The sequence below is a fragment of the Callospermophilus lateralis genome, chromosome 14 (genome assembly GCF_048772815.1).
Source record: "Callospermophilus lateralis isolate mCalLat2 chromosome 14, mCalLat2.hap1, whole genome shotgun sequence".
In the NCBI taxonomy this organism is placed as follows: Eukaryota; Metazoa; Chordata; class Mammalia; order Rodentia; family Sciuridae; genus Callospermophilus; species Callospermophilus lateralis.
Window position 1 is genome coordinate 43,091,438 of NC_135318.1, and position 288,358 is coordinate 43,379,795.

Genomic DNA, 288,358 nt, shown 5'->3' on the forward strand with positions numbered 1-288,358 from the left:
CCTTTCTGTGTTTACAGTGATGTATATTTTCAATGATGACACAGTCTGAATTTTCTAGGATAGATGTGATTTTTAAGTTAATTCTTATTTTCCCCATAAAAATGTTTCTGTTTATCTTTGTACAGAAAATTGTAAACATTTTTGAAAATATTTTTTAGTTATAGATAGATGCAATATTTTTATTTTGTTTATTATTTTTATGTGGTGAGAATCAAACTCAGTGCCTCACATGTATGAGGCAAGCGCTCTGCCACTGAGCCACAACCCCAGCCCAATTGTAAACATCTTGTATTGTGCCTGAAGGCATATGAGTCGCCAGCTGTCATTTGTCCTTTAATAACTTTCTAATATGTTAGCTATTGATTCCTGTCTGAAGAATGCAAAGGAGTAGTATATAATAATTGCCTTCCTTGAACTGAAAAATTAATTTCACTTGTAAAATTAAAAGAAAATTATAGCTATCATTTAAATTATTAGAGGTAGTCTGTTTCCCCTTACCCCAAGTATTTGGGTTGGCAGGAAAGTGACATGAATTTTGACTTGAACCATAAATTAAAATGGCTAGATAGATTGATTTCATGAGCCAATTTTGAAACCTGATCCTTCAGAGTGCCTGGTGATGAATTTTTATTCATATAATAAGTGATATTGAGCCTATACTCATTAATTTATTTCTAAGTTAATGTTTACTGTCACAAAGTAACTAACAGACTGTTCTGTTCACCAAAAAATACTTTTTCTTTTTTTTGGTACCTTAGATTGAACCCAGGGTACTTTACCACTGAGTCACATCCCCAGTCCTCTTTATTTTTAATTTTGAGACAGTCTTGTTGAGTTGCTTAGAGCCTTGCTGAGTTGCTGAGGCTGGCTTTGAACTTGAGATCCTTTTGCCTCAAACTCCTGAGTGACTTGGATTATAGGCATGCAAAAAAATACATTTTATTAGATACATTATAAATGTGTGTACTCCAGATTAATAAGATTTGAATTTATAAGATTTATTGTAATACACACATATTTGTTAATGATATATACAATATTGTTTTGTTGCTTATAAAATATTGTGTATGTGGTAATTTATTGAGTGAAATGTGGATATTACTCAAATGGGGAATCAAAGCAAGGAAGTCTCTAGATGACGTAATGAGGTCATGATGTTATTGGGGATTGAGTGAACCAGGCCAAGAAGAGCAGAGTGAGGGGGGCTTTTGATTTAGTTGTCAAATGCCAAACAGATATAGTATAGTAAATGTGGGGAATAAATGAACATTTAAAAAACAAATATTTTTAAATCCTATTTCATCTTTGTGATATACACTTATACACACAGGAAATAGGAGAGAATATTTATATTTATGTCTAGATTTATTCTCACAGTTGTTTTTTTTTTGACGTTGTTATTTTTTTGGGGGGGGTACTGGGGATTGAACTCAGGAGCACCTCTCCCTCTGAGCTACATTCCATTCTCATTCTCTCTCTCTCTCTCTCTCTCTCTCTCTCTCTCTCTCTGTTTTTGAGGCTGGTCTTATTAAGTTGTTAAATCTGGCCTCAAACTTGTGATCCTCCTGTCTCAGCCTCCTGAGTCACTGGTATTAACAGGCATGTGCCATCATGCTTTGCTACTTTTTTTAAAAATCCAAATTGTACAAAGTTATATACAATATTAAATAGCACTACAAAGCTAATTGTGTATGTGTGTGTGTATATTTTATATATATATATATAATTTTTTAAAGCAGTAGATCCTCTCACTTCTGGACTCTTCTTTCCTCAGTCTTTTAAATCCTTGGCAGTTTTTCCTATAGAAAATGCCTATCAATGAACTGCTATTCCTTCATTTACAAAGTTTAGACATTATTTGTTAATTTCTTATACATGCATACTCTGTCCCCCATTATCTTAATATAACTTTAATCTAATTTCTAGTTAATTCAATATTTAATATTTACATTATTATGTAAGTCTTGGTCATTGATAAGTCAACTAGTAGACTTTGACTACTGATCCATTGTAAAGCCTTTTGTTTTCTTTAGAAATTAGAATTGCCTAGTTTTCTATCTTAATAAGTTTTATATCAATTAATTGAATGTTTCATTAGATTTAATGAATTACCAATACTACATTTAACATTTCAGATAATCTATTTGTGGCCTCTGTCCTCTTGCTCCTTTCTGGACTCATTGCTCCCTAGATTGTCATTCCAGGACTAATGTCTAATGCCACTTTTATGTGTGACATTTCCAGTTTCCATGTTTTCTTCTTTTTGGTTAGACCACTCATTGTGCCGAGATTCATTTTTCAAAAGTGTATCAGTCAGCTTTTCATCACTATAGCAAAATACCTGAGGCAACTAACTTATAAAGAGAAAGGTTTATTTACCTCATAGTTTTGGAGGTTCAAGGACATGGCTTCTGCATTGACTTGGTTGGTTCTCAGGTACATTTCATCATGATAGATAATGCTTCTAAATCCTCAGCCTTTCTGGATGCCTGCAGGGTAAACTGGCCACTTTTTCTTGATATCCAGCTCTACAGTTGCTTAGATTTTAGTTCCTTTTGCTTAGCAATGTCATTTGCCTTTCCTTGATTTGTTTCCTGGCTTTTGAAATTTGTTTTTTCTATTTATTTTTATTTATTTATTTTTTGTTTCCCATGTGCCCTTATGGATTATGTCATTTTCTTTTTTTTTTTCCCTTTTCAATGCTTTATTCACTCAAATCACTCAATACAGTTTCACTCTATAGGTTCTTAACATACAGTTTCATACATACAGTTTCACTCTATAGGTTCTTTTTTTTTTTTAATTTTATTTTTTTATCTTTCATACATTTGATTCAAGTGAGTTATGCACTTCCATTTTTACCCCAAATACAAATTGCAGAATCACATCAGTTACACATTCACAATGTTTACATAATGCCATATTAGTGACTGTTGTATTCTGCTGCCTTTCCTATCCCCTACTATCCCCCCTCCCCTCCCCTCCCATCTTCCCTCTCTACCTCATCTGTTGTTGTTCAGTTCTCTCCCTCCCCCCGCCCTTTCCCCTCACAACCTCATATATGTGATTTCTATGTCATTTTCTTTTGGTGGAATTTCAGAAAAAAAAAAAAAAAGAGAAGACAAATTCGTTTAATTAATCGGCCATATTAAAATGAAAGTTCCTTATTGGTCTCTCTTTCTGTGTGTGTGTGTGTGTGTGTGTGTGTGTGTGTGTGTGTGTTAGTTACTGGGAATTTAATCCCAGAGGCACTTTACTGCCAAACTTTATCCCCAGCTCATTTTCAAAAAAATTTATTTTGAGACAGAGTCTCGTTAAGTTGCCAGACTGGTTTCTAACTTGGGATCCTACTGTCTCTTGGTGTCCAGAGTTACTGGGATTACAGATGTGACACCACTGCACTGGGTCCGTCCCCTTTTTGTTTTAGGTTTTGGCAACCCGACTCACAGATATGGAGATGTCTTTTGTGTCTCAGAAATATAAATTCATAAAAACATGTTGTTTTTTGACTGACCAGTATTGTTTTTCTCCTTCCCCTGATAAAAACACTTACCTCATTACTTTGGGCAAACTGCCCTCTCCCCAGTCTGTGTGGTTTTGGTAGGGCTGCCAATCACAGGGCCTGAGCCCTCTTAAGCGGAAACCAGCTGGCGGTCTAAGCTGAAGATAGTTTTGCTGTCATGGGGGTGCGACTCCTAAGAGAGGCAAATGGAGACCAAGGTGCTGATGGTGCTGAGTGTTCTTATCAGTGAACCCCAGAGGGACAACCTATGATCATGCCAGCCTGGGTTCTTTGTTGGATAATAGAAATCAACTCTGATTAGTTTCACTGGGAAAGGAACTTATTGGAAGTCTATTGGGTAGTTCATAAAAATAGTGAGAAGATTTTAGAATTAGGCTCAGAAAATAGCCTGTTACCAAGTATTAACATCCTGCCTTTGTAGTAACAAATGACCACAAATGGGGCTTAAAACAATACAATATTTTCTCATAGCTCCTGGCTCTGCCAGAAGTGTAAAATTAAAATCTCTTAAAGTTTCTTCCTTCTGAAGACTTTAAAGGAGAATCAATTTCCTTTTTTTTTTTTTTTTTTTTTTTTAAGCTTCTAGAAGTTCCTGTTATGTTTGGATCTGGAATGTCCCCAGATATGTTGAAGATTTGGTCCCCAGCATATCCAGAGGTGTGGAAGCTTCAGGAGGTAGGGCCCAGTGCAAGGAAGCTAGGTATTGGGGGCATGTCCTTGAAGAGGATATTGGGATTCCAGCCTCCACACACTCCTCAAGAGGATGTCCTGCCTCACCACAGGCTCAAAGGCAACAGACCCAAGCAATCATGGGTTGAAACTCTGAAACCAGGAGCCAAAATAAATATTTCCTCCTTTAAGTTGATTCTCTAGGGTATTTTGTCCCAGTGATAGAAAACTAACACACTGCCCTTGTATCCCTCCGACCTCTTGCTTCCATGGTCATGTCTTTCTCTGATCTCTGTCTCCCTCTCAAAAAGACTCTTATAATTACTTTAGGCCCATCCAGATAATCACAGACAATCTCCCCATCTCAAGAGCATTAATTTAATTACATTTTCAAAGTCCATTTTACCAGTTAAGGTAGTACATTCACAGGTTCCAGGGATTATGACGAAACAGTTTGGGAGCCATTATTCAGCCTACCACACTGAGAAAGGCTGAGCAGCCACGAATGTTGCTGGACTGCAGCATGACAGTCATAACCCCCTTGCGCTGCCCAAATTGAATTTGCACAGACGACGCTGTCATTTAAGACCTGCAGCTATTCGGATTCCTTCCTCTTTAAAGGGGCATTGATTATTAGTTTGTCATCCAATACCTATTTTCTTTTCTTTTTTTGTAATAGAATTTTCATCTGGTCCCGCAGTCAAACAGCATAAACACTGCACTCTTCAGCCTTCCTGCAGGTAGGCTTGGCCATGTGAGTAAGTTTGGGCCAATGAGATATAAATGGAATGTCTTGTGACAGTTTCTGAGAAATTTCCTTATAATAGATAGCACCGTTAGCTCTTCCTATCTGTGGGCTCCATATTTGAATTCAACCAACTATGGATAAAAAAATGTTAGGGGGCACTGGGGATATAGCTCAGTAGGTAGAGTACTTGCCTCACATGTACAAGGCCTTAGGTTCAATCCCCAGCACCACAAAAAAAAAAAAAAAAAGTTAGGGGGCTGGGCGCTTGCCTAACACATGTGAGGCACTGGGTTTGATCCTCAGCATCACATTAAAAGATAATGATAAGGTCTGGGGATGTGGCTCGAGCGGTAGTGCGCTCGTCTGGCATGCGTGCCGCCCGGGTTCGATCCTCAGCACCACATACCAACAAAGACGTTGTGTCTGCCGATAACTAAATAAATAAATAAATACTTTTTTAAAAAAAAAGATAATGATAATAAAAAAATAAAGATATTTAATTTTTTTAAATGTTAGGGAAAAATTGTTTCTATACTGAACATGTAGACTTTTCACTTGTCTTTCTCCCTAACTAATACAATATTTGTGTGTGTGTGGTTATATAAAACACCTATTTAAACAGCATTTACATTGAATTAGGTACTATAAGTAATCTGGTTTTTTTTTTTTTTTTTTTTTTTTTTTTCAGTTTCAACCAGGGGCCTTATTGAAAGGGTAAAGTTTCTTTAAATTCCTCTGGTACACCCTGAGGCAGTTAAGACAATGCCCTACTGGCTATTTTGCTGATTCATAGCCTAGGGCATACAGGGTCCGAACCAATCAGTTTGAATGTGTACCCCGCTTAGGAATAACCAATCACCCCTGCCCAATCTGTTCCCGCCAATGAATGTGCTGTTCAATTTTCCCGAGCCTCATGATGATTTGTTCTGATGTATGCAAAGCCCCCACCCCCTCCAAAAAGTGTACTTAAGCACTGCTTGACCTCTGCTCTGGGCTCTGGGCTGCTCTATCTTCCTGAGTGAGCCTGGAGCCTCAGCAAACTGAATCAATAAAACCCCTTCTGCCAATTGCATGAAGCTGGTCTCTTGTGGTCTCTCCCTCCGACGTTTCACCGGACCCTTACATTACATGTGTTAGGCAAGTGCTCTACAATTGAGCTACACCTTCGGCCATACTATAAGTGATTTAAAATATACAGGAGAATGCAAGTAGGTTACACATAAATATTACAGTATTTTATGTAAGGGACTTCAGCATCTACAGATTTTGGTAGATCTGAGGTCCTGGAACCCATGTTCCACAAGTAGCAAATGTGCATCCTTTTTCTTGTCCTTCATCCATTCTTGTATCCTGCTGCCATCCTGGACCCTGACGACTAGAGTCACACTGTAAGGATGGTGGTTCTGTGAGCGAAATGAGCCTCAGTTTCTGAGGACTTCCTGGAGGAGCACTGCTATGCCAACAATGAACTTCTTATCTCCAGGCTCAGTGTGTGTGAGAGAGAATTAAAATTCTATCTTGTTTAAGCCACTGTTATTTTAGGTTTCCTATTATGTTTACTAGAACTTAATCCTAAGTCATACACTGAGGCTTGCTTGTTCAGCTGTTCCTTCAGCGGGGTGAGCTGCTCCAGTATCCTTCCATAAACTTTTTTTTAAGTTAGAAAGATTTTGTTTCTGGGGCTGCTGCAAAGAATTGTACCAAACAAAAGAAGGTTTAGAATGTCAATATCACAGTGATACTATCATAGTCAGAAAACTGATTACTGAATCCTCCAGCCCAGCCACTCTCAGCAGAGGAGACATTATATTCCCTTGTGACATTTTGGAAACTTGAAGATCCATTTTGGTTTGTTAAAATGATCGAGGGATACTTCTGGCATTTAGTGAAAAGAGGTCAGAGCTGCTTGCTATTCCACAATGTGTAAGACAAACCTACATAGCAAAAAATTGTTTTGTTAATTGAATACAACTTTTTTTTTTTCTTTCTTTTCTATCATTTTTTCCCCCTGACCACCTCTGTTACTGGAGATTGAATCCAAGACCTTGTACATGTTAGGCAAGCGCTTTACCACTGAGATTTATCCCCAACCCTGCTTTTAAAAATGTTTTTGGAGACAGGATGTTGCTAAGTTTTCATTGCTGGCCTCAAACTTGAGAACCTACTGTCCCCCAGCTTCCCAAGTAGCTGGAATTATAAGGATGCACCATTATGACCAGCCAAATTAGACTTTTTAATGTCTTATAGGACTTTCGTGTAGGTATAATACTTATTTATTTTTACCAGTGCCTAAAAACAACTCCTTTTTTTTTTTTTTTTTTTTTTAATAAGGCTTTGAGTATTTTTACATATGTTTAAGATCACTATTGTGGGGCTGGTGTTGTGGCTCAGCAGTAGAACGCTCACCTGGTGCATGTAAGGCCCTGGGTTTGATTCTAAGCACCATATAAAAATAAATAAATAAAAATAAAGGCACTGTGTACAACTAAAAAATATATACATACATATATATATATATATATATATATTTATGTGTGTGTGTGTGTATATATATATGTATATATGTGTATATATACATATATATATATTTTTTTTTTTTTTCAAAAGCTCACTATTGTGTAGGTCAAAGGAGACATTACAAAATATATTAAAAAATGGTGGCATTTACTGGCCTGACAGAGTCCTCGCCCTCTGGCCAGTAAATTTAAATCTAATCTACAAGGCTAGCAAGAGTAACATTTGAGGATGCTGAGTCTTTCCCATAGGTTTCATAAGTTTTTTGAACCTGGGTTAGAGATTATCCTTGAAGGACTCCCTTGATAGAGCTTAGAGCCTTCTCTAAATGTCTCTTATTAGCCTTGTCACTACCTTGTCTCTGATATCCCAAAGAATGGATTAGACCTGTCTTCAGTCTGTGAATTATTTTGTAACTGACTTCACACATCAGTCATCTATGTTCAGCTTCCATTTTTTTCCCACGGTGACATTGGAAATCAGTATTTTTAAATGCTGATACCAGATAAACCTATCTAGAAAAAAAATAAGTCTGGTTCCACTTTTACTTCCTGTACAGGATATCATTAGCATATTTTCCATATGAACAGGGACTGTCATGTACCATATGTTATTCACCATATGGCATTGTGCCTGTTTCAAGGCATATCTTAATATAGCACAAAAGCAAAAAACTTTAAATTAAAATGTTTATTGTGCTCTGTGGCTTCTACTTTCTGGTCATCATGAAGCCCAAGTTAACTTTCTACATTTTCTACGGAATGAGCTCTAAATAGATCAACTAAAAAAGTTAACTGAGAGACGTGCGTGGGCACATGCCTGCAATCCCAGAGACTCAGGACTCTAAGGCAGGGGGATCGCGAGTTCAAAGCTAATCTAAGCAAATCAGTGAGACCCTGTCTCTAAATAAAATATTAAAAAGGGCTGGGGATGTGGCTCAGTGATAAAGCACCCCTGTGTTCAATCCCTGGTACAAAACAAAACAAAACCTAAGTATGTTACTCAGTGATGGAGCAAGAAAAAAATGGGGCAAAATAAAAGTAAAATTGTTGGAATTTTAGCTCAATAAAGTCAGGGTCTAAGAAATTTCTAATTGAAAGTCCCTTCATAGGATGGATAAAGAAGAAAGATCTGGCTCACAAGAAAGCAGGAGAATATTTTCCCCTATTCTAGTTACTAAAAGTCCAAGAATTAAATTCTATTTTTTAACTTACCAAATATGGCAGCCATTATTATAACTTATTTCTTTATTTTAACAGACAGATCTTACTGTATTGCCCAGTCTGTCCTCAAACTCAACAATTCTTCCTACCTCAGTCTCCCTTAGGTAGTCCTACAGGTATGTAAATAAGAATTAGCCTGTTTAAAGCCCCATACTGCTGATAGCTTCGTTAGCTCAATAAATATTGATGGAGACCCTTCTATGTATCAGTAATTATGCTGGTTCCTGAAGAAACAGTGATAATGTCACCATAAGGGGTTTAAATAGGGCACTGTGGGCCTTCCAGGCTCTTGACACATTGCAGAAAAGAACTTGACACATTGCAGAAAAGGACACATCAGGTATTAGCAAAGAGAAAAGAGCTTTATTAAAAAGTGAAAAGTAAAGGTACACATTGTCAGCTGAATTCATGCTACCTCAAGAGTGGCAAAGTTCTTTTGGAGACTCTGGTTCTTCTTTTTAAAGTAAAATTTGTGAAAGATTGGCACAGAAAAGTATGTGGGAATGATGTCAGCCTGGTGAATTCGGTTCTTCAATCATGATCACAAGACATTCATGGTGGTCTGACTATCTTCCAGGACCTTCAGGTTGATATTGCCTCTTCTATTTAGATAACATTTGGGATGTGCCCAAATGATAGGTTTCTTAAAATACATCTCCCTTTGCTTTATCTAGTAACTTTAAGATTTGTAGATTTCAGCTGGGTGTGATGGCTGAGGCCTGTAATCCCAGCTACTTAGGAGCTGAGGCAGGAAGATTTCAAGTTCAAGGCCAGCCTGGGCAATTTAGCCATACCTTATCTCAAAAAGGGATGATGGTTCAATGGAACATTAAAAGAGAATAAAATCATGGCATTTGCAGGTAAATGGATGAAATTGGAGAATATAATGCTAAGTGAAGCAAGCCAATCCCCTCAAACCAAAGGCCAAAATGTTTTCTTTGATATGAGAATGCTGACTCATAATGGTGATGGGAGGGCATGGGAGGAATGGAGGAACTTTAGATAGGGCAAAGGGGAGAGAGCGGAAAGGATGGGACAAGGGGGTAGGAATGATGGTGGAATGAGACATCATTATCCTAAGTACATGTATGAAGACACAAATGGTGTGGAAATACTTTGTATACAATCAGTGACTTGAAAAATTGTGCTCTATATGTGTAATATGAAATGAACTGCACTCTGACATCAGGTAAACAAATTAGAATAAATAATTTACTGAAAAAAAATGGGGATGAGGGTTATGGTTATGGTTATGGTTAGGCATTTGCAGGTGAATATATGGAGCTGGAGAATATCATGCTAAGCAAAATAAGCCAAACCCAAAAAACCAGTGGCCAAATGTTTTCTCTGACAAGTGGATGTTGATTCATAACGGGAATGGGGGTAGGAAAGAATGAAGGAATTTTGGATTGTGCAGAGGGAAGTGAGAGGAGGGGAGAGGCTTTGGGGATGGGAAGGATGGTGGAATGAGATGGACATTATTACCCTATATACATGTTGATTACACTACTAGTGTGACTATGCACCATGTATAGCCAGAGCAATGAGAAGTCTATTTCTGTACAATGTGTCAAAATGCATTCTACTGTCATGTATAACTAATTAAAATAAATTTTAAAAAATTAAAAAGGGATGAGGATCTAGTTCAGTGGTACTAGATTCAATCTCTGATACTACTAATAAAAGAAAATTGGAACTGGATGTGGTGGTGCACACCTATAATCCCTGCAGCTCAGGCGGCTGAGGCAGGAGAATTGCAAATTGAAAGCCAGCCTTAGCAACTTAGTGAGGCCCTAAGCAACTTAGCAAGACCCTGTGTCAAAATAAAACACAAAAAAGGGCTGTGGATGTGGGTCAGTGGTTAAGAGCTCCTGGTTTCAATCCCTGGTAGAAAGAAAGAGAAAGAGAGAGAGAGAGAGAGAGAGAGAGAGAGAGAGAGAGAGAGAAAGAGGGGAGAGGAGAGAGAGTTTTTTAATGTTTATTTTTTAGTTTTCGGCAGACACAACATCTTTGTTTGTATGTGGTGCTGAGGATCCAACCCGGGCCATATGCATGAAAGGCGAGTGCTCTACCGCTTGAGCCACATCCCCAGCCCGACAATAATAATTTTTATAACACTTATGATCATAAAGTTACAAGTAGAATAAAATATTTTTAAGGAAATGAGCCTAAAACAAAGGACACCAACCACATTGGATTTTTTCCATTAGCCCTTCCAGATCCACCGCCATCTTTCTCAATCCTGATCTATCCCTCTGGCCTCAGGCTGGGTTTGACCAATAAGAGGCACCAACAGGAGATGGGAGGCTACTCTCCCCCTCCCTGTCAGGCTTAGCTTGACTTCTTTGCTAAAGACAACAGTTGTTCTTTCTGGGTTCCAGGAACCACCATCTCCTTACTCCTTTAGGTGAGAGGTTGATAAAGACTTCCTGCTGCAGTTCGTTCATGATGCTTTAACACAGTTGGCTGGCTTTCTTTAACGATGTCCAGGCCTTAGTAAATGGCTACTTAATTGAGCCCATCCATGGATATGACATCTTTTCCAGACAGTACCTGACAATGACCTAGACCATAGAAAGGTATGGCTGCTGGTGATGAAAGGAGCATTCTAAGCAGAGAAGAGTGTTGCTGGGGTGTAGAGAGGAAGGAGCTGATGCTGGAAGGGAAAACAGGGTCAAATCATAATTCATTGCATGTAATGGATGATTATTTTTTTCTTCCTTTCTGTGTGTGTGTGTGTGTGTGTGTGTGTGTGTGTGTGTGTCTGCTCAGTACTTAAAACACCTTCTTGTGTTTGGGGAACTCCCCATTCTGTGAGTTTTGGTGGGAGGCCAGCTAGCCTCTTATTATAGCAGCTCAGCACCCAGGTGGTGAGCCATGGCCACATGACCTAGCCGCAGCCAATCAGGTGCACACACATGCAGCCTTTGGATCAGGAGCCAGAAGCACAACAATAAGAAATTCTCTTTTGGTCTTGGCAGGTGTGGCAGTGGCTCTATCAGTGTTTTCCAGGGTGTTGGCAGCACAGGCTGTGGTATCCATTTCCCCAGCTTGGCAATAGTCTCCCTGATGGCGATATCCTTTTATAACTTCCTTTCTTATCTGAATGGGTCAGAGACCATTTCTTTCTTGTGACAGTATCTTTTAAATACATTTCTTTGTTTTTTAAAATAGCTAAAGTCAATTTCTGTTGTTGGTAACTAAGAACCCTGAAAACTAGGTACACTGTGGTAACTATGAACACTATGATTCATAGTCCATGCTATGTGTTTTGACTTTAGTCATAAGAATGAAAGGAAACCATTGAAGGCTTTTAAGCAGCAGGAATGGAGTGGTGACAAGTCCATGTCTACATTCTGAAAGATCTCTGACTGTATGGAGGAGGGTCTAGATTAAATGTAGAGTAGATGATATTAGCTTTTACAAGGAGTTGTAGTGGAGTCAGAGAGAGAAGTGCCTGGATTTAAGGGTTATTTAGTAAGCAAAATAGCTATTATTGGACGTGGAGGAAGTTAAATAGAGGCACCAAAGTTAGTCCATGATTTTCTGCTTACTGAACGGGTGTTGACTACTTAAAGCTCAACTACTCTGTTTAAATTCTCAATTGCTGCCAAGGACTTCATGACTGATCAAAATGATTTATCCACTTGTCTATGCTTTTTTATACATGCATAAACCTGTTACAGTTGTGTAACAAGTTACATATAAATTTTTTTTGGATCCGGACTCTGAATTCAAACCATTTTTCAGTGCTTGGCTATCACTGATGAATAGAGAAGAAACTGAGTCACACTGTGAAATAGTATTCAGTGCTCAGGATTCATCAGCAGTGCTGGATTCAACACATCTTGGGCTGGTGTGAGTAGGAGGAAAACCAGTTTAGAGAAGCCAGAATTGGTCTGCCATCTGTCATGCATGGGATTTGCTCCTTACACATAAGTGGTGAATAAAACATTTAATAGGCTATAGCTGGAAATGCAGCATCTCCATTCATGAGAAAACTCTAAATTTTGTTTTCTGTTTAAGGAAATTATTTAAATGTCCTCTGACCTGTGTTTATGCATCCTCAGTTGAATGAATAATTGTCTAAAGTCCATGATCATCAACACTTACACCAGAACCTAAGATCAGAAAATGTAAAACTAGTATTAGCTGCTTACTGGATTCACAGCCTCTTCAATGTAAGGTAAGCCATATTTAATATCTCTTCTAAACCTGACTTATTTACAACTCTTCCCAACCAAAGTCGTAAAATTGCCCTTTATTCTGCACTTATTTTGTACCAATTACTCTGATAACCTCTAATATATATCTATGTACCTAATAACATACATCACTCACACATCATATATTTAGTTAACTATCACTGTAATTATATGAAAATTATATTGCTGAGCCCATTGTTCACATAAGGGAATTGATGTCCACATTTAGAAATCTGAATTTGAACCCAGATATGTTTTACAAGGCCTATGTCAAACTAATGTTTCACAAAGTCATCTGATCTATCATTTGTTCTTCTCCTTTATTCTGTGTTCTCTCAACTGGTATTAACCCAGGATGTGTTATATATTATAATATGTTTAAATTGAAGACATATCTGTTTAATAGAGATAAATACAGAGACAGGACTGGGATTGTGGCTCAGTGGTAGAGCGCTCACCTAGCACGGGCGGGACCCGGGTTTGATCCTCAGCACCACATAAAAATAAAGGCATTGTGTTGTGTCCATCTACACTTAAAATAAATAAATAAATATTTTTAAAAAACTTTAAAAAAAGAGAGACAAATAAATGAATAAATGGAATATCAGTTAAAGAAAGAAGTTAAATAATTTAAAGTTTAAGTGACTAAAATAAGTCATCAGGGTCTCTAATCAATCCAGAAAAATTAACCAAACACTCTTCAATGGATTCCTCCATTTGACTCTTATATTAAGAATTTGTGCCAGGTCTGGTGACACACGCCTATAATCCCAGCAGCTCAGGAGGCTGAGGCAGGAATATTACAAGTTCAATGCCAGCCTCAGCAATTTAGCAAGGTCCTAAGTAACTTAGTGAGACCCTGTTTCAAAATGAAAAATAAAAAGGGATGGGGATGTGGCTCAGTAGTTAAGCACCCCTGGATTCAATCCCTGGTACCAAAAAAAAAAAAAAGAAAAAAAGAAAAAAAAAAAAGAAAAAAAAAAGAAAAGAAAAGAAAAAGAGAGAAAAAAAGGAATTAGGGTAGAAACTTCTTGAAACATCAGATTAGCTCCATTATAATATCACAATACAGGGAAATGCTGGACCTGGAATAAAAGATAGGATTTCAATCTGAACTTTAAATTCTAGTTTTTCTACCAGTTGTGTGAACTTGAGCAAATCATTTAACATCTCAGAAGTTCTGTCTCCACAAATGGTAACATCACATAACATTTATATGGATTAAATGAATAACATTTACAGAAATTATTTAAAAGCCATGAAGCATTATGCAAATGCAGATATTGCTAAACTTACTGGAAACCCTAAAGTTTAGATTTCTGGAAGTCAAGAGTAGGGCAAATAATATCTATGCTCCTGTTTTGGTTTGGATCTGGAATGTTACTCAAAAGCTCATGTGTTGAAGTCTTGATCCCTAATGTGCTGTGGTGCACACCTGTAATCCCAGCAAATCGAGAGGCTGAGACAGGAGGATCACAAGTTCGATGCCAGCCTTAGCAATTTAGCAAGGCCCTAAAACAACTTAGCAAGACCCTGTCTCAAAATAAAAAGTAAAAAGGGCTGGGGAAACAGCTCAGTGGGAAAACACCCGTGTGTACAATCCCCAGTTTAAAAAAAAAAAAAAAGTTCTCTGATGTTAGAGAATCAGAAATAAAATCAGGATTTATTTCTACTGTGCACTGTGTACTTCCCACTTTAGAATACCTTTGCTGAACACCATTTATGGAAAAAAAATGTAACCTAAGCATCTGTGGCTAAATTTAGCAGATAATGTTGAATGATGAGACTAGAAGAATATATTTAGAGAAAAAATCTACTTAACATGAGTTGTTATCTGCTAGGGGAAAAAATTGGGTTTCAGGTATTCCTAGAACTCCATCTAACATATTACTCATCACAAAGGGAAAAGTCTGCAGTAACTGTACCTAAAATTCTTTTTTAAACATCTCAACTTTGGATTTATATCTGAAAGCGATTCATTTTTTTTTAATGCAAGATGTCCAGTACTACTGATATGTCCCTACAACAGAGTTACAAATGCTCAACAGATAGTTATCAGTTCAGATACTCCTTCAAGTTAACATTTAAATTGTTTGCCTTTTCTATCTAAAGGCTCTAAGCAAAAATTGATTTATTATGTTTTTGATTATCTTAAACATAAAATAGTTTCAACTCAATTTGTATAACCCATAGAATTTAAGCAAAACATTGAAGGAAGGAGAGTGGGCACACATTATTTAGTGTGACATTTTATCTATATGTGGTAGAGAAGTCCAGTTAAATATGTCACTGATAGGCCATCTTAGTTTATTCTTACACTAAAACTGATATTTCTGTTTTTATTCCTTTTTCTTTTCTTTTTTGGAGAAGGGGAGGACTGGGGGCTGAACCCAGGTTTTCTCTGTCACTAAACTACATTCTAGCCTTTTTTTCTATGTTTTATTTTGAGATAGGGTTGCTAAGGCTGGCCTCAAACTTGCAACCCTCCTTTCTCAGTCTCCTGAGTTGCTATGATTACAGATGTGTGCCACTGCACCTAGCTCTTTATTTATATCTTTACTAAGCATTTTCACTTTCATGCTACTCTACTACTGAGCTACACCCTTCAGTCCCAAGAAGGGTGGGCTGAGCCTGATTTTTTTTTTTTTTTAAATTTAGAGATGGGATCTTGCTTTAATACCTAGTTTGTCCTTGAACTCCTGGGCCCAAGAAATCCTCCTACCTAGCTTTCCAAGTAGCTGGTATTATAGGCACCCACCACTGCATCTGGCTTCATAATATCAATTCTTATTGAGTCCGTAATATTATTTATTTTATGTTATATATAAATAGGTGAACTTTTGTCTGTTTGTTCATTAATATGATTGTATCCATCTGGGAAGTGTAGGGGTTACTAAGATACAGTCCTTACTCCAGAGTTACATGAAGTTTCAGAAATCAGAAATTAGCTAAATTCTGATTTGGGATTCTACTTAGCTACATTTGCCATTGTCTGTCTTTAGAATCCCTGATACTAAATGGTTAGCATCAAAACATGCCCAATGACAGAAATCACAGAGGTGAAGTTTTCATATAACCAAACCAGGAGATAATGTGATTCAGTTTTGTCCTATGTGGGAATAGTTTACCTGTTTTTCCTCCTCCCACCTAATCTTCCCAGGTACTTAAATAAACATCTCTCATTGCCCAACCAAAATGAAATATGAGATGAATGGAAATAGTCACATATTGCTGCCATATTTACAATACGATGGGAGTGACCAGCTGATAAAAATACTACTGGGTGAGTTTTTTTATCTAGCTAGTCAACTAGCATAATTGTAATTAGCAAGTTATGTGTTTGAACACATTAGTTCCTAACATACTGTGCTGGGAACAATTAGTCTAGAATACTTCTATGAGATAAGTTAAGACTTAAAATGTTATATTTCTGAAGAAAAAAATACATTTGGAATCTGCAACAGTCTAGGCATAATTGACAATATTTTTTATACCTTTATTTTACTTATTTTTTTATGTGGTGCTGAGGATGAAACCCAGGGCCTCTCATGTGCTAGGTAAGCACTCTACTGCTGAACCACAACCCTAGTCCTTAACAAAATGTTTTAAAATGATGATTCTGAAATCCTAATTGGGGTTAAACCATTGTAGTGATTTAAATTGAAGCTGAACATTGGTTAAGTGGTTTCATAAGAATGGATTTTACTCTGAACCAGAGTGCAATATCTGCTGTTCCTCCATATTTTATACGATTTCCAGTATAAAATACGGAGGAACAGCATAAAATACGGAGGAACAGCAGTTATTGAGACTCTTTACCCACTTACTTAATTCTTTGAGTATCCTTACTCCAACATGATTTAACATATACTGTTTTAAAATTAATGAATTCTCCAAGTTCCAGAGAAACACTTTTTAGTAAGCCTAGAGATATATGGAAAGAGAAATAAATAAATAAATATAGCTATTTTATAAAGTATACTTTAAGTGATATCTAAATGAAAATAAATATAATTCAGATTAATTTAAAAAGTTATTCTTGGGCTGGGGTTGTGGCTCAGGGATAGAGCGCTTGCCTAGAACAGTTGAGGCCCTAGGTTTGATCCTCAGAACCACATAAAAACAAATAAATAAAGGTAAAAAAAAAGAATGATTAAAAAAATTATTCTTGTTGGGTGCAGTGTGGCACACCTGTAATCCCAGAGACTTGGGAGGCTGAGGTGGGAAGATTGCAAGTCAAAGCCAGCCTCACCAACCTAGCAAGGCCCTAAGCAACTTAGCTAAACCCTGTTTCAAGATAAAAAATAGAAGGGATGGGGATGTGACTCAATGGTTATGTGTCCCTAAGTTCAATCCCCAGCAATCCCCCACCTCCAAGTTATTCTTTATTTGACAAATTCAACACCCTTTCATGATAATAATATGCCCAACCTAATGAAAGGCATCTATAAAAAGCCCACAGATAACATCATATTTAATGGTGAAAGACTGGAAGTTCTCCCCCTAAGATTAGGAACAAGACAGGGATGTCTGCTTTCATCCCTTTGGCTCAACATTGTACTAGTGGTTCAAGTTCTAGGCAGAAAAAGAAATGAGGCATCTAGTTGGAAAGAAAGAAGTAAAATGATCTCTTTTAAAAGTGGCATAATCTTGTATGTAGAAAATTCAAAAGAATCTACAAAAACTCTTAGAGCTAATAAACAAGTTCATCTAGTGACTATGGGGGAAGATGGAAATGAAAGTTGTCATAGAGGGGCTGGGGATGTGGCTCAAGCGGTAGCACGCTCGCCTGGCATGCGTGCGGCCCGGGTTCGATCCTCAGCACCACATACAAACAAAGATGTTGTGTTCGCTGAAAACTAAAAAATAAAATATTAAAAAAAAAAGAAAGTTGTCATAGAAATACATGACAGGATAAAAAAATAAAATACACCAAGAATTGAGAACAAAAATCAAAATAAACAAAAACCCCAAAACTAACCCCCCCCAAAGAATAAATAAAAAATAAACAAGTTTAGCAAGGTTGCAGCATACTAAATCAATATTCAAAAATACATTGTATTTCTGAACACTAGCAGCCCAAAAATGATGTTAAAAAAACAATTCCATACTCAATAGAATTAAAAGGAATCAAATACTTAGGAATGAACTTGACAAAGAAAGTGCAACCTTATGCTCCAAAAACATTGTTGAAAGCGATAAAAAAAAAAAAAAAAAGCATAAACAAATGGAAGAACATCTATGTTCATGGATCGGAAGAAATATTGCTAAAACGGCAAATTTATTTGCAGACTCTGTGTAATCCCTATAAAAATCCCAGCTGTCCTTATAAAAAATTGGAAATTAAAGCTGATCCTAAAATTCATATGAATATAAAAGGGACCCAAACAATCTCTTCTTTTTGTTTTTATTCTGTTTTTATTTTATGTGGTGCTGTGGATTGAACTCAAGACCTCACACATGCCCAATCTTGAGAAAGAACCAAACTTAAAGACTTTAAAGACTCATACTTCCTGACTTTAAGATTCATTATAGAGCCACACTGATCAACACAGCAAGGTACTGGCAAAAGTCCATACATATAAATCAATACAATAGAATGAAAACACAGAAGTAATTTCTTAATTTATGGTTAGTTGATTTTTTGGGGTGGTTAGGGACCAGAGATTGAACTCAGGGACACTGGACCACTGAGCCACATCCCCTGCCTGCTTAATTCCAAGATGTGGAAACAGTTGTTCAAACAAATAGTGTTGGGACAAGTAGATATCTATTCACAAGAGAATGAAATTGAACTTCTACCTCATACCATATTAAAAATTAATTTATAATGAATCAGAGACCTAGCAGAGTGAAAAGGTCAAAACTTTTAGGAAAAAACAGATGTATGTTGATTGTGACCTTGGAATAGGCAATAGTTTCTTAGGCATGACACCAACAGCACAAGCAACCAAAGAAAAAGAAAATAAATTAGATGTCATCAAAATTAAGAACTTTTGGCTTCTTTTCAGTTCACCTGCATCAAGATGAAGTGAAGGCCAGTCACAGAGACCCCACAGGTATGATGGTTGCCATGCTCCCCTCTACGGTCTCTTGAATGAAAAACTCCTCTTTGTGGAACAGAAAGAAATATGATTCCTTTAAACAGTGGATTGAAAATTAATTTTATTTATAAATGAGAAGACTGAGAATGAGGATACTGACTCAGAAATCCCACAGCTTGTAATAAAAGAGGGAATGGCTCAACACCACTATCTCCTGTGATGTGAAATCCACTGTGAAGGGAAACAGTGCAGTGAAAGGAAGTTCTTCATGTCAGGACAGATCTCATTGCATCATGTTTATTTATTTTTCTGAATATTTTTATAGCCCTTAATAGAAATATTAAAATAGAAAAAAATGATGAAGGTAAATATCTCCTTCCCAGCTAGAAACTCCAAGTGGATGATGAAAGCAAACTTGCTACTTTTTATGAGAAGTATATGATTACAGAAGTCGCTGCTGATGCTCTGGGTGAGAATGGAAGGGCTATGTGGTCCTAATCAGTGCGGGGAATGACAAACAAGGTTTCCCCAGGAAAGGTGTCTTCACCCATGGTTATGTTGGCCTGCTACTGAAGAAAGGGCATTCCTGTTATAGACCAAGGAGAGCTGGAGAGAGAAGGCTCAAATCTGTTTGGGTTTGCATGTGGATGCCAATTTCAGTGTTCTCAACTTGTTGATTTGTTTAAAAAAGGAGAATATTCCTGGGCTTAAGGATACTACTGTGCCTTATTGTCTGGGATCCATTACAGCTAGCAGAATCTACAAATTTTCACTCTCCAAAGATGATGTCTGTCAATATGTTGTTAAAAAACCTTTAAACAGTCAGGCATGGTGGTACATGCACGCCTATAATCCCAGCAACTCAGGAGGCTATGGCAGGAGGATCACAAGTTTGAGGCCAGCCTCAACAACTTAGCAAGGCTACAAGCAACTTAGTGAGACCCTGTTTCAAAATAAAAAAGGGCTGGGGATGTTGCTCAGTGGTTAAGCACTCCTGAGTTCAAACCCAGTACCAACCCCCTCCAAAACCAACCAACCAACCAACCAAACAAAAAAGCCCAATACAGAAACAAAAATAAAAAACCTTAAATAAGAAAGAAACCCCAAAACAAAGCCCTGAAGATCCCATGTCTTGTTATTCCATGTCCTGCAACACAAACGCTGGCATGTTGCTCTGAAGAAACAGCTACTAAGAAAAATAAGGAAGAGGTTGCACAATATGCTAAACTTTTGGCCAAGAAAGTGAAAAAAGCCAAAGAAAAATGCCAGGGATGGATTGTCGAGAGATGCAGGCTATCCTCTCTTAGAATTGCTACTTCTGAGGCCAGTCAAAAATAGGAATTTTTAAGGAGCAAATAAATAAGAGCAGACCTCCTTCCCAAAAATAAATATACAAAAATTTCTATCTTTCAAAGGCCATCATCAAGAAAATGAAGAGAACCCATAGAATGGAAGGACATTTTGGCAAAACTTATATCTGATAAGGACAATGTATCTAGAATATGACAAGTCAGTAATAAAGACAATCCAATTAAAAAATAGCAAAAGGCCTTAATAGATGTGTTTTCCAAAGAAGATTTACAAATGACCAGTAAGCACATGAAAAGATGTTTGCTGGGCAGGTGGCACACACCTGTAATTCCAGTGGCTAGGTACACTGAGGCAGGAGGATTGCGAGTTCAAAGCCAACCTCAGCAAAAGGAATGCGCTAAGCAAGTCAGTGACCCTGTTCCTAAATAAAATACAAAATAGGTCTGGGAATGTGCCCCAGTGGTGAAGTGCCTTTGGGTTCACTCCCTAGTATCCAAAAAAAAAAAAAAAAAAAGATGTTTGATGTCATTAGTCATCAGAACAATGATAATTAAAACTACAAAGAGTTAACATTTCACACTCACTGAAATGATTATGATAACAATGATGTACAATAAGTTTTGGTGGGGATGTGGAGAAAATGGAACACTCATATACTTTTGGTGGAAATACAAAATGATGTTGCTCCCCTGGAGATGGCATTTCCTCAAGAGGTTAAACGTGTATCTGTTTAGTGTTAATGGGAGACCCTCATTGTTATACAAAATTACATATAAGAGGTTGTGAGGGGAATGGAAAATTAACAAGGAGAGAAATGAATTACAGTAGTTGGGGTAGAGAGAGAAGATGGGAGGGGAGGGGAGGGGGGATAGTAGAGGATAGGAAAGGTAGCAGAATACAACAATCACTAATAGGGTATTATGTAAAAATGTGGATATGTAACCTATGTGATTCTGCAATCTGTATTTGGGGTAAAATTGGGAGTTCATAACCATCTTGAATCTAATATATGAAATATGATATGTCAAGAGCTTTATAATGTTTTGAATAACCAATAAAAATAAATAAATAAATAAATAAATAATAATTAAAATAAAAAAAGAGGTTAAACATGGAGGTGCTGTATGACTCAGCAATTTCATTCTTGGGCATATACCCTGAAGAAATGAAAACATATGTCCCCACAAAATTCATATATGAATGTTCACAGCAGCAAAATAAAAAGTTATTGTATAGTAAGACATCAGTAACATGGTTGTTTATCATCAAGTATTTGTGTATGTAATGTAAATACCATACTTTTGTATGAACTGCAACATGAGAAGTTTGTTTATACAGCATCATCACAAACACAGGAGTAATGCATTATGCTGCAAAGTTATGGTGGCTACAATGTCATTAGGAAATAGGAATTTTTCAGTTCCATTCAGGGCCAGCAGGCTGAATACCCAGGGATGGGTCAATACCACAGATGAAGTCTGAAGGTAGTCTGCTGTTGAATTCACTCTTGCTCAGGAGAGTTTAGACTTATGCTTGTATCCAGTCCTTAGCTAGTTGAATGACACCCACCCACATTATGAAGGGCAATCTACTTTACTTAAAACTCACTGATTTAAATCTTAATATTATCCAAAATACAGAAATATCCAGAATAATGTTTGTCCATATATATGAACTCTGTGGCCTAGACAAACTGACACAGAGTTAGTCATGACAGTAGCCTATTCTTTTTAATCTCTCATTTTTCCAAGTGATTGGATGACTTTAAGAAGTAGCATTGTTAATTTGCCTAAAAAGCAGTCCTAAGTACAGCTTGCTATTCACAGTGAAACTTCAATGGACAGTGTGTGCCTGACAAGCTAATCTGGCTATTAATAGAGTTAGTAATGGGCGTGATAAAAATAATTCCCAATAATTAAGTGACATAATACCTACCTCTAAAAGTTTTCCTTTTCATAAACTTTTTATATAACTAAAGATTTAAAAATGTTACTCATGTTGACATTTCTCCTTTTATTAACATTTATATGTTGTGAGTTCTTTGGAGCAGACATGTTGAATTTTGCATTTTAAAAAGTGTTATGTTCCCATCTGGAAAAACAGACATTTGAACACAAGTTAAATTCTTTCTCTTTGCACAAAGACTGCTTAGTTATTTATGTGTAAAATAGTAAATCTGGTGGGGATTTACATAGATGTAAGGCAAGCACTCTGGACAAAGGCATACCAGGATGGCAACAGTGGGGACATGGTCCTAGAATGGGGAAAATGGTGGAGGAAGTCCTAAAGGGACTCTGTTTCCTCATTATTTTAAAAATTTTTTACAGAGAATATATGCAGTATTACTTGTGTAATTAGCAATTATACATAATATATCTGGTCTGATTTCCTTATTTTGCAGATTGCAGAGTGGTGGCTTGGAGAATTTAAGAGGCTCATATTTTATATTTTAGTTAGTGGTAGAGAGGACAAGAAGCCAGATGTCCTGTTGCTCAGTCTCATACCATTAGTACCCAGGCAGTAATGTATCAAAAAGATCAAAAAATGCTTAAAAAAAAATATATATATATATATATATATATATATATATATGTTGGTTGGGCATGGTGGTGCATACCTGTAATCCCAGTGGCCTGTGAGGGAGGCTGAGGCAGGAGGATGGAGGGTTCAAAGCAAGCTTCAGAAAAAACAAGGCCCTAAGCAACTCAGTAACACCCTGTCTCTAAATAAAATATAAAATAAGGCTAGGTGCTATAGGGATACTGCCACATCCATGTTCATAGCAGCACAATTCACAATAGCCAGACTGTGGAACCAACCTAGATGCCCTTCAATAGATGAATGGATAAAAAAAATGTGGCATCTATACACAATGGAGTATTATGCAGCACTAAAAAATGACAAAATCATTGAATTTTCAGGGAAATGGATGGCATTAGAGCAGATTATGCTAAGTGAAGCTAGCCAATCCTTAAAAAACAAATGCCAAATGTCTTCTTTGATTTAAGGAGAGCAACTAAGAACTGAACAGAGGGAAAGAGCATGAGGAAAATATTAACATTAAACTGAGACGAGTGATAGGAGGGAAAGGGAGAGAGAAGGGAAATTGCATGGAAACGGAAGGACACCCTCATTTTTATACGAAATCACATATACAAGGTTGTGAGGGGAAAGGGGGGGAAGGGAGAGAATGGAACAACAACAGATGAGGTAGAGAGGGAAGATGAGAGGGGAGGGGAGGGGGGATAGTAGGGGATAGGAAAGTCAGCAGAATACAACAGTCACTAATATGGTATTATGTAAACATTGTGAATGTGTAACTGATGTGATTCTGCAATCTGTATTTGGGGTAAAAATGGAAATGCATAACTCATTTGAATCAAATGTATGGAAGATGAAAAAATAAATAAAAAAAGAACTAAATTTTAATAAATGAAATTTTATAGATTAAAAAAAATAAGGCTAGGGATGTGGCTCAGTGATTGAGTGCATATATATATATATATATATATATAGTGAGAGAGGGGGGGTGTCGGGTGGGGAGGGAGGATAGAAAATATTAACCAGCATGAAAGTTTTGTTTATTTTTATATATAGGAGCTCATTTGGAAGATTTAAGTTGAATTTTCCAGACTAATTGGGTCAGGGGATGGGGAAGACTGTGATGCCTTAGAGAAGGGACTTTGAACTGTGGGCCTGGAGATGGATCATGAAGGGAGAAAGAGGGCACAGCAGCCCGTTGCCTAGGCCTGGAATAGAGGTAGTGGACAGATCAGGATCCCTCTGGAGTCGTCCAATACAGCTCCTTGCAATGTGAGGGTGATAACACCTACAAGTTGTGTATACTGAGTCCCAAAAGTTGTCTTAGTGATTCACTTCTGTGAGCATGAAGATTAAACTATTTCTATAAACTATTTCTACTTAACTCTAAACCAGAACCTGAGTTTTTAGGGTCTTCTGCATGGTATTATTTGAAAAAAAAATCTAGAAGTACTCAGTTTTATCAAACCTACACATACACATGTATAAACTAGATTTTCAACAATGTATTTTTCTTTGTGCACAAAGTAAATACAACCTATGTTCAATTTGAATTACTTCCTGTTGTTTTTGTTTTTTTTTTAGGATATCATAATTGTCCCCAAATTTAAAACAACAATATTTTTATTGTTTTACTATCTGCCTGACACATCTCCATGGTACTTTTTTTCCTACTTGCTGGGATACAGTTTCTTTGATGTCTTCTTCATAAAACAATAATTTTATATTAGCCCTACAGAGATTTTGTAATCTTAGTACCCAATGTTTTCTCTTCCATGTGGTCCAAATTTGTTTTTTGTTTTTGGTACTAGGGATTGAACCCAGGGGCGATTTACCACTGAGCTACATCCTTAGTCCTTTTTTTTTTTTTTTTTTAATTCTGAGGCAAGATCTTGCTGAACTGCTGAGCCTGGCCTTGAACTTGTGGTCCTCCTGCCTTGAGTCTTTTGCGCTGGTAGGATTATAGGTCTGTGCCACCATGCCTGAACAAATTTGTTTTGATTTGATAAAAGCTTAAAAGTGTCTTTCAGTTTTACAGCATTTTACTATATTGCCATGCAAATTGTATAGGTTTGTCAAATTTGAGAAAACCTCTAATGAATTTCATATGTGACTCATAAGATTTTAGAACATTTCAGATTTTCTTGAAATGATAATCTTAAATACACTTTGAGTTAATCACATATAGTTACAAGTTGTCCTCAATGCCCTCTGTGAATTTCATGTTATCCTTATTGATATTATATTGGGGGACTACATACATGTGACTTCTCAGTTGTTTTGTAGGACTGCTATAATTTATGCTCTGTAAATACTGGAATTTTAATAAATTCTATTTCAAATTATCCCTATCAAAAAAGAAAAAGAGTATGATGTATTTATAATTGTCAATATTGCATTTTCAAGCATATCACTGGCAGGAGAAATTTTCCATTTTTGACTAAGTATTTGCTTATGCTGTTATAGATCTGTTGATGTTAACAGATGGGTGGGTCCCTGTTCTAAGTCAGCTCACTTGATTCCACTCACCCATTTGTGGTTAAATGGTGGGTTGGCCGGTCACTGGATGATCTGGGATGGCCTGCCCCACTGTCATGACTCTTGGTTGTTTGGCTATCAGCTGAGGCAACAGGGATGCTTAGGCCAAATGTCCTTCATCTTCTAGGAAGCTCTCTTGGGCTTCCTCATAGGGCAGTCACCAGTCCCGAGGCCTAATTCCCAAGCACTTTTCAAGTTTCTGCTTATTCATCTATGGCTTCATTTAAGGCTTCACAAGAGCCCTAAAAATAAACTCTGCTCTGCCCCTGCCTGAAGCTGCTTTCCCTGAATCCTTCCCTGATCCAACAGGTGCATTATAGTAATTAGGTGCAAGGTTATGACATTAAAGGATCTCTAATGATGGAGCTGGATTTTAAAACATAAATCAATTTTCATTATTCCTTTTAAAGGTAAGAATACATAATTTCTACACATTTTTTAATAATAAAAGTCCTTTTTAATTAAAATAGAATGACTTTCTCCCAGTGATCAAGTTTTAAGCTTAATGTTCTGTATTCTTGTGGCTTTCATGTCTTTAAACTTGTTTTCCATAGTTTGCAACCTAAATCTCCACCAGATTTTCTGGTACTGACAAACTGAGTTATGGGTTGATGTTCATGGTCTTGTAGGCAAAACTCAAGTTCATAGGTAGGACTGAGAAGTAATCATTATCTTCTCAGAGAAAACAGAGAGAACCTAGAGACTTGCATGTTGTGTTGTTATGGTAACAGCTACCTGTGTCTTCCCAGTAAGAGGATCTATTCCTGAGGTCAACACAAATGCTAGCCTGCAACCACAAGCCAGGGGTCAGCTTGTGAATGATATCTTTCTTGCGGGCTAATTAATAAATCTGAGACAGAGACGATGGCAATGGCATCGTCTCTGTGAAGTTGACACATTATCTCCATTTCCCATTCTAGTTGGAGTTCCAGGAGCAGCACACCTGTCTTTCTTTGTTCAATTACATTTTATCTGTGAGCAGCAAAGATTTAATTCCCACAGCTGGCTCAGAATGTTTGACTGGAACAAGTCCCAGTGGGTTGTTATTTTCAAAAGAAATCCGTCTTGAGTTTACAGAGAACAGCCATTATTGGAGTGGTCAGCAAGTAAACAGTGACAGGAAAGAACAGTGAATCCAGGAGGATTAAAAAAGTCAAACAGATCATGGAGAACAACTCTCTACACAAACATGTTAGGAGGCTGGCCAGCCATCCAAAAACTCACATAATGTTCTAAGAGTCCTGTTGATAAATGTAGTTTCCACACCCCTCCACCTCTATCCACACAGGCACAATCTAGACAGAATGTTCTCTCATACTCTCCCAGATCCTAGAGCATAAACACCTTTAAAACCAAAACCAATTTCTATATTCTAGGTGAAAGGTGAACTGATGAGTAAGGTTCCCCTATTTCCCAAAATACAAGAATAATTTATATGCCAGCATCTTTCAGTGCCTGGAAAATATATATATCTTATAAGGTCCATATTTCCAAGGAATAAATGCAAATCTTGGTATTTGGTTTATCTCTTACTATTAATAATGCAGATTTGATTTTTCTCTTGTGGGATTGTTGAAAGTACAAGTAACAATCATACCATTTAGGCAAGAAGTCTGATTACTCTCAACCATTTAACTGTATTACTTATTAGGAAAGGAATATTATAAGGGCAAAAACTGGTCCCCGTTCATGGTGGGCTTTGTCATATACTCAGTAACTTGTCTTGCACTGCCCTCTTCCTGCCATCCAGATCCAGCCAGAGCAAGAAAGGACTATGGAGGCTGGTGCTTAGGGATTCCATCATTGAGAAAATTAAACATAGACTATATAGTAGATAATCCTATTTATGTCAGTTTTCTTAGCTGTAATAATAAAGTTTCTCGAGAAAACTAGAAATGACCTGGAATAATGCAAAATATAGTTAAGAAAGTTCATGATATCATTGGACTAACCCCTTGCAGAATAGAACTAGTTCATATTAATCTTTACTTCCCAGTATTTAGCTCAATTACTAGAATGCAGAGCTCATAAACTACTCTATAAATAAACCTTGAGTAATAATTAACTAGTTAATTCAGTAGACTGATTTATCAAACAATTTACATTTAATGTTGATGTTTTTGTTATTGGGTTTATTACTATTTTCCCAGAAACTCTACTAATGTTCTCAAAAAGCAACTCCTTTTCTGAGTGTTGGTGTTACATGCCTGTAATTCCACCTACTGGGGAGGCTGAGGCAGGAGGATCTAAGTTCAATGCCAGCTTGGGCAGTTTAATGAAATCCTGCCTCAAAATAAAATAAAAAGGGTTGAGAATCTAGTTCAGTCATAGAGCACCCTGGGTTTAATCCCCAGTACCACAGAATGGTGGGGTAATGGCAATACCCACAAAGGTCTAAGGAGTGTTATTATGTGTACTCTGGAAAATTTCAAAGCAACTCAAATAAATAAGGTTAGGGCCGTAGCCCAGTGGTACAGTGCTTGTCCAGAGTGCAGGAAACCCTGGGTTCAATCACCAGCCCCTGTCCCCCACACGCACACACACAAAGCACATTTCTTTTTTTTTTTTTTTTAATATTTTTTAGTTGTAGTTTAACACAATATCTTCATTTTATTTTATTTTATGTGGTGCTAAGGATTGAACCCAGGGCCTCACATGTGCTAGGCGAGCATTCTACTGCTGAGCCACAATCCCAGCCCCAAAGCACGTTTCTTAAAATTGCAGAATAACCATAATATATTTAGACCCATGGAGGTAAATAACAGAAGAGTTAAGAAAAGAGAAAAAGGGATTTTGTTTTGTTTTTTAAAGGCCTATGAAGGTCCTTATCTCTTTTCTCTTTCAGTTTCTTTGGTAGCACACGTCACACATTTCATCCTATTATTTATTAATTTATTTTGGTGGTACTGGGGATTGAAACAAGAGTCTTGCACATATTAGGCAACAGCTCTGCCACTGAGCGTCATCCCTAACTTTCTCTCTTGATTTTATTTTTATTTTTTTTCTTTAAAGAGAGAGAGAATTTTTAATATTTATTTATTTTTTAGTTTTTGGCGGACACAACATCTTTTTTTTGAATGGGGTGCTGAGGATCGAACCTGGGCCGCTCGCATGCCAGGCGAGCGCGCTACCGCTTGAGCCACATCCCCAGCTCTCTCTTGATTTTAAGTGGCCCTAAGTAGATACACTTCCATGGCTAGATCTCGTACCCTCTACTCTTAAGTCTCAAAGCCATTAGTGGGGGGAGTGTTGGTAAGACTAGGAAAGGGAAGAATTTTTACTAGTCCATGTTAGAAAGAATGAGTCTTGGACAAGGATAGCACCTGTGGGACAGGAGAATGAGAGTGACTTTAAATGCTATCTAGATGTCAGAACTGACAGAACTTTCAGCTCTCGCTAGTGAGGGAGTTGAGGGACTCAAAGATAAAGCAGGGTTCCTAGAAGAGTTGCTGGATGGTTGAAGGACAAAGAGCAGGTTTATGGATGAAGACATAGTCAGTTTAGTTTTGAAGATGTTGAACTTGCAGTGTCAAGTGACAATGGAATAGAGCTGTCCTACAGGTACTTGCAAGTGTGTGGAAGGCCAAAGAGGGAAGAAGAGAGAAAGGAGCCACATCCTGCCATGAATAATAGACCCCATACCAGGAGAAGAAAAGGTTACTGCTTCACATGGGGCCTAGAAGAACCTGTTTGGCACCTAGCTGATGCATAAAGGCATCTCTTTTTTCCTTGCCCCATTTTAATAGAAAGTGAACAAACAATATAACAAATCTAGTATGAGAAGGCCTTGATGATCAGGGGATGCAATTCCTCAGAGATGAAGATCAGCACCCTCCCCCACTGCCACCCCCTACATTAATTAAAGTACTTCTACTAGCAGAGGAACTAGATAAGGTGAGGGGAATCTAAAATTGGTGGTAGTAGAGGTGAGAAATGGTGAGTCTCAGGGGCGAATTTGAGAACAGCTGCAGAGGCAAGGTCTGTAATTTGGTCACCCAGCATTCTTTCAAGGTTCTTCAAAGTGCCAAAAAGAAATCCACATCCCAGAGATGTGGGATTGGACTATGGTAGATGCCATAATGCTTTGCTCGCATTCCTATGTCAGGGTTATATTAAGTCAGTTTTTTTTTTTTTTTTTTTTTTTTTTTTTTTGCTGCTGTAACCAAAAGACCGAACAAGAATAATTAGAGGAGGAAAAGTTTATTTGGGGGCTCACAGTTTCAGAGGTCTCAGTCCATATGTGGCTGACTCCAGTCCTTGGGGTTTGAGGTGAGGCAGAACATTATGGCAGAACATGGAAGCAGAGAGAGATAAACTCAACTCACAAAATATAAACCCCAAACGTGTGCCCCAGGGACCCACCTCCTCCAGCCACATCCTACCTGTCTACAGTTACTGCCAAATTAATCTCTATTAGGGGATTAATGTACTAATTAGGCTCAGGTCTCATAACCCAATCATCTCACCTCTAAACTTCCTTCATTGTCTCACACACAAGCTTTTTGGAGGACACCTCATAGTGAAACCATAACAAGGGCCAAGACACTGATTTTTCAGTTGCCAGAAATACTGGCTACTGACAATTTACCTCTGAGACCTTCTAGAATTGTCCTCAGTCAAAGAGAGGTGGCTTGCTGAAGTTTATGTCCCCCAACAGCAACTAATGACTGGTCAAATGTGGGGTACAAGAGCCTAGGCATCTGGATTCAGGACTGCTCTGAAGGGCCTTCTCTACTCTGAAGCTTCCAGGCTATGGGCTGAAGCTTCTATTGGAACTGCACAGCAGGTCAGCTTCTCTTGCAGCCCAGTCCTGCCACCATCAGTTCTCCAGAGTTGTCCCCAGAAACTTCCAGCACACAAATATCTGCCTCAGACTTAGTGAAGAGCCTACCCTAGGGCTTTTGGGGCAATGCAAATGAATTCAGTCCTCCCCCTTCACAGATGAAGTCTGTAGATGGAATCTGCAGGTGATAAGATCATAATATAAAGGTGTAAGTATATTATCTAGAGCTACACAGACAACCATTGGAACTAAAAATGATGATGGATACATATTGTCCCTGTGAAATGTGTTTGGGCATTTATTGGTGGGAGACTTTCTTTTCCTCCTAAGATTTTCTGAACTTCCTGATTAACTATGTATAGCTTTTTTAGTGCTTTGACTAAATCTAATTTTTAAAAAAAATTTTTTAGTTGTTGATTGATCTTTATTTACTTACTTATATGTGGTTCTGGGAATCGAACCCAGTGCCTCACACATGTTAGGCAAGTATTCTACCACTGAGCCACAACCCCAGCCCCGACTAAATCTAATTTTAACATTAAAAAAGACTCTTGGAAACAATAAACTATGGAAAGGTAGTAGAGTTAGAGAAGTGTAATGTTTTTTTGTTTTTTAATTAAAATTTTAAAAAATTTAATAGATTTTTCCACAAGAATTTGAATGATGGTAACTATTGGCAGGTGATCAGTGGCTACAAGAAGTAGGTCCTTGGGGTAGTGCTCTTGGGAACTGTATATTGTCTCTTGCTTCTCCTCTCTCTGCTTTTTGGCTGGCATGAGCTGAGACACTTTCCTCTACCACACGCTTCCACCTTGATGTTCTGCCTTACCCCAGGCCCAGAGCAATGGAGGTGGCCAACCACGGACAGAAATCTGAAGCCATGAGCCAAAATAAACCTTTCTTCCTCTAAGTTGTTGTTGTCAGGTAGTCTGGTCACAGTGATAGAAAGCTGACTAATACAGGAGTCATCAGATAAAAGTAATAATGTGGAGTAATAATAGTAATAGTAATATTACTCTCTGCTTCCATGCTGGACATGGTGGCACATGCCTGTAATAAAAGTAATAATCAGAGGATTTAACCTCAAATTCAGATGCTGTCTCTGGGTCTGGGTGTAGGTCATTTACTTTTTCAGAGTTTTAGTTTTCTGTCAAGTGGGAATAATAATGATATTAAATAAAAATGACTTGGATTATGTAGGGTATAAATTAAAAACAAAAAGAAAGTGAAAATGCTTGATAAAGGTATAAAGAGCTATATTAAACTGGGTGCCATGGCTGTGGCTAATGCCTGTAATTTCAGTTACTTGAAAAATTTGAGGACAGTCGGGGCAACTAAGCAGGACTCTGTCTGAAAATAAAAAGTTAAAAAGAACTGGGATGTAACATATTATATTATACTTACTATGTCTGTGGATGGTTGTCTCTTTCCCCTAACTGGAATGTGAACCCCGCGAGAATAGTGGTTTTGATCTGTCTGTTCTTATTCCAAGAGTCTTAACAGTGCCTCACACATTGCAGGGAATCAAGAAATATTTACTAAAGGAAATAAAATAATCTTGCTGGTACCACTGTTCCCAAATCCCATTCCACTCCTCAGAGGTCCCTGCTTTGAAAAACAAAAACAATAAAACACAAGTGTTTTATTTTGGAAAAATTTAAACTCTGTATAAAAGCAGAGAGAATGGCATTGTGTACCCCACGAAATCCACCATCCAGCTTCCACAATTAACATGTTACCACAATTAACATGTTTTCTCTGTTTCCTTCTGTTTCAGGGCCAGGATGAGTTAGTGCTATACTATTTTACAACAAGCCCCAGCATATTATTTTATCTAGAAATATTTTAGGACATGTCTAACTACAAAAGATATTATAAAATCTAACCACTGTGTCATTATTAGATCTCAGAAAATTGACAATTTAGCATCATCTTATATCCAGTTCATAATAAAATTTTTCTGATTGTCAAAAATTTGTTCAAATGAAGGATCCCAAGTGATGTATCCATGTTGAATTTGATTGTTTTGTCTCCTAAATGTCATTTGTTCTCTCATTTTCTCCCATGCCATTGATTTGTTAGAGAAATGAGGTCAATTGTCCTACGAAATGTCCTATATTATGGATTTGACGGATTACTTTCTCATTGTGTTTTTTAATTTGTTCTCCAGAGGCAACTTCTTTTAACAGTGTCTACTTTTAGTTCTTTTTGTGATTACCTTGACATCTCCAAATGTGTTTCATCTTGATTTAGATATCAGATAGATGCAAATTTAGCTTGCATGTCCCGCCTCCCTCCTCCCAGTGAGATTTTGCCATAATTTTTGCTCCTCCACTGGTCAGAGTATCTCTTTTTTTCTTTTCTTTCCCTTTCCTTCCTTCCTTCTTTCTTTTCTTTCCCTTTCATTCTTTCCTTCTTTCTTTTATTTTTGGCAGTGCTAAGGATGGAACCCATGGCATTATACATGCTAGGCAAGAGCTGTACTGCTGAAGTATATCTACAGCACAAGAGCATCTCTTGTTGAGGATATTTATTCTTGGGTGGTCTCCTCCATCACCACCTCCTCTTCTTCCTCCTTATTTATTTATTTTTGGTACTAGGGATTGAACCCAGTGATGCTTAACCACTGAGCCACATTCCCAGCCCTTTTAATATTTTATTTAGAGACAGAGTCTTGCTAGATTGCTTAGGACCTTGCTAAGTTGTTGAGGCTGACTTTAAACTTGCGATCCTCCTGCTTTACCCTTCCAAGCTTCTGGAATAGGTATATGACACTGTGCCTGGCTATCTTCTTATTTTTAAAAATTGACAAAAATTATTTATGCTTATGGTGTACAAAATGATGTTTTGAAATATGTATGCATTCTAGAAAGTCTAAAACAAGTTAATGAACGTATATATTACTACACAATTATCTTTCTTTCTTTTTTCTTTTCTCTCTCTTCCCTCCCTCCCTTACTCCCTTCCTTCTTTTCTTCCTGTAGAGTACATACTTAGAATCTACTCTCTTAGTAATTTCCCCAGTATATGGTACATTTTTATTAACTATAATCACCATATTGTACAATTTTTTTTTTTGGTGTGTGGAGGGGTACTGGGAATTGAACCCAGGGCTTCTTGCATGCTCAAATACTCTACCACTGAGCTGCATCCCTCATTTTTAAATGTTTATTTTGAAACAGGGTCTTACTAAATTGCCAGGCTGGTCTTCCTTCCTCAGCCTCCCAAGAAACTGATATTACAGGCATGTGCCACCATGCTCAGCATGTACAATATATTTCTTGAATTTATTCCTGTGTCTAACTGAAATGTTATATTCTTTAATCAACATTCTTCCAATACCCACCCCTAGCCCCTGGTAATCATTATTGTAGCCTCTGCTCTTACAGGTTCAATTTTTTTAGATTCTACATATGGGAGAACATGCATTCTTGTCTCAATAAGAGATGTTCTTGGGCTATGTCTGGCTTATTTCACTTAACATAATGTACCCATGTTGTCAAAATGATAGAATTTCATCCTTTTTAAAGGCTGAATAATATTTCATTGAGTATATGTACCATCTTTTTTTTTTTAACCCATTTCTCCACAGATGGACACTTAAGTTAATTCCATATTCTGGCTATAATGAATAAAGCAGCAGTAAAAATGAGAATATAGATAGTTCTTTGAACTACTGATTTCATTTCCTTAGGACATTTGCCTGGTAGTGGGATTGCTAGATCATATAGTATTTTGCAATGACAATTGTTTTATTTTATGTTTTTTGTGGGGGAGGGGGTGCTAGAGATTGAACCCAGAGGCACACTTACCACTGAGCCATATCCCCAGTCCTTTTTATTTTTTATTTTGAGATAGGGTCTTGCTAAGTTGCTTAGGCCCTCCCTAAGTTGCTGACCTCCAACTTGTGCCTCTCAAGTCACACCTGGTGGCAATTATTTTATTTATATCTTTGCATTCTTGCTCATTTATTTTTCTTTTGGGAGAAACTTATAACTTAAGAATTATAGGTAAAACGTGAAGTCTCTCTTTCAACTTTATTTCTTAGAACAGTTTTAGCTTAATAGAAAAATTGAGTAGAAAGTACAGATTTCTCATATACACCCTTTTTCCAGCTAATAGTTTTCCCTATTATTAACATCTTGCATTAGCATGATACATTTGTGGTTACAACAGATGATTGATACACTACTAACTAGTGTTTATGTTAAGGGTTATTCTTTGTATTATACAGTTCTTTGAGTTTTGACTAATGTTTAGTGTCATATATTCACCATAAGTATCATACAGAATACTTCCACTGTCCTAAAAATTTCCTGTGCTCCATCTATTCAACTCCCACAACATGTGTAATTTTTAAGGCTTTTGAGGCCTATAGCCAAATTAATTTACAAAATGTTCCAAATACCAGCAGGGTGTGGGAATCTATATTTTAACATATCATCAACATAGGGATTATCATTTTTATTTTTAATTTGAGGGAAATTGACATCTCATATGTATTAGAATAATATCAATAGGATATCAATGTGTCCAGACTTTACACAACAAGTAAATGACATTGATTACAATGACAGAGACTTTTTTAGCAACCGGCATAAGCAAAAAAAAAAAAAAAAAAAAAAACAAACAATAAAAAAAAAAGCTGGGGGCGGGTGGTGGGATTTATTGCCTCATGCATCTGGATGTAGACCTCAGGGTTGATTTGATTTGATTCAAGAACTCAACTGACATAAGAGAATGTGCTGTATGTCCCTTATTTTTCTTCTATTGCAGACAGGCTGTTTTATTTTTACCCCCTAAGGAGGGAGATATGGTTGTAGATAACTCTAGGCCTATATCATTTCAGCCAAGGAGGTCTAGAAAAAAGAGAAATCTTTGCTGTTGATTTAATCCTACATTCATCAGAGCTCATTTTAATACCACTCTGGAAACCCAAATTAAGTTTGTTTAAGAAAAAAAAAAGTGAGTATACTGGCTTTTGCAATCACACAACTGACAAGTTTATGGGGGGCAGTCCTTCTTTCAGGAATAGCTAGGTCTAGGGGCACAAACAGTGCCATAAGTACTTGCTTTTATCTTTTGTGCTGCCCTCCTCTTGATTGGCTTTGCTCTCAGGCAAGCTTTCTCTGCCTGTTGGCAGATGGTTCCTGGCAGCTCCAGGCTTAAATGACTCAGCAGCAGTCAGTCTCATGAGTCTCAAAGGGAGTGCCTCAGTTCTGACAGCTTCAGCAAAAGTTCTGAGGAAAACTTTGGTTGGCCTGTCTTCCTGTTTATCCCTGAAATACCCCTTGCACCAGAGGGATGAAATAATCTGATTAGTTTAGACTGGATTATGTGTTACCCAGGCACAGAGGTGGGAATTAGCCCTACCAAAATCACAAGGACTAACAGGGAGAAAAACAAAAAAGGAGAGTAGATATTGTGGCAACAGAAAGAATAGATAACTATTACAAATATCTATTCTTGTAATGCCAGGATCAGCCCTCCCACAACCACATGTTTGGAGTGTGGGAGAAAGATCTTTTCTAGCAAAATAAGAGAAGGAATAATGCATAGATTTTAAAAAAAAGTCTACTAAATCATTGTTTTAATTTGCATTCACTAATAAAAATTAATTCATATTTTTCTTGTCTATTGATAAAGTTACCTATCTATTTGGCATTAGGGGCCGTTCTTTTAATTTAGGTATTCACAAATTTCCTATGATCTTAATCATTTTCAATGATACATACCAGGAATATTTTTTCCAGTTTGTAAAGTCTCTTTTGTCTTTTGTTTTTGGTACTGGGGATTTAACCCAGGGGAGCTTTACAGTTGAGCTACATCGCCAGGCTTTTTAATTTTTTAAAATTTTGAGACAGCATTGCTCAGGGCCTGGTTAAATTGCTGAGATTGGCCTCAAACTTGCAAACTCAAACTCAAACTCAGCCTGTGAGTTTCTGGGCATACAGGTGAGCACCATCAAGCCCAGTCATCAATTGTTTCTTAACTTTTTAATGTATCTTTTAATACAATAGTACAGTTTAAAATTGCACACAGATCCGTGCAATCTTTATGCTTTTATCATCCAATTATAACATGAAATAGTTTTATGTCTTATTTACTCTGATTTAAATTCTGAGATACAAATTCCTCATCTGTAAAATGGGCCATAACTTTTTCCCTATCTTTATTACATGTTTATGACTATCAAACAAGATCAATTTATTTCTAAGTATAGGAGTCAAGTTAGTGATTAATGAGTAATGCTCTGAGCACATGCTGTCAGAAAATATTTAATGGTGTTTCATAGAGAATACCATGAATGATCCACTTGCAGCTTGAAGTTACTCTTAATGCCAAATAGAGCAGAATAAACCCCTTCTCTCTTGCCCTAGCCAAGCAGGCTATGCAGCTGGAAAGGATATTCCTGAGGCTAACAGAACACAGAGGCCAGTCAGAGTCTGCCAGAGAGGACAAACCAAAGCCTGCCCCAGGTTGAACAAGAAAGCAGAAAGTCAGTATTTTTTTTTTAATTTTTTGAGTGTAATATTGGTGGTAAAAACTTAACACTTTAAACTAACTTTGAAAAAAAAATGAAAATAAACAAATGAACCTGGAGCAGTTCCAGAGTTACAGATTAAGAACTTCCTGTGTGTGGAATTAGAATTCTGACACAAGATGTATCCTCACATAATTTGGGTATGATACATGGATGAAGATCATTATCCTTGGAGAACAGAATCAAGATAGAATGAGAGGAGCTGGGGTTGTGGCTTAGTGGTAGAACGTTTGCCTAGCACAGGTGAGGCACTGGGTTCAAACCTCAGCACCATATAAAAATGCAATAAAGATATTGTGTCCACCTACAACTAAAAAATATTAAAAAAAAAAGATAGAATGAGAAAAGAAACAATTTCTTTGTTTAAATGGCCAAGGGATTCATAAATTCCTTCATGAAGAAAAACTGGAAATTGGCATAAGACCTCTCCACCCCCACTATGTACCATTGATATTTTGTCACATATCTTTTGTGTGTGTGTGTGTGTGTGTGTGTGTGTGTGTGTGGTGCTGGGGATTGTGCATACTAGACAAGCACTCTACCACTGAACTACACCCTCAGCCCTACATACATCTATTTTTAAACACACACACACCCCACAAAAGAATGAGCTTGGCCATGTCCACAAGACTTTTTGTCACCTTCACAAAGAACTTTTATAGGTTTTGTACAATTCAACTATCACCTTGCATCATTTTTTTGACAAATTATGTATTTTTTTATGGAAAAAAAATTCGGATGGGTATTCAGATATTTTTTGAATATTGTTTTGTTGAAAACTATTCAGAGTTTTTTTTTTTTTTTAACTACTTAGTTATTTTGCAGGTATGGAAGTGATTTAACTTAGCCATGAAAGTGGAGAGAGGGACATTTTATAAATGGGATATAGTTGTGTGGGAGCTGGAATCTCCATTTTATACATTTTATCCTTTTTTCTTCTTTCCCAATATTTGGCATAGTTAAATTTATAATAATGCTTCTCCCACTCCTGGTTATATTTAATTGGCAAACTTGACACATTTCTCCTTGCCCAAACCTGTATAACTTTGTATCTAAGTGTTGATTTCCCTCAAAAAACAGACTTTGCAGGCAACCCTATGGGGTTCTCTCTGGCCCTGTGGGAGCTCTGTCTCTTTTTTCCTCATTTGACTAAATCCTGTTCTTCTGGGGATTGAACTCAGGGGCACTCAACACTGATCCACATCCCCAGACCTATTTTGTATTTTATTTAGAGACGGGGTCTCACTGAGTTGCTTGGTGCCTCACCCAGGCTGAGGCTTGCTTTGGACTTGAGATCCTCCCATCTCAGCCTCCCAGGCTGCTGGGATTACAGGCGTGCACCACCACACCCAGTTTATGCTCACCCTTTGGGAAGAAAAAAAAAAAAGCAGACTTTGCATAAAAATAGTTCATTTATGAGATACAGCTTACACTGCTAGGGAAATAGGGAAGTAATAAAGGGAAAAGAATTCATCCCCTAGAGAATGTACTTCTAAGCCAGCTACCACACGCAGTTTCCATGGGACAACTCTGGGAAACAGTGCCAAATATACACCTCAAAATTGTCTTACCTTTGGGGCTAGGATGGGGCTAGGATGTAGCTTGGTGGCAGAGCACTTGCATACATGTACAGGCCCTAGGTTCAAACCCTAGCATCACAAAATAATAATAATAATAATAATAATAATAATAATAATAATAATAATTGTCCTATCTTGGTCTTTATATTTCATCTTTTGGGAATCATTATTTGAAACACTGTTGGTCTTTGTGAGCTGAGGGAGTCTGGTTTTTCACAGTTCTGGGATAAAGAGCTTTAAAGCATAGAGCTTGAGGTTCAGATTTTGAGAAGTAGTCTAAGCTTGGAAGAAATAGAAGAGCATTACTAGAAAAAAAATCACACAACTGAACACATTGATTTTGATACCAATGCATAATTTTCAGTCCCAAATGAATACAGTTGGTAATCTCACAATGCTTTTCTCATAAACTCGTACCTATCCTTTAAAAACTCCATGTCTGATGACTACAATGTCTATATTACACGTATGTCTATTGCTATTGTCTGTTTTTCTCTTGATATTTTTTTGTGTTTTGATCCCACACACACAAAAAATGATCACATCTAGCATGACTCATCTTACTTTTAATTCCAGAATAAAACATTTAAAAGATATAGATCCTCTATAAGGATTTAATTTTCTTGTCAACACAGTAGCATCATTCATCTTAATGCTATCAGGAATTGAGATCATTCTAGGCTTTTTTAGGCTTTGTGAGAGTTGATTTATGTCTAGTTTGCCCTCATTTCTAGATTGTTTTCAGGAATATCAATAGGAAGTGTAGGAACATATCAATGTCTCTCTTCCTTGGTATGTCATGAACTATAATTTTTTCCTACCCAATACCATGAAACTACCCAAAGTTTATCTTTTTAGTTTCTTAGAAGATGATTACTGCTTGGTTTCTTGCTTTTTAACCATTTTACTGTTTAAGATTTTTAAAATAAAAGCCTAACTTTATTAAACATACAAATTCAAGAAAGATTACTGAATAAAATAGCAGATCAAAAGCAATGGCATATATATAATGGTACACACATACAGACACACACATACTACATTTACTAAATAGATCAATAGATATACCAACTCATCAAAGTTTAAAATAACAAAGCAAATATTTGTCCCTAAGCTGTTTCTATAATTTGTGACTATGAAATGGAAACTTCTCATCATATCTATCCACCAAAACTTATTTATGATAGGAAATTTGACACACTGTCATTGATATATATATATAATTTTGAAATGTAAAACATATATAAACCTATATTTAGGTCCTTTTCTGCTTTGCCTACTTTATTATCTCTTTTCCCAACCAACCTAAGACTCTAGTAGTCAGTCTTCTCTAAGATCAACTTAGTCAAAATAGGATGTAGAAATCTGGACGACTCTAGGTAGAGAAAAAATCTCCAGTTAATAGTCTCAATTCTGTATTTACTTTTCCTTTTGACAACTACCTAATAATATCTAAGATGTTGTAAAACAAAACAAAACAAAACAAAACAAAACATATACACTCAAAAGAGACTAGGAAAAGCATTTTGGCTGTCAATATTCATGTTAGTCCTAAAAGTTTCCCTTTCTCAACCAGTGTGTGCATTATAACTTTTAAGTTTCTGACTATAAATACATAAGCATTTACTAAAGCACCCAGAAACCTTATGGTAATCACCATATAATTTCCAAAGTGAATATGTTAGGTGGAGGCAGAGAAGGAAGAAAAATCAAGAAAATATGACAACTTACACAAAAATGTGTCCATGAAATACTTTTTAAAAATGCATAATTAAATCTTAAATGATATTTTGCTCCATGACTAACATTTCCTCATTGTTTTAGTGTTCATAAAAGGCATAATGTATACCTCTAGGAAAGGAAATTATCTTCTTTATGTATAATTTTTTAACAGCACCAGTGCCAGGTTGAAATGTCCAAAAGGACACATAGTTCATGATTTCAGGCATCAGGAAACTAAGTCTTTTGATTCATTTAATTCCTATCACATCCATTAATTTTAAGATTTTGACCTTGAACTCATGTGCTTTGCTAAAACTGCTTCTTCTTCTTCTTCTTCTTCTTCTTCTTCTTCTTCTTCTTCTTCTTCTTCTTCTTCTTTTTTGTTATGTGGCAGTGAGAAGTAATTAAAGAAACTAAAGCTCTGATTCAGCTTGGGTGGGTTTAAATGCAAAGATCATATTGTTAGTCCAAACAACTCTTCCAGGCATTTTAGGTAATCTTAATCTATATTTTAAGATAATATTTTAAAAAAATTTTCATCCTGCTCTGGTCTTTAAACAAGAACTCATGACTATTAGAAAAACTATTTTTCCCACTTCGCAGTACACAATAGTAACATTAATGAAGAACTACCACTGCAAGCTCATATCTTTAAAAAATGGATGCTACAAGCTTCTTGTTATTCTTTTTTCCCACGTTTTTATTAGTGTCTTATAGTTGTACATAATGATGGGATTTATTGTTACATATTTGTACTTCCACACAATATAAGAATGTAATGTGGCTAACATCTTCTCTCTTATTCTGTTTTTTTTTTTTTGTACCTGGGATTGAACTCAAGGGCACTTAAACACTGAGCCACATCCCTAACCCTTTTTTATATTTTATTTAGAGACAGAGTATCACTGAGTTGCTCAGGGCCTCGCTAAGTTGTTGAGGCTGATTTGAACTCATGATTCTCCTGCCTTAGCCTCCTGAGTCTCTGGGATTACAGATGTGTGCCACTGTGCCCTGCTTCTCTTATTTTTGAAGATGGATTTAAATCTAGAAATTTATTAAGCAGGTTGTAAACTCATTAGCTATCTAATCTCAGTCTTCTAAATCAGTATACTCATCAAAATGACTTCATTACTGTCCCCTTTATATAATGAATTCCCTGAGTGATGTGCCTGAGCATTTGTATGATAGAAGAAGCTTTCTGGTCAGTCTTCTCTAAAAAGTCTGGGTCATAAGTACATCCTTATATATGACTTGGTATTTTGGGAGTGTTAGAATCTAGACCCCTGAGTCTCTCATAGTTTCCTCAAGTCTTGTGCTGAGACTTCTTTGCTACATAATATTGATTTGTCAAAAGTTTTGGTAGCCTGGGTGGTTTCACTGGATCCCCAAATTGTCATAATTTGAGCCAAAGCAGTTAAATCATCACTTACTTTAAAAAATGGATATCATCCACTAAACAAAGAAAGTAATGTGACATCTGTAGACCACAATCAATTATAGTATTCTGGATGCTTTATTGTACCTCTGGTGCTCTGAATCCTGGTATACCTGTCCTAGGCCAACCTGCTGACCCCTTGAAAGGCAAATACTGCAAACTTTATCCATTGCATAGCAATCACAGGTTAGGTTATCTGGGCAAGAACTGGTAGTTTTCTTTATCACACCACTATTCATAACTTTTTTGGGTAGTAATAGCCTTCTTTTTGTTGTTAACTTTCTCAATATTACATTCACAGTCTTTGCTTTATAAATTTTACTGCAGGGCTCTCATGTGAAGTAGAGTTAAATATATTGAAATTTCTTTTTCTGAAAACAGAGTTCTGGACAGAAAGACTTTACAGATCCTTCCTTCCCATCTTTTCCTTGTTTAATCTGAATTTGTACATCTGTGTAGGTTTTTTTGACAGATTTTTTTTTTTTTGGGGGGGAGGGAACTACTGATTCAATTTTCTTAGGTGCTGGGCCATTCTTTGAAATCCTATTTGCTGTGATTACGTAAGATCTGTTTTGTGAACCACTCTCCCGCTGAGTTTCAGACTGGACAAATTTGAGAAGCTGTTTTTGTATCACAAATTCTTAGGGCTAAATCAAAGTCTATCAAAGCGTATTATTTCAAGTACCTATATATAAAAAAGTGCTGGACTTAACATGGTGAACAATATTAAACTGATGGATATGTTTCAAAACTTTGAACAGATTAAACATATATTCCCATCCTTCTTAAAATAAAGAAAATTCAAAATGTTCAAAACAACTCATGCAACAAGAACTCATGTGGCACAGCAACAACCACATGATCATTTTTTCTAAAGCACTATTTAACTCCCATGACATTGTCTTTCCTCAGCCACAGTTAGACACTGCAATTCAGCTTCAATTCTTTTTAAAAATTCTAATTTGTTTTATGTGTAGTGGAATGCATAACAGTTCATATTACACATATAGAGCACAATTTTTCATATTTCTGGTTGTATACAAAGTATGTTCACACCATTTGTGTCTTCATACATGTATTTAGGGTAATGATGTCCATCTCTTAGCTTCAAATCTTATAGGATGACTTGTTGAAATTAAGTGACTTGTTGGAATTAAGCAATTTTCCCTTCAGATCCTAACCGTACTTTAGCCAAATAAATAGAGCTGAAAGTGTCTTCTCCAATTTTGTTCTTAATTTTAAACACATTCCCAGGCAGCTTCATACAGCTTCTCAACATCTTTTTGAACAGTTTCAAATGAATCTGTTGGCCAGCTCCCATGCTCTGGGCCCGAGGTGAGGCAGAACATCCTGGTAGAAGCGCATGGCAGGGGTAATCTACTTAGCTCATGGTAGTTCAAAGTGGAGAGAGCACAGTTGAAGATTTTGTAAATGTTCTAAAGGCAAAAGCCACATCAACTGTAGGGCTCATTTCTCAAGTCCTGGCTGTGTGTGTTTTCCAGTATTCCAAGTTTTTTTTTCCCCCCTAACTGTAGGGGATACTTGGGGGCTCTCTATCATCATGTATGCTAGAAATTAGCAAGTTTTTTGGATTTTATTTTTTCCTTGAAGGATCAGGCAAGATCCTTAGCTGAGACTAAAGGACAATTCAGGAAGCAAAAGAGTTGAGGTGATATAAGTAGTGAAACACAGAGGAAGCAAGAGAAGACTTCGGCTTCAGGTTAGCTAGTATCAAACCAACCACCAGCTGAGGACAACTAGCAAAATTGGGTAAGAAAACAAAATAAAATTCCAGATGTTTGAAGTCATTGGAAATGGACCAAAGTAGCCATAACTTTGTGTGCTGAGACCTGAGAGAAGGGAAATATACTGAGCTGAGCTGGACAGTTTATGTTGACTTTTCCCCCCTGGCTCAGGAAATTTTCTGAAGCATAGAACAGTAGAGCCTGATCAGTCTTCACTGAGTGCCCACTGTATTCAGGACAGAAACCAGACTCTTTATAGTGGCCTTCAAAGCTTGGCATGTAAAGGTTTCTCCTTGCCTGGATTGATAGCCACATTTATGCCATCTACCCTCATTTTTTGTGTGTGAGTGTGTGTGGGGGTACTCAGGATTGAATTCAAGGGATTGAAGTCAGGGACATTTGACCACTGAGCCACATTCCCAGTGCTATTTAGAGACAGGGTCTTGCTGAGTTGCTTAGCACCTTGCCATTTCTGAGGCTGGCTTTGAACTTGTGATCCTCCTATGTCAGCCTCCAGAGCCACCAGGATTACAGGTGTGCGCCACCACGCCTGGCACCTTCCCTCATTTTTATAATGCTTCAGTCACAGTGGCCTTCTTTCAACTCCTTCTACTTGGAAAATGCAGGCGTTCTCTATGTTATTCCCTCTGCCTGGGTCGAGTTTCCCACCCTTTCTTTTATTTCTATCCATCTTTCAGAGACCACCTTCCCAGAGACTTTCTTGACAATATCTTCACTCTCTAATGCAGCCCTAGTTTTAAAACTGGACACCACCTTCTCCCTAGCAGCTACATACACATGTAGGTCACTCTGCAAATATTTATTGAGTGAATGAAAGAATACTCCCAGTTGGTATGACAGACTGGAAAGAACTTTTGGCCAGGTGTGGTGGCACATGCTTGTAATTCCAGCCTCTTCATAGGCTGAGGCAGGAGGTTTGGGAGTTCAAAGCCAGCCTCAGCAATTTAGCGAGGCCCAAGCAACTCAGGGAGACCCTGTTTCTAAATAAAATACAAAAGGAGCTGGGGATGTGGCTGAGTGGTTAAGTGCCCCTCAGTTCAATCCTTGATACCATAAAAACAGAACAACAACAACAAAAACAGCCAAACAAACAAAAAACTTAGAATTTTATCACACACACACACAAAAAGAGGGGCTGGGGATGTGGCTCAAGTGGTAGTGCGCTTGCCTGGCATGCGTGCGGCCCAGGTTCGATCCTCAGCACCACATACAAACAAAGATGTTGTGTCCGCCGAAAACTAAAAATAAACATTAAAAAATTCTCTCTCTCTCTCTCTTAAAAAAAAAGAAAAAATAAATCAGGTTCTAGATAAGGTTCTGTGCCTGGGTGTCCAAGATCTTGGATAATCCCTCAAATGTCCTCAGACTATTTCTTTGTGTCTAAAATAGAGATAGTACCTGCTGTACAGTCTACAGTGTTTTGTAAAAATCAAATGGTAGATGGTCTATTATAAGTGTCTTAACAATTATAAAATGCTTCTACAAGCGTAAGTTTGTGCACTATTCACTGACTGAAAAGGAAATTGTGTATAATCCAACAGCAAAATATGTTTTTAAATGCTGCATTATCAACACTGTGCTACATTCATCATAATTACCAATGTTTTTTTTTTTTTTTTTCCAGAAAAGTAAGTGAAAGATAAGTAATTCTATATGACATCTTTCCATATTGCAAAAATTGTTGTTCTGGTCAGGTCTTTAAGTCACAGCAGGAAAAAAAAAACTGACCTAAACAGTAGATAAGTGTACTTGGAACATAATGCCTAGCATATGATCAGAGTTCAAACACCACTTAATGAATGAATTTCCCTATGTTTGCTTTTCCTATAACATCCATATCTAATAGTCAGTCATGGTCAAGGTTCTCTCATGTTTAAGTCTTCTATTGAGTAAGGAGCCCTCACAGCATTTAAACTTGGGGTTGGCGAGCATGAAGGTATTTTGAAGATGTGGCACTGAAATGAGAGACAATTTAGGAGGCACTAACATTCCTGAAAGAATAAACTATTCACAGGACCTGCTTTGCCTTGGATAGTTGGTAGGTGGCAGCAACAGACCAGAAATTATGGTTCATTTAAATCATCAGAGCACTGGAAGAGTGCTTTTCAAAGTAATTATTTCATTAATTTTTAACAAAATAAAACAGTGTAACTGCAAGTAGATAATAAAAATAAATAAGCAAGATATAACTAATGTGCAGAATATAGATCACTTAAGCTTTTATCTTATAGACTTTCAACAACAACTTATTTTTCAAAAGCTCCAGGCTTAATTTCATTACCATTTTTAGTATTTCTCCTGTTTATAAGTATTGAAAATTTTAATGCTCCTTTATTGACAGGGGGTGTGTGTGGGTGGAATATTTGAACTTTTGTTCTGCCTTATTTTGATCTACTCCATTTGTGAACATTTTACCCGCATGCATTGCATTGGTCAAGGTTTAGTTATTATATATTCATTTAGATAGTTTAAACGGAAAGGGATTTAACATTGGGTATAAATGGCTTATGGAATTGTTGGCAGGACTAAGGAGAGAGATTCTGAGATCATTTACTCTCAACCTTAGCTTCATATCACAAGAATCTGGGCTGCTTTTTTGGTGGGGGAGGGTTCCGGGGATTAAACTCAGGGGCACTTGACCACTGAGCCACATCCCCAGCCCTATTTTGTATTTTATTTAAAGACAAAGTCTCTCTAAGTTGCTTTGGACCTTGCTATTGCTGAGGCTAACTTTGAACTAGCAATCCTCCTGTCTCAGCTTCCTGAGTCGCTGGGATTACAGGTGTGCGCCACCATGCCCGGCTGGGCTTCTTTTTAAGACACCAATTCTAGAATCCAGTGAAGGCATACTGAATCAAAACCTTTGGACACATGTATGAATATTATTGATAAGCTCCCCTCATGATTAGAATGTGCAGCCAAGGCTGAGAACCCTTTGAGCCTGAGGTTTCAGGATTGACTCTCAATGTAAATTGGGCCATCAAGGAAGATTCTGATATCTCTATAATCAGAAAACATGTGCTTGATTTGGAAGCTGCTGCACCAGCTGCTGCTGCATTCAAAACTGCCTTCTGGCTGAGGATGTAGTTTAGTGGTAGAGTTCTTGCTTAGCATGTGCAAGGCCTAGAGTTTGATCCCAAGCAAAACACACACACACACACACACACACACACACACACAGAGAGAGAGAGAGAGAGAGAGAGAGAGAGAGAGAGAGAGAGAAGAGAGAGAGAGAGAGAGAATAAATAAATAATAAAAGACTGCATTCCCTGAAATCATTGAAAACTGCAACCTTCTGGAAACTGTCATATCCAGAAAGTTGCCACTCCATAACTTGCTACTTGCTGTAATATCAGCTAATAAAATAGAAATCCTGCATCATGCCTCTTGGTGCTCTGGAAGCCACAGAAAAACTAGATTCTTCCACTACTACGCTTATCAGAACCACCATGCCCTCCCTCACTCATGCCCTCCCTCAACATCTATCATGTTAATTTTGCTGGTGGAAACTATCACATGTGGGATCTTAATTGTAAGAATAGAGGTTGTAGCTTTAAACTTTTCAGCCCTAGGGAAGTGAATGGCAAACTAGAAAGAGATTAGAATGGATGTGTGCACCACTTGTTATACCAAGGACTTCAAGAAGTAGGTGAGTTATCCTAGAGGATTTTTTCTTCTCTTTTCACATTTTTTAAAATTGGTGCACTATAGTTGTACATAATGATGGGATTTTGTTACATATTTATATATGCCATAACAAAATCATATAATTTGGCCATTATCACTCTCAATACTTCTTCACTCCTCCCACCCCCTGGCCCTTTTCTCTAATAATCTTCCTTTGATTTTCATGAGATCCTTGTCCCCTGACCTTTCCTTTCCTTTTTTCCTCTTTAGCTTCCACATGGATAAAACATTCAACCCTTGGCCTTCTGAATTTGGCTTATTTCATTTAACATAATGATCTCAAGTTCCAACCATTTCCTGAAAATGACACAATTTCATTTTCCTTTATGGCTGAATAAAATTCCATCGTGTATGTATACATTTCCTTTATCCTTCATCTGTTGATGGACACCTGGGCTGGTTCCTTAGTTTGGCTATTCTGAATTGCACTGCTATTAGCATGAGTATACATGTATCACTATAGTACGATAACTTTAATTCTTTAGGATAAATACCAATGAGTGGTATAGCTGGATCATATGGTGTTTTCATGCCTACTCTTTTGCGGAACCTATACTCTAATTTCCATATTAGTTGTATAATTATAATTCCAACAGTGTAAAAAGCATTTGTTATTTTTTGTATTCTTGACTGCTATTCTGACTGGTATGAGATGAAATCTCACCGTAGTTTTGACTTCCATTTCCTTAATTGCTAATGGTTTTGAACATTTTACCATATATTTGTTGGCCATTTGTATTTCTTCTTTTGAGAAGTGCCTGCTTAATTCATTTGCCCATTTACTAATTGGGTTATTTGAGTTTTGGTGTAAAGTTTTTTGAGTTCTTTATATATTCTGAATATTAATCCTCTGTCAGATGAGTAGCTAGAAAAGATTTTCTCCCATTCTGTGGGTTCTCTCTTCACATTCTTAATTGTTTCCTTTGCTGTGCAAATACTTTTTAAATTTGATGTCATCCTATTTATTAACTCTTCTATTTCCTAAGCTTTAGGGGTCCTGAGAAAGTTGTTGCATGTGCCTATATGTTACAAGTATTGGCCTTATGTTTTCTTCTAGGAGCTGCATAGTTTCTGATCTAATTCCTAGATCTTTGATCCAATTTGATGTTTATGCAAGGGTAAGGGATAAAGGTCTAGTTTCATTTTTCTACTTATGCATAATCAGTTTTTCCAGTACCATTTGTTAAAGGGGCTGTCTTTTCTCCTGTGTATGTTTTTGGCATCTTTGTCAAGGATCAGATGACTGTAAATGAGTGGGTTTGTCTCTGTTTATTCAAATCTGTACCATTGGTTTATGTCTGTTTTTATGCCAGTACCATGTAGTTTTTGTTATGATGGTCTTGTAGTGATTTTTTTTTTCTCTGCAGTAATTTGAAGTCAGGTATTGTGATGCCTTCAACATTGTTCTTTTGGCTTAGGATTGCTTTGGCTATTCTGGGTCTCTATTCTTCCAAATGAATTTTAGGATTTTTTTTTTTCAAGTTATGTGAAGAATGTCATTGGTATTTTGATGGAGATTACATTTGAATCTGTATATTGCTTTTGGTAGTATGGCCACTTTAACAATATTAATTCTGCCTATCCATGAACATGGAAGGTCTTCTTCAATGTTCTATAGTTTTCACTAGATTGGAGGACCCTCAATGTTACACTAGCCCAGACCTGAAGGTAAAGCTGATTTACATCTTGTTGGGAGTGTGTGTGTGTTTCATGTGAGAAAGTATGCCCTTCTCCAGACAAACGCTCCTTTCATAGGAACAGCAAACCTGAGACTGGCTGAAGTCCACGAATGGGGGTTATTAGAAAAAGAAGTGTTACCTACTTGTTTTGAGTTGTCATTTAAAGGTGTGGCCCTTCCCTGTCTTTGTGCTATAGCTCAGAGTCTGGCTTTCCTGTTTGTTGCTACCTTAATATGTCCAAGCATTGTTATCTATAGTTAGTCTTAACTTTACCCTTCCCATAATACCTACAGATGCATATTTCATGTTTTCTAAACTACCCAGTGCTAATCATAATCATATTTTTCCAGGTTCCTCACTTCCAGATATGTGCTTAAGTGTTTTATATTATTTCTTCTTCTGGAAATAAAATGTTTCTGTAACACATTCTCTTCATTAATGGAAATATTAGCAAATTTGATTATCTGCTTGTGTTTCTTTATGTCAGTTAAGATTTGCTTCTCTGCTTTGAAAGTCAACTATTTGATCTGTCTTTGCCTGAGCATGCTTAGCAGTTGATTAAAAATTTAAATTATGTGTCCATAATTCTGAAACAGTGATTCTGATAATGAACTACAGTGAGAAATTATTTTGGAATGCTATTATAAAAATAAGTAACTGGATATTAAAAAGTACTTTTTAAAAGCAAACTTTTAATTTTAGAAATTTTAGATTTATAAAATTGTGAAGATAGCACAGAGCTTCCATGTACCCCTCAGTCTCCCCAATTATTCACATATTATTATAATAAATGGTACATCTGTGCCACCATTAATAATACATAGTACATTTTTCACTATTAATGAACTAATATTGATATCTTTTAAAAACTAATTAATTTTATTAGTGCATAGTAAGTATAGTGGGATTCATTATGCTATATTTGGATATGCACATAACTTGATGTCTAATTATTAACTAAAGTACATACTTCATGTTCAGATTTCCTCAGTTTTTACCTTAAGTTCCTTTTCTATTCCCAAACATCATCTTCCTAGGCACCTTTTAGACGTTTCTCAGGATTTGTTTTGATGACTTTTACAGTTTTGAGGATTACCAGTCAGGTCTATTTTGTAGAATGAAATGAATTTTTTATAATTTTAATATTTATTTTCAAACTTTACAAAAAATTCAAATATATGCAAAATTACAGAATACTAAAATGAACCTGTATATATGACCCAGCCTCAATAATCACCAATTTGCTAAGTTTATTCTAATAAACTGTCCTAATTCCTATTCTTGAGTATTTAAAAGCAAGTCCCAAATATTATATCATAGCACCTTCATGTATTTCAGTACACCTTTAAGAGATAAGGGCTTAAAAAATATGCCCACAATGCCATTGTCACATGTAAAAAGTTAATGAGGATTCTATTAATATTTAATAGCACGGGTTTAAAAAAAAGTCCTTTCTGTTAATATACTCAAATCAGGATCCAAACAAGGTTTATTTATTAAAGTCTGTTGATTTGAATAGGGGCCTTTTGTCTCACTTTTAGCCTAGAACAGACACTGAAAAAATACCCTGTGTTATGCAAAAGGGGCATTTTCAATGGGTTTTAACCTCTTAGACTAACACTCACCTTAGGTTGTAGAGGATTGCTTTGGGAAAAGTCACTGATAAGCTGTGGCATTTTCCTTTTACAGTGAGAGAGAAGTAAGGTGTTTTCTTTTCACCCCCAGCTCGGTGAGAGGGGACTTTAAGTGAACCTCTGAAAGCTTGGCATTTACTCCTTGGAGCTAGAAGGGACTGGTAGTTGAGCCTTACCTAAGTAAAGTCAAGAAGAAAGGCTGGCACCTACCAAGCAGAGCAAAGAGAGGCAGTGGAACTCAGAGCACTCTATGACTTCTATTAATGGTACAACAGAGATAGGAGTTCCAGCAATTAGATGTGTTTGGAGGGAGAGATCTGTTCTTATGGTCAGTTTAAAGTGGATCCCGCCCAGATGGCCTTCTTGCTGTGGGTTAGTCTCAGCAGAAAGAATCTGGAGGTGTCATCTAATACAAAGCTGGGATGGAACAAGTGCAGAGTAAAGGGATTCCCTAACAAAGGAGCAGCAACCAGGAATTCCTAGTGGGGTAAAGACATAATTTCCTTCAAAAAAGGATTCTGCAAAAGAATTAATCAACCTTCAATATTTGCCAATCCCAGAGAGCCCATATGATATACCCATTTCTTCTAATTCTCAGCTACCTAGGGGAAAACTGAGGCAAGGGAGGGATCAACCATGCCTTCTCCCTCACTTAGCCTAAGCAGTACTGGGCTGGAAGAGGGAAGAAGCTTTAATATTTCATGTCCTCTTGAGTTGTAAAAATTAAAGTGGATTGTGATAAAGAAAAATTGGTCCAAACTTGAGATACTTGGGAAGGAAACATGCCTTCCTGATAAAATGCTTAAGCAATTTTCTGATAAATTGTAATAAGATGTAAGCCTCTTCTGAGAAATAGCTACTAAGTCAGCTAAATACACTAAGAGTTTGGTGGCTAATGATTTTGAATCCAGTTTAGTAATAATTATTTAACCACATCTTTAGCTTATGAAATATTCCTTCTATAAGGGAACCATTGAATTAGCTTATTTAGGTCTTTTCCCTTGTGGAAGTTAACAATTTGTATCCTTCTGAGAACTGCTCTTTCCACATGATTACAAAAATATGTCAGGAATAGAAATGTTGATGTATGAAGTAATTTTGGTTGTCTTTGAAATCAATTATATCCCAATTTCAACTTTCTGAGAAATCACTGCAGGAATCACTCTCAACTGACCCTTTGTGGTGATAAATTAAAAGTTTACAGGTTGCACCTCCTCAATTTAAATGTCACTTGGACCCAGAGACTGTTGCCTGTCCTTCCTTACTTCACAGGTTCTAGTGCCTGGTCATTTTTTCTATCTACATTGTATAGGTAGGATTTTCCTTTTATATGCATTGCCTTAAATATTATCCTACAACATAAACAATTTGTCTTAAAATGTTCAAGGAAGAGACTTACATGATGTAAGGGTTTAATTTTGACCAATAGTAATAACATAGCCGAGTTATTCCAAAATTGTTGCTATAGATAACTAGGATGAAATTTGGTAAGCACTTGCAGAGGTAACTGAGCAGGAGAGGGAAAGATCTGGGAATAGCAGGAGTATTCCATATAAAGTGGATCCAAGAGCAAAGGCTTTTTAGAATAAATCTCTCTTTTTGGATTGTAGAATAATTCAGTGTTTTGACTATAGGTCAGGTTACAAAATCCAATGTTATATATAATCTAATCATGCATTATATCTGAAGAGCCTGTGTATATATGCATAGAAAGCCAACTAAGTGAGGGTTCCTGTACTTGGGAACTTGTGCTTGCTCCTGCGGATATATCACTTTCTGGTTAAGGCTTATGGTGGTGGCTGTGGCCTCTGGGCTAAGATGAACAGTGCTCCTGGTGAAAGCAGGGGAGCTGAGACTGAGACATGGCCAGTACAGTGATAGCAGTTGGACTGACCATTGGTGCTGCAGGATTTGCAGGGTGCTGTTTTACAAGCCATGAAACATATGGAGCCTCAAGTAAAATACAAATTTCAGAGTCTACCAAAATCTGCCGTCAGCGATAGCTATTATAGAGGTGGGTTTGAAATCAAAATGACAAAACAGGAAGCAACATTAATACTATTTAAGCCATATAGTCAATAAAGGAAAATAAGAGATGCTTGACAAATTATGCTTTTAAATTGCCCAAAGGAGGATCTCCTTCTATAGTAGCCCAAAACAGTGAAGCTAAAGATTACTAGAAAGAAGGTCAAGCTAAAAAGATGAAGTAAATGTATGATGATTTTTTTTTTTTTTGAGAGAGAGAATTTTTTAATATTTATTTTTTAGTTTTCAGTAGACACAACATCTTTGTCTGTATGTGGTGCTGAGGATCGAACCCGGGCTGCAGGCATGCCAGGCAAGCGCGCTACCGCTTGAGCCACATCCCCAGGCCTGTATGATGAATTTTATTAAGCTCCTATTAAAATTACCACAGACTTTTTTTTTTTTTTTTTAATAAAATGCCTCTGAGCTCAAAAAAAAAAAAAAAAGAAAAGAAAAAAAGGCAGAGCCTGGGGATATAGCTCAGTGCTTGAGACTTTGCCTATTGTTCATTCCCAGCACCATACAAATAAATAAATAAATGGCAAATAATCATACATGGTGTTGACAGTAGTATATCTAAATTGGTACAGCCCTTTGAAAAGTGATTTGGCAATACATGTCAAGAACAATACATGCCTATATTCTGATATATTTTAAGTTAAAAGTATTCTAACTTCTAATATAAAAATATGGGAAGGAAGCTACATGCATGAATAGTTCCTTCACAATATTTTTTATAGTAGTGAAAAATGAAAAGTAGCTTGAATGTGTAATCACAGGACTAGTAGGTAAATTTATGATCATACTCACTTAACATCCATTGGAAAGACTACAATATAGAAAAGAATAAAAATTGAATTCATGCTGTAACTACTAAAAAAACACACAAACACACACGTATATAGAGAGAATATACAAAAATGATAACAGTTGTGCTAGGATGATTATGGATGATTTTTTCCCTTTTATTTAAAAAAAATTTCTGTTGTTTAAAAATTAGTTTAAATATTAGAAACATTTACTTAAAATTCCTAAAGTCTTACCATTTTATTGGCAATCTATGCTGAAATGGTACATAAAATTTCCATTTGCTAATGTTCTGCTGTTGGCAGACATAGTAAATTTTTTAGCTAAGCAAATGCCAATTGTTGCTATAGCACTTCTTAAGTTAAAAATAAAGCTACATAATAATTGGCAAGGGCAATCTTAGGTAAATGTGGAAAAAAAAAGTCAAGGACTGATTAAGAAAAGGAAACCATCAACTTTCCCAGTCAGTAACTTGGAACACTCAGCACTAGTGGGGGGAAGAAACCCTTAATAATTAGGATGAAATCTGATAAGAACTTGCAAAGGCAACTGAACAAGATAGGGTAAGAGTCTAGAGTAGCAGGTGTATTCCAGATAAAGTAGATCCAAGAGAAAAGGTCATTTTTTGTTTTGTTTAACCTCTCTGTTCAGATTGAAGAATAACTGTCTTGATTACATCACTTGTAGGATTATGGTAAGCACTTAATAAGGGCTTAGTTGAGGTGGAAGACCTTAGTTTTGATTCTGACAGTAGTGAAGGGTGAGAAGAATGACTTAATACTTATATTGATTCCATACTCTGTATGAAATGAACAAGGAGATGAGAGGAAGAGATAATTGTGAGGTATCCTGCAAGGAAGACCTTCATTATATAAAATCAATCAGAAAGCACCCCAGAATAAATTTCCAAACATGATCTAACCACATTCTAACCAAGTTTTACATAATTTTTGGTATTCTCTGACAGAATTGGCACATGACATTGAATCAGGTTGCAGTGAATTTTTTAACTATGAGGCCAGATGCCAAAAAAAAAATGTATATGTATATATGTGTATATATATATATATATATATATATATATATATATGCCCAAGGGTGTTGAAGATATATATATATATATATATATATATATGCCCAAGGGTGTTGAAGCCAACAAATAAATTGAATATGCAAATTCTTACATGTAATAGCATTTGGAATCTAGAAAGCATATTATCAAAAACCGTATCTAGTTTCTTTGGAGTTGATGGGTTGTTACAAATTAGAGTTTATGGGCTGGGAGTGGTGGCCCATACCTGTAGTTCCAGCACTCAGGAGGATCACTTGAGCCCAGGAGTCCAGAAGTTCAAGGCCAGTCTGGGCAAGGGATATACCATATCCAAAGGGGGAAAAAAGAGAGAGACAGACAGACTAATTTAGATTACCAGGAAATATATAAATTGCCTTAACTTTCTAGGTAATTGAGATATTGCCGAACAATAATCAAGACCTTAAAAACAAAAAACAAGAGGACATTTTCAAAAGTTCAGACTTTAAAATAAACAGGTTCTTGTTTCAGAAAATATCAGTCTATTTAGGATAAAGGATACAGGTCCAAAGCCTTTCTAACTCAGTGGAAGAGGTGAAAAGGTTACAGACCTCATCTTATGAGTTGGCTTGAAATTGCCAGATAGATTTGGCATCACCAGAACATTTCGTAATCAATTCACTTACCAAATACCCTTAACCACTGCCCTAGCAGGCCCTTAGTTTCAAAAGCAAATCTTGGTGGAAGAGAGTGAAGGGAGGTTGGAAAGGGAAAGACAATGGTCAAAGGGTGCAATGCTTGTTACTGTGAATACCGTAGATCTATTGTCTAATATGGTGACTATGGTTAAGAATAACGTATACTTGACAATTGAGATCTTAAAAGTTCTCTACGTAAAAAAGAGGTGATGACTGTTAATTAGCTTGATCTAACCTCTTCACAAAGCATACCCATATCAAATCCTCACCTTATATATACACTTTTTGGTTAATAAAATTGGGAGGAGGGAAGCAACCCCATTTTGAGCCCAGCACCAGGCTTTAATTCACAAACACTGAGCATCAAGCGCCATGGCAAATTAAATCCCAGGGCGCACACAGGGGCGCTCATTCTTGAGAGCGCGGGCTCCGCTGGGCGGGGTGGGGGGGGCGCAAGAAGAGGCCTCGGACGCCCGGCGTCCCCGTCTGCCCTCACTCCCGGGCCCGGCGGTCTCATTTACAGCGTTTGACGCGTGACCCCAGCGCGCTTGCGACTCGGGCCGGGGACAGGCGCGGAGGGCACCCAGCGGTCCCATGTGCTTCCTCCCTCTCGCGGCTGCCGCAGTCGCCGCGCCCCGAATCCCGCTCCGGCTCCTTGGCAGAGGGCTCGCCGCCGCCATGTCTACCAGCGAGCCACTCAAATCCGTGGACTACGAGGTGTTCGGGAGAGTACAGGGTAGGGACCCCCCTACAATGACAGAATGAAAGATGTTACGGGAGGAGGGGGAGAAAGCTGCGGAAAGCCCTTTCGATCTTAAGGACGCCCTTTCCCGCGGGGGCTGGAACTTCCGCTCGGCCATGACACAGCAGCAGCGGGTGGAAAGGAAGTGAAGCACGCATGCGCTGGAGGGGGCGGGCACAGGGTGGGTTAAAGGAGCCCACAAAGGAGTGAGGGTGGAGCGAGGGACGACTGGGGACTTAGAAGGGGGCGACTGAGGGGGAGAAAAGGGGAGGAAAGGAAGAGAATGACTTTGGATTAATGGTCCCTTCATTTGTCACTGAAACTAATTGGGCTTGACTTGAGTTTTAGGAAGGACACCTAAATGATATTTGAGGGCTCGCTTTATCAGGTTATTAGTACCCCTCCAAGCTGATAGTAGCTCTTCAGTTTATTATCTGATTTTTGTTTCATCATGAGTTTAATAGTTGCAAAGGATGTGATATCTGGCTTATTGTAAATGTTGATATTTGTAAATTAAAACGTTAAATCACTCTGAAATTTACCCAATGGACGATAAATACTGTGGTGATTTACTATCCACCATCATTCATTTAAAATAAAGTTATTTAACACTGGGACATGATACATTATTCCTTTTCTTTTTTTGAACTTGATTTCTATTTCACTTCCCCCACAGAATTTTATCCCATTGTTATGCTTGAGAGTTTCTTATTGCTTATTACACTTTCTGCTTTGTGTATGTGTGCATATATACCCATAGTAGGTACAAATGGAATATTTTTCCTAATTTCCTTTGACAATAAGTCTCTAAAATATTAATTTTTCTTTTCTGGAGTGTGTTATTATTGCAATTGTTATTACAACATAATTAGTGAAAATCATATAAATATATTAAAAACATGGTAACCTTTAGTTATTAAAAGTTAAATTGTATTAGAAATTTCTATTTTTCCTTCTTTCTCTCTTTCTTTCTTTTGGTTCTGGGGATGGAATCCAGGGGAGCTTTACTATTTGAGTTACATGCTACATTCTGAACCTTTTTTTTTCCCTCTGATAATATGTTTGTTTTTTTTTAAATTTTATTTGTTCTTACTAGTTATACTTGACAGTAGAATGTATTTTGACTACATATATGGAGTATAACTTCTCATTCTCCTGGCTTCTGAATCCTTTATTTTTTATTTTGAGACAAAGACAAATTTGCTAAATAACTTAGGGCCCTGCTAAATTGCTGAGACTGGCCTGGAACTTGTGATCCTCCTGCCTTAGCCTCCTGAATGCTGGGATTACAGATGTATGTCAGAAATGTATTTCTTAAAGAGAGAACTGGGATGTTTATGGGACCTTGATTAAAGGAAAGACTGAATTATCCTTTTATTTGGTATTTCATAGATTTTTACACTTTAGGACAAAGTACCAGAGTAAGGTTAAAAATGGGTGAAAGTATATCTTTTGTAAAGAGCCTTTCTTTGTAAGGTTGATCGTGGAAAGGGAGGTAGGAAGGGAGAACCAGGGCCAACAGATCTCAGGTCCATTTTAGGAAAGAATACATATGAAAGTTGAAAATCTGAAAAATGGTTCCTTTAAAATATCCATGGGTTTGTACCCTTAGGAAATCTTAGAGTACCCCAGGAGTATGGGTACCCTGGTTTGAAAACTGCCACAATAAATCACTGAAGCTCTATTATATAAAATATGAAAATGGTGACAAAGATCATCTGAGAAATTTAGTTCACTTGACAGAGATAACAGTGATAGGGTGTGTGAGTGTAAAAGAGTGTGTACGTGAATTGCATGTGGGAAATTTGCTTTGATTGTCCTATATGCTGAGCATCTCACTGTTCCTAATTCTCGTCACATTTTTGTGAGATTCAGGTCTTCTTTATATTTTAACAAGGAGAAAACAGGTAGATCAATGGAATTTGATACCAAGATTATCTCTCACTTTGAAATTTGCAGTTTTATTTTACAGTGACATTTTCTGTTAATACAACATATATTTCAAATGATTTTAACTACCTTGTTGCAATTTTGTGTAGATAATGGTTACATGGAATGTGAAGGTCAATTTGAGGCAAGTAAACATATAAAGACAGGAAAATGTACTACATAAAAAATAGTAGGGTTTAAAAAGTCAGAGTTGGGCTGGGGTTGTGGCTCAGTGGTAGAGCGCTCGCCTAACATGCATGAGACACTGGGTTTGATCCTCAGCACCATATACAAATAAAATAAAGATATATGTCCACCTAAAACTAAAAAATAAATATTTAAATTAAAAAACTCAGGTTTAGGGAAGCTGGAGGAGCAGGGCTAGGCAGAGGGAGCATTGTGTCCATGAAGTCCCTGGCCTTCAGAAGGAAATGGAAGATAAAGTGACTAATTTAGAGAAAGCTGAAGAAGCAAAATTAAAAAAAGTATCCTCACCGGGACAAAAGCCTTGAGGTTCAGATGTTTAAGGAAATGATTGCAGAAAGGGCAAATATATTTTGATTCTGGGGATTACAACATGCAAAAACAAAGATGAACAACAAGCAACTTCCTAACACAGCCCTGAATAACAGAGAGGTCACTGGTGGCTATGTTCCCACGCCACAGGACCTTCCTGAATGGAAACCATCCCTTGTTGCTGGCAAGCTGGCGGACTGATTTAAAAAAGCTGCCTTGCATGAATTTTTCTAATTCCCTTAATTTCTCCTTATTATGCCACTTATTCACTTTTTGTTTCCTTTTATTCACTAAATCATTTGAGATTGACAACTTTGCAAGTAGTGATAGCATGTGCTGCTATTGTAAGGGAATATATATGTGCAGAGGTTTTTTTTTTTTTGGTGGGGGCGTCTGGGGATTGAATTCTGGGGCACTCAACCACTGAGCCACATCCCTATCCCTATTTTTGTATTTTATTTAGAGACAGGGTCTCATTGAGTTGCTTACTGCCTTGTTTTTGCTGAGGCAGGCTTTGAACTGATCTCCTGCCTTAGCCCTGGGATTACAAGCATGTGCCACCACACCCAGCTATGTGTTTTTATTAGTTTAACAGTGCACTCATGAAAAGGACGAGTTAGAGAAACATAAGTTATCTACTTGAAAATATTTGTATATATTAATTAATTCTAGTAGGACTGGTTCCAACACGTAACAATCAAATTTTACTATTTCAATGTTTTGGTCTTCCTTGCTTCTTCTTAATTATCGCTTTGTATAATACTCTTATTTAATATAACCTCTGATGTATTTTTTTTTCTCTGTATTTTACTTTTGAATTTTGTAGAACAGAAGTTTAAGACCACAAGTTGCAAGAAAGATCACATGATTCAAACACAAATAGATGGGGCTCCGAAATATTTGTCTAACTGTGCTTGCACTTGAATGGCTTTAAACCTGTTTCTGCTTTAACATAGAATTTTACTTGGGCAGTATTTGCCCATTCTGGTATAACTTACATGACTTCAGTGTTTAACAGCTGCAGTTGAAGTTTGCATTCTTATTTGTTCTGCAGTGTTGAAGACCTTTCATTGTTGAAGATGTGAATGAAGTATGCATGTGCATTGACTGTTGAGTTCACATTTGTGCCATTTTTGTAAATATAGTAGTTTTGCACAACCTTTCCAAAGGGGGGGGGGAGAAAGTCAGGTTTAGGATGATAACTCCTACAATTTGTAGTATGTTAAATGGAAGAGAGTACATGGACACTATTGTTTTCTCAAGGTAGAATATACGGTACAAATTCACAGCAACATATTTGCACCCATATATACTGACATTCTTCGACAGCTTAGGATGGGCCAAATTCTATACTCAGTATTTTACATGCATTTTCCATTTAATTTTCCTTCTTTTGACCTCAATCATTTCCTTGTCTAACAGAGAAATTGAGGCATAGAGAGGTAACTTTCCCAGGTTTAAGTTGTGGAGCTGGGATTTGAACCTTAACAGACTATACTAGCACCCATGCTCTTCACGACTATTTCCTGTTGATTTTCCCCTCAATACGATTTCCATTCTTACTTTGCCTTCTTCCTGACCTATGCACTGAACACATGGATTGAAGCAGGACATGTGGATCTGATCATTTGTATCATTCCAGATGCCCCTCAGGATGTTTGGACTGTCATTTTGACTGTAGGGAAGTTTGACCTGGTCAGTAAGCACAGCACACCCAGAAACACTGCAGCCTCCCATTTTCTCTTTCTCCCTTGCTGGCATTCTCTGTCATTGTTTCCATATATAGTTCTTTGTTTCTTAAAATTGCTTACAATTTTTCTTGTGATTGCATAAGAAATAAACAAATATAAACCATTGGCCTTTTATTGAAGTCATGATTATGAAGAAGTGATTGTGTCTATAAATCATCAAAAATGAAATTTTTGTTTTAATAATATAAAACATAATGAAGGGCTAGGGCTGTAGCTCAGTGGCAGATTTCTTGCCTAGCATGTGTGAGGCACTGGGTTCAATCCTTAGCACCACATAAAAGTAAACTAAGGTATTCTGTCCATTTACAACTATAAATAAATAAATAGATAAACAAACATAATAAATATAAACAATGAAAAGAACATTATAAAATTAACTTTTAGTTTAAAACCATAGGATAATAAAATCTTGGTGAAAATTGGTTTGATGGAAATAATGACTATGAAAGTGAATTCACAGCTGGGGATATAGCTCAGTTGGTAGAGTGCTTGCCTCCCATGCACAAGGCCCCAGGTTCAATCTCCAGCACCACAAAAAACAAAAAACAAAAAAAAAAAAAAAAAAGAAAGTGAATTCACAGTGGAAGAAGATATACTTGGGAACATTTAATATGGACAAAATGTGGTTGACAAATTGTCATTAAAATATTTACATGGAGGGCTGGAGTTGAAGCTCAGTGGTAGAGTGCTTGCTTAGCATGTGTGAGGCACTGGGTTCAATCCTCAACACCACATTAAAAATAATAATAATAATAACAGAAGCATGTCCATCTACAACTAAAAATATATTTAAAAAATATTTACATGGAAAGCATTCCCAGTGAAAATAAATTCAATGACATGAAAATTCAATGAAATGGAAAACGATTTAACTTTTTTATATGGAAAAGTGACCACTGAGTTAAATTGGCTTACTGGAGTTCAACACAGTATTTCACAACTAAAACAATGTGTGTTGATATATTTCTATTTGGAATGTTTGAATTTAAAATACCCTTGGTGACAGAATATTCTAAAGGGCAAACACAGTGCACTCTCCCTTTCAAATACACAGCCCCTTATTTTCAAATGTATTGAATTTCTATATGTAGTTTATAAGATGGCTGTTTAAAATTCAGGAAAACACATTTACACATTACAAATTACAAATAGTTAGCTTCTTAGGCTTATCCTCAAAGTCTGCATATAAATCCTTTTGACTACTGCTGCTTTCCATTGCTTCTTCCTTTACTTTTTTAAAAATAAACTTTTTGTTTAGAAAAATTGAGAAGATAGTATGGAGACAACTAACTGGTATGAGGCAATATTGATACATCATTATTTTTTTGGTTTGGGGGGGGACCAGGGGCGCTTAATCTCTGAGCCATATCCCCAGCCCTTTTTTGTATTTTATTTAGAGACAGGGTCTCCCTGAGTTGCTTAGGGCCTCACTAAGTTGCTGAGGTTGGCTTTGAACTCATCTACCTGCCTCAGCCTCCAGAGTAACTGGGATTATAGCCATGTGCCACCACACCTAGCTTGATACATTATTCTTAAGGCAAGTCCATATTTGATTTGGATTTTCTTAATTTATGTAATGTCCTTTTTCTGTTCCAGGATCCCATCTAGGATACCCTGTTACATTTAATTGTCTCGCCTCCGTAGACTCAGACTTGTCTTTTTTTTTTTTTCCCTAGGGATTGAACCCAGGGGAACTTTACCTCTGAGCTACGGCCCCAGTCTTTTTTTTTTTTTTAATAAAAGTTCTCACTAAGTTGGTGAGGCTGGCCCTGAATTTGCAATCCTCCTGCTTCTGCCTCCTGAGTTGCTGGGATTACAGTATATGCCACAGAGCCTAGCACTTAACCTTGTTTTTGATGACCTTAGCAGTTTAAAGAGTACTTTGAAGTCAAGTGCCTTGTAGATTGCTCTCCAATTAGAATTGGTCTGATATTTTGACATGCTAAGACTTGGGTTTATGGGTTATTGGGAAGAAGACCATTATCATCACACCATGTCAAGGGTACATAACAACTTACAGCTGTTATGTTGACTTTGATCACCTGGCTGAGATAGTATTTGTCAGGTTTCTCCACTGTACAGCTATTTTCTCCCCTTCCTTTTTCATTCTCTACTTTCTTTTCCTTCCTTCCTTTTTTTCTTAGTACTAAAGATTCAGCCCAACCTTACTACTGAGTTATGTTCCCAGCTTTTTTATTTTTTGAGACAGGGTCTTGCTAAATTACTGAGACTGGTCCTGAACTTGCAATTCTCCTGCCTCAGCCTCCTGAGTACCTGGGATTATGACATATACCATGATGCCTGGCTCTATCCTACGCTTTAAAAAAAAAACTCATTTTTTTTTTTTTAAAGTGAACATAAAGGGAATTTATTGTAAGACTTCAGAAAGTTATGTCTTATTTAACATTTATTGAAAGTATTAAGTACACACCTCTGGTTAATGGATAAAGGAGAACAAAGGAGGTTTTTTTTTTTTTTTTTTTTGTAAAATCTCCATATTCTTGAGAAGCTCTTCCCCAAGACTCCCACCAACTTCTGTTGCATTGGGAGCTTTGGGAACAGGGTTAGTGGAATAGGGGACTGAACCTATGTTCTTAGAGTATTTGTAGCTATGGCCTGGCTTATCATATTTCTCTGGATGTGTAGTTATATTCACATTTAGAATAATACAGTCTGAAAATTTGAAAGGGAAATTGATTTAACTGTCTACAGATACTTTGATGCTTTACCAGCTCTCAGGTCAATATTAATAACACTCCTAGAATAGCATTGTGGCAATCTGTTGGTTGACATGTGCCTTAGAAATTCAAGTTTGTTTTTGATACTATTAATTCAGTTTTAGAATGCAAGTAGCTTATTGAAGTCCTGATATAAATAATAATTTTATTAAAGATTGCTTAAAATACAAACTGCAATGAGTAATTAAATGGATTCAGCACATAATTTGGATGTACTTTTTTTTCTTTATGTGCACAGGAAAATAGAAAAGCTGTTTTTTAGAGGTTGAAAATTTAAGTACATTAAAGTCAAAAAACATAAGCCTGCTTGACTCCAATTCCCTCTTGGCTTCTTTGTTCCTACAGCATTTCATTAATAGTTCCATTATACTTCTTGGTTTTACTTCTCTTCCACCCATTCTGTTTTCTGCTGCAGTTATTTGTGTACATGGCTATGTCTCTCACTAGACAATAAGGATACGATTTTGAAGGTCAAGCTGGTGGCTTGTTTTTATATCTCCTAGAGGGCTGTGCCTCTAGTGGAGACTTCAAAAGTGTCTTGAATTAAATTGAAGTGCTTGGGGACAGTTAGCTCTTAGAGAAAACAGTAGCATGATGGCTCTTTCAATTATTGCAAAGATGTCATCGTGTGTGGCTCTAGGGAACAGACCCTAGACCATGAGGAAAGGTCAAATGAGGCAGAATTTTATTACATATGAGGAAAGATTTTAAACAATTATGGATGTTTAAAAATCATTAAGGGCTGCTTTGTAGCAGCTAGATCACTTCCTGAATTCAAAATTGAGTCAGAGCCCAGGATGGAGGGGTACATTGCAATATGAAAATCTGATTTTACATAAAAGAGCCCAGGATGGAGGGGTACATTGCAATATGAAAATCTGATTTTACATAAAAGAGCCCAGGATGGAGGGGTACATTGCAATATAAAAATCTGATTTTACATGAAAGGCTGCTGACATTTAAAATTCATCATATGGTTTCTTTAAATATCAACGCTTCTTTGTAGATTTAAAGTGTATTTGCTTTGCAAATATTCATGTCAGGTTTCCCACTGATCCGTCCTTCCACAAAGTGAGGAACAGTTGCTGCTGACTGAGTCTTGACTGAGCAACATACTGTGCTTGAGTCTTTTATGACTGAAAGGGCTAATATCTGTCCCAGTTTCCAGAGCTGTGTGTCATATCAGCTTCCCTTCTCTTTAGCAAGCGAGGTGGAAGCGGCACAGGAGGCCCTGAAAACTCACAGAAGCATCTTTTTCAGCAGAGGCCTTGACCTAAGAGTGCCTGTTTCAGCTTGCTCTGATAAACTGCAGAAAATATGTCTCCATGTCCACCTTTTCTTTCTATGTAGATGTCTCTGGGTTGCACAGTATGCATCAAACGAGGGGTCAGGACTTTCAGAAAGATTCTGGAAAATTCCAAGCATGCTATGATGCTTTGAATGGTTGATTCCCACATGATTTGCTGCTTTGCAAAGTTAATGGTCTGGAGTCTTAAGACCCCTTAACGCACATTCCTTGTAAGAATTTAAAATAAGGGGTGTTGTTTAAGGGGCCCAGTAAATAGCATCCATCTTCATTATGTGAGTTATTGACAGGGAAGACAAAAAGTAAAGCAGAGTTTGGAGGGTGTGGCCTATATCTGCAGGTAAGTGAACTTTTTAATAACCTGTACTGCAGAATTAAATACATCCAACTGGGCACAGGCAGGGCTACTCTAGGACAGAAAAGAGTATGATCCCTGTGGATACTTTGCTCCCAGCAGGAGGAAGAAGAAGAAGCATGCTTCTCCTGCTAAACTTACCCAAAGGATGAGTCATTACATGTCCCTGGGAATGAATCAGGGGCAGGGAAGAAGGTGGGCCAGAAATGTCACACTAATGGATAATCCTCCTCCTGGAAGGAACTATTGCTAGGGAGCAAAAGGCTTTTTCTACAGAAATAAATCTTAAAGTGTGGGAAAATTTGGTTCTGTTTAAAGTACTTCAAGATGATCTGCACTGTGGAGTTTTTTGTTTTATTTTGATTTGTTTTTTCGTGTGGAACAATAGTAAAAATAAGGGAGATTTTGTGGTGAGCAAAATTGAATAATGATCCTGTTCTACAGATAGAGGAATGACTACATCACAAACCTGTTTTCTGCTGCGTGTATGTGATTTAAAAAAAAATTGAAATATGGTTCATATAACACTAAATACGAAGCACGTTTTGATATATTCACAGTACTTCACAACTATTACCACTATCTATTTCCAGAGCAGATCTATCACCCCAAAAGAATATCTCCTCCTCTTTTTAATTTTATTTATTTATTTATTTTTGAGGTACTGGAGATTGAACAGAGGGAAATTCTGCCACTGAGCTACATCCCTAACTCTTTTTATTTTTTATTTCGAGACAGGGTGTTTCAAAGTTGCCCAGGCTCTGCCTTGAACTTGGATCCTCCTCCCTCATTCACTCATTCCCACAGTACTTGGGATTAGTTGTGTACCCCTAGGCTTGTTCTCTCTAGTCTCTTGTATTCTCCATTCCCCACCCCTACTCACTTCTTCCTCCATCTTCTGGCACTTACAATCTTTTAAGAAGTTAGGGCCAGAGCCTTTCCCTCATGGTTTCAAGGTGCAATAACTCTAATCATTATATTCACATCACAGTCAGCAAACAGAGGCAAATGGAATACCCCTGGCTGGGTCAGTCTCTGTGGAAGAGCTTTTCTGAAAACCTCAACCAGTGACTTGGCTTACCTCTCTCTAGGCCACCCCTGCCATAAGGATGCCTAGGAAACATAGAAAGTCACTTTTCTGCCTCTAGGTAAACAGAAATCTTTTAGGAAGAAGGGAAAATAATCTGTATGTGCCATAGGCATTTATATATTAAGTAATGTTAAAACATAGTTATTACATTTGGTATTCTTTCTCAAGTAGTGACCCAAAGGAACATATTACAGAAAGACTGTGATCTCCAGGGTTTCAACCTGAAAACATTAAATCTATAATCAAGGCAACCGAAATCTCTATTAAATACATGTTGAATCTTTCATATATGATTTATCTCAGTCTTGTTTTTTTTTCCATCTGTCACTGCCTAAAATAATAACATTTTGTATTCCAGTCAGTATAGTTATGTGCATATTTGCAATGTTAATAATGAATTATTATGGGTTAGTTAAATATGTCACTTAAATCCTGCAGTTCTACCATTTTAAGATTTTTTTTTTTTTTTGTACAGGCGATTGTACTCGGGCACTTAACCACTGAGCCATATCCTTAGCCCTTTTTTGTATTTTATTTAGAGACTGGCTTTGAACTTAAGATCCTTCTGCCTCAGCCTCCTGAGCCACTGGGATTACAGGCGTGTGCCACCATACCCTGCCATTTTAAGATTTTTAAAGTAACTACATATGTGTGTATCCTTACCATTCATAGTTACAAACACTTTAAAATTTAAAACTTCAAAAACTTAAATCAAATTAGCATACACACATGAATTTATAACATATAAAACAGTATAAGAGGATTGTTGATGAAAAGTAACAGCCACCACATCCTGCTCTAGTTTCCCACCCCAAATCCTGAAGGTTCTTTAAGACAACCAACTTAAGCATTTCTCTTTTGTTAGTTATCATGGTTATATCTGTTATATATATATGCACTGTGTATATGCCTAATGTTATGTACATGCCTAATGTCAACTGAGGCACTATCGAGTAACTTCTTGCTATCTTTTATAATTGTGTGTGCATATATGCATAAGTATATATATATATATATATATATATATATATATATATATATATTATATTCAATCACTATGTATTATGACTTACGTAGAGTTCTACTTGTAAAATTGTTGAGATTCTTTCCAGAACTTTAATGCAGTATATTTAGTGTCACCATTTTAAAAACAGATTTAAATTCTAGTCAGTGTGGTTATATGTATATTTGTGATGTTAATAATGAATTATTATGGGGTACCTAAATATGTCACTTAAATATTCATCAGCTAGTTTTATTTATTTGTTCAACAACTGTGAGCTTAGCTCAGGTCTAGGTGCTAGGTAAACAAGACAGGAAAAATCCTGCCCTCATGGAACTTAATAGTTTATTGTGAAGACGGGAATTTGAAAATAAATAAATAAATACATAATAATATCATATGGTAATCGATAGTGTGTGTGTGTGTGTGTGTGCAGGAAATGGGAGCATTGCTGTTTTAGACAAATTAGTCAGGAAATATTTCTCTAAGGAGGTGACATTTGTGTGGAGAGGAGTAATGAGAAGGAATCAGTCATTAAGACCCAGACAAGGAGCATCTCAGGCAGAAGGAATAATTAGTGCAGAGGTCATGAGGGAGGAATGTGCTTGGCATGGGTAAGAAGTCCCCAGGAGCAGTCTGACTGGAATAAAGAGAGGGAGTGCTAGAGATAAAGGTAGAGACATTAGGAAGAGGCCTAGTGACTCTGGTAATCGAATACATTTCATTTTGAATATTATGGGGAACCACTGGAGAATTTTAAGCAGGGGATGGAAGTTATTTGATTTTACATAAGAAAAGTGAACCACCTTGGCTGCTTTATGAAGAATACATTCTAGGAGGCAGAACTAGAAGCAGGGGGACTATTAAGGAGGTTCTTGCAGTAGATTAGTTGGATTATGGAAACTTTAGGTATAAAAACATTTATACCAATTCCTCTATAAAAGTGAGAGCAGAACTGAACTACTTTTCAATAAGTCTCCAGTAAAGTTTGGGGCCTAGAAATAATTTTGAAAACAAGGGAATGTATGGTTGTGAGTATTTAACTATGTGTGGTATCCAAATGTGCCAAAATTCCAACTTGGGGCCTTTACACAGCTCTTCCATTTGTAATGTTATTCTACTTTCATCATACCAATATTTGCTCAAGATTGAAGTCTCAACTCTTAAGATCCAATCTTTAACTTTTAAAACTTACCAAGATTGGATCATGTATCTGGTAAACTCTCACTTGCATCCAGGTTTATGCATTCTACAGCAATTTTAATTGCCTGTTTACTTTTCTTTTTTATTATTAATTAATTTTAAAAAATTTATATATGACAGCAGAATGCATTACAATTCTTATTACACATATAAAGCACAATTTTTCATATCTCTGGTTGTATACAAAGTATATTCACACCAATTCGGGTCTTCATACATGTACTTTGGATAATAATGTCCATCACATTCCACCATCATTTCTAACCCCATGCTCCCTGTCTTTCCCTCCAACCCTTCTGCCCTATCTAGAGTTCATCTATTCCTCCCATGCTCGCCACCCTACCCACTATGAATCAGTCTCCTTATATCAGAGAAAACATTTGGCATTTGTTTTTTTTGGGGGGATTGGCTAACTTCACTTACTATTATCTTCTCTAACTCCATCCATTTACCTGCAAAAACTACTGTAAGATTTAATCTCACGCCAGTCAAAATGGCAGCTATTTTGAATATAAACAACAGTAAGTGTTGGTGAGGATGTAGGGAAAAAGGTACACTCATACACTGCTGGTGGGACTGCAAATTGGTACAGCTGATAATGGAAAGCAGTATGGAGATTTCTTGGAAAATTGGGACTGGAACCACCATTTGACTCAACTATCCCTCTCCTCCGTCTATACCCAAAGGACTTAAAAATAGCATACTACAGGGACACAGCCACATCAATGTTTATAGCAGCACAATTCACAATAGCTAAACTGTGGAACCAACCAAATGCCCTTCAATAGATGAATGGATAAAAAAAAATGGGTAAATATACACAATGGAATCATACTCAGCCTGTTTACTTTTCTACCTCTCCTACTTGACTAGATTAAGTTCCTAGATGCAGGAACTATGTCTTATATACCCATCTCATTACTTGTATTTAGAATTAGACAATTAATATGATTTTTGTCAAGTGAATAATCAATGTCTAACTGTATGTTTATTAAATATATTTGACTTGCCTGAATCCTAGCTTATGTCTGTGTAAAAAAAAATTCTGTCAATAGTTGCCTGAATCCTAGCTTATGTCTGTGTAAAAAAAAAAAAAAAATTGTGTCAATAGACTGATTTAGGTAATTTCTTTAATCTCACAATACATAATTTGTAGAATATCTATGTTTGATACCTCTTATAAAAATTCTTACAACCCCTTCACAAAAGGTGAATGTCCTTTGTTTTTCTTTCACCAGTGAATAGATGGTGGAAGGGCTGTTTGGGATTCATATGCTGAAAGGACGTTGCTCTTCACTGTGTTGAGTGTTGTCATCTTCCCTCTCTGGGCAGCTCCAGTATTTCTAGCAATAGATTGTAAGGATGGAAGGAGCAATCTAAGAGATAGGCTGCCTAGGCAGCTACAACTCCAGGTCCAAGAAGGGTGCTGGAGAGGGGGTTTTGCCTTTTCATCATCTATTGTTTTTTTCATGTAGTGTTGCTGACTTGTAAAACAGGTGAGGCAAAACAGGTATGCATGTACATGACTTATCATCAACACAACTTGGACCAGAGGCAGTAGGAGATTTATTCCATGTGCAGTACCCTATAGGATTTTGGTTTTCCTTTTTGTGATGCTGTCCTTGTCCTGGAACACAAACCCTTTCCAGATCTCTCTTAGATCTTCCTGTAGGTTGGGGCCACTTACTGATTCTAAATTTCAGTGCATAAGAATAATCTGGAAATTATGTTAAAACCATATTTTTGGATACCACCTACAACATTCTGTTTCTGTAGGTCTGAGAAGGAGTCCTAGATTTGATTTTCTATAAGAACTTTCAGGTGTTGCTATTTTAATACATAGAACTTTTACTGTTGAGGAATGGGAAAGGAATATGACCCAAACTGTCAATCTACTTATTGGTCAACATCTTACTGTGTTTCAGAGCCCCTCACTGATATAGTGAAAATATTTCAGACTATTGCCTGTAGCGTTTCCCTCCTGTTGTGTCTTTCTTTTTTTTATATGGTCTGGGTTGACATGAAGTTTCTTGAATTTTCTGCTGATTCCTTTTATATCATCTACTAGCTAATGTCTTTCCTTCCATCTATACAGCAGATTGCCTTTCTGATTCTCCTTCAGATCAATACTTCCTACTCATCCTTCCTCCAAGTTTTACATGTATCTTTAAAAATATTTTTATAGCCCTATAAAAATTCCATTTGTGATACTCTCCTGTCTTTATTGCTTGGCTGCTCTATTTTCTTCATATTTATTTGGCACTACAATATACTACCATCAGGAAAAGTTATTATAAATCTGTTTACAAAACTATAAAAATATCTAAACGACTAGTCTTCTATGTGCTCTTAGCCAGGCTCAATTGCTATGTGTAGAAGCAATATCTTTTGGCCTCTTTGGAGACCAGCTTTTCTATCCCCTGTGACTTCATAATGTATTTTTTTTTCAACCAAGGTATAATTTACATTCAGTGACACTCACTCTTTTTGCTGTACATTCAATGAGTTTTAACCAATGCATACAGTAATGTAACAACCACCATAGTTGAGATAAAGAACAGTTCCATCCCCTCAAAAGTTCCTTCATGCTTCCTTGTAGCACTGTCCCCCCATGCCTAGGTGTTGGCAACCACCATTTTGTTTTCTGTCTATAGTTTTGCCTGTTTCAGAAAGTGGGATTACACACTATGTGTGAGTCTGGCTTCCTTTGCTTAGCATAATGCATTTGATTCAACATGTAATTCATAAAATTGTTGCTTGTATCCATAGGTCTTTCTTTTTGATTCCTGAGTAGTCCATTGTGTGGATCTACCATAGTTGTTTATATATTCTAAAAATATTTTTAATTGCTATGCTCTCTTCTATCCTCTAAATTTAAACTCCTTTTTTTTTCAATTTGGAAAAAGATTTCCAAATTTCTCATGTGCTCTAGGTGGGAATAAGAACTAAATAGTACTCAACAAGCTCTGTATTTCTGCACCTGCCATATTCCTGATGCATCTTAAACCCATTTTAACCAATTCTCAGGTAGGATCTCAACTGTGGGGCAAATCTATTCCTGAGAAGCCAGTTCTATGCATCCTTTTGGATTGAATGTCTTCCAAGTTGCAATTTTTTTTTTAAAGAGAGAGAGAGAGAGAGAGAGAGAGAGAGAGAGAGAGAGAGAATTTTTTAATATTTATTTTTTAGTTATCGGCGGACACAATATCTTTGTTTGTACGTGGTGCTGAGAATCGAACCCGGGCTGCACGCATGCCAGGCTACCACTTGAGCCACATCCCCAGCCCCCAAGTTGCAATTTGCAAGAATGACCTGAGCTCTGTTGTTTAGGATCACTGCTACAATTCCCAGGAGAGATGTAAGAAGGACTTCCCTTTCTCCTACCAGGTCTCAAATTATATACATACATCCTTGGTAATTTGGAACCAGCTTGCCTCTTGTTTTACCCCTGTATTAGGGCCCTGTTCTCCTAGTATGAATGTTTGGTTCCAAACAACCTAGTATAGGAAATCCCATAGCTTACTTGACTTATGTCTAAGATGGCACTCACATAGTTTTGTAGGATGGATAACTGAAGTATAATATACTATGGTAATTATCAATATGGAACAGTCCCATCTACCACAGTTTATGTGGAGAAAACATAACCAGCACCAGCAACTTTACCTAACCTATATGATTTAAAATATGAACACAATGTAATCTACACTGTAAAGATTCTAAGGCTTATTTCCATTTTAGTTAATTTAATTAGTACTGAAGCTTCAGAAGCTCAGTCATGGTCAAGAATATAATTTCTTGATATTTGCTTCATTGGTTCTAGTTACTAACAGAAATAAAATGAAAATATAAATGTTTATTTAAACTTGAATTTAGTTATTGCACTTAAAGAAGAAATTCTAAAACCTAAGGATGGGTAAATTTTAAGCTAAGTATCCTCAACTGTCCTTATAATAAACATTTTGTTCTATTTAGCATTTTACAACAGATTCAAAATGTAGTTCAGAATTTCATTATACTTTGATCTTAGAGTGTTACTATATTATATTTCTCCAAAAACTTCCCTTCTCTTTTTATTTAAAAATATATATACATGTATACCTATATATCTATATACCTACACTATATATATCTGTGTGTATACGTGTGTATGTGTATGTGTGTGTGTGTGTGTGTGTGTGTGTGTGTGTGTGTGTACATACACACACACACACTTTGGTATTGGGAATTGAACCTAGGGTGCTTTACTACTGAGCTACATCCCCAGCCCCTTTTATTTTCTATTTTAAGTCATGGTCTCACTAAGTTACTCAGGCTGTCCTGGAACTAGTGATCCTCCTGCCTCCCTAGTTGTTGAAATTACAAGCATTGGCCACTGTGTTTGGCTAAAGAGAATACTTTTGAACAATGCCCTTTGAATACATTCAGATATTGAATGTTTTATTTATCTTTTACTTACGCTCTAATAAATAGATGAACATTAAGTTAGAAAATATAGTTTTTTCTTAAAAGGTAGACATGCTGACATTTCTTTTTATCTTTCTTTTATACAGGTGTTTGCTTCAGAATGGTAAGTCAATACACTTTATTATTTTTTTCACTTGCTTCCTGTTATTTTTAATCAGAGACAGTGCAATTTTCTGCATAGTGCTAGCCTACTCCTTATTTACTGCCCTTGACAGCAAATGAAGATGTGTATGAATTTCATTGAAATTACTGTTTTATTAAAGCTGTCCTTTAAAAATAGTCAGAAACATTACAGCCTTCTTATTTATTAGTTAATATTTTCTATGAATTTCAAAAGCACTTCTCTTGGTTGATTTGAATTAAACATTTTGATCAAATATATTGAGTACAAAGTAGGGGCTCTTTCACGTGTTCTGGATAGAAAAATGCTCCAGGCAAGAGAGCATATCTAGCACTGCAAAATGAAAAATGCTAATGTTAAATATGAAAGCAGTTCCCAGGTTTTCAGCTGTTATATTTCCTTTTCCCTTTTTAAATTTTTATTTGTTAAAATACTCTTTTCCTAAAAGTTAACTGTGGCTTGTATTTTCACCTATTGTTGCTGCTGGGAGTCACTTGATTAGGTCTCTGGTCCCCAACGCCTGAGAGTTAGTTTCAACACATTCCTAACAGTAAAGCCTCTATATATTGAGATAGCTCCATCCTCCACAACTCAGATTGTCTCCATTTTCATAATTATCTTGAATTATATTCTGAGCCAATTCCTATACCCATCTGAGCAAAAATTGGTAGAAAATAGTAAAAAGTAAAATAAAAATAATTAAAAATTAATAAAATGATTCTGGTTTGTGTTGCTTCATCTTGTTGGGTCTGTGGAGTATAGATCTTAACCTATAGCAGGTGAAGAGCATAGTTTTGAAAACTTCAGGTTGGCTGGATCCACAAGAATTTTTAGAAAAATTTGGTTAAAATAATTCAAAATCAAAATGTTTCTTGTTTTTTTTAAATTTTTTTTTGTAGAATAACTGAATTTGAAACTGGGAAAAGAATTTAAAGAAACTATTAAGAATCACAAAGGGGCTGGGGTTATGGCTCAGAGGTAGAGCTCTTCTCTAGCATGTGTGAGGCCCTGGGTTCGATTCTCAGCACCGCATACAAATAAATAAAACTAAAGGTCCATTCACAACTATATATATATATGAATCATAGGAAAGAGAAATTTATCTATAAACAATTATAACATTTCTGTGGTAAATCCAGAGCCATCAAAACCCATCAGAATCTTTTAATCTACGATAATTCTGCAGTCCAGTTTATGTAGGCTAGTGTTCTTGATAGTTTAATTTTCTTGTTAAAAGTATTTTCCCTCATTTTTGTAGGAAATTTCAAAGTGTTTTAGTTTTTGTTCCTGTCCTTGAATGCTTAATGTTGATCATAACAGGATGTTTCTTGTCAGTGATTGAGAATCTTGGGTTGATGACAATGCATCAGATTGACGATGCAATTTTAGTGTCCACAGGCCTGCGGGCAATGTGGCTGAATTTTATAGATCCCCAAACACATCACAGAAACTGGTTCTGAAATAATTCCCACTATTAGTTTCTATTTTTGTAATGTGTTGTCCTGAAAGAGGAATTTAATAGAAGATACCATTCAAGTGAAGGTTCTTGCTATTAAATAGAGGTGTGACTGGTTCAGCTCTGCCAGTGTTGGCATAGACTATATTTTAGAATAAAAATATTATCAGGTTAACATTTTGAATATTGGAATAAAATATATTATGAATTCAGACTTTTCGTGATTGACTTCATCTCTTTTGTTTTCTCCTGAAACCAGTACACAGAAGGTGAAGCTAAGAAAATAGGAGTGGTTGGCTGGGTGAAGAATACCAGCAAAGGCACCGTGACAGGCCAAGTACAAGGTCCTGAAGAGAAGGTCAATTCCATGTGAGTAATAAGACTAATAACACGTGTGTGAATTTCACTGGACAATAACAATAGTACTAATGGGCCAGATTTAGTTTGTAGATTATAAACAAACTCAGATTTCTAGGTGGGTTAGCAAAGAAATTCAGGGGTAGGGTGAAATTTCTTGTTTAGGAATTTCCCTTGGGCAGGCCTCAGGAGAGGCACCTGCATGACTCCCCATTCTGTATGAATTTGTCCTGTGAGTCTCCCCTAATGTCCAGGGCCCACATATTTCTCATTTGAAGTTTTGGGATAGAAGCATATAGCCTTGGAATGGTGGTTAAAGTAATCTTCAAGGCAAAAAGATCACCATTTCCTTTTAATGTAAGTGCTTTATATATCTACTTGCAACTTTATTTTTACTGTCAATGAGAGTGTGTTCAGGTTACCATCATATGAATCCTTGCAATCAATGGAGACAAGATTCAGTAATATGGGGAATAGTGTCCTGTGGACACAGTGTCATTTTTAAAGGCTTTGTCTCTTCAGCTTTATCATTTCTAATGTTCTTTGTAGTCTTTTTTTTTTAAATAAAAAATAGCTATCATTTTTTTCAGCATTTACATATTGGGGAATATGCTAAGCACTTTATATAAATTATCTCATTTAATCTTTACAGCAGATCCTATGAGGTAGACAGTATTACCCACTTTATTTTATTTTATTGGTTTTGAATTATCTCTGTTTTCATTACTTAATATATTCAGATTTCAAAAGCATTACTTTTTGGCTTATTATACAATGAAGTAATATAAGGCAGAGAGTTATAAAGGCAGTGATAGTACTCTGCCCCTTTATGTAACACGTGCCAGTGGCTTTGTGAATAGTTTTAACAGTTTTCTGTTTCACTTCAAGTTATTTAAGTGTGCATTTATGGTTAAGGTTTTGCTCGTTATTATTGAAATGGTATACTTCATGCATATTTTCTGTAACTTGTATTTTATTTTATGGACATTCTAGTAATCAGTAAACATATAATTACTAACTCCTTACATTTTCTAATTTATTTATATGTGGGTACATACTTACATTTATGTGTAAAATCACATCCTGGCTTAAAAAGCCCAGAAATTCAATTACATAAAATGTGGGTCAAGAGTTAATGAACAGGGCAACGGCTGTAGTTCATTCATTGGTAGAGCACCTGTCTCGCATAGGTGAGGCACCGGATTTGATCCTCAGCACCACATAAAAATAAATAAAGATATTGTATCCAACTACAAATAAAAAATAAATGTTTTTTTAAAAAGAGTTAATGAACAATAATATTTTTCAAGAGGAGTACCAGAAAATGCACAAAAGATTGTGAGATTTACATTGTACAGAATGGATAAGTTCAATGGATGAGAAAATGTCAAATGGTTATGAAGTAGTTTAAGAATGGAGACCATGTGGAGGATGTTTTATTTTTGATTTTTTTTTGTGTGTGTGTGTGTGTGTGTGTGTGTGTGGCACTAGGGATTGAACCCATGTTTGCTTAACTACTGAGCCACATCCCCAGCCCTTTTTAATTTTTTATTTTGAGGTGGTCTCACAAGATGCTTAGGCCTTGCTAAGGTTCTGAGGCTGGCCTTGAATCCTTCTGCCTCAGCCTTCTGAGTTGCTGGGATTACACGCACGTGCCACCATGCCTGGCCGGATGGAAGCCCATTCCAATCGTGTGTATTCCTAATCCACATTACAGCAGACATTTGAGTAATTGGCATAACATGAATGAAATCATATCACATGTTCCCCTTTTCCCTTTTCAACTTCTGCATTCTTTACCCCCTGTGTTAGAAATGTGTGTTGGCAAGCTGGTATCCTTCTGTGTTTGTCTTCATGGTCACATTCTCTCTCGGTCTCTCTCTCTGTCCACCCCCCCAACACACACACATGTAGGCACACTTATGTTTATAATAGGATCATAGTGTATGCCCTTCTCTTGACCTCACTTTTTTTTCCCCCTTCTTACTCGGAATTGAACCCAGGGGTGCTCTACCACTGAGCTACATCCTCAACCCTTTGTATTTTTTGAGACAGGGTCTTACTAAGTTTCCTCTCTCTTTTATCACTCAAAGATATAACCAGAAAATCCTTCTGAGCCAAATTGTATAACTCGAATTCATTCTTTTTAATGGCTGCTTAACTTACACAATTAGGTAAATCATTATTTATTACCTATTGCTAGGAACCCTTTTTGTGTTTGTTTCTTGTTTTTTACAATAAGACCAATACTACAATCAACGTTTTATTATTGAATTAAAAAAAAACTTTTTTAGTTGTTGATGGACCTGTGTTTTATTCATTTATTTATATGCGGTGCTGAGAATCAAACCCAATACCCCACACATGCTCTACCACTGAGCCACAACCCCAGCCCTGTTGAATTTATTTTTATGGGATTGATTCCCAAGGGCATGATTTTATTGGTTGAAGAGTCTGTGTATTTTTAATGTAAAAAATTCATCAAAGTGCTTTTAGAGCAGCTGTAAACAATTTATGTTATTTCCTCCTCATCTTGTTGGCAATGGATATGATTGCTCTCTAATTTTTCTTTTTATCTGATTGGCTATCGGGTGAGTGTTATTTCACTGTAATTTGCAATTCTCTAATTATTAGTTAGCTTGAGCATCTTCATGTCTGTGGCTATGTGAAGAAATCCTTTTCTGCATCCTTTCTTAATTTTTCCCTTGACTTGTCTCTTGCTAGTATTTCAGGACTCTTTGTATATTGGTAATGATTACTGACTCATTATCTGTTATTTCTTTTACAAGTATTTCCCCAAATCTAGCATTTGCCTATTAATTTTGTTTATGATATCTTTTGCAGCCCAAATTGTTTTTAATTTTTTTAAAAAATATATTTATTATTTTTTTTAGTTGTAGTTAGATACAATACCTTTATTTTAATGTGGTGCTGAGGATCAAACCCAGGGCCTTGCACATGCTAGGCGAGCGGTCTACCGCTGAGCCACAACCATAGCCCCAAGTTGTTTTTAACTTTTATAAATTGAAATACAGTGATAATTTATTTCTGAGTAAGAAACAGATTGTAAGTGTTGTCTCCTAGGTTTTCTTCTACCTTTTAATGCTTTATTTACTACAGTTAAGCATTTACTCCACCTGGAATTGTTTTTTATTTATAATATGAGGTAGGGGACGATTTTCTCTCAGATGGATAGACAGTTGTGCCAGCAGTTTTTATTAAATAATCTCTTTTTTTCCATTGAAGGGAAATATATTTTTGTCATATATTAAAATCTCATATAAACTGGATTTTATTTCTGGATTCTGTTCTGCTTCACTAATTTTTTTATCTATTCTGACACAAAAACCCATACTGATTTAATTACAGTGGCTTTATAGTATATCTCTTCCTACTCTTCTTTTTTTTTATTTTTTAATCTGCTTTCTTAGACATTTTTCTCTCTAAAATTTAAGATATTTTCATCCACTTAACTCAAATTCTATTATATTTATTTAAAAAAAATAAGTTCCCTGATGGTCTCACACATATTCTTTTTATTTCTTTCCACATTTTCACACTTTTTCTTTTAAAATAAGCTTTACATCTTAGATAAGTTTTAGATTTATAGAAAAGCTATGACGATAATACAGTTTTCATATATGTGTCACCCGGTTTTCCTGCAATTAACATTTTGCAGTAATATTATTCATATTATCATTAATGGAACAATATTGATGCATTAATATTAACTAAAATTTATATTTTGTTCAGCTTTCCTCAATGTTTACCTAATGTCCCTTTTAAGTTTCCATTATTTTATTTGCTTTCTAGTTGGACATTTTTTAATTACCTAATAGATTGCCTAAGTAATATGTGTGTGTGTGTGTGTGTGTGTGTGTGTTTATTTGCAAAATAAAAAGTGCTAACAAATAATAGAATATATTTGTTGCTGTATACCATATAATAAATGAGAGAGAGAACAATTGCAACAAAAGCATTCCAACAACCTTCTCTCTGAGCCTGACAGCAGGACTGTGCAACCTGTTTTCCAAAATATTATATCATCAAACCTACCATTTACCCAATTTTCCACTGACCTTCATGTCAGATATTCTTTGTTTTCAATAATATCAATAATTAATTTAAATATAAATAATCTAGAGATTGTAATTAAAAGGTATAAATGTTCAACACATGTAAAAGGCAAACAATAACTATATGCTCAATACATATGTCACACTTTAAATATCAATACACCAATAGGTTAAAAGCTAAAGAAGGGGAAAATAAGCATAAGAAATCTGAAGTAGAGCTATTAATATAAAATAAATTTCAAGAAAAAGTATTTTCAGAAATAAAGAGAACATTTCATAAGCATAATAGGGTAACTTCTTCAAGAAAGTACAACGATCCTAAATGTAGATGTACTTTATTTCAAAATACATTAAGTAAAAATTAATAAAACTGGAAAGACAAATCCACAATCATATTTGTAAGTTTTGTGACCCCTCACTTTGCTGGAAGAAGTAATGATATAGAAGGCTTAACAACATTACCAGCCACCTTAATCTATTTGTTATTTATGGAGAACTATACACAAAAATGACAAGTAGAAAATTAATAAAGATAGACTATGTTTTGTCATAAAATAAGCTTTCAGAAATTTAAAAAATTTGAAATCATGCAGATTGTGTTTCCTGTATGATTTATTACATTAGAAATCAATCACCTTAAGATACATAGAACCCCACCCCCACATCTCAACTACTTCAAAATTAAATGGCACACTTATAAATATCTCACAGATCAAAGAAGAAAGCACAATAAAAGTAAATAAAAAGTACTTTGAACTAAGTGATAATAAAAGCTTAAAATATCAGAATCTCAGATGCACACTTATAACTTAAAAGTATTTGTATTAGAAAGAAGGTAGGTACACAATCAACTTATTTTCAAATTAGGTAGTAGGAAGGAAAAATAAGAGTAGCAGCAGAAATATGTGAAATAGAAAAGAAGTAATACAGCTAAAAGTTGGTAAATAACTAACAATTCTAATCAAGAAAAAATATCAATGGAAAGGGAGCTATCACAACAACTCTACAGATGCTAAAATATATTAAGGAAATATTACAATTGTATAATTATAATTATATAGCATATATAACATGGTCTATTTTAGAGGATAGAAACCCCTGCTTGTTTACTCAATCCATGTGAGTGATATGTTTTTTCCCATCCTTTCACCTTCAGTCTGTGGATGTCTTTGCCTATGAGATGAATCTCTTGGAAGCAGCATATTATTTGGTCTTGTTTTTATTTTATTTTGTTTTATTTTTTGTGGTTCTACGGATGAAACTCAGGATCTTGTGCATGCAAGGCAAGCATTCACCAACTGAGCTTATCCCCAGCCCATTGGGTCTTGTTTTTAAATCCAATCTGCCAGTCTATGTCTTTTGATTGATGAGTTTAGGCCATTAATGTTCAAGGTTATTACTAAGATATGATTTATCTTCCCAGTCATTTTGTTTTATTTCTATTTTTAATTTGAATTAGTTTCTTCTTTGATTGACTATTTTTTAGTGTAGTTCCTTCCTTTGCTGTTTTTTTACCTTTTTTTTTAAAAAAAATTTCATCTTCATGGAATATTTTGTTGAGAATATTTTAAAGTGCAGGATTTCTGGTTGCGAATTCCTTTAATTTTTGTTTATTGTGGAAAGTTTTTATTTCATATTCAAATTTGAGCTTAATTTTGCTGGATATAGGATTCTCGGTTGGCATCCATTTTCTTTCAGAGCTTGGTATATGTTATTCCAGGATCTCCTAGTTTTGAGGGTCTGGGTTGAGAAATTTGGGTCAAATTGATTTCCCCCTACATACCTGATTTTTTCTCTTGCAGCCTTTAAAATCTGTATGTTAGGCATTTTTATTATAACATGCCTTGATGTGGGTTTGTTGTAATTTTGCACATTTGAGGTCCTATAAGCCTCTTGTATTTGATTTTCCATTTCATTCTTTAGCTTTGGAAAATTTTCTGATATTATTTCATTGAAAAGACTGTGTGTTCCTTTAGTTTGTATCTCCATGTCTTCATCTATCCTGATAATTCTTAAATTTGGTCTTTTCAGTTATCCCATAATTCTTGGAAGTTCTTTTCATGGTTTCTTAACATCTGCTCTACATGATCAACTCTATTTTCAAGATTATATATTTTGTCTTTTTTTGCCACTTCTTCCAAGTGGTCTTATCTATTGGTAATGCTTTCTATTGAATTTTTAATTTGGTTTATTGTTTTCTTCATTTCAAGAATTTCTGTTTTTTTTTTCAAAATCTCCATCTCTTTATTGAGATCTCTTTATCTCCCTATCTATTTATTTTGTTACCTGTATTTGCTCTCTTACATCATCCTTTACTTCACAGATCAATTTAATGATATACATTCTAAACTCCTTCTCTGACATTTCTTCCACCGTGGTATTGATGGATTCTGTTATCAGAGTATCTTGGTTGGCTTGGGGTGATTTGTTCTCTTGCTTTTTCATGTTGTTTGTGTGTCTACCCATCTAACAGTAGAGTTTCTGAGGCAGCAGAGTTTCTTCTACTCTGTGGACTTATGGTGTCCCTGAAGGTTTCTAGTACTTCACTGCTTAGGGGGAGACAAGTAATAACAACAACCAATGCAAATAATTTACAGCATTAAACCAAATAGTTCCTACTATGATGTCTACAATGTTAATTATCATAATAAACAGAAATTATATGATCAGTTATAGCCTATAATAACAGCAAGTTTGCAAAAGGGTTTACATTTTCAAATGGTGGACAGGGAGAGAACAGAAGTGATATAGGGTGTGATGATTATGAAGGAGGAGGAGAGAAGACAGAAATAAAAGGTTAAAAGAAGGGTGATGGAGAGAATAATAGGGATTGGCTGTTAGCAGAAGAGAGAATCAAGGGAACCAGGTAGGAGAAAAAATATACATAAAGCAAAAATTTAAATAAAAAAATAAAAGAATATAAAACAAAAATAAAATATATTAATCAAACATTCTAGTTCACAAAAAAACTAATCCAAGTAAAATAATTGGCTTCAAAAATGCTAGACATGAGGGGCTGGGGTTGTGGCTCAGCGGCAGGCACTTGCTGAGCATGTGTGAGGCACTAGGTTTGATCCCCAGCACCACATAAACAAACTAAATAAACAAAATAAAGGTATTGTGTCCATCAACAACTAAAAAAATATTTTTTAAAAATGCTAGACATGAGAAGAAAAAAATAGGAAACTGTATAAATGTCTATGTACCTTAAAGGTCACAATTAAACAGTGAAAAAGAATAAAAAAAAGTTTTGATGAAAAGTTGAAGAATTCTTTCTGTTGGAGTTCACAATATTCTCAGCTTCTCAGAGGTCTTAGGAGTGTGATGCTCCATCCTCTGGATTGCTGGAGTGAGAGAGGTAATCCCATAGGTGGAATTTCTGGAGGCAGGGTTTAGTCTTTGGCAGGCTCCAGGCTCTTTGCTGAATGCCAATTGGTCTGGAGATTTTAAGTCAGTGCATCTCCAGCGCCCAGTACTTGCTGGTCCACGCTCAAAGACTGTACCCCAGGGATCTTCCCTGAGTTCAACTCATATGGTGGGGGAGCCAATTCTTAGTCTTCTACATCACCTGAAGACCCCATGTTTTCTGTTTTTCTGGTTCAGTCTCCAATTTCTCCCGCCTCTGCCCTTCCAAGTTCCTAACCAGAAGCATTTCTCCCAACTGGTCCCACAAGCAGTGGATTTGAAGGGGCAATTGAAGATCTTAATTGAATTAAGCTCTGGTTGGTGGATTTCCATGCCAATTGTCCCTTGTATAAACTTCTCCCCACATTTGATTTTCTTCTGGTAACTTAAACACACTCTATGTCATGCAGCATGTGTTTACTGGGCCTGTATTTTGGACCAAATTTCTAGTTGGACATTTTTATGATGTCAAGAGAATTGACATTTTTATGCTATTATATCTTCCCATATAAGAATATGAATGTCTTTCCATTTGGTTAGATTTTAAAATTTATCCTTTAATATGATTTTCTTCATATAAGTTTTGTACTTTTCTACATAAGTTTATTCCTTTGTATTTTACTGATAACTTCATTATTGTATATGGAATATTTTTTCCTAATTCTGTTTCTAGGTGTTTGTGCTTGAATATGGAAAGCCCAATGACTTTTTTGTGTATTTATTTTACATCATAGTGTTACTTTATCAACTATTATTATCAATTCTACTAGTTTTTAAAAATTATATTTCATTGTGTTTTCTAAATATATATAATTAGGAAATTTGTAAAAAATAATGTATTTTTTTCTCAGTGTTTATTTCATTTGTAGTACTGCCATAACAATGTTGATTAATAATAGTAATAGCAGGCATCTTTGTCTGTCTGTTATTTTATTTGAAATAGTTTTACTGTTTCACCAAGTGGAAAGATATTTGCTGTTGGTTTTTCATAAGCACACTCACATTGAATTTCACTTGTATTCCTGGAATTAAGCTCTGGTTGATTCCAGTGTGTTATTATTTTTTCTTAATTTTTAGTTGTAGATGGACACAATACCTTTGTTTTATTTATTTATGTGGTGCTGAGGATTGAACCCAGTGCCTCACACATGTGAGGCAAGTGCTGTACCACTGAACTACAGTCCCAGCCCCCAGTGTGTTATTTTTTTGAGTTATTACCTAATATTGCTTGGCCAATATTTTGTTTAGAACTTATACATCTGTATTTATAAATGAGACTATGGTTTTATTTTTTGGTATTCTATCAAGTTTTAATGTTAAAATTTTGGCTTCATAAAACATGTTAGGAAGTTTTCCATCTTTTCATTTATTCTGGGATAATTCAAATATTGTTGGAGTAATTGTTCTTAGTTAGATTAGCTGAAATAAATTATTAAATCATGTGGTCCTGATACCACCTCAATGTAGACCTTCAAACACATTTCTAATTTAGTCTGTGGTGATTAGTGTATTTGAGTTTTCCACTGGTTGTGCTTAGATTCTTTTTTATATTTTGCTAATAAATTACCCAAATTTTTCTAGGTTTTCAAATTTGTTGCCATAGATTTTTTACAATTTTTGCATTTATGTATTTATTGAAGTGCTAGATATTGAACCTAGGACCACACACATGGCATACCTGGTGCTGTTTTATTGTTCACTTTTTTTTTCACTACTAGGGATTGAACCCAGGGGTGCTCTACTAGTGTGCTATATCCCCCAGCCCTTTATATTTCTTATTTTGGACAGGTTCTTGCTGTTATCCAGGCTTGCCTGAACTTGAGATCCTCCTGCCTCAGCCTCTGAGTTTCTGGAATTTCAGGTGTGCATCATTGTGCTGGGAGTTAACATTTTTTAATCAGTAGAAGGAGTATGCTCTAAAGTAACAATAAAACTATTGTGTAGTAAATACATATGAGTACCAGTCATTTATCGTCAAGTATTATGTGCTGTACATAATTGTGTATACTATACTTTTACACAACTGGCAGTACAGAAGATTTATTTACATCAGCATCACCACAAATATGTTATGCATTGGGCTACGAAGTTATTATGGCCATAATGTCACTAGGTGATAGGACTCTCCAGGTCCATTGTAATCTTCTGGGACCACCATCATATGTATGTTCTGTTGTTGACTGAACATCATTATGCAGCACATGACTGTAGTGTTTGCTTTTATTTTGTTTAATCCTTTTCAGTTCAATTGTTCCCTGCCATTCCTTCTTTCTTTTATACATTTCCTACATGTTTTATGTTATTCTCTGTATTTTTGTCCTTTTGTGATTATTTTAAGGGCACCTTTTTTGTAAACAACATATACCTATGATTTATTAATACAATATGAATGTTTCTCTTTTTAATGGCAGAACTTGGTCTCTTCACCTTAATATTATTGATTTGTGTGCTACATTAGTTTTTTTATGTTCATTGTACCAGTGGTTTGTAACAACTGACTTCATTATTCAGAAGTACTTTACAATTTTTACTTTTAGTTTGAATCAATACATTTATGTGTTCTTTAAAGTTTTTGTAGTGAACTAGAACACAAAATAAATATGTGTGAGGTATGAACCCATAGGTTGACGAATTAGATTAAAGCAAAGTTCTTTCCCCTGCCGTAGCACCTTGGATCAACTAGGTCATAGGCATGAGTCTACTTTTGGATTCTCTATCCTGTTTTACTGGTCTGTTTTTCTATCTTGTATTAATACCATCCCATATTAATTATTGTATTTTTATTGTAAGTCTTGACAACTGGTATACAAGTTACTCCAATTTATTCTTTTTCAAGATTGCCTTGGCTATTGTAGTACTTTTGCATTGTAAGTTTTATATATCTAGTTGTCAAGGTCCACAATCTGTTGGAATTTTGCTGGAATTGCATTGAGTATACAGATAAATTTGGGAAGAATTTATGTACCAAATGTAAAAAACCTCTTCTTTATTTTATTCTTCTTCAGTTCTTTAAATAGTATGATATAATTTTCTGCGTAAAGGCCTCCCATATCTCCCTGCTTGTATATGATAGTTTGGATGTATTATAAATACTATCTATTTAAACATTTTATTTTATCTTTATTGCTAATGTGTAAAATACAATTGAATTTTTCATATTGCCTTATTTCCAGCAACTTTACTAAACTCATTTATTGCTGCTAATAATTTGTATATAGATTATTTTGAATTTTCTATGTAGCTGATCTTATATATCATCTGAGAATAATGAGAACTTTATTTCTCCTTTTTCCAATCCTTTTATCTCTTATTTCTTTTTCTCATCATGCTTCTGGTTAGGTCTTCAAGTGCAATACTGAGTAAGAGGAGCAGTGATAATAGGCATCTGTGCCTTATATTCCTGATCTCAAACTTTCAACAGTGATGTCAACAACTAAACTATTGTATAGCATATTTTACTGTCAAATAGAAAATATTTACTACAAAATTGGTATTTACTATTTACAAGTAAGTAATAGTCTTATTATAACCGTACTTTACTTTAAAAAACTGCCAGTTACAAAGAGCAGAAACTGAGAGAGCAAGGACTTAAGGGTATTTACAAAAGTGTGCGTATAATTACGAATCTTGGAATCTAGATTGGACAAGAAAAATATATAAACTGGAATAGAGTTGATGGGCAGATAAAAGTGGTTCTTTCATTGGGTTTTGGATCTCAGGAATTGCAACAACTTGGATAAGCTCTTTCTAATGTAGTCTAGAGTCAGTGGAGTCAATTTAGAAAGGATGGAGTAGAGTGGGGTTGTGAAATTGTCTCTGTCTCCTTCCCCACTTTTGTATACGTGAGTTCTTTAACTGATCCTTGTTTTTTCTGTGTTCATTAGTTCTATAACTGGATTTTTTAAAAAAATCTTTTTTTTAGTTGTTGATGGACTTTACTGTCTTTATTTTTATGTGGTGCTGAAGATTGAACCCAATGCCTCATGCATGCTAGGCACGCTACCACCGAGCCACAACCCAGCCCCTATAACTGGATTTTATATGACTATTGCTAAGTGGAAATTCCTCCTGCTGTCTGAAAAAATTGAAATGTTATACATTTTTGTGTTGTCATGCTTTTCTCCTATTACAATTTTTTAAAAGAGATGTTTAGCATCTACACAAGTTGAGTAAACAGGACTATGAATCCTCTGTGCTAGTTACCTAGTTTCAATAACAATCAACTTTCTGACATTCTTGTTTCATACATCCCTCCAACTTTTCTTCTGTTTTTGTTATCTTTAGAGCATTAATGACCTGTAAATCTAGGTAACTGATATGGAATTACCAATATTTGACAATGAAACCTACAAAACCTGTAAAACAGCAATCTCATGCTGTTCCATCTAATATTTTACTATGTTTCTTAAACTGAAATTCTATGTACCTGTCTATATATATTTTAAGCCCCACAACAAATTTACCTTCAAGCATCAAAGTGCATCACATAACCTGTCAATCATGTGATTCCCCCTGGGCCTGTCTCCTCCCAGTCTGGGTCTAGATATGCTGCACAGCTGTCACTCTGGAGCTTCCTTTTGCCCTTTTTCTGTGGAGCAGGCGCCTGTTTCCTTAATCTTGTGTTTACATCTTTCTTGGTTTATTCTCTTATTTTTCAGAAACATGATTTTCCATAAGAGAAAGGAATTCTTTCAAGGAAAGTGCATGAAAGAAAATTTGCATCATTTACCTTCATACTTGACTGATTGAGTCATAAAATATTCTATGGTAAAAATAATCTGCTCAGAATTTTGGAGGCATAGTACCAAAAATTCTAGTGTTGATGTTAAAAGAGGTTTGATGTCACTCGAATGCAAAGGATTGTGTGTTACAACTGTTTATTCCTCTCAGAAAACTCATAAAACTCATTTATCCCTCTTTTTCTGCATTTTTTATAATCACCTGCTTTTGTGCATATTTTAATTTAACTTTAAATGCTGGTGTCTTGGAAGAGGAGAGTGATGTATGTGTGTGTGTGTATGTGTACACGCATATAGTAGTTTATATATTATATTAGTATTTAATATATATTGACATATATTTAATATATTTTTAAACTTGACACTTAATACTTGTACATATTTATGGGATAGAGTATGATATTTCAATACATATACAATGTATAATGGTCAGATCAGGATTGGTATATTCATGATGTGAGCATTTCTTGTTCATCTGTAATGAGAACATCCAAAATCCTCTCTATTAGCCACTTTGAAATATACAGCTAATTGTTGTCAACCATAGTTATTGTATTATGTTATAGAACATTAGAAGTTTATTTCTCCTATCCATTAATTCCTAGGCTCTGGTAACCACTATTCTTTTCTCTACTTTTGTGGGATCAACCTTTTCACTTCCACATAAAAAGTGAAAACACCACAGGTATAAAACACCACAGGATCTCATAAAAGTGAGATCCTGTGGTGTTTTATACCTGACTTATTTCACTTAACATACCATCTTCCACTTCCATCCATGTTGCAGCAGATGACAGAACTTCATTCTTTTTATGGCTAAATAATATTCCATGCTGTATATGTACTACATTTTCTTGATCCATTCATTACCTGATGGACACTTGGTTGTTCCATTTCTTGTCTGTTGTGAGGAGTGCTGCAATGAATATGGGGGTGCAGATGTCTCTTTGATATAATTGATTTTGTTTCCTATACACCCACTAGTAGAATTGCTGGATAATGTGGTAGTTCCAATGCTAGTTTTTTTTTTAAAATATATTTTTAAAATTTTTTAGTTGCAGTTGGACACAAGGCCATTATTTATTTTATTTTTATGTGGTGCTGAGGATGGAACCCAGAGCCTCACGTGTGCTAGGTGAGCGCTCTATGCTGAGCCACAATCTCAGCCCGCTAGTTTTTTTAAATGAAACTCCATGCTGTTTTTCATAATGGTTGTCCTAATTGACATTCTTACCAAGAGGGTCTGAGACTTCCCCTTTCTCTGAGAGAATGTTTGTTCTTTGACCCTTTCCTCTACACCCCCCCCCGCCCCGCGGGGGGGCCCCTCCCCCCCCCCCCCCCCCCCCCCCCCCGTCTCTTTTTCAGAACTTCTATGTGGACCTGATCCTCTGATTTTCAACATTTTTGTACCTTGTTTCTTAACATTATTCTCTGGGAAGTTGCCTTAATTTTGTCTTTCAACCTTTCTATTATTTTTGTTTATTTCTGTTACTGTATATTAGCCAGCTCTATTTCATAGCATATCATTTTTTTTTCAAATATCTTTGAGGATATTACTTGTGTTTTTCTTTTTGAAAATTTCTTCTGCTTTTTGAATTATTTATGTGTCCTCTAGGCTCATTTTCTTTTCTCTCTCCTCTCCTTGCATTTTTAAAAATGTTTTGCTTTTTTAAAAAAGTGTTTTCTTTTTTATGTCATATTGCAGACTTTCCTTAAATCATATTGTCAGTAATTTAGTCACAAATAAAAACAGACAGTCAGGAATAAATAGGAGTTGAAGGAAACCTTCCAACATGTAATTGTGGACTTGTGAACTTGAGGAACAGTAGGGAGAGGGTCTTTTGGTTGGGGTCCTCCAGATGTCAAATCTGAAAGTCCTATCCTCTGCAGTTCCTGGTATCTCCAAATCCCCAGTCTTCTGGGCTTCCATGGGATGAGCTGATTTGCTTCTAATTATTTTTCCAGGCCTTTAGGCTGAAGCATTCTTTGTTTTACTGCTTTCCATCTGCTTTTCTTCATATAAATATTTGTCAAAATCTTGTTAAGTTTATAGGTTTTTTTTCTTTTTTCTAATATTTATTTTTTAGTTGTAGTTGAACACAATACTTTTATTTTATTTATTTATACGTGGTGCTGAGGATTGAACCCAGGGCCTCACATGTGCTAGGCGAGTGCTCTACCGCTGGGCCACAATCCCAGCCCAAGTTTATAGTTTTGTATCAGGAATGTTTTCAGCTGCAAATTAACAGAAAGTTGGACTTAAAATGGTTAAAACAAATAAGAATTCATTTTTTTTCAGTCAAGAAATCTGGAGGTACTTGGTTACTAGCCTTAGTTCAGTATCTCAGTTATCTCAGGACCAACATCTTGGTGATTATCTTGGCCTTTCCTTATTGGTCAAAAAGGGGAAAGTGCAGCTGCATATAATACTCACAAGTAAGACAAGAAGAAGGACAGAAGGAAAGGTAAGGGTTGTGCTGCATTCCCTGGCCCTCCCCAAAACAGACATCTACTTGTGCTTCATTGCTTTGTGCAGCATCATATGGTTACTCCTTGCTATGTGACAGGGAGACTGGGAAACTGGTTGGCATATTGATACACTGAACAAGATTGATGTTCTTCTGGCCAGGAAGAAGGGAAGGGAAAGGGTACCCAGTGCTCAATAAACAATGTCTGCTGTATCTTTCATATTTTGATGCTGTAATTTTCATGGGATTTCAGATAAAAGAAGATAAATGTGCCATTTTATAATTGCACTGTGAAAATTAAATGAGAAAATGCGTGTAAAGCAATTAGGATGGTACCTGGCACATAGTAAGCACTCAGTAAACATTCTCACCACTATAAGACACATGGTGCTCCACTTTGTGCTTGTTTAGTGGCTGTTGAACTATTTGGGTAGAAAAGACACAAGGCTCCTAGCTATGTCCTTGCAGAAAAATTGGGCTAGAGCAATAAATTTGGTTGCCATGATTATGTGGATGGATTTGAGGCCACACACGTGAATGGGATTATCCAGGGAGAGCTTGTGTAATGACAAGCAAGCAGGAAGAAGACACTGGAGAATGTAAATTAAGTTTAGCCAACATTGTGAGATGTGATGTCATTACAAATAAACATATTTAGGTTTTAAGAATGAATTTTTTTTCCTAGGAACAACATACTATTTAAGGAATTGAGTTATCAGAAAATTGAACTACATAAGAGATATTACAGAAATAGTTGTAAGATCAGGCAAAATGTGGCAAAAAATTTCTTCTAGTTATTAAAAAAAGAAAACCTTAAAAATGCCATGATGCTGAAATACAGAAAGTAGAGTTAAAATGTCTTTAAAAATATGAATTTGGTTTGTTCCCAGATTTTAGAAATGTGGAATACCACAGGGACTGTTACTTAGAGACAGCCTGGCTGTGATTATAGCAGCCCTGTTCTGTCTTACTAACAAGCCAGAAGCGTCCAAGGACTCTCTGCAGATGTGTGTGTGTTTGTTTTCATCTTTTGTGTTTCATTTCCTCAGAAAGAATAACTGATGATTTTCTTTTGCAAATTGCACTATATGATTCCAATTGTAGAGGTGAGTTCTGTCAACATTTTTTGATGCATAGGAACTATTTCAAATCTATTGTTCTTTTAAACCTCCTTTTTTTGGGGCAAAATTAAAAATGTTTTCTATTTCTTAGTAATCATTTTAAATTAATGTATAGAATTATGACACTGGGCATAAACCTTTAAATCCTCACATAATATATTTTTCTTAAAGACCACATGGTAATTTTGCACAGCAAAAACCAATTGTATTTGGAGACAGTGAGCCAAATTCTAAAATTAAAATTACATCTTGATTGCTACAGATTTTTAAAACCATATGTCATGTATCTGTCTCCTGTACTTCAAAGGATTGTTAAGGACTGGAGTATGTATACAAGGAGATGATCAAATGGTTCCATGTCTGGAAAACCATTTCATAATAGAAGGAATGCTTGAAAGCATGGGGGATATTTGGCTGGGGAAAAAAATACTTCAGGGAATCACGATAGTTTACATCAAGTATTTGAAGGGCTGATACATGAAATGGATAGATGTTCTACAACCCAGAAGGCAGGAATTGTGGTTGTAGTAATGGGTGCATTTGCTTGTTTCTGCTAGCCCTGATAAAATAATTTTTTTTTCTATAGACCATCTAATGTACTTAATGGTGGAATTTTATCATTAACTTGAAGCAGTCTAGATCAGGGATTGGCAACACACAGCATGTTGGCCAGAGCTGGCCTACTGCTTGTTCTGTAGATACAGTTTTACTGAAGCACAGCCACTCCCATTTATTTATGTTTTGCCTGTGGTTGCTTTTGTGGTTCAACAACCAAGTTGAGTTGTGGTAACAGAGACTAAATGGCCACAAAGCCTAAAGCATTTACTATCTGACCCTTCACAGAAGTGTTTGCTAGCTTTTGTGTAGGTATCTAACAAGTTAAGGGTGTTGTAAAAGTCTGACTCATTGAATGGCGTGTTAGACTGGGTGACCTCCTAGGTCCAGTCCCGCTAAGATTCTGAGGTTCTATAGAGCTGACCATGTGCAGTGTTCCCAGTTCAAGAGTTAGAATAGGCCTGTTAACCAGTGGAGTTGTTTTTACCTTTTCCAGAGATATGTGGCATTTGTATAAAACATGAAATTTGAACCAGATTCTGCTTTGTGAAATGACATTGTTTTGAATGTTGTAGCTGTTAATGTAGTCAATTGGAGTGAAGCAGTAGATTAACAATTGGGGGGAGTCAGATTCAAAATTATTTAATTTTTAAAATAGTACTGGGGATTGAACCCAAGGCCTCACAAATGCTAGGCAAGTGTTCTACCACTGAGCTACATCCCCAGCCCTTTTTAAATTTTATTTTGAGACAGAGTCTCACTAAGTTGCTGAGGCTGGTGTTGAACTTGCGATCCTCCTTTCTCAGTTTCCCAAGCAGCTGGGATCACAAGTGTGTGCCATTATGCCTGGTAGTTATTTAATATTTTTAAAATAGTTTTTCTCTGGAAGACCATTGATGGTATGAATTTCTATGTAACGAGAATTACTACTTTTTCCTAGATTTTTCTTTTTTTTTTCTCTATATATTTTTATTTAACATTGTGCTTTCTTCTAGCCAGTGAAATAAAACAAGAAAAGGAAATAAAAAGCATACATATCAGAAAGGAAAAAAATAAAACTCTTCCTATTTGCAGACAACATAATTGACTACATAGGGGGTTCCAAGAAATCTTAAAAACTCTCCTAAAACTATAAAAATTGATTGTTTTGATATACTAAAAATGTAATAAAAATGAATGCTGGAATTGACAATACAATGCTCAAAAAACAGAGAGAAGTGCTTAGGTGTAAATCTATTTTTTGGGGGGGCGGGAAAATAAGGAGAGAAATGAATTATAGTAGATGGGGTAGAGAGAGAAGATGGGAGGGGAGGGGAGGGGAGGGGGGATAGTAGAGGATAGGAAAGGTAGCAGAATACAACAGTTACTATTATGGCATTATGTAAAAATGTGGATGTGTAACCGATGTGATTCTGCAATCTTTGTAATGTTTTGAATAACCAATTAAAAAAAAATAAAAAAAATAGATTTCCTAGATTTTTCATCCAATAAACTCAAAACATTTTGCTAATATCTTTTATGCGTTATTCACCAAGGTCCTTTTAACACAAATAGATGGGGCTATTAAGAGGGTTCCATTGGATGTCATATGGTGATATAGAAGACTTGGATATTTTTCAGGGAAAAAAATTCATTGAGTAGCTGTAATTTTGGAAACTATGTTTGTGTAATCTATCTGATATACATTAACAGGAAACTAGAAACTATCTTGGTAGGGTTGGAGTTCTAATACCACAACCTCAAATACCATCATTTATTTTCCTTTGTAATATTACAGATTTATATTAACAAGACTTAAATGTGTGAATTGTGTTTTAAAATTCACATTTTATATAAGTGAATTTATTAAGGTAACCATATTTAATGAAAAAAATGCATAATAGGACTAATTACTTTTTACTTTTTGCAGTGCTGGGGATCAACCTAGGGCTTGACACATGCTAGGCAAGCACTGTACCACTGAGCTATATCCCCAGCCTTAGCATTAATTTCTTTTCTTTTTTTTTCTTTTAAATCAATAAGCTTTAGTTTTTAGAGCATTTTTGGGTTTACAGAAAATTGAGTGGCAAATACAGTGTTTTCCCATGTATCTACTTAAATCCCTCAACACCCCAGTTCCCCTATTATTAACAGCTTGCCTTAGTGCAGCACATTTGTGAAAATTGATGAGCCAATATTAATATATGATCATTGGTTAAAATCCATAGTTTACATTAGGGTTCACTCTTTTTTTTTTTTTGGTACTGGGGATTGAACTCAGAGACGTTTAATCACTGGGCCACATCTCCAGCCCTTTTTTGTATTTTATTTAGAGACAGGGTCTCACTGAATTGCTAAGCCTCACCAGGTTGCTGAGGCTGGCTTTGAACTCGAAATCCTCCTGCTTCAGCCTCCTGAGCTGCTGGGATTAAAAGTATGTGCCACTGCACCAGCTATCCTATTTTTTAAATATCTTAGTCATATACATTTTTCCTTGTGTATAAACATATGCACGTGCACACACACACACACACACATTAAGAATACACATAATCTAGGCTGGGACTGGGGCCCAGCGCTAGTGTACTTGCCTGGCATATGTGAAGCACTGGGTTCGATTCTCAGCACTGCAAAAAATAAATAAAATAAATATCTATCAACAACTAAAAAAATTTTTTTTAATCTTAAAAAAAGAATACATACAATACTATTGTAAAAAGAATCCAACTATATATACCCATATAATTACATTTACCTCTATCACTTGTAAACATGGGGTCATGCCATACATATTGTTCTGCAACTTAAAAAAAATTAATTCCACAATATGGTATACTGTGGTTGTTTTTCATGGCAGTAAATGTTCTTTTAAGTCACCACAGAATATTCTGCTTTATGGAGAAATCATGGATTATTTATTATTCATCTGTTACTAGAATTCAGGTTCTTGCAGTTTTTTTTGCTATTATGAATCTTGTTATAGAGAGTGTCCTTATACACAGATATATGCATATCTTTTTCATTTATTTAGCTATTATTATTTAGTACCTATTGTGTGTACCAGGCACTGTTCTAGAAAGTGAGATTCAGTAGTGACCAAGAGATAAGATTAAATTTCTTGTGGGGAGGCCTAGACTAGATGTTTTCAGATAAAGATAAGTGCCAGGAAGGAAATGAATAGTGATGGTTTTCCTTCTTTTGGGGGGATGGTCAAGAAAGGGCTTTTCCATGGAGGTGACCTCTGAGGTGAGAGCTGTGTGGTGAAAAGGAGGCTGCCCGAGCAGAGCCCTGGTGGAACATTCTGGGCAGAGGGATCAAACAGCTGTGTGCATGGGCAGGTGGTGGGGCCCCATGCCCTGTGCAGGGAGTAAGGATGCAGGGACCTGAAAACAACAGGAAAATCAACAACAAAATGTTCTGCTTTTATTACTATGTGCCGATAATTCTAGCCAATAAAATACTGCTTCCTAATGCCTTCTCTTACATGCCACCAACATTTAGTGTGTGTCTTTTTCCAAATTTTTGAAGTATTAATTCTTGGATATGGGTTAAAGGCTGTGTACAATTTAGATTTAAACTTGGGATTAGAAATCAGAAATTTAAAAAAAAATGAATACTGAGTAAACTAAGGCCACATGACTGAGGAAATTTTGTCATGTATTCTTATAAATAAAATATTGCATTGATTTAGGTGTTTAAATGAATCAAACCAGTTATTAAAATTAAAAATATAAATTAAATAAAATAACCTATAAACCTACTGTTTGAAAATAAATATGGATAATATTTTGATGCATTATGTAACTTTCTGCTTCTTTCTGGGAGGTAAGGATCAGATAACTAAAGGCTTGATTTGATATTCTCCCTGAGTCATGTTGCAATTTTTAAAAAACCACTCCTGATTAGACCTTCATTGGTAACAGGTGCTTTTTGCTAGGCTCCTGAAGTCACACTCCCTGTGATTTAAAAAGTTTCTCAAAATCAGGGACTTACAAAACTGAAAGTCATCAGACTTCTTTAATCCAGTAAGGGTCTGTGGGAAGAGGATCTCTTTCTTTCATGTGAAGATGGCACACCTGGGTGGTGGTGGGTCTCAACTTCAGAACTGGACCTCAGAAAGTCATGAATCAGCCCCTTTTATGGATCATGACTTACTAGGAAGCCATTCATTTTGTTGTAATATTTTTTATTTAGCAGATTTTTGTGGCTTTTCCATGATTCTCTTCCAGGTGTTGGGGTGGGATCTAGCTGTGGTCAAAAAAGGTCAACTTAGCATAGGCTGTGAACTACAAGGGTGGAATTTGGGGTGAAGCTAGGGGAGCACATTTGAAGAAATGCTCCTCTCACCTTGAGAGCAGGTCAGGCCAGGCCTCTTCTTCCAACCTTTTCTGCCTGTCTTCCTCTAACTGGGTTTTTGTGTTCCCTCTTCCTCCCTTAAGACTTTTGCAAAGCTTTTTCTCCTTTCCTGGAATGGATGCTTCATTCCTATCTCCCAGCCTTGTTGATTGTTCCCCATGCACCCTATGTAGCCTCTCCCTGCAAATTCTGCTTCTTCACTTAGCACAGCAATTATGGAAGAATTACTTGCCCACTATCCTCCAGCTCCAACCCAAGAGAATGGTTTCAGTAGCTCCATAAGTAACAGGAAACCTGAAAAACAGCTGGCTCCACAGATGGGGGTTTATTCACTCAAATACAACACTGGAAGTCAGTGGTCTTGGAATTTATTCAGCTCATCATCAGCATCAGGACCTGTGTCTGTAGGAATCTGCCCTTTTCATGATGGTGGTAAGATGGCTGCTCTGGCTGGAAGCATCACACCCTCACTCAAGGCTGGAGGAAGGTGGTTCTGGGTCAGTTCCTTCTTATCTGGAACACACACTCTTTCCCAGAAGCCTACAGTACACATCCAGCTGGGGCATGCTTCCATGTGGGTGCCATGGGCCTTTCCCAGTTATGATTATTAGCATTTCTAACCACTGGTAAGGAGGGGAGAAGAGGGGAGTGGTATAAGGATGACGTTGGGTTCCCCATTCAACAATATCTACCATGCCTCTCAAGACTCAAAGCTTCTTAAAGGTAGGGATTGCCATGTTCTTTCTTGAGTTCCCAATACCTAGCACAGTACCTGCCACACGGAATGAGTGGTGACAAGTATGTTAGAAAGAGAAGGTAGAGGTACAAGGACAGAATGTGAGATACAAGGGCACTGAGCTGTGACATTAGGGACAAGTACCAGGAACATAGGTGGATAACATGGTAACTGGAAATTGAGGCTGGAAAGGTAGATTGGTGTCACACTGTGAAAAGCCTCATGTGCCATGTTAATTTGTGCTTTCTTATGTCAGTAATGAGGAATCATTGAAAAATTTCAGGCCAGGGAGTGATGCAGCGAGACCTGTGAGTTCGGATATTGACAAGTTGGTAACTGGACTCAGAACAAGAGGAAGAGAGATTGGGATCAGGAGACTGGTCAACCATATTATACTTTAGTTCGATAAAGGAGAATAAGAATGACTTGGGGGAATTTGGCAAATGTAAATTTGTAATCATCTAGAGTAATGATTCTCTAAATGTGACCCCAGATCAGTAGCATCAACTTTACCTGGCATTAACTTGGGAATTCTTAGGCTCCACTTGAACCTATTGACTCTGCAGTTTTGGGGGGTAGGGTCTAGCAATTTGTCTTTTAACAAACCCTCCAGGTGACCTATTTACACTAAAGCTTGAAAACCACTGAATTAGACCATAGATGCTTAACTATGGAAGAGAACTTGGAGACAGATTTCCAATATAGCACACCCAGTTTGCTTATTATGGATCCCTTGAGAGCTTTTACAAGGCCATTAACTTGCCACCGTCCTCTACTCCCACCCCTCAACAGAACAACCAAATCAGAATCTCTGAGACTGAGGCATCAATTTGTAGCCAATGCTCCCAGGTGGTGCCAGTGTGCAGCCAGGTCTCAGAACCACTTGTCTTATCTAAGCCCTATTGATAAGAAAACTCAAGGTTAGAAGAGGAGTTGCTCAAGGTCATTACAGCAAGTTCAAGCAAGAACTGTGTCTCTTGAATCAATTTTAAGCTGTCTTTCTATGATGCTTTACACACTCTCCCAACAGTTTTATAATTTGCCTTAAGATAATCATTCACTGTGACAAATATAACTGCCAGATTTTTAGAACAAAAATAGATTATAGATAGCATCATAAAAAATTCAATTCTCCTTTATGTTAATAGGATTTGACACTCTAGAAAGTTATCTTATTTTTGTAAAAATTGTGAAAATACATATTTTGAACATTAATGGAAAGAATATAGATGAGCTATGAATAAATGGTGCTTTGTGTGTTAAGTAATAAGAACTCTTTTTTCAAACTCTAGGTGGAGCTCTTTGGTTTTTATACATGTTGTTTTATTTATAATTTTGAGAGTCTTTGTTTTTTAAAAAAGAGCTATTTGGAATTTTTTTAAAACTTAAAACATTTATAATAAATATCTCCAACATTCCTCAGCTCACTTTTTCTATTTGTTTCAGAGCCATATAGTTAAAAACTTATTTTCATTTCATTTCTGGGACAAATCCAAACCTAAGTCTCAAGAGAGTCGTTTTCCAATCCACGTTAAATTTCTGTTGTTATCTCATAGTATGTAATAAACTGAACATGTTTCTCATGTTTATTGTTTCTGATAAACCTCAATATTTAAATAGAATTCCTACAAGATGGGTCTCCCTTTATAAACGATGCCAGTAGAGAAAATCCCTGTGGATAATACAGCTGTTGCTATAGTAATTCCTTCAGCTATTTTTACCCTTCGTGTACAAAGGAGTTTTAACCGCTACCTTCTTGTCACATGAATGAAACATTTTCAGCCACTTCCTTTTCCCAACCCCTTTTACTAGTTTTCTCTCCTCTCTTTTATTGGGAGTACACTGGAGCAAAACTCCTAAAATATGAGGTATGTTATTTTTAGATGATTCAAGCTAGTGATGTGTTTCCTGGACCAGCAGTATCACCATTGGCATCACCTGGAAGTTGATTAGAAATTAGGGTTCCCGGGCCTCACCCCAGATCTACTGAACCAGAACCCCTGGGGTTAGGGCCCAGCAATGTGTTCAACCACTGGCATAGGCTGTTTTGAAAGCATAAAAATATTCCTTCTGTGCAGTCAGTTGTGCCCTGACCCCACCGGGCTCTGTGTTTTTCAGAAAACCCAGCAATTTTGTTAAAAGGGCAAGATTCTCATTCAATAAGTTGGAGATGGAGGCCTGGTATCCTGTATTTTCTAACAAGTGGCCAAGAAGTATGGAGTTGGCTTGTCCATGGACCATGTTTTGCATAGTGAGAATAGTGACTAGCCAAATAGCACATGGTAAAACTTATATACCCATGCCCACACAGAAGAGTTATCTACAATTTGTGAGCATATACTTTCATTTAGAATGCCTAAAGTCAGTGAGTTTTCCTTTTCAATCATAGTATAAAAACACAAGTTATGGAATATAATGCTTTCTAGTTTAAAGTGACAAATCTTATAAAATGCTGTAATAGATTATTGTTTGCCAGGATCTATGTCTGGGACTCTGTTATAATTAGCAGTGGGCAAACCTGAGGGATTGCATTTAAAAAAAAATGAGAATCCAAATTATTCATAGGGTTATGAAGCTCGAGAGAAAATCCTGAAGTCTGTGAGGAGAAACATTGTTCAAACAAAGAGAAGTGGTTTGTAAATGTTTGGAATCTTTCATTGTTTTTTCATTATTTATTGAGCACCTGCCACATGAAACATTGTTCTAGGCACTTTAGGAAACAATGATAACAAAAAGGGATAAAGTCCTTTATCTTGAGGAGAGTACAGTCTACTTAAGAAAATAAAACGTATGCCAGTGAAAGTTAATTATCAATATAGGGAATATTAAAGAAGTGCTGTAGAACCTCACACTCAGACTAGCTAATGATACAGGAGGCTGAAAATATGGAGTCTGGCTTGGGCTTCAGGAAGTGGGCAAAATTTGGATCTTCAGAAGAGAAGGAAGACAGGAACAGGAAGCATGTTCCATGAAAGAGAAGATAGTTTAGGCTAAGGTATGGCTTCCATCCTGAACCACAGGAACTGCACACAGGAACTGGGTGTTGTAGGATACTCATGCATACCCAGCAACTCAGAAAGCTAAGGCAGGAGGATCACAAGTTCAATGACTCCTAGGCATCTTAGTGAGACCCTGTCTAAAAATTAAAAAAATAAAAATAAAATGGGATGGTAATGTAGCTCAGAGGTAAAGTGCCATGGGTTCAATCCCCAGTGGGGTGTGAGGGGGAAAGAAAAACAATCAACAACAACAATAACAAAAACCAGCTCCATTTCTTGTTTGGGAGAGATTATAAAAATGAACCAGAGCCAGATTAGTGAGGATTTAACTGCTAGGCTTATGAGTTTTGACTTAGTTCTTTGTGTACTTCAAAGTACTTAAAAAGTGCTTTGCACTGGGGGAAGGCTGACCCAATCATTATGATGATTCAGGAAGAATTGTTAATGAAATGTGCAAGATGAGACCAAGTGACAGACTGGAGGCAGACACGGTTGTTAAGCCACTGTATTGGATGTGCAGGGAGGAATGAAGAAAATATGAGAGACAGGAAAAGGGACAATATAAATAGGTTAAAGAGACGTCAAGGAAAATTAGTCCAGGTTGGGATGTGGTTCAATAGTAGAGCATGTACTTAGCATGTGTGAAGCCGTAGGTTTGATTCCTAGGAAAAATTTTTAAAAAATGAAAAATTAATTTATATGAATGACAGCCATAGGTATTTGGGATCATATGTCGGTCTTTTGAGGTACCTCTTGTAATCAGCCTAACTTTCCAATTGTCTTGGAGACACTGTATAGACTAGGTGGCCTAAGTATAATTGCTTTCTAATGATTTGAAGCTTTATATGTTATTTCACTTATATTTACCTTTTTGATTTTGTGTCTTCCTTTAGGGTCTGCCTTATTTCCTACAATCATGACTTTAGAGACAGGGTCTCACTGAGTTGCTTAGTGCCTTGCTTTTGCTGAGGTTGGCTTTGAACTCACAATCCTCCTGCATCAGCCTCCCCAACTGCTGGGATTATAGGTGTGCGCCTCCATGCCTGGCATGAATAAGTTTTGAATACTGACAGTCACAAATTCCAAAGACACCCTCACCATAAATGCACTTTAGAAACAATAAAAATTCTTTAGGGCTTCGAGCAGAAGGAAACTACATAAAAAGGCGATGCCACGTGTCACCATGCCTCATCCATAGTAAGATGGTTGCCTCAGGCTGGACGGTAGCAGGAAAGCAGTCTGAACTAGTCTTCCTGTGAGTTTCCCTCCTTACCCCTACCCCTAGGGAAAGCAAGTGCACCTTGGGCTGCATATGTAGGAATATTCTGGAAAGAAATCCAGGTAAATCTTTATCAGCAATTACTGGTCATTTTGCAGATTCTCTCTATAAAAGTCCTTGGAGCCCACGAGGGTACTGAGTTAGAGCCATCCAGCGTGACTGTTGTAGAAAACATAACACCTTACTACACCAAAACATACTCATATGACAGTTTGAAGTTCCAGTTTAGATAATCATCCAGGGATATTAAAGCCTCACCCATTGTTCAAGTGGTGTCTCCCTGGTATTGTTCTTACCTGAGTGCAGCCTTAATTATTGACATCTTGCTGTCTATCTGGTCAGTCAGCTAAGGAGACCAAAGTGTGGGTGTTCCACTTGGCCATGGTGGTGCCATGAAAAGTCTCTTCTACAGCATGAGCTGATACATTTATTTATTAAGCTGACAGATGCAGCTCGTAGGCTGGGAAGGCAGCAGCCCTCCTCAGTAAGGGACTCTACTTTTATTTTTGGTTTTAATGCTTCAAAAGCTAGATGGGAATCCTTAGCATCCTTCCTCATTACTGTATCTGTTGGCCTGTGACCTTTGGCCTCCGGTTCTCCCTGAACATAGAAGTACCCACATTTATCACCACTGGCTTCCTCATCAATCCCTGCTGCATTTTGTTTATCAAAACATTTTTGGGTATTGATTTGGTTATCTGACACATTCCTTATTCCTTCCATCTCATCAACTAAGAAAATTGGCAAACATCATTTCTATATCATTGTCAAATATTTCCAATACTGAACAGGACAGGACCCACTAGCATACCCTGGAAACTACCTCCTCTTAGACACATATAGGTAGGTTTATAAAGACGCAATGACACAAATCTTTTGGACAATACATTATTACAAATACATAGAAAAATGTGGGAATAGCATGATGAACATCTACATCTAGATTTCACAGTTGTAGTATTTTTCTACATTTATCTCACAAATATAGACACTGATATTTTTCTCTGTTTTGAATAAAACAGTTGTAAAAAACATTTGGAAAAAGGGTCTGTTGGAGATATTTGAACATGGCTGAGTATTAAAGACCATAAGGACTTAGTGTTAAGTTTGCTAGATGCGATAGTAATTATTATATGGAAAAAATATCCCATTTTTTACAGCTATCTACTAAAGTTTTTGGGTGAAATGTGATACCCATAATTTTATTTAAAATATTTCAGAGTGTCATAAAGATCAATTCAAAGTAAAGGTAGTTGAGTAGCACATATCTGAAGGGAGTCAGATGTAGTGGCCAAATGATCTTTTCGTCAGTCTATACTGATGCAATTTTTGAGTCTGGAATATTTTGAGGAGTCCTAAATAGCAAACTACCTGCTAAAAACTACTACATAATGTATAAAAGGGAAATCTTCATCCTGTTCTTGAGCTCCATGCCACCCAGAGCTTCCCTCCATCTCAGTTCCCTACCTCAAGTGTTATTATAATTTATAATGAAAAAGTTGTTTCTATATTTGGAGGTAGACTTCTGGAATATGTTTTACTAAAATGTCTACTTTGCTTATTGGCTCCTTCAAAACATCTCCCAGATAAAATCACTGTGTCTGGCTGCTGGTGTAGCTCAGTGGTTGAATTCTTGCCTAGCATGTGTAAGGCCCTGGATTGGGTTCCCAGCACTGCCCCCCCCCCCAAATACCACTGTTTAAAATCTGCTACATCAGAATAGCCAATAAAGGAAAAGAGCACCATGAATGTTGAATTAGGAGCCATAAAAAGTAGCTAGATATCACCAAGGGAAGTGTTATTAATATAATTTTAGATCTATTACTAAGATACTATTTAGGCAGGTATAGTAGAGTGAATTATTGTTATATATCTGCTGAGTTACTTAAAAAAATACAAATGGTGGTAAACCTTGAATTAAACCAAGAAACTCAATGAATTTAATAAAAAGGAAGAGCTGTGAAAATGAATATAAAGTATCTCTTGGGAAAATGTAAAATGGATGATAAAACACTAGTATTGTAGGGGATGTATTATATGGAGAGCGGACTTATTGTAGTGTGGCTGTGTCTATAACTGTTAGAAATAAAATTTAAAATGCTGCCCTTTTCTAGATAGCTGAGGATGGGAAAAGCAAGATTGTCAGCATGCATTCACTTAAATGGCATATAAAAATGGGCAACCAAAATGAAGCACTATTGAGATGAATAAAAACTTTGGTTTTTACACCAGTTTCCATTCCTTTAAACTCAAAATTTGTGAAGTTTTTCTGTCCAAAGAATGAATTAGAAATATTTCAGACACATTTTTCTACCTAAACTTTTTTTTTTTTTTTGCTAGCAAAGGAAAAATACAGGGAACGCCTGTCCCAGAGGCTATGATTGTCCCCATGAACAGGAACAGGGGGTGGCTTTTAAAGAGGTGACGAATGTAGCAAAGGCTATATTCCACGTGTTTTCTCTTGGAGTTGTAATTCACTTGTTCCCATGTGTTATTCTTGGTTAGATCTGTGTGGTTTTTATCTGTTTCTGTTACATTTGAAGCATACCCATGAGAGCCATGCCCCACCCCTCCTTGAATTCAACTTCTAAGCTATGAGCATTGCTGAAATAAATGCACATATACTCACACTTACTTGGCTACCTCTTCAGAATACTTGATAAGTAATCCTCAACCTGTAGGAATTTAAGATTAGCTCTGACCTACCAGTTCTACCCATGTTACTCTAGTCAGCATTTAAACAGCACACAGGAAAGGTCACAAAAATTTTTCAAATTTTTTGCTAAAGAAAAATGTTGCCTTCTATTTATTTGCCTTCTGTTTCTATAAATTAATTTTATTTTTTATTAAAATAAAACATGGCTATGTTTAAAAAGTTAAATAGGGCTAAAAATATCAAGCAACAAAAAAATATCAACCACCTCTCTCCAATTGTCTCATAACTGGTAGCTCTTAAATCACTGCCTTTTTAGATATATTGTTTTATTTTGGTACCAGGGATTGAACTCAGGGGCACTAGATCACTGAGCCACATCCCCAGCCCTATTTTGTATTTTATTTAGACACTGAGTTGCTTAGCACCTCGCTTTTGCTGAGGTTGGCTTTGAACTCATGATCCTCCTGCCTCAGCTTCGAAAGCTGCTGGGATTATAGGCGTGCGCCACTGCACCCAGCAAACTTTTTAGATATTTTCTAGTGACTTTTTATCATATAGATGAAGGTGTAAGTCTCCTATGATACTTATACTACTCTTTCTTTTCCTCATTTCCCAGATATGATTATAGATGACATTTATATAAATTTTTTTCATACTGGGGATGGAACCCAGGGGCACTCTACCACTGAGCTGCATCCCTAGCCCTTTTTAGTTTTTGAGACAGGGCCTGGCTAAGTTGCCAATGTTGACCTGGAGCATGCGATCCTCCTGTTTAAGGCTCCAGAGTTGCTGAGATTACAGACAAGCACCACCATGCTTGGCTCTCCTATTCCTTTAAAGCCTGAAAAGAGGTATAGCTGCTCATTGTCCTAAAATGCTGGAGAGGAAGAATCTGCCTCCATTCATTTCTACTTTTAGAATTTGGTAATACTTAATGATATTTAGTTGCTAATTCTAGGCAATAGAAAACTTTATGCCTGTTACAAACGTGCTTATTAAAACAGTGTTTATCCTAGAATAAACACAATTCTTCGGTGGTTGGAAGCATGTTCATATCTTTAGCTGGACTGCGAAGTCTTGGGGCAGGGATTGTGACATGGTTTCATAAAGAATAGGGAGAAGGAAAGGTTAGGATTTGGACAGGAAGGAGGATTTTTTTTTCCCCATTAACCTTTATTCCATCTCTATGTGATAATAATGATCTTATTGTATATTTTCAGAAATACTGACATATAGCTATAGTTTTGAGTCATTACTTGTATTTTTCTTAAAAGAAAAGTAATTGGTTCTCTATGTGTTGTGTCTGGTGTGTTTATTGAAAGTGACTGACTGCAAGACAGAAACGCTGCATTTGTTCTGAAAGGTGGTAAGAGTAGAGTAGTTAGGAAATGACATTGGATTCAGAAAAACCTGGGTTCATGTATTCTCTGCTATTTAGAGCTACATGATCATAAAAATGTCGCTTAATAAGAGTAAACTTGTGCTGGTAGGTTTGATACAAACATTAAAGGAGGAAACAAACATGTGAAACAACTAGCTCAATTCTCAGTTCGTAGAAGCCAAGCTAAATGCTTTACAAGAACAGTTTGTTTATGACTCCGTATCCACCAGCATGTAACCATGCTTTGATGTAATACCTAGTATAGGCACAATTACGCATTTTTCAAGTCTTTATCTGTCAATATCAATTTACTTTTTAATCTTTTGTCATCCTTCTTAAAACTATAAAGAACTAGTGGAGCCTCTAATCTGTGGATATTGATCTTTATTTATCTTATTTTTAAATTTTTTTTGTAGTTGTAGATGGACAGAATGTCTTTATTTTATTTGTATATGGTGCTAAGGATCAAACCCAGTGCCTCCCACATGCTAGGCAAGCACTCTGCCACTGAGCTACAGCCCCAGCCATAGATATTGATTTTTAGTAAACTTTAAAACAGATAATCACATTTACAGAAAGAGTACTTTAAATAAGAGTTATTACTATGCTGACAATGAGCTTGGGATTTATTGAGGGTGGAGACATCAGGGTGCTCATAAATGCTTTCCATGTAAATCATATTTTTTAAAATCTTTTTTTGAGCAGCTATATATTTTTAACAAGTATAATTAACATACAAAAAGCTGCAAAGCATTTTTTTTTTTTTTGTACCAAGGATTGAACCTAGGGGCACTTAACCACTCCTTATATCCCCAGCCCTTTTTAATTTTTGTTTTGAGACAGGGCGTCCTAAATTGTTTAGAGCCTCACTTAATTGCTGAGTCTGGCCTTGAACTTGAGATCCTCCTGCCTCAGCCTACCAAATTGCTGGGATTACAGGCTCATGCCCGAGGATCTGTTTTATACTCTTGGCCTCTTGACTTTATCATTTTAAGTTCTGGAAGTTCTGGAATGGAGCATTTGCAGTCAAAGGTCGGGGAAGGGTCTCTTAGCATTCTCTTAGCCCTGCAGACCCTTCAGCAAAACTCAGTAATTCTTCCTTGCCTGACACAGCCGTCTTCTTGCACAGCTGTAAGATGCAGCCTCCTCTATCAGTCACAAAGGGAAACCACCAGGGTTTGCCTCAGTCATTTACTGGAGCAGCTGGTTCTGTGGGAGGCTAGCCAGATGATTTAGAGACCTGTGCACTTGAGACTCCTTGCACTACCTCCAGTGTGTATGCCTAGCAGGGGAAATGCCTTCTGAGTAGATGCCCTGAGTCCTGAGCCAGTGAGAGGCTCTAAGTGGGAGTCTCTACCACAGTTACCCTCTTATTACCTCTCTTTATATATAATCTGTTGGTGGGGAATGGTGGGAGTACTTGAGGCTGAGCATGAGGCTTGTGGGTTGATTGCATATTCCAAAGGTTCACGCAGGCCCTTCATGTTTGCTCTGACAAGTCCCCAAAACAAACCCTTTCAATCTTATGATCACCCAAAGGGCTTTAGGAATAATGAAGTACATGGGGTGGGTTTGCAGTCACACATTTCCTCTTAGTGCTGAATACATTGAATGGAATATGGGAATGTTATTAAAAAAAAAAGTTAACTGTTACTTACCTACTGAGAATTTTAATTCCTGATAACCAAATTTATATATACCCCCTTTATTAAGCAAATTTAGCCCACTAAAGAATAGGTATGTCCACAAATTTATTATTTATTTCTATTCTGCCACCTATCTGGGTGTCAAAAATCACAGGGTGGCATTGGTTGCTAAGTATCTTATTGACCTACTTAAGAGCAACCATGGCATTTTCTATGTTCATGAAGGTCAATTTTCACTAGCATTATAAACCAAATTAACTGAAGGGACTTAATTTCTTTTCAAATAAGTGCTTTTTCTTTATTTTTTTCACCCTGTAAATTAGTGACTCTAAAAATTTTGAACTGGAAATTTTAATAATAGAGTAAGGAGATCTAAGCTGCTTTGGAAGTTGTTCTTGTCAATTCTATTTTTGGTTTCTTAGGAAACGAGTTAAAAACAGCTTTTAAGTCCTTGATACATTTCTAATTACATTTCTCTTCCCTCTTTTGAAAGGCTTGTTTTTCTTTAAAAAGGGGTGGGGTTCTTTGTCTCTAGTAATTGGAATATTGGTTTTAAAAATTCATGTTCCCTCCAACCATGGTCATTAAAAATCTATATATAAATGTTTGCAGAGGGCTAACACAAAAGTCAGTGCGTTAGGCAGAACTTTTAAAATTGAGGTTGTTTAGTGTGATCATGAGCTTTTTTTGTGAACATATTAGCAACTAAAGTAATGGCCTGGGTTGAATTTCCTTCTCCCCAAATCATCAACCACTCTGACAATTCTTTCACAGTGTAACCCCTGACAGGGAATGGGTACAGAGACAAACTTGGCCTCACACCTGGCGGAGGAGCTGCGTTCAGTTGAGTGGAAGGAGAAGAGGAGGTAGGGAAATTAAACTTTAGCAATCTCTTGCTGCCTGGGCCCTTCAGTTTGTAGCTCATGGACCTTGCGTGTTACAAGGTATACATGTTACCTAACTGATTTCCATTCAGTTACGTCTTTTCTCAGATGCTTTAGAGAGAGGAAATAGGAATTTTTCAGATTAGTTGCTTCCTTTTTTGGGGAGTATGAACCAAGGGAAATATCTCAGTCCTCAGCCTGTTTTTCCTTTTGATGCTTTTATATTGACCAAGTGGTTATTTATTTATTTATTTATTTATTTAGGGTACCAGGGATTGAACTCAGGGGCACTCGACCACTGAGCCACATCCCCAGCCCCATTTTGTATTTTATTTTAGAGACAGGGTCTCACTGAGTTGCTTAGTGTTTCCCTTTTGCTGAGGCTGACTTTGAACTCACTATCCTCCTGTGTCAGCCTCGGGATTATTACAGGCGTGCACCATTGTGTCCGGCAGACCGAGTGGTAATGAATGACTCTTCAGTTGCTATTGTCAAGTTCCCGAAAGATTCTTATTGTGCCCAGCAAACTGTAGGGGCAGGGGGAAAGTGCTCCCCATGACTGTCTTTTTGTGCCACTAACACTCCAAGTGTAGGGTGTTCTTAGGGACTTTACCTGGAACATTCTTACCTATGTTCACATGATTGTCTCCTTCTTGTCCCATACCACTTCCCTAAGAGAGGACCTTGCTGGTGTTACTCCCTGTCACTTCACTTTTATTTTCACCGTAGTAATTGTTGTCATTAAATATTTTTGTATTTATTTGTTTATTGTTTATTTCCTGCAAGAATCTAAGCTCTGTAAGAATTGGGCCTATACCCTGACTTTGCTTAAGGTTGATCCCCATCGTCAAGAGAAAGAGTAAACCTTTTTCTGTAAGGGGCCAGATGGCAAATAGTTTAGGCTTCATGGGCCGAAGAGTTTCTGTTGCAACTACTCGACTCTGTCCTTGTCATCTCAGTGCCGCCACAGGCATAAGTGTGTAAACCCATGAATCAAGCTGTGTTCCTTTCTTTGTGGATTCTGACATCTGAATTTCCTATAATCTTCAGGTCATGAATATTGTTCATTTGATTTTTGTCTAACCATTTAAATATGTAAAAACTGTTCTTAGCTCACAGGGTATGCAAAAAGAGGTGGCAAGCTAGATTTGCTGACCCCTGAGGAAGAACATTGGCTAGTACTTATTGCAATTATTATTATAATGAATGAATTGATCAAAAGGGGAAAGGAAGGAATTTTCACATGAAGAAATTAATACATTTAATCCTGAAAGTAGAGTGAGAGAATATTCCTCTAAATTAATCCTAAATAAACAGAATGTTCTGGAAGGATAAGAATCATATCCTCTTTTGATATTCTCTATCAAAGAGTATGTGTGGCACATTGAGCCTAAGCTGAGTCAGATATGCATAACTTTTAGATTCTTTTGTGAATAATAATAGCTGTCAATGGAATTTGTGGTGGCATGGTTAGCTGCTCTCTCACAAAATAGCTACCAGATAATAATAAAAGCAGGATTCAGGCAAAATTCAGGCACAAAGACAGGGTATTCATTAATCAAACATTGATTATCAAGTGACCCAAAGCAATTAATTCAGAATTTCTGAAAATCCAGTGAGACCCCAGTACTGTGTGCTTGTGTGTGCTTTGAGTCATTGTTATAGTCTGCTTGTGCTGCTGTAACAAAATATCTGAGACTGAGAAATTTATGAAGGATAGAAATTTGTTTTCCTCACAGTTCTGGATGTTGGAAGGTCAAGATCTAGAGGCTGGCCTAGCAAATTCTGTTGTTTCCTGAGGCTTGCTCTCTGCTTCCAAGATGACTCCTTGTTGCTATGTCTTCTGGAGGAGGGGAACACTGTATCCTCACATATGAGAAAGTGGACAGGCAAGAGTAAGTTTCTTCTATGAGACCTTAATCCCACTAATGAGGGAGAAGTCCTTATGGTCTAATTGCCTTTTAAAGGCCCCACCTCTTAATGCCATCACATTAGCTATTAAGTTTCAACACCTGAATTTTGGAGGAGATACATGATGCATGCTATGAATTGAAGGCATACAAAATACATTGAAAGCAGACATGACATTCTAGAGGCAGGATCCTGTAGTCAGAACTCCTGTGAAACCAAGAGCTGGCTATGGGAATAATTAGAGACTAAAATCTCTGATGTTGTATCTAATGGTGATGCATAAGCATCATTGGATTCTCATGTAATGTTTGTGCAAGGACTGGGGAGTGTTTAAATCATTTGAGCCAATCTACATATCTCAAAGACCTTTAATTCCACCAACAATAATTTGTTTTGAACATTTGTCATGCCAATTAAAAAGTCACTAATTGACCAATGAAAACCCACTTTTGACAAGGAAGTATGTTAATTAGCAATGAATTATTGATCTGGGTGGCGGAAGGATTTGTTGATACTCTTTTTGAATGTGGCTAAAAAAATATAATGTTAGCTGACCCCTCTGGAGGATGTTTCTTGATAGAAAGTTATCTGACTATCCCTGATCATACTGATTAAACTGAAGTATTAATGGACATCATAATAATGGCCTATGCTCTGACTTCATTTCTTATACTCTTCTATGGACACCGACCTTTGGTCATTTACATCTACATTCCAGTGGGAATCACAAGGGAAGAGAATGATTTGGTCTAAGTCTACCAGGAATGTGAAGATTACCAAAAAAGAACAACAACTCTAATCCCTCCTTTTTAATATACGTATACTGATTATCAAACTAATGCATATGTGGAAGACACTGCCAGTAGTTCCCCAGTTTCCAGTTGTTTCCTTCTTTCTTTACTAATAGAAGCCCTGAATTTAAATTGCACACATTGCTCCTATATCCTGAATGTTTGTGTCCCTTCTAAATTCATGTGCTGAAGTCTAATCCCTAATGTGATGGTCTTCAGAGGTGGGGCCTGTGGGAAGTGATCAGGTCATGAGGACAAAACCATTATGGATTTAGTGCCCTTATGGTTCAGGAGGTACCTTTTACCATTCTGCCATGTGAGGACACAGAGAAGGCACCATTTATGAGAAACAGGCCCCTACTAGACTCTGAATCAACTGACACCTTGATCTTAGAATTCCTAACCTCCAGAACTATGAGCAATACATTTCTGTTGTTTATAAACCACCAGTCTCAAGTATTTTGTTATATTAGCCTCAATTGACTAAGACATCCCTCTAGCATAAAAACTATATTATTTTTAGTGTCTTTGGAATTTGCATGGCTACATAAATAATTCTGGCCAATGGAACATGAATGAGTGAATTAATGGATATACGGTTTGGACTGTGCCCTTGAAAGCAAAGGGCATGCTCTCTACCATTGTTTTCCCTACTTCCTGCTGAAATTTGGATATGAAGACAAGATTTACAACCACCATTTTGAACCAACAGATGGAAGTTGTACACTGAGGGTGGCAGAAGAACCAGATGTAAAGGGCCAAGTCCCTAATAGTAGGTGAGCTATCATGCTGGGGGAAGACTGCTAGTTTGAACTTTTGCAGGACAGAGAAATAAACTCCAATTTATTTAAGCCATCATTTAAGTCTCTCTGTTACAACATCTTAATTGCTCTGTATCCTAATGTAATATTTGTTCTACAACATTTGGAACAGAGAAGTATAAACAAAGAAACAAAAGCTGGAAAAGACTTTTCCACAATTCTGTCCCCCAGAGTCAACCATTGTTAACTGCCATCTTAGTGGATATTGTGGTGTGTCCCCCAGACGCTCCTTCAGAATGACATGCTCAGTCCCCCAGTGCCAGCAGTGTTGGCTGATAATGGCTCTATCTAGGCATTACTTTTGGTCTCATGGAGGAAGCCTACATCCAATAACCCATTGTTGAGGGGGTACAAAGCCCCACCTTCTTGCTTCCATTGGTATAACTCTGAAAGGCCATCCCAACTCTAGATCCCCAAGAATGAATGGTATTTAAGGCCTCTGTGCAACCACATTACACTTTACCCTCTCCCTCTGGCAATCCTGTTTCTTTCTCCACCCACCACACTGTTCCCAAGGGCATTCCATAACAAGTCTCCCACATTGAAATCTCTGGCTCTGAGATGAGCCATGAGACTTGACCTATGTCCTATGTATATTAACAAATTAGATTATAGTACATCACTGTGTTTTTCACTGAATGTTGTACTGGGTCTTCTCCAGGTGTCCCTCCAGATCCACACTCCACCCCTCTCTACCCAGCTCTGTTGGGGTGGCTCACCTCTGTGAACTACATCAGTGAGTTTCCTTGCCCTCTGTCTACTGGTTGGATGCCACCTATAGGAGGCACTGACAGGAGATCATAGAAAGACTGACATGTTTGTTTCCCAGATTCATGTTTGCCAGGCCATGGGTTGAAAGAGGTATCTTTCTTCTAAGTCCATAGCTCCTGCCAAGAGCCCGCTGTACAGTCAGGCGTGTTGTGTTTTGCTCAGGGAATTGTTTCCTTCCTCCCCTTTCAGGCCTAGGAGTGACTCCCCAGTGTGACTAACCCTGGGATGCTTCACCATCTCTCCTCGTTTTCCTTTATCCAATTGCCTGCACCTTTGCAAACAGTCACTCTTCTCAGTCACCTTGTGTGAATGTGCCATCTATGTCCTGGCAGAACCATGACAGATACAAAGATGAACTGAAAACATTTCCCTAACTTCCCAAGAATTCTTTGAAAACATGATTTTCATTGGCCACATACAATTCTGTCATGTAGACTTAACCAGTATTTCTAGAGCTAATTTCCCATTATTGAAGTGTATATAAAATTTTACACTGATTTTTATCATAACATATCAAAACATTTATTATGCCATTAAAAACTACCAATAAACACATTTTTAAAATGACTGTTGTATTATGAGTAGACCGTGTACCTTGAATTGTTTATTTAATAGCGACAAGAGATTTGCTCTATTTCATCGGATTTCTTTTGTGTAGTGTTTACAATAACTAAGGAAATATGTTTTCAAGATAGTTGGATGGCTGCACTCGGGAGCTTCTGCAGAATAAAGCAAGGTTGTTCCCAAAGCCCACCACTTTAAGGTCTGAAGTTCTAGGCTCTTAAAACAACTGAACTAACTGGTATAAACACACTTTCACTTGAATCCAAGGTCTTTTTTTATTTTCTGGGTGAGGTTGTGTTTGGATGCTATATAACGTACTTGGTGACCCTTTCATATTTCTGTGTGCTTGTAATTCTAGGAAAAATACAAAGCATTTATTAGAGAGGATTTAAGAGAGAATATAGTTTGATCACCATGCAGCTTGTGTAAGAATAGCACCATAATCAAAAACACATGAGAATTGTAGGTTTTTGAGGAAAGAGAATTGAGAATGGAAATAGCTCCCTTATTCAATGACCCTTGGTAAGGTCTTATATTTGTTTGGCTGCTGTAATAAAGTGCTATGGGCTGGGTGGCTGTAAACAACAGAAATGTAATTCTCACCATTCTGGAGGCTGGGAAGCCCAACATCAAGGTGCTAGTAAATGCATAGTCTGGTGAAACCTGCTTCTTCTGTTTTTATGGACAGCTGTCTTCTTGCTGTGTCTTGCTGTGTCTTAGAAGAGGAAATGAAGCTCTCCAGGGCTTATTTTCGAAGGGCACCAATCCCATTCACTAGTGCTCTACCATCTTTTCTTAATCACTTCCAAATATCCCACCTACAAATACTTCACATTGGGGATTGGGTTTCAACATATGAATTTTGGGGGGACACAAACAGATAAGAACAGATCTCCTTTCTTAGATTAACCTCCTTCTAGTATTAGAGGAAGGATTTGAGTCAATGTGCTCATCCATTCAATAACTATTCATTGAGAACTACCACATTCAAAGCACCAGGATATGGCTATTAAAAATAACCTGAAAAATCACCTTCTCATAGCACTCCTCTGTCAGAGGACTCACATAATTAACAAGTAAACAAATAAACAAGATAATTATGAATTGTGTCAAGTCCTAGAAGGAAATAAATGGTATCATGAAAGAGAGTATATGGGGCAGACTTCAGATGGCATGGTCAGGGATAAATATTCATTTTATTGGGTCTGGGGTTGGTTACATGTTTCAGGGGTGGGAGATAACTAGTAGTTCAGCTTCATGACTTTGTGGAAGTTTCTGTTTTTCTTTGGTATTGGGGATTGAACTGAGGGGCACTTGACCACTGAGGCACATCCCCAGCCCTTTTTTGTATTTTTATTTAGAGACAGGGTCTCACTGAGTTGCTTAGTGCCTCTCTGTTACTGAGGCTGGCTTTGAATTCATGATCCTCCTGACTTAGCTTCCCAAGACACTGGGATTACAGGTGTGTGCCACCATACCCAGCCTTGTGCAAGTTTCTTAACCTTTCTGAATATAGTGACAGGTTGAAAATAATATAATAAAAACATTAAGAACATAATAATCTCTATTACTTACAATATTTGTGGAATTCAGTCAGAGAAAACCCTAACATTTTAAGCATTACTTTATTGATAGGTTCTAAATAATATTAATTTCCTGTTAACCTCTTTTTAAAAATCATATATGATCTGAATTTGGTAAAACTCATTCTCCATTTACCTAATTTCAGGAAACTGTTCTGTCTGTACATCTTTGAATCAATTGAATTCATTAAGTATTTATTGAGCATTTACCATGTGCCTGTCTCTGGTGCTATAACAGTGAATAAAATAGACACTGTCTCTGCCTTGCCAGAGTTTCCTTATTGATCTTATTTAGCTGTGACACTCAAAGCCATTTTTTACCACTGTTCCTCCTAATGGCAGTATTGACTTTTCACCCCACTGAAATGCACATTTTGTGTTGAACGTTTTTAAAATTGTGAAATAAAATAAACACGCAAAAAGCATTTAAAACATAGGTCATGAATCTTAAAATCTGATGGACCCTCTCTTATAAAACCTTAAGTGCTAATTTATGTGCTTCCCATAAACTTCTATAATTCCTCCCTAAAAATAACAAGGGAAACAAAAAAATAGAAGTTAAAATTTCTGACCATTTGTTGCCAAGACAGTCTCATTTCTAGATTATCTCAGACTGAAAGGAGCAGAGCAGGGTTTTTTGTTTGTTTGTTTTTTGTACCAGGGATTGAACTCAGGGATGCTTAACCACTAAGCCACATCCCCAGTCCTTTTTATATTTTATTTTGAGACAGGGTCTCGCTGAGTTGCTTAGGGCCTTGCTGGGTTGCTGAGGCTGGCTTTGAACTTATAATCTTCCTGCCTCAGCCTCCGGAGCTGCTGGGATTGTGCCAACATGCCTGGCAAAGCAGGGATTTAATCATGCAAAGACACAACTTGAAGTGACTGAATTTAGAACAGTTGGTTTAACAAGGTGCAAGTCACCCCTCCCCCTGGCTTATTGTTTTCTTTAGTGGTAGTGTCCAGGTTGGTGTGGACTCAGCTTCTCCAAAACTTTCCTGGGAAGACCTAGGCTACCTAGCTCTGGAAAGACCTCATGTGGAAAATAATAAGGAATATCAGTATTAAGCCAATATGAAGCCACAATATTTAATAATGCACTGCTAAAGGCAAATCCAACTCAGGCTAGGAATAAAATGAGTATCTGCCATCACCACCATTGTTTGGAGAGTTCAAGACAGTACAATAAAAAAGCCAAGGAAGGAATAAACATTATAAAGTAGGAGAAAGGATTATCATTCTTGGCATTTTATATCATTGACTACTTAGGAGTCTCCCCTCCACCCACACACAAAAAATCAACAGAAAAACAAGTAGGACTAATAGGAGTTCAACAAATAAGATAAATTTGCACAATTCAGTAGCTGCTTTGTGTTCCAATGAGATGGATTTGACTTTACTGGCCACTGTACCAACTCCTAGATACAGGAGTAGATATGATATGGTGTTCATCTGGTCATGGCCCCAGAGTCCCTGGGTGCCATGATAATCTGATGAGCATGTACTCTAGGCAGAATGAATAAGAAACACTAGGAGAATGAAGTCTGCTTCTTACAAGAGTTGCTGGACTGGGATATGATTGGATGGTCAGCAGCCACCTTATTCTGACATCTCTTGTTCTGTAGATTAGCCATGAATAAAGCCACATATAACCCCAGACCTGGTACATCCCTAACAACTATAGAGTCTGGTTGAGTTCATAAATGGAGACCCACTAACCTTATATTTAAATATTGACTTTAAAAAAAATTAACTTTTAAATTAAGCTGATAGGCTATTAAGTGAAATATGTCCTATACCCCTGCCTTGATAAATAATCCTTCCATGGCAACAAAGCTGAAAATGCAGAAAGCTGTGGTTTCTATGACTATAAGTTATTAGTATATATTTTTTAAAAATATTTTTTAGTTTTTTTAGGCGGACACAATATCTTTATTTTTATATGGTAGTGAGGATCGAACCCAGTGCCTCACGCATGCCAGGCGAGCGCGCTACCACTTGAGCCACATCCCCAACCCAACATATATGTTTTAGTCAGCGTTTTTGCTGCTGTGACTAAAAGACCTGAGAAGAACAATTTTGAAGGAGGAAAAGTTTATTTGAGGTCTCATGGTTTCAGAGATCACAGTCCATAGACAGCTGTCTCCATTCTTTGGAGCTCAAGGTGAGGCAGGACATCATGGTGGAAGAGTGTGGTAGAGGGAAATGGCTCACATGGTGATCAGAAAACAGAGCTCCTTTCAACAAGAACAAAATATATATCCCAAAAGCATACTGCCAGGGACCCCCTCTTCCAGTGTAACATACTTGCTTATAGTTACCACCCAGTTAATCCCTATCAGGAGATTAATTCACTGATTGGGTTAAGGCTCTCATACTCTAATCATTGCACCTCTAAACCTTCTTGCATTGTCTCACACATGATCTTTTGGGGGATAACACATATCTAAACCATAACAATATAACATGATTAATTTTAATAACTATGCATGTTGGTGTGTTCTGATGACTTGTCAGCATTTTGGAATGAGTGGTATTATAATATAATGTGTGAATCATAATTTATAAAATTTATTTTCCTTTCATTTTGGCAAAATGACTAATTTTATTATTATAATCAATATATTTACTTAATTTTGTTGTGTTCACAGTAATGACATAAAATATTAAAAAATGTAATTCTATTCAAATTGAATGCAATTTGAATACATTTTTATAAAAATATAAATTGCAGAAATTTGATAGAGAGATGTTTATCCTTGAAAATATTTGAAATAATCTATTACTATTCAAAGACATTACAAATTATGGTTAATGAATAGCAAAAATCTAAATAAAATTAAACATTTAAATAAACTTGAACATTTAAAATTTCATCCTTTGAAAATTTAATTTTATAGTTTAGTCTTATTATAGTGAAATAATAAGTTTATATGAATAGTTTTATATGAAAATATATATAGTTTTATGTGAACTGTTATATGAAAATAAAACTGTTCTTAATTTTAACGCTAAATGATCCTCGTTAAACCATGTAAAGATTTGTTATTACATTTTGAGCATGCTATATTTACAAATTTAAAAGTAATGAGTTATTTCTCTACAACCACAAAATGGGAACCACAGAAAAACAAGATGGTAGATGCTCAACATTTCTAGAAAGATATCTCCTTATGCGAGGACTTACTGCATTCATTCTTAGTTGAAGGACTTGGTAAAGTGATTGATTTGTCATTTCTTTCTCCAAAGCATTTCTACCACTTAGAGGTCTGTCTCCAAGGTCACAGGAGTATAACATTTTCTTTTGGGAACACTGTGTAATTGGTTTTTGTCAATTCTACAAAAAGTAGGACATCAATAATTGGAAAAGAAAAGTTAACTGCAGACTTTTATCAAGTTAAAGCTTTTGCTTGATCCAGTTTTTTCAAATATGAGGCATGCTATTCCAATTGTGAATGTGCTTACCAATTTTTTCTTTTATCAGGAAGTCCAAATCATTATGATACTAAATGAGCAGACTGTGTATTATATCTATTGAGCAGCAAGTACCAGCATCTTCATAGACTGTTATTAGCATTTAATTTTGTTCTTTTTTCAATTTAGTTTATTTGGAAAATCTGCTAACTTTTCTTTTTCTGTTGCTTTGCAATTTGTAATTAATTTCCTTGTAAATGTAATGTTTGATAAGCCTAATTAGACATGAAAACTGTTTAGATTAGGAATGAATTATCTTCTTTTTTAAACCTTTGTAACTTATAAAAATACTACCCAATAAATGATCTGCTGTGATTGTGATATTACTAAAAGTGTGTATATTCAGAGTTGGCATCAGTAGTGAAAACTTGTGAGCTGTTTTAGGCTGTTTTGTTTTCTGATAATGAATATTCAAGTGGAAATAGAAATAGGGTGAGAACTATGTCAGGTGCTTTGGCTTGTTTTGGGGGCTACCTCAATCTAGGTCTGAATAGGGACTCCCCAAACGCAGAGGCTGAACTGTTTAACTCTTTTTTTTTTTAGTATAAATTTTAGTGACAGTGTTTTAACTTCACAGAACATGGTGTGCATCTGCCTACAAGTTGGTTTTTCTCTTCTATTAGCCTTATTAGCTCCTTTAACTAAAGATGCTGCTTTTGTAAGGGAGGCTGAGTGTTAGAGTCTTGTAGTGCACAGTACAGCACCAGCCACAGACCAATTTAGTCAGGTTCAGACCAATCCACAGATCTCAGGTTCTTAGTCTTCTTTGTTTGCCATAATTAACTGAGAGATTATATTTTATATATCTCCTTTGACATATAGTCATCTTTTATGACTGTGGTTTGTAAATGTAAGCAAGTGTTAGGAATAGATTTAACTTAATGTCACAGAAAACCAAAGTAATTACTAACTGAACCCACCGAGGTTTGTTTTGCTCTTGAGAAGTCTGGAGATAGGCAGTTCGTGGATTGTATGACAGTCTCTACTCACAGGGATCCCAGACTCCGTTCTCCAGCTCCCCTTACAGTTGCAATATGGCTGGTGTGGCTTGCTATTTATCCTACCTTTAAGATTTTTCCTTTTTTCAAAATGAACCATGGAGATATGATTTATATGGCTTCATTCTGGCATTCAGTATAAACAGACATTCAGCCAAAACTTAATTTTCTTCTTCTGGTGTGATTTTTTAAAAAAATTTTAAAGGTTTAATGAATTACATTAAATAAATATTTATGAAGCTCCTATCATAATCAGGATATTGTTCTACACAGGGTTTCTCAACCTTGGTACTGTTGACATTTAAGGTTGGATAATATGTGTCATCAGGCTTATTCTGAGCAATGTAGGATGTTTATAAAGCAACATCTCTCTTTTTTTTCCTTTTCTTTTCTTTTCTCCTCCTCCTCCTCCTCTTCCTCTTCTTCTTCTTACAGGGGATTGAACCCAGGGGTGCTTTGCCACTGAGCCACAACCCCAGCTGTTTTTTTTTTTTTTTTTTTTTTTTTTTTGAGATAGGGTCTTGCTAAATTGTTGAGGTTGGCCTCTAACTTGTAATCTTCCTGCTTTAGCCTGCTGAGTCGCTGGGATTACAGGTGTGTGTGTGCTACCACACCCAGTTTAGCAACATCTCTTACTTCCACCAGTGTGGTCACAAAAATTATCTCCACACATCGCCACATGTTTCCAGGGGAACAAAATTGTTCCTAGTGGAGAGCCACTGTGCTAGAGGACAGCCTGATATTCATTGGAATTGTCTGTTGGTAAAAGTATACCAACCTAGTTTAAGTGTCAACTGGACCTTGGGGTTATGAGCAAAGTAGCATTGGTTGAATTTTTACAGTGTGCTGGACACCATAGTGAGAACTTACATCTGACGGATGAGGAAAGTGAGGCTTAGAGGTTTAGGGCAGTTTGGGTGGTGATCCCAGGAAGCAGAATGAGGGAGGAGAATGAAACAGGAAGGAAGAAAAGCCAACACAGTTGATATTGAACTGGGAGCTGGTTACCACAGAGGCCCCAGGGGTACTGTCTCTGAGGAACCATGAAAAATGCATCCCAGTATGATATCCCTCCGGCACTTGCTAGGTCAGGAAGAAGCTGGGGAACTTATCCATGGACTCCCAACCCCCATTAGATACCCCCAAGGGCATTGGCTTCCCCCTGCCATTTATTGATAAAAGTGGTGAGCCATATACACAGATCCAATTTTTGAAGAGCTTGTAGTCTTGAGAACCAATTAATTAATCAAGAGATAATAAATTATTATCTGATAGCAGTGACAGTTCTGAGAAGGTAAGGCAAAGGCTGTATGACAGAGGGGCTTAGGAGACCCCCTGCTCTAGATGAGGTGGTCATGGAAGGCCTTCCTACAAGGTGATCTGTGAGCTGAGACCCAAATGGCAAGAAGGGGCCAGCAGAACAAAGATCTGGGGTAAAATAATTCTAGGCAGAGGGCTTAGCTGAGCAAATGTCCTGGGTCAGGAACACATTTCTTTAGGAACCATTAGAAGGCCGGTGGAGTGGAGGGTTGTGAGAAAGAGGAGGTCCAGGTAGGGGTTTGGATTGGAAGGCTCAGGCCTGGGGACAGAAGTTCACATTTTGTTCTGGGTTCTCTTGTCTGTTCATTGAAGGGTTTTAAGCAGGGTTCACAGGATCTACTGAGGATTTAAAAAGAGCACTGTGGCTGCCCAAGAGAAAGGAGGTGGGTTGGGAAAGAGGGAGCCAGGAGTCAGTTAGGAAGGACCCTGTCCTACTGGTTCTGGCAGGGCCAGCGACATCATGTGTGGGGCTCAGTGCAGATGGAAATGGAGGACGGGGGTGGGGGGAGAGTGCCATTAAAGATACTAAAATAGAAAGCTTTTCCTTTTCTTCCTTTCAACTTGTCACGGTCTTCCTATCAACTTGTCATTTTTGTTTGTTTTAATTTGCTGTCTAATGCCATTTTAAGAAAAGATAATTAAAGTTTAAAATTATTAGTATGACTTTTACAATTCATCTGTATAGTATATAATCCCAAATTTAAATGCAAATATGAGAACATTTAATATTTTTGAGTACACTTTTCCTCCTGTCTTCAAGCTACACTTCACCATGGTATGTCATGAAGATGTCTCTCCCCAACCCCCACTCCTGACCCCCCATTACACCTGCCTGACATTTTTTGTGGTCCTTTGATCTGGAAACTCAATGTTTTTCCTTCACTTCAGAGTTTGCTGTTTGATCATTGCCTCTTCTGTGTTCTCTTTCTGGAAATCCTGGCATTTGCATATTGAATCTGTCCTCCACACCTCTTGTACTTTCACCAGTGCCTTATATTTCTTTGTAATTCTTGTTTTGTGATATGATAGTTTATTTCCTTCATCTCTCAGTTTACTTGTTTGGTTTACAATGCTAACCACTTATTTCACTTCCTCTGTTGAAACTTAAGCTACAGATTTTGGTTTCTTTTAGGCACCCCTCTACCTTCCCCCATGAGTTTTTGTAGCTATTCTTTGTGTGTATTCCCTTAAACATTTTATTTTTTGTTTGTTCTTTTGTTCCATTTGTATATATGCCACATTTTTTTTTATCCATTCATCTATTGAAGGGCATCTAGGTTGGTTCTACAGTTTATCTATTGTGAATTGTGCTGCTATAAACATTGATGTGGCTGTGTCCCAATAATATGCTGTCTTTATGTCTTTTGGGTATAGACCAAGGAGAGGGAGAGCTGGGTTAAACGGTGTTTCCGTTCCCAGTTTTCAAAGGAATCTGCATACTGCTTTCCATATTGGCTGCACCAGTTTGCAGTCCCACCAGCAATGTATGAGTGTGCCTTCCCCGCCTCCCCACATCCTCCCCAACACTTATTGTTGTTTGTCTTCATAATAGCTGCCATTCTGACTGAAGTGAGATGAAATCTTACAGTACTTTTGATTCGCATTTCTCTAATTGCCAGTGATGATGAACTTTATATATATATATATTTGTTGATTGATTGTGTATCATCTTCTGAGAAGTATCTCTTCAGGTCCTTGGACCATTTATTGACTGGGTTATTTGGTTTTTTTGGTACTTAGCTTTTTGAGTTCTTTATATACTCTAGAAATTAATGCTCTATCTGATGTGTCAGGGGTAAAAATTTGCTCCCAGGATATAGGCTCTCTGTTCACCTCACAGATTGTTTCTTTTGCTGAGAAGAAACTTTTCAGCTTGAGTCCATCCCATTTATTGATTCTTGGTTTTAATTCTTACTCTATAGGAGTCTTATTAAGGAAGTTGGGGGTCTAATCCCACATGATGAAGATTAGAGCCTACTTTTTCTTCTATTAGATGCAGAGTCTCTGGTTTAATTCCTAGGTCCTTGATCCATTTTGAGTTAAGTTTTGTGCATGGTGAGAGATAAGGGTTTAATTTCATTTTGTTGCATATGGATTTCCAATTTTCCTAGCACCATTTGTTGAAGATGCTCTTTTCTCCAGTGCATGTTTTTGGCAACTTTGTCTAATATAAAATAATTGTAATTTTGTGGGTTAGTTTCTGTGTCCTCTCTTCTGTACCATTGGTCTACCAGTCTGCTTTGGTGCCAATACCATGCTGTTTTTGTTACTATTGCTCTGTAGTATAGTTTAAGGTCTGGTATAGTGATGCCACCTGCTTCACTCTTCCTGCTAAAGATTGCTTTAGCTATTCTGGGTCTCTTATTTTTCCAGATGAATTTTATGATTGCTTTTTCTATTTCTAGGAGGAATGTCATTGGGATTTTGATTGGAATTGCATTAAATCTGTATAGTGCTTTTGGTAGTATGGTCATTTTGATAATATTAATTCTGCCTATCCAAGAGCAAGGTAGATCTTTCCATCTTCTAAGGTTTTCTTTGATTTCTCTCTTTAGGGTTCTGTAGTTTTCATTGTATAGATCATTCACCTCTTTCATTAAGTTGATTCCCAGGTATCTTTTTTTTTTTTTTTGAGGTTATTGTGAATGGGGTAGTTTTCCTCATTTTCTTCTCAGAGGATTTGTCACTAATATACAGAAATGCCTTTGATTTATGGGTGTTGATTTTATATCCTGCTATTTTGCTGAATTTATTTACTAGTTCTAGAAGTTTTCTGGTGGAGTTTTTTGGGTCTTCTAGGTATAGAATCATATTGTCAGCAAACAGTGCTAAATTAAGTTCTTCTTTTCCTATACATATCCCTTTAATTTCTGTCTAATTGCTCTGGCCAGTGTTTTAAGAACTATGTTGAATAGAAATGGTGAAAGAGGGCATCCCTGTCTTGTTCCAGTTTTTAGAGGGAATGCCTTCAATTTTTCTCCATTTAGAATGATGTTGGCCTGAGGCTTATTGTTGGTAGCCTTTACAGTGTTGAGATATGTTCCTGTTATCCCTAGTTTTTCTAATGTTTTGAACATAACGGGGTGCTGTATTTTGTCAAATACTTTTTTCTGCATCTATTAGATGATCATATGATTCTTATCTTTAAATCTATTGATGTGATGAATTACATTTATTGATTTCCCTATGTTGAACCAACCTTGCATCCCTGGGATAAATCCCACTTGATCATGGTGCACGATCTTTTTGATATGTTTTTGTATTTGATTTGCCAGAATTTTATTGAGAATTTTTGCATCTATGTTCATTAGAGATATTGGTCTAAAGTTTTCTTTCTTTGATGTGTCTTTGCCTGGTTTTGGAATCAGGGTGATATTGGCCTTATAGAATGAGTTTGGAAGTGCTCCCGCCTTTTCTATTTCCTGAAATAAATTGGAGAGTATTGGTATTAGTTCTTCTTTAAAGGTCTTATAGAACTCAGCTGTGTACCCATCCAGTTCTGGGCTTTTCTTGGTTGGTAGACTTCTGATGGCGTCTTCTATTTCATCACTTGAAATTGATCTGTTTAAATTGTGTATATCATCCTGATTCAATTTGGGCAAATTCTATGACTCTAGAAATTTGTCGATGCCTTTGATATTTTTTTTCTATTTTATTGGAGTACAAGTTTTCAAAATAATTTCTAATTATATTCTGTATTTCTGTAGTGTCTGTCATATTTCCTTTTTCATCACATATGTTAGTAATTTGAGTTTTCTCTCTCCTTCTCTTTGTTAGCATGGCTAAAGGTCTATCAATTTTATTTATTTTTTCCAAGAATCAGCTTTTTGTTCTGTCAGTTTTTTCAATTGTTTCTTTTGTTTCAATTTCATTGATTTCAGCTCTGATTTTAATTATTTCCTGTCTTCTACTGTTTTTGGTGTAGATTTGTTCTTCTTTTTCTAGGGCTTTGAGAGGTAATGTTAAGTCATTTATTCGTTGACTTTTTCTTTTTTTAAGGAATGAACTCCATGCAATGAACTTTCCTCTTAGAACTGCCTTCATAGTGTCCAAGAGATTTCAATATGTTGTATCTGTGTTCTCATTCACCTCTAAAATTTTTTAAACCTCCTCTTTGATGTCTTCTGCAACCCATTGTTCATTCAGTAGTATATTATTTAGTTTCCAGGTGTTGGAGTAGCTTTTATTTCTTATTTTATCATTGATTTCTAATTTCATTCCTTTATGTTCTGATGGAATGCAGGGTAATATCTCTACTTTTTTATATTTGCTAAGAGTTGCTTTGTGATATAATATATGGTCTATTTTAGAGAAGAATCCATGTGCTGCTGAGAATAAAAGTGTATTCTCTAGTTGAAGGATGAAATATTCTACATATGTCAGTTAAGTCTAAGTTATTGATTTCATTATTGAGTTCTATAGATTCTTTGTTCAGCTTTTGTTTGGAAGATCTATCTAGTGATAAAAGAGGTATGTTAAAGTCACCCAAAATTATTGTGTTGTGATCTATTTGACTTTTGAACCTGAGTTGTTTGATGAACATAGATGCTCCATTGTTTGAGGCATATGTATTTATAATTGTTAGGTCTTGTTGGTGTTTGGTTCCCTTGAGTAGTATGTAGTGTCCTTCTTTATCCCTTTTGATTGACTTTAGCTTAAAGTCTACTTGATCTGATATAAGGGTGAAAACCCCTGTAGCAAATGATATTTCTATTACATTCGATTCAAATCTAATGAATTTTAAAAGGCACTTTGAAAACAAGCTGGTCACAGTAGTGCATGCTGTAATCCTAGCAGCTTGGGAGACTGAGGCAGGAGGATCACAAGCTCAAAGTCAGCCTCAGCAACTTAATGAGGCCCTAAGCAACTCAGTAAGACCCTGTCTCTAAATAAAATAAAATTAAAAAAGGGCTGGGTATGTGGCTCAGTGGTTGACCACTGAGTTCAATCCCAAGTACCTCTCCACCCACCCCAAAAAAGGAAACAAATAATTTGTCCCCCATGCTTTGACAGTCTTTAAGATTCAGTTTTCACAAATGATAGCCTTTATTTATACCCAGGGACTATTACCATTTTATAAACTCTACATGGCATGGGTGTCTCTTTTTGTTTCCCTGGAGCCCATGTGTCAACCAATTTCATTTTAGTTCCATCCAATCCTCTTTGTGGTGGTTTCAATTATTGTAGCACAAATAAAATTCACTTGCTCCAATAATTTAAAAATGCAGACTGAATGTTCCCCTGTAGGGGGTGCAATCTGTTTTAAACTCTTAATATATGCAATGAAACCTATAAACCATATAGGGAACATACATAGGTTCTATCCATATTGTTTCACATAGGTTCTTTAAGTGGTTTGAAAATTGGTAAAATTTGACAACAGCCAATTTTTTCTAAAGTTATAAAAATTTTTACAATGTTAGGATAAATGCAATAAGTTTAATTTTGTTGTGATCTTAGACATTGTATTAATCACAGTTCTCTTTTAAAATATTTTTAAAATTTTTATTCTTTTCCATTTTTATTGGCACATTATAATTATACATGATAGTGGGTTTTATTATTACATATTTGTACATGCACACAATTTAACAAATATAATTTGGTCAATATTATTCTTAATCAGGATTCTCCAGGGAAGCAGAACCAGTAGTAGCATGTGTATGAGTGTGTATACATACATATTTTATGCATATTCACTCACACATGTGTGTATATACGTACGAAGAGAGATTTTAATTGTTTGTGTGATTATGGGGATTGGCAAATTGAAAGTCAAAGAGCAGGTTGGCAACCTAGAATGTCAAATAAAATTTTATGTTGCTATCTTGAGTCTAAAGGCAGGAAAATCAGGTGAAATTTCTATGTTGCCATCCAGAGGAAGAATTCCTTCTTCTCTCAAAAGTTTCAGTCTTTGCCCATATGCTCTTTGATTGATTGGCTGATTTCTTACTATTATGAAGACAATTTACTTTTCTTCATATCAACTGATATGTTAATCACATCTAAAAATGCCTTTATAGAAATATCTAGACTACAGTAAAACCAAACAGTTGAGTACCAAGTCTAACCAAATAGACATATAAAATTTATCATTACTTGCATACATTTTGTCAGTGTAGTCATGAATCAAATGAAAGCTAATGGTAGCTAGTTTTTGGTTAACCTGAACTCAGTGATTTCTACAACTCCTCAGTAATAAAGATGTCAAGTTAGTACTCTAAAGTTGAGTGAATGGAACATAAACCATGAACCATAATTCTTATGGGTTGGATTTTTTCATAACATTTTTAATTGATTTTTGGTAATGGTATTGTTCTAGTTTGTTCTTTGAAACTTAGCTTTCAGGTTCAATATTGGGCAATTTCAAATGCATACTTAGAATAGTGGCTGAAATGCAGACAAGAGAGACTAATCAGCTGGCTCTTCTGTGTAGTTTCAGCAATCTTAAAATTGTTACAACACAGAATGTTCCAGGACCTCACACAGATCCATAAAGGGTATCTCTGGTTATGGTCCTCATGTGGTTTGTGCATGCCTCCAGCTCAAGGAAATGTTAAGCTTGCTTTTCCTCTGACCCACACAATCCAGTTGGGAATCTTCTAGTTACTCACTCGTTAATTTTTTTTTCTTTTGTCTCAAAAACTTGGTCTCCTACAGTTCAATTAATCTTTTTAGTTGTTTTTCTTTCTATAATCCTAATGGGTTTTTCTCTTTCTCTTTCTTTTTCTCTCTGGTTTGTTCAGTTCTGATCCTGATGTTAATAACATATTATCATGCGTTTCTTTTTTTCACTTTACGACTTCAGCTATATATTTCTTTTCTAGGGTTATTATAGTATGCTGAAGCAAACTTCCTTCAAATGGTAAATGGAAGTTTATTATGTGTGTTTCTTTTCATCGTCGGGAGTTTGATCTCTCCATGACTTTCCATTAACATGGCATCATGTGACCCTCATGGTTGGGCAGGAAATTAGTTTTTGTTCAGAATAGCAGGATCCAACAGAAATGATTTTCTTAATTCCAATGACTCTTTGCTGCAGGAGCACAAATTGAAATAGTGGCTTAGTGATTGACTTAACTCATTAGACAGCCTGCTGATAAGAAATTGTGTTTAGACTTTGGAAAAAGGGGAGTGTTTTTTTTTTTTTTCAGGGCTCATCATAGATCCCAGTTACAGAGAAAAGTAAGAAGGAAAATTCTTATTTACATGTAATATTGAGCAATATTCTATGTCTCAAATCAAATTTCATGGGATTAGTCATTTGTCAAATTATATCCTCACACCCTATTCTGGAATTGTGTGTGTGTTAATGTGCAGTTTTGTTCACTGGGGTAATTCCTCATATATATATATATTTTTAATTTTACTGTTTCTCTTTTATTAAAGAAAAGTAATGAGAAATGATAAAAATGCTTTTTTGCCCTTACCTTTTTTTTTTTTTTTTTTTGGCATGCTCAGCTTTTTCAAACTGTTTATTTTTGCAGATGTATTTCATCAGTTCTTAAGAATGAAGCTTGGAATGTTTGCTGGCTTTTAGGTTAGTACCACCCAGAAACTGAAAAAAAAAAATGTTTTCTTAAAATACGATATTAGGAGGGGGAGGAAGTACTGAATGTTTTCATTTTTTTGAACTATTATATTTAAAAAAAAACATTTGCCATGCATTTTTTAATATTTAAGTATTTTAAGCAAAGTAACACTGATTTTTTTTTCAATGTGGTGCTTATTTCAATTTAATATTGGCTTTTTGACTCTTGTTTTGGGTTGGTATATCCATTGTTTTATGATTTTTATGGAAAGGGTACAAAAGATTCCTCATTTTATTTTCCCTAGAAAATTTGAATATACTATTCATACCATCCTAGAACTGTTTGTTATCATTCAGAGTTTCCTCTAAAGGTTTAGCCTCCAAGGATATAGATTCTTAACAATAGATTGTGCACATTTCTTATAGAGTATTTTTATACAGTTAAAATAATATTAAGATATTGTTCCAAAGCCTTTTCTTTGAACTGAACTAGAATAACATGAGTTGAGAAAATGACCTGGCAAGGTTCATTCCTTCGTTTGACAAACATTTATATTAAGCCTCCCAGTGGTGACAGGCATTGACGCCATTCTGTCTCTTCAGAAACAGTTTAGTTTAAGACAAAAATGAAAGCAAGTACATTTGAGTATAATGCTTCAAAAAGGATCCTTTTTCCTGATGTTGTCCTTCCACTCTGGCCATCTCCACCCTGTACCTGCTACTTTGGTCTGTGAAGCTGGCGAGTAAAACAAGGACACAGAGAAACTTACTATGAAATCAAGAAATACAGTTTAAGCCAACAGAGACCCATGGTTCTGTGCTCCATTTTTCTTAAATCCTTGATAAAACTAATGCAGGCAACATAGCAGGGCTTCCTGAGTTAGGGAATGCATCATATGCTCTTGATGAAAAATAAAATTCCTATGGAATTCTAGTGTTGACTGAAGTTATTTTTATTATAATTTACTTACACTGCTTATTATGTTACTTCATATGCACAAACATCAAACTACATATAATTTTATGGTTAGATATGTTAATCTAAACAACATAAAAAACTAAAGCAAATTTTCAAATTAAATATAAATAAAACTACAAAACCATCACAATTCAAATGAACAGCACTATAATTCAGCTCAATTCACATTGATTTACTAGCATGGGTACTTGGCTAAAACAGTTGTTGATTTGCAGGGGTTATAGTAGAAAGATGTCCATTCTAAGTCTTGTTCTTTGGATCATCTGTTTCTGTTTTTGAGTTTTGATAATATTTATCCAACAAATGCCCACTCGCATGTTATCAAGACAATATTAATGCCTTTAAGTCTCTGATCCGAAGTTAGGTTAATTAGGCCTCATCTTTAACCAAATTCTACTGGAGTACTCCTGGAATAGCACATTAAAGATGTATTCCACCGTAACTCTCTAAAGCATCACCACTTGAAGGTAAAGCCAGCCTAATCAACAGCTTTGTTAAACAGGTGTCATTAAACAAATACAGTTGCTGCTAGGATCAGGAATAGAAAATTCTTTCTTGTGTACTTTTTTGCTTATTTCCAATACATTGATAGAACTCAGGTAGACAAAGATGACACTGGTTCTTCCACTTTCTGCTTATTTGGACTTTGGGGCTTTTTAATCATACACCTTTTCATGATGTCAATTGACATAAACTCAATGGTATATACAAACTTCTGCCCCAAAATATCACAGGGTCCATCCAAAGATGTAGACTGACTTTGAAGTTTTTAGATTATCACAAATTTTAAAACAAAAGTAATTTTAAAAAAATATCATCAAGAATTTGAAGAGCTTTTTTTTTTTTTTCTTTTGGTACTGGGGATTGAACTCAGGGGCACTCGACCAGTGAGCCACATCCCCAGCCCTATTTTGTATCTTATTTAGAGACAGGGTCTCACTGAGTTGCTAAGCGCCTTGGCATTGCTGAAGCTGGCTTTGAACTCATGACCCTCCTGTCTCAGCATGCTGAGTTGCTGGGATTACAGGCGTTGTGCTACTGCGCAGGGCTTGAAAAGCTTTATAACAGATTTATAAACCTTAGTTTGAGAAATGCTGCCATAGACTAAAAACCCAACGTAGAAACCCAACAGTTTCCTGATGGTGAAAAAAAGACTTAATCTCCAAATCCAAATTTCTGTCTCTCTAAATAATCTTGTAGATAGTTTTACAATTCTAAATTCTATTAAAGTATAAGAACTATAAAGATATTAGCTCTGCTATGAGCCTGACATATGAAATACATATAATTTTGATATGTCCTTGGCTTTAGGAGAGAAACTTTAATGCAATGCTGTAAGTTTTTGATTTATTGATCTGATCTGCTCATCACTCTGATTTAACCTACTTAGCTTGGCTGAAAGAATAATTGGGAAGCTCAGTTCAGATTTGGTGTCTTTTCTATCCTGGTTATGGTCAGTATTGTCAGTTTTATGATTGAGTATATAATTTCTATTTTATTTTACTTTGAGAATTATGCAGTTCAAATTTTCATGTATTACTGATTACATGTTATTAGAATACAAAGAATAGCAATGGAGTCACCAAAGTTTTCCTGATTGATCTGTGTTTTAAATATCCTGATATATTGCATTATTGTCCCTGCTTTATTATGCAACTTTAAGATTCATTATTTCTATCCTAATTGACAATCAGTATAGGACACAATCAATGCTTGAAAATTCAAATAGAGCAAACCTATACTTTTCGTGATATCAGGAACTCTGCTTTTTTTTCTGTCCCCCCAATTTATTTCTAGCAGAATAAATTATTAGGGGCAGAATTTCAATCCGATCAGGAGCATAATGTGTTTGCATTAGATCAGAGATGATTGCAAATTCCAGCTATTGCTTGCTGCAGTGTTTTGCACATAAAAAGTACTTATTGTAGCTAAATAAAAGAATAAACAGATGAAGAATGAATGAATATAGGTTACTTATAGTATAATGGTATTAGTTTTTGCTTTGTTTTTTACAGAGGCAAATTTGGATTGTTTCCCATTTGAAGCTGGAGACTTTGTTCTATAGATCTCATTGCCTTAGGTTTTATTTACTTTTGGAGATGCAAAAAAAAATCTTTTGGAAAATTTGTTTTTCTTTGCCTAATGTACTAATGATGAGCGTGATCTTTGGATAACCAGTGTGCCTGTTACATTGCAGGAAACAGTCATCATAGGTCACATATCAAATTATGTATGGATTTGCACTCTGTTTTGCTTTTCAATTTTAGTTGAGGTTCACCTGTCATCCTAGGACCTCAGACTTTCCTTTGTCCTGCACAACAGACTGAGATTTCCCTATACTTTACTGGGGCTGGAAGAACCATGAAATGATCATTTGTAGTGGTCTGTCTTGCAATCTTCCCTATCTGTTTCCCAGCTCTCAGCATCAAAATAGGGGTGATAGCACTAAAGAATAAAAGCAAATGACTTTATTTCTGAATTTTCACACATAGCTTATTCCATGTGACCCAGGCAGCAAGGATGTGAGACAGAGGAGCTACTGTGAACTCCCCATTAGTCAGTTCTGCGATGGGTCAGCAAATTTCTTTTTACAAAGTAATTGTGTAATCTGCAGCTGCACAGTAGCCAAACACATTTTCATAGGTTTATTTCATGTTGACAGAAAGAATATATTCCTGTACAAAATTACTCTAAAAGTTTATGCAGAGAAGAAAATTTCAATTGTCTATAATCATAAATAAAAAGAAAAATGCCCATTATAAAGCCATCTGTAGATCACTGCTAATCATGTTTTGGCATATATTCATTCACACTTTCAATTAAACAATGTTATGTAAATATTTAAGAGGGAATATAATGTCTTAGAAAACTGGAAGCACCCCATAATACTTAGGTATACATTTTATATGTGAAAATAATTATTTTAGTTATACACAACGCTGGGGTTCATTCTGACATAATTAGACAAGCATGGAATATAATTTGCTCTAACTCAGTCTCCAGTACTTCTCCTTTCTTTCCTTCTCCCTCTCTCTGTTCCCTGACATCTGCTGTGCTGATTTCTCACTTATAGGTTTTTTTTAAATTAATGCCTTGTGAATATACATGAGGGTGAAATCTACTGTGGTGGATTCATATATGTCGATAGGAAACTTAGGTCTTATGCATTACACAGATCTTCCCTTTTCCTGTCCCTCATCCTTCCCTGTCATCCCCTTCCCCTACTCTACTGATCTCCCTTCTATTTTCATGGAATTTCCCTTCATCCCTTTTCTTTTTCTTTTTTCTTTCTCTTCTTCTCCCCTTATTTTGGTCTAGCTTCTTCATATCAGAGAATATATTCAATCTTTGACTTCCTGGGTCTGGCTTATTTCACTTAGCATGATGGTCTTCAGTTCCTTCCATTTACCAGCAAAGGCCATAATTTCATTCTTCTTTATTGCTGAGTAATACTCCATTGTGTGTATCTACAGTATTTTCTTTATCTATTTATCTATTGACGGGCACCTACGATGGTTCCAGAGCTTGGTTATTGTGAAATGTGCTGTTATACATCTTGATGTGGCTATATCCCTACAGTATGCTAATTTTAGATCTTTTGGACATATAACAAGGACTGGAATAGCTGGATCAGATGGTGATTCCAATCCTCATTTTTTGAGGAATTTCCATACTGCTTTCCAGAGTGGTTGCATTGATTTGCAGTCTTACCAACTATATATATACACACACACACCTTTCCCCCACATCCTCACCAGCATTTATTATTATTTGTATTCTTGATAATTGCCATTCTGACTGGAGTGAGATGAAATCTCAATGTAGTTTTTATTTGCATTTTCCTGATTTCTAGGGATGTTGAACATTTTTTCACTTATTTATTGGCCATTTGTATTTCTTCTTTTGAGAAATGTCTGTTGAGTTCTTTTACCCATTTACTAATTGGGTTATTTGTTGTGTGTGTGTTAAGTTTTTTGAGTTCTTTGCATATTCTGGATATTGATCCCCTGAGGAGCAGGTGGCAGAGATCTTCTCCCATTCTATAGGGTCCTCTTTGATACCATCCCACTTTGTCTCATTTTTATTTCTTGCATGTTAAGAGTTTTGTTAAGAAAGTTAAGAAAGTTTTGTTAAGAAATTGCCTGTGCCAATATGTTGGAGTGTTGAGCCTACATTTTCTTCTAGCAGTCACAGAGTTTGTGGTGTAATTCCTAGGTCTTTGATCCACTTTGAGTAGACTTTGGTGCATCGTGAGAGATAGAGATAAAATTTTATTCTTCTATATGTGGATATCCAGTTTCCCCAGCACCATTTGTTAAAAAGGCTGTCCTTTTTTCAGTATATGTTTTGGCACCTTTGTCGAATATCAGATGCCTGTATCTATGTGGATTTGTCTCTGTGTCTTCTATTCTATTGGTCTTCATGTCTGTTTTGGTGCCAATACTGTGCTGTTTTTGTTACTATAGCTCTGTAGCATATTTGAGGTCTGGTATTGTGAAGTCTCCAGCATTGCTCTTTTTGCTCAGGATTGCTTTGCTATTCTGTGTCTCTTATTCTTCTAATTAATTTTAGAACTGTTTTTTTTCTAGGTTTTCTTTTGTTTCTTTCTTTCTTTTTTTTTTTTTTGTACTGGGGATTGAACCCAGGGATGCTTAACACCTAACCCACATACCCAGCCCTTTTTAATAGTTTATTTAGAGACAAGGTCTTGCTTAGTTGCTTAGGGCCTTGGTACGTTGCTGAAGCTGAATTTGAACTCTTGATCCTCCTGCCTCAGCCTCCTGAGCTGCTGGGATTACAGGCATGCACCATTGGGCCTGGCTTGTTTTTTTCTAGTCCTGTGAAGAATGTCACTGGTATTTCAATGGGGATTGCATTAATGCTGTATAACACTTTTGGTGGTATGGCCATTTGACATTGTTAATTCTGCCTATTCAAGAACATGGGAGGTCTTTCTATCTTCTAAAGTCTCCAATTTTTTTCTTCAGTGTTTTAATAGTTTTTATTGTAGACGTATTTCACCTCCTTTGTTAGATTGATTCCAAAGTATTTTTTTTTTTTAGGTTATTGGGATTGGGATAGTTTTCCTGATCATTTTTAGCAAATTTGTTATTGGAGTATAAGAAAGTAATTGATTTATGTATTTTGATCTTGTATTCTGCTACTTCACTAAATTTGTTTATCAGCTCTAAAAGTCTTCTTGTAGAGTTTTGGGTCTTTTAAATATAAGATCATGTCATCAGCAAACAGATAATTTGACTTCTTCTTTTCCTATTTACATCCCTTTTTTTAAATTTTATTTATTTATTTATTTTTATTGGTTATTCAAAACATTACAAAGATTGCAGAATCACATCGGTTACACATCCACATTTTTACATAATACCATAATAGTAACTGTTGTATTCTGCTACCTTTCCTATCCTCTACTATCCCCCCTCCCCTCCCCTCCCATCTTCTCTCTCTACCCCATCTACTGTAATTCATTTCTCTCCTTATTTTTTTCTCATTCCCCTCACAAACTCTTATATGTAATTTTGTATAACAATGAGGGTCTCCTTCCATTTCCAAGCAATTTCCCTTTTCTCTCCCTTTCCCTCCCACTTCATGACTCTGCTTAATGTTGATCTTTTCCTCCTGCTCTTCCTCCCTGCTCTGTTCTTGGTTGCTCTCATTATATCAAAGAAGACATTTGGCATTTGTTTTTTAGGGATTGGCTAGCTTCACTTAGCATAATCTGCTCTAGTGCCATCCATTTCCCTGCAAATTCCATGATTTTGTCATTTCTTAGTGCTGCGTAGTACTCCATTGTGTATAAATTCCACATTTTTTTTATCCATTCATCTATTGAGGGGCATCGGGGTTGGTTCCACAGTCTAGCTATTGTGAATTGTGCTGCTATGAACATCGATGTAGCAGTATCCCTGTAGTACGCTCTTTTGAGGTCTTCAGGGAATAGTCCGAGAAGGGCAATAGCTGGGTCAAATGGTGGTTCCATTCCCAGCTTTCCCAGGAATCTCCATACTGCTTTCCATATTGGCCTCACCATTTTGCAGTCCCACCAGCAATGTATAAGAGTACCCTTTTCCCCACATCCTCGCCAGCACTTGTTATTGTTCGACTTCATAATGGCTGCCAATCTTACTGGAGTGAGATGGTATCTTAGGGTGGTTTTGATTTGCATTTCTCTGACTGCTAGAGATGGGGAGCATTTTTTCATGTACTTGTTGATTGATTGTATGTCCTCCTCTGAGAAGTGTCTGTTCAGGTCTTTGGCCCATTTGTTGATTGGGTTATTTGTTTTCTTATTGTTTAATTTTTTGAGTTCTTTGTATACTCTGGATATTAGGGCTCTATCTGAAGTGTGAGGAGTAAAAATTTGTTCCCATGATGTAGGCTCCCTATTTACCTCTCTAATTGTTTCTCTTGCTGAGAAAAAACTTTTTAGTTTAAGTAAGTCCCATTTGTTGATTCTTGTTTTTAACTCTTGTGCTATGGGTGTCCTATTAAGGAATTTGGAGCCCGACCCCACAATATGTAGATCGGAGCCAACCTTTTCATCTATCAGACGCATAGTCTCTGATTTGATATCAAGGTCCTTGATCCATTTTGAGTTAACTTTTGTGCATGGCGAGAGGAGGGGATTCAGTTTCATTTTATTGCATACGGATTTCCAGTTTTCCCAGCACCATTTGTTGAAGATGCTATCCTTCCTCCATTGCATGCTTTTAGCCCCTTTATCGAATATAAGATAGTTGTAATTTTGTGGATTGGTTTCTGTGTCCTCTATTCTATACCATTGGTCCACCCGCCTGTTTTGGTACCAGTACCATGCTGTTTTTGTTACTATTGCTTTGTAGTACAGTTTGAAATCTGGTATCGCTACACCTCCTGATTCACACTTCCTGCTTAGAATTGCTTTTGCTATTCTGGGTCTTTTATTTTTCCATATGAATTTCATGATTGCTTTATCTATTTCTACAAGAAATGCCGTTGGGATTTTGATTGGCATTGCATTGAACCTATAGAGAACTTTTGGTAATATTGCCATTTTGATGATGTTAGTTCTGCCTATCCATGAACAGGGTATATTTTTCCATCTTCTAAGATCTTCTTCTATTTCTCTCTTTAGGGTTATGTAGTTTTCATTGTATAAATCTTTCACCTCTTTTGTTAGGTTGATTCCCAAGTATTTTATTTTTTTTGAGGATATTGTGAATGGGGTAGATGTCCTCATTTCCAGTTCAGAAGATTTGTCGCTGATATACAGGAATGCCTTTGATTTATGCGTGTTGATTTTATATCCAGCCACTTTGCTGAATTCATTTATTAGCTCTAGTAGTTTCTTTGTAGACCCTTTTGTGTCTTCTAGGTATAGGATCATATCTTCCGCAAATAGTGATAATTTAAGTTCTTCTTTTCCTATTTTTATGCCTTTAATTTCTTTCGTCTGTCTAATTGCTCTGGCCAGTGTTTCGAGAACTATATTGAATAGAAGTGGTGAGAGAGGGCATCCCTGTCTTGTTCCAGATTTTAGAGGGAATGCCTTCAGTTTTTTTCCATTTAGAATGATGCTAGCCTGAGGCTTAGCATATATAGCTTTTATAATTTTGAGGTAAGTTCCTGTTATCCCTAGTTTTTCTAATGTTTTGAACATAAAGGGATGCTGTACTTTGTCGAATGCTTTTTCTGCGTCCATCGAGATGATCATATGGTTCTTATCTTTAAGTCTATTGATGTGGTGAATAACGTTTATTGATTTCCGTATATTGAACCAGCCTTGCATCCCAAGGATGAATCCTACTTGATCATGGTGCACAATCTTTTTGATATGTTTTTGTATACGATTTGCCAGAATTTTATTGAGGATTTTTGCATCTAAATTCATTAGGGATATTGGTCTGTAGTTTTCTTTCTTTGAGGTGTCCTTCTCTGGTTTGGGAATCAGGGGGATATTGGCCTCATAGAATGAATTTGGGAGTTCTCCCTCTTTTTCTATCTCCTGAAATAGATTATGGAGTATTGGTATTAGTTCCTCTTTAAATGTTTTGTAAAACTCTGCTGTATATCCATCCGGTCCTGGGCTTTTCTTGGTTGGTAGTCTTTTGATGGCTTCTTCTATTTCCTCCCTTGATATTGATCTGTTTAGGTTGTTTATATCTTCCTGATTCAATCTGGGTAGTTCATATGTCTCAAGGAATTTATCTATGCCTTCACTATCTTCTATTTTATTAGAGTATAGGGTTTCAAAATAATTTCTAATTATCGTCTGTATTTCTGAATTGTCTGTTGTGATGTTGCCTTTTTCATCCCGTAAGCTAGTAATTTGGGTTCTCTCTCTTCTTCTCTTTGTTAGTGTGGCTAGTGGTCTATCAATCTTATTTATTTTTTCAAAGAACCAACTTTTAGTTTTGTCAATTTTTTCGATTGTTTCTTTTGTTTCGATTTCATTGATTTCCGCTCTGATTTTAATTATTTCTTGCCTTCTACTGTATTTGCTGCTGATTTGTTCTTCTTTTTCTAAGGCTTTGAGGTGTAGTATGAGGTCAATTATTTGTTGGCTTTTCCTTCTTTTAAGGAATGAACTCCATGAAATGAATTTTCCTCTTAGTACTGCTTTCATAGTGTCCCAAAGATTTCGATATGTTGTTTCTGAGTTTTCGTTTACCTCTAAGAATTTTTTAATTTCCTCTTTGATGTCTTCTGTAACCCTTTGTTCATTCAGTAGCATATTGTTTAATCTCCATGTGATGTAGGGTTTTTCCTTTCTCATTTTATTATTGATTTCCAATTTCATTCCATTATGATCAGATAAAATGCATGGTAGTATCTCAACTCCTTTGTAATTGCTAAGCTTTGCCCTGTGACATAATATATGGTCTATTTTTGAGAAGGATCCATGTGCTGCTGAGAAGAAAGTGTATCCGCTTGATGTTGGGTGGTATATTCTGTATATATCAATTAAGTCTAAGTTATTAATTGTATTATTGAGCTCTATGGTTTCTTTATTCAATTTTTGTTTGGAAGATCTGTCCATTGGTGAGAGAGGTGTATTAAAATCTCCCATGATTATTGTGTTGTGGTCTATTAGACTCTTGAACTTGAGAAGAGTTTGTTTGATGAACGTAGCTGCACCATTGTTTGGGGCATATATATTAATGATCGTCAAGTCTTGTTGGTGTATGGTTCCCTTGAGCAGTATGTATTGTCCTTGTTTATCCCTTTTGATTAACTTTGGCTTGAAGTGTATTTTATTTGATACAAGTATGGACACCCCTGCTTGCTTCCAGGGTCCGTATGAGTGATATGATTTTTCCCAACCTTTCACCTTCAGTCTGTGTATGTCTTTTCCTATCAGATGAGTCTCCTGTAGGCAGCATATTGTTGGATCTTTTTTTTTAATCCATTCTACTAGCCTATGTCTTTTGATTGGTGCATTTAAGCCATTAACATTTAGGGTTACTATTGAGATATGGTTTGTATTTCCAGCCATATTTGATTATGTATGATACTTAACATGATTAGTTTTTCCTCTATGCTTAGTTTTTCCTTTATTGTACTACCTCCCGTTGTTGGTTTTCATTGTTATTTTTCATTTCCTCTTCCTGTAATGTTTTGCCAAGGATGTTTTGAAGAGCTGGTTTTCTAGCTGCAAATTCTTTTAACTTTTGCTTATCGTGGAAGATTTTTATTTCATCTTCAATCCTGAAGCTTAATTTCGCTGGATACATGATTCTTGGTTGGAACCCTTTTTCTTTCAGCGTTTGAAATATGTTGTTCCAGGATCTTCTAGCTTTCAGAGTCTGTGTTGAAAGATCAGCAGTTATCCTGATTGGTTTACCCTTAAATGTAATCTGCTTCCTCTCTCTTGTGACTTTTAAGATTCTCTCCTTATTCTGTATGTTGGGCATCTTCATTATTATATGTCTTGGTGTGGATCTCTTATGATTTTGTATATTCGGTGTCCTGTAGGCTTCTAGTATTTGGATTTCTTTTTCATTCTTTAAGTCTGGGAAGTTTTCTAGTATTATTTCATTGAATAGATTACTCATTCCCTTGGTTTGGACCTCTGTACCCTCTTGTATCCCAATAACTCTTAGGTTTGGTTTCTTGATGTTATCCCATAATTCTTGGATGTTCTGCTCATGATTTCTTAACATTCTCGCTGAGCTGTCTATGTTCTTTTCAAGTTGAAAAACTTTGTCTTCGTTGTCTGAAGTTCTATCTTCCAAGTGTTCTACTCGGCTGGTAATACTCTCATTTGAGTTTTTAATTTGGTTTATTGTTTCCTGCATTTCCAGGATTTCTGTTTGTTTGTTTTTTATATCCTCTATCTCCCTATAGAGTTGATCTTTTGCTTCTTGGATTTGTTTATGTAATTCATTGTCAAAGTGATTTTTCATTGTCTGAATTTGATGAATAATGTCTTCCTTGAGACTCCAGATCATCTGAAGCATGTATATCCTGAACTCTTTGTCTGACATTCCATCAGCTGCAGATATTACCTCATCTAATGTTGAATTGACCTGTATTGTTTGTGGTCCTTTCTTTCCTTGTCTTTTCATACTGCTCATGATTCTTTCTAGCTTTGTGAAACTGTTGAGCTAATGTTTTTCCCCTTATATATTTGTATTGTTCTTGAATAGCTCCAATATCCCTCTTTTTCGGAGAAAGACAATGTTAACACATCCCAATATCAACAGTACATTATCTAAGGACAAGTTTTCATTATTAATACATTTATAGTTAGATTCTAAGACTATAGATATTGGATTTAATTATTACTTAGGAATATATTCCTTAGTTTCATAAAAGGCGTACCATATCTGGTGGCATATAGAAAACTTAATTTCAGACGAAGGATGTTATACTTAAAGAGAAAGGAGTGAGGGAATGAGGTTAAACTAACTTAGCACCTTTGGAGAACTCTAAGTACTCGACTGGTAATTTATGGAAGAATGTATAGACTCAACCTCCTATTTAGATAGTTACCCTATGTATAGATAGCAAAAGTTTGGAGATTGAAAGTGGTATAGAGAGAATACGAATTAAAAAAGAAAAGAAAAGAAAAGAAATAACAAGGAAGAAAAGAGAAATAAGAGAAGGGAAAGGGAAGTAAGATAGAAATACAGAAAAAAAATGGGGGGGAGGTGGGGTATATGCAATTCCTCTATATTATATTACTTTGGTAATTCAGTTGTTCATGCTCAGTTCTTGGTTTCACATATGCTGAAGTTGTGGAAGAGAGAGAAGAAAAGAGAAAGAGAGGAAAAAAAAAGTCTCTCAGAACACTGTTTTCCTTGCTTCCAGTAGGTGGCGTTGTCTATTCCTAGTTTGAGCCTCTGTATTCAGGGTGGTGGGTATAGCCAGTGTGAAGGGAAATGAGCTTCCACCTGTATCTTCCCTACTCTAGTCTCTGAGGTAGAAACCAGGTGCCTCTACAGTTGTTGTTTTGTGTTGATAGCTACAATCCCCAAGAGCTTGTGGGAAATATTTTGAGTTATCGCAGCTAAGGGTGGGGGAGTTGGAAACCGGGTACCTGGATCAGCCGCAACTGTGCTGGTAGCCACACCCACTTTGATGGGCTTTAAGGGTTGATGGGCTTCCTGGAGACTAGCGCTCGGGGCCGGACCGGACTTCCTCCTCTGGTCTGGCTAAGCGGCTGGCGCCTTCCTGCTCCGGTCTGGCTGGCGGCTGGCGCCTTCCTGCTCCGGTCTGGCTGGGCGGCTGGCGCGGCTTCCTGCTCCGGTCTGGCTGGGCGGCTGGCGCGGCTTCCTCCTCCGGTCTGGCTGGGCGGCTGGCGCGGCTTCCTGCTCCCTATTTACATTCCTTTTATTTCTTTCTCTTACTTGATGACTCTGGCTAGAGTTTCAAGTTTCCAGGATTATGTTGAATAGGAATGGTGAGAGTGGACATCTTTGCCTTGTTACTGTTTTTAGAGGAAATATTTTGTTTTTCTCCATTCAGTATGATGTTGGCCTTAGGTTTGTTATATGTAGTCTTTAGAACGTTGAGGTAAGTTCCTTTTATCTCTGATTTCTTTAGTGTTTTAAACATGAATGGGTGCTGGCAAATGCTTTTTCTGCATCTATTGAGAAACCATGTGATTCTTGTCCTTAATTCTATGTGATGAATTCCATCTGTTGATTTGCATGTGTTAAACCAACCTTGCATCCCTAGGATGAAACCCACTTGATAATACAGTATCTTCTTAATGTGTTTTTAATTTAATTTGCCAATATTTTATTAAGAAGTTTTGCATTTATTTTCATCAAGGATATTGACCTGAAATTTTTTTCCTTGATGTGGCTTTGTCTGATTTTGGTATCAGGGTAATACTGGCTTCACAGAGTGAATTTGGAAACGTTCTCTTTGTTTCTCTTTCTTGGAATAATTTGACAAGGATTGATTGGCATTAGCTCTTCTTAAAAGGTCTGTTGGAATTCACCTGAGAATCTGTCTGGTCCTCACTTTCCTTTATTAGAAAACATTTAATATCTTTTTCACTTTTGTTACTTGATAATAATCTGTTTAAGTTTTCTATATCCTCATGGTTCAATTTGGATAGGTCGTATGTCAATATCTTATAGATTTTCCTGTTTATTGGAGTATAAATTTTCAAAATAGTTTCTAATAATCTTCTGGATTTCAGTAGTGTCTTTCATAATATTTCCTTTTTCATTTTTAATTTTTTTATTTGGGTTTTCTCTCTTTCTTTGATTAGTTTGGCTAAGGGTTTATCAATCTTGTTTATCCTCTCAAAGAATGAACTCTTTGTTTTATTGATCCTTTGTATTGTTCTTTTATGCTAAAATTCATTAAGCTTAGCTCTGATTTTGATTATTTCTGTCTTTTATGGATTTTGGTGTTAGTTTGTTCTTTTTCTAGGGCCTAGTGGTATAATGTTGGATTATTTATTTGATATCTTTCCATTTTATGTAAGAACACAGTACTATAAACTTTCCTGTTAGAACTCTGTCCCAAAGATTTTGATATATTATATCACTATTCTTATTGGTTTCTAAGAATTTTTAAAATTTTTCTCCTGATTTCTTCTGCTATCCATTTATCATTCAAAAGAGTATTATTTAATCTCTAGGTGTTAGAGTGTTTCTGTTTTTTATCTTGTCATTGATTTCTAAATTCATTCCATTATGATCTGTTGGTGTGTTGCATGTATAGACATATGTTCAGTAAATTCTTATTAAATAAATTACAATTCAACTTGCATTAATAATTTTGCATATTTTTCTTCAGTTGATAACTTTTGGAGAGCACAGGTCATATGTATTACTTTTGTTTCTTCTGTGTATAAGAATAGAACATGGAACAGTTGGTGATTAAAATTTTTATTCGGGGCTGGGCTTGTAGCTCTGTGGTAGAGCGCTTGCCTCCATGGTGGAGCCCCTGGGTTCAATCCTCAGCACCACATAAAAATAAATAAGTAAATTAGAGTATTGTGTCCATCTACAATGAAAAAACAATTTTAAAAATTTCATAAAAATAATATTAAGATGTATCATTTAGGGTAACATTTTGCTGTATATAAAATGGAAATCCAATCCAGGTATCTTAACCAAACAGGAGGCTCTTTGTTTTTTTCTCATTCCCATATAAAAACAAGTAGAAGGTAGGGGCTGGTACAGTGGTATTATGTTGTCATCAGTGTCCTAAAGTTTCTTTCTTTCCTGTGCTTAACATATAACTTTTGTCCTTGAGATCATATACCACCATCAGGCACCACATTTACATTTCTGTCCCTTTTTATTACCAAAACAGTAGCTTTTCTGGAGGTCTCTACAGATAAACTTACGTTCATATCTCTATAAAGAAGTTTAGAGGATGACTATTTTTAACTGGGTGCTTTCCATCCAAGCAAAATTGGGATTTTTTTCTTAGGAAAGAGAGAAATTGAATTTTGGATAGGCAACCTGGAATGTATATCTCAGATATGGAATTCATACTTAAAGTCATTGGGGTCTGCAAGCAGATGATAAGACACATGAAAAATTCAATAATTTAAGACAATTATGTGAGAAATTCCATATGCAGAGACAGAAAATAATTGTTATCATATTAACACCCAAGCATAATCTTTTTTAATTAAAATAATTTCTCTATGCTTAAATGCTTTATAAAAAAATGATTGAAAACAGACATGTGTTCTTTTGGCTAAGTTGTGTTTATTGTTTTTTTCTCAATCTATAATTTTAAATTTATTAAAAATGCTTAGACTTCAAGCACTTATGTTGACAATGTTTTATTTTTCTTTAAAAATCAATCTTGGTATATTTTGTAGTTCCTTTTAATTAAGAGCTTTCCCCAATATACTTATGAATTTTTTTTAATGACACATGTGTGTTCAACTACAAGACTCATAAAATAATAATGATTTGTTGTCTTCTATTTTTAATAATGGCATCAATTATTTTTCATGGTTTGACAGCAGTTTGAATAAAGAGACAGACTGAAAACACATAAAACATGTTTGAAATTGTTTCCTATATAATTATAAATGAACTTCTGAAGCTTGACTTACTTCATTTCATAAGTGATTGGAACATTAGAAATTTTCATTTCAGAGTATCAGAATTAGTACTTCATCTCCCTAACATCTCCTCCTTAATTACCATAAGATTTTTCTTTACAGAGACTCATTTTTATGAATTTAATTCCCTGTTAAAATATAAGAGATTCCTATAGTTTATTGTAATTACTGCCAACTAGTTAAAATTTGAGTATCCATTTTTAGATACTTTTTGGATTATTGTTCAGCCCCATTCCACTGAGAGCTACTATGCATGAATGAAATGTTCGTGGATGTAACCTGAAGTCTGAAATATGCTTGCATTGTTTGGCTTGGGTTTTGTACACTGGTACTTTGTAATGAGAAGAGCTTCTGCTGGGCGGCTGCTGTCCCATCAGCTTGGGTCCCAGAATGAACACAGGTGGAGCAAACCTGATCCCAGCCTGCAGCCTGAAGCAGAGCCCCTCATTCAGTCCAGCCTAGATCAGCCAAACCACAGCCAACACACAGACCAGTGAACATGAGAATACATGTTTGTTATGGAAGTCACTGGATTTGGGAAGCTTTGTTGTCATTATTATTATGACTGTATTAGTCAGTTATTGTCTGAACCACATCCCCAGTCCTATTTTCTATTATTTAGAGACAGGGTTTCACTCAGTTGCTTAGTGCCTCACTTTTGCTGAAGCTGGCTTTGAACTCAATCCTCCTGCTGCAGCCTCCCAAACTGCTGGGATTACAGGGTTTGGGCCAGCATGCCTGGCGCAGTCATTATGATTCTTAAAAACACATGAATATAGATTCTTTAAGAAAAAGCATAGTTTATATGGCTAATCTATCAGCATTCTGTTAAATTAATTGAAAAGTAATAGCACATAACATTAATTGAGAAGTGTCTCTTGGCTAATTGCCATTGCAAATTTCATTGAGTAAAATGCCTGAAATGAGGAATATGTTTTTTAAGTATTTTTAAAAATCTATCTGTAAGTGCAAATAATCACAAAATAAAACAACATAGGAGCCATGGCTGATATTTTTTAAGAACCTGGTCACACATGTGCACATATGACAGATATTTATTAAGTACTTTCTATATGCCAGGTGTTGCAAGGTAGGTATTATCCCATTATTGTTGAATGAAGAAACTGAGGCTCAGAAAAGTTAAGTGACTAGCTCAAGCCTCACTGCTAGGAAAGAGCAGGGTTAGGATTTGACCCAAAATATGCCTGACTTCAAAGATCATGCCATTATTATAATTATCATCTTCATGCTTGGAAGGGTGGAACTAGGAGAAAAGCAGAACTTACAAACTGATTTATCCTAACATTTGTTGTGCTATCTCTAATCATTTGCTGTGTAACCCAGATGTCATCAGGAATTTCCTCCACATTTAGGAAAAAAAAGCATATATTTAGTTTGGACTCCAATCCATTATTACTATTATTATTATTATTTTGGATTTGTTTTGGTACAAGAGATTGAGCCGGGGGCAATTAACCACTGAGCCACATCCCCAGCCCTTTTTAAATTTTATTTAGAAATGGTCTCCCTGAGTTGCTTAGGGCCCACTAAGTTGCTGAGGCTGACTTTGAACTCACAAAAAACTCATAAAGTGTTTGGTGGAGGTGTGCCCAATAGAAACCAGAAAAGGTGGAGCTTTATACTTGTACTGACATAGCAATTCAAGGTGACCTTGATTGGAAGAGGATAAGTCCTGGGAGTTGGTACTCACAATCTTTCTGCCTCAGCCTCCCGAGCCGCTGGGGTTACAGGTGTGTACCACTGCACCTGGCCTCCCAATCCAATTTTTTAGCCCACTACAGCCTCTTTCCACAATTTCTACCAACTCCCAGGCCTTATCCTCTTCCAATCAAGGTCACCTTGAATTGCTATGTCAGTACAAGTGTAAAGCTCCACCTTTTCTGGTTTCTATGGAGCACACCTCCACCAAACACTTTATGATTTTTTTTTCAGGTTTTGCTTACAAAACACAAGATCAGGACTGGAGAAGTAGCTCAGTGGTACAGCACTTGCCTGAGGCCCTGAGTTCAATCCCCAGCATCGCAAAACAAAACAAAACACCCCCAAAATCTTCCACCAATCTCCCCTTTCACATTTGCACCCTGACTCTAATAACCTGCCTTCCCTTAAATTCTTTTCCCTCTATTTGGCAGAGTAGCTTTCTCCTTCATTTGAATGTTTGATAGCCCAAACACAGACTTTGGGAGTAACATCTCTGCCCACAGCTGGAGCATCAGTCCTTCCCCATCTTTATCTCATTAAAAGCAAAAATAGTAGATTCTTTTGGGAAACAGTACAAGTTGGAATTAGTCCCATCAGTCTGACAGCCCCCATTTAGCTCAATTTTTTTTTTTAATTTTGATTTTTCAAATTGAATTTCATTGACTTCTCAACATTGACTGTTTTGTTCAGCTAACCTTAAATGGTGAGAACTGAAAGTATCTAATATAAGAAAAAGCTACTCTTTTCTTCTTAAATTAGAAATAAGACACTTGACTTTACATAAGAAAAAGCCTATCTTTAGAATTTACTTGCTTCCCACCTCTTTCCAAAAATGTGATTTACAAAAATTACAGAGTAAATCTGGATGCAAGCTTTTTCTGTAGTTTTTTCTAGACCACTTTTCCTGTTAGCTCTTCAGAGTGAATTTCAGCAGTTTTGAGAACTTTGTTTATCAGCCTAGAATTTAGATACTGGTATCAATTTAAATAGTCTGAAGCACTGGATTCTGCAATGCTATGTTAGAAATGGTTGAAGAAGTACTCTTTTCTTTTAGATAAGCCCAAATCCAGTCTTGTCTTGCATGGTTTGCCACCAAAAATTTTAATTCCTGTTAGAATTGTTTTATTGTGAAAAAGTCAAATATCAATTGACCAAAGGAACTTCAATTGTCTCTCCTTTCTAATATAATTTTAATTAGTTTTTCTTTAATTTAAGGAAGCAATTTTCCTAGTTATTTGGCAGGCATTAGTTTCTTACCAAAATACTGCCTTGATGTTTTTTTCGAGAATCCATGTTTTCTTCTATTTCATGATTATAGCAGCACTGTTTTATAAAAATTTAACAAATATTATTTATTAAGCAAATCATTGCATTGGGGTAGAGGCAAACATACTAGCAATAATAAAAGAGAGAGTGAAAAATCAGGTAGATCCTGAATATGAGATACATTTGGAAGTGGAGTGTTTCAAGATTCCACACCGGAGCATGTCCAGACCCAATGCTAAGATTGTACAGAAAGCATTTTATCTTTGTGTGAAACTTGGTCACATTCTTTAACCATACTGAACCTCTCATTCCTTATCTGTTAAATGAATAGTATGTCTGCCTTACCTCTTTAAGAGGTGTTGTAAGGACCAGATGAAAACAGAATACGAGAAGGTACTTTGTCCTGCACAGTACCTACAGACATTAGTAATTGGGGGCAAAAGGAGGCAGGATGGAGGAGAGGAGGGTTGCTCTCACATTCATTCCTACAGTGTGGCTGGAAGTGGGCAGTCCTCACATCCTACCTGGTTTAACAATGGCTGGGCAGGGGTTATCAACCTAGGGCAGGGCAATGATAGGGCCCTTAAACTGGCCCTAGTGAATGCCAATTCCAGTCACGTCGGGTGATATTTGAGTGTCTGAATGTGCTGAGTACTATGTTAGGTCTAGAGATACACACAGGCAACATACAGAACTTGCCTCCAGGCAGTTCTCAGAGTGGCGATGGACAGCAGGGATGGTGGTGCACTCCTGTGCCTCATCAACAGGAGTGAGCTGGCATTTGACAGGACAGGCTGAGCAGGGTGTGGTTGGAGCAGAAAAGAAGCTAGTCTTGTGTATTTTTCCATCATTAAATAGAGTGATTTAAATATAATCCACTATAGTCTTAGCTGCTTAAGACACATAAAAAAGAAAAATAATGAGCGTTTTAAAATGTTCATTGACAAAATTCTGTAATAACACTTTTAAAAAAATAAAATAAACAGACGAGGAATGACAGGATTAGCATCTTTTTTATAGTTTTGTTATGTAAAGAAAAATTATTTATATGATATTTTTAGGTTTCAAGGACATTATTGTCACAATGAGGTTCTAGTCTATTGCTTGTTTGTGGTCTAGTGGTATGATATTAATTTTGGGGGTATTATTTTAAAACTTCATCTTTTTCTTTAAAAGTTAACTTGCTTGTGATCTTTGATAGATCATAAAGGAAATCAGTGGATAATATATTATTCATACTAATGAGAGAATTGACAAAACGTTTAAAAAATATTTATTTATTTATTTATTTTAGTTGTGGATGGACCCAATACCTTTACTTTATTTATTTTTATGTGGTGCTGAGGATCGAACCCAGGGTCTTGTACTTGCTAGGTGAGCCTTCTACCCTTGAGCCACAACCCCATCCCGACAAAACTTTTTTATTTTTTATTTTTTTAAATTTTGAGACAGGGTCTCACCAAGTTGCTCAGGCTGACTTTGAATTTGTGATCCTCCTGCCTCAGCCTCCCAAATCCCTGGGATTACAGAGGTGCATCACCATGCCCGGCTCCTTGATTGACAAAATTACTCCCAATTGGTGGTAGTCATTGTTGGCTCTGGAATGCCTTAGGATTTTTTCCTACTTACTTCTTTCTTACACAAATAATAAAATACACTTTCACTTGCCAAGTATACAACGACAGGGAGGGAATAAGGGGAGACATTTGAAAAGGTGCCAAGTAATATAAGCTGCTAACATAGGATTAATTAATTAATTAATTTCATTGCAGAAAATCAGGGGTGGTGGGCTAATCCAGTGTCAATTCAGATCTCCTGCAACATCTAACTAATACTGTCATGGAGTTGCTACTCTGGTACCTACTTTAAGTTAAATATTTAGAGAAAACATGGACAAGTTTGTGAGAAAATGAAGTCTTGTGTAAACATCCTGGGCTTAATTGTTTGTCTTTTCTACAGAGATCCTGGAGTAACACCTGTGTGGCCCAAGTCCTCATCGTGTTACTATAAATTCACAGGATGGACTGAATGCTTTGTAACGTGGTAGCCATCCCCACATTTAAGATTAAACACACACACACACACACACACACACACACACACACACACACCTAAGTGGTAAACACTCATTCTCGTGGACTCATCTTTCAAACATGTTGAGTACTGGGGATTTTTGTGTGTACTGTGAAGTCACAGTTTCCTCAGACAGAAAATCTGTTGTTATCACTGACCTTATGCAGGCCTGAAAGGGCAGAGTCAGGAAGGACAAAGAATTTACAGTACAGAACTTTCCATAATGTGTTGATGTCAGGAAAAGAGTTGGGCCATTTCTGATAAGAAAGAAGTGTTAATTTTAAACAGCTGCGAAGGTACTCTCTGTGATTTACTCCTGCGAAGTAACAGCAGGGTAATTGATAGGCTGTGGGTCACAAGATGAGTTTGAGTAATCAATCCCTGAGTGAAACCAAAGAGAGGAGAAGCAAATACTGGAAGAAGTGACAGAGGTCGGCCCTGGGAATGGAACACAGAGTCTTTTATGATTTGGTGTTCCTGCACCAGGGTTAGATCTGGCGGGGGCTGCTGCCCTCCTTCAAGCCCTCACCTGCCACTCCCTTACAGTCAATCAACACTTACCAGGAATTGTGAGAGCACAGGATCAAAATTACTTCTAAATTTGAGTTTGAGAAATGTTACTGAAAAATCATATCACATTCCCAGAACCCCACCTAACTCTTAGTAGGCCCATCCCTTTTGAAGCTTAAAGAAACATGATGACTTTTCCTAACCTGATTTAGATTTTTTGTCCATGCATTGGGCTGGTATAATGAAAAACTGCCCAAATCTGTGGAATTGGGTGAGAATTTGTTGTTTGTTTGAAGGTGAATATATTCTAAAGATCCATCTGCAAATAAAAATGTGAGTTGAATTTGGAAGTAGACTGCTTCAGTATTCCAAATTGGACCATTAGTGTTAGGATGTTCACAGTTTCAAAACTAGCCTTAATAACTGTGTGTTTAAAGTATCTTTTCTCAAGAACGAATAACAAGTGTTTGTTTTTCCAAAGGCAGTTTAGCTAAGTATTAGGTGTTTAGGAACCAGATTCTTGCTCAACTGAATTTGGAGTAAATCACTTTCTCTATTTCTCCTTTTTTTCCCACTCAGGAAATGCACACTAGTTCTGGCCCTGTTGATTCTGAAAGTGTCACACATGAAATTCTCTTTGTTAATAAAGCCTTAAAATATCAGAAATAAGTAGTGATATTATAAGGCTTTATCAATCCAAGGTATTGTTACATGTATGAATAGTGGTACAAACATTGTATAAGAACAGAGTCATGTAAATGAATGCTATTATCATTTTATCATTATTTATTCTTATTTAATGAATTTATTTTATAACTATTTCATTAAGTATTTTGTACTATGCCATGAGATGCAAAGGTCCATACATGTCTTTCTTCAGATTCTACTTCTTGGGTCACAGCTTAAGAATCCAGAGTCGAGCCAGGCACCGTGGTGCATGCCTGTAATCCCAGCAACTCGGGAGGCTGAGACAGGAGGACTGTGAATTCAAAGCCAGTCTCAGCAAGTTAGCGAGGCCCTAAGCAATTCAATGAGATCCTGTCTCTAAATAAAATATTTAAAAGGGCTGGGATGTGGCTCAGTGGTTAAGTGCCCCAGGGTTCAATTCCCAAGGGGCACTTAAAAAATAAAATAAAATAAAATAAAAAATCCAGAGTCGAAGATCTAAGTGACCTTGTAGGAATGGACCAGGCCAGTTCTCAAAGCTCCTTCTCTATTTTGGCTTGATTTTGCATAACTTTCAAATCGTCTGCTCTGAAAGATAAACCCCAGCTGTTCTTCCAGATAAGCCATGATGACAGAGTAGTTATAAAAGTAGTATCTCATAAATAGAGAGAAGTATAAACAGGTTCAGGCTGAATGAATGATAGTCCTCTTTCTGTTAAAAAGGGAAAGAAAATAGCTGCAAGCAAAGAATTTTCAATCCTCTTATTACTTTCTTTGTTTGGGAAAGTGATCACATTTACTGTAAATTCATTAGGAAAAAAGAATTGACATCCAAGGATAAAAGCAGATCAGAAAAGAATAGATATATAGGATCAGGTGATCTTCAGCATTGTGTATAGGTCTAATGATAGTAATGTAACCTATAATTCTGTAGATGGATAATTGGGAACCATAAAAATAGCAACAGCTAACATTTATTGAGTTCTCATTATCTGTTAGATATAGTAGTATGTATTATCTACGTATTATTCACATGTGAGCAGTGAGTGTCTTTGTTCTCATTTTGGAGATGAAGAAATCAAGGTATATGAGAAACTTATTTGAGTTCTTATATAGCTATGCTAGCTCTCAGACAGGGAAACTGATTGTAAAAATCACTCTCAACTAGTATGCTGTACTTCTTCCCATTAATCTGAAAAGGAGATTCTTAATTTGCAAATAGGTTAACAACAGAGATGGCATGGCAGTGGTGTAGAGCTGGTAGAATTTAACCCTGAGTTAAAGTTATAAATTGTTTGGGAAGTGGTCCAAATACCAAAGTAATTAAAAAAAAAAAAAAGAAGGAAGAAAGGAAGAAAAGAAAGAAGGAAGGAAGCGACGAAAGATCTACCTGGTCCATTTCAACAGGCATTGAGTAGTCAATATTGTGGGAGTCTCCCATGAAGTATTAGGAGCCCCTAACAAGGCAATAGAGACTTCATAGTTAAAAATCCAGTCAGTGGAAGTTGAAGTATAAGGCAAGGAAACCTGTCATAGTGGACTGGGATAAAATCAGAGCTAACTCAGACGACCATTAATTCAGGGCAGGGGCAGGAAGATCTTTACAAGGGATTTCTTATGTTATCTTCCCTGCTGAGGGCTGAGGTTGAGAGCCATATGCATAGCTGAAAGTCAGAGTTAATCTAATAGATTCTGCTCAGACAGAGAAGCAAGGGCACCGAGCCAGGTGGACCATTACAGATTGGCCCAACTGGGTTAGAGTTCCAGGCAAGAGGCTAATTTTACTAATTTTACTAACATTATTTCTCTACTGTGACAGCTCCTGCTTCTGTGGGACATGGCATCATGTAGCACTGACATTATTAGATAGCCAAAAATTAGAATAGGGAGATGAATTTTCATACCATAGTTACAAAATTTAATGCACCCTTTCATGTATATTTTATGGTCCAATCTAAGTTGTTATTCTCTTTAAAAAATAATAAGCTATATAATAACTAATTGTAGAGTTCTATAAGCAATTTGGAAGAATATTAGGAAGAATAATTAAATATGAATTGTTACGTAATTATTCATATCATTTGTCATAACTTTTGTAAAATGCATATGATTTGAGGAGCTCTTATTTTGTATTTTAAAATATAAACATTCAAGATAGCAGCATTCTAGAAGAGTCATTTAAGTAACTTTATTTTGCTAGTCCCATCTTTTATTCTGTGGAAAAAACAACAACAATTATGTCTTCTTTCATGCCGTGTTTATCCAATTGCCTCCATATTTTATAACAGCTCCAAAGACAGTATAATTATTTGTTCTTTTTAAAGTTCATGGTTTCCTGGATCTAACTGTTAAAAGTCTCCCAAACTTTGCTTTAAGAAACCAGTTTAATCTGGTGAGATGGTGCACACCTGCATTCCCAGCTACTCAGGAGGCTGAGGCAGGAAGATCCTAAGTTCAAAGCCAACCTGAGCTACTTAGTGAGATCCTGTATTAAAATAGAAAATATAAAGGGCAGGGGATGTAACTCAGTGGTAGAGCAATTGCCTAGCATATGCAAGCCTCTGGATTTAACCCCAGTATCTTTAAAAAGAAAGAAAGAAAAGAACCTGGTTTAGTGTTATTTGTGTTAATAAACTATTTTCCAGATAACTGACATCAGGCAGAGTTGTTTTTATCAAAAATATTTTGTTGTTTAATCTGTACATTAGTCATGTGCTTTCATGTGCTTCCACTCTTTGCCATTATGAAATGGGTCTAAAATGTGCAAAAAGAAAAAAAAATGCTAAGATATAGAACGCATCCAAGAAATTCAGCGTCTTTCTGTTACATAAATTATCTAAATTGATACAGTTTATGTGCATCTTTGAATCTCTTCTCTGGTTTAGAGGCAGAGAATGCACATGGGTTTAGCCCCAGCCTATGATAAAAGCAGGCATCCCCATTTAGTGAGCTAAAACTTCAGCTAAATCAGTTCACCTTTCCAAATTTGCTTTCAGAATTTGTCAGTTGGAAATAATACCTTATGAAGAAACAAATGTATGTAAAGTTGCAAATGTAGGTTTTCAATGGGAGCCGTTATCGCTCATTGGCATCTAAAGTGTAAGACTATTTCACTCCAGAGAGCTGCATCATTTTAAATGATAAGAGAATGCTTTTGATGTAGGAGTCTGTTTCCTGTCTCCCCAGCACTCCACCATGGCCTACTGCTGCTCCATTAGCTGTTGCTGTCTGCAGTTAGTGCTGAGAGCTTGGGGTGCATCCAGCTGTAGGAAGTGCTTTATGTACATTATTTCATTTAAAAACAGCAATCCTTTCAGGAAATTATAGGGTTGTTTTTTTTTTTTCTTTTTTTGCTTTCCACCATGACTTTGAACTATTTACCTTTTCTTTTAGACCATATAGTCTTTTGACTTCTGTATCTTACTCTATTCACTGCTTTGTACTAATTAAAACTATGTTAATTATGTGACTTTGGGAAGCAAAGACTTATTCTGTCTCAAAATATAAACGATTTTTTTTTTTTTTAACAATCACTGAATAATTCCTCATTAGGCTCTCTTTTTATTTCTCCTCCTCCTCTGTGGTTCCCTTTTGTATTGGAAATGACAGCAACAGTTCGTGAAATGACATCCTCACTACACTCACTCTATGTAGCAGTGGAGAGTTTCTGTTCTTCTAGATTAAAATCTCTTGGCTGGACCTTTGATTGGATGGGCTTTTATGTCTTGTGCTGCCTCTGACACACTCACTGTGACCAGGGGGGCTGAAATGCATTGACTGGCTTATCCCTGCTTTTCCCTGAATCAATCACTAGACAAGAAGAACTGGCTTAGTTCAGACCTGCACTTGAGGTTGTGTTCAGTGTCACCTAAATCACCCTGATCATAAAGGAGCAGGAAGTGAAATGGGTGCAGGAAAGGCTTTCTTCTTCCCAGTCTCAAGGGGAAAGCATACACCTGTTCACATTTATTTATGAAATTTTGCTGTCAGGCTTAAAAATATATACATTATTTGTCAGTTTCAGGAAACCATCTTCACATTTAGCTAAGAGTTCTTTTCTTTTTTTTTTTTTAAATAGTGGATGGAAGTTGATTTTTATCAAATTTTTTTTCCTAAATCTGTTGAGATGATTCTTTATTTTTAATGTAATAAATCACACTGATTCTTAAAACTACTTTAAGCATAAAGTCATACAACAAATTGCACATATTTTAAGTATACAGTTTGATAGCTTTGGGTATATGCACAGACCTTAACCCTCATTGCAATCAAAATAATAGCCTGTTTATCACTGCCCTCCAAAGATTTGCTCAGCTCTCCAGTCCCTTCCCTCCCACCCCCTCTACACCAGCCCCCAGGCAATGCTTTGCTTCCTGTCACTACCTATTAGTTGTATTACTGGTTGAAGTTTTGAATGTTAAATGAAACAACCTAATTTAATCATTATGTATTAGCTCTTTTTCTTGCATATTTCTGTATTCATCTAACATTACGTGTCTATGTATATAAGTGAGATTGGGCAGTGATTTTTCTTTCTACTGATGCCCTTGTCCTCCTTTGGTACCAAAGTTATGCTGGCCTTGTACAATGAGCTGGTGGGGTGTCCTATTCTCTTTTTCATTCTATGGAAGAATTAGTGTGAGATAGGTGCGATTTCCCCCCCCCACCCCTTAAATATTTGGTTTGAATTAACCACTGCACCTAGAATTTCCTTTGTGGAAACTTTTAAATTATTGATTCAATTTTCAAACAGATAGGGGACTGTTCACATTTTATTTCCTGTGCTGTCAGTTTTTATAAAATGTATGCTTTCTTGAATTTTTGTAGAAGTATGATCCAGTAATGTGCATAATATTAAATATACAGTTGATTTTTCAAATGTACAACTTATTAACATAAAGTTGTTCATAATATTTTCTTTTCTTTTTTAATATTAATTTTAGTTGTAGTTGGACACAATACCTTTATTTTATTGATTTACATGTGGTGCTGAGGATCGAACCCAGGGCCCCCACACATGCTAGGTGAGCGCTCTATCGCTGAGCCACAACCCCAGCCCCTGTTCATAATAATTATTTCTTATTGTTTTAATGTCTATGAGCTCTATAGTGATGTTCCCGCTTTTATTCTTGATATGGGTTATTTAATCTTATTTTCTGTATTTCTTCCTTTTTCTTTTTCTGGTGGTACTGAGCTACATTCTTAGCCTTTTTTTTTTTTTTTCCCCTAGCCCTTTTAGTTTTTGAAGATAGATGTCACTATGTTGCTTAGGGACTCGATAAATTGCTGAGGCTGCCCTCTTTTCTCGGTGTCTCAAGTAACTGGGATTACAGGTGTGTACCGCTGAGCCCAGCTCTTCCTTATATAAACTTATCATTTTGAAAAGCCAATTTTTATCTTTATTACTTTACTCTATTACATGTGTATTTTATATTTTACTTGTGGTTGGTTTTTTCTTCATTTGTTTAAGCTGTTCTCTTTTTAACTTTTTGTTTAACTCAATGCTTTATTTTATCATATTTTTATTAACATTTGTTGTAGATATTAATGGGGTTCATTGTGATATTTCAACACATGTATACAGCAGGCTAAATAATTAGTCAAATCAGGGAAATGAACATTCTCTCTCCTTACCATTTCTTTATATTTAGAGTGGATCCAGCTCCTTTCTTCTTAGCCTTCATAAAATATATATAATAGGATATTATGATTTATGGTTATCCCTCTATGCTGCAGAATACCAGAACTTACTCCTTCTCTCTGTTTTGGTATGCATGATACATTCTCCCTTTACCCACCCTCTTCTCACCTTTCCAACCTCTGGTACTCACCATTCTACATTCGGGTGGACTAAATTTTTAGTTTCCACATATAGGACAGAAAATTCAGTATTTACCTTTCTGTGTTTGGCTTATTTCACTTAATATATTGTCCTCCAATTCCATCCAAATGGATGCAAATGACAGAATTTCATTCTTCCTGGCTGAATAATATTTCATTTTGTATATACCACATTTTCTTTATCTATTCAACACCTTTTACCTGTTTTTATTTTCTAATATATATATTAGAGATATATATATTTATTTATATATTAGAAAAGATATATATTAGAAAATTATATATATTATATATATTCTAATATATATTAGAAAAGAAAAACATATATATATGCCATACATTTTCCTCTTATGATGAGTTTAAGATATCTCATTAATTTTTATTAATACTTAGTTGAAAATCTGTTCCAATTTCCATTGTGACTTTTTTATTTGACCCAGAAGTTATTACTGAAAAGCATATTTCTTAATTTACAAGAATTATAAGTTTTCTAGTTATATTTTTGACACTGATCTCTAGTTCCTTTGCAGTCAAATAATTAATTTTGTTAAGAACTCAAATTTTTGGAATTTGTGGCAATTTACTTTTATATATAGTTGATTTTTTGAAAACATAATGATCCATGCATATTTGAAAGCAATGTATACATTATGCAGTTTTGGGATAGTACTGTTATGTGTGACTATTAGGTCAAATGTGTAAATTTTATTGTCCAAATCCTATGTTATCTTTACAAAGTATTTGGTTTGATGTACCTGAGAAAGGTATGTTCACATTTCTTACTATGATTTTTTCACTATATTGTTTTGTCAATACTGTTTAATATGTAATTATAAGTGACATTATTAGGTAAATAACATGTAGAATTATTATTTGATACTGTACACCTTAGATTTTGATAAATTTTGAAATATACCTATTTTTAGTAATGATCTTTTTCCTTACAGTCCCCTTTGTCTGATATAAATTGAGCTTTTAAGCTATTGTTACATATTTGAATCTTATGTCTACTTAAAATCTACTAACATATTATTATAACCTTTGCTATATTCTGTTAAAATTCATTTAAATTCATCCACATTTACCTTTTCATTTTTCTATTTTCCTTTCTGCATCTGGGAGCTGAATATATTCTTTAGTAATCTCTTTAGAGTAAGCGGTTGATGAAAAATTCTCTACACAAAATAAAAAAAAAAAAAACATCTTTTCTCCATCCATCATTGAAAAGTAATTCCATCAGAAAAGAATTTTAGGTTCACACCTATATTTTTTTCAGCACTTTGAAGATACTTCATTTTCTTCTGATTTCCCTTAATTCTTTTGAGAAATCAGCTGTCAGTCTAATATTTGCCCCTTTGAAGTTGGTCAGCCCCCCACTAGGTTTCCTTTAGTATTTTCTCTTTAACTTGGATTTTCAGAATTGTTTCTGAAGGGCGTGATTTTCTCTTTCTTGCTTTAGGTGCAGAGATCTACTTGAACCTGTAGCTTTTGCCAGTTTTTAGAAAGCTTCAGCCATTATCTTCTTAAATATTGCCTCTTTCTCCTCCTCTCTTCTCACCATCCTCTGGCTTTCTGGACAGGCATGGATGGACCCCTGGAGCCTGTGTGACCCCATTCCCTGCCACACTTTGTCTTCCTACTCAGTTGTCTCTAAATACTTTGCTGTTTTTCTAACAAGTCAAGCATGCTTCTGCCTCCAGGTTTTGGAAAATCCTGCTTCCCTAGCCTGGAAGGCTGGTTTCAGACTTACTCTCTTACATGCTCAGCCCAAATGTGTCCGTATCTCAGAGGCTGTCCTTGGTCACTTTTTCAAAAGCATCACCTAGACCCCTCCCCTCCACATCATTCTCTCACTTTTTACCTGGTTTTATGCTTCTTCACAGCCCTTGTTACAATTTTGACACATTATATATTTCATGTTTATTTGCTTATTCTTTATTTCTCTCCATGAGAATATAAACTCCATGAGAGAAGAGATTTTTCTATTTTTATTTTTTCTATAACTGCATCTCAACCCCTAATATAGGGCCTGGAGCAGAGTAGGCACTCAGTAAGTATATGTGGAAGGATGAATAAATAAAATACTATTGAATAATAAATACTATTAAGTAATAAGAAAACAAATAACCCAATCAACAAATGGGCCAAAGACCTGAACAGACACTTCTCAGAGGAGGACATACAATCAATCAACAAGTACATGAAAAAATGCTCACCATCTCTAGCAGTCAGAGAAATGCAAATCAAAACCACCCTAAGATACCATCTCACTCCAGTAAGATTGGTAGCCATTATGAAGTCAAACAACAACAAGTGCTGGAGAGGATGTGGGGAAAAGGGTACTCTTGTACATTGCTGGTGGGACTGTAAACTGGTACGGCCAATCTGGAAAGCAGTATGGAGATTCCTGGGAAAGCTGGGAATGAACCACCATTTGACCCAGCTATTGCCCTTCTCGAACTATTCCCTGAAGACCTTAAAAGAGCGTACTACAGGGATACTGCTACATCGATGTTCATAGCAGCACAATTCACAATTGCTAGACTGTGGAACCAACCTAGTTGCCCTTCAATAGATGAATGGATAAAAAAAATGTGGCATTTATACACCATGGAGTATTACGCAGCACTAAAAATGACAAAATCATGGAATTTGCAGGGAAATGGATGGCACTAGAGCAGATTATGCTAAGTGAAGCTAGCCAATCCCTAAAAAACAAATACCAAATGTCTTCTTTGATATAATGAGAACAACCAAGTACAGAGCAGGGAGGAAGAGCAGGAAGAAAAGATTAACACTAAACAGATACATGAGGTGGGAGGGAAAGGGAGAAAAAAAGGAAATTGCATGGTAATGGAGGGAGACCCTCATTGTTATACAAAATTACATATAAGAGTTTGTGAGGGGAATGGGAAAATTAACAAGGAGAGAAATGAATTACAGTAGATGGGGTACAGAGAGAAGATGGGAGAGGAGGGGAAAGGGGATAGTAGAGGATAGGAAAGGTAGCAGAATACAACAATCACTAATAGGGCATTATGTAAAAATGTGGATGTGTAACCTATGTGATTCTGCAATCTGTATTTGGGGTAAAATTGGGAGTTCATAACCATCTTGAATCTAATGTATGAAATATGATATGTCAAGAGCTTTATAATGTTTTGAACAACCAATAAAAAAAAGAAAAAAAAATAAAGATAGAGATCTCTATTGATGAAGAACCAAACAAGAAGTAAACTAAGCAAGACTTTTAATTCTTATTATCTATATTTTTTCTGTATGTAAAATTATTATGGATCACATTTCTAGCTATCAGTATTACCCAGAATAGCAAAATTAAACCTTAGTATGTTTGGAAATATTGCTTTGATTACTTTAACTGGCATTTCATTTTGCTTAGGCTTGTGCTTCACAAGTTTTTAAGGACATTTTAGTTTTTTTAATTAAACCTACCAGCTGGACATGGTGATACACACCTGTAATCCCAGTGGCTCAGGAGGCTGAGGCAGGAAGCTCACAGGGTTGAAGCCAGTCTCAGCAACTTAGTGAGGCCGTAAACAACCTAGTGAGGCCCTGTCTCAAAATAAAAAATAAAAGGGCTGGGGATGTGGCTCAGCAGTTAAGCGCCTTTGGGTTCAATACCTGGTACCAAAGTAAAAAAACAAACAAACAACAACAAAAAGAAACAATAACCTCTACCAAATTAATGCATGATTTTCCAGAAAATTAATGAATAAATAGACTCAAGAATCCTTCAGTGTTTTCTATAATGTGAAATTGTTGTTATTGCACATAAAATTTATTAATTTATTTTGGCAAAATATTTTGAGTGCTTTTAAGTCCAAAGGCTAAAACTGGCCAGCACCTGGTACTATCTGACCTATTTCATTTATGGCTTGTTGTGCTATCTGCTGTGTAGATATTTAGGGATTCATATGACATCATTTTTATGGGCAAGAAATCCTAACTCTGATCCTCTAAATGTTTCTTGTAAATTTATTTCCCTATATAAATCATAAATTCACCTATAATGCCTAGACCTATACGCAATACGCAGCCATCCTACCTACTCAGAGGGAATCTATAGTGTGGATCAAAGCTGTTTGGCTGGAGAGTCTTGACTGCTAATAAGGTTTTTTACCTCACTGCGGTCCACAGTATTTTGCCAGATTGCCTGAGGTCAGCATGCCTTCCTGATGTTCATGGGCTGTGCTGCTTTTCCAGGAATGTCTCAAAGGGATCCTGCTTGAAGGAAAAGATGCCACACTGTGATATTTTGCTGCTTACAAAGAGAACAAGAATGGCCTCTGTCTTGTTCTTTCAGCCAGCTTCAAATAAACCTATCCTGTTTAAAAACAGAAATGGAACTGATGAAGTCATCAACCCAGAGTCTCCCCGCCCACCCATGTACATTTTAGTCAGAAGGAATCTGAAGATATAAAGAAATGCTTCCTCAAAAGGTCAAGGAGGAAAAAATACCCACCACCCCATTGCTCCTCCCATTCTCTACCCGTGAAATAGGATTGTTAGTATCCAATATGAGCTAGAGTGTCTGATTCTGCGCCATATGTCCTTGTTAGAAACACTGAGCTCATAATGACTAAAACCCTCCAGGGGGTTGTCAAAGCCACCAAGGTTATAAAGGGCACAGCATTATCACAGTTGAACTAAAATTTAATATGATTTTTTACTTTACCACCCATGGAGACCTAAGCAGGTGGTATGACAGACAAACTCTAAATAGCCAAACATGGTGTTTTTATGGCAGAATAGAAAAGAAACTGATAAATGTTTCTGAAATGTCATGCATTTACATGTGAATTTATTCATTTCTTTATTTTAAAAATTATTTTCTTATGAGAAATTGTTATTTAAAAACAATCCCTGAATTTAAAGTATTTATGACAAAAAGTTGTACATGCACTCACCAGTTAAAAATTAACTGGTCATCCCCAGAAGGAATGGTGAATCAAGTGGTTCAGAGAATTAGAACTCTGTCATCAGAGGTGGGAATTTCTTCTCAGAGCAAAGTTAGAGGTGTTCCTCCTCATGTGACCTGGTAGGCATTGGAGAAGGAAATGGGGTTACCATATTGGAGGTGAGAGTAGGACTGCAAATGCCCATAGAGTCAGTGGCTTGGGAGGGAGGGAGCCACCATGATCTTAGTGTTGCATTTTTAGAAACTAATTTTAGGTCACAAACACCAAAGAAGAGAATGAGGAATACATGAGAGGTTAGCTTGTTAGAGTGGAAAGCAGACCCCATGCAGAAATCAGTCTGTGTGGATAGCGAAGCCTTCGTGGCAAGCAGAGAATCTAATAAGAAAACTGGCTTTTCCCAAAAAGTAGCACTTCAGACTTTTTTCACTTGGAAAACCCTCTCTTCTTCTCCATTCTAAAGATGTTCCTTTTCCTAACAACTTGGAAAGTCTCTTCAGACCTCCTGACCACACCTAAAGACATCTATACTCTCTCCATCCTCCATCTAGTTTTCCCATTTTTATTGGTCCTCAGAACACATCCCTTGCCTCATCATACATAGGACGAGTTAAAACTTCTAAAATGAGGCGTCTAATACAAAGGGTACCATTTAGATGAGCAGTTCTGTGGTGAGATGAGCAACCCTCCCGCATAGAGGATGAGGAAAATAGCAACTTAGGAGTCAGAAACTTGGGGCTAGACAAGGGTTTCTTTTGCCTAACAGTAGGACCTTGACTACCTTTCCTAGTTTACTGGCTTAAGCTTTAAAATAAGATCCCTTTCACCTTTGACATGTGATTCACGTAGGACTTTATGTACTTTAGCAATTTTAGGAAGATCTTTAGGCTGAGGGGATGAATCTCTGTTTTCATTCAGGCACAGAGGTTTTGTACCATTTAATTTTTCTTGTCAAAGTCTTCACTTTTAATTTGAAAGTCTTTATTTGTGGGGGGTTTTCCTTCTTCTTTTCCTTACTCCTTTGGCTAGCTAGAGTGCAGGTGCCATTCAGATGGTCCAAAGAGATCTTCTTTGCAACCTTAGAGCAAGGCATGCTAAAGTAGAGCCACCCTGCCCCTCTCAAAAGCTTATGAATGACAAGTCATGAAAAATGTTTTTAATTAAGTCCATTATAAGTTGAATTAATATCTAATTCAGTCATAACTTGGGAAACTATAATATATGCCAGCTGACCCTTATCCAAATTTCCATGGAAATAGCAATCTTACAACACAGTATGTTCTTGGACTGTTCCAAAATTATCAGCCGCTTTAAGTGAGATTGACCTTCAGAAGGAAACCTTTTACTAACAAAATGTATTGAAGTATGTACTCAGGTGCTCAGGAAATAGGCTGAAGATGAAAACCATTTACTCAAAAAGATTCAAAGTTGGGCACGTTGAGATGTGCCTGTGATCCCAGCTACTCAGGAAGCTGAGGCAGAAGAATCATGAGTTTGAGGTCAGCATTTATAATAAGACCCTGGTATGGAGGGGGAAAAAAAAAAGGTTCAAGACATAATGCCTTTGGGCTTTCCTGTAAGACTTCTTTGAAACTTTTGATATTTTGTTGTTTCCATTTGAAGTCAAACAGTGGAAGGGTTTGCAGAAAAAAAAAAAAAAGTTTTGTTTTTTCCTGTAAGAGGTAAGGATTCATCTATGTTAGGAGAAGTGAAATAGTCTTATTCTTTTAATGATCAAATAAAGTTCTAGTTCAAGGGATAAGCCATATTTCAATAAGACCAGATTTATTCATCAAATGTATTGCTGTTACGAGTATGAACACATTTCAGATGAAATAATAGCATATGGGAGAAATTATCCATGTATTTATAAAAACGCCTAATAAAAGTGCAGACGCCATGACTATATGGCATGCTTGGCGAAAGTAAGGGCAGGTTTGCTGTATTCATAACAGTTGAGCTAATCTGTTCAAACCTGTGCATACCCCTGCAGAAATGACTCTAGCAGCTAGGCATCAAGCTGCAGCAGCTACAGTGTTACTTTCTACACAATGTCAAACAAGACAGAAATAACCAGGCTTCATAAATAGAATATCCTTTTAGAACTCAATAATCTTAAAGTGACTTGCCCATCACTGATGTCTGTCCTGTGAGATCAAAGGTTTGTCTTACTCATTTGGCCCTCTTTGTGGTTGCTGGTTTCCTTTGTTAATATGGAAAATGAGAATTTATTTGACAGGATGAACATATCCTATGTCTTAGGTCAAATGTGCATATTTAATCTGAAGTTAGCAGCTTTCCTTGTGAAGTCCCTGGATCATTAATCTGCATCCCTTTGGTATTCATCCTTTCTCACCATTTTAAGAATTTGCTTAATATGAATTTATGTATTAAAGTGATTAAAGTGCTCTGTAGTAGAGAGATTAGCCCCTTGTCTATAATATGACTATATTTTCCCCCGGTTTGTCATTTTTATCTTTTTAATGAATTTTTTTGCTTTGTAGATTTAAAATTTTTTTTCACATCATTTTATTTATGAAACTTTTTCTTTCCAGATTTTAAATAGAAAGGCTTCCCCATGCTAAGATAATAAGGAGATAGCTTCCCTCGTTTTCTTCTAGTATTTTTATTATTTCATGTTTAATTTAAAGCCTTGCTCATTTGGGTTTTTCTGGTGTACGGTTTAAGGCATGAATATAAGTACTTTTTTAAATGCCTCTTCAGTTTTTTCAAGACAATTTTTGGAGTTGTCCATCATTTCCTCACTGACTTGAGATAACATGTTTATCATACACAATTTCTATATGCCTTGGGTTCTATGTCTAGACTCCCTGTTCTGTTCCATTGATTCATGTGTCTGTTCTTATGTCAGGACAATGCTTTTAATTATTATAACTTTATATTACTTTAATAAGTGCCAGAAATAGTCTCACATTCTTCTTATTAATTTGTGTTGGTTTTCTTGAAATTCTTTTTTTTCTGATACGTACTTTAAATTTTACTTGTCTAATTTTTCTCCCTTCCTATTTTTAGCTTATTATAATTACAATAAATTTGTAAATTAGATTAGGAGGCACTGACATGGTTCAGTTTTGAAGTTGAGTCTTCCTATCTAAGAACTTCATGTCTTTCCCTTTGTACAAGTCTGAGTGTTTGAGGGATACTTAAAACTTTATTCATAAATCTGTACAATTCTAAGTTGTTTTCTTAGATATTTCATCTTTACTCTTGCTATTCTATACAGTCTTCCCCGGTTTTAGCTTCTAACTCACTGTGTTTGTATGTCTAATATCTATGTAGTAATTCTATATCCTGGTACCACTTTACTAAATTTTCATGTAGTACCTTTTCAATTGAATATCTTAGATTTTCCAAATCAGCCACAAAGTGTAAATGTTTTATTTCCTTCCCTAAATTTTTATACCGCTAAATAGGTTTTTATACTTCTTAATTGTATTGTATAATATCCAGTATAGTTAAGTAATGGTGGCAATAAGTGAGCATCCTTTGTTACTAATTTGGTGGATATTTTCTGGTGAGGTCCCAGTAAACATAATGTTCAGAAAAGCCCCAGTATATTTGCGACCTCCCTACCATGCTATAATCAAAGCTCTAAAATATTAATGAAGAAACTTAGGACCCTCTAGTTCACTTTCGTCCCATCATAATTAATAAATTCCAAACACAGGGAGATTGCAATTACTGCCCAAATTCCAAAAATTAAATTAGAAGACAAACTGGAACATTGTCTGTTAGGTCTCACACCAATTTTCTTTTGGGTAGATGGAAATTTCTTTATGACTATTTTTCTCTTCTATTTTTCTATTTTGTTGAGCTTTTCCCATTTTATCCTTCTCTTTCCATCACATTTCCGGGACCTCACATGTGCTGCTTGGCAGTGCATGCTTCCTCCAGCCTGCCATTGCCGAGGAGCCAAGTTTATCAAAGATTTCTAGACAGTGACATAATCTCTCCCCCACCCAAGAAGACCTCTTTGCTGTTTGCTCTTCCTGGATAAAGTGCATTGTCTTCCAAATGTTGCCGGTTCATCTGGCTTTAAAGTAGAAGGCTCAACTGAGCCACTGAACACTTCAAAATATGCTCCAGCTTTGATGGTTTCTTTTGCAAGATGATTTTAATCAACAGAACATGTGTCATAAATGCTATTGTATTTTACATTCATTTGTGAGTGGTATCGTGAAAGAAGTTAATTATAATATTTAAATGAAAAACATAAACGATTACATATTACTTTGATTCTGCATTCATCCTGTGTTGTAAGATTCATTAATGAATATCAAAATTAGTAAATGTTTTATATGCTAAGAAAAATTGTATACAGATGGGGAAAATATAAGCCAAATATTATTTTGATTAATAATTTTCTTCTGTAAAATAAAAGATAACATATTTGTCCATATGTAATTATCAGACTCTGGAATCAGAGAGACTTGGGTTTGAATTTGGACTTTGCAAGTGTTTGCCTAAATGACTGTTTAGTAACAAGTAACATAATCTCAACTGAGTCTTCTTCCTCATCTACAAAATAGGGAGAGGAATACTCCATAGAGTTGTGTGGGAATTAAGAGAATAATGCACATCCGGTGCATTTAGCACAGTGGCTAGCATAACAGAACACCTCAATCAATGACAGCTATTATTAAAACCTATTTCTTTTTTTTAAGTTTTTTTTTAAAATTTATATATGACAGTGGAATGCATTACAATTCTTATTACACATATAGAGCATAATTTTTCATATCTCTGGTTGTATACAAAGTATATTCACATCAATTCGTGTCTTCATACATGTACTTTGGATAAAAATGATCATTACGGTTCCACCATCATTTCTAACCCCATGGCCCCTCCCTTCCCCTCCCACCCCTCTGCCCTATCTAGAGTTCGTTTATTCCTCCCATGCTCCCACGCCCTATCCCGCTATGAATCAGCCTCCTTATATCAAAGAAAACATTCTGTTAAAGCCTATTTCTAAGAGCTCTACTAAAGCCTGTTAATTTAGAGATCGAAGAGTAAATGTGGCAGCTTGGCTTAATTTGGGTCTGCGATTGCAAAATAGCTCGTTTATCCACATAGCCTCCTTTCTGAGAGGTAGAACTAAGATTTGCAAGGATTTGATAGAAATCTCTGTTCTAGTTCTTCTTTTTTTAGGAATTATTTGGGAAAGTATGTCAATTAACATTTACCTAAATCCTCAAGGCTAAAAATATGTTCTTGACTTTTTTTTATTAGGTTTTCATTAGCCAATTAAAGATTATTGACCATATGATAAGTGGAATATAAAATGTTTATTGACCTTATAATAAGTGGAATATAAAAGACCAATATATCTCTTTTGCACTTTTAGAGCTAAGAGACTTGGGCAACTTTTAGTTATACACTTAGTTTGAGAGTAAATGTTTTGTGCTGGTCACAATACTGTACACGAGGGATACTTAAATAAAATGATAGCTCCCTATCTACTCAGAAGAAGCTTATAGTCTAGTTTGGTGTGTAGAATGGAACTTAAGCCACCTTGACACCTCTAATCCTCAGGTGGAGGAAATGTCTCTTTTATGTGTGATCCTACTGCATTCTGTGCGAGTGCTTATTTTAGCATTTCTCATATCAGTTATGCCTGGGAGACTGTTGGTGGTCTGAAGATAGGAATCAAGTCTTAAGAAGGTAACTAAAACAACATCTTGGTCCTGAAAGTACTTGAAATTGAATGAAATTGAAATGACAAAAATACAAACTACTAGCATATGTAAAGAATTGAGCTTTGCTATAAATTTACATGGAACAAATGCTACAAGCATATACTACAAGAGGTAGGTGGTTTTGGAGAAGGTTATTTAGAGGAGATGGACTTCAAGTAGAATTTAGAAGGAATGGTAGGATTTCCATAGGTAAGGAAGAGGGCAAGAGAATTCAGGGTGAAGGAATGTCATGAGCAAAGGCACAGAGGCAGAACAGTATGTGTGAATGTACTCTGGTGAGAATGTTAGGCAGGGCTTGGTTGTAGCTGCTGGCATTGCTGCCTTGATAAGGACATTTGAACAGAAGATACCTGATCACTTTGATAATAGTGCAAATGATGGGAAAAGAGAGAAAATTCAGGAAGGGCAGTCTGGAGATTTCCAGTATTGTAGATAAAAGATATTAAGGTAAAAGTAGATATGGAAAGAAAGGGAGAGATTCTGGAAATACTGTTTAAATGGACATGTCAGGGACCATCTGGAGGAAGGGTCAGAGATTCCAATTTAAGAGTCCTTATCTCAGAGGTGATGGCAGAAGCTCTGGCTGTGGCAATGCCAGTTGGGAACAATAGTGAGAAAGAAAGCCAGAGGAGGCAATGGAAACATGTAAAAAAAACTTATATTTAAAATTTTTTTAGTTGTGAATAGACCTTTATTTTTATTTATTTGTATGTGGTACTGAGAATTGAACCCAGTGCTTCACACATGCTAGGCAAGTGCTCTACCACTGAGCCACACCCCCAACCTCCAAAAAACTTATATTTAAGGGTAGGTAAAAGTTCAGATTTAGAAGAAATTGTGTTTCAGACCTTTTATTGAAAAGATGACTAAAACTGTGTCCTTGGGATTAAGTAGTTTGTTCAGGTGAAAATTTTGTCATTGGGAATTAGGTGAAAAAGCCATCCATATGGATGCCATTTAAAATTAAAATGTGTGACATGAATTGGTAGAAGGAATTATAAAAAAAAAAAAAAGAAAGAAAAGTCAAGAAAACAAAACGAAAAAAACAACAAAAATACTCTATTGCATTTTCAACACTGAATTACCCTTATTATCTCCCAGGCAACTTGCTATATACAAAACTGAGAAATATTTTGTTCAAATAAGCCAAACCAAATGATTTCACTGCAGTTCTACACAAGATTTTTTTTTAATAGGTGAAAGGGGCTACTAGGGAGTGAATCCAGAGGCACTTTACTATCTAGTCATATCCCCAGCCCTTTTTATTTTTTATTTTGGAACAAGGTCTCACTAAGTTGCTTAAGTCCTCACTAAGTTGCTGAGGCTGGTCTTGAACTTGTGATCCTCTTTCCTCAGTCTCCCAAATTGCTGGTATTACAGGTATGCACCATCATCCCTGGGTTATGCAGATTTGTTGCTATTAATGCTGTTGTCTTCTCTGATTGTGTCAAAGATGCAGGTTGAAAATGTTTTTAACTCTTACCAAGTAAAATATTTGTACCTCAAAGAGAGAAACCTGACCACAGCAAACATAAACTTTAAAATAGAGACCATCTTAAAAAATAAGTATATGCTGGAGCCAGTCTTTAGGGTGGCATCATCCTTGCTAAACAACAGAACTAAGTAATATTATTTACTTCGTTGGAAGAACTGAGCTTTGAAAATGAAGCATCACAAGCCATTATTAGTGAACTGTTTACAACTAAATGAGCAAAGCACTGTAAATACTAAAAATTGATGGTCCATGCCTAGAAAATTGAGCATTTTCATTCTTAGGAAATGGAATTTGGCTATTTGAATGTGGCACAGCAAATGATCCTATTAGCATTTTCATCCATGGATTCTTGGCCTACCCAAAGAGATCTGAAACACAATTTTAAGTGGACTATTTTCTAGCACAGAGGTTCAAGAAAAATAATTGGGTTCTTTTAGTTTTCTTTTGACCTTTTTTTTTTTTTTTTTTGCTTACTTTGCTTATTAAAGTATAATATACATACAGAAAAGTGTTTACCAAATGTATAACTCAATGAAGTTTCACAAATTGAAATATATTCACCCATATATCCAGCACCTCAATCAAGACACAAAACATTACCAGCCCTTTAGAACCCACTATCCCCATATATTACCTTCCAGTCAATAGTTACTTACACCCCAAAGTAAACATTGGGAGAGAGGTCTCCATGTGTCTCCCATGTTTTTGCCAATCTTGTAAACAGAGGCATTGACTGACAGTGTTCAGAATATCTTTTCAAAGATATTTGTGAACAGCTTAGAAGATAGTGTCTTCCTCAGAGCAAAAAGCAGCCTTGCTTACAAGCTCAAAAAGTAGATTGTCTCTCTTACAAAGGAAAAAGGGACAGGTTTATTTACTATTCAGAATAATAAAGATAATGTCTCTCTTCAAAACAAACATTCAAGTTCCCTAAACTCAGGATTCCTTTCCTATAATATATTTCTATATGTGCACCAGTATCACCTGGCTTTCTTCGTGTTCCCTCATGGGAATTAGAGCTTAGGAAGTTGGTGTAAATACTGATACAATACTGAGTTATAAGGTCTTTTCATCTGATCTAGCATTCATTAACTAAGAAGCTTAACTTGTTGGCTTACGTGTAGGGTAGTTTGAGACCCTTCATTGTTCTTGGTAGTAATCACTATTCTGACTTCTACTACCATGTTGGTTTTACCTGTTCCTAAACTTCATATATAAATGGAATTATGTAGCATGTACTTTCATGTTCATCTTCTGAGATCCAACATCATATTTGTGAGATTTATTAATATTATTTCATTTAAGCATGATTATTTCTCATATCCTTCCATTGTGTGAATATTTAAAAACTTATTTTGCTAGCATGCACAAAGCCCTGAGTTTGATCCTTTAACCTGAAAAAAAAAAAAAGGCAAGGAAAAAACTTTTTTTCTACTATTTATGAACATTGGGGCAGTTCCCAGTGTCTGGTATTACAATTGTGCTAATTCTGTTAATAAAAACTTTTATCCATGTCTTTGGGTGAATATATGTATTCATTTCTGTTGAGTATTTTCCCAGAGCTAGATTAGAGGGTGTGCATAGATATTGCCAAACAATTTTCTAAAGTATTTGCACCAGACTACTCTCTCCCTAACAGAAAATGAGTCTTCTGGCTTCTCTGTGTACTTTGTATCCCAGCCTATTTTCTATCCTTTTTTTTTTCTTAAAGAGTAGAATGTTTTTGTTTTATTATCATGCATATAAAGAAAGGCAAATGTGGCAATATTACAAGCATTTATGCTGTTTAGTAAAGAGGCACATCAATTACTGTGCTGTTATCAGGACAAATAATCAAATAAGACACTCAATTAGAGTCACAAACTTTTTGTAGGATATTTTTCCACAAAGACAATAATTTCCAGTTTTCTGGTTCTGAAAAGACCAAGTTATTCAAATTAAATTTTGGGGGGATACAGTATCAACAGAAACCAAAACAAGATGAAAATTGTTATGAATATTCACATAATTCCTTATATTGTACAGAAAAGACATTCTTCCAACTATTCCTAATTACAAGCAAAATAAGTTGGTATAGCTCAACCTTCCCAATAAGCAGAATAGAGAAACAGGAGTTTACTAAGCATAGTAAAATTAAGCGGCATAGTATTAATCTTCCACATAATTTAAGGCCACAGGAAAACACCTAAATACAATTGTGTTTCTTCAAAGAATGCCTCTCTTGCTAACATATTTAACACTCCAATCACCTTCAGTTTTTCTATCTCAATCCTGAGAGAAATATTTCTCCTCCCATTACCACTAACAGAGTAAATACCTCTTCCTCACAGGCTCTCATTCAAACTAGTCTTATTTTTTAGTCCCAGTTTTCCTCTGGCTAATTAATTTCTGCTTTACCTCTGACCTTTTTGTTCAGTTTTCTCTGCTTAGAACACCCACTAGTCTCTTCAGCCTTACACACCTCTCTGAACTTGAAATCACCTTTTATTCTCTCTAGATCTGTGTCTTTTTAACCTTCTAAGCATTACTGAATCTGGGAAGAAAGTAGAGTAGGCAATAGGGCCTCTGGCAGTCGATTTTACAGGACAACCTCTCTGCCTCTGGAAATGATAGAGCTAAGTTACACTATAAAGCCTACTTTTGCCTGTGTTTTTGAACCACCACTTTTTCAAAAAAGAGACATGAGAAAAAGAGGTTAAGGATAAGTGTGTATGTACCCTGGCACATCTGGCACCTAATCATTTTCAGACTAAGGAAGGGGGACAAATAAAGATAACCTAAATTTGTATGAATTCATTGGTTGGAGCTGAGAAAATCTGGAACTTGACCAGGACACCGTTAACTGCCTTTGACATGAAAATAGGGTTCTAAATTGTCACCCCAGCCACTTGCCTAACAGTAGGGTTTCTGGATGATGAAGGTGGTTGGTGGTAGTCGTAAAGAATTGGAGAGATCTTTTGGAAAAGGAATGGAAAAGTCTTTTGTATTCTGGCAGAAAATCTTGGCCCATCACCAGTTCTAGAAATTCTTGTTTACCAGAAACCAGAAAGTGGAGCTGAGAACAATCTGGAATTTATTTATTCAGTAGCCCAAAGGGGTAAGGATAGCCAGCAGCAGGCAGCAATAGGTGATCAGAGAAACAGGAAGAACAGTGAAGTCACATAAATCACACAGACCACTGTTTTTCTCCCTGGACTTAATGCCCAGTAATTGTCCACAGGCCATGAGCCTATGCTGCCAAATCCAGAGAAGAGTGCCTGGAGTAGGCTCCTACACATAGCTAGAAATCCAGATGGTAATATAGAGAGCAGAAACCCTGCAAACAAGTAGAGTCCAAACAATGCAATCTATAGCATCATCTGCTTGGTTAAAAAAGGTGTGAACCATATATGGCCAGGCATCATGTGATGTTGATGCAAAATAGCATGAAGAACATGTGCAAATTCAGCAGCACAGCTAAGAAGTTGTCAATCTTGAGGCTGAGAGAAAACAAAGTTTTCTGTGGCTGTGGCTCAGTGGTAGAACCCTTGCCTAAAACAACTAAACAAACAAAATGAAGGTATTGTGTCCATCTACAACTAAAAAACATTTAAAAAATGGTATAGAAAGGTCAGCATACACATACACATATACACAAAAGTAAAAGGCACATCAATAATCATAGGTCCAGCAGGAGGTGGTGGTATAGGATCTTGTGGGGAGTAATCCCAAGTGCAAAGGTTCCAGATTAGAACCCAAAGGACCTGGGTATCTCTACTGGCTTCCTTGTCTGGTGACTTCTGATTCTCTATGCAACAGGTAGTATTCTAGGGAATCTGGCCAGAAGTTCTCTTTGATCATCTCAGAAGTTCTGTCGCACTCTGGATGACTGTGGTCTGAAAACCAGGTGAAGAAGTTGATGAGGACATCTGGGTTCCCAACCTATGGTTCATGGCCCTTGAGCCATATGATCAGAGCAGAATGAGATACACTTGGCCAGAGGATTCGACCTCATACTCTTTGATAATCAGCTTGTTTCTGAAGAAGGGATTTCTTTGAAAGAACTTGAACGTGCAACTTTTCCTATGGTATCTGAGCTCCTTCACCTCCAGATTGGTTATATAGGCTAACATCTCTTCATCTTGGGTCCTAATCACTGGGTACAGCTGCGGCGGTTCTGAAGAGTGGTGATCCAGAAGCCAGGGATGTTCTGAATGATGTAGTTCCTCAGTTCCAGGTCTTACTGACGCATCCACCCAAGCTTGAGCCCCAGCTGGAGGAAGGCTTAGTTAGCTTGAGCATTGGCAGTGTCCAGTTCCAGCCGGATGGCCTCCAGAGGGTTCATATTGGGCTCCACATTCAGGAGACGGGACCCTGCCTCCTCTTTCACCTCTTTTATTCCTCCATTTTCCGCCTGCATTTGCATTTCTTGACTTGCTGTTTTCTCAATCTGCTTCTCATACCCTGTTACTAAGAGAGCACACTTTTTAGTCTTCATGTCTTTGGACCTGGCCATCATTTCAGAGGCTGCCCTCTCTGTGCCATAAGTTTCTAGGGCCTTCTTCCCACTTGGGCTAAGTGTCTCTTGACCATGAAAGTTAGGCTTCCATCAGTTGCAACAGAGGTAGAGGCTGTTTCCAGGCTCTCAGTGGGTGACTGTGCCACTTCCTGCCCCACTGTGGTGACTCCATGGCCATGACCCCCATAGATTAGGATCTAAGGAGTATTGCCACTGCCTGCAGTGTCCCAGATGTGCCCCCCTCCCGTTTGGAAGTCCCAGCTGTGTGAATATGTTGGCCTCCAATCTGCTGTCACCCATCTCCGCCACTACTAGGTGTCTCGCTGTCCTCATAGGGTCCCTCACACCGATGTGGGTGAAGCCCACATCAGGAGTGGCGCAGCTGTGGACTTGGAGGAGTGGGGTCTTCTTGATCCCATCCAGGGTGCTCATGTTGATAGCAGCCAGACCCCAGGCCAGTAAGGGTTCCTTCCAGATGAAGCATTCCTGAAACCCACCGACCCACTGACAGTTGCACGGCCCACCGCTCAGTCTCAGGACATCCACTCCATAGTCTTGCAACTCTGTCTCTTAAGTCGCCTCCAGGACCATCTGTGTTTATTTTAGCCTTTCTATGGGTAATGGTGTCATTTGGTTTTAATTTGCATTTACCTGATGTTTGTTGAATTGAGAACTTTTCTTATGTTTTCTGGTTGGTTGGATAACTTCTTTTGGGTAATGCCTGTGTCTTTTCCCCATTTTTTGATTGGATATTCTGTTGCCCATTATTTGTAAGAATCCTTTATATAGGTTTGATAGGCCCTTTTCAGCCACGTGTTTTGCAGATATCTTCCATTCTGTGGGTTGCTTTTTCACTATCTTAATGGTACTTTTTGAAGAGTAAACATTTTTAATCCTAATATGTTTCAATTTATCATTTCCCTCTTTAAGTTAGTACTTTCTTTGCCCTATTTAAGAATTCTAACTTCTCCAAGATCTTTTACATGTCTGCCATCCATCTGGAACTGATCTTTGTAAATGGTGTGATAAGGGTCATAATTTTCCCCCATAGGAATATGTAATTGACTTAGCGCTGTTTATTGAAAAGACAATGCTTTACATATGCATAGGTTTTTAAATCTGTCCATCAGATGTGGTATATATCATTAACCAGAATCAGCGATATGCCTTTGCCTAACTCCAAGGTGGGGGAGCGGACAAGGATGGTAATAATTCTCCCCTGAGCCTGTAAGAAGAAGGAAACTGGGAATTTTGGTGAGCATTGTAAAAGACCAACAGAGTTTGGCTGAAGAGAGAAAGGTAATGGTAATTGGAGAAATTTATGAAACAATCAAAGATTGATAATAGAAGGAACAAGAGAAAACAAATAAGCAAGTTTTGGAATGAAAACTACAGTCACAGTAGTGCTTTAAAGAAATTTAAGAAAGCATGCCATTCTGTTTTCAAACTTACATGAAATATATGACTTCATAGACATTAATAACTCATGAACACTGAAGTGCGATAGAAAAACTGAATAGACCTAGAGACTGTAAATAAATTGAATCAGAAGTGTGGGGAAAAAGTCTACAGAACTAGCATGAGGTTAAAATGATTCTGAGAAATATTACCAACCCTTCAAGGAACACATAAAGTCTTTTTAAGTTTTAAACTGCTCTATCAATATTTATTGTATATCTACTGTGTGCCTGGCACTCCTAGCCCCTTAATATATGTCAGTGAACAGAACAAAAAATTTTTCCCTTTTAAGAGTTTATATTTTAGCAGGGGAGAAATATAATAAACAAAAATAGCAGGTAAGCAATATAACATGTTAGAAAGTTTAAATATTATGGGAAAAAACAATAGAATAAGAAAATTGAGAGTTCTTGGAATAGGAGTGAAGAGTAGATTGTAATATTTAATTAGGTGGTCAGAGGAAGTCTCATTAAAAAGATGAGATTTTAGCAGAAATCCAAGAAGTTAAGGAAGTGAGCTAAGTGGAAGTCTGGAGAAAAGCATTCAGGAAGAAAGAAGAGCTAAGCAGAGACCCTAAGATAGGAACATGCCTGAGGTGTTCCAGGAACAAGGCAGCCACTGTGTTGGGGTGACTAAATGATGAAGGCTAACATCAAGGAGGGGGTTGGATACTGTTGCAAGAAATTTGGGTTTCATTCTTAGTGAAATGGTAAACCACCGCAGGGACTTTGAGCAGAGAACTCAAAACCTGACTTATGTTTTACATGGATCACTCTCGTTCCTGAGTGAAAATTAGTGTGGAAGCAGAGGTAGATTTAAGGACACCTGTGAGAAGGCTATTGTAGTAATACAGGTAAAAGATGTTCCTCAGACTGGGTGATGGCAATGGAGGTGAATGGTCTGTATAGTATGATGGTTCAGCCAGAATGGTTTCATGATGAATTGAATTGGGGTCTACGAGAAGGAGAGAAATCAAAGATGATTCTCAAGATTTTTGACCTGAGCAACTGGTAGGATGGGGTTGCTAAAAACAGAGATGTGGAAGGTGTTGATGGAGCAGATCTTTGCAGGAAAATCCCTCACTTTTGGACATATTAATTTTGAGGTGTTGTTAGGCAACAGAATTGAATACCAAGTGGGTATTATGCGTTGGAGCTCAGGAGAGGTATAGGATGAGGATACACACTTTGGGATAATCAGCATACAAGCTGTTTGAAGCCAGAGGGATGGAGGAGGTTACCAGTGGTGTGAGTGTGGATAAACAGAGGCCTGTATCCTCTCAATTTACAAGGTCAGGAAGAAGAAAAGCCAGCAAAGGAGACTGAAGAGAATGCATGAAGATAGGAGGAAAGCCCAGAGTGTGCTGTGAGCTGGAATCTAAATGTGGAAAGGAAGGTGTTTAACTGTGTCATGTAGTGCTGATAGGTCAGAGAGGATGAAGTCTGAGATTTGACCATCAAATTTTACAACAAAAGAATTACTGGTGACTGATCGAGAGCACTTGTAGTGGCATGGTAGGAGTTGGAATAGCAGTTTTGTTTTAAAATGGAATCTCGCCATGTTGCCTACATTGGTCTCAAACTTGTGAACCCAAGTGGTCCTCCTACCTCAACCTTCCAACCAGCTTAGACTCCTGATTTGTGGAATAGGTTTTAAAGGGAATGGAAGGAAAGAAATTTGAGATGGTAGATATCAATAATTGTTGCAAGGAATTTGCTCCAAACAAAAACAAAGAAATGGAATGATGACAAGAACTCTCTCAGTGCAGTGTTCAAGTTAACAGCTCAACTCTAATGGATTTAAAAGAAAATGAAAAAAGAAGAACGTATACATAATTCTTTTAAGGGATTTTGCTTCAAAGAAATGGGATGATAGCTGGTGGGGAAACTTGAGTCAAAGAAAATATTTTTTAAATGAAAGACAAAGAAGTATGTGTATATGCTGATGTGAGTAATCTAGTAGGGAGCAAAAAGTAATGTTGTAGGAGATACAAAGCAGGATTATTGGAGGGATATTCTTTTTTTTAATTTCTCTTTTTTTTATTGGTTGTTCAAAACATTACAAAGCTCATGATAAATCATCTTTCATACATTTGACTCAATTGGGTTATGAACTCCCATTTTTACCCCAAATACATATTGCAGAATCACATCGGTTACACACTCACCTTTTTACATAATGGCATATTAGTGACTGTTGTATTCTGCTACCTTTCCTATCCCCTACTATCCCTTGAATAGATAAGAGGAGAGGAAATCTAGGGCCTAAGTGGAGGAGGAGGAGTCATCGTTAGATGGAAACATGCCATGTTTACTCCTGGAACCAGCAGGAAGGCGAAGTGTGAGGGTGTGTATGCTAGTAGGTGGGTGGGAGTGATAGTGAGATCTGTGAAATTCTCTTCTGATTGCTTCAGTGTTCTCAGTAAAGGAGAAAGCAAGACTGTCAGTGAGCATGAGGATAGAGCAAGAAGCAGTAGAAGGCTGGGGAGAGAGAAGAAACATGAAATAGTTTTCTAGAGATTACAAGAGTGGCTGGACTGAGGCATGACCATCAGACCACATTAAGGTCATGAATTTGAAATTAGGCCCATCAGTTTGGTTGTGAATTTCCTTTTAACCACATTCCACTTATGGATATAGTGTGAGGAGAGCAGAAATGTGTTTAGTCAGAGCAAAGCAAGAAGGACAAGAGCATAATAACAATCATTGATCTTAGAATTTAAGCAGAGGACATACAGGGACGAAGGTCATTTAAAAGGTAATCTGGTCAATGGATTGGAAGACCCAGGTATTGAAGTTGTTGAGATCAAATATCAGGGAGAGTAGGCTGTAAGGATGAAAGAGGTAGTGACCCAAGAGAAGACTGCAGGGGGTTAATCAGAATCCTACTCCTCCATCTATATTGAGCTCTAATGAGGAAAATTGAGAACAAGGTCATTTCAGACAGAGAAGGAGGTCAATAAACCAAGAGGCCAGGGTGGGAAGGATCTCTTGTATATATTGAAATCACTGAAAGAGAAGAGAGAAGTAAGAATGAGCCAGGAGCTAAAACCCGTGATAAATGAGGGGGGATGATAGGGGTGAAGCTACAAGGCGACTGTTGATCTAATTCATTGGTAGAGATTTGAATCGGGTCTGTATTCCAGAGTCAAGGTTGAGTGCCAAGACCTTTGGATAAAATCAGAATAGTGGGAAGGCATATGCTTGGAGAATTTCTTATTTCTTAACATTACAGATCCTGTGGTATAATATTTTCTCTTCATCCAAGTGCCTAGAAGAAGGCTACACACATATAAGGTTATTAAAAATAGGGAACCTTTATGCTTTTAAAATTGGAAAGTGAGTAGTGATAATATTCTTTGAGTGTTAAATCATTTGGAAAGTGTTTCCATTCTGCACGTGTCCTAGGGTATGGACTAGAAACTGTTGAAAGGAGTAAGATACAGTTTCAACACTAGGGACTGAAACATCCTGATTCTGTTATTTTTTAAGGGAAGAATAAAGAAAACTAATATAAAATCTCTGAAATACGTGACCCACTAGAGAAGAAAAATGAGCAAGGGTGGGGGAAGGAAGGCTTCTTGGGAAGAGTGTAGTTTAGCTACGCATCTGCACATCATGAAATACTGAAATGTTTAAAATCTCTGGGAAACAGAAAAAGCGTGACTTTTTTAAAAGGTAAACTCTCTGTAAGATGAATGAAGAGAGTCTGTGAATTGTATAGTCTTGTTTTCTTTCGACTCCTCAAATATTGTTACTCAGTTCTTGTTTTGAAAGGGATCTTTCACACTTGACTTAACTTCTTTAAACAAACTTGTTTGTACAGAATTATTGTTCTTTGGGCTAGGCCACCCAGTTTAGAAAGCTGAGGACCTCAAAACAATATGGCCCTTTCTTAAGATTCAAAAGAATGTTGGTAGACAAGAGTGGCAGAAGTACACTTGGTTAATTTTCTCTGTTTCCCATAGAATGTCCATTAAACTGTGTAAAGGGAATGGTCAAAAAGAGGTTTGAAGTGATTAACCAAATAGCTTTGTCCATTGCCTCTTAGAAAGATCATATAAATAAAGATAAAAGGGAAGAAAATATTTGAGTTGCTAGGATGTGGGTAATGATTTACCCTAGGAAAGTTAGTAATTATGATTTAATAATTTTCTACTAATTAGTACTCATAGACAATAAATATAAGTAACTGTGCTTGGTGAAACTGTAAGAAGCTACAGGTCGGTGTAAAGTCCTGGCTTGACAGACTGGCTCCCGGGTCATAGAGCCTAATGGCAGCGTAACCCAAATCAGCCAGGGGTAGGCAGAACATTATCCCCATAATATATGACTTATGATTGGACCTGTGTCTGTGTCCTGGCTATCAGGAGGGTCCCCACATGGGATGCAATACAGTAGCAGAATGACACAGCCACTGTTGTGTGTTTATGTTACACAGTACAAACGCCTGCATTTATACCAGCTTTTAAAATACAAAAAGAAAAGTATGTATAAATTTAGATGATGAGTTGTTTTAAAGAAGATATATGATCCTGGTTCAGGTAGGGGGCAGAGAAGCTATAAAAGACACTTTTGGAACACTGGAGGAAATTTGAATATGGACTGTATATTATATTTCTTATAGAATTATATGAATACTAAGGGGGAGAAAAAGACGATGAGAGAGAGATTGAAAAGGATGGAGGAAAGGAAATAAATATAGTAAATGTTAACTGGTGATATAAAAATGTGTGTGTGTGTGTGTGTGTAAATAGACATACACGTATAGACACACACATATATATTTAATCTTACTATTTCCTGTTCCTATGTATGTATGAAAATTTGTATAATCAAAAGTGGGATTGAAAGAAAAGCATGTTCTTCTTTTGACAATGGTTGGATGAGGCAGATGAAAAGGAATAGCAAGGAGAAGGGGAAGAATACAGTGACTTGCTATGTCTTCCGGCAAATGCTTAACCTACTTGAGCCTAAGTTTTCTTCATCTGTTTTACATAACATATCATTACACAAAGGGTAATGTGAGAACTGAATCAATAACATGTATCATAGGGATAATGTTAGCTGGATATATTTTTTTCCTTGGATGGATGCCTCTCAGGAAAACAAAAAGAATGATGTAGTGGCTTACCAACTCAAAGTGTGGTCCATGGACTACCATCATTGGCTGCCTCTCAGGCCTCACCCAACACTTCCTGAATTACCTCTCCATGAAAGCTAAAGAAGCAGAGGTGGAGAGAAGAATCAATGAAGTAGGGAGCGTCCTCCTTCCTTCTAGCCCTAGAGGACCATGTGAACAGATGAATTTAGAGGTGAGACATGTGTCTTCTGACCTCTGTTCTCTGAGTCAGAGTCCATAGAAGGAACCCAAAAAGGATTGAAAGAAAGCCAAGAACACAGACTTTTGCCCCATTTCTCACAGGAGAGGCACACCATGAACTATGCTTCCATACATCAGAGGTGGCAGAGCAGTGGGAGAGCAACGGTGCGGTCTGATAAATGAAGAGAGAACTAGAGTTGGTGCTCTGAGCTGACCTCGATTCTCACAGAGATCAAGGAACATAGAAGTCCCAACCATAACTGAGTGACTGGCTAGGAAGCTGATTAGAGAAGGAGATCCTAGAGTTATGAAGCATTTCCAGGCTGTTAATGAATGAGAGTCATAACCAGAACTTGGGAATTTCCCTGAATGGGGAAGAATCAGTGGGGAAGCACCTCCTCCTCTTTTAGCCAAGGATTTTAGCCTCAAGGCCAGTAAGGTACCCAGGATCTAGACAAAGAGCCTTTGGAGCCCCAAGAAGCCAAGAACCATACAAGTCTTTTCTTTCCCATAGTTACAAGACTACAAAACTATTCTCTTTCCATGCAACCAAACACCATCATGAGAGGAGCAGGAGAACATGGGGGGAGAACTAAAATTCTGACCAAGAATAGATCCTTAAAGAGATGGTTTACTGAATCAGAATGAATTTTTTTTGATGAAAGGTAAATCACTTTATTTATGCTTTTTAGAATATAGTTCTTTTTTCAACTACTGATTTTTTATTCTCATTTGTTATATATGACAGTAGAATGCATTTCAATTCATATTACACATATAGAGCACAACTTTTCATGTCTCTGGTTGTATACAAAGTAGAATCACACCATTCGTGTCTTCATACGTGTACTTAGGGTAATGATGTCCATCTCATTCCACCATCTTTCCTACCCCTCATCCCACCTCCCCTTTGCCCTATCTAAAGTTCCTTTATTCCTCCAATGCTCCCCCCACCCCATCTCCATTATGGATCAGCATCCTCATGTCAGATAAAACATTTGGCATTTGGGTTTTTGGGGGATTGGCTAACTTCACTCAGCATAATATTCTCCAACTCCTCTTTTAATGATGAGTAATATTCCACTGTGTGTATATATGTGTGTGTGTGTGTGTGTGTATTTATATATATCTTAGTTTCTTTTTTTTTAAAGAGAGAGAGAGAGAGAATTTTTTTAATATTTATTTTTTAGTTTTCAGCGGACACAACATCTTTTTTTTTTTTTTTTTTGTATGTGGTGCTGAGGATCGAACCCGGGCCACACGCATGCCAGGAGAGCGCGCTACCGCTTGAGGCACATCCCCAACCCATATATCATAGTTTCTTTATCCATTCATCTACTGAAGGGCATCTAGGTTGGTTCCACAATTTTGCTACTGTGAATTGTGCTGCAATAAACATTGATGTGACTGCGTCCCTGTAGTATGCTATTTTTAAGTCCTTTGGGTATAAACCAAGGAATGGGATGGCTGAGTCAAATAGTCGTTCCATTTCAAGTTTTCCAAGGAATCTTCATACTGCTTTCCATATTGGCTGCACCAACTTGCAGTTCCACCCGCAATGTATGAGTGTGCCTTTTCCCCCACATCCTCACCAACACATATTGTTGTTTTTATTCTTAATAGCTACCATTCTGACTGGCATAAGATGAAATCTTAGAATAGTTTTGATTTGCAGAAGTGAGTTGGTGTTGAACATTTTTTCATATTTGTTGATTGATTGTATATCCTCTTCTGCAAAGTGTCTATTCAGTTCCTTGGCAATTTATTAATTGGGTTATTTGTGGGGTTTTTTGCCATTAAGATTTTTAAATTCTTTATATATCCTGAGGATTGGTGCTCTATCTGATGTGCGTGTGATAAAAATTTTCTCCCACAGAATGAATTTTTTGCAGAAGGCAATGTAAAAAAACACAGACACAAAATTGTAGAAAATACAAGGAGAGAAACTCAATAGTAAAAGGTGACTATCTCTCTTAGTGCATAATAGAATATAAAAAATAAAGTAAGAATACTGAATACATAAAAGATGTTAATAAGGTTGATCTTTATATGTACCAATGAACTATAGGAAAATGTAGTGATTAAGACTGGTGAGTTCAGAGCCAGACTGTTGGGTCCAAATTCCAAATTAAATGGTCTTGGACCATTAAATGATCTTACTTATTTGTCTGTTTTCTTATCTGTAAAATAGGTATAATAATAGTGCCCATAAATGGTACTAATTTTATCAGGAGGTACCATTAATAATAGTACCACACAGAATTGTTGTAAAACACAGAATTATTGTAAAGAACAAAGTTTTTACATGTAGAAAGATTTTTTTATGTATAAAATATTTAAGGAATGTTAACACTCATTATTTGTGCTATGTGACATTTGACATCCTGAAAATAGAGAATACCTCTATTTATGTGCCCATTGGACATTTGCAAAAATTGAGGCAACATAAAAATCCTCAATATATTGAAAAAAGTAGAGAAAAATTGGGCAATGTTTTCTGACAATGGTTGTATTACAGCAGATATAAATAAAGAACTCTCCTAAACCAACCCTGGGTCAAAAAGGAAATTAAAAGGTTTGGGAATATGGCTCAGTGGTACAACACTTGCCTAACATTCACAAGGCCCTGGGTTCAATCCCCAATACAAAAAAAAAAAAAAGAAAGAAAGAAAGAAAGAAAAAAAGAAAGAAAGAAAAAGAAAAAAAGAGATACAAGTAAACAAGATCCACCAACATACTTGAGTCATTTACCACAACCAAGTAGGGTTTATTCTTACAATTTCACATTTGGGCATATGACATCCTCACCACAACCCCTATGAACTAAGTACTATCATTAGTCCTATTTAACAGAAAAAGAAAAAAATAAATAACCCTGCAGAAATATTAAGTAATGTGCCCATGAACAAATAGTAAATGACAAAGCCAAGAAGTGAATCCAGGCAATCTGACCCTAATGTTCTTTTTTTGAACTCCACAGGATGTTCTCTGAGCCTTTCTCAGTTTAAGGTTTTTTTTTTTCATCCATAAAATAGAGTTAATATTCTTTTATATTTGTTGGATGCAACAAATAAGAGATGGAACTGCATAGAGGGAGATATTGATGCTGTATTTATCTCTGTATTGTTGACTTGATATAATGAACATGGATTATTCATGCATTTTTTTAAGCAAGAAAAGGGTGTGTTTTTGTTCTAAGTTTTATAAGAGTGCTTGGCACCTAGGCTCCTAATAGTGTCATTAGTACTGTGTCTGAGCTAAGTCAGAATTTCCATTTGACTTGATAGAAATTCGTTGAGCTCCCAAAGCCTGGGTATGAAGAAGAGAAATAAGGGCGATAGCTGGAGGAGAATTTGATAAGAAGCTTTTACTTTCAAATGAGAAAGCTTTGTACATCTAAAGGTGTGGGAACCAGAAGGGAGAGAGAATTGGTGCAGTAGTGAGTTGGGAATTATGACTAATGGAGCAAGGTGTCAAGGAATTGAGGGTTGGGAGGGAGTTACCTCCCTGGATGAATTAAGTTTTGGGGGAAAGGTCATTAACGACTAATTACTGGTAGATGAACCCCATTTTATAAGCTGTCCGCACACTAGGCCTCCCTGAGGTAACAAAAATATCAAGATCATTTTGGAAAATAGGAAAGGGATTAAAGGAACTCTATGGCTTTATTTATCTACCTGTTTCTGGGGATGTGAGCATGAGTTTTCTGAAGAGGAGCCAACAGTTTGTTTTTCCATTTGTGGGCTGCAGTGGTAAAAGGATTGTAGGCAAAAGAACATCTTTTCAAGCAGCTTCCCCTGGTGTAGGTCAGAGGGGCAACAAGAGGAGTTATTTCTGCAGCTGGGAAAAAGGTTCCGAGCTGTCTTCCTGGAATCGGCTCTCATTTCAGAGTCTAAAATAGGTTTGAAATACTGTGCTATTTGGGGATTGGGGCCTGTTCATTCTAAGCACATCTGTCAGTAGCTGTTAAAATTCAAATAAATTCAAATAAAGTCCAAGAAATGCTCATATTACACTTATTGATTTCAAGTTTAAAAAACATATATTCATGAAACCTGTACCCCATTGCTGTCACTGCCTAGGACTCAATATGGAAAACCTTGATTTTCTGCCAGCCATGATTACTTTGAAACTGAGCCACAGTTTTTAATTCCTTTAAAAATGCTCCTTTCTCCTTACCTGAACTTTTCAACTGAGACTTATTTTCATTTTCAAAAGTTTAAATATGAACTATACTAAATATTTAGATATTTGGGGTTTGATTATTCTACTACCTTTAGTAGCTAAGATGAGGTTATTGGACTGTTAAAATCATAAATCCAGGATTGAATAAATGTGTTTTCCTCTTCGTCTTCATTCCAATATTAGTAAATGAAAATTTTCATTAGGTGCTGTGATTAAGAAAACTTGGTTGGTTTGTTTATATATAGTTCCATTCCATAAAGGATCTTTGATATCTTCAGAAAGTCTAACACAAAATAGCAAAATAAGGGAATTTGCCCCTTTTTTAATTAAGGAGGAAAGCATACTGGTGACACTGACATCCCAGAAAAGGGCTCCATAAACAAAGGTGAGACAATAATTGCACATTCTTGGTATGATTGCCTTCTCCAACATCTTTGGGAACCATAAGGCTCTATAAGGTCCTGGCATGGTGAAAGATCTCAACTCCAAGAAACCTAATAATTTACCACTTGACTCTAATATTACTGATATCTTTTGTTTAACTTGTTGCTTTCATATATGTGTTGAAGAAAATAGGCATTCAAGTCTGTAACGTTCAGCAACTATTATAGCTTTCCATTAATCAACTATTTTGTGTCGACAGTGATTTTCATTTTTGTCTATTTCTGTGTGCACAATAAGTGAAATTATTTTATTGAACTCTCCTCCACCATTAAATAGTTTCTTCCAGTTTTCATAATTATAATCTAATAGTCTGTTGAATTGATATGACTCATACTGGAAAGTTTGTCTCCAGTTTGTTACTATTATAAATATCTTTCCAAGAACTTATTTATACATGTATTTTACTCGAATTTCTTCTTATGTGCATAGTATATTTATATCCTTTGATCATTTATCTCTTGAGGTTTTAATATTTTTGGATATTTGAGTAAATTCTTTATTTGCTGTATATATTATCTTATTAAAGGTGGTTCCCAGTTGTGTTTCTTTTGTAATTTAGTTTTTTATATTATAATAATTTTTCTTGATGTTTTTGAGATATTTGTTTTTTTCCTTTGTGATTTACATTGTTACCATTAACTATGTAAAAGTATCTGTCCCTGTAAAGACTGCACAAATATTTGATTTTTTTCCTCCTAAGTTTGCTAAGAATGAAAGGAAATATTTTAACTCGTTAATCTTCTAGGGTTTTCTTCTGGTATATAATATAAGTGTTGGTCTGAAACATTTCTTTTTTTGTCTTGTATTTAGATGTTAACCAGTCAATTCTGTTAATTATCAAGGTATAATAGGCAATTATTAAGTAATTATTATTTTTCCTAATTTTATGATATAGTATACATTAAATTTCTTTCTATATGGCCCACACTGCTTTTATATATACACACAAATGCACACACTTTTTTTTGTGTGGTGCTAGAGATTGAACCCAAGACCTTACATATATTATACATCTGCAGCCCTGCTTTAATCATTTTATTGTTGTTAATTTATTAACTTAATTACTATACTTTATGTCTTAGGATATCCTAGGGACTAGTTTAGCATTATAACTCCTGGGCTCTTTGTTAGTAAGGACTTTTAATTTTACCTAGTGAAAACTGTTTTCTGTATAATAATATGGAATATATGTCAATTTGTTCATCTTATTTTATATATTCCAATATAGTTTTTTTATGTATGGCACATATAGTTTTTTATAATTTTCTTTATAAATGCACATACACACATCCCACCCTTCCTTTTTGTTCTATTCTAAATGAAATTTCTTCCTTTTTATTGCTTTATTTAATTGCTGGTTACCTTCATGAAGAAAGTTCCTAATTATGTTAAATTAATTATAAACTCATTTTAAGTTCATTATAAACTTTGATAAACTCATATAGGCTAATGAATTTAAACAGATTTCTAGATATAATACTTTCTGAAAATAATCAGACTTTTATCTCTTATTTTCAATTTACCATTCTATTGGCACAAAGTGAATGCTCAGTAAATAGCAGTTGCTATTTAGAAAGAGCATTAGGTTGGAGAGTCAGGAGACTTGCATCTCACTTTCAGTTCCTCAACTGAGAAAGCCATCTATGAAGCACCCTTCCCTTGCTTTATGGGTCTGGCACCATGCTGGACTCTTCATATAAGCCATCTCCTCAAGGTTTTGTATGAGCCTCTAAAGTATACAGCTATACCTTGTTCTATTGTACTTGCAGATATTGTTTTTTTTTTGTTGTTGTTGTTGTTTTGTTTTTGTTTTTTTTTTACAAACTGAAGGCTGCTTGAAGCAACCCTTTATCAAGCAAGTCTATCAGCATGAACTCATTTCATATCTCTGTACCACATTTTGGTAATTCTCACAATAGTCTAATTTTAAAATTATTTTTATATCTGTTATAGTGATCTGTGATCAGTGATTTTTTTTTTTTTTTTTTTGGTATCAGGTCTTGAACTCAGGGGCATTCAAACACTGAGCCACATCCCCAGCCCTATTTTGTATTTTATTAGAGACAGGGTCTCACTGAATTGCTTAGCGCCTCACGGTGACTGAGGCTGGCTTTGAACTTGCGATCCTCCTGCCTCAGCCTCCCAAGCCGCTAGGATTACAGGCATGAACCACAGCACCAGGAAGATCAGTGATCTTTGATGTTACCATTGTACTATAATTATTAAATAACAGATTTGAGGAAATCAAAGCTTAACATATACAGGCCACCTGTGCTAGGCCTGAAGGATCAGTTAAGAAACAGAATACTAAAATGTCTAACTAGGTTGGCCTGTGAATGAAAGGCTGTGGATCTGTGGGTCTGTGGCTCTGGGCTTCCAGGACCTATTAGGCTTATTACTCTCTAAGGAGCTGCATTAACCTTAAACTTTGGTGGAGGATCTATTAAGAATTAGGGAAATCGGCTCACGTATATTCACGTATATTTTTTTTAGTTTAGTTTCTCACTTGCTGCTTCTGGTCATAGTGAATCTAAGGGAAACAGTCCTTAAGGTAGTCTCTGTTCTCATTTCATTGCCTTCTAACAAGGATCAGTCCTTTGAAGTCTCAACAGATTTAAGTAATTTGTCCAAGGTCATACAAGTAGTAAATGGTGGAGGAAGTAGCTTGCTCAGCAACCAGTGGTCTTTCCATTCTACCAGTGATGTCTATGGTAGCAACGTGACTTGGCCAGGTCACGTCACCTCTGTATTTGTCAGCTTGTCATCACTGACCAAAACACCTGACAAGAATAACTTGGAGTAAGAAAAGTTTATTTTGGGCTCATAGTTTCAGAGGTCCCAGTTCACAGCTGCCTCTAAGGCAGAAATATGATGATCGAAGGGCATGCAGAGGAAAATTTCTCAGCTCATGGTAGCTGGGAAGCCAAAAGAGAGGAGAGGAGTCAGGGACAAGATATAGTCCCCAAGGGCATGTACCCAGTGACCTACTTCCTCTACCTGTCTACAGCTACCACCCAATAATCCATTTAAATTACTAAACCATTGAATGGATTAATCCACTGATATGGTTATGATTCTTATAATCTAATCTTTTCCTCTCTGAGCATTTCTATATTGCCTAACTAGTGGGGGAACATTCTAGATACAAGCCATAAAAACCTAAGTTGTAATTTCCTCATCAGAATATAATAAACAAGATGATCCAATTTTGACAGGCTGATTCTGTTGTTAAATATGCATTATAAACATCTTTTCTTGAAGATTGTAAGTTCTCACAGACAGAGGCTACACTTTCCACATCCTCAAGTTGCTCATATTGCTCTGAATTTAACAAATGTTCAATAAATATTTGTTACAGAATGAATCAACCTATCCAAGAAAATGCTAATCTTTATGCTCTTCTCACAGCGAGATTTTATTTTTTTATGTCAAATAATTGAAAGCTACTTTTAATTTTAATTTTTATTGTTAGTTTATGGACTGTATTGTAAAGAGCACTTAAATACAACTGTAGACTTACATAAATAAAAACTCCATTCGCACTTTGACTTGAAAATAAGCAATCATGTATCATTATGATTCACTAATTTGAGGAGTGTATATGTGTGTTTATGTGTGTGTGTGTGTGAAAGTGTGAACAAGATTGAAGATATCCATGATATTAGTTGTAGAGCCTGTTCATAAAAATACCTTTGATTTTTTTTTTTTTTTTTTACAGTGAGATTTTCAATGCCAGGACACAAGCTCCTGTGTGGTCTCCTAAAATCTTATCATTTCACTTTTCAACCTTAGAATCTTTTTTAAAAATGCATTTTTCATGAGTCTTTCACAAGAAGATTCTTAGCACAGAGTCAGCTTGTATTCATTCCTCTAAAAACAAAGAATTGGGGTCAGGAAAGCAGGATTCTTGGAAGGACCAATGTGGACCCTGATAGGGAAACTCTTCTCTAACAACGCTGTTTGGGTTATTTTTGTCTTTGTTCTGCTGTTGCAGCAACAATATGACAAAACTGTGACTATTCAAATTTAATGAATTAGAGCCTGCTCAAACCTTTTTTTTTTTTTTTTTTTTTTTTTTTTTTAGTTTAGTCAAACCCAATTTTTAATAAATGAACAACTATGGTGTAACATCTCTGTTTGGGCGTGCAATAGGGAACTTATGTTCTGATGTTCTTAGCTTTAATTTAAACATACAATGTTTGAAATGCACTCTTAGAAAACCCAGTTCAATACTAGTGCATTATTTAATAGAGTGTTGTTTTTATGCCAAAAGAAATACAAATGACAATATACAGCCCCTAGGAGGCATAGAATTTTGTAATTACTGTTTTTAAATTTTTAAGTCTCATCAGAGTCGTTAGCTAACATTTCTAAACCTTTATGCCTGAATAATTCTGAGCAGATATCTGACCTCTGTTTCATCCCCAGCCAAAGCTGGGTGGGAGGGAAGATCTATACAACGAATAGTTATAGCAGTTATTTTTGGAATTAAAAGCAGGAATTTGCAGCATGCACAAGTGTCTGGTTTTGTCTCTTGAGCTTCACAAAGACTAGCATCATATTGAGACTATTATATATTGTTCTTTGAAACTAAAATAAAAATCTGGAGAAGTTAAACATTTCTTATTGAAAATCACTTAGCCTTAGGATACCAACATTTTTTACTGAGTTTCTATATAAATGGATGCATAGTCGGGCAGCAATAGGGAATCAAGCTATTTCTTATGAGCTATGGTATATGCAGGAAGAAAAACATTACATAAGCCAGGAACAGCTTCTCCAACACAGACACAAAGGAGAATGATGTAATCGCAACTGCAGGTTTGTGCTTCTACATTAATGGTGCTTTAAATATCATTTAGCCAAACTGAAATATTCAATTCAACCTGAAGAGTTACAAAGAAATGACTTTACTTTCAAAAATTTGTTTACCACATTCTAATAAGGTTAAGCACTCTTGCCAAGAACAGGAAAACATCATGTTAATTAAATTTGAGTAATAACATTCATAATGTGCATAATTTTCAATGCTATCTAAAATAACTGCCAAAGAAGGTACAGGGCTCAGCTATATTAAAAAAAAATGCTATGGCAACTGAACTGAGATGGTCCTGAATCCTGTAGACCACATTTTAAGTTTCCTAATATTATTTTAAAGTTTTGTATAAGGAAGAATATGAAAGAAGAAAAAAGAACCTCCTCCTTACCTAAATTACCTTGGTCTTTTTTTAGGTTTTTTTTTTTTTTTTTGTGTGTGTGTGTGTGTGTGGTACTGGGGTTGAACCCAGGGCCTTGTGCATGTGAGGCAAGCACTCTACCAACTGAGCTATATCCCAAGTCCCCTAAATTACCTTAGTCTTAATAAATTATCTAAAAATTTCATTTTCACCTTTGAGTGAATGATTCAGCTCTATATGGTAATTATAATGAGGCTGTTCTTCTGTATTTACTCAAGTTGAGAGCCACAGCCGAAGGGGCCCCACCAAACTTTCAGACTCCCAGCTGATGATTGGCTCACAGCGGCCCCAGCAACTTCTAGCTGATTGGCTCCTCTGCGGTGATGCTCATTGGGCTGTTTCCCCGCCCTTTCAGACTACGGAGCTGCTCATTGGGGGACTTTTTTTTTGGCTCCGCCCACACGACCCAGCCAATCAGCCTCAAGAGCAGGAGGAGTGGGGGAGGTTGAGAGGCTTGTGGGAAGCCAGTGGTGGCAGTTGGGCTCTGAAGGTTTTTCCTGAGGAGCTGTTTTGTTTGGCTTGTGTGGTTCTAAAAATAAAGTTCGTTTCTTTTGACAAGTGGCTCCTGAATTGTGCCCAGCCAGACTGTGGCATAAACCTAAACTTGTATGAATTTGACTATATTCTCTAAAAGAGTAAACTAATGTTGAACCTAAATCCAACTATATTTTCCAGTAAAAATTCACTGTTTGGCTTCCATACCTGTCCTGTCTCTATCTATGAGGATTGGCTGTTGGACTATTTTACAGAGCTTAAACATCTCATATATATGTTTAAAACAGTTTTTAGTTTTGAAAGGAGAGTAGTGATGCTTGGTTATTTCTAGCTTCTAGAGTTAGGTCAGGAGAGAAAATACTTTTTTAGTCTTTTTTCTAAAATCATGGAATAATTTAGAAATGAAGAAATCTGTGCTGTTTCAGCACCCCCAGGGATGTACTTCCTGAGAATCACAGGAAAGAAACACAGCTATCAATGTGTGTATGGGTTTTGTAACTAACAGTCCCTTTTCTAAGGAATACTAAGCACAGACAAATGATTAAGCAGATTCATAGAATCTAACGTATTAAGAGAAATCCATTCAGGCAAATTTGGAATATTAGCAAGTATTATTTTATAATGAACACCCAAGCCTTGCTTGATTTGCCCAATAGAATATTTGATAAGGGAAAATAAGTTCCAATTTAACACACTATCTTATTGGTTAATAGTCAAACAATAAAATGCAACAGTAAGCATATCCTTAACTATATGTATTATAGTAGTTCACAATACTACTATATGGGTTTAGGTTACATTTATACATCTTTTCTGGGAAAAAAATGAAGTTGAAACTTCAATAGTGTATGATTCTCTTTTCTATCCTCATTTGGAGAAATTCCTTTAAAAAAGACACAATCCCAGCTGCTCAGGAGGCTGAGGCAGGAGAACTGTGAGTTCAAAGCCAGTCTTAGCAAAAGCAAGGCACTAAGCAACTCAATGAGACCCTGTCTCTAAATAAAATACAAAATAGGGCTGGGGATGTGACTCAGTGGTCGAATGCCCCTGAGTTCAATCCCCAGTATCCCAAGCCCCCCAAAAAATATGTACTCTCTATCTTTAATCTTCACCCCCTCTAACTTATCCTCTATGGGTACTTTGAATTTTCACTCAAAAACACAATTGTGTCCACGTCCTTGCTCATTGAAGTAAGGACAGAATGAGTGTGTGGGTGAACACCTCTCTCCTGTATTCACATAATACTTCAAACATTCCTTCATCATTGCATTGGTCATGCTGAATTATAATCATTTGCTTTTCCCACTAGACTATGAGCTCATAGGAGATAGGCACCCTGTCCTGTCTTTGTAGCCTAGATGCCTAGCACAGAGTACAGAATAGTTATTTAGTAAGTATTCGTTAAATAGTTTGTATTTGCCACCTCATCTTCTGTGGCTACGTTAGGATAAACTTCAAGTCTCCTGAAAGAAAATGCAAGTTGTGGTTTGTAATTTTTGATTTTTCCTAAGAACCTACCTCACTCCACTGAGTCTCAACAATAAGAGGTGTCTGGAGCCAAACACTGATAGCCAAACACAAATTTCAATTTCACTGTACTTGCTAAGAGTTACCCCAAGCCTCAGGGGGTATCTTAACTTGTCTTCCTGGAAAATAGATAAGAGCCTGATGTAAGCCAGAGGTAATAAGGATAGAGGAGAAGAAAGAAATGAAAATGTATTAAAATTAAGAGGACATCATGACTGATTGTTCAGGGCTGAGAGTCAATGACTGACCAAATTCTCTCATTTCAGAATGCAGGAGAAGAGCACTTGGGTAGGGGAGGTGAGGGTGAGCAGGAGGTGAGGAAGTGACTGGAGATAGTTATGGTACATTTAGTGAGAAATCTCGGTAGAATATTCAGATATATGTATCTGGAACTTTTAGGCTAAATTTGGGTTTAAATGAAATCATTCAGAGAATAAATAGAGATTAAGAGAAAGCAGATTAAGTTTAGAGATCATCAAAAGGATTGAACAAAATAAAAGGAACTCCCACTAAAAAGGATTGCCCTGAGACAAAGAATCCAGTTACAATTAAGCTTGTCATGGTAGCTCAGAAGTAAAGACTCAACTTCCTTTTCCTTCAGTGGGATATATTCTCATGCTTTGGATGCTAGGTAACTTCTTATCTGTTTAATTCAGTCCACCAAAGTAAGTACCATGTATAAAATAAATCAATGGTGCTACCACATTGCCATGTGCAGTTGCATTGGGGGGAGATATTATGGGGGAGACAGACTTCTGAATGAACAGGCTGAGGGGTGGACATGGCTAGCCTGCATGATGCCCAGAACAGGCAAGGATGGGCTCATGTTGGGGGCCAGGCAAAACTGAGTTGGGTAAGACTCACCATCTTCTTGGAACTAGAATAGCAAAGACATTTTGTGACAGGAATCATCAGAGCTAGTATAATGAAACCCTTGTGCTTAATTTTTTAATGATGTGTATGTTAATTCTAGACTGAGGTATTATGAAGTAAAATTTAAAAGTCAAAATCAAAACCTTACTATTGAAAATGAGAGTGCTGCAACTCCTGGTGAGAGAACCAGGGAGGAGATTTTGATTGTAGGACCGTTTTCTAAGGAGTTAAATATAGATTGTAGCAACATAAAACCTATATGATTATGGAAAATGCTTTACCAAGTCCCACTTTTTTCCCATTACACGAATTCAATTAAATCTGCTTGAACAAGAAAGAATTATAAAAAATAGTAATTATACCCTACCAGCTAATTATTTTCCTCTTTAGGATGAATGAGTGATAACAGAGGCAAGCAACACAATTAGCAAACTTCCTTACTGTTTGTTTTCATTCACATGTTTATTTATTTGTCCTATGTCCTTCCACAAAGCAGCTGAAGTGATATTATTATTCATTTTTAGTGTTTTTATTCATAATTTATTACCCAGGAGACCCCAGTTCTCTTGGAAACAAAATGTATGTTAACTTGTGGATTTTTGCCTTAAAAAAAATGGGGCTTAAATATCAAATTAAACTCTCTTATGAAAGAGCAACCACAGAAAAATGCAAGTTTCTCCAAATCCTTCAAAAAATGCAATCCTAAATCCCAAGACACTTTTGTGTCTATTGGGGTTAGTGATTGGGGACTTTAAATAAAGTAACAAAGAACAGTAAATAACCAGTAATTTCTATCCTCAGGGATGATGGGAAACCAAAAAACAGTTTTAACATTTTCAGACAATTCCCAGCCTCTCTCGAAGGCTTCCTCTGTGTCCTCACCCTGCTCCACCCTTTATTTAGCTTTGCCGTGAGCTCCTAGGGTTAAATTTCAGGATCCTGGAGTAAATACATTTCTGCCTGTTTTGATCTTAGTTCAGGTCACATGTTTCCCCTCAACTATTCCTGTGAATGTTTATGAAAAAGCACCAAATAAATACTTTCTTATTAACTGAACAAAAACATTTGACCTGCTTTTAAGTGACTAACCCACTACAATGAGCCACTCGCTCCTCTTGAAATCACCTGAAATAAATATTCAGTGAATAAGAACACCAGTCTGGTGTTTTGATCACTTAGAAAGTTTGTTTTTTTAAAAAAAATGTGAAAGTAGAGCAGTGTGACTTATAATTTAATGATTATTCTCTGGATGGGTAATGTGGTGTGACTATGTATATGTTTGCATATGCACCCAAAAGGTATGAAAGGATGCACTCCAGGGAGTGGCAGCATCTGAGTGGAGATGGGAAGGACCCCTTTCCCATTTTCTGCTTCCTATACTTATATCCTATTTGAATTTTTACAATGATCAGGCATTGCTATTTTAATTAATAATTTATGAACTGCAAAAGTGATTATTTCTAACATTCCAAATTTAAGATAACATGGTGAAATAATGGCACCACCATTGACTTGAAATTTTTAAAAAATATTTTTCACAGTAATATTTTCAATTTATTGATACATTTGGGGCTCTTCTACTAAATGAATGATTAAAAACAAAAAAGTAAAATTTCTCCAAATTATTATTACATAAAATGATTACTACATTAGTTTTGTGTATGTTGGCTCGGGATTCTGATTATAGACTTCCAGTTTAGTTCTATGTCTGTGACTAGGATTATAACCTTTTAATATTGTTACTGATGATCTTATACAAATCAGTCAGTCAATCAACTAGTAATTCATTGAACCGCTTGTCCTTGTCAACCCCGGGGCTGGGCACTGAGGTTAGAGGTGGGTAAATGTAAGTCTCTCTCGGTAACACGAGCTAACATTTATTCCGTGCTTTCCATGCCCCTAGCACTGTTTTAATTATTTATATATTAACATATATTAACATATATTAACTCCTTTTACCTTCAAACATTTCTGTAATGTAGAAACATTATTAACCTCATTTTACAAATGAAGACACTGAGACACATAGATTACATAACACCTAAGGCTGCACACATAGGAACTAGGGTGGCAGCCATTTGAATTCCAGAAGTCTAGCTCTGACTCAATAGTCCATCTCTTTAAACCATGACTTCAGAGTACCTTCCAGATCATAAGGTAGGTATAATCTAGTAGGAGGAGTTTTTCAAGTACATATTTAAGCATATTTTAACAATTGGAACAACTTGCATTTCCAATGATGGGAAATTAAGTATCAAAGATAAGGTCTACTCATATAACGCAAGCCCTGAGAGGCATTTAAAATGGTATAGATGTTGTTCTGTTAACATAAAAACAAATAATCTTCATATTATACGTGGAAGATATTGTAACAGTATTTATAATATGATTTGAACATTTTAAAAATAACTTTATAATTAAAGGTCAAAGCTGGACTTATAGAAAGCATCCATATACTTTGTGGGTTAAAGGCGGCTACATGAGTGATTCAGGTCAGAATATTGGGAAGCAGTTCACTGATCATTGCACTTTCTCCGACTGAGCTTGGTAGGACCCATCTCCTCAACAGAGCCCCAGGTAGCCACCACCAATCAGTCCCAGGTGATTCTTGAGATGAACTCTCTTGGTTTTTTGAGTATTCACTACCCTCCATCTATTCACCTCATATTCTTAGTCTCTCTTATATCTAATCTGATTCTCTTGTCCAAACTCCCTGTGTCTCTGTGTCCCTTTTTTCTGTATACTCTTTGACACTGCTTCCTCTGGAGGGGACCAATGCTATTTCCTCACATGGTGGAAGGGGCAGAGGAGACGGAAGGAATAGACTCACCCTACTTGTACACTGGATCCTGATTTGCTACTGCTATTATTGCTGTCTTCCATATCATCACCTTTTCCTTTTTTATTAGCTCATTCCCCTAAGCATACAAATATGCTCAATATCTAGAATTGTTTTTATAAGGTTTTCTATAGACCCACATTCTCCTCTAGCTATTGCTCTCACAACACACTTCTTTGATAGAGAGAGCTGTCTATGTCGACTCTTTCTGCTTCCTCACCCTCCTATTTTGCCCTCTCCAGCTCTTTTATCAAGTGAGAATCCCATCCATGAAGGTTCTGTTTAATCATCTCCTAAAAGTCCCACCTCTTAATACTGTCACTGTGTTAGCTTTTTCATTGCTGTGACCAAAACACCTGGCAAAAAGTTTACTTGGGGCTCATGGTTTCGGAGGTCTCAGTCCATACCACTGTATTGCTCTGGGCCCAAGTAGAGAGCGCATTGTGGAGGAAGGGCCCAGGAGACAAAGCTGCTCAGTTCCTGGTGGGATCAGGAAGCAAAGAGAGAGAGGGAGGGGAAAGTGTGACAGGAAGATGCACCCTTCCAGGGCATGTCCCCAGTGACCCACCTGCCCATAGTTACCACCCAATCAATTCATTCAAAGTAGGATGGCTGATTAGGACACAGCTCTTATAATCCCATCTTTTACCTCTGACTATGCCTGCATATTTTACCTCTGAATATCCCAGCTGTATAACCTCGTTAACTTGCCTGAGGTAATTAAAATGAAAAGCAGTGGGTGGTGCCACTTTTAAAAAGGTGATCCATATTTACTGTTTCTGCTATGCTTCCTAGGAAGAGGGTACTATCATTATATAATCTCTATGCCTGATTTCACTTAGACTAGAGAAAGAGCAATCTGATGTAATTCCATTTCATTAGTGCATTTCCTCGACAGGAAAATTCTTGTATAAATGGTTGAGATATAAATGTACATACACACACACCAAAGACAGTGCCTAATATAAATAAATACAAGGGCCATGCATGGTGGTGCATACCTGTAATCCCAGCAACTCCAGAGCCTGAGGCAGGAGGATCGAAAGTTCAAAGCCAGCCCTCAGCAACTTAGGGAGACCCTATCTTGCCGGATTTCTGTTCTCGAAGACTAAAAGGCTCAGGGGTCACTCCAGTTGAACTGGGCTAACTGGGCTGTGCAAAATAACCACACAAGAAACACAAATACCTTTTTCTTTGGGGTAGCTGTAACTGTTCCTCTGACCTTAAGGGACCGCAGGAAGAAAGAGAGCGAGAGCACCCGCTGACCCCTTTTATTGAGGAGAAGCTATTCAAATGAGGCAAGGTATCAGGTTTCTATCTTCATGATGTCCACTGTCAGCAGGTTGACTGACACCTGGGTAGGCCATACCCAAGGGCACAGTAAGAGAAGGGGACACACACAAGGCACTTCCAGGAAGATTCTATCCTAAACAGGGCAAAGGGTTATATTACAAAGGAACAGGTGAGCATATCTTCACCCATGGGGCTGTAGCAAGACACACTCATGCACGAGACACCAACCCTCGAACCCAAGAAGGGTGGGGAAAGCTCTGCCACATTTCTGTGACTGAGCGCCTCAGCACCCAGCCGGGGAGTGTGACTCAGTCACTTGCAAGGTTGGTCTCCCACACTGTCTCAAAATGAGAAAAAAAAAAAAAAAAAAGGCCTGGGGATATATCCCTAATACCCCAAATAATAATAATAATAAATTTTTAAAAATTAAATGAATACATGGTATTCTGTGTTGTACATTGACTTCCTATGAATTTGATGGGCATGTCTTTGTTCCCCAAACTTAGTCACTTTTGAGATGGCTTTTAAGGTCACTTCCCTAGAGAATTTTGATGACTCTGCCACCAATGTATTGATGCCTCATAAGATTCTACCAGAAGCTGCTAACTAGCTTCTCTCCTCCTTCCTTCCTTTCTCCCCCGCCCCATAGAAGCTTAACATCTGGATATAGTGTATAGTTAGAAGAGGCTCCCAAATATGGCATGATTCTCGGGTCCAAATAGCCCTTTCTAGACCTGACATATGGAATACCATTTTTTCCACAGCAGGACCCACCTTCTAGCTTTAGCTTTGTGGTCATAACTTCTGAGACCCCAGACTTTGAATTCTATTCAATGCAAAGATGTCACCCTGGTGCATTGGGGCTTATGATGCCTCATCTCAAAGTCATTTGGAAGCTAAATTATGATAATCATCCACTATGTAAGTAATTCAAAAGAAAGAGATGGAATATAGTTAAAATTACATTTTGATTCTGGTTACTAAGTTTTCTTTGGTCATTTTATTAATGGTATCAGGGAAATTGAGCACACCTTATAATACAATATTAAAATTAGTAGAATTTTCCCTTGTGGGGTATCATTACACGTCTCTCAGCCTCTTCCGTTAAAACCTTTTTATCTCCTCTCTTTCCACTTCTAGACCTTCTTTCCTCTACTTTGCTACCTCCCACTAGATGGGCAATTTGGTTATATGATGATGTCCTTTTATTTGAGATTCACCAAGCTGTTAGTAGACTGAAATTGGTGAGCATTTAACTTATCAGTGCTGAAAAATATTGAGCGCATTATAATATAGAAGCCCCAGTCACAGGTGAGCACTTGGGAATGGAAGCCAGACCATGGAATTATTCTATCATGAGCCTCCAGTGAGCTGAGTCACAGGCATGGGGTTAAAGTTAAAGCATTCTTCTATGGGAAAATGATGATCTAAAAAGAGTAATGTGTATGTGTGTGTGTGTGTGTGTGTGTGTGTGTTTAATCCTGGAAGTTACAAAAGATAAGCCATTTTCCTATCTATGAGACATATAAAAAACAGTTTCACTGTTTTGATTTTTTTTTTTGTCAAATATCTAAAGGCATTTTGAAAACTCCCATTTTTCAGGGTGAACAACATGCAACACAATACACTCTATCACAGATGTCCCCTTTGAAACACAGTCTTCTTTTCATTAAAATTTAAATTCTTATTTTGATTTGCCATGTACCAAATCTCCTGTTCTTCCAGTGATTCTTGTGTCATTGACTGCTTCTCCATTCTGCCTTTGAACTGTTCTTTTGATTCCAAGTGACTGTCAGGGAGATGCTTCTTGAATTTCTCTTTAGAGTTGTGCATGCAACTCTCTGAGAGGAGGCAGAGGGCTGGTGGGTACTTGCAGCTCGGGTCCCACCCCTCAGCTAGTTGCTGCAACTCCAAACTGCCCTTGCCTGCTGTGAACTCTTGATCCAGGAATTCCTGGATGACAGTGGCAGGGACTGCTGTCTTGATGATATGAGTTTTTATGACCATAGAACATTGCATGCCTTGCTTTAACAGAAAAGGTCTCTAGCAAAGTTGGTTGTAAAGTAAAACTCCATAAATAAATACCCTCCCAGCCATAGTATTGGCAAGGGGAAAAGAACTTCACAGTTCCTTTATATGTGTACACCTCACTTTGTTCCCTGTTGCATTTGAAGTAATTTGTAAGAATCTGCAAACCTCTAACGAGAGAGTGTACATTTAAGAGTGAAAAGGGATGAAAACAAGGGTGGGGACATAAGACAGAGCCAGGAACAAGCTTTAAAAAAATGCTTAAAAAAAAAAAAAGGACTTCTGCTCTGGGGTGGGTCCCATTTTGGCTCTAAACTATCATAGTGCTCCATCATCTAGTGGCATCTCCTCAAAAACTCCATTTGCTTATGAATATTTTTGAGGGAGGTAGAAAGGTCAGGATGAGGGGGGGGGAAATAGGGGCGTCTAGTCAACTTGTTTTTCATTTGGCTTCACGTAGGAGTAGATTTTAACTTATCTGGAATAGAGAACACCCTGGACTCTGTGTCCTTCACATAATCTTCCCCAAATATTGTACTTTGGAGACAAGACACTTGTAAATATTGGAAGTCATTGAATTCAAAACCGAGGCTGGCATGACTGGCCAAGAACAGAACCTTCAAGATGTATGAAGCTGCTCTGTGTCTCTGCTTCCAGAGTCTGACAGCTCAGAAGAATTATCTATTCTTGCTTTCTCCATTTCTTGGCTTCCCCCTCACTCCTGAAACTATTCTAATCAGGTTTCCACCCCCACCATCTCGCTAAAGCTAATCTTGCTAAAGCTAATCTTGCTAAGGTCCTCAAAGAACTTTTCACTTCACATTTTACTTGGACTCCAGCAACATTTGAAAATGGACTGCTCTCTCCCTCTTAAGGGCTCTCCGTGCTCTTGATTTTCCAAACACCACACTTTCAAGGTGATCTCCCTCTTCTCTGATAAATCCTCTTACATGCTTCTCCACCTCTACTTCTTCTTCACTTGACCCTTCCCTTCTAAAGCTGAGAACTCCAGATCCAAGAAAATTGGACCACCAAAATCGAAAACCAAAATTGTACACCAGCAAAAATCATAGACCAGCAAAAAATCTTTCTAATGCTTCTGAATCCCATAGCATAGAATTTCACACAGGTCTGCTTAACTGAGTAATAGCAGCAGAAGACATGGGTTATTGACTTGGTCAACTTCTGTTCAAACTCCTGCCATCTTTTACTTCAGACCCAGGAAAATCGGGAGCTATGATTCCTGACTGTCTTGCAGCCAGGATTTTAAATGTGATTTAAGCTTCATCAATGAGAGGTAGTCATGTGAAACTTGAAATTGAACCCTAGTTAGGTGAAAAGAGGGGCAGTGGTGCTGAAGCAATCTAGTTAGTGATTGGCGGTATTAGTGGACATTCCAAGGCTCTGGAGCCAACAAGTTTCGTGGTGGCTTCCTGTTGCCTGCAGTTCTCTATAGTAGTATGTTCCTAGGTGCAGTGATTGTAGTGACAGCCTCCTGTTTCCTGGAAGTTGCCCTAAGAAGCCCATCAGGAAAAAAAAAAATTACCCAAGACTTGGAGTTGGATCATAGAGTTTGTGGGTATCTTTCAGGGAAGTTCCAGGTATTGTTTCTTGGAATTTTCAGGAATTTTCTCATTCTATAGGAATATGTGCCCTTGATTGATTTCTTGTTATCGGGGATACTTTACAACTCTGTATCATAGAAATTCTTTTGCAGCAAAGTATAGAAATGCAAATAATTCTTATCCATAACAAACATTAATTTTTTCCTGATAGATACACAATGAAATTTTGTTCTGAAGAAACAATAACCCCAAACATTATATTTTTATTGACCTAAAGCTACACTGTCTAATAAAGGAATTGTTAGCCACATGTAGTTATTGAATACTTGTAGCAAAAGTCTGAACTGATATGTATTGTAAGTATAAAATACACATTGGATTTCAAAGACTCAATATGAAAAAGTATGTAAAATAATTTTTTTGTTGATTGTATCTTGAAATAGCATTGTGGATGTATTGGATTAAGTAAAATATGTTTAAAAGTTAATTTTACCTATTGTTTTTATTTTTTAAATGTAAGTCCTAGAAAGTTTTAAATTATACATGAGACTTGTATTATAGCTCTCCTGAATAATGCTACCCTATAAAATTTTAACCAGTTTTACATCTATTAGCAAGTTTATTCCAACATTCCCAATTATATCTAAGTATATATACATACGGAGATCTGTATACACATATGCACAAATGTATGCACACAAGTGTGGTATGTGTTTGTGTGTGTGTGTGTGTGTGTGTGTGTGTGTCTAAATTCTCCTTTGAACTAGACTTAACATCTTACAGGTATCAGAGATATTGCTCAGTAGTAGAACACTTGCCTAGCAAGCACAAGGCCCTGGGTTTGATCCCTAGCATCACAATAAATAAATAAACAAATAAATAGATTTTAAAACCTCAGGTTTTCTTATTAATTAAATTATTGAATAATATATTTGATACATGTCATTTTATATTTGCATAAGAATGGCTATTTTAACATTTTATACTTTAGCAGTCAAATCTGTAAAGTTGTTCAAACAGGCCCAAACTAAGTCTGTTCTTCTAACCTTCCTAGGGATATTTAAAAACTTAATTTCCTTTATTAAATTCCATTCTAAAATAGCTAAGGTGATTTTCACTACCTGCACCCTGGCTGATACAATAACTAAAATTGTAGCTAAAAAGTGTTTACTCCTTTCTAGATGTTATGTAAATCACTTTACAAGATTATCTCATTTAATCCTTATGCCAACTCTTTGAGATAGGCAATATACACTCGTTTTACAGACAGGCACTGAGAATTTAAAAAACTTGCTCAATATGACCAAACAAAATGCGGTAGCTGAATTCATAATCAAGCATAACGATTCCAGAATTCTACTACTAATAAGTTGTACCAACATTCCTGATTATATCTAAGGGTGTATATACACACAGGTATGTACACACATACACACATATTTACACACATGTATGTATATACACACACATTCTACTAGCACCTGTTTTCTTTCCACTAAATAACAGAGAAATGGGAACATCTATCTCATTTTGTGGACCTGGAAGCTGTGGTGTGTCAAGGGAACTAGAGGTTATAGTCATGAACTCCCTTGTTCTACCTTCTTTGCTCCCATGCTGTTCCATTCAAACTGATTCTCAGAATCCTGGAGCCTGGGTAATTCTGAGGAGGTTGAATGGCGTCTCATTTCCTTCTGCCAAGAAGCACCTCTGCCTAGACCAAGAGGGCTTGCCAATGGAATTGCACCAGAAGTGTATGACTCTGAGGATCAGAGTTTTATCTTTGGCAAAGGCAGAGAACAATTACAAATTTAATAATGGTTATTAAGGTCCCATTGTGTGACAGATTGCATTAGGTCACAAGCAATAGTCTGACCATAATGGCAATTATCAAGAAATATAAGTGACAATAAATTTTGGAGAGGATGTTGGGGAAAAGGTACACTCACATATTGCTGGTGTGATTGCAAGTTGGTGCAAACACTCTGGAAAACAGTGGAGATTCATCAGAAAACTTGGAATGAAACCACCACTTAACCCAGTTATCCCACTCCTCAGTATATACCCAAAGAATTTAAAATCCTCAGACTATAGTGACATGGTCATATCAGTGTTTATAACAGCTAATTTCACAATAGCTAAGCTATGGAACCATCCTAAGTGCCCTTCAACAGATGAATGGATAAAGAAAATGTAGTGTATATACACAATGGACTATTACTCAGCCATAAAGAAGAATGAAATTGTGGCATTTGCTGGTAAACTGAAGACTATCATGCTAAGTGAGATAAGCCAATCCCCAAAAACCAAAGGCTGAATGTTCTCTCTGATATGCAGATGCTAACACACAATAAGGGTGATGAGGGAGGGAACAACAGAAATTCATTGTATTAGACAAAGGAGGATGAAAAGAAAGGAAGGGGAATGGGAATAGGAAAGACAGTAGAATGAACTGAACATAACTTTCTTATGTTCATATATTAATACACAATCAGTGTAACTCCACATCATGTTTGACCACAAGAATGGGATCCTATTTAGAATGTTATACTCCATGTATGTATAATACGTCAAAATACATTCTACTGTCACATATATCTAAAAAGAACACATTATTTTTAAAAAAGGATTGGTCTGACCACTTCCTATGACCTACAAATTTTCCCTTTAATCCTTTTAATAGCTCAGTGAGATCAGCAATAATACCCTCTTTTTAAAGATGAGGAATCTGGTCTCAGGTTAATTATGGATGTCCTGGAGTTCCCGGATAATCACTGATCCCTTCACTCATCATGGGCTACATGTCTGACAAATATTTTAGACATTGTATCAAAATGCCATTGAAACACTTGTTTTGATAAAAGTCTCCCGTATTATTTGTCCATATGTAACTGAATAAAGAAACTTGTTTAAGAAAGGAAAATAGCACAATGTTACATACTGTCTTTCCATTATTAATGCTAGTTTAAAAGCTGGTAATGGACAGGCAATCAATATTTTCCAACATGCACCACATTGGCTTTTAATTCATTAGCTGTCTTATCCTCTGTCTGCTTTCTTACTATGGTCCAGGTTTTATACTGGTGCTACAGAGAGATCTGAAAGGATTATGATGCCCCACTTTAGTCCCAGGAAATAGAACTGCTATGAATTATTGATAGTGTTGGCTTTCTAGTGCTTTAGTTTCACCTCTTTGTTTCAGACAAGGATATTGGTTAAATGGATTTTTTTTATATCACCCCAGGAGCTTTACTACATTCTTCAGGAAATATTGACTTGAATTATAGAAAAGACAGTCCTATGTTGATTTCTATTTCTATATTTGATAAATTCCCCATACATTCCACTCTCCCACATCCTTGCTCAGTGGTAGGTTAATAGGACAGTTTTCAATCTGAGCTTCTCAGGGCCCATGGGACTCCTCAAAGGTGCTTGGATTGTAGCTGGAAAGAAATCTGTGCTAGAGGGGGTGTCTGCATGCGTGCACACTTACACACACACATGCACATACACACAAATATTCCCTGGCTTCAGAGAATATCATTTACCCCGCTATAAACATTAAGCTTTTGTGCAAGATTGTGTTGTAAGGGGAAAAAAAAAAGAGATTCTTTTTAGAAAGCTTGAAAATCCTGGATTAATATAATACATGCAATAGTAAGTATTTGTACATATTTGAGAAAATTAGAAAAAAAAGTCCAAGAATTTTTGCCCAATATATCTGAGCATGTCCAACAGTGTGCTGGATTTGACAGAAGATGGTGGCATGTCATGTGACAGGCGTGCAGGGTGGACTTGGTCCTCCTGTGCTGTCATCACAATCACTCTAAACACTGAGTGAAGCCAGTTGCCAAGTTTATTTATATCACAAATAAAATCAAAACCACAAGACATACACTAAAACTGGGGTGGGGGCTGGCAAAAATATATGGACCAATTCCATGAATCAGCTTGGTTCACGTGTTTATATTCGGTTCATTCATCAAATCCATAGTTCTCCAGCATCCTATGAGAGAATGAATATGCATATTACTTCTGTTATTTCATAGGGGACTACCATAAGTAAAATATTTTATTATTTTCTGGAATAAGAGCAACTATTTTTCTTTGAATTTTATTGTTTAATTTCTTTTTATTGGAGCATTATAATTATACATAGTACTGGGATTCTGTGTTATATATTTGTACACACACATAATATAATTTGGCCAGTTTCATTCTCCAGTACCTCCCATTGCCCTTCTCTACTCCCTCCCTGACCCCCTTTCCTCAACTCTACAGTATTCCCTTCTAATTTCATGAGATCATCCCTTTTTTCCCTTTTTCTCTCTTTATCTTCCACAGATGAGAGAAAACATATGATCCTTAAGTTTCTGAATTGGCCTTTCACTCAACACATTACTCTCATGTTCCATTCATTTTCCTGCAAATGACCTAATTTTATTCTTCTTTCTGGCTGAATAAATCTCTATTGTGTATCTATACCACATTTTCTTTATCCATTCATCTGCTGAGAGACATAATTTAGCAATTGTGAATTATGCTGTTATAAACATGGTTAGGCAGGTATCACTATAGTATGCAGACTTAAGTTCTTTTGGAAAAATATTGGAACTCATAGTTGGGTCATATGGTGATTTCATTCCTAGTCATTTGACGAACTTCCATACTAATTTCCATAGTGGTTATACTAATTTATATTCCCACCAACAATGTGTAAGTCTTCCGCCACCCCATGTACATATCTTCTCCAGCATTTATTAATATTTGCATTCTTGATGACTGCCATTGTAACTGGAGTGAAATAAAATCTCAGTGTGGTTTTGATATGCATTTCCTTGATTTCTAAAGATGTTGAACTTTTTTATATATATTTGTTGGTTATTTGTAATTAGTCTTTTGAGATGTGTCTATTGAGATCATTTGCCCATTTATTGGTTGGGTTATTTGGGTTTTGGGCATTAAGTCTTTTTAAAGCTCTTTATATATTCTGGATATTAATCTTTTGTCGGAAGAGTAGCTGGAAAAGATTTTCTCCCATTCATTGGGTTCCCTTTTCATGTCCTTAATTGTTTGCTTTGCTGTGCAGAAGCTTTAAAATTTTTATTATTTTTTAATTATTTTTTTATTTTTTAGTTATCAATGGACGTTTGTTTTATTTATTTATATGTGGTGCTGAGAATCAAACCCAGTGCCTCACACATGGTAGGCAAGCGCTCTACCACAGAGCCAAAATCCCAGCCCCAAGTTTAAAAATTTGATGTCATCCATTTATTAACTCTTGGCATTATTTTCAGAGCTTTAGGGGTTCTACTGAGAAAGTATATTGATTGCTTTTATGTATTGGAGAGTTGACCCTGTTTTCTTTTAGCACTTGCAAAGTTTCTGGTCTAATAAGAGCAATTTTTTTTTTAACTTGCAGAGAGTGTTTTAAAAGTAAGAGCTTTGTTTTGTGTCAGATAAAATCAAGGAAAGCAGTATGGAGATTCCTTGGAAAACTGGGAATGGAATCACCATTTGACCCAGCTATTCCTCTTCTTGGACTATACCCAAAGGACCTAAAAACAGCAAACAGCATATTACAGGGACACAAACACATCAATGTTTATAGCAGCACAATTCACAATAGCTAAACTGTGGAGCCAACCTAGATGTCCTTCAGTGGATGAATGGATGAAAAAAATGTGGCATTTATACACAATGGAATATTACTCAGCAATAAAAAAGAGTAAGATCATGGCATTTGCAGGAAAATGGATGGCATTAGAGAAGATTATGCTAAGTGAAGTTAGCCAATCCCAATAAAACAAATGCTGAATGTCTTCTCTGATATAAGGGGGGAGTGACTCAAAATGGGGTTGGGAGGGAGAGCAAGGGAGGAAGATTACCTCTAGATAGGGAATAGGAGTGGGAGGAAAAGGGAGGAAGAAGAGGAATAGCATGGAAGGTGAAAGGAGACCCTCATCATTCTACAAAATACATGTATGAAGATGTGGAAAAAAATAGCACTGATAAATTAAAAAAAAAAAAATCTGGAAAAAAAAAAAAAAAAGCCAGGCATGGTGGTGCCTGTCAGTAATCCCAGCTGAGGCAGGAAGATTGCAAGTTCAAGACCAGCCTTGGCATTTTAGCAAAACTCTCTATCAAAATAAAAAAATGAAAAACATGAGGGTTGAGGATGTAGCTCAATGGTAGAGCACCACTGGATTCAATCCTAGTACTCAAAAAAAAAAAAAAAAAAAAAAAGAAGAAGAAGAAGAAGAAGAAGGAAGATATTGAACTCTCTGTATGTACTGAGATATTCACATGATTTTTCTCTTAATTCCAATAATTAATTAAGTAATTTAGTGGAAAAAAAAAGATAAACAACCATGCTCAGGATTCCTTTTTGTATGTGCATGATGTGGGGCCCTAGAAATGCCCTTCCACCCACTCATGGAAACTGTAGACCTGAAGAAGTCACACAGATGACAAAGGATCATTCATTCAGCACATATTTGTTGACTAGCCCCTCTCACTAGGCATTGTGTTAGATATTAGGGATCTAATAGTGAGGGTTTCTCTGGGGGGTGGGGTGGGAGTGGAGGTGATGCTGGTATCAAATCCAGGGCTCTCACACACTAGGCAAGAGCTCTTCCCCTGATGGAAGTAAAAGACTCTGGTCCTGCCTTCCTAGAATTTGCATCCTAATGTGGGGGAGGTGCATAATGAACACAGAAGCAATTACATAAACAGCAATTTACAGAATGTGATAATTGCCATGATGCTACAACAGTGTGGAGGTGGGGCCCTGTTAACATAGAGGCAGTCAAGAAGGGCCCCTGGGAGGGCAGTAACCTAAGTGCATTTTAGAAGGCCACAGCTGGCCTCTCTGCTGCCTGCCAAGACCATACATGTGTGGCACTTACTGTATTTGATGGCTAAATATGTCCCATCTGCCTCAAAGAATTAGAATTTGTAGAAACCCTGAGGAGACCAATAGTTGGTGACTGCTTAAAAAGGTACCAAAAAAAAAAAAAAAAAAACTACACAGTTAATTTATTAAATAAATTGATTTCTCCTTAGGCATTTAACATTAATCAGCAAGCATTGTTTTTTTTTATTTGTAATGCAAAGATAGCCCAAAGGATACTTAAAAGTAAAATGTGCAAGATTATTGTCCTTGCCCATTCCATACAAAATTCTTTTTACAAATGTGTAATCCTCATTAGACCTATAAGAAATGCATCCATAATGAAATACTTTCTTATATTGTTACTTTATAATTGTTAAAAGACAACATGATTTTGGTAAAGTAGTAAAATAGACTTTGCAAAATTTAGTTTCATTTTTAAAATGTCTATGTAAGACCTTTAAGATCTATTTCAGTAAAGGGAGAGATGCATGGCTATCAAGTAACATGACTTCTGTCAACAGACTTTTCTAATTTAAATTTTTATTCTTTGGCTTTTACTAACTAAACCTTCTTAAAAAAAAAAAGAGTTGATCAGTGGATTATGTGTCTTAAATAGAAATACCTGCAAGATATATGATCACAAACAGATTCAGATTAATAACAGAAATGTGAGACTTCAGCCTCTTTCAAGCACCTATAATTCATCCATCCATCCAACCATCCATTCAATATTTATCAACTCTAAAACTAATAGGTCAAATATGTAGGAGCCAGAGCGGCACATCATGCTTGTGCTTGCCTTATGGCTGGGGTGAGCCCTCTCCATGTTCCTTCTCTCTACGGAGTTATTGTAGCAATTCCCTGCCACACAGGTAAGTTGGAAAACATGGCTAAACAGCCTAGTAACGTAAAGGAGCAATTTGAAATTATTCACTTGATGTGATAAAAGTGACTAACAGAATTAATTCAGGAAAAATACATGGTATGGTTCCTAGGTGAATTATAAGAACCCCCAAGAAAACTATTGTACTACTGATGAAGTTCAGTGAGACAATTGATTATAACAATATAATTACATTACTTGTATAGTAGTTTAAAAGCATAATGACTAAGAAAAGTCTTGTTCAAAATAGCAAGAAAAAGAGAACATAACTAAGCGAAATCTTGTCAGGAAATGTATAGGACCTGAATTAAGAAAGACTACAAAATTTTAGAAATGAACTTAAATTGTGAAAAAAAAAATAGAGAAAATTTTTGTTGTTGATGACAAGATTAAATGTTATTAGTATGTCAGTTCTCTCTGAATTACTCTCAGATTTAAAAGAGGTTGTGAAGGGATTGGATAAAATTGTGCTAAGATTTAGTAGACTACATGAGATAAACAAGGACTTTTAAAAACTGAAGAATAATGAGGTAGAAATAATGAGGTAGGAACTGATGGAAATTTAAGATATATTTTAAAGCCCTATTAATTAAATAGCTTGGTACTGGCTCAAAGATCAACCAAAGATCAATGGAGCCAAGTAGAATGTCTGGAAAAAGGTCGAGCATATATACAAATTTAGAATATGAGAAGAGCTGCATTTGAAATCTCTAGGAAAATATAAGTTATTAAGTGAAGATGCTAGGTCAAACATCTCACCATTCAGAATTAAGGCATCTTTTTTATACAAAGCAATCACATAATTCCAGATGGACTAAAGATATAATGATAAAATCAAGATGTAATATTTTGAACATGTGCATTTACCTCTGCTTCCCTGAAAACTCCACTTACCAATAAAAAATATTGTTAAGAGGCTTGAACAGTTAACAAGGACAAAGAATGGGAGAGAAAGCTACAGCAACAAAACTCTGGGAACTAGAAAGCAGTTGAGCAGGAGGTATTGCAGACCAGAGTTATAAGCCTGTAGTAAGGAAAGCTAAGAAATAGCCCAGGTAACAAAGTGGAAACCCTCTAAGGCTCAGGCCACTGGGCACAAAGTTGGGGCTGATTCCAAATCTATTTAATAGCAGCAAAGCAACCCAGGCAAAGTCAGAGTTTCATTCTCCAGAGTGGTTTTTATGGGCATATCTGAGAAAGATATTCTGCTGAAAATAGAAATTCAGTGAAAAGGAGTCACTGAATATTGAGATATTATATTAGTCAGCTTTCTGGCATTGTAATGAAATATCTGAGATAATCAATTTATAAAGAGAATTTATAAACCTCATGGTTTGGGATGTTTTACTCTATGATTGATTCGCCCAATTATTTTGAGCCTGTTGGGAGGCACCACATCATGGCGGGAGTATGTGTTGGATTATTCACTTCGTGGTTAGGAAGCAAAAGAGAGGAAGAGACAGGAGTCCCACAATACCTTCAAGGGCACACTCTAAATGACCTAAAGACATCACACTAGGCACCGCCTCCTAAAAGTTCTACTTCTTCACATAGTGCCACCCCAGGGCTAAGCTTTAAATTCATGGACCTTTGGGGACAATTAAGATCCAAACTATAGCAGGCCTTAACATTCCCAGATTCCCAGAAAATACATTGCCAGGTTTTTATACTTCAGGCAGGAAATCTGATGTGAGTTCCCTCAAGAATCTGACTAAAGAAAAAATGTTAAGATACCAAACTCAGAGGCTTCTCAGTAAAATGGGTTATTCAGCTCACCCTTGTAAGTCTAGAACCACAACTCAGAAGAAAGCCAAAATAAAGATCCATTGCAGATTGAGGGTGGGAGAGTCTCATATTCCATCATTCAGTCCAGGAAACATCTAACTGAATTATTAAATCTACTCTCAGAGGGATTGTCCCTATTGAGAAACCTTTGGCCCAGGCATTGACCTCTGGCTCCCCTGGTTTTGACCAGCCTTGCAGAACTGAGGTCTAAGGAGACACAAGTCTAACATAAAAGGGCCCTCATTGCTCTTTAGTGTTGCTTTCCTTTCAGTTAACATTTGTTTACTCCCATAGCAATTATTACATCTTTTTCACTTATTTAATCCCTGAACTCTACCTCCACCTCCCTTATTCTCCGTAAATTACCTTCCTCCTACATTACTGAGAAAATGAATGCTATCTCATATGGATGTTTGTTCATATACAAATTGCCCTTCAAATTTTTCTACCTATTGTCTTCTCTTCTAGATAGAGGAGATTTTTCCTCTTTGTTGTCTAAATATAATGAGTGTAACTATCTCTCTCTCTCTCTCTCTCTCTCTCTCTCTCTTTCTCTTTTTTTTAGAGAGAGAGAGAATTTTAATATTTATTTTTTAGTTCTTGGCGGACACAACATCTTTGTTTGTATGTGGTGCTGAGGATCGAACCCGGGCCGCACGCATGCCAGGCGAGCGCACTACCGCTTGAGCCACATCCCCAGCCCGTGTAACTATCTCTAGATCCTGTTTCATTCAACTTGTCCTGGACCTTGTCCCACCAATTGTCACTCCCTTGTGTTGCATGCTTAATTCATTCCCTTTGCCCACATATGAGAGTATGTGTAGTGAATACCATGGGCCACTCAGATTCCCCTTCAGAACTGAAAGACTCATTCACCCAGATGCCCTCAGCCATCAGCCCTCTCCAGGAATTGCTGCAACAGAAGACTGGAGGTCACACCTCCTTCTCTGGGAAGCACTCCTCTAATGAGGGGTTCATTTAGGAGATAAAGATCCAGCCCTTGCACCTTTATTTGGGACAATTCTAAAGGGTCTTCCCAGCTTCAGAGCTTCTCACAAATTGACCAAGGTCTTCATTGAGACTGTGTCACTGCCTGGTGACTCCCTCAGCCCAATCCTGTCTCAATTTCCTTGCAAATTGTTAAACTCTACAGCCTTCCCTAATTATCTTCCTCTATGCTAATCTCTATCTCAGAGTCTGCATCCCAGGGTCCTCTCCAGTGTCTGTGTAATAGGGGCATTTAATAGTTTGTCAGGTGGTACCAAGCTGGGCTTTAAAAAACTGCACAAATTTGTATTTCCATCAACAATGAGAAGTGCCTCTCTTCCCATACCCTGGCTCTGGTAGATATCATCGTACTTTTAAATCTTTACCATTTCAAAGTAACAGGTAGTGTCTCATTTTTGCTTTATATGTATTTTTTAAATTGAGAAAGAGTGAGAATATTTTCAAATATATATTGGCTATTTCTATTTCTTTCCCTTTCATCTGCCAATGTTCTTTGCCCATTTTATATTGTATGACCATCTTGTAAACTGATTTGTATGTGTGTGTATATCGATCTTTAATTATTCTTTGTATAATAAGAAAATTGTAATACGTTTTCCAGTTTGCTGCTGATTTTGGCTTTGTGGGTTTCTTTTGGTCATTCAATAATTCTGTTTGTCATTAGTTAATAGTATCAATATTTTCCCTATGCCTCTTTGTTTCTGTCATGCGTAAATTGGCATTCCTTGTTCTAGGGCTTGCAAAATTCACTAATATTTTCTTCAGAACTTAGTTCAAATTCCATTGCTATCACAAAGATGTATTTTAATGCCTTTGACTAATGCCAAACCCTCTAATTCTTCTCTTCCTTTATATAAAGCACATTGCACAACATATTCTGCCTTACATTCTAGTTATTTTTATTTTCTAAACCCATTTATTAGACTGAAACTTATTGAGGGAAGGAATTCCACCTTAAATATTCATGTATGCCCTTCAGTACCTGGAATAGCCCTTGCATAAAGTGATACATAAATATTTAGTGAATTGATTAACTGGTACGGATTGTTTATGTGGTTCTCTTTCCCAATCAGTTCTCATTAATAAGACACACATTTGTGGGATTTTTTTCCCAACCTGTTATTTTCTTTTACTAGATAAATTTAGTTCCCCCATCTCCAGACCTGAGCCATTCTTGTCAAGGGCTGACTGTAAGAGCAGTACATGAAGAGTGAGGTCTCAGGTTATGAGACAGGTAACCAGAGAGTAGGCAAGTCCAGGAAGGTGGTCCCTAGTTGCAGGGGTGGTAAGTGTGGAGCCACGATACGAAGTGGCCATCCTCCCCACAGTGTAAATGGAGCTAAACCTCCCAGTGCCACAACTATTCTGTTCCTATGTGTAACACACATTCCTCCTTGGCCATACAGTTAGCCAGTGAAGAAGTTCTTGGTGTTGAGGACAAGATACAGGTAGTTAGTCAAGTCTCTCATTAATTCAGTACACTGAGTTACCAGCTCAGATGGATTAGTCATTGAAGTTCCCACTAGTCCTAGTCTTGGATTTGCTGGCTCCAATTCCTCTCCTCTCATTCTCTCTTGAGCCTGTTTAAATATGGCTTTCATTCCACCAAAACTGCTTCTGTCAAGGTCACCAGTGAGCTCCACTTTGCTAAATGTAATGGTTGATTCTGAGTTCTCATCTCACTTATCTGCCTGCAGCATTGGCCTGATTGATTTCTTTTTGCTCCCTGGGGGCTCCATTTGGCTCCCAGGATACTGCATTCCCCCAGTTCTTCTCAGACCTCACTGAATGATGTTCCTCCTCCTGTGCTGGTTTTTCCTCAGTTTCTTGCCTTCTTAACATTAGAGGACCCAAAGTGTGGTCATGGGACCTCTTCTCTTTTCTATCTGTATTTATTTTCTTGATGATCCTAGTCATTCTCTTGGTTTCCAATACAAATCTCTTTGCTGACAAATTTTGACAAATTCTAAATTTCCTCTAACCGGATTCACAGATCCAACTGCCGACTCAATATTTCATTTGGATTTTTAATAGACATCTCAAGTTTAATGTCCCAAAACTGAATTTCTGATCTTCTTCCAGAGTCTGCTCCTCTTACAGTCTCTCCACTTCAGTAAATGACAACTCTATCCAACTAGTTACTCAAACCAAAAACTCTAGTGTCATCCTTCACGCCTCTCCCTTTCCCACACCCACATCCAATCTGTCAGCAAATCTACTCACTATATCTTCAAAGTACATTCAGAATCTGACCACTTCTTACCACCACTGCTCACCCTAAGCAATTATTTCTTATGTTCTCTCTTTCCTCCTCATTCACCTGAGCGATAGATTGTGACTTGTGTGGAATAGAATAACACACATAAAGCACTTAACATAGTGCTGAGCAAACAGTTAGTGCTCATTAAATGTTAGCACTCCTTATTATTTCTGCCTTTTGTTTTCTGCAAGCTTTCAAGATTTGACTAGTAAAATTGAAGCCATAAGCTCTTTTTCATAACAACTGAATGTTATTGTTCAACAAATGAAATTTCCATTTTTAAGTTTTCAACTAAATGAGTTAAAGAATGAAATGTGTTACTGTGTTGATGGTTTCCAAAGAGAAGAAAAGTCAAAATTAACTTCACCCTAGAACAGTCACAAATAAGAGCCAAAAAAGGATTGAAGAAGCACAATGACAATTTGAATCATTTGAATTCTTCTCTAGCCTGATTAAGAGTAATTTTCAACAGATCAGAAAGCTTTGGCCCAGAATATATTTCTAATCCAAGGTCATAAGAGATTATTGCATAGAAGGATACAGCACTGGCTTCACAGTCTGAAATAATTTGGGGGATAGGAGGAAACTCTCAGGATGTTTCTACAAAAGCAGATGGCCTAATAGCCATCACTTAGATAAAACAAACAGCCTCATATTATTAACCCAAAGTACCCATTAAATCTATCATCCCAAGTCATTATTAATAGGTAAAAGGATTCTGGAAAATCCACAACAGTATTGCCTGAGGTGTTAGCAATATATGATAGGTATTAATTATATATAAAACATCTCAGGTGAGTACTCAAACGCATAAATTAAACACATGGATACACTAATAAATTAGGATTAATCCATTGCTCTGAAAAAGCAAAAAAATGTTTTCAGAAGATTTAGCTTGTTCTTTAATGCAGTCACTTTACTAAGATACACAGGAAATACAGTATTTGAATAGGTAAGAAAAATAATCTAATTTCATCTTAATGATTTTGGAAAATCATATTTATTATTTATTTGTTCAGTAATTGTCTCAATATACATACATACACATACATATGCATACATATACATACACACATACACACACAGAGACACACACATACGTACACGTACATGTATATATACGTATAATGCTAGGTAATGGTGAATTGTTTTATTACTTAACCTCTTTGTAAAAATATTTTGATCTTTTTGTATATAAGAGCTAGATAATAGTGACTTTAGAGTGTTTTAAGAGAGGGAAAATAATTTTAATATAAAATAATCAGGAATTCATCTTGATAATACATTATTAGCTTTTCTTCATCTATGTTTAATTATATATTATGCTCCGTGGTATTCTTAGAATAATATAAAAAATGTAAACAAATTTATATATTACATTATATGCAAAAGTTACTTAGTAAGTGTGAACTCCCATTAATACCTAATGTGGGATCATTTTAATTGATACACATATATTTTATATGCTAATTACTCTTGTTTTTTTTTTTTTTGTTTGTTTGTTTTTTTGTTTTTTTGTAGGAAGTCCTGGCTGAGCAAAATTGGGAGTCCTAGTTCTCGCATTGACCGCACGGAATTTTCTAATGAGAAAACCATCTCTAAACTTGAATACTCTAATTTTAGTATTCGGTACTAATGGAAGAGAAATAAAATTGTAATGCTTACTTTGCACAAGATACCATATATTCTTAAGTCCATATTCTAGAACAATAGTACCAGAGTCAGATATAAAAACAGGAACTTTCTGTTCTGAAAACTGTAGAACTGTAGGTAACTAAAAATGTCTGATGCTGAAATAATTTTGCTCAAGTATGTTTTTAGCAAGCAAAAATATAATATTCTAGTTATAAAATACTTAATATGAACACTCAATTCAAGCTTGTCTCATGGAATTTTTAATTTCAGTGAACATTAGCATACATGTTATTTAGCTAGACTTAAGAGTTAACCATCTAAAATTATTTTTAGGTATTATTGTCTGAGAAAATTCTAATGCCTTCTAAATATAATTTATTAAAGCTGAGCAATCTGTTATTGGAGCCTTTAAAAGAACCACTGTGATGATCAATATAAGATCATATCAATAAAGAATTAATTTTAAAAATTCTGATTAAACATAAACATGTTTCAGTACTTAAGTGGGAACTACTTATTGTCTTCTTTGAACTACATTTTTCTGTATCCTGAAGAATCAGCCTTGGTGATGGCACCAGTAAGAGCTCACAATTGCAGCATAGTAAGTAGCAAGATTCTTATCTACTGCCCTCAATGGATATCCTAGTAACCAGAAAACGAACTGAAATTCTGAACAAAGCATACAATATTATCCCCTAAAGTTGGACTATCATTTGGGGGGTCTTCAAATGTGATTATTAACAACAGAGTATTTTAACAGGGAAGTTTATTTCTGTATCATAGAATTATAATATTGAAAAAGGAAGACCTATCATGGAAAACACTAAGGAAAATTCAAATGTTGTAGGTATGTAGTAGTGCATATTCTTCAATGATTTCCAATTTTTTTAATAACAATGGAATCTTTCTTTAAAATAAAAATTGGTGTGGAATTGAATATATAAAAGAAGAAATAACATAACTGGTGTAATTGAAATGGGGATGAAGGAGCAAACCTTGGGCCCTGCACACTGGTCTCCCCCTCCTTCTCTCTTCTCTATTTCCCTTGGAAGTGCAGGTTGTAAATTATCATTTTATCTATGAAACAAACGTCCACTACTATACTCTAAGTCATGGAGAAAAAATTCAGGCCTCTCCCCTCTACCTGCTGCAAGGTAAGAATTAAGAGGAGGTGAACAGTGGGCTGGATTTGTTCACTGCAAAAGTTAACTCCGTGGAAAATAATAAAACAGACACCAAATACATATAAGACAATACAACATAGGGAATGGCATTCCAAATATACTTAAAGGGACAGAGAACGTTGCTGTTGTTTAGTACATGTGTTGAACATAATGCAGGAGACTCTATTGAGATATTTATCTGAATTTTGCTCTCCTTCTACTTGCTCACTCCAGGTTCCAGGAAGTTGAACAGTCTTTGTGTTCCCTTACTTCAGAGGGTTTTGGTGTCAAATGCTCCTGAAGACAATTTTTCTTGAAAGGTTTTATTTCAAAGAGTGACTTTTGTTGTGTGTTGAGAAGAAAGATAAACATTGGGCTTCTAAGCAAGTAAAAGAGAAGCAGAAATGGTGAGAGCCAAGGGCACAAGTAAATTGTTCAGGACTTTAGAAAAAGAGCAAAGGCTGTACCTTTTCCAAGCCATGGAGAACTGCACCTTTCTTTCTTGTAACACCTCTAGGGGTGGCTAAGCTAAGAAGGGAGCAGCTGTGGCACCCAGAGAAGCAGGATCCCAGGCTTAGGGGCTCTCAGTCCTAGCAAAGTTCTGTCCCCAAAAGTGCTGGAAAGCATTCTACAAATACCACAGTGGCTACAAGGGACCACAGTAATAGTTCCTTGGATAGTAGCTGGTATATAGTGGATATCAGATAGGTCCTTCCCGAATATTTTCTCTGTATAAGACCCTCTGTGTGGTCTTTCTGAGAAAGTCCAATGCACCAGAGAGAATTAAGATTTCACTTCCCAACTCCAAGTCAGAGGGGGCTTGAAGGCTCGATTTGATCTTGGGGAAATGAAACAGACATTTTTTCACGCTCAAGTTTGGAAATAGTCTTATTGTCTACATATTAAAAGGCTAAATGATTTTTTTAAAAGAAATATGATCTCAGAATTAACACTGATATATTCACTTTCTATTGTCCTGATGGCCTTTTGTAATTTCCTTCTCAACTTTCTTTATAAAAAAAATCATGCTTTGCTGGAACACTCTTCTAACTACACAAAATGAATCACACTAATCAAGAGTATTTAATGGTTAATAGATCATTCTATTGCTGGGTGGAAAATACTGTTTAAGATGATTGAAAAAATAGGTGTTGTGAAAGGTAGAAAGCAAGAGAAATAAGGATAAAGCAATATAAAAATGTGTTAGGCCAGATGCGGTGGCACACACCTGTAATCTCAGCTGAGGCAGGAGGATCTTGAGTTGAAAGTCAGCCTCAGCAACTGTGAGGCACTAAGCAACTCTGTGAGAATCTGTTTCTAAATTTAAAAAAAAAAAAATGTGTTAGGTAGACCAGATAACATAACTTAATAGTAAAGGTATTTCAAATTTCATATTGAACTTACATAAAAATTTTTTAATTTACATATTATATTATATATAATAGAATGTCTTGATAGGCTTATTTTTTCAGAATTTTTTAAAAACCAAGAAAAAATTAAGCAAAAGATTGATACCAGCTGGGGATATAGCTCAGTTGATAGAGTGCCTGCCTCACATGCACAACGCCTGGGTTCAATCCCCAGCACCACAAAGAAAGAGAAAAAAAAGATTGATACCCAATTCAGTAACTATCAATGAGGGGTCTCAACATTCCACATACCCGTACACATCACCCCTCAAGAAACTACCAAAATCCCAAGGGGCATGACTTGTAAATGCATATTATTTTTTCATACTTGTATAAAAGTGCCTATCTTTTTAAAAAAGCTAGCTCAAGAAGTGAAGCTCAGTAGAATCTTCTTGGCTAGAGAGTATGTGCAAAAGACAGATTCTTACCCAGCTGGGCACACAAAAGGGACAGAGGTGTGGGAAAGATGGGATTTTTTGGGGGGAAGGGTATAGACTTCTAAGCCAGAGAAGAAGCAATCCAAGTTTCATCTGAGACTGGAAATCTCTAAGTACAGGGGAACACCCAATGACTAGAAGAATTCACAGTAGATCTTTGTGTTGCCAAAGGGCAGATAAGACCCAAAGGAAGGGATGAATACATGGCTGGTAAATATGGGCAACAATATCCATTAGTTTAACTTTGCTGGAAGTGGTTCACCATTTTTAAGACTAAAAAAAAAAAAAGTTTTGAAATAGGATCTCACTATAGATGCTCAGATTGATCTCAAACTCCTGGACTCAGGTGAACCTCACCTCCCAATAGCTAGGACCACAGGTGTGTACCACTGCACCTGGCAATGATTAAATATTTTTTCAACTTTATCTAGTGGAGGAAACATGGATCTTTAAACTCATAGAAAAACAATTCACTTCTAAAAACTAGCTTATTTTTGGAAATATATAGGCCACAAATATATTTTATATACTGTAACCCTCTATAGTCTCTGTTAACATAGATATCAAAGAACGTTCTCTCTAGTTAAAAGGACTAATTATGCACATCTGTAACTACTTTTAGGAACTAAATGCAGGTGGCATGGTATGGAAGACTGCTTGAAGACTCTGGAGACCCACACTCTGGGTCAGCCCACCACTGATTAGCAATGTGCAAAATCAAGAAGTTAGACTAAGGAAGGACTTCTTACAAGGTTCCAGTGAGCCAAAGGACTTCAGGGGATGATGCCAGGAGAGTTATAGAAGGCCAAAGAGAGAGACAGGCAGTTTGATCTTGGCCCAGGTCTGTGATCTTCACTCCAATCATCTGTAAGACATCTTTTAAGAATTCTAGGGCTGAGGCATAGCTCAGTGGTAAAGCATTTTCCTAGAATGCATGAGGCCCAGGGTTCTATCCCAGCACTGAAAAAAGAAAAATTCTGCCTCAAAGAAACAAAATCAAAAATAACAACAGGGCTGGGGTTGTGGCTCAGCGCCCAGTACATGCAAGGTGGTGGGTTCAATCCTCAGCACCACATAAAAATAAATAAATAAAATATAGGTATTGTGTCCAACTACAACTAAAAAAAAAAAATAAAAAAAAATAACAACAAAGACACCAAGTTTAATATATGGGGTGTTCTTTTCTAAATTTCCATAAATGATAAACTCAAATATATCCTCCATTCTCATGATTACTTCTTTTAAGCCAGCATGGCAAGTATACTAACCTCAATTCATTTCCATCAAAAATATATAGTGAGAATTACTATTTAAGTTCTTATTCTTCATGGTGGCCTCCGTAAAGGTTCATGGTGGCTAACGTATTTCTGAAACTGATGTTCTGTTGTCCTTTGTTTCTATTTTTGTCTTACCCAGGTGAAAAATATAAAGGAGAAAATGTAAATATATTTTATAAGCAATTTTGGAGATTTTAAACTAATATTTAAAATCATGTGTAAGGTCTGGGGTTGTGGCTCAGTGGTAGAGCACTTACCTAGCACATGTGAAACCTTGGGTTCAATCCTTAGCACCACATAAAAATAAATAAATAAATAAAGATATTGTGTCCAACTACAACTAAAAAATAAATATTTTTTAAAAATTTTAAAAATAGGGACTGGGGATATGGTTCAAGTGGTAGTGCATTCGCCTGGCAGGTGTGAGGCACTGGGTTCCATCCTCAGCACCACATAAAAATAAATAAGTGAAATAAAGGTATGGTGTTCAACTACAACTAAAAAATAAATATATTTTTAAAAATTTTTAAAAATAAGATCATGTTTAAGAGGTAGTTTTCCTTTTCTTTTTTTCTTTATTTAAAAAATATTTTTAGTTGTTAATGGACCTTTATTTTATTTATTTATATGGTTTATGGTTTTGCATAAAACTGAAGTCTGATAAAAAATTAATTTAGAATTTAAAAGACTAGCTAATGTATTTTTTCTTTTTAAGTTTAGGCTTTCAGTTAACACACTAATATAAGTATGGACCAAATGTAGAGGAAATAAAATAGAAGAGCTAAATTAAACTGATAAAACTCCAGTGCTTATTTTACTATAATATCATAAGACATTCATATTTATTTTGAAATGCCAATTACAATTATCTTATTATCAGGTTTTTTCCTTTTAGATTATTGGGTTTTTCTAAAGCAAATGGGTTATTTTTTCCCTTACTAGAAAACCTGACTTATGATTTCTTCTCTCTTGGAAATATCAACATACATTCTTTGTTGAATGCCCAAGCCACTTCTTTCATTTGATACTAGGGATTGAATTCAACCACTGAACCACATCCCCAGCCCTATTTTGTATTTTATTTAGAGACAGGGACTCACTGAGTTGTTTAACATCTCACTTTTGCTGAGGCTGGCTTTGAACTCGAGATCCTCCTGCCTCAGCACCCCCAACCCAGCCGCTGGGATTACAGGCATCTGCCACCAAGCCCAGCCAAGATACTTCTTTATCCTCAAACTACATTTTTCTTTCCTTTTCCAGTTGCTGCTGGGCAAGTAGCAGCTGATAAAATCCTCTAATATGGCTTCTCTCCCTCTTTCTCTCTCTCATTTTTTTATACAAATATTAGAAGACATATAGAGAAATAGAAGATGCAAGAGATTGTTTTGGAAATTGAGTTTCTATTTAAAAACAATTCTAAAAATCAAGGATCATAGTATTTGGCATTTACAAATGCAGAATTTCCACCAAATTTAGTGCAGATTAATCTGGATTAAGAACATGCTTGCAAGGCCCACCCAGGAAATTGGCATAAAGTGAGCAGATACCGTGTACTATTATTTTTGAGATGTAGTATCTACACCAATCAGGAAAAAAAGGAATGGGAATCTTTCTGCGCTCGGGGACAATTTTCCGAGGGAACAAAAGAAGAATCAACCTTTCTCTCTCTTCCCTGACCCCAGCTACCACTCTTTCTCCATTGACTAGGATAACTTCCAAGTCACCACACACAAGGAAGAGGACACAGGCAGTGGCATAGTGGGTAGTCCCTGTACTTAAAGCTTGGGAGCAGAGGCAAGGAAAGAGCCTCAGTGGCAAGAGCATAGTAGAAATTGTGTTGAGGGAGGCCAGCAGCAATAGCGAGACTATAAACACGAGCAAGGCAGTATTGTTACAAAACAAGGTCAGCGGTCACATCCAAGTGAGAGGAAATGACCTGCGGTCCAAGACAGGCACAATGAAGGTCTCCTCACCGGCTGGTGATCTTATGTTTATTTATGAGCAGGTAGCTTCATAATTGTTCACCTTACAATTATTTAAGCTCTACAAGAAAAGTTACATGTTTTTATATATATTTCATAATTTTAAAAAATGTAATGCTCCTAGAAATTTCATGACAAACCCTGGCTTAAAGTACACCAGCCATTCTCAGGCTTTAGACTTGAGAGAAATATACTTGTCTGTTGGCAAATACCAGTATTTAAACAAATGCTCCTTAAAAAAAAAAAAAAATGAATATACAGGAAACAAAAACAAGCCTTACAATTCACAAAAAACACTGCAGCTCAAGGTAAAGCGTGCATTATACTTTAGAACCAAGGAAGTACATACTTCTAAAAATTATTTTTTGTAGGAAGAAAATAAAATTTCAGGAAACATCTGCTGATGTCCTCAATAACATACAATGAAAATTGACCTTTGTGAAAGGGAAGCAGGAGGCTTGGCAGAGAACATGTGCAGATTAAACTACAGCATATAGATTAAGAAAAATTAGCTGAGAGGTAAAGATTACATCTGAAGAGCAGGAAAACACACACACACACAACACACACACACACATACACACACACACACACACACTTAAAATATATTTAGTGCAGATTGATCTGAATTAAGAACATGCCTGCAATGCCTAACTAGAAAATTGGCATACTGTGTACTACTATTTTTGAAATGTGGTATCTATATGAACAAACTGTGGGAAACCCAAAAGGGAACAGAATTACAATCCGTTCTGGAATTAGTAACCAGAAAATTGCATTACTGACATAGAACTGTGATTGCCAAACCCAGCTGTTTATCAGTATTACCTGAGGGATTTTTTAAAAAAAATATTTTTAGTTGCCAATGGATTTTTCACTTTATTTGTTTATTGATATGTGGTGCTGAGGATCAAACCTAGGGCCTCACACATGCCAGGCAAGTGCTCTATCGCTGAGCCACAACCCCAGTCCCCCAAGAGGGATGTTTTAAATAGACTCCTCATTAGACCCCCACCCAAGACCTAATGAATCAGGATCTACCATGGTTTTTTGTTTTTAAGCTGCACATTCAAAAAATTTCCAGGGAAGTTTGACAATCAGGCAGGCGTAGGAAACACTAATGTAGAGAATAAACTTGAAAAGTTCTCTTCGACTGAGAGTTGAAGAGAAAACAAGGAAATGAAAATGAGAGAAAATGGTTCATGGGAAGAAAAGAGAGCATATGTATAATCCACCAGTACATCGATAACAGTGATTCATGGGGAAAAGTCAGGATAATTGAAACGGAAGGGAAAATCAGTTACAATAGAAAATTTGAGTTGAAACAGATAGCTATAAAGTAGATGGTATAAATTATACAGCATAGAGGTCTATAAGCAAAACGGACTGGAAAGAGGCCCATACAGAAAGTTTTCTAATAAAGAAATTGTTAAATCATAACACCCTGAAGCAATTGATCCCAGCAACTATTTTGTGTCCCCACCTTCTGGACCTCACTTCTTATTCCTCTTTCTGACTCTCACCATAACTCTCTTTTTCACTTTCTTTCAGAACTTCCACAGCTCCTACCTTGCCTCTACCCACCCACCTGTATCTGTGCCCAAATGCTTGCTCTAGCTTCCTGCCTGTTACCATAGCTGAAATATTTATGATGCCAGTAAAGGCCATGCCCGGATCCCCCACCCTCAAGGACTCCCCACTCCCACCTTTCTCCCCCATCACTCCTCCAGCATCAATTTTAGTTTGAGTGAATCTTTTCTTTCAGTCTACAAACATACTATTATTTTTCCCACACTTAGCCTCACCAGCCTTGGATGCATCTCTCTCCCTTTTACACATAAATTTTCGAAGCAGCCATCTACATTTGCTGTGCCCCCCCATGCTTCTTGAACCTGTCTGCATCATGTCATCTCCCCCATCCCCAGTCTACAGCATTCCTCTTAACCATGGCTAATGATTACATCTCATTGTTGCTAATTCAACCAGTCAATTTTCGGTCTCTTAAAAACACAGAGGCACTTTTTCACTTGGCTTCCTGGATATCACACTTCCTGGATTCCTCCAGTATTCACATCTACTTAGTCTTCTCTGGTGATTCCTCCTCATCTCTCCAACCTCTGAATGTTGGAGGGCTCCAGAGCTCAGGCCCCGGATGTTTTTTTTCTCTCTTTGTTAATAATGTCCAGCCTGTAACTTTAAATAACATGTATATATTGACAACCCCAAAATGTCCATCTCCCACCTGGAGTTATTTTCTCAATCCAGATTCATATAACCAAAAGCCTACTTGACATTTACAATTAAACATCTAATAGGCATCTCAAACTTCAGTGTCCCAAACTATGCCCCTTTGTTCCAAATTTTTTCCTCTCTGACTTCCCCACCTTAGCTGATGGCTCTTCTCACCAACTCTTCCACCTCAGTTGGTGGCAGCACCACCTTTTGAGTTGTTTGGTGCAAAAGCCTTGAAATCATCTTAGACTTTCTCCTGCATTCGTGTCTCCCCTGTTGTCTCTATTTCAAAGGTCCAGAATTTGCTTAAAAATAAATGGGGGAGAGGGGGCCTGGGATTGTGGCTCAGTGGTTAGAGCGCTTGCTTAGCACATGTGAGGCACTGGGTTCGATCCTCAGCACCACATAAAAAAAATAAATGAATAAAATAAAAAGTGTAGAAATATTTTTAAAATAAATAAGTGGGGGGGCAGTTATGGAGGAGAGCAAGGGGAAGGAGCAAGAGGATAAACAGGCAGAAAGTAGATGAAACAAGATTGAATATGAGTACACAGCTATTAAAGGGAGTACATCAAGGTACAGTAAGCTATTCCCTATTCTTTCATATTTTTAATAATAAGTTTTTGGGGCACAGTGGCACACACCTGTAATCCTAGCTAATCTGGAGGTTCAGGCAAGAAGATCACAAGTTCAAGGGCAGCCTGGCAATTTAAGGAGAACCTGTCTTAAAATAAATATATATTTTTTAAAGAGTTGGGGATGTCACTCAGAGGCAGAATGCTCCTGGGATCAATCCCTAATGCCACACAGAATAAAGGGGGAAAAAAAAAGTAAAATATATGTGCTTGAAATCCAAACACTTCTACTGCTAAGGTGTCAGCCCTGACCCCAGATATTCCCATCATTATACAGCTTCCTGCCAGGACTCTCCGCCTCTGCCTTTGCCCTTCTTCAGTCTGTTCTTTACACTGCATTGAGTGACACTGTTTAAAAAAAAAAAAAAAAAAAAACGGATTAAATCATGCCATGCCTCCGTTTAAAACCTCCTCATTACCATCTTTCTCACTCTCAGTAAATGCCAAAACCATTGCAAAGGCTGATGAGGCCTCCCTTTCCTCTTAAATCTCACTCCCTGCCTCTGTCCCCCTGTTCAAGCGGCTCCAGTCACATGGAACCCCTCCTTTTCCTCGAATATCCCAGGCATGTGCTGCCTGCCTTTCCAGTTTTCCACTTTCTCTCACCTGAGTGCTCTTCTCCTGGATATCCACAGGCATCTCCACTTTCATCTGCCCTTGGGATGCTTGGCACTTTATCAATGAACCCTACCCTGATGACTTTAAATTGCCACTCACTTCTCAAGCCCCCTATCTATTTCTTTACTTTCCCTCTGGTATTTATTGTCATCTAATTAAAAGTCACCTACATTTTATTTATTTATTTTATTGCTTTTCGCCTCAATATAAGTTGCAATGGAGCAGGAATTTATGTGTGTCCCCTGATGTCTGTGACACTCAAAACTGGCATGGCCACAGTGCTCAGCAGTATGTGTGTTGAATTAAATATAAGAAAAGAAACACCATATTCCTCCATGGGCTTGAGCTAAGATGACAGAAGTCAGTTCATATATTCATGATAATAAATAAAAAATTCCTCTATAATTCTTCGCACAAGCCAAGCATCTAAAGATTACAAGAGAATAAAATAAATAAAGTGACAAAAAGAAAACAAAAACTTCCACTATATCCATGATAACAAACCCTTGACTTAACTTCCCATGGTAAACAATGGAACGCAGGACAAAATATATGGAACAATTGTTTTCAGAAACTAGGCAACAGCCAGTAAAGAACTATGATCCCTGAGGGAAAGGGAAGCTAAGAGCCCTTGGTTGCCCCAGTTTTCTGCCTAGAGACAATTTCCAGACTGTAGGAGCAGAAAGAGAGAACTGATGGCTCCTGGAGGTCCCCCTAAAGGGAAAAGACAGAGAATGGAGTTTAGGGAGGTTAAAGCAGCTGGCAATTGCAGAACAGAGTTCTGGAAAGAAACAAAGTACATAGAAAAAAAAAATTTTTCAGATGTGGGCACAGATGTTCCCTCCAGTTTTTCCTGGTTACTAAGCCATGCGTATGTAGAGCGAAAAGTCACAAAGTTGTGCAAAGAATGCCCAGGGAATTGTAAAAAGAAAATCTTAACGGAGCTAAAAGAGGTTCAAGCCAGAGCAGATAGTTCTCACTGATTATTCTAGGTCCACACCAGGAAAGCTTAAAAATAGCACTCAGAGGGATCAAACCCATCAGCAAGTAACTTATTTGCTGGCCAAAACAAAGTACAGCACTCCTTAAAGAAAAAAGAATTTAAATTCTAAAACCTTAAACTTTTAGAACATTGAGTATTAAAATTTGGGGGGGGGACCCTCTCAACTTAGAATTCTAGATCCAGTGAGATTAAAAAATGTAGGCAAGAAGGAAGAAAAAAAAACCCCAGCTTTTTAAGAAAAACCAAATCTGAAAAAAATTTATCACCAATGGATCTGAACTACAAGAAATACCAGCAGAAGGAAAATGGTACCAGATGAAAATTCAGATCTATATAAAGGAATAAAGAATGCTAGAAGTGGTAAATATGGGTGTAAATTAATAAGACATTTTTCTCATTAAAGAAAAAAATTTAAAGACTGTGCACTACTCACAACAAAAATAACAGCAATATGAACTACTGGGTCTATATATAGAAACAACGGGTATGACAATAATATGTAAAGACAGGAGGGAGGAATGTATTCTGTGAAGGTTTAGCATTTTGCATCAAGTAGTATAAAATAATTTGAAGGTAGATTTTGACAAGTTAAATTTGCACACTATAAATTTATCAATCTCTTTTAAAAGAATTTTTAGTTGTAGATGGACACTATCCCTTTATTTATTTATTTATTTTTATGCACTGACAAGGATCCAACCCAGTGCCTCGCACGTGCTAGGCAAGTGCTCTACCACTGAGTTACAACCCCAGCCTAAATTTAACAATCTTTTAAAAAGCTTTCAAACCTTAAAGAATAAAAGGCAGAATTCTCTGTCCTATATCTTGATTGAGTGGAAAGTTACAGAAGTAGCAAGTATATCTGTCAAAATTCATTAAATTATAATCATAAAATAGGTGCATTTTATTGTATACAAATTAGACCTCAGAATTGCTGAATTTTTTACAACATGGACAGGCAGGATTTAAAAAAGACCCAATAAAACTTTTTTTTCTTTAATATTTGTTTTAGTTGTAGATGGACACAATAACCATTATTTTTTTTTATTTTTATGTTGTGCTGAGGATCAAACCCAGTGCCTCACACGTGCTAGGCAAGCACTCTACCACTGAGCCACAACCCCAGCCTGCAATAAAACTTTTAAAAACAAAGAAACGTAATCGCTTAAGTTACAAATATACACCTTTTATTAAACAGCAGATTAGATATGGCTGATAGGGCTGAAGAGAACATTAATGAGCTGCAAGTAAGTTTGAGAAAATTGCTGAAATACTGAAAATTGAAAAAATTGCTGAAATATTGAAAGACATTGAAAATATGAAAGACAGTAGAAACACAGTAGATAGATTGCAAAATCTTTAAAATGTCACCACATTCTCAGGAAGAAGAGTTGAAGAAAGAAAGCAGCAGTAATCATGGTGATAGTTAACAGATAATTTTGCAAAATTAAAAAAAAACTTTACACAGAATGCACAGCATACTCCATGAAGAATAACATTTTTAAAATTCACACATAAACCTGGTGTAAAGTTTTATCATAAAGCTTAAATAGCAAAAAGAAGATATTTAAAAGCAGACAGAGAGAAAAGATAGAAATCCAAACAGCTATTAGTTTTATAGCTGCTTGCTCAACAGCAACAGTGGAAGCCCCAAAACAGTACAATTATGTCAAGACCTAACAAAGAGTAACTATCAACTAGATCTTTTTAAAATGCTAAAGAATAAAGAATTAAGACATTTTCAGAAAACTGAATTTAATATACATATATGTGTACATATATAAACACAATTAAGTTTCATATGGATTTACACATATGAAATACATATACCTCTAACAGCTCTATCAATAGAACTTTCTGTGATAATAAAAATGTTTTATATTTGGGTTAACATTATCATTAGTAACATGTGGCTATTAAAATAGCCATTAAACTAAATTTTTAGTTTAATTTAATTTTAATTCATTTAAATTTAAATAGTTACATGTGGTTGGTAGATAGCACATTGGCCAAAACTGTTATAGATTGACGGAAGAAAAATAGAGAAAAATTCATTGAAATTGAGCAGTGGTCTAGCTGATAAAATTTTCCTTTATTTATAACAATGTTTACCAAATTTTCTACAATAAGCATGTATTCCTTTTATAAAGTCAAAATTATTGATAAAATATATATTTCCTAATATCTAATTTGAAAGAAGTAGTTTATTTCATAGAAAATATTTTTGAATTAAACTCTTGCAATATAGAAACTGAACTAAGACAATACTTCAAAGTACTTGAAAAAAGTTTTGCAATGGAAACCTCATTTTAATTTAAGTAAATCAGTTTTATTTTTCATGTAATAAAATCAGTAGTTTCTCTATACCAATATTTCATACTGCAATGGATTTAGATAGGATTATTTGTAAGAAATATAAGAAAAGACATTCCATCTCAGAGATATAATGAATTACTCTGAAAGGGTAAAAATAAGTTAAATGTTGAAACTTTCATTCATTTTTCTATTGTATATCATAATTTTAAAAGGAAAAGAACTTTATATTTGTGGTTGCAGACAATTTAACAAATATTTTAATAAAGTAAAAAAATAAAATAATCTAATGGATCTAAATTGAAATGAAAATAAGGATTAACATCATATTTTTAGAAAACTGGGAGGATATATTATAAATTCTTCCCATTTGTCTATGACCTCCTTATCATCCCTCCCCCATATCAATTTGCTTGAATTAGCTACAGTAAGAATTCTCTTAATGGGCCCCATTAGTGCTTACAATATGTAGTGTGAATAATACATTTGAGACATCAGCATTCTGGTATCTAGGCTGTAGCTTAACTCTGATTTTAGAAAGAATGCCAATCCCATTCATTTTATTGTTTCAACAGCTGTTTGAAAACAGAGTGGGGGGAAAATTAGCTATTTTCAAATGTCAGCAAACCTGGGTAACTCTAAATGTTTAGAGCTGTCAGTACCCGTCACATCACAGAGGTTTAATTCAGCAGTATGGGAATACATGGGCATCATTGCCAGTCAACAGTTCAGACTTAGTATACTAATACAAATTGAATTCTACTTAGTGCATCCTTTAGTACCAAAATATCACTACTAATTATCCATGTACAAAGACAAATCTTGGGTATATTAAGTGCTATTCATGTGATTAAATTAGAAAGTTTTGGTTTGAGATATAACAGAATAGATCATTTTAATGCTAATCATGTTTTTTTTCAAATCATAATGTACATTGTTTTTAAAGTGGAGGAGTTAGATGCTCTCTATCCCTGAGTAGTCCACAATTTGACAAGAAAGTAAGACATTATTAACATGTCTAAAGTGAAATTCTAAGGTAATAAACAAATGATGTTATGGTTGTATGAATGTGTAGTATAAATCCTAAAATTAAAGCCCAGTATTATGTGTTACCTTGACATCTGGGCTTCAAATGGCTTAAACACAAATTCTCTTCCCCTCCAACTCTGCTCCCATGATAAAAGTCCCCTAACCAAAGAGACCTCCTTTTCGAGGGACTTAGATGTGCTTCCTCCTTATCACTGAATAGAAGGTTTCAGTTCCCTGCCAACCTGCAGAATCATTCAAACAAGCTAGTCACTTCCTCTGATGGAAACCAGGGTTCAAACCATCTTGATACTACAAAGCCTGTTTTCCACAGCCTCTGGCTGTTCATTCGTTGTCAAGGGTAACTCTCATGTGACCTTGTGTGTAGTATGCTCATCCCCTCTGCTGTGAATATGTGACTAATAAAGTGCTACCAATTTCTTCTTCACAGTATTGAAAGTCATGTGTTTGGCCATCCCCATAAACTAGGGCAGGAATCTGTCCCTCATAGATGGAGTGAACGTAGCCTGTTCTAATCAGGACATCTCTTAATATTATGAGTTCCAGTTTTAGAATAAGAAGGGAAAAAAAACACTTTCATAGTTTTGTAAAGTAGGTTGGACTGGATGAAGAATGGTATTAGGGACTGGTTGTGCATGTGGCTTTGGTCTTTTTTCAGGGGTTCTCTGCTGAAAGAACATATTGAAAAGAAATGATGGCAAATAGCAAACAAAGCTCTGATTTCCTTAGCCAAAGAAAGATCCAGTTCAACAACAGAAAACTCAAGTGAAAGCTAGATCACAGAAACTGAATTAGGATAGGAGGCCAAAGTGAACCTTCTTATTTTCTATACCTTCTCTCTTGAATTCTGTACCCTCTCTCCAAGTAGCTACATACCTGTGAATGAGTGGTCCATTAGCTCTCCCATGCTGCATGCAGGTAGACCAAATTGAGATGGTGAGGCCAGCTGAGACAGGCCCTGCCTACTTGTCCAATCCCTAGAGAAAGAAAGTACAAAGAAGGCAAGGTTGTACAGCATCCCTAAGCACTGACTGCTGTTAAAGCCCAAAGTCTATCAGAGTCCAGTTCTGACAAGCTGATTATCAAGATTTTTCTCCAGTGGAATGGAAGTGGGTGGTGAGAGGGATGCCACAAAGGGAGTAACAATTTCCTTCTAACCCATGAGCTAAGGCAAGGATAAGTTCCTTTCCCAAATCGGATGGAAAGTATTCCAGATAAGTTTAATTAGATCAACAAACAGAGTAAAGCAGAGACAAGGATGGTTCGTGGGAAAAGAATGCACTGTTTGGAGAAAAGGATCCAAACTGGGGACCTGTTGGCTTTTCTGAGAGTTCAAAGTCCAAAGAAAAATGAGGACTGAACAAGAAAAGTTGCAGTCTGAAAAAAAATGGTAAAGCCATTGCCTAACTCTAAGGTCTCCAGCTATACTGGTGAGACTGTCTCTGGTACCTTTAACTTCCAGAGGAAAAATTCCAGAGAGCAGTGAGATACCAGTGGGTTGGTAGAAGAACAGAAGACTGAATAAAACTTACTAGATGTTTCTGCCATTCATTTGGGAAGTAGCCACTGAGGATCTGCCAGGTACAACAGAGCAGAGAGAAGTAATCTCAGCTTGCAAAACAGTTATATTCTGATGATAATGAGAACAAGTGAATGAGCACTTACTATATGCCAAGAACCATAATGTGGACCATCTTATTTGATCATAACAAAAGCTGAGGAAGTCAGATAGTACAGTTTTCACCATTTTCCAGATAAGGAAATATGGGAAAGAAATGTGGCTAAGAAATGGCTCCACTTCCTGTTCCTGGCTTATAACTACGATGCTATAGTCCTTCAAATACTGAATGAGAAGCAAAGAGGATATTAAAAATAGGAAGCAAAAATTTGGTTCAATTTATATTCAAGTCAGAAAAAAATTGTAATGAATCTAGGTAACAGCACATAAGAACTTTCATAGAGAAGATAAAAATAAAAAGTTTAAAGAGAGTAGAAACCATAAGAAGTAACATAAGTCTTGCATTACCAAATATTAATAGAATTATAGAAAGAAAATGTCTGTTTTATAATTCCATGAAGTATGCCCAAGAAAAATTATATGTCTTCTATATATCTTAAGTAACCTCAAATATTCATTAGGAAAACAACATGCTTAGAATCATCTATTTCCCTATTATTGAGGCTTTGGGTTGTCATCCAAAATAATCAAACCACAACCAAATGGGAGCAAAAGTCTAAAATTAGTTACTTGGTCCTAACTTCTGTACTACTCAGGCCCATGTTTAGAGAAATAAGATTTTGGAGTAGATCATGTTGTGCATGGGTGGGCTTCTCAAACTAATATTCTTACAGAGATGAAATCTGGTTTAAAGTGAGAATTAACAGCAGGGTCAACAAACAAACAGAATCTAAAATATAAACAAAAAGCAAGTAAGAGTTTTGCAGGGGTGGCTGCCACCAAATTGTATACAGATGGAAACTATATTTTATAAAAAGGGAGTGGCCTTCTCTTATGAAGTGAATCCCAAGAGGGTGAGGTTGGGACACTAGAACAGTCCAGCAATTGGATTTAATAAATATGATGCTTTGCACTTATTAGGCAAGGGCAGTTTAACGAAGCACTTTTTCACATGACTGCTTTTCTAACCTTGCTGAGAGAGGGTAGGTGTTGGCATCCCTGTGTGCAGACAAAGACTTGCCATGGGTCTCCTGAATGGTAAGCAAAAAAGCCAGCCTCAAATCTGCAGTTCCAATGCGGAAATCCTTTGTTCTTTGCAGTGGCCTAGACAACAGTGACCTGCTAGGCTTCCCTGCGGTCCCCAGTGAGGTTGACTAGCCATGACACAGATAAATCAAGGATAGAGATACCTCCCATATCTATGCTCTCTATAGCAAAAAACTGTAGAAATGCCACATTTCTTTTGGATACTGATTTACTTCTCTTAAATATATAAAAAAAAAAATCCTGTAATATTTCTTTTCCTGAATCTTACAACCCATTATTAAAGCCTCAGAGTTTGGCAGAGAACACAATGAAAAGGGAAGCTTAAATCAGGTAAGTAGTTTGCTTCCAGGCTTACCATAAGAGGATTAAAAACATGGCTAAGTTTCCAAACTCTGGAAAAGCTTATAAATGCTGCAGTAATTAACTATAACTCGAAACACATAATACCATTATAATTACATAAGGGGAAAAGTGTAGGTTAGAAGAATAGTTTAAAAGTGATGGCTCGTAAAAGCATTCTTTACCATACTGTTTTGAAGACAGTGACTTCAGATTAGGAGGTATTTGAGGTAAACTAAACTCCCTCACTAATTAAAAGTGTTGTTAAAATACTTTTCTATTAAAAACCTCAACTGTGATTTCTTTTTAGGCATATTCAAGTTTTTAGGTCAAAACCCTCATTTTTCTTCAAATGTAATCTTAACATCTCCGGGTTCTTCATTTGTGCTACAGAAGGAAAGCAATTTTTTTTTTTTTTTAATTTATCATAGGTCTACCCATACATATCACAGTTCCAAATTATGACACCACTTAAGTCATGAGTTGGAGTCATGGGGGTTGGTGATGATGTGCTTATTCTTAGAAAGTTATTGTTTTTGCTTTATCAATCATGGAACCTAACATCATGCATTTGCCAGAATGCATAAGGTATGGTGACATTTTAAAAGCAGATGGGGCACATTCTCTCCCTTTGTACCCACTCCATCACTAAATAATAATAATATTCTCCTCCCCTATTGTGACCTTCCTGTATCAAAGTCTTCCAGTCACCATGGACTCCTGTCAAGGGATCTGATTTTACTCTTTCTAGGTATTTCCACCCAATCTCCTGTTTCTAATCTTTTCAACTATTCTTCATTAGGAAGCCCCATTTGGAAGTTTATATTCAGTTTTTATCACCATGGTTTAAAATAAGAGAGAAATTAAATGTAGAGGCCATGAGGGATAGAAAAAGAAAAGTAGTTCCAAAATCAAATCCTAGCAGAATCACTTTCAAGGCGACTGACCTTAGACAATGGGTAAGGAAGGAAAAGAGTGGTAGAAAACACTTACTGGGTACCTACTGTGCGCCAGGTGATTATGCATACCATTGAACACAACCAACCACCTTACAGGTTTTTTTATTCCTATTCTTCAGGGGCTTTATTTTTCATTTACTTTTAAAGATTAACAAGCAATATATTCAAAATTTAAAACTTTAAATAACTTGCCCAGAGTCACAGCACTAGGATTTAAACACAGGTCTAATCCCAAAATTCAGTATGTATTAATTCTCCCTTAGGGGAAGCACAGAGGATGGCAATTTGTATCATCAAAAGGATCAAAGTAGATTTTTATGGGCAGAAGTTGAAGAACTTAAATTGTTTAGCTTAAAAGGGTGTTTTAATTACCATCTTTAAAATGTGGCATTTCTCTAAGGAGTGTGTTGAACACTTTTAATTGGTGTCCATTAAAGAAAACACTACTGAAAATATTAGAAGTAGTATATATTTTGCAGGATATAAGGAAAGATTTTTCTGGGTTAGTCTTACTCATAGAACTTTTATTTGGAAGATACTTTTCTAGGTACTTGAATCTCAAATCAGTGAATTAAAATATCACAGCCCAGTAAGAATAGATCAGAATATGACAGTTGCTCAGAATGTGTTGCTTAATAATTAGATAATAAAGTATGGCAATGGCTTGCACAGAGATGATCACATTTCTGGTATTCTTCAGACAGAACAAAAAAAATATATTGAAAAGGAAACTAGGAGACAGAAAACCTTTAAAACTAGACAGCTCAGTTAGTGATTTCTGACCTTTTGAGGATGGTAACATTCCAACAATACTTTATTTTGCAACATTCTTCCTTCAACCAGTCTTTATTCACAACACCACTATAGGGTAAAGTGGCCCTTCGTTGTTCTGCCCAGCTGAGACTAGCTTTTCATTCATCCTTTGGTTATACAGCTTCTATACAGACAATGGTAGTTGGGATTATTTTAAAATGAACTTTGAATTGTGAAACCATAAAATATAGATTTCTTCTCTCAATAAGGTAAATTTCTGAACTAGTAATTTCTAATAATGGTTTTGCACAACTCTATGGTATACTAGAATATATTTTAGTTATTTCTAGAAATTTCTAGAAAATTTTAAAGATTTTTGTTTATATATCTATATGAATTATTTACATCAAATATGGGCTTTTTTTTTTTTTTCATTTTGTTTTTGCCATGCTAGGGTCTTGAATTCAGGGATGCTAGGCACACATGTTAGGCAAGCATTTTGCTGCCAAATTTTGAGCTACATCCCCAGTCTCCAACCTATCCTTAAATTTAGAGATTTTTACCTTTCTGGAGATGCAACAACTCATTCTTTTTTTTTTTTTTTTTAATATGTCTCTCTTTAAAGTATGATAAAAATTAATTAGCTTTGAACTTAGACATGAGAAAAACTCAGGGACCCTCTCACATATGTGACCTGTTTGAACCCATCCTTTCTCAAAGATAGGCAAAACTAACACTCACATTTCTCATTCCATGGCCCTCGACTAATGTTTATTTTTTTATTAATGTCTTACAGTCTAAGGTAATGAAACAAAGGCAATATAATGTGTGCACTCAATGAAACTTCCACCCTACCAATCATAAAAATTGGAAGAATACTAACAGCTAGCTTTTAATAGTGCTGCCATGTGCTGGGATAAGTTCACTGAATGAATTTTCTCATTTAATCCTTGCAACACATGTGTATGAGGCAAATAAATGATCTTTTTTTAAAAATAGAATTTGGGTTAGCTTTTGTTTATGCCACATGTTTGCAATCCTTTCCTGTATCCCAACGACATCACTTAAAAAAAGACTCAGAGGAAACTGAATCTCCCTGAACCCCAGCTTTCCTACAAGGATATACAACTGTACTGTTCTTTTGATATTTTCCTGTGGTCCAAAACATATTGATGATTTTCTGAATCTATAACATTTTGCATGAGCACTTTCCATTCTCTTGTGGTCCCTCACAGAAGGTATGCTATCTAGCTCAAACAGCACTCGTATTTTTTAACTTGAACAATGTTAGTCAATTAACTACTTTGTTGGTAAACATTCAGACTACTTATCACAAATGAGAAAATCACATCTTTTACTGATTTTTTTTTTCAGATTTTTTTTTTTTTTTTTAAACAAGTGAGAATCTACATCATGGGGAATTTTTAAGTATGTATTCTAGGTCAGATAGTTATTAGTAAAAAAACCTACTAAAGTAGTCCAGTGCTTTTCTATATAAAAAGTCAATAATTATTGTAAAATCCATACAATTATGCCATCGCCCTACAGAGAATACAAGAATAAATGGTGTATCTTATAATACTATATTATCATCAGCACTGAAATTTAACACTTGTGACTATCAGCTATATAATATGTTCATTGCTGTTTTGTTCACAATTTTTTTTGTGTGTGATTCTCTTGTATTCCTAACTAGATTGTGACTTCCTTGTGGCACAATTTGTTTTAATGTTTCTCGTGGCCTTTAATAAATCCTAGGCATATGCAAACTGCATAACAGTTTCCGATAGTGACATAAATGTATTTATTATAGACTAATACTTTCAAAATAGAGGCAAACAACTCATTCCGCATGGGTTCAGGTGAATTTGTCAATTTGAGAGACAGGAAGTTGAGAAAATGTTTTCATTTGTTTTTAACAAGTAGTAGATACTGTCCCTGAAGATAAGTGATTTGAATAATCAAATCAAAGAGATTAGAAGAAATTAGAAGGAATGATAAGGATGTCAACTAAACCTCAAGGACATGTAGCAGCATAGGCAGGTTGAATTGCTCAAATAAAAAATAGTGAAAGCTAATCGTGACCAAGCAAGTACTAAGCATCAGACACTGCTCTTAGTACTCTGCCTGTATCAAATTATACTTCATAACAACCCTAGTGTATGAAGACATTGAGGCTCTGGGAGGTTAATCCACTTCCCTCTTGAACTAACTGGTTTAAGTGGTGGAGCCATTATTCAAAGTCCCATTACGTCCAGGTATCCAGTGTCTACAATGGTTAAGATAAAACCAGAGAAGTAGATGTTAGGTCACTGAGTGACAAATCTATTCATACATTCGTCCTGCCAGGACTTTAGCTCACATGTGTACAATGGGTATTAGGACCAACCTCCACTTTCCTACATCTCTCCAAGGAAAACCAAATATACAAATTGACTCTGGGTTACAAAACGTATGCACTTGCACACAGCCGGATATGTAGAAGAATTCGACTCAGTGAGGACTTTTCCTTTCCATTTCCTTCCTTATGCAGGAAAATGCGTAACAGTTATCATGGTAGATGCCAAAGACGTTTGGCTCTGGTTAGTGGAAAGTGGAAGGCAATGGTGAAATGAGGTAAGAAATTCCAGGGTCAGACATGGACGCAAGTAATTGTCGGCTTCTCCCAGGAGCTTGCTCTTTTTGGTAAGTGCTACACGAACAAGTCCCAACCAGCTGGCTGCCTAAGCCTACAATCCGCTGTGCCTGATTCTGAAGGCCGCTCAGCCTTGGGCAGATGCACACTCCACAGGGAGCCTCATTTGCAGGAGATAGTGTTCCCTTGTTCTATTTTAACCATTGCCACAGGGTCGGGAAAGGTTTTGCTTGAAATTGGTGGTAAACAGTGACAGCCAAGCTTTCTCCTTGACCGGAGAAAGCGAATCACGACTTGCACAGTATTTAATGGCTCACGAGTAAACACGTTTTCGTCCCGCCTGCCCGCACTTTTGGAGCCAGCTCTGGCAGCTGCGGACGCCGGGGCAACGTCCTGCTGGGCTCTGGAGGGAGGACGATGAGCAGACCCGAGCAGCACTTCCCCGGGCGGGGGAAGCTCCGGAAACCGACCCTCGCTGATCCCTCCCACCCAGGACCTAGTCACGGTGATAAACACCAGTCCTGGCCCTACCGGGGGAAGGGCAAGTTCAAGCGCAGGGTGTCCACCCTACTGCGGGTTGGTGGGGCGGACGCCTAGACACCCGGCCAGGCTCTGCGCAGCTCGGCCGCGGCCAACAGAGCGAAGCCGACCGCGATCACTGCGCCTGCGCGTACGGGTCCAGCTCTCACGCCCCTTTCCACCGCGGTGTTGCCAGGCCGCTGTCGCTTAGCAACGCAACGCAAGAGTCACAGTTGCCTAGCTCTCGGGCCTCATTCCTAGCAGGGCTATGTCCCCGTTCTTCTGGTAAAGGCTCCTCGTTGCCACGTGCCAGGCCGTAGGAGCCCATGGAAGGAAAGGAGGAAAAGCTGCAGTAAGTGCAGGGGTTTGGATTTTTATTTCTTTTTCCGAAAATTATTTTCCTCCTTAAGAGGGAGAGTTAGATGAAATCCCAGGGGTGGTCCCCAGCACTGTCCATGCCAAACCTCATCCAGTTCCCTTCCTAATTGCGGTTTCTAGGGGCTGAATGCTTACCATAACAATTTTTAAAATGCACCGTTTACTGCTCCCAGTACTGTGTGTCAGCAACTTCACATGCATTGCCTGGCCTAAAACTCTTGAAGGCATCTTGGAATCATCCACTCCTTTTCACTTCCCACATTTAACTTATTAGCAAATTCTGTAGGCTTTACTCTTGCAAATTATCCAGACTCTACACTGTTAATCATTTCCACTATCATCCCCACCCTGTCCCAAGCCCCAGCTTCTCACTCTTGGAGACTGCAATAGTTTTGTTTCCTTTCCCCTCTGCAGCAACTCAGTATAGCAGTCAGAATGGTCTTTTTACAAGGTAGGTTAGATCACCATCCTCCATCATGCACAGCACAGCAAAAGCCAAGGCTTCTACTTGAGGCCTACACAATTTGCCTCTCTCTCCTTACTTGACCTTGTCTACTGCTTACCTCCCTCTGGCAGGACCCTGCTCTAGTATTCAGGCCTTCTTGCTGTTTTCTCCGAGATTCTCAAAGTGATTCCCAGACCAGCTTAGCATCACCTGAGAACTTGTAGAAATGCAGAATCTTAGGGGATCCCCCATCCGAACACACTGAATCTGAAACTTTGGGTGTGGGGCCCAATAATCTGGGCTTTAACAAGCCCTCCCATGTACGGAATGTTTTGTGATCCACTGAATCAAGGTAGCACGGCTAGTTAAGAGTGATGTGGAATCAGTGGAACCAAAGCCTGCATTTTTGATGGTAGAAGAGTGGTTCTCAAACTTAAACATATATGAGTCAGCTAGACAGCTGGTTAAAACAGGTTCCTGGGAACCAGCCCCAGAGATGATGATTTAGTATTGAAATGATGTCTTTAAAGTTGTAGTTCTAACGAAGTCACATTGATGCCAATGAAGCTTACTCCAGCAATCACACTTCAGGAAGTACTGTGCTAAGGATGGGGATATTCCTGCTGCAAGGCTTTGCAGTTACAGTTCACTGGTTTGGAATGCTCTTCCCTCAAATATGCACTTAGTTCTCTCCCTCCCCTGTTTCTTTTTTCAATTGCCACCTTCACAAAGCAGCCTCCACCCTACCTAAAAATGCAGCCTACCTCCCACGTGCATGCACTCCTTTTCCCTGCTTTATTGTTGTCCTCACCACTTAACACCATATAAAAGACTGTGCATTTGTTATTTTATATATCATCTGCCTTCCCCTGCTAGAATGTAAGCTCTATGAGGGCAGTAATTTTTCTGTTTTCACTGCTGTATCCTCCATACCTCAAACAGCATGTGGCACATAGTGACTATTTATTGGAAGAATGAATTATTCAGGGTTATTCTCACATCTGTCATAATAGATATTGTTCTTATCAGGCCAATGAGGAAAATGAAGTTCAGATATTAAATGGCAGAGTTGTGATTCCAATCCAGATCTGACTAATTGCAGAGCCCATTAGGGTTTTTATCTGTTTTCCTTCTATAAGAAATTACTGAAGAGTCATGTTTCACATTTCTTTTTTTTACATTTTTTTTGTTGTGTTGATTGATTGATTCATACACAGTGCTTAGAATTGAACCCAGTGCCTCACACATGTGAGGCAAAGGCTCTACCACTGAGCGACAACCCCAGTTCCACATTTCTTTATCTATAGTCATTTACACAAGTGCTTAACTGAAGGAGTGCATAAGTGTGTAAACAAATAGCTATTGTCCTTTGAAGACCTGGTTCTAGTACCAATGTATTGCTGGGTTACAACCATGAGAAGCAGATGGGGAAAGACTGATGCCAGGATTCTACAATGATAAATTAATTAACCTCAAAGTCACAATCTTGAAATAAATACTTATGTTTCCGGAAAGATAGTAGAAAAGGCTTAGAAGTTATTTACACTTTACCAGTAATCAGTTTTTTCAAATCAGTCACAAGGATTGAATGTTATTTGTGTAGTGGAGGGACTGCAGAGGATACACAGCTAAAACAAACCCAGAGTTCAGAAAAAAAATCCCATCAGAGTCATCAGAAATATGTCAATATAAATGGCACTTTATTCATCTGCAGGGAACAGAACCCCTTGCCTGGATATTGGGTAAATAATAAGTGAAACAATCCCCACCTCATGGAACTTATTGACTATGACTAGTAGGGTATTTCTGGTGCTTACTAAAAGCAAGTAAACAAAAAACTAGGTACATGCATTATAAACCGTGGTAAGTGTCATGAAATAAAAGGACAAATCACTAAAATAGTGAATATAGAGAGTCAGGAGGGGAAAATAGATACAAAGCTTCTGAAAAAATGACTTGTAGACTGAGATCTAAATGATCACCAGCAAGCTATGCAGGGAGCTGGGGAAGAGAAGTGCAGGTTGAGAGCACAACATGTGCAAAGGCCCTGAGGAGAAAAGAAAAGGAGAAGCTGCAGGAGTGAGGCAGAGAGGCTTGAATGAGGGTGAAGAGATTAGCAAGTCACACATGAGCTCCAATCAAGAGGCAGTAATTTGTTTTAAATGCAGTGGAGAGCTACTTGAGGATTTTAATTGAAAAATGACATGATAGAAGAGATGGGCCTGGCTTTGGTTTGAAGTAAGGTAGGGGTTATATTTTAGGGTCTGAGTATCAGGCTAAACAGAATTTCTTATAAATTTGGAATCTTCCTAATTCACCTTTTGTGGGGTCAGAGCTTTGATTTTAAAAGCCTCGTGTGTGAAAATTATTCAGATTATCATATTCTTTATTTTTCAAGTATGTGAAATTTTAATAGACTTTCATAATATCTGTTTTTCCTTATTTAAAAGGAAAATGTTCTATGAACTTTAAATATCTCTTTAATGTTTTTCATTTCAGTAATTCTACTTTTTGTAGCAATATTATCATTAGAAGCATAAAATGATAATACTTAATTGTTTTGCCTACGCAGTATTTTTTTTTCCTCAAAAAGATAAATATTGCTGATCATTGGGTAGCTTTTTTTTTTTTTTTTTTTTTTTTTTGTGGTGCTGGGGATTGAACCCAGGGCCTTGTGCATGTGAGGCAAGTACTCTACCAACTGAGCTGTATTCCCAGCCTGCTTTTATAAATTTTCTAGATGAGTTTTTAAAATTAAGTGGTTATCTTTGTCCAGATGGCTGAATTTATGAGGTAAAGTATGTAGGGGGGCATCTCCTGGTAATAAAATTTGGAAACAAAATGTGTTCACATTAGCATATAATTTAGCCACAGGTATAAATATTGCAAACATGACTTATAAGCATAATCAAATAACTACTCTTTACTCCAAGCCAATTAGAATCTGCATACTACACTGATCATAATGAATAATCACTATTGACACATAGTTCCTTTATCTCATATATTTAGAATGAGAAGATACCACCTAAATTTTAATAGCACAAGCTGTCAAAAACTATTAATAAAACTTAAATTGTCTTGACTAATACTTGAAATATATTTGAATCTTATTTAATTATGACTGCTTGCTTATTGGGTAAATTACTTATTATTTAATTATGTCTTTCAGACAGCATAAAATAGAAGATGATGGTATAGTATATGTAACCAAGAAAGAAGAAGAAATCAAACATGAAAAAAAACCTGGGAAAAGCATACAACGTTCAAAACCATGTGTGAGGAGAGGACGTGTAGATTATGCCAAATTCATTATCACAAATGCAAGAACATTCTATGAACCAATTCCCTTCATAGATTCCAAAAACAAGACAGAGGACCAGGTTGGACAGATGTTTGTTACATACAAATATAGATTTAGATTTGGAAACTGTTTTGTAGGACAGTTTGGTCACATACTTATTTAAAGGATGTGACACATCTCAGAGTACTACTGTTTATAATCCAATAGTTAAAAGAAGTAACTCGGACCTATTCTGGTAGAGAACTTTGGCATACAAGCAATTGTCTATCAGGAAGGAATCCATTTTTTCTAGATTGCATCTAATTTTTCTAGATTGTAGCCACTAAATAATGATTGGAGGCTTATTTCTGCTGTTATGTTATATTTTTATGTGTATTCTAACATGAAAATTTCCCATGATAATCAGCTAAAATAATAGCTACAACTTATTGAAAGCATATAAAGTGCTAGCAAAGTTTTTGTATAAATTATATCTTTTAATCTCTGAATTTAATTTCTATGACATATTATTGGAAATATTTTAAAGGTGATAATAATACTCCAGTGAGGTTAATTAACATGTCAGTTAGAGAGTAAGCAAATAATCACACTCCTGTTTCTGACCCAGGATTGTTGGCTTAGCCAAACCCCTTTTATTTGCTGTACCATGCTAAATATATTCCACTTCCTTTTTTAAAAGTCAGATTTGGAGCTGGGGACAGGCTCAGTGGCAGAGTGCTTGCCTAGCACATGTGCGGACCTGGGTTCAATCATCAGCACCACATAAAAATAACCAAATAAAATAAAGGCATGCTGTCTATCTACAACTATAAAACTTTTTTCAGAAAGTCAGATTTATTGAGGTTTGATTTATTATATTTTCTTCCTTATTGTGGCTGTTAAAAATTACCATAAACTTAAACACTGGCTTAACATAAGTCTATTCTTTTCTAGTTCTGGAATTCAGAAGTCCCAAAATCTGTCTCACTGGCCATTGGCAGAGTAGGTTCCTTCTAGAAGTCCTTAGGAAGAATCTGTTTCTTTGCCTTTCCCAGCTTCCAGAGGTTGCCCACATTCCTGAGCTTTTGGCACCTTCCTCTTCAAAGCCAGCATCATAGCATTTCAAATTGTGTACTAACTGACTCTCCTCCCTCCTTCTTATAGGACTCTGTGATTGCATAGGTCTCATAGTAATAACATATATACCCAAATGACCCAAGCTAATCTCCCATCTCAGGATCTGGAATCACATCAACAAGGTCCCTTTGCTATTTTAATTAATACATTTACAGGTTCAGAGAGTAAGACATGAACATCTTTGGAGGTGGGGGAGCATTTGCACAGAAGATCACCTTTCTTAAATGTACAAGTCTGTGAGTTTTGGTGACGGTGTGGTCATTTACCTGACCACAGTCAAGCTATGGAACAGTTCCATCATTCCCAGAAGTTCTCCCTTATTCTTTTATAGTTATCCTTTTCCTCTGCTTCAGCCCAGGGAACCACTGATTTGTTTTCTGAGGTCTTGCCTTTTCTAGAAAGTCATACAAATGGAATTAGACAGTTTGGAATTTTCCGAATCCTTTTCTTGCAGTTGGGATTTCTCTAGATTGTTGCATATACCATTTGTTCATTCCTTTTTGTTGCTACTGTACCCTTGTCATGTGACTTTGGGCAAATAATTACTTTTTCAAAGCTTCAGTTTTATTATATATAAAATAGAGTTAGTAGTCATTCTTTCTCATAGAGTTTTTGTGAGAATTAAAATAGATATTTTTGTCAGGTCCTATTCGAGGCACTTGGGATATAGCAGTCAATAAAATAAATAGAGGGCAGCTCCTTGCTTACATTCTGGTGGGAAAATAAGCACAATACACTGTATTAGGATACTAGATGGTGGTAAGAGTTAGCATGGAAGAGGAGGTAAGAAGGGAGAACTGTAACTTTAAATAGGTGGTCAGAGAAAGCCTCTCCAAGAAGGAGTGAAGTCTTCAAGAAGGAGTGAAGACCTGAAAGGGACTGGGGAAGGACCACATGGTAACCTGGCAGAAGAGGATTCATGATGCACAAAGGGAACACTCAATAAGCATTAGCTCTTGGCAGTAGTAGAATCCTAACCTACTGCTCCTGTACAGTTGTGGGGACTGAGAAGCCCACCACTCCCCATGGAGAACAGGATTCTATGATGCAAGACCTAATACAATACTGGGCTCAGGAAGTGATCAACAGATGGTATGCAAAAGATGCCCCTGCAGAGGTAATCATAATTTCTCATGTAGATGTTTTCCAGCATGACACTTGAAGAAGGAAATGTGTACTATCCAAATGGTCTCAGACCATTTCAGCAATGTCAGCTTGCTCTATACCAGTTTTCTCATCTCTGCCAGTGTGCATTAGGTGGAGTTGAGATTTTACTTGATGTTTAATGGAAATCGCCATTCTGACTGGAGTGAGATGATATCCTAGAGTAGTTTTGATTTGGATTTCTCTAATTGCTAGAGATGATGAACATTTTTTCATATATTTGTTGATTGATTGTATATCCTCTTCTGAGAAGTGTCTGTTCAGGTCCTTGGCCCATTTGTTGATTGGGTTATTTGGGTTTTTTTGGTGTTTAGCTTTTTGAGTTCTTTATATACCCTAGAGATTAGTGCTCTATCTGATGTGTGAGGGGTAAAAAATTTGCTCCCAAGATGTAGGCTCTCTATTCACTTCACAGACTATTTCTTTTGCTGAGAAAAACTTTTTAGTTTGAGTCCATCCCATTTATTGATTCTTGGTTTTAATTCTTGTGCTATAGGAGTCTTATTAAGGAAGTTGAGGCCTAATTCCACATGACGAGATTAGGGCCTACTTTTTCTTCTATTAGATGCAGAGTCTCTGGTTTAATTCCTAGGTCCTTGATCCACTTTGAGTTGAGTTTTGTGCGTGGTGAGAGATAGGGGTTTAATATCATTTTGTTAAATATGGATTTCCAGTTTTCTCAGCACCATTTGTTGAAGAGGCTATTTTGTGAGCTCTCCACATCTATGATATCAACAGTTCTTGTCATAAAACTATACACCCTGCTATTGTATGCAATACGTGAGATCTCGGGGAAAGAATTCTCACGGTCAAATATGCTTTAATATCAGTTGTAAACCGATGCAAGGATTGTTTGAGGCACTTGATTTTATAAACTTGCTCTTGTAGGTGCTCTTGTATTCTTTATTTGGGATTTAAAAGAAATCCGTTATTAAATTATTAAACCAGACCTACACTGGGGAAATAAATCTGGTACAGAAATCCAGGTGAGTGTAGTTCTCATATTTCTTAATGAGTAACTTTCCTGAGCTCTATTCAGGGTTGAATCTAAGGGAAACTGTTAACTCCACCCATCCCCACACTGGGGACACTAAAGAAAAGCTAGTTCAAGAATAGAAATGTGCTAGACCTTCAGAGATGGTGAAAGGAAGTTTGAAATGAAGTAAGAGCACAGGTAAGAGAGGCTAATAGGAGATATGAATAAAGAGTTACAGACAAAGACAAGAGATGCATCACAAAGTCGTGTGGTTTGGGTGAGCAGTGAAGGAAAAGTTTGTTTCAAAAACAAAACTAAAAAGGAAATTTTTAATGTATTCATTTCCATTATCCAAGAAGCAATAAAGACTGCTATTTCACATGTATGTAAACTTTGTTCTTTTATTTAAGATGACAGGTTTCTTTTTAAGAATTAGCTTGGTTGAAATATATAAATATATATAGTAGAGCTGGCTTTAAGAAATAAAATGAAGTTGTCTAAATATGTTTACTGACATCTGTTTTATACATTTTGCTAAGATAATATCTTTAGAACTCAACACTAGATTGGTTGGTTGTATTTGTTTATAAGATTTTTAAATGAAATTATCCTTTATATATTTCTAACTAAAGACATAAAATTGGTGGCACTGGAAAGAGCGAAATGGAGTATTTTAGCCCAGTTATCTTGGTTTTCTAAATATTTATATTATTTAAAAGAAATTGTAGTAAGTTGATATTTTCAAAAGTGCATTTTTCAGAGCACTAACCCTTGCCTACATGCTTGAAAAAATAAATTTCCAAAATCGAATATGTTTTGTAAAACATGTCCTTTTATTTACCTTTCTTAGAGCTTCACAGTTTACATTGGTATATAAAGGTTCTGAGAAATTCTGTGATAAACTTGTTTAACTTTGCTTATCTGACTAGTTCTCAAATTTACTTAACTATGGGAGCCTCTTTTTGCATAACATCTACTAATATGCCTGGGACCTAGTGTTTCACAGAACACAGGTAAGTAACTGTTATAGGAGACATTATAAATTACTTTAAAAGAGACATTTTTAGCATTCCTGATATCTATAGCAAAACAATTTTAGTTTCACTATATTTAGGAATCCCCGAGGAGGATTTTATGTATCACAGATGACTACTGTCACCACAACCGTCTTGGCCAAGCTACTCCTGGCTGCCCAGCTTACTACCTCTTGTTTTCTCTTAACTCATTTCTCCAGGATTCTCCACTTGTTTTTACCACTTCTCTTCTGAGGATTCTCCCATAATTTCCTAAAGAATGGAAAATAAAATAGTGTTTACTAAGACATTTCTGATAACTTGGGGATAACAGGTGTATTACATAGATTCCCTCACACTGGCTTCTAAATGTAAATGTAACTGATGGGCCCACAGTGCAGTGGACATTAGACTTTCCAGGATTGAGGGGTTAGAAGGAGTTCTACCCAGGAATCTCCAGGCATGTCCTAACCAGGGAACCCTAGTGACTATCAGTCCTAACCTAGGAAAGGGTATAGGCCTTAAAATGTGGGGGCAGCGGGTGGGGAGTACGGACCTGAGTGCAGGCTTCCTTTTCTCTCTGGGTCCAAAGTTTTGATTTGGGAACAACTGTCTCTTTAGGCAAAGCCCCCTCTTATAATCTGCAAATGTCATCTGTCCCCCCAGGCCTACCCATCACATTAGATGACTTCCCAATTTGGCTTACTTTGTCTTAAATATTTCCATATCTACCCCTCTCAAATCCAATGTTAGTGATGAGCCACAGAACAGTAGATATTTTATTAGTCTTTCTCTTCAGTGTGAGGTGAAGACAAAAGCAAGCTCCATCTATTTCTTTGATCTCATAAACTCTTATGCATAAGTGCTTGGACCAAAAAGGCGTGTGCCCGTGCATGGGAGTCATGCTCTCACTCTTCGGGGACAACCCATACTTTCTAAGCATAGGGAAGACTGTCTAGAAATAGGAAAGATAATATCCTTTGAACTGTAATATTTCATTCAGTTGAAGTGAAAATGCATCTAATTTTAACACTCATCAGAACTCTTTTACCAATTACAGCGTCTTAAAGTCATCCATCAAATTTTAGGAAAAATAATTCATTATTTCCTTTATATCTGTGAAACTAAAACAAATTTTGCTTGGAAGGTTTACTGGTTCTCTGCTTTAAGAATAGTTTTGTAGACTGAGGCTGTGACTCAGTGGCAGAGCACTTGTCTAGCATCTGTGAGGCACTGGGTTCAATCTTCAGCACTGCATACAAAAATAAATAAAGGCATGCTGTTCATCTACAATTACAATTTTTTTTTAAAAAAGAATAGTTTTTGTATTATATTCATTTGAGAAAAAAATTGGAGTTCACCAAGCATCTTCTAGTAGTTTGCTTACCCAGTATCCCTTTCCCAGTAACTTGGATATTAGTAAAACAAGTTTCTGATCAATAAATGTAGATATACTATACTACAAAATGAATGCCTTATAACCTTTCATAGAACTTTCTTAGAATACTGACTACTATGGTTTGAAAGTTTGTGCCTTACAAAATGTACGTAGAAATGTAATTGCCATTGTAACAGTATTAAGAGGTGAGACTGTTAAGAGGTGATTAGACCATTCACCTTCATGACTGGGATTAATTCTGTAATAAAAGGACAAGGTCAACCCCCTTTGCCTTCCTTTTACTCTTACATCTCCCAAGTACATGAGCATTCTAGAGGCCAACTCGGAATTAGAATTGTCAAACCTGCCCACACCATGGCTCCTTGATATCAGACCTATGGGCCTACACAACTGTGAGCCAATAAAATTATGTTCATTAAAGCTGCACAAAAGAGACTAAGACACTTATAGCCACTTTTGAAATAATGTAATTAAGTCTATGCTTATTTGGTTTAGCATTCTACAGGAGATTTGATGTAGCAATGGAGCACAGAAATTAGGGTTATGTCCAGATGGGTGGGGGATTGAATTGTGGTAGTGCTGCTGCCTGCTAGTGATGTGCCTTGGGAAAGTTACTTCATCTGCCAGTTTTCTCACTGTAAAGTGGATGTATCTACCTTGTAGAATTGTGGTAAGATAAGGCCTATAAGTCTTAAACCTTGAAACATATTAAGCACTGTCATAATTATGAATTGGAGTGGAGGAGAAAGAGCTACAAGAATCAGGCACTCTGACAACAGTAAGATGTGACTATTTTTAGCCAGATAGTGAGAAGACACCATCTGTTTAGTAATCTGCTCTAGAATTTTCTTAGGATCCATATTAATTTGTCTCAGTTTTTAAAATCCACCTTTTAGCCCATTCTGAAAATACATGAGGCATTAGCCAATATTTCCTGTTCTCCAAAATTCCCTAGTTCCTAAAATTTCTATGATCTCTGCGGAAATCACCTATTTACAATTACCTGTTCTTCCATTACTCCTAGTTACCATTTGTCATTGGCCTAAAAACTGGCACTAAATAAAGTAACAACTATTCAGTCCTTAGTTCCCTCTTTGGTATGTGTTTATCCTGTCATTTTCAGTCTTAAGGTAGTTTTCATTAACAAAGGACCTTAAGTTGAGTTGTTCTGACTTTTTAGCTTTGAATAGTGTACTCCTTTCTAAATTGTTAGCATTTCTTTGATTTCTTGCTCTAAAAAGTTAAAAAAAAAAAAAAACCCAAAACTTATTTTTGGTGCCTTTAGCATATTTCATGAATTTCTTCTATTCCTAAGCTGCTGGAGTCTTCTAACAAGTCGACTCCATTACATTTTATTTTAAGTTTGATATTGTACCTCTTACATGTGCTTGTCTTTTTTAGAAACTAATCTCATTTGAGAGATGACTCTCTTTGAACCAACATAGGTTTCTTTAGATGCCTATTCTTTTTGAATCAATGTAGCCTCAATTGTATTGTCTGAATTTTATTATTAGAATCACATATTCATTTCACTTAATTCACATTTTAAAAGTCTTTGGTTATGGAATCATCGCTGTTTTTTTAGGCAGAACTACTTTCTAGTCAAGGGTTCTACCACTCAGCTACATCCCCATCCCAGGCAGATCTACTTTCTTAGCCCAAGGAATATTCCCTAATAATGCCCAGGAACTCAGTTGCCACAGTTCCTTTTCCCCAAGGTTTTCTTTCTACCCCATCAAACAGTTTTAAAATTTTTGATCAGAATTAACTTGAGTAATAATTTCCCTCACTGCTTTCCCAGCTTCTAAGAGTTGTGTATGTATTAATGAAATGGTGTGTATGTACTAATGAAAAATCTATCACTTTCCTAGGTACTTAGGTAGGTTTTTATACCAAAAATTCAGTATTATTGGAAACATTCTAACTGAGTTATTAGTGAATTATAAATCGATGTGAATTGTAGTCAGCACTATAAAATGAATAGAAGAGAAATAACACAATAGAAAAATGGCTGAGTACCCTGAAAACTAATAGAAATAAATATTTTATGAAATTTTTTTTCAGTTTTATGTATGTGTAGTATTGTGTGTCCTTGCATGATATAAAAATTATGTCATGGTGTGGATCATGGACTAAAAACTTTGAAAACTGCCATTTTTAGATGATGACACCTTATTTGTATTATCATGATTAAAAAGTATAGAATATTGGGCTGGAGATGTGGCTTAAGCGGTAGCGCGCTGGCCTGCCATGTGCCGGGCGCTGGGTTTGATCCTCAGCACCACATAAAAATAAAATAAAGATGTTGTGTCCACTGAAAACTGAAAAATGAATATTAAAAAATTCTCTCTCTCTCTCTCTCTTCTCTCTCTCTCTAAAAAAATATAGAATATAATTTTTAGATTAAATCATGTTTAAGAGCTGGGAATGTAACTCAGTGGTATAGCACTAGCATATAAAAGAGGGCCTTTGTTCAATCCCAAAATAAAATAAATTAAATCAATCAATCAATCAATCATGTTTTTATGTGTGTGTGTGTATGTATTATATTAAAATTATGTGCAAAACAGATAAAATTATTTTGTTGATTTTTAGCACTTCATCTGTTAATAGAAGGTAGTTTAAGTATTGAGCAGCTATATTTTAACTAAAAATATCATGATTTATTTTTAGCTGTCTTTTAAGAAATAGTGTCCCTGTGAAAAGATATTCCTGGATTTTATAACTCGTTTTTAGTACTAGAATAGATAATAACTTGTTGAATTACTGAACATCATCCATAAACATCAAATAACACATGAAAATGTCCTATGGTATTCAATTTTGTGTTTCCAATTTTTTTCTATAAAGAGTGACTGGTGGTCATATAGTAAAGCACTGGAACATGTCTTCCAACCACCCTATGATACTAAGAGCACCCAGAGGAGTGACTTCCAAAAACCAACATGTCCATTGATTTTGCCTGTCAAACACAGCAAGATGCAAAAGGCTTCTTCTGGAATAGGTAAGGTTAGCAGTGGTAAAACCTCTTTCTTGCTATCAAATTAAGATATATTGGAGGTGCTGACACCTCCTGAGAAAATTACTTCTCTTTAACAGTTAAAAATATGCACACAGCAATGGGCAGCCCTTGACAAACGTGTTATCCTTCCCTAGTGGATAGCTCGACTCCAAGTGTGTTTAATATAACATAATGACAATTGTACAGATCATTAATAACACCAGCCTCAAGTCATAAACTTAGTTGCATTCTTCTCATCACTGCCACCAAATTTTAAAAATCCTTACTATTAAAATAATAGATAGCTGGGCACGGTGGTACACATCTGTAATCCCAGTGACTCCTGAGGCTGAGGAAGGAGAATCACAAGTTCAAAGCCAGACTCAGCAATGGTGAGGTCTAAGCAACTTAGTGAGACCCTGTCTCTAAATAAAATACAAATAGGGCTGGGGATGTGGCTCAGTGGTTGAGTTCCCCTCCACCCAATAGTAGATAACACTAAATGGCAGTATTTCTCAAAATGTACTCTGAGGAACGCTAGTTTTGTATAATGTTTGTAGATAAATGATCAAATAAACAGGGGGAGTGGTTACATATGTTTTGCAAAAGTTAAGTTACACAAAATTTTTAACCTGTAGCACTCTCAACACCCTTATTCCAAGATAAGCATGATGAATTTCCAGCAGGAGAGTAAAGAATGCTGTTTTCCCCACTTTCTGTTCATTTCACTTTTTTTTTTTACATTATCTTTCATGTCTGGTGACCCACAAAACATAATTTAGGAAATACTGTTATGTAGATTATTAAAACATTTTCATATCTAAAATCAATTTGGCCTGACCATGTCATTATAATAAACTAAGTCACATTTTATGAAAGTCATTATCTGTTTGTTAGTTCATTCCTAGTCATCTCTACCTCTGAAGTAGGTTTTACTAAGTCTTAAACAAGTCCAGAATGAAGTCAAGATTAAAATTCATTTATTGAATACCTACTCTGGTCCTCACCCCCTACAAAAGTTCAGAACTAAACTTTAAATAAGGTACTGTAACATACAGGACAGTAATCAATGAAAACTTGCTTTTAGAGATCAAGAGTACCTCACTTCTGATTGCTATGATTTGGTCAGTCTAGTCAAGGATACACAGGGCAACTAGACTGAGGGTCAGGACATTAAAAAATGATCCTATCCAGCATGATTTCTACCTCAAGGGAAATAGTTAACAAAGAGGGTTAACTAATTAAATACTCTGTATCAATGACTTTGGAAAGATAAAGTTTCTAATTCAGGATAGTAGACCGAGCACAAACATAAATTTGCATAAACATATAAATAACACCCAACCAATAAACTGATAAAAGGGAATGGAAGGGAAAGCTTTCTGGAATGTGGGAAAGAATGGAAGCCTATTGATGGATGAAAAAGAGAAAAGAAGTAATACCAGAAAGGAAATTCAGTGAAGAAGAATCAATCCATTTGACTGGACCCCAAGGGGTTCAGTTGGCAGACACTGGGGAAGACAAGAACAAAGAGGGGATGGAAGTCAGGGTTGCTCAAAAGTCTGTCTCAATTAGCAGCTTCAGTCATGAGCTCTCCACCTGTCTTTACATTAAGACTATTAGAGCTGGGGGTGATGGTGCACATCTGTAATCCCAGCCACTCAGGAGGCTGAGGCAGGAGGATCACAAGTTCAAAGCCAACCTAGGCAATTTAGGGAGACCCTATATCAAAATAAAAAATTAAAAGGGTTGTGGATGTAGCTCAGTGTCCCTGGGTACTAAAAATAAAAGTATTAGAACTCAATATTTTAGCCAGATTCCAACTACTAAAACAGTTATTTTAGAAAATCAGAAACTTAGAAAATATGGGAGAATAAAAGCAAAATGGAAGATCAGTTTGGGAGGTCCAACTTTTCTAGAGCTCCAAAAAAGAGGAGTAAAAACAAAAACAAGGTAATCATGAAAACATAATGTGACATTTATTGATTATGTGTTATTTGCCAGGCACTTTATAAAGCTTTCTAAATATAAACTTTAATTCTTACTTTAATTTTTACACAAATCCTTTGTAACATAATAGTGTAGTAATACTCTTACTATTCACATATTACAGATAAGAACAGGTAGGGAGACAAACTTTTATATCTACCCTCTTAGGAGTTTTTGGCTGGGTTTGAGAATTAAATTGACTCAAAGATCAATAGGAGAAAAACAGAAATTTAGTTAAAGCAAGCTTTATGTACCTCAAGTGCCTTCATAAGGAAATGAAGATCCAAAGACACAGTTAGAGTATACTGAATTGGACAAAGCTGTACACTGTGAAAATGTAAAAAGGCAAAGGCACTTGGACTGGGTAGTTAACTGGGTAGAGAACTGAGTAACTGTTGGAGAAGGGTTAGTTTAACTAGGTTTACTGGTACAGATTTCCCTCAGGCTCATTTCCTGGGCTTGATGATAAGAATGATACTTTCCTTGTGGCAGAGATAGAACATCTTGTACAGGAATTTCATCTTCAGCTTTTAAGAAAAAGAAGGAAGATCAGAATGTTTTTGTTTGCTTGTTTGTTTGTTTTGTTTTGCTTTATTTATTTGCACCCACTGTTTTTCAAGTGTCTTTAACTCAATATGGTCAAGATACCAGCATATTTGGGGTGGTATGCTTTGAAGTCCTTCAAAAGAAAGCACAAAATTTATGCAACTCCTAGGAGAAATCATAGGGTTAACAACTATAGCATATAAGTACAGGCAACAACTTTCTCAATAGGACCTCTAAAGCTCAGGAAATAATGTCAAGAGCTAATAAATGGAATGGCATTAGGCTTCTGAACAGCAAAGGAAACAATTAAGAATGTGAAGAGAGAACCTACAGAATGGGAGAAACTCTTTGCTAGCTACTTTTCTGACAGAAGATGAATATCTGGAATAGATAAAGTACTCAAAAAACTTCATGGCCCCCCTAAAAAAAAAATCAAATAACCCAATTAATAAATGAGCACATGAATTTAACAGACACTTCTCAAAAGAAGAAATACAAATGGCTGACAAATATATGAAAAAATGTTTAACAACATTAGCAATTAGGGAAATGTAAATCAAAACTACACTGAGGGGTTGGGGCTGTGGCTCAGTGGTAGAACGATTGCCTAGCATGTGTGAGGCACTGGGTTTGAACCTCAGCAGCACATAAATAAATAAAATAAAGGTGTCATGTCCATCAACAACTAAAAAAATATATTTTAAAAATAAATTTGAATTAAAGAAAAAAAAACTTCACAGAGTTCATCTCATACCAGTCAGAATAGCAGTCATCAAGAATACAAATAATGGGCTGGGGATGTGGCTCAAGCGGTATCGCGCTCGCCTGGCATGCGTGCGGCCCGGGTTCGATCCTCAGCACCACATACAGACAAAGATGTTGTGTCCGCCAAAAACTAAAAATAAATAAATAAATATTAAAAATTCTCTCTCTCACCTCTCTCTTTTAAAAAAAAAAAAGAATAAAAATAATAAATGATGGAGAGCATATAGAGAAAAAGGAACACCTTTTGGTGGGATTGTAAATTAGTACAACCACTATGGAATCAGCATTGAGTTCCCTCAAAAGACTAGGCATGGAACTGTCATAGGACCCAGCTATACCAATCCTTGGTATTTATCCTAAAGAATTAAAGTCATCAGTGATACATGCATACCCTTGTTTATAGCAGCACAATTCACAATAGCCAAACTATGGAACCAGCCTAGGTGTCCATCAACAACAGATGAATGGATAGAGAAAATGTGGTATATATACACAATGGAGTCCTATTCAGTCATTAAAAAAAAGAAATTATGTCATTTTCAGAAAATGGGTGGAGCTAAAGACCATTATGTTAAATGAAATAAGTCAATCTCAGAAGGTTAAGGGATATATGTTATGGGGCAAATCTCATAAAAATCAAAGGGAGATCAGTAGAGGAAAGGGACCAAGAGGGGGAATTGATATTGACCAAATTATATGGACATATTATGTGCAGTGCAGATATGTAACAACAAATCCCATCTGTATGTACAATTATAATGTACCAATTAAATGTGGGAAAAATTAAGCTTAGGCATGGATATAACATTAATAGTAGGCATATAAATTAGGTCACAAAAGTGTTATGATTTTTCATTGACAACATCAACTATCTTAAGAGCCACGTACTAATTTTTTGTGGGGAGATACTGGGGATTGAACTCAGGGGCACTCAACCAATGAGCCACATCCCCAACCCTATTTTGTATTTTATTTAGAGACAGTGTCTCACTGAGTTGCTTAGTGCCTTGCAGTTGCTGAGGCTGGCTTTGAACTTGCAATCTTCCTGCCTCAGCCTCCTGAGCCTCCAGGATTACAGGTGTGTACCATTGCCTGGCATACATACTAATTTTGAAAGCAAAATCTAGAATTGAGAAAGGCTTTATGTTTAAGCAAAAGTATTCTTTATTGCACAAATATATACATGTATTCAAGGAAAAGTTTCTGGATGTGTGTGTGTGTGTGTGTGTGTGTGTGTGTTGTTAGCTGATTTGTTGGATAAAGGAATACACACATTGTTCAAAATAATTTTTGAGGAATTAAACAACTTCATTTGCATTTTGGGTGTAATTTTAAGAAAATAAATTAGCTAAATACAAATCACCACATTAAAAAAAGAAAGCACAAATTTTAAATAACTTGCTCAAAGCTACACAGTGAATGATTGTTATTTGAACCCCCAATAGCCTGATCTCTCAGTATCTGTACTCATAACTCTGCATAGCCTTTAAAGTATTAAGAAAGTTTCCTGTATCAAAGGATTTCTCTGTATTGAAAGGGTCCCTGAGTGTTTGCTTCCAGGTGTGAAGGGGAAAAAATATACACTCCTAGACATCATTATGAAATGGTAAGACAATCATGAAGAGGAGATTCTAAAAGTTTCCATAAAGAGAAAGAAAAATGTCACCACCTAAGGAATAAGAATCAATTAAAAAAAGCACTGATGCAAGGGAACAATAGAGTTAATGTCTTTAAAGTTCTCAGGGGAAATAATTTTTAACCTCGAGAAGAGGATTTACTTGGCATAGATACTCCAACCACTTTCTTCAAGTGGCACTGGGCATTAAACCCACTGAGAAGGAAATGAAGTCCTAGCACACTATTTGACCCTTAAGTGAGCAAAATTCATATAGTTACACAATATTATGAATGCTATTTAGTAGTTCTCAACTTTTAGGATCAAAGTATACACACAGTATGGGAAGTTTAAATATGATTACATAACAGAACTTGTGTTAACAGCCTTAATAAGAAAAGTAAATAAACAGTTGATAGAAGACGGGAAGTAGGGGGCTGAGGGTGTAGCTCAGTCATAGAGAGCTTGCCTGCCATGCATGGGGCCCTGGGTTCCATCTTGAGTCCTAAGAAGAATAAAGATGGGAAATAGAATAGGGGGGTTAATATTATTTAATATATGGGTAATCAAGGGATACTACCCAATATAGATGAAACAAAGAGGAGACATTTGTAATTTTTTTTTTAATATTTATTTCGTAGGTGTAGATGGACACAGTGCCTTTATTTTTATGTGATGCTGAGAATCGAACCTGGGTCCTGCCTCGAGTCGAGCACTCTACCGCTGAGCCACAATCCCAGCCCAAGAGGAGAAATTTAAAAGTCAAGGGCTGGGAGTACATCAGTGGTAGAGTGTTTGTTATCATGCACGAGGTCCTGGGTTCAGTCCCCAGAACTGGCAGTGGGGCAGTGGTGGAAGAGAGGGAAGCTCTTTAAAGGTCAAAGGAACCAGGTTAAGAACCTTAGCCTCTTCACTTAAGCTCAAGCTCACACTGTCAACCACCTACTTAAAAATCTCCTCTTGGATATATAATCACATTTTAAAGTATGATAAGGCTAGAACAGAAGGTTTCATTTCCCCCATCCAAACCAATGTCCCCAGTAGTATTCCCGTGTTCAAAGAGGGTCATCTCCATTCCCCCAGGTGCTCATGTTTTGATAATCTAGAAGTCATTCTAAAACTTTCCCTTTCCTTCCTCTATGTTCAATCTATTTTGAGCTCCAAATACATCCAAATCTATTCATTTCCATCGTCACTGTAATGAATGTAGTGCAGCCATTACAACCTCCTGCCTTTCTTCCTCTGCATGATGTGTTTTCTGCATCATCACCAGAAGGATATTTTTAAAACACCAGTGAAACCCCCCTCTTACTTTAGGTTCTTCAGTTACTTCTCATTGTTCATAGAACAAATTTCAAATTCTTTACAGTAGCCTACATGGCCCTAGTCAATCTGCCAAATCTGCTTTCTCTTCTATTGCACATAATATGGAGATTGAGAGATACAACTCAGATGAAGGGGGTAGGAAAACTCTCTGAAAGTCAGGCTTGTTCCAAACCAATTTATGTTTGCTTACTTGTTATTGCATTTCTGTAATTTAATTACATGTCCTTGTAAATTAAAGCTGAGCATGATAATAAAGCAGTTGTTTCTATAAAACATTCAAAGTTGAGTGCTTTGGAAAGACTTGAGAAATAGTCAGTCATTAACTTAGAAAATGATGATTAGGTATGGGCAAGATAGCCTTAAAAAAAAAAGAGGAGCTGGAATGAACTTTTTAGGTCTCGAAGCATTGTATACTCATTTTGCTTCAAATGTGTATTTACATTTCATTCTGTGTTAAAGAAACAGAAAATGGAAAGGATGCATTAGAGATGTAGTTTGTACAAGAAACAAAGTAGAATTCCAATCAGTGCATACATAAAGAAAAATGACTTGGTTCCCCAGTAAGAATTTGAGCAATGAACTGATAAAAATTAAAGGTTTAAGTATGGTATATGATTCTTTGCTTTAACTGACTTTTTTTTTTTTGGTTAAGCAACTAGTCCTCTTCATATAAGGAGGAGTCACTTCTAATCTGGTTGAAGGGATGTGGAAGAGTGGTTAAAGATGAGACTGGACAGATGCATTTTGTTCTAGGCTGGTCAGGAAGGTCCAGTCATTTCATAAGGGATCCTTCAAATTGGGGTTTGTGGATCTGTTCTGTTGGGCTAAACAACTTTTCCAGAGAGAAATCCTCCAAACCCCTGCCTGGGGTGGAAGACAGATTATCCAAGAATCCCTCAAACAATCCTGTTTGCAACTTCAGTACCACTGCCCCATGCTTCCTGCTTCAGAACCTCCAAGTTCCTGAGCTTTACTACAATACTGTGGCATGAGCTGGCATGATTTTTACCCCACTTTCATCCCCATATGCACTAATTTCCAGTTTTCTGAGGTCCAATCAAGCCAATGGCCACTTATCCATCAGCTTTCCAGTTTCCAAATTTGCTAACATCTTTGTTCCCATTTAGTTCTTTTTTTTTTCCCTTAAGGACATAGGCCCTCTTAATTTCTTTATTGTTATTTTTTGGAAGTTAGGGAAGAAATGGAAGGTAATGCACAGGTTGATCGCTACATTTAATTGGAAATCAGCCTTGTGACTGTCATTGCTATTTAGTATTGCTTCAGTACTTAGAATTGTCTGATCCTGGGCCCCTTACTAAAATTCATCATTTTGTTTAGTCAATTTATGAAATGAGAATAATACTTCCTACGTTGAAGGACTGTTATGAGAACTAAATGAAATAGCATGAAAAGTGCCTACCTCAGTTCTTGTACGTACTAGGCAATAAATGGTAGCTATTTCTATTATTAATCACTGCTAAGTTAGGTAGTAAGTTGAAATTTAGTTTCGGGAAACTGCCATTGAACCTCTCTTTCTCTTCCTCCCTCCCTCCCTTCAGACCTCTCCACCTTCCTCTTTCTCCTAAGTTATTGGTATTTCCCATTACTATGTTCATTATTACATCCTTGGACCAAGTATAATTCCCAAATTCAATAATATTTATTGAATAATTGAATGATAATTACATACTACTCAGAAAAAAATGTTTAAAGTCAATGTCATTTAAACTAACATGAAAAACAACATAGGCCTGTAATTAATTCCTATTTTAGGTGGTGTGTGGATACCAGATAAAAAGGATTTTTTAAAAGAAAAATATTTTAATGTAACATTTAAAAATATGTATAAAACTAGTCTGAATGTGCCAGATTTTTATATATGCATTCAAACAGAAAAAAAAATGTGTTAATGCCAATTAAAAGTCATTTCATAGTCATTCCGTTCCGTCAGCCCACTTAATTACGCCTGGTCTTTGGTATTTCAGCAATTTTATCTTGTGCTGACAATAAAAGTGCCCTTTATGTCTTGTACCACCACACAATTTCCTGGCTGCCATCCATGGTTAGTTAACAAATGGCTATGCTTCATCATATCTGAGTCCAGTAAGAATAAGTCTTCACATTTGATTTTATATAATAAAACTTTATAAATTGGAAAGGCTGATCTAATTAGCGAAGGGGTTGTATTTCATATTTAAATGAAACTCTGGCTGTTTATCGGACTACTTGATATTTTAATGTTCTTTTGCATTGCAAATCTAGATGTAGTGGTCAAATTAATTTTATAAAGTTGGTTTTAGTCTAAGTTGCTTCTTTTGCACCAAGGTATAGCATAGGACTGACTTCTTGCTATAGTTATGTTTGTGGATTTTTTAAGTGTTTTTGAAGATCTATAGCATTTTTATATTAACAATCTTTTTTTATACAGATCAAAATAAATACTATTTTTTAATATTTATTTTTTTTTTTTAGTTATAGCTGAACACAATACCTTTATTCGATTCATTTATTTTTATGTGGTGCTGAGGATTGAACCCAGGGCCCCGTGCATGCTAGGCGAGCACTCTACCACTAAGCCACAATCCCAGCCCCTCAAAATAAATACTATTGAGTAGAATTTCTAAGAGAAAATATTACTGGCAATGTTTCTTAAGTAGACACAAACAAAAGGTTAAGAAAATTTCTCAAAGTAAAACTGCTAAGTTCTCACCTATATAAGGAGCAAATTGTGGGTTTGAATGAATCCTAGCTTTGTTGATAAAACTTGAATGGCTAGATACCAACTTGTTTGGAAAATTCATATTTTAATTAGATCAAGTTTCCAAGAAACTGTGGATTTCCAACATTCTTCATGTACTTTGCCTTATGTTTGTAGCTTTCATCTAATAACACTTCTTTTAATAATCACTGGGGTGCATTTGAATTATTAAGTAGAGAAACCACTAAGAACCTGAATATCTTCTCTCAGGTTGTCCCACTTAGATATTCTCCACTATTTCAAGTTTTTTTTTTTTAATGTTTTTTTAGTTGTAGATGAGCATAACACCTTTATTTATTTTTATATGGTTCTGAGGATTGAACCAGTGCCTCACACATGCGAGTCAGGAGCTCTACCACTTAGCTACAACACAAGCCCCCACTATTATTAGCTTTTTTAAAGAAAATCTCATGTGTTTGCATAAATGAACATAGTTTTTATGTCGAATAGGTGTAATGACTGGGTGAGGAATTCCCCTCCATCATAGCTCAGAGTGCTTTCCTCTCCCTTTTGTTCCTCCATAAAGAAATGAATACTTTCATGTTATTATTTTTGAGATTCTAGGAAGTTCTTCATCTCCATTTAAAAGATGATTTATTTTATTGGCTTTCTTTGGAACTATTTCTCTTTCAATTATCTGTATAACAAGCTCCCTCAAATTTAGTTGTTTAAAACAACAATCATCTGATTTGCTCAGTGTTCTTCAGTCTTTGCTGGGTTCAGCTGGGCAGTTCTGGTCTTGGGGAGGGTCATTTGTGTGGCTGTGTTGGGCTGACAGGTATCTAGGACTGCGTTCAGCTAGGGCACTGAGATGCCTGGGTCTTCTCCCTGTGGTTTCTCTGCAGAGTGGCTGGATTTCTTAACCTGGCAGCTCAGGGCTTCTAAGAAAACAAAAAGCAGAAGTTGCAAGGTTTTCTTAAGGATTTTTGCCTGGAACTGACACAGTGATATTGCTGCCTCATTATTTTGGCTAAAGCTAAGCACAAGGCCAGCCCATTGATAATATCATTCATTGATAATATGCTTTGCGTTTTTATGGGTATAATGCTATTTTTTCTGTTCTGTACTCCTTGTCTTTTTCAGGAAATAAAAGCTTTTGTTATTTTCCTTCATATATCTTAGGCACTCTCCTTGGTTTATTTCTTACTTCGTCTTATTTGAGTACTTCTTCTAGAAGTTCTTCCAAGTAGATTTTTTTAATGGGAAAATATGATTTTGTAGCCTCCCAATATTTTTTTTTGGCTTTATAGTTACATGATAATTTGGTTAGATATTAAAATTCTAGTTTCCTTTTATTTTTATTTATTATTCATTTTGGTACTGAGGATTGAACTCAGGGGCACTCAACCACTGAGCCACATCCCCAGCCCGATTTTGTATTTTATTTAGAGACAGAATCTCATTGAGTTGCTTAGCGCCTTGCCATTGCTGAGGCTGGCTTTGAACTGGTGATCCTCCTGTCTTAGCCTCCTGAGCCACTGGGATTACAAGCAGGCACCACTGCATCCAGCCTTCTAATTTCCTTTTAATTAAAATTCTAATTTAAAATTTAATTTAACATTCTAATTTTTCTTTTAATATTTTCAAAATATTACCCAGTTATCTTGAGTCCAGTGTTGCTACTGAGATATTTAACACTAATCTGCTTTCTACTCCTTTGGAGATAATCTATGTCTTCTCTATGAAAGTATTTATAATTTTTTCTTTGTCTCAGATGACCTTAAATTTCTGTATAAAGTGTCTTAGACGTGAGGTTTTCCTTATGCACCCTGTAGGACAGGGTGGAGCAAGTGAGAGGCCTACGGTGCAAACTTTAAAGAGCCACTCGCTCCCCAGGTCATGCAGGTACCTCCTTAAATCTGGCATCTCTTGTACTTCCCTTGCCTTTTTAGTATTCTGTGAGCTCTTATAATCTGAGATCTGTGCTCTTCCTTTAAGTTGTTAGATATTTAGCCTCATTATTTCTTTGGATATTTCCTTCTATTTCTTTTAAATCTGGTGTTGGTATTTCCACCTTCAATGTCTCTTGAATTTTGTTTTTTCTTTCTTCTTTCCTCCTATATTCTGGGATAGCTTCTCAATCTAATTTTCTAGTTCAAGAATCTCATGGTTTATTGCGTCTTTTTTGTTGTTGTTGTTTGTTCCATTTCAATTGCTCCTGTTTTCTTTTTTTTTAACAGTTGATTTTTTTTACCTACATATGACATATGCATTACAATTCTTATTATACATAGAAAGCACAATTTTTCATATCTCTGGTTGTACACAAAGTATATTCACACCAATTCGTGTCTTCATACATGTACTTTGGATAATAATGATCATCACATTCCACCATCATTTCTAACTCCATGCCCCCACCTTTCCCCTCTCACCCCTCTGCCCTATCTGGAGTTCATCTATTCCTCCCATGCTCCCTCTCCCTATCCCACTATGAATCAGCCTCCTTATGTCAAAGAAAACATTAAGCATTTGTTTTTTGGTGATTGGCTAACTTCACTTTGCATTATCTCCTCCAACTCCATCCATTTACCTGCAAATGCCATGATTTTATTCTCTTTTAGTGCTGAGTAATATTCCATTGTGTATAAATGCCACATTTTTTTTATCCTTTCATCTATTAAAGGGCCTCTAGGTAGGTTCTACAGTTTAGCTATTGTGAATTGTGCTGCTATAAACATTGATGTGGCTGTGTCCCTGTAGTATGCTGTTTTTAAGTCCTTTGGGTATAGACTGAGGAGAGGGATAGCTGGATCAAATGGTGGTTCCATTCCCAATTTTCCAAGAAATCTCCATACTGCTTTCCATATTGGCTGCACCAATTTGCAGTCCCACCACAGTGTATGAGTGTACCTTTTCCCCACATCCTCACCAATACTTATTGTTGTTTGTCTTCATAATAGCTTCATTCTGGCTGGAGTGAGATGAAATAGTAGAGTAGTTTTGATTTGCATTTCTCTAATTGCTAGTGATGATGAACATTTTTTCATATATTTGTTGATTGATTGTATATCATCATCTGAGAAGTGTATTTTCAGATTCTTGGCCCATTTATTGATTGCGTTATTTGTTTTTTTGGTGTTTAACTTTTTGAGTTCTTTATATACCCTAGAGATTAGTGCTCTTTCTGATGTGTGAAGGGTAAAAATTTGCTTCAAAGATATAGGTTCCCTATTCACCTCACAGATTGTTTCTTTTGCTGAGAAGAAACTTTTTAGTTTGAGTCCATCCCATTTATTGAGTCTTGATTTTAATTATTGTGCCAAAGGAGTCTTAATAAGGAATTTGGGGCCTAATCCTACATGATAGAGATTGGGGTCTACTTTTTCTTCTCTTAGACACAATGTCTCTGGTTTTATTCCTAGGTCCTTAATCCATTTTGAGTTGAGTTTTGTGCATAGTGAGAGATAGAGATTTAATTTCATTTTGTTGCATGTGGATTTCCAGCTTTCCCAGCACCATTTGTTGAAGAGGCAATCTCTTCTCCAATGCATGTTTTTGGCACCTTTGTCTAATATAAGACAATTGTAATTTTGTGGGTTAGTCTCTGTGTCCTCTATTTTGTACTATTGGTCTACAAGTCTGTTTTGGTGTCAATACCATGCTGTTTTCTTTACTATTGTTCTGCAGTATAGTTTAAGGTCTGGTATAGTGATGCCACCTGCTTCACTCTTCCTGCTAAGGATTGCTTTAGCTATTCTGGGTCTCTTATTTTTCCAGATGAATTTCATGACTGCTTTTTCTATTTCTATGAGGAATGTCATTGGGATTTTGATCAGAATTGAATAAATCTGTATAGTGCTTTTGGTAGTATGGTCATTTTGATAATATTAATTCTGCCTATCCAAGAGCAAGGTAGATCTCTCCATCTTCTAAAGTCTTCTTTGGCTTCTTTCTTTAGAGTTCTGTAATTTTCATTATGTAGACATTTCACCTCTTTCATTAAGTTGATTCCCAAGTATTTTTTTTCTTTGAGGCTATTGTAAATGGGATAGTTTTCCTCATTTCTCTTTTTGAGGATTTGTCACTGTTATACAGAAATGCCTTTGATTTATGGGTGTTGCTTTATATCCTGCTACTTTGCTGAATTCATTTACTAGTTCTAGAAGTTTTCTGGTGGAACTTTTTGGGTCTTCTAGGTGAAGAATGATATCATCAGCAAATACTGCCATTTTGAGTTTTTCTTTTCCTATGTGTATCCATCCCTTTAATTTCTTTTGTCTGTCTAATAGTTCTGGCCAATATTTCAAGAACTATGTTAAATAGAAGTGGTGAAAGAGGGCATCTCTGTCTTGTTCCAGTTTTTAGATGGAATGCCTTCAATTTTTCTCCATTTAGAATGATGTTGTCCTGAGGCTTAGCATAGATAGCCTTTATGATGTTGAGATTTGTCCCTGTTATCCCTCGTTTTTCTAGTGTTTTGAACATAAAGGGTACTGTATTTTGTCAAATGCTTTTTCTGCTTCTATTGAGATGATCATATGATTCTTATCTTTAAGTCTATCTATTATGTGATGAATTACACTTATTGATTTCCATATGTTGAACCAAACTTGAATCCCTGGGATGAATCCCACTTGATCATGGTGCACGATCTTTTTGATATGTTTTCATATTTGATTTGCCAGAATTTTATTGAAAATTTTTGCATATATGTTCATTAGAGATATTGGTCTGAAGTTTTCTTTTTTGATGTGTCTTTGCCTGGTTTTGGAATCAGGGTGATGTTAGCCTCATAGAATGAGTTTGGAAATGCTCCCTCTCTATTTCCTGAAATAGATTGTAGAGTATTGGTATTAGTTCTTCGTTAAAGGTCTTGTAGAACTCGGCTGTGTATCCATCCGGTCCTGGGCTTTTGACTGGTAGACTTCTGATGCCGTCTTCTATTTTGTCACTTGAAATTGATCTGTTTAAATTGTATATATCATCCTGATTCAATTTGGGCAAATTATATGACTCTAGAAATTTGTTGATGTCTTCAATATTTTCTATTTTATTGAAGTACAAGTTTTCAAAATAATTTATAATTATCTTCTGTGTTTCTCTGGTGTCTGTTGTGATATTTCCTATTTCATCACATATGTTAGTGATTTAAGTTTTCTCTCTCCTTCTCCTTGTTACCATGGCTAAGGCTCTGTCAATTTTATTTATTTTTTTAAAGAACCAACTTTTTGTTCTGACAATTTTTTAAAAATATCTTTTAGAGTTGACGGACCTTTATTTTTTTATTCATTTATTTATATGCGGTGCTGAGAATTGAACCCAGTGCCTCACACATGTGAGGCAAGCACTCTACCACTGAGCCACAACCCCAGCCCCTGTTCTGTCAATTTTTTTCTAATTTTAATTATTTCCTGTCTTCTACTGCTTTTGGTGCTGATTTGTTCTTTTCTAGGGCATTGAGAGATAATGTTAAATCATGTATTTGTTGACTTTTTCTTCTTTTAAGGAATGAACTCCATGCAATGAACTTTCTTCTTAGAATTGTTTTCATAGTGTCCCAAAGATTTCGATATGTTGTATCTGTGTTTTTATTCATCTCTGAAAATTTTTTAATCTTTTCCTTTATGTCTTCTGCAACCCATTGCTCACTCAGTAGCATATTATTTAGTCTCCAGGTGTTGGAGTAGCTTTTATTTCTTATTTTATTATTGATTTCTAATTCCATTCCATTATGATCTGATAGAATGCAGGGTGGTATCTCTACTTTTTATATTTGTAACAGTTGCTTTATGGCATAGTATATGGTCTATTTTAGATAAGAATCCATGTGCTACTGAGAATAAAGTGTATTCTCTCATTGAAAGATGAAATATTCTACATATGTCAGTTAAGTCTTAGTTATTGATTGTATTATTGAGTTCTATAGTTTCTTTGTTCAGCTTTTGTTTGGAAAGTCTATCTAGTGATGAAAGAGGTGTGTTAAAGTCACCCAAAATTATTGTGTTGTGGTCTATTTGACTCTTGAACTTGAGCAGAGTTTGTTTGATGAGTGTAGAGGCTCCTTTCTGGGGGCATATATATTTATAATTGTTAAGTCTTATTGGTGTATGGTTCCCTTGAGCAGTATGTAGTGTCCTTCTTTATCCTTTTTGATTGACTTTAGTTTGAAGTTTACTTTATTTGATAAGAGGGTGGAAACCTTTGCTTGCTTCCACAGTCCATGTGAGTGGTATGATTTTTCTTAACCCTTCACCTTCAGTCTGTGGATGTCTTTTCCTATTAGATGAGTCTCTTGGAGGCAGCATATTGTAGGGTCTTTTTTTTTTTTAATCCAATCTGCTAGACTATATCATTTGATTGGTGAGTTTAGGTCATTAACAATCAGGGTTATAATTGAGACATGATTTGTATTCCCAGCCATTTTTGTTTATTTTTAGTATTTAATGTGACTTGGTTTCTCCTCTGATTAGATTTTACTTTAGTGTAATACCTCTCTCTGCTGATTTTCACCATTGATTTTCATTTCCTCTTCTTGGAATATTTTGCTGAGGATATTCTGTAGAGCAGGCTTTATAGTTGTAAATTCTTTTAACTTTTGTTTATCATGGAAGTTTTTGTTTCATCATCAAATCTAAAGCTTAGTTTTTCTGGTTATAAGATTCTTGGCTGATATCCATTTTCTTTCAGAGCTTGGTATATGTTTTTCCACTATCTCCTGGCTTTGAAGATCTGGGTTGAAAAATATGCTGAGATACAAATTGGTCTCCTCCTATATGTGATCTGATTCCTCTCTCTTGCAACTTTTAAGATTCTAACCTTATTCTGTATGCTAGGCATTTTCATTATAATGTGCCTTGGTGTAGATATGTTGTAATTTTGTACATTTATTGTCCTGTAATCCTCTTGTATTTGGTTTTCCAATTCATTCTTCATGCTTGGGAAATTTTCTGATATTATCTCATTAAAGAAATTGTGCATTCCTTTGGTTTGAAACTCTGTGCCTTCTTCTATCCCAATAACTCCTAAATTTGGTCTTTTGATGCTGTCCCATAATTCTTGTATATTCTGTTTATGGTTTCTTACTATCTTCATTGTGTGATCTGCTTTATTTTCCAGATTGTATACTTTGTCTTCATTATCTGACATTCTTTCTTCTTCTTTTTTTCTTTAATTTTTATTGTTGGTTGTTCAAAACAACACATAGTTCTTGACATATCATATTTCACACTTTGATTCAAGTGGGTTATGAACTCCCATTTTTACCCAGTATACGGATTGCAGCATCACGTCGGTTACACATCCACTGTTTTACATATTGCCATACTAGTGTCTGTTGTAGTCTGCTGCCTTTCCTGTCCTTTACTATCCCCCATCTCCTCCCCTTCCATCTTCTCTCTCTACCCCATCTACTGTAATTCATTTCTCCCCCTTGTTTTTTTCCCCCCTTTCCCCTCACTTCCTCTTGTATGTAATTTTGTATAACCATGAGGGTCTCCTTCCATTTCCATGCAATTTCCCTTCTCTTTCCTTTTCCCTCCCACCTCTCACCCCTGTTTAATGTTAATCTTCTTCTCATGCTCTTCCTCCCAACTCTGTTCTTAGTTACTCTCTGCCGCAGTCTGGCTGGGCACAAATTCAGGAGCCACTTGTTAAAAGAAACTAACTTTATTTTTAGAAGCACACACGCCAAACAAAACAGCTCCTCAGGAAAAACCCTCAGAGCCCAACTGCCACCACCGGCTTCCCACAAGCCACTCCCCCAACCACCAGCCTCTCCACCTCCCACAATCCTCCTGCTCTTGAGGCCGATTGGCTGGGTCGTGTGGGTGGAGCCAAAAAAGTCCCCCAATGAGCAGCTCCATGGCCTGAAAGGGCAGGGAAACAGCCCAATGAGCATCACCTCAGAGGAGCCAATCAGCTAGATGTTGCTGGGGCCACTGTGAGCCAATCATCAGCTGGCAGTCTGAAAGTTTGCTGGGGCCCCTTCAGCTGTGGCTCTCAACAACTCTCCTTATATCAAAGAAAACATTTGGCATTTGCTTTTTAGGGATTGGCTAGCTTCACTTAGCATAATCTGTTCTAATGCCATCCATTTCCCTGCAAATTCTATGATTTTGTCATTTTTTAATGCAGAGTAATACTCCATTGTGTATAAATGCCACATTTTTTTTTTTATCCATTCGTCTATTGAAGGGCATCTAGGTTGGTTTCACAGTCTTGCTACTGTGAATTGTGCTGCTATGAACATCGATGTAGCAGTGTCCCTGTAGCATGATCTTTTTAGGTCTTTAGGGAATAGACTGAGAAGGGCAATAGCTGGGTCAAATGGTGGTTCCATTCCCAGCTTTCCAAGAAATCTCCATACTGCTTTCCAAATTGGCCACACCAATTTTCAGTCCCACCAGCAATGTACAAGTGTACCCTTTTCCCCACATCCTTGCCAGTACTTGTTGTTGACATTCTTTCTTCTAAGTGAGCTAGTTTGTTGGTTATGCTTTCTATTGAGTTTTTAATTTGATTTATTGTATCCTTCATTTCAAGGATTTCTGACTGTTTTTTTTTTCTCAGAGTCGCTCTCTCGAAGTATCTTTTGCTACCTGTGTTTGCTCTCTTATCTCTTTGTTGGAGTGATCAATTTTTGCCTGTATTTGCTTGTTTAGGTAATTCTTTAATTACATGTCATTTTAATTATGAACCTCCTGAACTCCTTCTTTGGTACTTCATCAACTTCATGGGTTCTGTTATTATAGTGTCCTGGTTTGTTTGGGGCACTTTCCTCCCTTGTTTTTTTCATGTTGTCTATGTGTCTTCCTTTCTTGCAGTGTGGATCTGAGATGTTATAGTTCTTCCCTATATTCTTGTAGTATCCATGCAGATTGTCTGTACCTCACCTTGATGTTGGGCTTCCAGACCCTCAGTGTATGCTACTGCATCTAAGGTTGGTGGTGGCAGTAGCAGAGGTAACTCAAGATAATAGTTAAGGTGCCAAGATGAAAGCAATGTCTTACAGAGATGGGGCTGCAAGAGTGGGCCTCACACTCCCTTTGGGATGCCTGCTCTGAGATGCAGCTGCTTATAGACCCTGTCTGTTGTCAAAAAGTTAGGGGCTACTGTGTGGGGAGGGCTATGTCGATGACTGCAGTGTCCCAAGATGGAAGTGGGTTAGGCTTAAGCTCCCAGGTGGGAGGGGGTTGAACTCGGGCCTACCCTGGACATGGTTCCTGCCCAAGTCGGTGTGGGCAGATGTGGGTGGGGCCTGACTCCCACAGTAGTCTTCTGGTCTGAAGAGGCAGACCTGTGCCGGAAGGTGGGCTCTGGTGGGTGTGGGTGGATCTGGGCCACAGGGTTTGACTTCCCTAGGTAGTCTGCTGGTCAGAAGAGGTGGTCCTGTGCCAGAGGCGAGGCTCTGGCAGGTGTCTGCCCCGCTGGTGGAGGTGTCTCTATTTTCATTTCTAACATTTTGCATGATTTTTTAATGATCTTTACTCTTGCCTCACATTACTGACAACGTCTATGTATATTCGAAGTTATCTGTTATGCTTCTTTTAATTATTGGTGTATTGCTTCTAATAATTCTGCTTCCCATGGTATATGTTAAACTTTTCTTTCTGTTCCAGGGTATGTAATTTATCTTAGATCATGCTCCCCAAAGGCAATCAGTGGCCTTGTGTGGACAAAGGGTTAAGACCAAGCTCTGGTTTGCATACCTCCCAGTGAATTTAAGGAAAGAAAACGAGACCTAGGCTGTAGAGCTTCCGACATTACAAAATCAGTTTTGACCATCACCAGTTGCCATCACTCTACTAGGCCAGTCCTAAAGTCAGGAATCCACTCCTGCTACCCTTAAACTCTTTGAAACAGAGGCATCACTGAGGGAAGGCACTCTCTTGGTGTTTCACATCCGCCAGTGCTGACAATTGCTGGAGGACAAGTTGAGCAGAGAAGCCCAAGGGGACAGCATCACCCATTGCCACCAGTTTCTTATCCTGGGGGACTGCTGTGCTGGGTGATGTTACTGTGCTGACAACAGATGGCTGATCAGTGAATGCCAGTTTCTGTGGCTCTGGGGCAAGTCATGATCTTCCCAAGGCAATGTGAGGCAAGGCCTGGAGCAAATTTAAAAGGTCTCTCTCAACCTATTCTCTCTTGGCTGCATTTGAACCTTTCTATCCTCAGTTGCTTCTTACCCGTCACACAGTTCACTAAAGCCTTCATACCCATCTGCTGAAGCCTTTGGGCTTCTCACAGCTATTTTGTCTGTTTTGTTTTGGTTTTGTCTTTTTTTTTTTTTTTTTCTTTGATAGGTCATTGGATTCATGCTTTTCTTTCCCTTCTGGATTTTCCCCAGAATAGAAAAGACCTGGACCCTTGCTGAGACCCTCCATAATTTCACCCCAACATCCTAGAGACTTTATAAATGTTGCCCTTAATCCTCACAATTCTGAAAACAAATTATCATTATCCCCATTTTAGAGAAGAGGAAATTGAATCTCAACAAAGTGATTTTTCCAAAGTCCCATGGGTAGGAAATGTAGTGGTGCCAGAATTTGAAAATATATCAATCTTCTATCAAAACCAAAATGGTTCAGTTAAACCCCAAAATGGTTTAATCCATTAACTAACCTTATATGATTAATGCTTAAATTTAGAATTGCCTTATTTTATTCAAGAAATTATCAAACGAGGCCCCAGAAAACATTAATGTTCTGTGAGCTGAAACTTGTTATTCATTCAAAAAAATGGTAGTCCTTTCTCAATTTGCAGAAAAACAATATGAATTATGGATAGGATTTTCTCAGTGTTGTAGTTATTAAATTTTTAGCACCTGCTGTTCTTTTGTGCTAGCAAGTTCTAAAAGAAAGGTAATGACTAGGTTAAAAAAAAACAAGTAAAACAAACAAACAAACAAAACAAAAAATTAGTTTTGAGCAGCTGATTTCAATTAGAAATCAAGAAAATGTTACCAGTTAACTTTTGTTTTCCTGCTAACTGGGGAAAGATTGCCATTCATATCATGTAATGTATTTATACATTTGATGTATAAATATTTGAATACTCATCATTTATGCTAGTAAAATTAACTTATGTCTATATTTGAATATCAAATTGAATTCATGAATGGTTAATAAATGTGAATTTACTAATATAATATCCTTTCATATGTAAAGATGTGATTAAAATGGATTTTACTTTATTTTTCATAGTTATATATGCATATAGTACAGAATTCAAAGAATACAAAGGAATATACAGTGAAAAGTGAATCTACCTCTCTCCACTTCTGTCCTTCAGTAACCCAAGTCTTCCCTCTACAGTAGTCTTTGATATCAGTTTCTTATATATCATTCCACAGATATGCTAATATATGTAAACTCTTAGAAACGCTTCCTCACAGCCTATTCTCTTTTGACAGAATATGACCTTTACTATCCTCCAGCCCAAACTGCTGCTCATATTTCATACTAGTTCATATTTTTTAAAAGATTAATTTTTTCCTTGACAGAATTACTACATTAAACTTTTGTGATTGTCAGCAGCCATTGGAAATTGCTCTGATTCTTTAAATAACTTTGCCTGCTAAAAATAAAACTAAAATGAGTTTTTAAAGTATTTAAAATGTTAAACATATGTGAAGTAGAGACCCACAAAATGAATATATACTCATCACCTTGATTTAAAGATACTTAAAAGTGATTTCTAAAGTGTCTTATCCTCTTGCAAATATTCAGAATCTCTGTCATTGGGTGAAATAAAAAGGATTGTATATTCAGCTACAAGTGCAGCAGCCCCAGGGTCTTCCAGTGCATTCCATGAAGATAGCTGGGAGGAACTTGAGTATGGAATTCCTTGCGTGTCACCTTAGCCACTTGGCCCCAACTACAGATTGAGCATAAAATTTCTCATACTCTTTCTAATAGTTAAAACTAATTTGACAAATAAGTTAGACTTAAGTTTTCTCTAAAATTTATTGCTATCTGTGTAAAAAAGCATATCTAACAGATTTTTAGGCCAATAGTTTCTTAAATATAACTGTATTAGTATTAATAATAGATGTAAAAATTAATAATTTCACATGTGGGGCAAATTTGGTTGTTTTGCTTTGGTCCTTTTCATGGAAAAATTATGGTGAATCCATTATATTTATTATGTAGATATGGGTAAGTAACCTTGCATACTTAGAGAATATATCATTCTGTGGGCATTTTTATAAAGCTTGGATCCTATGAATACTGATTATAATTCTATAGACAAATCTAATTTTTATTTTGACTTCCCAAAAAACTCTATTCTTTTTCTTAGTTCCACTTGCCTCTCCAGATGCATCAGCAGAACTTCAAAACAAGTTTACAGAATACATGTCTTTTATACACCAATATGATTCCAGGAAAACTCCCAATGAGCCCATCCGGGGAAAGGTAAGACTTTATTTAGAATCAGTTATTTAATACATTAACAGGTGTGATGGCCAGCGTCTCATTGGGGGGTTCTTCTTCCTGCCGAGGAGAATGTAAGCCACCCTAAAACTTAAAAGTCTCTAATACTTAGTGAATAACAAAACACAAATATTCAGAAATATATTTACAATAGTGGAGCCCCTGATTGATCTAGTCCACATGGGTTCTGGAGCTAGACAGACAAAAGATGGCTCCAGTGGTTTATTTAAGGGGGTACATTAAAGGCAAGGATAAGGTTTCAAGAGTGGAGTTTTGCCTTGAGATGTCTTGCAGTCAGCAGGTTGATTGACATCTTGGCAGGTCACACCCATCTCTGGTGCCCTGTGAGCCACGGCATAGTGGGACAGAAATTCACACTGTCCCTGAGCAATTGACCAGAGAAAATGTCCACTGGTCATTCCCAGACACCAGATGTTTCCATTCACTAGGCTTCCATGGGCGGTGACCCACATGCAACCCATGGACAGCTCATGACAATACATTAAAGCAGAAAAGATTTATGGTAGAATATAAAGCCTTTGGAAGTCATAATCATCTTTCTAAAAGGTTATTTAAACAAACTAATATAGTTGTTAGTAGGATAGAATCCCAACCACATGCATAGTAAAAAAACAAGGAATGATGTCATAATTTGGAATCATAGTTTGGGAATTTAATTTATTTAAATAATTAAAATTATTTGCTTAAGATAATATCAAAGCCGTTAATAAACAATTTTTGATATTCTTAATGTGCATGTGTGGCAGGGGGATGCAAATCAGGTTATAAATCCAGATAGAAATGTAATAGTGAGTAGTTGGATTTTTTTCAACTACAGATGTTTGCTTTTATATTTCATTATAAGTAAACCTTTTGTTGGAACTAATAGACATTTGGGACATGATCATAAATTCTTAGATCTATGAACTGTTTCTGTTGTATCCATAGTAACCTATACAACAAGAAATAATATTTGATATGAATAGCCTTAAACAATCCAAATGACAGAAAAGTTGAGAAATGGGAGATAATGAAATATTTCTTCTTTGACTTTCTACTTTTTTTTTTCCTTCCTGCTCATTTTCTGGCACACCCTATTTTGTAATTTATTTACAAGTTTAGCCAATAAATATTATGGTGATGTCTTTAGTTTTGGACGAAGGAGACAGCCAATGAAGAAGCAGAGAAATAAGTGCCTGCCTCACCAGGACTTGACCTAACCGACAAACTCAGCTGCGTCTTCCGGTAATTTGTGCTCCCCTGTTAATGTCAACTTTGTTTTCCTTTCCAGAGACTTGGAACTTTTGTGCAGAGAGAGATAAAACCAGGGAGTAGGCCAACAGTTCCTAAGGGAACAGAGGTATTACTGAATGCTCCGGGGCGGTGTTCATCAGAACAGCCCCAAAAAACAGAGAAAGGAAATCCAGCGGGAAGCAGAATGATCTCACCAGGTCTCTGCCAGCAAAATTCCCAAGAGCTGTCAGAGACTTAAAACTCACTTATCAGAAACAGACGTCGGACAGGCAGCCAAGGCAGGCCCCAGAAGCCCTGAGAGGAGAGAAGACTGCAGGCGTCTTTTGCACAACTAAGGGACATTCTCTTCTCACCAGGCCAAAGCCTTTAAAGCCCCCAATAAAAAATCAGGATAAGTTGCCTTCTTTAGATAAAAACATAATCATTGGAATGTAGATAAATTTCATAATTATCATGCAGGCCCTGGTGCCTCAGAACAGATAGTTTACATAAATAGGAAAAAGAGAAAGAAAAAAAAAGACAAAACACCTCCAAATGTTAAGAGTGAACTCCATAAGCGACAGATTATGAGACATTATTTCTATCACATTATTTATAAACAAAAAAACTTTGTTTTGTACAAAATTAATGTTATTAAATAATATAAAATTGTCAAAGGAGAGGCCCTATGAGACATTCATTAGTTATAGCTCTAGAATCAAAACGAACTGGGGTTGGATATTGGTTCCACTTCATAGGAGCTGTGTAACCTAGAATAAATTACTTAACCTCTCTAGACTTCGGTTTTCTCATCTGTAACATGAAGAAAATAGCAATTTCATAAAATTGTTGAGCGTGAGATAGTAATGTACATTGATCAAAACGTGGTCCCTTAATCACATTATTACTATTACTAAATTAAAATTTCAACTTAAGGATAATGTAAATTATAAATTTAAATTTTCCTATAAATTTAAGTTTTCCTCCTTTTTCTAAAACTTAGAACTCCTATGTGTTTCACAATTAAGAGTGTGAACAATCTAAAAACATTTCTGCCAGTACAAGATATACATACACACCTTGCCTTTCTTTATAGATTACATGGGTACTTAGGATATAAAAATATTTCCTAAATTGTTTTCTATTTTACATAGATCATTTCTAACACTAATCCAACCTTTAATTTTTGGCTGAGTTTGGTAAGGATAAACTCTACCAACTATTCTAATTTGGTGCATTTGATGTGCCATAGTGTATCCACTATATGTTGTGTTACATATGAGTAGAAGTGGGTGAACTTCTACTACAAAGAGTAGAACTTCTGCTATAAAGAGTATTTCTGGATTTCCATTGGATGTATCAGCTTCTCACTATTATCTGCAGTACGGAAAAGGCTAGCTTTTTCTTTATCCCTTTATCCTCTTTCCACTAAAGAAATTTTAGTAAGACTGCAAAAGAATGAGTGCCATCAGGATGTATTTGTGTGTTGGGGACCTCTGGATCTTACAAAATGGCAAACTAAGACTAATGGTGAATCCCTTCTATTACAAACACCTTGAAATCCTGAATAAAAGGTTTGGATAACAAACAAATATATAGCCAAACTCATACAACAGTAAAACTTTCATATTCCAAAAGAGTGAATTTGCTCATTTCTGTGTCAATATATATCCTGAAGCTCTTTCCTTGTCAATACATGCATACTACCTTCTTATTTTAATAGATTTCCAACCTTCATGGTACAGATGTACTGCTATATAACTGCAATAATAAGAATGAAAGCTTTGATGTGGGAAGAAGGGAAGGGGAAGGTAAACAGTCTGGGAAAAGGTCTTAAGGGCTAGGAATTTAATTTTTTAAAATATTTGTTTTTTAGTTGTAGGTGGACACAATAACCTTTATTTTATTTTTATGTGGTGCTGAGGATTGAACCCAGTGCCTCATGTGTGCTAGGTGAGCACTCTACCACTGAGCCACAACCCCAGCCCGGGACTTAAATTTTAATCCACATTTGAACAGGGATAGAACCTTATGGTTTCCAAGGTAGAGAGAGAGTTGAAGCACGTGTGAAGCGAGACTCTCGAACAACTGACCTGTCAATACAAGGCAGGCTCCATTCCACAAGACAGCAAGAAAGTTTACCTCTACCTGAAGCTATAGATAGTGAGAAAGTAAAACCCTGTTTATGCCACATTCCAGTTTGCAATATGAATTTACATGTAGGATTTCTCAGAGTACACAAAATTAACATAAAAATCCTGCTAGTGCTATCTCTGAGGTACCCGACAAAAGCAAATACAAATCCCCCTAGAGAGATATTTCTGTGATTCTCAGGGAAAAAAAAATCTCCACTAAAAATAAGGTCACAATCAAAAATAACAAATCATACAAAGAAGAAAAGCAAACAGAGCAAGAGTCTTCAGTGCACAGAATGATTCAAACCTCAGAACCGGAGATAAGAGAATCAAAGCACTTTGGAATAGAAGATCCATCCTCCCCACCCACCCTGCTACCCCAGCACCTTCCACCTCTCCTTATCCACTGACTCTTAGCTTCAGCTGTCAGACCTCCCCTCCCAGTAGGCATCTCTGCCCATGTGTTGGGCTTTTGTTTTCTTCAGTTTGATTGTCCCAACATTTGTTCTCTTGTAATATATTTCAGAATTTTCTTAAAATCTACCCTTTTTGGTCATAAGTTTCCTGGTTTTCTAATTTTATTAAAATGGATTTTATTATCTGTATTTATCTACATGCATTTTTATGAGATTTAGGGGGCACCAAGCAGCAGATGTGTATGTTCAGTCAGCCATCATGAGTCAATCTTTAATTCTCTATTAAGTAAATTATATGCAAACTTAATTAAGTTTAACCATTAGTAAATATCACAGTCTCTGCAGTGGACCTCCAGGTTATCAAATTCTTATCATTGAGGACTGACAGAGTCTTTCTGTCCTAGAGAATGCATTAGCAATAGGTGGAGGGCCTGGAATCAAACAGCCCTGTCAGTGAGCTACTGTCATAGCCTTGGTTGGTTCTCAAACTTTTCAAATATGAGGGCATCTTTTCTTTTTTCTTTTTTTTTTTCTTTTTTTAAAATATATATATTTTTTCTTTTTTTAAAATATATATTTTTTTTAGTTGTAGATGGACACAATCCCTTTATTTTGTTTACTTTTATGTGGTGCAGGGGATCGAACCCAGTGCCTCACACATGCTAGCCACAATCCCATCCCTAATACTTTTTTTTTTTATTAATTGTGCCAGGGATTGAACCCAGGAGCACTTAACCTCTGAGCCACATCCCTATTTTTTAAAAAATATGTTTTCTTATTTTAATACAGGGCCTCACTAAGTTGCTTAGGACCTTGCTAAGTTGATGAGGCTGGCTGTGAACTCACAATCCTCTTGCCTCAGCTTCCCAAGATGCTGGGATTACAGGTGTGCACCATGCACCCAGGAAGAATATCTTTTCTTTTTTATTTTTTTGCTCTTTTTTGTTATTTTTTTTTTAATTTATATATGACAGTGGAAAGCATTACAATTCATATTACACATATAGAGCACGTTTTTTCATCTCTGGTTGTATACAAAATATATTCACACCAATTTGTGTCTTCATACATGTAGTTTGGATAATGATGACCATCACATTCCACCATAATTTCTAACCCCATGCTCCCTCATTCCCCTCTCACCCCTCTCCCCTATCTAGAGTTCTTCTATTCTACCCATGCTCCCCCTCCCTACCACATTATGAATCAGCCTCCTTAAATCAGAGAAAACATTCAGCATTTATTTATGGGGATTGGCTGACTTCATTTAACATTATCTCCTCCAACTCCATCCATTTACCTGCAAATGCCATGATTTTATTCTCTTTTATAGCTGAGTAATATTCCATTGTGTATATATGCCACTTCTTTTTTATCCATCTATTGAAGGGCATCTAGGTTGGTTCCACAGTTTAACTATTGTGAATTGTGCTGCTATAAACATTGATATGGCTGTGTTCCCTGTAGTATGCTGTTTTTAAGTCCTTTAAGTATAGACCGAGGAGAGGGATAGCTGGGTCAAGTGGTGGTTCCATTCCCAGTTTCCAAGGAATCTTCAAAATCCTTTCCATATCAACAACCTAGGAATAAAACCAGAGACCCTGCATCTAATAGAAGAAAAAGTAGGCCCCAATCTCTATCATGTGGGATTAGGCCCCAACTTCCTTAATAAGACTCCTATAGTGCAAGAATTAAGATCAAGTATCAATAAACAGGATGGATTTAAACTAAAAAGTTTCTTCTCAGCAAAAGAAACAATCTGTGAGGTGAATAGAGAGCCTACATCTTGGAAGCAAATTTTTACCCCTCATGTGATACACATCAGATACAGTACTAATCTCTAGGGTATATAAAGAACTCAAAAAGCTAAACACACACACACAAAAATGAATAACCCATCAATAAATAGGCCAAGGACCTGAACAGACACTTCTCAGAAGATGATGTACAGTCAATCAACAAATACATGAAAAAATGTTCAGCATCGCTGGCAATTAGAGAAATGCAAATCAAAACTACTCTAAGATTTCAACTCACTCCAGTCAGAATGGCAGCTATTTTGAAGACAAACAACAATAAGTGTTAGCGAGGATGTGGGAAAAAAGGTACACTCATACGCTGCTAGTGGAACTGCAAATTGGTGCAGCAAAGAACATCTTTTCTATATTAAAAAGTGTTTCTGGCTCCTCACAAAATAGTAATTGAATTTTCAATATCCATAGTTTGAGAAAATGCATAATAACAAAATGCAGTGATTACTGCCATGTTCAATTATCTATTTTTTTTTAACTGTGAAGGGTGTTTCTGTCCAAAATGAATTCCATAGTCTATATTAAAGTCATACTGCCTGTCAATACAAATAATGCTCTTAATTTCACAAGAATATTCTGTGTAATTCCCTCATCAAGTATTTTCATAGAATGATGGCTTTTACAAGGATATAGGATTTTTTCTGAATTATCAAAAAACAAACCAAGTCCATATAATTTAGTATTTTAAAACACCTTAGTGAATGTATTAATGCTTTTCAACCCTATCAGTGCTATTAATAATACCAAAAATTTGTGTAATATGGTTAATAACAAAAATTTGTGTAATATGGTTTAAGTGTTATGTTCAAATTTATTAACTCATTTGATCCTTAAAATAAATCCTATAAAGCAGGGGAAATAATAGCATTCCAATTTTACAGCTAATAATAAGCTCAGAGAACATAAATGATTTCTCCAACTGTATAGTTAACAGAGCTAGGACCAGAACCAGAGTTTCTCAGTGCCCGTCTAGTTCATTAACTCACAGATGTCAACCCACAGGAAAATGCTAGCCCATTACAAATGAAAAAACAAGGACAATGCAAGAAGTATCAAAACAAATAATTTTAATATTTTTATTGAGAGACTAATTTTACTGCTTTTGGGGATTTAAAATGTCCTGTTGGACTTATTATCACTATGATGGACTAAATGAATGTGGGGAAAACCCATCATTCCTAACAGATAAATAAATACTGTATAAAATATAACAAAAACATTAAAATGTATACAGCTAAATACTAAAACAAATTAAATCCCTCAGGCCAGAAGTGAAAAACATAAAAAAAAAAAAAAAAACCACCACTGATCAAGAAGCGAGTCTAGGCACCTGGCACAGTGACACACCTGTAATCCCAGAAGCTCTGGAGGCTGAGATAGGAGGATCTTGAGCCAGCCTCAGCAAGGGCGAAGGGCTAAGCAACTCAGTGAGACCCTGTCTCTAAATAAAATACAAAATAGGGCTGGGGGTGTGACTCATTGGTCAAATGCCCCTGAGTTCAATCCCTGGTACCAAAAAAAAAAAAAAAAAGGCAAGGTAGGGGCTGGAGTTATGGGGTAGAGAGCTCTACCGGTATGTATGAGGCACTGGTTTCAATCTCCAGTACCACATAAAAATAAACAAAATAAATGTATTGTGTCCATCTATAACTAAAAAAAAACAAAAAACAAAAACAAAGACAAAACATGTTTTTAAAAGCAAACTGAACAGGGAACTGAAGAATTAGAATCAGAAGATTAATTTAGGGGCTGTGACCTTCATGCCTGAACAGGAATGGGTGGAGGCCACATGTGCTGTGGAGTTGGAACCGATCATAGAGCTAGGATCCTAGAGGAGCTTTGCTGCCATGAAGAGGATCCTAGACTATCTCCTCCCATGACCTTGGGAATCAGTGGATGAGGCTGACTGATTACCACTCAGCAACCTGTCTACCAAACTGAGCTGTGTGCAGGGGTGGGGTCCAAAAGTGCTTTCATGAGTAGTACAGGTACTATGCTTTGGTTCTGATGTCCCCCAGAGGTACATGTCTTAAGGGCTTGGTCACCAGCCTGTGGTACTATTAGGAGGAGGTGGGACCCTTAGAAGGTAGGGCCTAGTAAAAGAAGTTAGGCCATTGGGGTACGCCCTTGAGAGGAATATTAGGATCCTGATCCTTTCTTCTCCTTTTTTTGCTGCCTGGCTGCCATGAGGTGAGCAGACTCTGCCACCTTGTACTTTCTGCCATGATGACCACAGGCCCAAAGAACAGAGCCAAATGACCATGAATAAAATCCCTGAAACTGTGAAACAACAAAAATCTTCCCTTCCTTTAAGTGGATTTATTTTTTTCTGGTATTTTGTTATAGTAACAGAAAGCTGACTAACACAGCAAGGAACTCAAGCAAATATGAAGCTGACCCATAGTGACACTGTATAATCCTGCATGCATGAGACACCAAGATGATAGTATTAAAACAAAAACAGGTCAAAAACATAAGAGGCAAGGAAAAAACTAGCCAGGGAAGGGAGTTAGCAAAATTCAGACCTCAGGAATTACAGAAAAGAACACAAACAGACTGCAAAGTAAGTATACCTAATAACTCATGACATAAAAGAATAAAAACTGGGGTCTGGGGTGTAGCTCAGTGGAGGAGCACTTGCCTAGTATGTGTGAGGCACTAGGTTCGATTTTCAGCACCACATAAAAATAAATTAATTAAATAAAGGTCCATCAACAATTTAAAAAAATTTTAAAAGAATAAAAACTATACAGAGAAACCAGAACAACATAAATAAATAGACATAGAGGAGTACATAAAGATAAAAATATACCATTTTTTAAAAAAACAGTTCTGTAGACTAACCACAAATTAAGAATTCAGTAAGTTGGAGATAAGAATGAAGAAATCTCACAGAATACAACAGATAAAATATTAAAAAGAAGATGCACACAGCTCATGATGGCCACAGGTACATTTCTAGCATGCACAAAGCTCTGGATTCTATCTCCAGTAATATCACCAAAAAGAGACAGAGAGAAAGAAGGAGAGGGGTGGGAGGGGAATGGAAGAGGAAGGGGGTTAGCAATGATGGTGGAATGTGATGTGCTGAGAGCCACAGCCAAGTCGGAATGGCCCCTGGCATTTTGCCAACAGTATTGGTTGACAGGCAAGGCATTACTATCCACCTCAGCTGCTATGTTGGAGTTCTCTCGCTACTTTGGAGTTCTCGTGGGGATTCCCGGGGATTCCCGGAGAGTTCCCATTGGTTGGGGGAAGTGCAGGAGGAGGAATTTCCGGAGAGGATATTTCCCGTTGCTGGTTCCTGGAGGAGCCGCGTGGTGGTCGGCAGATTTCCCAGGAGTGTGTGTGGAGTGTGCTGGTAGAGTTCAGAAATAAAGTTTGTTCCTGCTTCAGTGGCTTGTGATTTGTGCCCAGCCAGACTTCGGCATTTGGTGGCCTGTGCGGAGAACGCCTGAAGCTCAGGGGTAAGCGAAATTGCTCACCCCTAAGGGAAGGTGAGAGAATGGGTGACCATTTCAAAGAACAATGTGTTCTTGTTTTGATTTGTTTTGTTTTTGTTTCAAGCTGCCTATCCCTAGAGCTTTCTCAGGCAAACTGGGAAAAATGGTTGGCTCAAGGTTTGAAGTTGTTCGCCCCTGAGGAAGAGATAGAAATAGATCACAAATGCACATGTCAAGAAAATAGGAAAATTGATACAACAATTTTTTGTTCCGTTTTTGTTTCATTCAGTTTCGGTTTTGTTTTGTGTTATCTTATTGGGTTGCATTATCTTTATAGTAGATTAGAAATTAGTAAAAAACAAACCAAAAGAGTGTTAAGTAAATTGTTACAGGTTCAGACCATGGAGAAAGACATTTTAGATCAAGTAAAAGAGAAGGTCTCTCGAGCTAGTCAGATAGAGGAAGAAAATTTAAAGGAAGAAAGCTTAGAGGAGAAACAGCTATTAGGAAAAAGCTACAACAGGAGGCTGCTACTAACTCCGTTCTATCACCAGAGGGCATAATTCAACCAACAGCTCCACCTATGGAGACAGCTGAGTGGCTCTCAACCCCCGTAGTTGATAGATGGGATCCTGAGATAGGACCTCAAAGATTAGCATGCCCTGTACTTGAGCAGGCAGGAGGGCAGCGAATTCACCGTGCTTTAGATTTCAAAACAGTGAAGCAGTTAAAGGAGGCTGTAACAACCTGTGGTCCCCAAGCACCCTTCACGGTAAGCATGGTCGAATCCATTACCAACTTGGACATGACACCAGCAGATTGGGCTAGCATGTGTAAATCTGTGCTAAATGGAGGACAATATTTGTTATGGAAGGTTGCCAATGAGGAATTTTGCATGGAGACGGTTAGGCGAAATGCAGCAGCCGGTTACCCTCAAAGAAATCTAAATATGTTGTTAGGAAAAGGACCTTATGAGGGTCAATGGCAACAAATTGAACATGATCCTGCTATATATGCACAAATTGCTGCAGATGCAGTTAGGGCATGGAAGACTTTACAAGGACATGGAGATTTACAAGGTCAATTATCTAAGGTAATACAGGGAGCTAATGAACCTTACGCTGAATTTGTAGATAGGCTTATTCAAACAGCTACCAGAGTTCTTGGGGATACAGAACAAGCAATGCCATTAATTAAACAACTGGCTTATGAGCAAGCAAATCGTTGGTGCAGAGAGGTCATTAGACCATGGAAACATGGAGATTTAAACACATTTATTAAGTTATATAGAGACATTAATGAACAAGGGCAAGTCTTGGCAGCTGCAGTACAACAGGCTTTAGATGCCAGGCCAAAAACATGCTACAATTGTGAACAAACAGGACATTTTAAAAGGAATTGCCCCATAGGAGGAGGGTTTAACAAAGCTAGGTATCAAAGGAGTAGAATACCGGGTATTTGCCCACGATGCCATAGAGGGAGACATTAGGCTGATGGACATCATTTATCCAAAGTACATGTATGAAGACATGAATTGGTGTGAACATACTTTATATACAGAGATATGAAAAATTGTGTTCTATGTGTGTAATAAGAATTTGATGCATTCCGCTGTCATGTATTTAAAAAATAAAAGCAATTAAAAAAAGAAGGAGGAGAAGGAAGAATAGAATGGTACTAAAGTTCCAGAAGGACATAATAGGGGAACTTGAGAAATAGAAATTTGAAAATAAATAGCTGTGACAGATCTACTACTTATTCCCCAATAGCCAGTCTCCCCTTCTTCCTTGTTAGCAGAATTATCTATCTTTATCTGGAAATTTGTCTAGCCAGAATAAAGACAACATTTCCTAGCTTCCCTTGAAGCTGGGTTGACCATATTATGATCCTGGGATATAACCAGAACAACATGTGCAACGTCCAGAAACGTTCTTAAAGGGAAGGAGGTGGACCCTTCTCTCTAGTTTTTCCTTCCTGGTAGCTGAAATGCAGATGTGATGATTTAAGGTTTTAAGTAGCTTCCTGAAAATAAAATAAAAGTTTCCTTGAGCCCCTGACATCATCATCACACACACTGGATGACATAATTTGTGTAAGAAAGAAACATCTATCTCATACAAACCACTCTGACTTAGCTTTTTTAAAAGTCACTTACAGCCAAAACTAGTCCTAAATTATACAATGACTGAGAATTTTCTAGGATCAAAGAAAGATATGGGTCTTCATGTCTTTCAGGAGTAATCTGAATATTGAACTAAAAAAATAAAGTTAGATCCTCACATAGACACACAGAGGAAAACCACTGAGCATCAAATGTAAAGAGAAACACTTTTAAGACAAATCAGAAATAAAAGAGGTTCTTATTTATAAAGGAAAGACAATCACGATAGCAGACTCTTTATTCACAAAAATAGATGCAAGAAGAGAATGGAGTGATATCAAAAGTAATGAAGGTAATAATGGTCAACACTGAATTTCCTGACAAACTAAACTATAATTCAAGAATGGAAGCAAAATATGAACATTTTCAAACATGCACAGATTAATTATAATATTAAGCATTTATATATAATACAATTATACAAGGCACTATTTTACATACTTTATATAATTTTAACTCATAATCCCCATGATCACCCTCTGATGTAGATACTACAATATTACCATCTTAGAGATGATAAAACCAAGATACAGGGAGGTTAAGTATTTAAATATTTGTCCAAGGTCACACAACTCTCGTGTGGCCAAATTGGGACTCAGGCCCAGGCATTTGGCTCCAGAGTTCATGGTTATTCACTCCGTTACTCTAGCTCCGTGACTAACAGAGTTAGCTACCCACAGATCTTCATTGAAATAACTACTAAAAGATGTCATTTAAAAGATTGATGTCAAATCTAGACAGAAAAAGTAGGATATAAACAGAAAAACAAGGCAAATAAATCAGTAATTGATTAACCTGAGTGTTAACTGAAAAATTGTTCTTTTGTGAAATGTTTTAGATAATGTTCTAGGATTTTTTTTCCCCCTCACAGTGTCTTTATTTGGCGAAAGAAAATATTTGACAACTCTATGTCAGTTCCTTCAAAAACTATGCTAATTTATCTGGTCTGTGAAATCCTAAAGTATGGAAATTATTGATCCTATCTACTGTGCAAAAAGGTTTTTTTTTTTTTTAAGCAGATTTGCAAGATCTATTGCTAATGTGTCATACCAAAAATCTATGCTTATTGGTAATAGAATATTTTGTTGGGTAATTGTGTTCATGAAAAACTACATGAAACCATTAGAATTGCTGTGCTGGGGCATGGCCCCCGCAGAGGGCATGCCATAAATCAAGATGTAAGAGAGGAGAAAAAACACCAGCTTTCCACCACTGAAATTCATTGCCAACTTATTAAGATTCACAGATGGGATGCTTTTGGTTGATGAATTATATAAGATGATCTGCAATATTTCAACATGAAGACAGAGCCCCCAGTGCTGGTATGTACCCACCAATGTCAAAGATAGATTTTGTGACAGAGAAAACATGTTGCTTTTTACTTGTATTAATTTCTTTATTATAAAAATTTCCTTCAATTATTCTGTCTTCTATATTTTTAAGTTCTGTAGATTTAAAAGTTTAAAATTGTCCTTCCTGGTGTCACCGGGGGGGTTGGTTCTAGAACTCCCACAGACAACAAAATCTCAGATGCTCAAGTCCCTAATATAAAATGGCAGAGTATTTGCATATAACCTATGCAAATTATCTCTAGGTGCTTATAATACCTAATACAAGGTAAGTGTTATGTAAATAGCCATTATACTGAATTATTTAGGGAATAATGAGAAGAAAATAAAGTCTTCCTTATAGATGCAATTTTTTTTCAAACATTTTTGATCCATGGTTGATTGACTTCATGGATGCAGACCCATGGACACAGAGGGCAGGCTGTGTTTTACTGTTAAGTAATCTTATAGGTCACATAATTTCCTCATTGTTGAGTCAACTTTACACTAGAAGGAGACACTCCAAAAATAGTCCCCAACATTCCTAGCTCTGTGTTTCACAATCATAAGCAAAAGAATCTTACAACCTAACACATTTTTCATGGCTAGAATATTAATTGTAGCAATAACAGAAACTGAATTTCCAGATTTAGTTCTTCTATTAAAATAATTTATTTGTGGGGGGGGAGTTGTTTACCTACTTTTTTTTTTCTTTTTGGTAGTAGTAGCAGAGCAGCTCATATATTTAGCTGTGGTGGGAACAGGGGTTAGTGAGAAAATAATTTTTAAAAGTCAAACTTTACAGTTGAAATTCCCTTAAAAGTCCCTTATATAGCCCGTGATGTCCAGTATGCGGTTTCATGTCTAGTAATTCTGAAGTATCACTGAGCTGGAAGGACAATAGGAAAATCCCTATTAGATATCTGCCTGCCTGCCTAGTTTCCTCCATTTTGTTTTATTAGGCTTCTGTATCTCCAGTACATGTTTGTGCAGTAAAAGAGGCTGGTCTTTGCCCTTCGCTCCTGTGAAGTAAATTCTAAAATCTTGGAATTCCCTGCCTGGTAAGAGTGTCTTATTTACCAGGGGCCTTGGGCCATGCCAGAAGTCTATTCTACACATATGATGTTTATGGTTGGGGTCTTGGGCCACGTGGTGTTAGCTTGGCTTCAGGAGGGGCTGGGGACTAAAATTATCACATAGGTAATCAGCCATGTCTATATAATAAAGATAACAGTTAAAACTCTGGATGTGAAGGCTCAGGTCCCTGATTGGCAACAATCCATGCATATTGTCATATATTCTTTCTGAGAGAAGTTAGCACTGTCCATGATTCTACTGGGAGAGACAACTGGAAGCTCACGCTTGAAACTCTTGTGGGCCCAGCCCATGTCCTCCTTCTTTGCTGTTTTAATCTTATGCTTTTACTATCATAAACTGTAATAGTGACTGTAAGAGATTTGGTGATTCCGGAGTCCTAGCAAATTATCAGATTCGAGGCTGGGGATGTAATTTAGTGGTAGAGTATTTGCCAAGCATGCACAAGGCCCTGGATTCTATTCCCAGTACTGTAAAAAAAAAAAAAAAAAAAAAAAAATCAAACGTAAAAGTGATCATGGGGGCCTCAAGTTTGAATTGTACCCAATCAAGTTTGTGTACATTGTGTACACAAAGCACACCTCGCCACAAGAAACTTCAACCATCTCACCAGGTCACAGAACAATATTCCTCTTATAATAAGCACTTATACTCTCAATTTACTGCCTCCCCCCCAAAAAAAATGCATAGGCAAAACATTTCAGCAATTTATGTGGAGTGTGTGTGGTGTGAATGTGTGTCTGACATAAAACGATTATGGACTTGGAGACGTTTTGACTCCCATCATCTAACAGTCATCCCCTCTCGGGAAATTTTAAAAATCCCAAGAATCACTGGGAAGACAGCTTGGACCAAACACAACCAAATGCTGACGAATCTGTAACACCAAGGCAGGGCTTGGAGCAGGTCATGTTGTCTTTATAAACATCAGTTTTCCAGTTCATGAAGCAACAACAACTACAGCAGCTCTGCCCAAGTCGCAGATGGTATTATGGACCAAGAAGACACAACCATTGATTTGAATGTGCTTTAAAATTAGTAAATTGACAGATGTAGGGTTTCCTTATCCCATCTTTGAAGTCATGATCCTAGGAAGATTACTTAATAGACAAATGAAAATGATTGTTTAAATAACTAGGACAATTCTTTGGTTATAGAGAAACGTTGTTACAAAGGGAGGAAAAGAAGATGACTGAGTGCGTTTGTTTCCTAACACTTGTGACATTTGTCTTCCAGGCCACGGGGTAGTTTGTATGTCATGCTCACATGTCTCCTCACACCAGTCACACCAAAGCTGCTGGAGTTATTAAAAGAATTCAGTGAAAGTATAAAGGGTGTCCTCACTACACAATGCCAGGCAGAAGGTTTCTTCAGCTTGCTTCCAACACTATTGCCAGCGATTTCACCCAAAACAAAAACATGTAGTAATTCTATACCACTTAGTCCTGATTATATTTCAGGGTCACCAAATTTTTTTAAGTCACAATCATATTATCAGAGAAGAAAGAGAAAATGAAATTCCCTGCCACCTCTACAAGAGTATTGTGGAAATTGCAAAATGTTGATTACAAAAAGGATTTAGCAAATGACTTTGAAGTTGTATGACAACTGTTCTTTTAGTGCTTTTTAACAAACCCATGCAAAGAAGACTAGTGCACCTGGAAATAGCCCTGTGGCTGCGTGGTTGATAGGAGGTGTTTGGTTTTGCCATACAGTATCCCATCACTCAGAATCTGCACTAGGCAGGAAGCCAAGGAACCAGCAGGAATCACATAAATATGCGAGTGGCTCTGCCTGATGACTTTGGCCTAGTCTGACTCTGGTCAGCTTAACTGTGGGGAAAGGTGAAACAGCCCCACTGGCCTTCCGAGGAAAATTCCCTTGTGACGTGGGTGCAGGGGAAACAGGGATGGAGGTATGGGCTGTGACACTCCAAAGCTGGGACATAGTTCCTGACGTTCTCAGGAACTTCCTGGAAGTCTTGAGAGGTGAGACACAGTCCTGGAGGGACAGTTGGGCTGGTTAGCTTTGGCTGTACCCAGGGCTGACTGCCAAGTGAACTGTTTTTATTGTTAGCAAATGTCGCCCCACCCAAGGCAGGATTTTCAAAGATTCCTTAGATGAATGGGAACTTCTGGTTGCTCCTTGTTTTCTGAGTGTGTTATGACAGGCATTTGATCTGTCCCTCTTTTGTAATTCAGGAAAAATTCCTCAGAGCCTAGAGGGTGACCTTTAACAGAAAGCAGCAGACATTGTTATTCCTTTCCGGACTATTGCAGGGTCTGAAGATTAATATTCTCACAGATGTGTCCATGTTTTAAACTGTTAAAGGAGTCAAAGGAAATGTGTCACTGTTTTGAGTATTTCCTTGTTTGATTTTTGAACCCCCCAGATAGGAAAAAAAACAAAAATGCAGCAGGGTGAGATAGGGAGGAGCTATGGCTCAGCCGAATGGGGGCTTCCAGGAAGTGAGAAGGGCCCTAAGGGTCATGGGAAAGGCCCATCCTTATTCAGCATTCTCCCGCAGCTGTCTTGGGCAGGCACCTCTGGACCTGGCATCTGAATTGGTGCTGGTCCCAAAGGAATGTCTGTGTATGATGTGTCCAGTCCGGAGATCTGCTTGGCCTTGCTTGCTTCCCACCCCACTCCCATTCCAGAGCAAAGGCAGCAGTCTGAAGATCTCAGGCAGGGAGGCTGGATGCCCACGGGCGTCACACCTGCTGTCACAGTTGTCAGCTTCTTGCTTCTAGTAAATTTCAGACATGCCGGTGGTGGGCGAAGGCAGAGGCAGGTGCCGCTGCGTCTCCCAGGAGGACGGCATCAGTGCTAGAAACACAGTGGCTTTGCCAGGAAACTAATTCCACAGTGTGGGTGGGCCCAGGAGTGGTCCCGAGCATGCTCCTGTTTGGGGAGTAGCTGTGCAGCCGTGGGAAGAGCTGAGTCTCTGGCAGCAGGAAAGCAGGTTTGAGAGTCACAGTTCTGTCACTTCCCAGCTGTGTGACTTTCAAAATGTTACCTGACCTCTCAGGGTCATTGCTCTTTATCTGTTAAATGACGATAATGTGACAAGTTACATCAGTTGGTCCTATTGAGGAATAAATGAGATAATGCATGTACATGTGTTTTGTAAACAGTAATAGCTAAGACTTGGAGTGTGAATGTGTGCCTGGTGCTGTACTAGGAAATTTATGTCTTTTTTTTATATTATTATGAGACAGCGTTTACTAAGTGGCCCAAGTTAGCTTCAAATACACTATCCTGCTGCCTCAACCTCCCAAATAGCTGGGATGAGGATTCTAGTTAAGGTATGCAAAAGAAGCTGTCATGTGCCACCACCCCCAGCTTCTTTTACATATCTTTACTAGAATCCTCACCAACACTTACAAGTATCTAATAATTATTTCATACCCAGTAAAATGAAATAACAGGTAAGTGGAGTACAAAGAGATTAAGAAACTTGTCTATGATCAAACTGTAAATACACCACGCGGCACCAGTGTTCAATTCCAGCCCACCTTCCCAAACACTACCACCAATATCTAATGTGGGAAATTTCAACGTCAATATTTATCTTGGAGGCTTCCTTCCTCCTTAGCTTAATATTCATTTGGTTTCTGAGATCCATGGATCTCTATGAAAGTCTCCCATCTGTCCTCTTGTGTTTAATCTCATCCTTCTGATGGCAGTTTTAACACATGGTCTCAAACGTTTGGGCTCTCATATTGAGAGATAGAATCTGTGTCCTCCTCTTCTTGAAGCAGCAAGACCCCTATGACTGCTCAGAACAATAGGGTAAGGCAGAAGTGATGACAGGATTCTTTGAAGGCCGAGTCCTCAAAGACCATTGTTTGCTGTTCTGGTGCATGGTCTTCCTGCCCAGGTAAGAAGTCTGACCGCCCGGAGGCCTGCCAAGTGGCAGTGCTGGCTTTCAATCTGCCGGTCTTGCCCACCAAGGAGCCAGGTACCTGAGTGACCAAGTCATCTTATCTTGGAAGTGGCTCCTGCAGCTACAGCTGCTCCAGTTCCCCACTTTCTGGGTCACCCCCAGTCTTTCCAGTTAAGGCCTTGAGTGACAGCAGAGGTATGCCATCCTCACTGCATAAGAAAATGGTTGTTTTTGCCACTGTGTTTGGGGTCATTTGTTGTACTACAATAGTAACTGGTATACTTAAGATGTCCCAAGTCAGAGTCATCTCTGCCTCCCATGACCCTGCTCCTCTAGTTCTGCCTTTCAGTTAATGGCATCTGAGGTCACCAAATGAATCAAACTTTCAGACTCTGACCAATCAGTAACCACCGAGTTCTATTCTGACTGCTTCTTCTTTTTCATATCCACTGCCCAGACTTCCCCTGTTCAGGACCTCACAGCTCCCATGGTCCACAGGCAATGGACTCCTAAGTGATCTCTCTACCTTTACCCTCTCATATGCTGTCCATTCTCGGCATTACTGCTGCAATTGGTCTTTCCAGAGATACCTCAGTCTGATCAGTCTGAGCCTTGTTTAAAGTTCTGTAATGGTTCTTCATTGCTGCTAGGACTTCCCCAGCTTTCACAGTTGGGTTGCCTCTCTGCAGCCAGCCATGATCCCAGCCCATTTCCCTGTGCTCACATCAGAGCTACCCACTCTTCCCAGAACGTGCCAGGTTCCCTTTTGCCTGGGCTGCCCATGCCCTCATGCCTCTCCCAAGTCTCTAGCATTTTATTCTGCTTCCAGGGCCTAACTGGGATACCACCTTCTGTGCAGCTCCCCTCCAACAACCCCAGGCAGAAATAACGTTCCTTCACATACATCTTTCTGTCTCCTAGTTTGCATGTCATTTCTGAGGTGCTTGTTTGTCTCTATACTCTGTTAGTCCAGGGATTGCCATGTGGCCTATAAATGCCTCTAGGGTCCCAGGTTTTATTGACCTCATTCAGAGGGTGATTGCCACACTAATAAAAATTGTCTTCTTTAAAATTCAGTCCCCAACAGGTCCTATCTCTCAAAAATTCTTGGTGGTTCCTCCTTCAATGAAGACAGAACTCTTAGACCTGACTTCAGTGACATACACAAACAGTTTGGGGCCAAGAGAAACTTGAGATCAGAGAAGCCCCTCAGTAAGTAAAGTGAGCTAGCGCCTTACTCAGCTCTGTACTGCTCTTGACCTCTCTTTTCCTGTCTGTATCCATTGACTGTCCAGCATAGCACCATCTTCAATTGATGAATTCTTCACATATCTATCTTCCTATAGGTTATGTTTCTTAGACAAAGTCTATTCTTCCATTCCTCTATCTTGTCATTGAGTCTCTGTATCAAGTCTCAGGAACATATCCATGGGATCATATTTATTTCTGGGTGTTAGAATAGCAAATTTGCTTGTCTATTACCCATTGCTCAGGCAATGGCACATAGTCACCTGAGATCAGCACCGTTGTTTCTTGCCTCCTTTCCAGTGACCTTGACCTGGATCTCACTGTGCAACAGGCTTTCCTGCAATTCTCCTTTCTCTCTCATATACCATACTCTCCATAGTAACGGGTTTTTCAGTTGGCTGAGTATTTCTTCTTGTTCAACCCTGTAATTCATAAAGATGGAATCCTAAAATGCTGAACATGGAAGACTTTTTTTTTCTCTCCTATTCCTTTATGAGCTATTTCAAGCAACTATGTAGCCAAAAGTACTGGGAGTCCTTTTGCAAACAAGTTATTTTGAGTCATTAAATTTGAGTGATCTGATTTTTTTTGAATTATTAAGATATCCACAGTTCCTTTAGTCATTGATAATATTTTAAAGTAACAAGAAAAACTATGGGGGAAAAGAGCATAAGAATTTTAATATCTCAAGTGAAGATAAAATGATGCTATGAACCAATAAAAGCATCCTTAGTTTCTCAGGATTAATGAATTCTGTCCAAACATCTGGATAGTTTTGTTCCCACTTAATGAATTTCATTACCAACTAATTGCTTGGTCTCTTTAGAGGAATATTATATGCATAATTTAAAATTCATGATAGAAAGAAAAACCTGGGTGGGATAAACCTGAGCTTGAATGTAATGGTCACTCCAAACATTTGACAAACTTGTAATTCTTTTTTTTTTTTTTAATTTTCTCCTTGGCAAAATAAAGACAGAATAAACCAATGCTAAACGTTGCCTGTAGAGCCAGTAATGAAATATATATGTCAAGACACGTTTCCGGTCTTCCTGTCGGCTCCCTCACTGCATTCCCTGCCTGCTCCAGTGTGTGCAGAGGCTCAACACAGCTTTCTACAGTTTTCTTCCCTGATCTGCAAAAAGTATTTATTCATCTTGTTGGAGAAATGCTTCTTGTTTTGCTTCCACCCATAAGAGAATATCCAATGAATTATTAAATAAATGCTGCTTTCTTTTTATGACATTCATCAAAATTTTAAAGCTTATTTTTTTCCTTAAGCCTTTATATTCATCTTACCAGTATTTGAAAATATCCAAAACAAGACCCAAACCCAGAAACTGCGAAGAAAATAGACCAGCAGGTTTATCTATGAAAAAATGTAAAATGTTGATATGGCATAAAATGTAAATTTAATAAGGACAAAACATAAATGGAAGAGTGAGAAAATATAACAAAGTATGGATATTCCTCATATATAAAGATATAAAAAGTTTTACGTTAAAAACTCATACAACCATTTATGTATGTCAAAATAATTCTACTGTCATGTATAACTAAAAAGAATTAAAAGTTTTTTAAAAAAATGAAATGAAATGAAATCAGTAAGAGAAAGTCAA

The 288,358-nt window shown here is 36.7% G+C and overlaps 3 protein-coding genes and 3 pseudogenes across 4 annotated transcripts; 4 read left to right on the plus strand and 2 right to left on the minus strand.

Moving 5' to 3' along the window:
* Nucleotides 1-41,042: 41,042 nt before the first annotated feature.
* LOC143379972 (cell division cycle 7-related protein kinase pseudogene) lies at nt 41,043-42,701 on the minus strand (annotated as a pseudogene).
* A 9,307-nt stretch (nt 42,702-52,008) lies between these two features.
* LOC143379973 (mitochondrial import inner membrane translocase subunit TIM14 pseudogene) lies at nt 52,009-52,356 on the plus strand (annotated as a pseudogene).
* Nucleotides 52,357-55,138: 2,782 nt separating this feature from the next.
* On the plus strand, nt 55,139-212,268 carry Acyp2 (acylphosphatase 2). Its single transcript, XM_076834003.2, has 4 exons — nt 55,139-55,442; nt 71,893-71,909; nt 73,643-73,752; nt 211,652-212,268. The coding sequence occupies exons 1-4, from the start codon at nt 55,301-55,303 to the stop codon at nt 211,764-211,766; spliced, it is 384 nt and encodes a 127-aa protein (XP_076690118.2). The 5' UTR covers nt 55,139-55,300; the 3' UTR covers nt 211,767-212,268.
* Nucleotides 57,809-58,094, plus strand: LOC143380672 (cAMP-regulated phosphoprotein 19 pseudogene; annotated as a pseudogene).
* Tspyl6 (TSPY like 6) lies at nt 169,197-170,033 on the minus strand. Its single transcript, XM_076833854.2, is given in 4 exon segments — nt 169,197-169,327; nt 169,330-169,509; nt 169,512-169,691; nt 169,694-170,033. Coding segments are annotated over 4 exon segments (831 nt in total).
* A 20,994-nt stretch (nt 212,269-233,262) lies between the features above and the next one.
* Nucleotides 233,263-269,475, plus strand: Cimip6 (ciliary microtubule inner protein 6). Of its 2 annotated transcripts, XM_076833932.2 has the most exons (5): nt 234,138-234,163; nt 237,807-238,017; nt 246,457-246,610; nt 267,850-267,965; nt 269,275-269,475. In XM_076833932.2, the coding sequence occupies exons 1-5, from the start codon at nt 234,138-234,140 to the stop codon at nt 269,473-269,475; spliced, it is 708 nt and encodes a 235-aa protein (XP_076690047.2). The 2 variants fall into 2 exon arrangements, 1 of the variants encoding a protein (XP_076690047.2); XR_013154519.1 differs by lacking the exons at nt 234,138-234,163; nt 237,807-238,017; nt 246,457-246,610; nt 269,275-269,475 and adding an exon at nt 233,263-233,342 and having other exon boundaries at nt 267,850-267,935.
* Nucleotides 269,476-288,358: the final 18,883 nt, after the last annotated feature.

Excerpts from the sequence above, each read along its gene's own strand:
- Acyp2 (XM_076834003.2), top strand. The coding sequence starts at position 55,301 with ATGTGCTTCCTCCCTCTCGCGGCTGCCGCAGTCGCCGCGCCCCGAATC. Across the intron at positions 73,753-211,651 it reads GAAGAGAAGGTCAATTCCAT|GAAGTCCTGGCTGAGCAAAA; the intron begins GTGAGTAATAAG and ends GTTTTTTTGTAG.
- Cimip6 (XM_076833932.2), top strand. The coding sequence starts at position 234,138 with ATGGAAGGAAAGGAGGAAAAGCTGCA. Across the intron at positions 234,164-237,806 it reads GGAAAGGAGGAAAAGCTGCA|ACAGCATAAAATAGAAGATG; the intron begins GTAAGTGCAGGG and ends TATGTCTTTCAG. Across the intron at positions 238,018-246,456 it reads AAAACAAGACAGAGGACCAG|AGTGACTGGTGGTCATATAG; the intron begins GTTGGACAGATG and ends TTTTCTATAAAG.